This window comes from Prionailurus viverrinus, chromosome A3, assembly GCF_022837055.1.
Source record: "Prionailurus viverrinus isolate Anna chromosome A3, UM_Priviv_1.0, whole genome shotgun sequence".
Classification (NCBI taxonomy): Eukaryota; Metazoa; Chordata; class Mammalia; order Carnivora; family Felidae; genus Prionailurus; species Prionailurus viverrinus.
Genome location: NC_062563.1, coordinates 118,030,521 through 118,271,615, shown reverse-complemented (window position 1 = coordinate 118,271,615; position 241,095 = coordinate 118,030,521). Strand labels below are relative to the sequence as shown.

At 46.9% G+C, this 241,095-nt stretch overlaps 1 protein-coding gene and 2 long non-coding RNA genes across 8 annotated transcripts; 1 reads left to right on the top strand and 2 right to left on the bottom strand.

Moving 5' to 3' along the window:
• Positions 1-341: 341 nt before the first annotated feature.
• On the top strand, positions 342-143,820 carry PLB1 (phospholipase B1). 4 transcript variants are annotated; one of them, XM_047853239.1, is made up of 59 exons: positions 342-963; positions 21,623-21,829; positions 43,375-43,436; positions 44,558-44,624; positions 45,760-45,818; positions 49,577-49,617; positions 50,190-50,233; positions 53,073-53,163; positions 53,509-53,560; positions 55,405-55,491; positions 58,409-58,471; positions 59,214-59,293; positions 59,579-59,654; positions 61,035-61,130; positions 62,204-62,260; positions 67,459-67,530; positions 68,399-68,473; positions 70,906-70,969; positions 76,664-76,722; positions 78,690-78,763; positions 80,344-80,387; positions 84,471-84,579; positions 87,759-87,810; positions 88,148-88,228; positions 91,143-91,208; positions 91,496-91,596; positions 93,591-93,672; positions 96,329-96,433; positions 96,551-96,646; positions 96,866-96,937; positions 97,934-97,945; positions 98,477-98,537; positions 99,412-99,470; positions 100,335-100,408; positions 105,432-105,475; positions 106,122-106,230; positions 107,682-107,733; positions 108,122-108,202; positions 108,760-108,825; positions 109,656-109,756; positions 110,793-110,874; positions 111,539-111,643; positions 112,752-112,847; positions 113,371-113,442; positions 119,364-119,429; positions 122,597-122,657; positions 123,420-123,478; positions 125,417-125,484; positions 125,718-125,761; positions 125,975-126,074; positions 129,724-129,775; positions 130,734-130,814; positions 132,186-132,251; positions 132,783-132,877; positions 134,081-134,162; positions 135,292-135,396; positions 135,864-135,959; positions 141,926-142,000; positions 143,401-143,820. In XM_047853239.1, exons 2-59 carry the CDS (start codon positions 21,775-21,777, stop codon positions 143,602-143,604), a joined length of 4,350 nt encoding a protein of 1,449 aa, XP_047709195.1. In that variant the 5' UTR covers positions 342-963; positions 21,623-21,774; the 3' UTR covers positions 143,605-143,820. The 4 variants fall into 4 exon arrangements, with proteins under 4 accessions (XP_047709195.1, XP_047709194.1, XP_047709196.1 ...); XM_047853238.1 differs by having other exon boundaries at positions 97,907-97,945; XM_047853240.1 differs by lacking the exons at positions 49,577-49,617; positions 53,073-53,163 and having other exon boundaries at positions 97,907-97,945.
• Positions 128,663-143,407, bottom strand: LOC125162343 (uncharacterized). Of its 2 annotated transcripts, XR_007150999.1 has the most exons (5): positions 142,447-143,407; positions 142,143-142,259; positions 135,328-140,797; positions 133,978-134,120; positions 128,663-129,748 (listed from the first exon to the last, which is right to left on the bottom strand). It is a non-coding gene; the product is annotated as an uncharacterized LOC125162343 (long non-coding RNA). The 2 variants fall into 2 exon arrangements; XR_007151000.1 differs by lacking the exons at positions 128,663-129,748; positions 133,978-134,120 and having other exon boundaries at positions 134,785-135,547; positions 135,884-140,797.
• Positions 143,808-170,706, bottom strand: LOC125162344 (uncharacterized). 2 transcript variants are annotated; one of them, XR_007151001.1, is made up of 7 exons: positions 170,579-170,676; positions 151,499-151,610; positions 147,694-147,767; positions 146,331-146,392; positions 146,176-146,231; positions 145,179-145,302; positions 143,808-144,240 (listed from the first exon to the last, which is right to left on the bottom strand). It is a non-coding gene; the product is annotated as an uncharacterized LOC125162344 (long non-coding RNA). The 2 variants fall into 2 exon arrangements; XR_007151002.1 differs by lacking the exons at positions 147,694-147,767; positions 151,499-151,610 and having other exon boundaries at positions 170,579-170,706.
• Positions 170,707-241,095: the final 70,389 nt, after the last annotated feature.

The following is a 241,095-nucleotide window of genomic DNA, read 5'->3' as shown; positions in this document are numbered from 1 at the left end:
AGGACAAGCCGTTACAGGTCTGTCAACAATTTCCATTTCCATTCAACAAATATCTTTTGTGTGAGACTCAAAGGGGTACAAAGGAGCTCTTGCTTTAGAGGAGTTTGCTGCCAATTTGGGTGCTGAGAGAGAAACCCAAAATGTTCAGGAGCCTCACAGGAGGATGAGAGCACAGCTGGTGGGAGGGGCCTGGAAACAAGCCGTATAGTGAGCATTTCTGAGAACCTGCCAGCAGCCAGGTGCCATGCTGAGCACTTCACATAGAGAATTTCATTTTATCGTCCCCTCCTTTTATAGATTGGGAAACAGGCTCAGAAGACATGAGGTAACTTGCCCAGGGACACAGAGCTGGAAAAAGGCCAAACAGAGATGAAGGTCAGATATCTCTGAGTCCAAAGTACATTCTCTTATGCATTTTGCTTGGCTGCCATGTGGGACAGATGGGTTTGAAATGAATCTGGAGGGTGGGAAGGAGCTTGTCAGATGGAGCCTTGTCAGGAGGAAAGTGCAGCCTGAGGAAAGGTGCGGAGGCAGTGTGGTACCAGAAATGTGCTCAAAGGGCATCTTTGAGGATAAGGCCAGAGGGAAGGTTTAGGTATGCAGGGCCCTGGGCCTGGGGCTGGTGCCCCTTCCAGAGGCCACAGGAACCACTGGTGGAGGGAAGAGGCCTGATGACAAAGAAAGGAAATGAGGACAGAGGAGGGAAGAAGCAAACCAAGACTGGAGGAAGGAGAACATTCTGGAGATGTGAGCTGGAGGCAGGAAGAAAGGGGAGGAGCTGCCCCTTCATGTGGGCAGTGGAGTTTCTTAGAGACGAGCCGCCCAGAGAAGCTTGTCCTGGCCTGAAGGTGCAGCCGGCAGACCTCAGGGAGGAGCCTGCAGCCCCCACCACCTCGGGGAGGAGAGAGACAGGCCAGGAGTGGGGCCGAGGAGAAGAGGAAGAAGGGCCCGTGGATGGTCCAGGTGAGAAACGACTTTCTGTTGGGTTGGTCGGAGGGACGAAGAAGGGACAGGGTCTGGTGAGAACCACACCATCAGTACTCAGAGGGTTCCCTCAGACCCAGTCCTGCCCGTGATGTGTTGTGTCTGTGAGTCTGTGCTTCTTGGTCACAGCAGAAGTGACTCTGGGGAACAGGTTCCTACAGGATGATACCTGCTTTTGCTTGTCCTGTGTGGCATTGGATCTGCAGTGCTGGAGAACCACTGGGCCAGCACCCTTGACCCAGATGGGAGCAGCCATGCCCACACCACCCCATCTCCGGAATCCCCATCCCACACAGTCAGACCCGCCAGGCCTAGCCCTTATCTGTCCGCTCCTGGCTGACCTCCATGCCTTAGCTCACACTCCTCCGGTTAGCACACTCAGCCTCTTGCACACCTTTCTCTGCCTGCTCCAAGCAGCTTTCCCTTGTGGGTCTGCTGCCTGCTCTTTTGCCTGATGGCTTAGTGTGCATCTATGTAGTCCTTCCTCTCACTTAGAGTCTCTAGATTTTATTTGTTGTATATGTTCATCTTATGTCCCCACAGAGATGATAAGGTCTCTGAGGACAGGGATCACATCTTACATTTTCCCGTCTCTTGCATGACACCTGAAATTGGTTCACAGAAGGAATTTCCCTCCCCCCCCCCGCCACACAGGCCCTGTGGCTCCAGGACTGTAGCCCCCAAACCGACCCAGAAGACATGGCCGAGCATGGGAGGGGAGTTGGGCGCAGAGAGGCTGAAGCATGCCTCCACCTTGATGGTTCTCTGGAACAATTTTAAGCTGTGGGGACCGTGGTGCTGATCCAACCTCCTTACTCCACTGTCGGGCAAATGGCAGTCCCTGGGTGGGGCACAGGTGCCCAGAGTCCCTCAGAAACACCACTATGACCAACAATGACCCCCTTTTGCTACAACTCAGTTTTCCAGGCCTCAGACCCACCGTCTGTAGCATTCCCCATTTTGGAAACGTCTCTCTCCCAGACCCAAACCTACTTCTCTGGCCAGTCTTTCCTTATCTCCTTTGCAGGTGTTTTTCCTCTCTATCTAGCCCTCAGAGTGCCTCAGGATGCAGTCACCTGGTTTTTTTCTCCCTCTCCTCCCCCCTTCCTTGGCAGACGAAGCCACCGGCCACGGGGAAAGAACCACTTCTGATTCCTGCAGAGCTCTGGCTCCCCGTTCTCTTCTGAGTTTCCCAACCACCTAATTTCCTGCCTCTTGGGTGCCTCTTGCACGTGTGTCCTAAAGGCACCTCACGCTCAGTACATCCAGACCTGAATTTGTGACTTCCCTCAGCACTCTTCCCCAAACCCTGTCCCTGCCCAGTGATCCCTGCTCAGCACATCATCTGCCGTCCAGGCTCAGGGAAGGGCCCAGGCTGGAAACCCAGCACCGCCTCCCCTCCCTTCTTACACAGTTTTACCCTGAGCACCTCTTTACCCACATCTCTGCACCTCCCACCACTGCCAGCCTGCTTCAAGTCCCCTCCACCTCCCGCTCAGAGGGACTGGGCTCCCAGCTCCCTCCCTTTTCTCCCTGCCATCCATTCTCCAAAGAGCATCAGTCACCTTTTTAAAACAGTAAGCAGATCCTGTCACACACCTCCCCTCCTCCCAATCCCTTAAAACACTTTATTGGCTTCTGGTTTCTCTTAGGACAAAGGCCCAGATGCTACCAAGGCCTAGCTCTCCCACCTACATCTGCCTTCGCTCTGCATTGTGGCCACCTGGCCTTTCCCTTCCTGGATTTCCCCCGAGACCCTGCCAACCACAGAGCCTTGAAACGAGCCTGGGAGAGGGCATCCGGTCACCTGTCTCTATACTGTCATTTCACATTCATTTGTGAAACTAATGCCCCCTGCCTGCCTAGAATATAAGCTTCTTGAGGTCAGGGGCCTCACCTGACACGTAGATGTAGCTCAGGAAATATGTGCTGACCCTTGGGCCTTACTCGGGGATAACACTCCTGGGTTCCGGTCACCATGCTATGCAGGGCGGATGCGTGTTGTTCCTGTGACAGGCAAGGTGTGAGCCGCGGGACCCAGCATCCAGGGCAGTGGAGGCGGAGTGAAGGCCTGGAGCACAAGGCTCCGGGGAGGTTCTGGTCACAGGGGAAGAAGATGATGGCCTAGGGACTTGGCCTTGAATTGAGGGAAAAAAAATATTTCCTACCAGTATGAGAAAGGAAGAGGGAGTCTGCGTGGAGCCCTTATTACAAGGTGGGTGGCCCTTAGTTCTCTAGCTAAATCGTGTCACACATTGGAGACTCAGTCACATCTTCCTTCAAGACACCCGCCTACTAGGACAATTACAGAGCCTTGGGGCCTTTCAGCGGGTGGGGACTTACTGGCAGAAGAGGCTGAGAGGGGCTACAGGAGAGAGGCTCAGCATGGCCAGGGCAGGGAGGGGAAAGGTCTCCAGGTGCTGTTGGTGCAGAGGCCCTTGGGCTGGCCGGGTTCCTAGGCGGCACACTGCGTGGGGTCTGGTACCTGGAAGATTTGCGGGGCCGGTCCGGCGCTTTTGTGACACCCGATTTTAAACTCTTCAAATGGGACAGGGAAAAATGTTCAGATCACTCAAGCTGGGCTGCGGCATGGAACCACAAGAGATAAAGATAAGGCCCAAGTTTGACACCTGGAGGAAGCTCAGTTCATGTTCATGTTCGCTGAAGCGCAGGCTGCTAACCCAAGTTAGCAGGTGAAAACCCAGGGAGAACGCTTTGCTGAGCGAGCGAGCAGGGACACATGACATGAGGGGAAAGTACCTTCATTTTCTCTTCTGAGCCCCGGCAAACATTTCTCTGGATCCGTTTTTCCCTGCAGGGAAACTCAGGCAAGCACCGGTCACCATTCTGGCCATTGTCTTGTGACAAATACCTTGCCGGTGGGATCTCACAACTCCAAGCTCCTTTTCCTCCAAAGTGTCTCCCTCCCGGAGTCAGGCAGGGGAAGTTGCAGGTGCAGAGGAAAACAAGCTAGTTCTCCCGCGTCCATCCCCTGCGTGCCTAGGACGGCGAGCCTGCTCCTGGGTGGCGGTCAGAGCGGGGAAGGGCTGAGGGCAGGGAAGGGCCTGCCTGACGTTTCACAGCCGTGTGTGGCATTGGTGCCCGAAGGTCCGGCTGAAGGCAGAGCCAGGTCCCCTTGCGGGGGAGTCTGTGGTCACTTTAGCGCGTCTCTTGTCACTGAGGCTCTTTTATATGTGGTTTCCTGACATTGGGCCAGGTCTCCTGGCCGGTCACGCAGGATCTCTGTGGCTCCACCAGTCCTCACCTCATCCCTTCGTGGTCCTCTTCCGTGGGATCCAAAGCCTGCGCGATACTGTGTTTTATAAGAAACACAGATTTAGTCTTCATCTCCGTTCCTGTCACAGGGCTCCTAAACCCCTTGGAATTCCCTAAGTGTGGTGAGGGATTAAGGGTTATCTTTTGTTATGTTAACGAGGTGAGTTTTGGAGAGCCCCTAGGTCCCCTTAGGCTGGGGGCTGGTTGCCATGGGAAACCGATCACGTGATCAGAGGGTTGGCGCTTTCACTTCCCGTCGGCCGCCCCACCTCTCGGGAGAGAAGGGCTGGAAACTGAGTTCAGTTACCAACGACCAATGATTTAATCAATCGTGTCTGTATCCTGAAGCCTCCGTAAAAATGCAAAAGGGTGGGGGTCTGGAGAGCTTCCAGGTTGGTGAGAACATGGCAATTTGGGGAAAGTGGTGTGCCCAGAGAGGGCAGGGAAGTTCCGCACCCTCTTCCCTCTGGCGGTTCTTCTGCTTGGTGTGGGAACGCCCCTGCCCCACACCGGGTGTCAGAAGTGTGCCATAGGCAGAATCAAGGAGACACTGGGAGAAGTGAGGTTTTCCAACATCCTGGAAACACGCCTCTCCCAGGCACCCCGCTCACACTGAGGCTTTTCAGGGGTTACATACCACTTCTTGTGCTCCTCAAATCCAGGAGACACCTGTCAAATTCTTTGAGCCCCCCTACCCCCGGGCTGGAAAGTGGGGGTGATGCACAACCCAGAGATGACTGCCCTTCCGGGAAAGCCTGGCGATGTGACCGTCAATCTCCGGAGGGCCTGGAGGTGGGGCACGGGCTGATTGATTTCAGACTCTTTCTCAAACGGCAGAGGTGGTCCCCAAGTTAGGAAGTGGCATGTTTGGCACCTGCTCAGTTATTCTTGGCTATTGGGGGCTCTGCCCAAATGTCAAGACATATGGAAGAGTCCCAGGTATCCTCCTATTCCACGAACGTCATAACAGGCAGGGATGTATAAAAAAATAGAGGCAGGAGGTAAGGAAAGTAGAGTCCGGAGCAAGAGGCACAAGCTCTTTCTCTACTCCTCCTCCCACTCACTCTCACACTCTCTCTCTCCAAATAAATACATAAACTTAAAACAAGATCCATAAATGGGGCACCTGGGTGGCTCAATCGGTTGAGCATGCGACTTTGGCTCAGGTCATGATCTCTCGGTGAGTTCCAGCGCCCCCCGCCTCACCCCCTCACCACCACCTGCCCCTCAGGCTCTGTGCTAACAGCTCAGAGTCTGGAGCCTGCTTCAGATTCTGTGTCTCCCTCTCTCTCTGCCCCTTCCCTGTTTATGTGCTTTCTTTCTCTCTCTCTCTCTCTCTCTCTCTCTCACTTTCTCTCTCTCTCAAAAATAAACATATAAATAAATAAATAAATATAAATAAATAAATAAATAAATAAATAAAAGATTGAGAGAAATGTGTGGGTTATAGTCTCATCACAGATCATCAGGAACATGGTGGGATGAACCACTGGCCTTTGTGGGCCCTCGATGGTCCCCGAGCCTCATTCCTCACCAGTGTGGGTGACAGCATTCCAGAGTGGAGTGCCTCAGCCTCCGCCATGGAGATGCCCCTGAGATCCAGATGACCAGGGCGAGGCTGAGCCGGGGGCTTCGCAGGGACCTGTCCTAGGATGTGGACAGTGTGTTAGCTGTAGATGTTCCTCAGGCAAAATGGAATGGCCACGCATGTTTCCGGAAAATCCAGAACTGCTGGCCACTGGCGTGCTTTGGAGCATCAGACCTGTCTCAGGTAGGGAAAGTCCTTCAGGCGCAAAATATTCACTCTTTTAGAGGAGATATAGTCCGTTAATTGACTAGTAAGAAAGAAACACTCTCAGGGCGCCTGGATGGCTCAGTCAGCTAAGCGTCCGACTTCAGCTCAGGTCATGATCTCACAGTCCATGAGTTCGAGCCCCGCGTCTGGCTCTGTGCCGACAGCTCAGAGCCTGGAGCCTGCTTTGGATTCTGTGTCTCCCTCTCTCTCTGCCCTTCCCCTGCTCATGCTCTGTTGTCTCTCTCTCTATATATAATAAACATAAAAAAAATTTTTTTAATCAATAAAAATAAAATAAAATTTTTAAAAAGATAAATAAAACTGTAATAAAGATAATGACCCCTTGACCACCAAGCCTCATGTAGTACTGATGTAACTTGGTATGACTTTTAAAATATCCTTATAGGCCTTTTCCTCTATATTTAATACATATCCACACTCACATACATGTGCGTATATGGTTTCCCATAGGAAACCCATATCGTATTTTGTTGGTTATTTTTGTTTGTTTATTCTTTTTAGAAGAAAGATCTCTCACTGTACATACCTTTGGGCTCCTCACTTTCTTCACTCAACATTACACCTTGAAAAGCTCGGTTGGTAGGTGTGGGTCACCCCATCCTTTCCATTACTCTGTCGTATTCGGTAGTGTGGCCGTACCATACCTTTTTCAGCCGTGCCCTTACTGATGGACGATTTTAAATTTCCAGTACTTTCACAAGGGACACGTTGTTGAAAAGACCGGAATGCTGCAGGATCTACCTGGCAGGTGTCAGTACTCAAGAGGGCCTAGGGACAATCGAGGCAGTGAGGACAGCTCGCATTAGCTGTCAGGATCCCTGGGTTTGACCACAGTCATGTCTCTGAGCAAACCCACCTCCTCCCTCCTTTCTGTGTCCCCTTGTCGAAAACAAAAGGGGTGAGAAGCCAGTAGTTCTCAACTCTGGTTGCTCAGCTGAATCACCTCCTCAATAAGACAAACAAAAGATAGACAACAATGAAAACAGTGCCTGGGCCCCACTCCTAGGTCTTCTGATTCCATCGGTCTGGGACAGGGCTCTTCCACCTGTTTATTTATTATTTCAGGAGGGGGGTGGGGTGCATTTGTGGGGGCGTGCCTGTGAGGGGGAAGGGCAGAGAGAAAGAAAGAATCCCGGGCAGGCTCTGAACTGTCAGCATGGGCCCGACTTGACCCACGAATCACTTGACCCACGAATCACTTGACCCACGAATCATGGGTTCATGACCTGAGCCGGAATCGAGAGTCAGAGGCTTAACCAACTGAGCCACCCACACACACCCTCCCCCATCTGTCATTTTTTTTTTAAAGAGCCCCGGGACATTCCGATAGGGAGCAATGTTTGAGAACCATTGTTCTCAACTGCAGTGTGCACACAAAACTGATCCAGGCTGTCTGGGCCAGCCTGCAATTCCACCTTTCTAACAAGCTCCCAGGTGGCTCCACTGTTGCTAGCCTGTGTTTTGAGTAGTAGCTCCTCACGTTCTCTTTCAATTCTTTAAAAAAAAAAGTTTTTTTACATTTATTTATTTTTGAGAGACAGAGCACAAGTGGGGGAGGAGCAGAGAGAGGAGGAGACACAGAATCCAAGGCAGGCTCCAGGGTCTGAGCTGTCAGCACAGAGCCCAACACGGGGCTCAAACTCACGAACCATGAGATCATGACCTGAGCCGAAGTCAGACACTTAATCGACTGAGCCACCCAGGCACTCCTTGTTGTCTTTCAGTTCTAATGTCCCTTTTGCCCCCCCTATTTCCATGCTAACCTTCAGCCAACTAGTACTCAACTGAGGTCGGTCTGAGAGGGTGCCTGGAAACTCAGGTGCAAAGCAGCCCGGTGCGCCAGGGCCGTGCAGGGCCGCTGGGGAGGTCTGGGGGCATCGTCCCAGCCCAGAGTGCCTTAAGCCCAGATGCCAGCAGGCAGAGGGCTGGCCGGGCCTCTGAGGTTCAGCCTCAGAGCAGGCGCTCCTGTGTAATTTCGTAATTTCAGCAACAGTTGGCCCAGGGTGATTCCAAGGGGAGGCTGCAGTTTCCATGTCTGCCTCCAGACCTTTTCCAGGTTTGAGCCAAGCCCTGAGGAATTTAGGGCAGGAAGCTGTCACCTGGGAACATGCCTGCCTCTAGGCAACTGAATTAGATCGGAGGAAGGGCATTTCCTCTAACAAGACAGGGTAGATAAGCTCAGTCTGTTTTCTTTTTTCCAGTGTCCCTGCTGTTTACAGTATTTACAGGCATCTTGATCGACAGGGGGGGTTAATTAGAATTAGGAGCACCTAATTGTTTTATCTGCAAAGTCACGCATTTTTAAAATTACGTTTTATGTTGTTTCTATTCCAAAGTCCTTTTACTTATTTTTTAATTTTTTATTATTTTTTATGAATATAATTTGTCAAAGTGGCTCATGTACGACACCCACTGCTCATCCCAACAAGTGCCCTCCTCAGTGCCCATCACCCATTTTCCCTCTCCCCCTCCATCCACTCTTAGTTTGTTCTCTGTATTTAATAGTCTCTTGTGGTTTGCCTCCCTCCCTCCCTCCGTGTTTGTATCTATTTTTTCCCATTTCCTTCCCCCTTTTAAAATATTCAGCTGTGTGTTTTAATTTAGACAGTGGGGCTATCGCCCAGTCTGCTTTTGTTTGCAAACCAGGTCTCTGATTTCAGGTTTAATCTATTTACAGAATAAGATGAGAGGACGCGGCTCTGAAAGGGACTCCTGAACCTTGTTGAAAGGTCATTTCATGTCTCTAAAATCTCCTTTCGATTCATTTTTTCTCTGCTTAGAAGACCAAATTGCGACCCAATCATTTTTATGTTATTTAATTTTTTAAATGGACTTTATTTTGTAGAGCAGGTTTAGGTTCACAGCAAAACTGAGAGGAAAACAGTTTCCCTTCCCCCCTACCCCACCCTCACACAAGGCTCCCTTACCATCAACATCCCCCACCAGAGTGATACATCTGTTCCAGTCCAAGAGCCTGCACAGACACATCACGATCACCCCGAGTCCACAATTTTCATTAGGACTCACTCTTGGTGTACATTCTGGGGTTTTGACAGATAGATAATGACATGTATCCACCATTATAGTCGCACTGCCCTAAAAACCCTCTGTGTTCTGCCTATTCATCCCTCCCTCCCCCCTCCCCCCTGGCAACCACTGATCTTTTTACTGTATCCATAGTTTTGCCTTTTCCAGAATGTCATGCAGTTGTAATCATACAGCTCACAGCCTTTTCAGATTGGCTTCTTTCACTTCGTGATGCACATTTGAGTTTCCTCTATGTCTTTTCCTGGCTCGCGAGCTTCTTTGTTTTTAGCGCTGTATGATATTCCAGTGTCTGGATGGACCACAATTTATTTCTCCATCCACCTACTGAAGGACATCTTGATTACTTCCAAGTTTTAGCAGTTATGAATAAAGCTGCTATAAACAACATGTACAGGTTTTTGTGTGGACTTAAGTTTTCAACTCTTGTGGGTAAATATCAAGGGGTGTGATTGCAGGTATGTCTGGTAAGAATATGTTTAGTATTGCAAGAAACTGTCTTCCAAGTGGCTGCGCCATTTTGCATTTCCACCGGCAACGTAGGAGACTTGCTGCTGTTCTACATCGTCACCAGCATTTGGTGTTGTCAGTGTCCTGGATCTTGGCCGTTCTGATATGTGTGTAGATTTAATTTTCGTTTCCTTAATAACATGAGAGTGAGCATCTTTTCATATGCTTATTTGCCATCCATGTATTTTCTTTGGTGAGGTATCTGCTCAGATCTTTTGCCCATTTTTTGATCAGGTTGTTCATTTTCCTACTGCTGAGTTTTACGAGTTCTTTATATATTTTGGATAATGGTCCCATACCAAACATGTCTTTTGTAAATATTTTCTCCCTGACTCTGGCTTGTCTTCTCCTGCTCTTGATTTCAGATCTATTTTTACAGGGAAGGTCCCAGAAGTTGCCTTTAGTAAACTCTGACCTATTTTCTGGGCCCCCCTGAGGCTTGCTGGTTTCGTGTGCCTGTGGGATCCCTCAAGTTTGACCCTGGATCAGTCTATTCAGCTTTTCTCATTGATAATTTAGCATTTGATCTCTGTACCAACATGTCAATTTGTTGGCAGAGATTTGGAAGTCCTGGATTATAAGGTCCCTGGCAGATTCTGAATTCTTCAGTAAAGAGGTGTCTCTCTTAATCGGGATTTGGGGACATTTCAGACAATAGCTCTTAGTTCTGCTGAGACCAGGGTTTAAACTCTATGGTTAAAGGCATTTGTGATTCTCAATTAGGATGAGATTTTTAAAGGAAACTAATGTTTTGGAGTGTCGGGGGGCTTGTTAAGAAATGGCAAGGGATCCAGGCAAGAGGATGGAAGAGGTGGAGGGGATTGAGGTCAGAACCATGTGGAAGTGGAGGGGAGGGTATGTTAAAGAATAGGAGGTGCTAGAAGGTGGGGGTTTAATGAGGGAGGCAGTTTTATCCCAGAAAGCTTTATACTTGGTCATCAAGTTCCTTCTTTAGACTTGAAAGAAAAAATTCTTTACAGAACCGGCATTTTAGTATTCTGTTTAGAAACATCAGGGTGCCAATCACAAAAGGGTGCTCATTGGGCCTGAGGAATTTTATTCTGCTTTTGTTCTAAGGCACCTCTCAAATGAGCAGTTCTACTTAAATTAAGTGTTCCTCCAAGTGTCCATTGCAGGACCAAATCATCTTTGGTGGAGTTCTGCCATTGGGAGAAGCATAGGGGTTATAGCAGGAATGGGGGCGCCTGTAAGAAGCAGTTTTTCCCAGAGAGGGACACGGGTTAGATAGAGAAAATTCTCGGTGACTGTCAGGTGAAAGTTACAGTCAATAGAAACTGTTCATACAACCTGTGTCTTGGGCCCCTAACCTAATGGACCAGAGAGCTGGGAAGACATCATTTCTGGAGAGGGAGAACGCCCTCTCTGAGTCAAAGCCAAGCTCTCAGGACAAATGGCCAGGATGAGAGGACACCCTCATCCGGTTTTATTGGTGACCTACAGCATAGTTTGTCCTCAGAGCCTGCTGGCCTGGGGAGAACAGTCAGGTCTCCAGTCTGTGAGGCCGGCTTCAACAGCCAGCTTATAGGAACGGTGCCCGTGTTCCACTCTGTGATTCTCCTCCTCCTGACAAAGCAACACTTAAGGACATAGGACAAAACAAAGGGACAGGCAGAAGCAAGTCACCAAGGACACAACCCTCAAAGGGAACATTAACCAAACATAAACACCCAGGATTTGACAAATGAATGAAACAATCAAGGAGCTCAATGGCAACAGAGCGGACTTGAGGTCCAGCGCAGACCTCAGGGTCCATGGGCGGTGAGGTTACAGAGGCCTCAGTGAGCACCACACCTGGCCAAGGGCCAAGGGCCCCAGCAACAAGCAGGTCAGCCTATATCTGAGCTGCAGCACCAAGATCACAGCCAAAATTCAAACAGGACCAGAGATAAAATTAGCCAAGGCTGTTTATTTATAAACTCACAGCCACAAGGGGACCATCTGTAATCACTTACATTTCAGCAGGGGTTCAAAGGTATCAGGAAGGAGGGTAAGTTTTAGAGAGGAAAAAAAAAAAAGGAAATACTGACAGTCACTGACTGGCAAGCACACAGTTTACTAGTGTGTGTTAGTGGGGGGAGGGGGCGATTTTTGGAAACGGGAGGTTTTAATCGACCTTCAAGTACATTTGGCAGTCCTTGATTGGTTTGCTATCCATAATTTGTAAGACTTGACGTTTGTTTGTTTGTTTGTTTGTTTGTTTGTTTGTTTGTTTTAGGAGGACTATTTTAAGAGATTTCTTAACTCTTAAGGTGCATAGGAGGATATCTGGGCCAAGCAGAGGCCAAGCAGGGCCCCCTTCCTTTACAGCAATGTGTTGTTCTTGGTCCCAAGAGTGCAGTTCTTGAGAAAGTTTCCTACTGTGTCCAAAGCCATTATGTTAAGGACCATGCAGGTTACAAAGAGAATGAAGTGTGGGCGATACCCTCTCCAGCAAAAGAGACAGCTCCATCTGGCCAGTTTGGGGATACCAGACAAGAAGAAGTAAGTGGTGTAGCAGAGCTTCAGAGAGGGCAGGAGTGGTTCACCTACTATGAGGTAGGACTTGATTCTGTTCACTGGGGGCCCTGGAGGAGTGAATGGAGCAAGGCTGGACATTGTCATCCATGCAGCAATTGATGAGCACCTGCTGGTGTCAGGCCCTGTGCTAAATGCTGGGGACACAGCAGGGAACCATTTGGTTCTTACCATCTTAGAGCTCATGGTTGGACAGACAGGATAGACTTAGCACACTTGTAATTGCTTGTTCAGAGTATTGGAGGACAAGCACGGGAGGCCAGGGGAGCATGAGACAGGGTCTTACATTGGCTGGGTTTGAGAAAGTGTTTTGGGAAGAAATATTTACACTGAGCCTGGAAGGAGAGTCAGTGAGGTCAAGAAATGGGAAGGAGGTTGGCCTGGCCTGAGTTCCAAGCAGAGAGAACAGCCTGTGTTAAGGCTCTGAGGTGGCAGAAAGAATAACATGTTCAGGGAAGTGAAAGGAGCCCAGTGGGCATGGGGTCAGGGAAGAAGGGGGGAGTGGGGTATGAGGCTAGAGAGGAGAAGGAAATCAGGGCCTTCTAAACCATACCAAGATGGTTGGACTTTGTCCAAAGGGCTGTGGGATGCTACTGAGGGTTTATGCAAGGGTGTGACAATGGGCTCACACTTTGAAAAGATCATCAGGCTTCTGGGGGGGGGGGGGGCAAATAAAGAGTAGACTTAGGAACAGCTCTTGTAGCCACTCTGGGGAGCAGAGATGGTGGCCTGGGTCCAGGTTGGGGCAGTGAAGATGGAGAATGGTAAATGGGTTCACGAGGTGATTTGGGATATACAATTAATGGGACTCAGCAATTGATGATCTGTTGAGGCTAAGGAGAAAGAGTTTTCACGGATTGTTCTTGGGTCTGTCTACAACCACTATAGCCCTTTCCTTTAGGGGTGCAGATGGGTGAAGGAGGATCGTACATTCAGTTCTCAACTCTTTAAGTTTGAGGTGCCTATGAAGCATCAAAGTGGAGATGTTGAGTCATTGAACGAGTTTACAGGGTTTGAAGGTTAGAACAGAGGGCTGGCTGGAAATTGAAGTGTAGGAATCAGTGCATCAATTTTAAATGAAGCCATGGGGGTATAGGTATGTGAGATCACCTTGAGAGACAGAGACAGGGGGGTCCATGCCAGAGATCTGAGGAGCTCCAGCAGCAGAGGAGGAGCTGGGGATGGAGACTGAGAAGGTATAGCTGGGAAGAAGAAACCTGGAAACTAGACACATGGAGACCAAGGGCAGTTATCTGAGAATAGGGGTAGAGGTCAGCTGTCAAATGTCACTAAGATGTCAAGTAAGATGAAATCTGAGGACCTCACTATCCATTGGATTGAACAAATTGTTGACTATAGAACATTTCTGATAAAGTGGTGGGAGCAGACACCACACCTACTGAAGTGGGGGTGGAGATGAGTGCAAGGTATTTTGAAAAGCCCCTTCAGGGCTGGGGTGGGTGGAGGATTGGGGTGGCCAGGCTCTGGGGATTGGTGCCAGAAGAGATGTTAAATTTCAAAAGTTTGGAGCCTCATTCTGGTTCACAAAACATGGATCTCAATGTCAACAGAGGGGAAGAATTGGAAACTTGGCTCGAGGTGGCTCCCAGAAGCAAAGAAGAAATGAGTGGGAGTGGAAGGAGACATCCGGGATTCCCACAGAGACCATGCCAAGATCCCAGCTGCCCTCTGAAAAGCCTGAGATCAAGGCCCATATCCCTGCATGTTCCTGGTCACACATGCACCTAGAAGGCCTCCCAAGGTTGATGGAGGAACAAAATGAAAGAAACAAAAATAAAGAAGTATCTCAGGTTAAGAGAACTGGCTTTTGGAGCAGAAAAAAACAGTATTAAAAATTTATACTTGGCTTCACCACCTGCTCTCTGTGTGATCTGGGACAAGTTTCTAAACATTTTTGTGGATTATAAGATAGAGTCTCTTTTCAGGAATGTTATAGTATGAAAATGTGTGTGGGTTAGAATGGAGAAAATATGGAATTTGAAAATTCTTTTTCCTCATGTTTTCTCTTTTGAGTGCTAACCCTCCAGTTATGAACAAGGCCCTTCCTGAACCCAAGAAGAAAGGAACAATAGGCTGGCTTGCTTCAGCAATGCCCAGAGGCAGAGGCACAGGCATTCCCTCAGGATGGAGCAGTTGGGAAACAACCCGAGGTGTCTACTGAACCAGCCTAACTATCCTGAAGGCCAGAGCTCAGCACAGATTCCACGGTGCCCCCCGCCTCCCCGGCCCAGCCCAGTTGGATCACCTGCCTGAGGGCTGTGGGACAGAAGGCCAGTCTTACCCTCTCCCCTCCCATAGTCCTCTCCCTAGGTGGTGCCATCAAAGGCAAACAGTGGGCCTGCCCAGGGAGCTGGCAAGTAAGCACACCTGTGCATCATCATCATTACCAAAGCTATTAACACCATGTGCAGCGTGGGTGTGGGGGCTGATAGCCTAGCCTGGTAGCAAGCAGGTGATGCCATGTCACAGCAATCCTCTGCCCACAGCCAAAGGCCCAGAGGCCCCATTCCATAGTGGCAGTATGGATGGAGGGATGTCCCTAGCTGGTAAGCTACCATGGCAGGTGGTAGAGAGGCTGTCTTCCTTCTCTGGACCCCTAGTCCAGGAGAAGCCTTCCAAAGCAGGGGGTCTGTTCTGAACACAGGTCAGGGAGGCATGTCGGGGTTGGCGCATGATGGTTGGGATGGTAGGAGCCAGGAGCTTCCTAGCATGGTCTGAAACATGTGAGATTTCCAGAAAAGTCTGGGGGACTTTGGTTGCTCCCTTTGGATTTAAAGAACAGATCACATTTCTCATGGACAGGGTTCAAAGGGAATTGACTAATGGAAAGATTAGCCACATAGCAGAAGTTCCCTGGGATCCTGCTGGTTGGTAGAGCGCTCCACCAGCTCTACCTTGTGGGGTCTCAGCTCTAAAAGATCCAGGGAAGAGCTTCTCCTGTGTGCCAATGTCTACTGGCCACATTGGCCATCCTGTGTCCATGGAATCTTCATTCCCAGAATGGAGATGCAGACCCTGAGCCTTATGTGGTATCTGCTGGTGTGAGGTCTATGCCAAGTCCCTTTGGCTTGAACTTGGCCATTGCTGGGCTGTGGTGAAGAGGGCAAGCTATCCTTAGTAGCTGAGCAACCTTGGGCAAGTTACTAATCCTCTCTGGGTTTTTAGTCTCTTACCTGTAAAATCAAACTAGAAATTCCATTGCTGCAAGTGGTCAGGGTGATTCAGCTCTACATGATGAGTGGGAAAGAGCACAGGCTTGAATCAGGGAATCCAAAACCTAGCTCAGGCCCCTTGTCACAGACTGGCCCTACCTCTTTCTTTGCCTCAGTTTCCTCCTTGCAATGGGAGTGGCAGGGACTGACTAGGTGGCTATTAAGGTCCATGTGCCTGATGACCAGTTCTGACCTCATTCATTCCTGTCGCTTCCCTGCCTCTGGATGGGATTCTCCCCAGGAGGGGAGAGGAGGTCATAGCTGGGCTGGGATCCATCAGCTGGGATGGGGCAGAGCATGCCTTTTTGGTTCTCTGGTCCTCTGGAGGTGATACCAAGGAGGACAATGCCTCTGGTGCTTCCACCAAGAGAAGCCACTTTTCCTCCACAGAATAGTGAGTGCCCTGGGCCCTGGCTGGGTGGTAGTCAAGCCAGATGATCTGCTCAGTCTCATCTCCCAGGAGGTAATGGTCACACTGCCAGACTCCCCTGCCAAACTGGGTGCATGAGTCATAGGTTGCCCTCCACCAGTGCAGACTGAAGAGCCTTTCCTGGGCTTCTCTCCAGAAGGGGCATTTAAGGCCATTTTACCAGGAGCATCTCTCAGTCATGCAGAGAGAAACTAGCAGATATGGAGGTAGAAGACTTGGATCAGAAACTCCTTTTTACAGCTTACTACTAGTTGAGTGAACTTAGTTGAGACTTTTAACCCCCTGAGGAATATAGCTAGTATTAAATAAAGATGACATTTATGAGTTCAATTAGCAAGATGCCTGACACCTAGTAGGTGCTCACCAAATGCTATTTAAGTCTTCACCCAGAGGTAGGTGCACTAAGAGGTACAGATGGGCAAAGACATTGATCCCCCTAGCCTTCAGGCCCACCAGGGCAGGGCTTGGGGCTGTCCCAGACCCCCAGCTGATCATCTCAGGCCACAAATTGTCCTGTCTGCTCATCCTGTGTGCCGTGCAAATATCACCACCATTTGTGTGCTGAGAGGCATGAAGTTGGGAAAGCACTGGTGGGGGGGCCAAGAGTCTGGAGATGGTGGAAGGGAGAGGAGAAAGAGGGACCAATAGGCAGTATGGCTGTGATTTAGAAGATGTCAGAGCTCAGGCTGTGGGGACCTCATACTCACCATCTGTGAATGGTAGTCAGCCAGGGATGGTACCATTTCTGCAGTAATGGCTGGGAGAGTATCCTGTATGCTTGAGGTAGACAGCTCATCTTACCCTTTCCCCACCCATGGTCCCATTCTTCACAGTGCATAACAGATAATGGACTTTATGTTGTCAAACTCACCGATCAGGAAACCAAGACATGAAGAAGAGGAAATGGTTGTACATGATAATGGGTAATATGATTGATCTGCAAATTTAGCTCATATATCCTGGTGCTCAGTGACTGGGCCTCTCCAGGCACCAGAATCTGGCCCTTTCCCCATTATCTGACTGCTGAGAGATAAGCCCCAGTCCCCCCATAACCCACTGCTATGGGTTTCCTATGGGTTTCCTCTCTAGAGAGGCCACCAGGTCAGTCTGAGTTTGTCAGACATCAGGCTATGCCCTGTGGACCTTTGGCTTATCTGCAGCAGCAGAGATGGAGCCTTCTTCAGCCCTCAGTGCTGGGCACCAGGCAGCCCTGGCTCTGCACATCAGAATCCATCAGTGAGCTTTAAAAATGACCAAGTCCTGGGGTGCCTGGGTGGCTCAGTCAGTTAAGTGTCTAACTTCGGCTCAGGTCATGATCCACAGTTCATGGGCTCAAGCCCCACATTGGGCTGTGTGCTGACATCTCAGAGCCTGGAGCCTGCTTCGGATTCTTTGTCTCCCTCTTTCTCTGCCCCTCCCTGGCTCACACTGTCTCTTTCTCTCTCTCAAAAATAAACAAGCATTAAAAAAAATTTTTTTTAATGACCAAGTTCTACCATAGACCAATTAATTCTGAATGTCAGTAGGTGAAGCACAGCGACAGGTATTTTTCTTATCTCCCAGGCGATTCCAATCTGCAGCCAGGATTGAGACCATTATGCAGGAGAATAACAGCATGACCTTAGGGAAGAGCCATGAGCTGTGAGCCTCCATGTTGCTTTTCTGTTGTTTTTTTCCCATCATGCTTCATGGTATTGGGGCCACATGCCTCTCTTTTTCCTATTTTCTATCCTAAAACATGATTTTTACCCCTTTCATCTTACCTATTATATTTTGTTGAGCTGATATTAAAAAAATTTTTTTAATGTTTATTTATTTCTGAGACAGAGAGAGACAGAGCATGAGTGGGGGAGGGGCAGAGAGAGAGGGAGACACAGAATCCAAAGCAGGATCCAGGCTCTGAACTGTCAGCACAGAGCCTGATGCAAGGCTCGAACTCACAAACCGTGAGATCATGACCTGAGCTGAAGTTAGACGCTCAACCAACTAAGCCACCCAGGTGCCCCAAATTGAGCTGTAGTTTTAGTAGTTACAGTAGTTTTAGTGTCTTTCTTTTTATTCTGCTTTTCATTTATTTATTTATTCATCCAACATCTAGAGAATGCCTGCTACCACAGGCAATGTACTAGCTTCTTGGATATAGCAAAGAACAAGAAGGCCAGGTCTCATGGTGTGTACATTCTATTGGGATTTGCCCTGTTGTTCTTTTTTTATTAACAAGGCTGGGATATTTGAAAATGGTATTTTGTTTAAGACATACATCATTCGTCCCTTCTCCATTTTCTCTCTTACTTTTTAGTCCTTAATTAAACTTCTTATTTTTTTTTTTAACGTTTATTTACTTTTGAGACAGAGAGAGACAGAGCATGAACAGGGGAGGGTCAGAGAGAGAGAGGGAGACACAGAATCTGAAACAGGCTCCAGGCTCTGAGCTGTCAGCACAGAGCCCGACACGGGGCTCGAACTCACGGACCGCGAGATCGTGACCTGAGCCGAAGTCGGACACTCAACTGACTGAGCCACCCAGGCGCCCCACTTCTTATTTGATTATAAGCAAAGCTTCTGTCCAAAGGAAGCTAAATAAGTTCAGTTACTTGCACTGGACAATGTTTTGCGTGTGTGTACACACAAGTCTTGCGTTGTGTATACATAGGAATGCTGGAATCTGGATGACATTTGCGATTGGAGATTCCTAAGCCTCCTTGTACTTCTGTGCCTGGGAAGGGTTTTGGAGAAGACAGGCTTGGTTAAACCAGTTGTCTTTTTGCCTCTGAAGAATACTCAACCAATGAACGAAGATTTGGTGAGGGCCTCTTAGGCACAGGACATTGAGCTAGGTACTCTGGTAGCATGGGGTTCTACAGGTGCCAAATGGCAAGAAGAGAAAGGCCCAGCCTCTCCCTCAAGAAGCCCATCAGGGACATAAGACTATTTCCACACAGAAGGAGCGAGTGATGGAAGGCCATCGTGGTGAGGACAAGTAGGTACTTCAGAAAAGTCACAGGGGAAGACAATTCTCAGGGCATTATTGGCACTGGTGCAGTTTATTCTGAGACAGATAGTTCCACTCCTTCCCACAGTTCTGGTGTGGACCTTCCCCTTCCAGCTGTGGGTCTTCCCTAAAATAGGTACCAATGGGAACTTGTCCCATCCCAGATGACAGGCTGTGGACACATATTTCCATCACATTGGCAGAGCTCACCCCCAGGAGCCAGGGACTAAGGTTTTCCTTTTTGAAAAAAGAGGACAATTTCCCTGACTGTCTTCTCACAACTGCTAATAAGTTTGATTTGTACTTTCTTCCCAAGGCCCAGAGCCAATCACAGGCATTGTTGCTAGCTGTTAGCACAGGGAATTTGGTGTAGGTGCATCTTTAACCAGAGGGAAGAACAAACCTGTTTTCTTTCTTGAAGCCTAGGGATTTGTTTGTGGAACTGATCTACTGATGGCTGAGGGAGTGGTTTTCAATTTCTTTTTTAATGACCCATATTAAGAAAGACATATTGCATCACCACCTGTGACTGAAACAAGTTTCCCAAAACATTACTTACCCTTACTGTATGCAATGTCCTCAGATATTTTATATTCCATTTAATTTTTTTGAATGGATTGATCATGCACCAAATTAAATTCATGGGATAATCATGGGTTGTAACCCCAGTTTGAAAAACATTCTTTCGCAGCCAGTGCTGCTTTGAGCCGCACGGGCCCTGCGGCCGAGGCTTGGTCTAGCACCCCCTTGTGGATTTCCGGACAACAGCAAGCACTCAGCTTTTCCAATCCCTGAGATGTCTTCTGAGGGAGGCTTGAACTGCCTTTGCTGGAAGATTTGAATCCATGGGCCTGTGCCTTTCCCAAAAGGAACATCTGCTAATTGTTGCTAAAATTTCAAATGGAGCATCTTCCCTCCTCTAGGATATGTCATCTTAGGACATCGGAGCAGCAAAACTCAGAGAAGAAAATTGTATTAAAAAGTGATGGAGCTTGTCTCTGGCTTTTGACAAGTATTGCCCCCCTAGTTTTCATAGCTGCTAATAGATGATCAGTGGTAATTAAGCTAATGCATGTGAAGCGTGCCAACGGTGCCTGGTAAGAGTGTCCAAGAGATGTTACTCCTTCACTGCCTCATAACTAATGAGGATTCCTTAATGTGTTGACAGGACTCCAAGATTTCTTATATCTCAGAGGGAATTCAGTCTGTCCTATAATAAAATTCCTCATAAAGGTTAAAAATGTTTTTAATTCATTTCTCAATGCTTCTAAATGTAAAAAAGGTTGGAGGTTGGTGTGTGTGCCAACCCAGTGGGGCCATGGTGGTCGTGCAGAGAAGCATTAAGAGGTGGAAGCAAATACACAGATTGTAAAGCCAGGCTATTTCTGTCCATTTCCCATGACGTGTCCTACCCTACCTCCAATGGGCCCAAGTTGAGTGGGAACCTGTGACTTTTCATTCAGTCCAAGCATCAGGGATGCTTCTCAAAGCTGCTGGTGGCATGGAGCTAGGAGGGACTCCTGTTGTCGTTAGTAGTGAGACAGCAGCTTTGGGTCTCTTGTTGAGCTTGTGGCCAATTAGTGAAGATAGTAAGTGTCCAATGGTCAGGAACATCTATGCCCAAATGGCCCTTGCATACCCCTTCTCGGGTGTATTTTCTTCTTCCTTCTCTGTGCATGCTGCTCTCAGCCAGACTCTGGAACCAGCCTATGGCCAGCTGGGCCTGTTGTAGCAGCGGCCATACACGCCTGATGTGACCTCATCACATCACATATGGCTCTGAGGCTGAGGCTTTGGCATGGCTAAATCAGTGGTCACCCACAAGTCACATTTTATTGAGCAGATGAGAAAGGAAGACAATACCTTAATAACAGATAGCCAGGAACAGAGGGCCGCCCACTTAGACTTCACTTTATACTCAAGACAACCAACCTATAACTGTGATTTTAAACATACAGAAAAAGATGTCAGCAGATGAAGACCAAGGTTGAACAATAGAAACCAGCTCCAGGTCCCCAAGCTGGAGTTCAGAAGTCTGGCTCTCAGCCTTGCTTCCATAACTGTGGCCAGAATGCAAGGATGATTTACATATATTTGGCCATGTTACCCAAAGGCGAATGTTACTTGATATTTGTGGAAAATATTTAAATTTCACCCCCAAGGATATTTGTCACTGAGGCTTTAAATTCCGACTCTGTCTGCCCAGTTTAGACCCTGCCCAGCATTTCAACGTCAGTCGCCCAAAGCAAAATGCTAATTCTGTCAAATGCATTCCAAGGGCTCACCTCTCTGGCTTGTATCTCTCAATTCAACTTGCAGACAATCAATGTGTGGCGTGCACATCATCTAACATTCCCCGCCACCCATGGCTTTGGAAGAGAGGGACAGAAACAAACCTTTCTGGATCTTGTAGACTGGGGAACTCAGCTGCGCTCCTCAGACACTAAGAGATGTCACATTTGGAGGGGGCTTTATGGTTTACAGTTGTTACTAAGTACTTTCACTCAATTTGTGGCTTTTATTTCCATGGCTTACAGCTGAAAAGCTAAGGCCACATTAAGGGACGCACCCTAGATCTCACAGGTGTGGTTAATCTGAGATTCCAGCCCTGTATTTCCAATCTTAAGCTCCTCCCAGCCTGTCAGTGCCTGATTTCTGGATGCCTACGATTCTGGGAGGCCATATAAAGGGGGCTATGTGGTCCTGGTCTTTTGGTGCCTTTGTCTAGAACATGCTACCCATCTTTGACCTATCTACCTTGAGAAATCTTCTGTCTAAATGTTAATATTTATCATTTACAGCTGGCCACTGCACCCTTTCAAAGGTGAACACAGTAAAATTTATGACAGGTGTACTATCAGACAACAGAGGAGAATAAAAGCAGGAGGAAGTGTGGCAGCCTCCACCTGTGCAAACCATTCATCCAAGGCTGGGACACCTGGACGATTCTGGCATGGGACTGCAGCCACACATCTTCCTCCTGGGGCTGCTGTTGCTTCTGGGGCAAGGTAAGTCTTCCGTTTGCTCAGAGGGCAACTAATGGGTCAGCCTGCTGATGTCCCTTTTGCTTAGAGCTTGAGAGAGGAATACCTCTTTTCATTGAGCACAGAATGCACAGGTTAGACCCAAGCAGGCTGGAATGCTGAGATTCAAGTCCCCACAGCTGTGAGGCAAGAGGCAGGTCTGGGGATAGGTGAAAAGTGCTGATGGGTAACAGTTCTGTGGTGCAGAAAAAAGCCGTCGGTAGAGGGAGTCACAAAGACCCAGGTTCTAGTTCTCTGTGCTGTGTGGCCTTGGGCAAGTTCTAGCTCCCTGGACCTTGATTTTTTTTTTTTCTTTCTCATCCTTAAGATGGTAGTACTACTATTTACGGGCTTTGTTTTGTTTTTGCTAAAAGGAAAGAGGAAGGTAGGTTTCAGAAATGAGTGGGCTACTAGTCAGAGCTTTGGATTTCTCCTGAACTAATGATTAGGAGAAGATTGTGCCTCTGCCACATCCCCTTTGCCTCTCTTCTCCTGACCTCTGGCTCCTCTTTGTTTGGAAAGCCTTAAAGATGATTTTTTGGCCTCTCCATATGAGAGGCCTGGGCCCAGAGAGGGAAAGCACTTTCCCTCTAGCCCCCAGAGGTCTGGCTGGGGTCCAAGCACCAGTCTTGCTGCTTACCTTGGACAGGTTTGTTACCCTGTCTAATGGAGGTGGAGGTGGGGGTGGGGGGGTGGGGGGGAGCGTGGTGCTCAAGGGTGCAGGGTATGAAGCAAGGGGAGGATAATAATGCTTGCTATGCTTAATATCCAGGGTGATCATATTTTCCTGATTGCTAAATGAGGCAGAGGAGCTTTTTCCTTCATGTTTGATCCATATGAATTCCTCTTTTGTGAAGTGTCTATTCAAGTGTGTTCCCATTTTTGTATAGGTTTTTCCTTTTTTCCCATGATTTAAGGGGTTTTTCATACATGCTGTGCACTTGCTCTTTGTGGGTGACAGGTACAGCTAATGTTTTCTGAACCTTGTCTTTCTGCTCTCTTTATGGAGACTTTAGACGAGCAAAATTCTGGATTTGGGGGAAATAAATGAAGATGACCCAAACGAGAATAAATGGAGGCAATTCAGAGGTTGCTGAAGCAGGGAAGGCAGCAACATTCACTTTGGGGAGACGCCAGCGCAGGCAGGGGTGTGGGAAAGCTTGACAGTGAAAAGGGGAAGGACTCAGGTGTGCTCTGACTGGAAGCTGTTGCCATGGGGAAGTTGGAGGCGGGCTAATGAGAAGCGAGGCATCTGACATGATTCATTCGGGGAACATATGTGGCTTTCTGTGGTTGGTCCTAAGTTGGAAGCAGGGACAAAAAGTAGGGAAGCTGCAATTGGGGACCAGGTCCTCACTGTTCTAGACTGATGGCTGCTGGGGTGGTGGTTGGGTTTCCTGCTGGTGTGCTGGTCAGAGTTCAGTTTTATCAGTCGTTTGGCTGTTGTCGGTTTTGTGTTCTGTCTCTTTATTTCTAAAGTTTTCGATCTTATACTCTGGTTTCTCTTCAGATCATATAAATATTTCACCTTTTACTAACATTTTTAATCTCCATGGTTTGTGCTCTTTGGGTCTTATTTAAGAACTCCTCTCCTGCCTTGAGGTCTTGATGATATTATCCCATATCTCCTTCTAAAACTTCATAGATTTTCTTTTCTCATTTGGGTCTTGAATTCACCTGGGATTGGATTTTGTGACTAGTGTAAGAGAGGAACCGACTTTTACACACTTCTTTTTGTGCAAATACCTAGTTGTCTCCACACTATGGTGAAGTCCATGGTTTCCTCACTGCTGTGAAGAGCCCTTTCTGTTCATATGGAAAGGGCTCAGATGTGCTTGCATCAGTTTCAGAACTCAGCTTTATCTATCCGTTTGTCTGCCCCTTTGCCTACAGCACATTGTCTCAATACTGCAGCTTTATAGTAAGTTTTATTATTGGAGGAAACGGGTCTTTCTATTTTTTTTCTTCTTAAAAATGACTTGACTTTGAACTTCCATATACAGTTTACTTTCTGTCAATTTCTACCCCTCAAAAAACCTGTCGGGATTTTGATGAAAATTGCTCTGAATTCTATGAATCAAGTTTGGGACAACAAACATCTTTACAATATTGAGTCTTCCAAATCATGAGCATATATTTAGATCTTCTTTAATGCCTCTTGAAGTTTTATAGTTTCTCTGGTGAGGGCTTGTGTATGTTTTGTTTAATTATTCTTAGGCATATGACCTTTTGTTGTCTGAATGGATTTTTAAATGTTTGTTTTAAAAATGTTTATTTGTCTATGGAATTGATTTTTGTATATTGATTGTGAACCCAATTAAGTTCTTATAAATTTTAATAAGTTATCTGCATATTCTTTTGGATTTTCTATATACACAACCCTGCCAATAATGACAGTTTTGTTGCTCTCTTTTCAACCTATATACTGTTTCTTTCTTGTACTTTTCTTCCTGTGCTGGCTCCACTACAATTTTTCATGGAAGTGATGTTTGGAGGCATCCTTATTCCCAAGTTCAAAAAGAAAGTGTTTAACATTTTGTCAGTATGTATGGTGTATGCTGTAGGCTTTTCTGCGAATACTCTTTATAAGACTAAGCAGTTCTATCTTGTTACTAATTTGCTAAGAGATTTTTAAAAAATCATGAGTGGATATTGGATTTTATCTAATATTTTTTTCTGCACTTATTGAGAAGATTATATGATTGCCTCCATTAAATTTGCTATTGTGATGAATTGACTTTATTATTTTATTCATTTTTTTCAGTCATTGCTTATTAGATTTACTGTAGACCACACATTGTATTTACTTACCCTGCCTTTTCCATCTCTTTTAATCTAGAATAGTTCTTTAGCCTCTTGGTTTGTTCTTTTGTGTCGATGAAAACTTTAGGCTGGCTTTTTGTGTGTATGCATTTCAATTTGGATTTGTCCAAATTGTTTTTTGTTTTTTGTTTTTTTTTTTATTGCTGGAATCAGATTAAACTCTGGGAAGAAATAAAAAATAGATCATGTTTTGTCCTTAAGGTAGTGCATTGGGGGATACATGTGATGCTGGTAAATACCCTAATTGTGTTAAGTTTGGTAATTTGATTAAGGTGTGTCTGCCAGAGTTCTCCCTTGTAAGGGTGCCTCCCCCCATGTGATTTATAAGTTATCTGTGAGGAGGAACTGTGATCCTATGTGACCATTCTTCTACCCAATGGTTTTCCCATCCACTGATGATTCTTGCCTGAACTGAATATTACCAGGGTGACTGTAACGTGGTGATTTTAAAATGTCTCTCATTTCTTTTAACATTGTTAGTTGGCATTCCCCCATTAAAAAAAATAAGAGATTCTCTACCCCATTCTTATTATGTTTTATCTTTTTAATATAAAATAGATTTATGGGTTCTTTTATTATTTAAAAAATTTTTTAATGTTTGTTTTCGAGGAAGAGAGACAGAGAGACAGAGCATGAGGGGAGGGGCAGAGAGAGAGGGAGACACAGAATCTGAAGCAGGCTCCAGGCTCTGAGCTGTCAGCACTGAGCCTGACAAGGGGTTCGAGCCCACAGACAGGGAGATCATGACCCGAGCCAAAGTCGGACACTTAACCAACTGAGCCACCCAGGTGACTCTATGGATTCTTTTATTAGTCAGCATGGTATAATCCATTCAGGTTGCTATTCATTTCGATACTCAAGGAATTATGGATTTGGCCAGTGAGACGCCTTCATACTGCCTCCTGTGTCCCCATCCATTTTTAAGCACTTTTTAGTTTTATGGAACAAGCCATTCCAACTAATCCTGTATTTTTCCAATCTCAGCCATGCAATTAGCCATTTCTTCAAGGTTCCAGTTGTTGGGGGATTTTATTTAGAAACCAAGATTAGGTGCTAGGGGTGTTCATTGCTGCTGGAGTTATGTCCAAACTCACCCAGTGGACAGAGCTAAGAAGTACAGTTTCCTTTTTAAAAAATAAATGTATACAAATGATCTCTAGGTAGAATTAGCCTTTTATCTCCTTCCCCCATTTCAGATTGGTTTTGTCCTTCATTCACAGTGCAAACCAAGGTTACAAAAGCAACAATAAATCTTTTTGTTTGCTGAGTCCTGTGATACAACATAATATCGGAGCTACTCTAATAATAGCACCAATGACAATAGCACCAATAACAATGGTTTCTTGCCATTCTTTTTCCTTCGAGTATATCACACTCAAGGTATATAATCAATATACTTAGTTCAAAATCACTGGGATTAATTCTATTTCTTTTGTTCTCACTGTATGGTTATCTATCAGACACATAGTTAAGTTTGTCTCTGTATTCAGTTATAGGGTTTCTCCCATTCTTGTTGATTTTAGTTTATCTTTTGAATATATAGAACATTAACATGGTTCAAAAGTCAGAACTATGTGAAAAAAGACACTCAGAGAAGTTCCATCTCCTCTAGCCTTTCTTTTCTACTTATTCATGTAGATAACCAATTTCATTATTTTCATATCTTCACTATATTTCCTTTTGCAATATACTTTATTTTGTCTTCCTTCTTGCACAAATGAAAACCTACTGTATGCTTTTTTGTTTATTTTAATTTTCTTCACCTAATGTATCCTGAGATTATACTGTATCTATTCAGATCTTTTTCATTTTTTTCCAACTGTAGACTATTCCACTATTACCGTATATATTCAACAAGTCTCCTGATGTGGCCATTAGGTTGTTTCCAATATTTTGCTATTATAAGTAGTGTTGTCATGAACAATCATGTGCATATGTCTTTTTCATGTTGTTGGAGGTATAGCTTAGGATAAGTTTCTAGAACTTAGGAGTCAAAGGGTAAACACACATAGTTTTGTTGGATGTTGTCAAATTTTCCTCCGTAAGGATTGTACCATTTTATATTCCCCCTGGTAGTATATAAATAAAATGTCATCTTCTCTGTAGCTTGACAATATAGTGTATAGTCAAGCTTTAGAACTTTTGCAAAGGTCACAGGTGAGAAATGGCATTTTTAGTTTAATTTCTCTGATTACAAAGGAAGTTGAGTATCTTTTCTTATTTTTAAAGACCATGTGATCTCAGGTTCCAAAAAAGTAATGAAAAAGGTTAAGTCCCAATGTGCTAGCACTTTTCAAGTCTCTGCTTGCAAATGTTTGATAACATCCCATTGGCCCAAGCAATTCATATGGGGCAACCTCAGGTTTAAGTGGAAGAGAAATAAACTTCTCTAGACGGAAGGAGCAGCAAAGTTACACTGTAAAGTGACACGCGTCCACAGATGCGTATTTGTGACCATTTTGTAATGGTCTACGTTCACTGCTCTTTTCTTCAGGGTTTTTAATAGCTATTTTTGCATGTTTATTTTGCCAAATGAACTTTAGAATCAATTCATCTAGCTTTGGAAAAAAATCCATTGGCATTTTTATTGAAATTCACTTAAAATTAAAATGAAACTAGGCTTACCCAGAAGTATTTAATCTTTTATAATTATTATAAATGTTTTTTATTCTCTTCCACTATACTTCCAACTGGGCCAGCTCATATATTGATATATACAAAGGCTTTTACATTTTGCATGTTAATTTTATACTTTCTATCTTGCTACATTATTATACCTTTTGAATTAGTTTTATCATTAATTCTCTAGAGCAATTATACACCCATATCGTTAACAGATAAGAGTTTTCCTTCGTTTCTAATTCTTCTTCCTATATTTATTTTTTCCTAATTGAATTGGCTAATATTCCAATACCATATTAAATAGCAGTGGTGATAGTGGCAATTCTCACCTTGTTCCTGATCTTAGTAGGAGGTAAATTTCTCCCTATTCAATTGGATGATGGCCTTTGGGAATTCTCCATACATGCATAAATACACACACACACTCACACACGTGTGTGTGTGAGTGTGTGTGTGTGTGTGTGTGTTTGCATTAATGAAATATCCATAAATTTCTATTTCCTTGAGTGTTTTTTTTTTTTTTTAACATTTATTTATTTTTTGGGGACAGAGAGAGACAGAGCATGAACGGGGGAGGGGCAGAGAGAGAGGGAGACACAGAATCGGAAACAGGCTCCAGGCTCTGAGCCACCAGCCCAGAGCCTGACGCGGGGCTCGAACTCACGGACCGCGAGATCATTACCTGGCTGAAGTCGGACGCTTAACCGACTGCGCCACCCAGGCGCCCCTCCTTGAGTGTTTTTATCAGGAATGAATGTTAAAGTTTGTTGAATGTCTTTTTAGCATCTATGGAAATAATCTTATTTCCCCCCCTTAGATTAGGGGGGGGAATATTTTGAATTATATTAATTTGATTATATATTTGAATTATATTAATAGATTTGCTAATATTGGGCTATCTGTGCATTCCTGGAATAAAATCGAGTTGGTCATGGTATATTTTGTCTTTATATACCACTGGCCCTAGAAAACATGGATTTGAACCATGTGGGTCCACCTATATCCAATTTCTTTCAACAAACTTTTGGAAAATTTTTTGGAGATTTGTGACAATTCGAAACAACTCAGAAACAGCATAGCCTGGAAATATCAAAAACATTAAGAAAAAGTTAGGGATGTCACGAATGTGTTAATTCTATGTAAATACTAGTCTATTTTATTATTTACTACCATTAAAATGTACACAAATCTATTATGAAAAGTTAAAAATTATCAAAACTTACACAGAGACCACACATTATCTTTTCATTTTTGATGTCTGGTATTCATAAAACATATACCATCTAGAGTATTTTGTATCCTTTAAGGCAATATTGATGTTAAGTACAACCGATAATTCATCTTGTAAACAGATGATGTAAACTTATGGATAAACACAAAGCTCTATACATGTATTTTCTCTTCCTTATTAACATTTTCTTTTCTCTAGCTTGCTTTATTATAAGAATACAGTATATAATCCATATAAAAAACAAAATATGTGTTAGTTGACTATGTTATTGGTAAGGATTCTGGTCAACAGTGGGCTATTGGTAGTAAATTTGGGGGGGAATCAAAAGTTATGCATAGATTCTGTCTGTGTGGAGGGTCAGTGCTCCAACCTCCAGTTGTTCAAGGGTCGACTGTACTGCTGGATTTAGTTTGCTAACACTTGTGTAGGATTCTTTTTCTTACATGTTCATGAATGAAATTGAACTGTCATTTTCTTTTCTCTTGGTGCCCTTGTTGGATTTTGATATCAGTGTTCTACATTCTCGTAAAATGTATTTGGGAGTGTTTCTATTTTTCTTTCTTGAATAGTTTTTAATATGAATGGAATTCGTTGTATCTGGCTCTCTCAGTCAGTAGAGCATGAGACTCTTGATCTTGAGGCCACAAGTTCAAGCCCCATGTTGGGGGGTAGAGTTTACTTAAAAAAAATTATATAAAATATATGAATGGAAAATTTTCCTTTACTTGGTAGAACTCACCAATAGCCTAGAATATTATATTTTGCTAGATTTTTGACTGACTCAGGTTTTTATTTTTTAATTATTTTTTAAAATATAATTTATTGTCAAGTTAGCTAACATACAGTGTATATAGAGTGCTCGTGACTTCGGGAGTAGATTCCCATGACTCATCACTTACATGCAACACCCAGTGCACATCCCAACAAGTGCCCTCCTCAATGCCCATCACCTATTTTCCTCTCCTTCCACCCACCATCAACTCTCAGTTTGTTCTCTGTATTTAAGAGTCTCTTATAGTTTGCCTCCCTCTCTGTTTGAAACTAGTTTCCCTTTCCCTTCCCCTATGGTCTTCTGTTCAGTTTCTCAAATTCCACATATGAATGAAAACATGATATCTGTCTTTCTCTGACTGACTTATTTCACTTAGCATTATAATCTCCAGTTTCATCCACGTTGTTACAAATGGCAAGATTTCATTCTTTATCACTGGTGAGTAGTATTCCATTGTATATAGAAACCACATCTTTATCCATTCATCAGACCAGCCACATTTGGGTTCTTTCCATAATTTGGCTATTGTTGATAGCACTGCTATAAACATAGGGGTACATGTGCCCCTATGAATCAGCACTCCTCTATCCTTTGGATAAATTCCTAGTAGTGCTATTGCTGTGTCATAGGGTAATTCTATTTTTAATTTTTTGAGGAACCTCCACACTGTTTCCCAGAGAGTTGCACTCGTTTGCATTCCCACCAACAGTGCAAGAGGGTCCCCTTTCTCCACATCCTTGCTAGCATCTGTTGTTTCCTGAGTTGTTAATTTTAGCCACTCTGATCTGTGTGAGGTGATATCTCAGTGTGGTTTTGATTTGTATTTCCCTGATGATGAGTGATGCTGAGCATCTTTTCATGTGGCTGTTGGCCATCTGGATATCTTCTTTGGAAAAGTGTCTATTCATGTCTTCTGCCCATTTCTTCACTGGATTATTTGTTTTTCAGGTGTTGAGTTTGGTAAGTTATTTATAGATTTTGGATTCTAACCCTTTATCTGATAGGTCATTAGCAAATATCTTCTTCCATCCCCTGACTCAATTTTTTAAATGGTTATAGAATTATTCATATTTTTATTTCTTATAAGTATGTTTTGGAAAGTTTTGTCTTTCTAGGAATGTGTTCATTTCAAGTACATGTTGAAGTTTTTTGCATAATTTTTAGAGAATTTCTATTGTTATCTCTTTGATATCTGTAGCTTCTGTAGTTATGCCCCCTTTTTATTTCCAATACTGGTTATTTGTGACTTAATCCTTTTTCTATGATTCATCTTATCAGAGGTTTGTCTACCTTATTAGTTTTTTGAAAGAACCAACTTTTGGCTTTATTGATCTTCTATGTCATAGTTGTCTGTTGCTGCAGAGCATGTTACAGTAAATCATATTGACAAACAGCAACCATTTTATTTACTCACAATTCAGTGGATCTGCAATTTGGGAAGACATCAGCTGGGACATCTTGTCCCTGTTCCACACGGTATTGTGTGGGACTGACATGGCCGATCTAAAATGACATGTCTGTTGACTTGGTACTGGGGTGTGTTGGTCCTCCTCCACATGGTCTTTCTAGGAGGACAGCCTGGGCTGGGTACAGAAGTACCTAAATGGGCAAAAATAGAACCCACAAGGCCTCTTAATGCCTGGGCCCAAGAGTCATTTCTGCTGCTTCTGTTGGTCAATGTAAATTTCAGGGCCAGCCTAGATACAAGGGGAAGGAAATAGACTTTACCTCTTGTGGGGAGGGGTGGCAAAAGTCACATTGCAAAGTGGCCTGCAGGATGGGAGGAAAGTTATGGTCCTTTTTGGAAAAATACACTACGGTCTAAATTGTATGTTTTTTTCCTGTTTCATTAATTTCTGTGAAATAATCTCGCATGACATTTATAGTCTTTCTTGAATCTATAGCTTGATATCTTCCATAAATTTTGAAAATTCTCAGACAGTATCTCTTGAAATACTGCTTCTACTCCATTATTTCTGTCTTTTCCTTCCATGGTGCCAATTAAATGTATGTTTGGTTGTCTTACTTTATATACCATGTCCCTTAGCCTCTATTCCAACTGTACCATCTTTTTGTATTTCTAGAAAATTGCTGCATTCTGAGTAATATATTATGACACATGTCCTAATTTATTCATTCTTTCAGTTGTGTCTAATGTGCTGTTAGACCTGATCATTAGAGGCTTTGAAAATATTTTTCAAATATAATTTACATGTATTTCTGTACCAAACTTACAGTGTTACTTTTACATTTTTTTTTTCAACGTTTATTTATTTTTGGGACAGAGAGAGATAGAGCATGAACGGGGGAGGGGCAGAGAGAGAGGGAGACACAGAATCGGAAACAGGCTCCAGGCTCTGAGCCATCAGCCCAGAGCCCGACGCGGGGCTCGAACTCCCGGACCGCGAGATCGTGACCTGGCTGAAGTCGGACGCTTAACCGACTGCGCCACCCAGGCGCCCCGACAGTGTTACTTTTAAAAATAATTTTGTTTCCGTGAATAGCCTCAAATTTTCTTTTCCACCATCTTGGATCTGTTTCTACTGTATTTGTTTTTTTTCTGCTGATTCTTACCTCTGGATACTTTGTTTCTCTCTTTGCCTAGTTATTTTTTATTGTGTGCAGCTCAGACTCCTCCAAGAGTTATTTGTAGACTCTTTGGGGCCTAAGATGAATATGACCATATAAATGTAACTGTCGAGCACTGGGGACATTGCCATTTGAGTGTCACTTCAAACTACACTCACAGCGTGAGGTTCTCTAGAACAGCCAGCCAAGCGCCACACTAACCACTGTGTATATATAACAGCTTCCACTTAAGAGGGATATACTGTTGGACGCCTGAGTGGCTTGGTTGGTTAAGCATCTGACTCTCAGCTTCAGCTTAGGTCATGATCTTGCAGTTTATGAGTTTGAGCCCCACATCGAGCTCTGTGCTGACAGTGTGGAACCTGCTTGGGATCCTCTCTGCCCCTCCCCCACTTGCTCTCTTCCTCTCAAAATAAGTAAATAAAAACTTAAAAAAAAAAAAGAAGAGGGATAGACTATTATCCTCATTTTACAGATGAGAAAACTGAGACTCAGAAATTAAATAACTTCCCCAAGATCAGCTAGCTGTAAGTACACGAGCCAGAGTTCAGTCCTGAGACTGAGTCCTGAGTCATGGCTTTTTGCCACCACCCTGTATTACAGGGAGGGAAGAATCATAATTCGGCTTTTATTTAAGCTTTGAAATGGGCTCAACAAACAACACACGTAGAAATAGGTTCCTGTTCCAAAAGTTTGGGTGTATAAAACTGAAACATCATTATCTTAAAACTGCAATTGGCAAAAGCAAGTTGGCAAGAAACCACCGTATCTAATAAAGTACAATTTTTGCTAGAGCTTCATTTTCCCGGAATGGGTCAGCAGTTCCCTGGGAGACTGTCAGGCTGGGGAATGAAAACTCATCGCCTTGGTAATGCACCTGGGTCAGGCCTGTCACTGGTAAGCCAAAGGTAGGAGCAGGTGAGGAAAGGAATACCTCTTTTCTCATTAGAACAAGTACAGCCAGTCAATGTTTGTTTTACAGGGACCTAGAGTCGTTCCTGGAGGTTGCCAGCCGAGCCTTCTAGAAATCCTCTTTCCAAATAAGAGTAGATAGCAACCTTGGAGAGCTTTTGGTAGTCCAGGTTCTTCTAGTTATTGACAAGAGAGGAGTGGGGACTTGCTCAAGTCCCATAGCCAGTTGGTGGCCGAGCCATCCTTGGAACTCTGGTGTTAGACTCTCTTCTACATCAGATGCCTCAATCCCCATCTCCACCCCTTCTCCAACTCACTTGCCTCCAAGTTCCTTCTGTGAGCCGCACACCCAGGTAAGGGATTCTCTCTGGGGGGACTCAGGAGCCATACTTTTCCTGGGCTGTCATCTGTACCTTGTAGTTTTTGAGGACTTTATCATCAATCATCCTTTTCATCAAGTTGCATTTTTGCTACTGTCAGTTAACTGTCTGAGCGTTCTTCTAAGAACCCGAGTTGAGCTGAGCCTGGCTGGGAGATAATAAACCAAAAGAAGGAACCCTCAGGAGAGAGCTTATTTGCATAAAATCACTGGAGAAGAATTAAGTACCAAAATAGGTGAAGTAGCTGTAATGAAAGCAACAGGCTTCAGAGAACTGAGAGGTGAACGTGGGCTGGAGAAGTTTCACGTAGGAGGGAAACTCAGCGGAGCTCTGAAAGCTGTGTGGGATCAAGATAAACACAGGAGCAGGGAGGGCATGCAAGTTAGGGAGCAGCACACTCAGAGATGAAGCTGAGGTTCCTAGTGCAGGGAGCAGGTCTGCTGATCCGAGGGCAGGGTTAGTGTGGGGGGAGGAATTTGAAATCCCAAGACCAGAACAATAGAGATTATCATAATATCTTTTGGCTTAAAGAGACTTCTAAAAGAACTATTCCCTTTTTTTTTTTATTGTTTGTTTGTTGGTGTGTTGATTTATTTATTTATTTTACATGAACAAAAACTGAACCCTTGGGCAGGTCAGGTTAAGTGACCTGCCCAAGGTCACACAGCAAGCCTAGAATTTGGATTTGCTATCGTGGGACGTGGGGAGCTGTGACAGACTCTTCAGCAGGAGAGTGGCCTAATGCAAGTGGTATTTTGGACAAGATGAGTCTGCCAGCTTCAAACATAAAAGGTCATGTGTGGAAAGAGGCAGCACACTGGTGAATTTGTGTGCCTGGCTCCTAGAAAGAGGTCCCATAGGGAGTCTGCTTGGTTCTGGGAAGGCCAAGTGCTTTTCTTTTAGGCAACTGTCTCCTCTTGTGTTCTTGCATCTCAGTGGGAACAGTGGTCCTTAGCCCATGTTCTCTTCTTCACATTAGAACCTCCCAGTTGTCTCTGGAAAGAGACTTTCCTGATTGTGGGGGAGGGTGGACCATGAGGCCCCCACACAGTTCCCTGAGATTCCCCTCCTGTTGGAGCTCACTAATAATCGCTACCACCCCCACCCACCTTTGATGGTCTCCGTTAAATCTCTGACTGGAGCTGGGAATGATTGTGGAGGGTATTGGCATGGGAGGAGTCAGGGCCCTGGCCAGCCACTGCTGAGATACCACTGGTTCACCTTCACCATGGCACCCTCTTCTTTGGGTTGTTTGTCCTGGCTCTGGGCCTACCTCAATTGTTCCCATGAGGAAGGTGAGGAAAACCTAACTGACAAGCAAAGCCTTTCTCGTCTCAGGTCATATAATGAGTGAAGGGCAAAACCTTAAGTCAACTGCGGATGTGCTCCCTCCCATTCAAACTGCTCCCTAAAGACTTCTTCCCTCTCCCCCGACACAGGGTGTATGATGTTGGATGCTGGGTGGGCATCAGGAGGTGGAGACAGGAGGGTGCACTGGTCTGTGTCTGGGATGGAATCTGTAATGGGTGGTGGTGTCCCCTGTGGTCATCAGCACAGGACATGGAGTATCTAGAGAATGTTGGTTTGGGACTTCCCAAGTCATCTCTAATGTTTTTTGTACAATCATCAGACTAGAGGATGTGTCTACCCAAAAAGTTGTGACCATGTTAATACTATTATCATTCTTTGGCATGCCTGATGAAAAATTGAGATTGATGAGTTAGGACAGCCAAAAAAAAACTGGTCTTATAGACGTGACAAAAGAATAAATTTCCACATGCCGGGAACTCAGGCTATAGAGCAACACACACAACAAGCCCTTTAAGAACATTCTTTTAAAAAGACTTTAGTCCCAAGGAAAGCATATCAGATGACATTAAGGAGAATCAAATTCCACATCATGGCCTTTTTAGTAACTTGCTGAGTGATCTTCGGCAAGTTTGTTAACCTCTCTGGGTCTTAGATTCCTGAGACGTTAAATGAGATGATATCAAAGATCTGCCCACGTTGGCCATTCTAGAATTCTTTATTATTTTTTTATTGTTTATTTTTGAGAGAGACCTAGTACAAGTGAGGAAGGGGCAGAGAGAGAGAGGGAGACACAGAATCCGAAGCAGGCTCCAGGCTCTGAGCTGTCAGCACAGAGCCCAATGTGGGGCTCGATCCCATGAACCGTGAGATCATGACCTGAGCCAAAGTCAGATGTTTAACCGACTGAACCACCCAGGTGCCCCACCATTCTAGAATTCTAAGACAAATGTTTAGAGGTTAGTCTAGCTACCCCAGAAAGATTCTCTAGTCCTCACTGTCCCCTTCTACTGACTATGGCATGTGACCACCAAAGCACCACACTGAGGGAGAGATGCTGACATCTTGTGATGCTTGGCGCACAGGCGGTCCTGGTGTTGGAGCAGCAGCCAAGCATGACTTGTGGTTTTTGACTCCGCTCCCACAGGCAGTCATGTGTGGTGCCTCCTCCCAGGTCAACAGCATTCTGCAGGCCCTTGGGTGTACATGGGATAAAGTGCTGCATGCAGGGACAGATAATCCCAGAAGACCTGCTTATAGCCCAGACAGTACAGGGGACAGATACAGGCTGACTTGAACCCTCCCCTTCCCAGGTCGCCAGGACAGCTCACTGCTTGGTGGATGGCAGCGCTGGCCCAGAGCCTGTCCCTGCCCTTGCTGGCATGGTCTGTGTGAGCTGGTAAAAATCACCTAGCCTCTCTGAGCCTATAAAAATGTTAACAGGGTCATAATTCCTGCCACTTACTTACCCTTTAGGGTTGCTGGGAGGACAATACACTTTTCAAAGAGTCTGAGAATTTAATGTACCCTGAAGAGTGGCCTTAATTGCACATGCGTTGGCCTTAAAAGTCCTCCCCGCACTGCCCAAGGCGAGGGCCTTCCTTTCATCCGGGGAGACAAGCCACTCCTAGCTTGTGTACAGCCCTCTTCTGTTCACACAGCAGTTTCCTGTTCTTTGATCCTTGAGACAACCTCAAGAAGAAGGTCAGGAAACCAGTCATATCCCCATTTGATAGATGAAGAAGTGAAGGTTCAGAGACATTAATTCTTGATTAAGGTCACAAAATGGCTGTCTTTCCTCAAGGCAGGGATAGGGGTGGAAAATTGTGCCCCAGGCACAGCATAAGTGGAAAAATATGAAGGAAATTTGTAAATTAAGAGAACATGGGCTGTTTTAATTTTGCTTTTGAAATCAGCCTCCTTACCCCTGGCCTGATGTTGGGCTAATGCACTCTGGGTTTCCCTGAAGAGTTGGGGCTCTTAATCTCACAGGTGCAGCAATCAAAGGACTTTTAAAAACTTCTGGTGTCCACAATACCTAGGCCCCACATCAGGCCAACCAAATCTGAGCCTCTGTCTTGGGGGGCTAGGCAGCAGGTGATGGGTTGAGGACCTTTGCTTCAGAAGGTGCTTCCCTAAGGACACTTGTGTGTGAATTTACCTCATCAGGCCTGATGCTCTAATGGCCTTTTGTTAGTTCCAGGACCCCAGTGGTCATGGCTCTTCCCACTTGGATGACTGATCTCAGCCAGACCTGTTTCTCTGAATGTGCACAGATGCCTTCCTCTTTCATTCCCATCAGCATGGAAAAGTACATGTTTTTTTCCCTTACTGACCTTACTGAGTTGGGAGTTTCTCAGGGAGCTCAAAGCCCTTTATAGATCCGTGAGATGGAGGCTAAAACAATCTTCCAAAAGAGAAAGATTCATGGGGTTCAATCATGCCACAAGTGCTTTGATAATTTCTTCCACAATACCTCAGGGTGCTATGGGAACAGGCAAGAATTTTTTTTTTCCATTTATCTGGTGGGAAGCGGAGAACTGGAGTGAGGGCCAAGTCACATTGGGAGTCAGTGGGGACAGCACCAAGGGGTCTAAGTTCTCCTGTTCTGAGCACTTAATGTTTAGATTCTGGATATAGTTACTCCAAGCAGTTACCATGGGTGATTCAGATCATCAAGTTAAAAACATGAACTCTGGGGGCTCCTGTGTGGCTCAGTCGGTTGAGAGTCCGACTTTGGCTCTGGTCATGATCTTGCAGTTGTGAGTTAAGTTCCACATCAGGCTCACTGCTGTCACTGCTGTCAGTGTGGAGCCCACTTCGGATCCTCTACCCCTCCCCTGCTCACACTCTCTCAAAAATAAACAGACCTTAAAAAAAAAAAACAAAAAACCCAAAACGTGAACTCTGTAGTTGTATGAGGAAATCACAGAACATTGAGGTTGGAAAGGTCTGAGAAATGGTTTGTGCTAACCATCTCTGTGACACTGAAATTATGATCACAGCTATCACTTACTGTACGTTTTCCACTCCTGGTTCTGGGGAACAAAGTTTATGGAGCAAGGCCAGGCCCCCTTTAGATACTGAAGGAGGGTCTCCTACATCCCCCTTGGCTTTTCTTCCCTGGTCTTCCCAAGTGTGTTTAAACAGGACACATTGAAACGTGAAGGGTCAGATGTCCTATCTTTTTTCTGATCTTTTTCTTTCTTGCCTCCTTTGGATTAAATATTTTTATTACTTCAATTCCACCACCCTACCCTGCTGAACATGAGCCTGCTAATTATACATGTTTTTGTTATTTTGGCATTTATAATTACAACATGCATCCTTGACTTGTTAAAATCTAATTAAATGATTACTTTAATCACCTCCCAGATAAAGGAAAAACCTTATCGGCGTGACTCCATTGACTCTGAATCTGCCCACACAGCAATATGTTACATGTATTTTAAACCCCACCCTCCATTATTTTTATTGTTTCTATCAGGGGTGGCAAATTTTTTCTATAAATGGCCAAATGACAAAATATTTTAGCTTTTGAGGCTCACGTATGGTCTCTATCACCTATTCTTTTTTTTTTTTTTTAACCTTTAAAGGTGTGAAAACCATTCTTCTCTAGAGAGCCATACGAAAATAAGCTGCGGGCAGATTTGACCTATGAGCCTCAGTGTACTGGCTCCTGCTTTATGCAGTTAATATTATTTTGGATTTATTCACCCTTACTGCACTTCATTCCTTCTTACATTACCATGCTTCGATCTGGCGTCATTTTCCTCGTACCATTTGGAATGTGTCATCCCACTGTCTTCGGGCGTCTATTGTTTCTGAGAAATTGACCGTTAATCATAATGTTGGTCTCCTGTGTGTTTTTCTTCTGCTCTTGAAATTTTTTCCTTCGCTTTAGAACTACACGTAGGCACAGCAGGTAGTACAGTTCAAGTATCTGGGTAAATTTCTCTCTGTGTTTTTCCCACCTAAAGTTCCCCCCCCCTTCACCCCCAGTTTCTTTGATCTGTGGCTCAATATCTTTCTTCACATGTGGAAAGTTTTCAGCCATAATCTCTTCAAATCCGTTTCTGCCTCTTTCTCTGCTTCTTCTGGGACTCAGTACGTGTATGTTTGTATGCTCGGCAGTAGCCACAGATCTCTGAGGCTCTGTTTATTTTTCGTCAATCTTTTTTTCTTCTCTATTTTTCAGAAATGTACCTTCTATTGATCTATCAATCTGGCTTGAAGTTTACAAGTTCTCTTTCCTACCATCTCAAGTCTGTTGTTGAGCCAATCTAATAAATCTTTCAGTGTTGTGTTTTTCAACTTTCAACTCTGGATTTCCTTTCTTTTCTTTCTTTCTTTTTTTTTTTTTTTTTTTTTTTTTTTACTAACTTCTATCCGGGCCCACTCAGAACTGGTTTCCATTGACTGCTGTTTTTTCCCCCATAGTGCAAGGCTCCCTTTTCAGTTTCATGGCATGTCTAGTAATTTGTGGTTGCAAACTGGACATGTTTGATAAACATCTAGCAATTCTGGATTTGTTTAATTTTTTCTGAGGGTTGTTGGTTTTTCAGTAACTTGCCTAGACTTAAACTGTGGAATCCGTCTTCTCCTTCATGATGTGTAGCCACTGATGTGTTTGATCAGTTTTTTATTTCTTATTTTTATCTTTTTAACCTGGCGTTCTAGGAGTCATCCCTGGGTCTGCATGGTTTAGTGATCAGTCAGCGACTCGGACAGAGGTCGTGCTCAAATGACTTGGGTTGCTAAGGGTCCATATGTGTAGGTTGTGGAAGGACACAAAGTTTGAATCAACTCTCAAGCTTCTCTTCACTTATTCCAGGTCTTCCTAGCACAGATGTAGATTTCCAGTCAGCCAGGAGAAAGGAAAGAGCATATTTCAACCTTCCTCATTTCCTGGATTGCCCCCATTAAGGATCTGATTAGTTCACCTCTCACCCTAACTTGAAACAAAACATTAGGCTAATAGAGCCGTGGATGTTACCCATTTATTAGTTCACTACTATACACTGTCTTTTGTCTGTTTTGTTTTGTTTTTTGTTTTCTCTCTTGGTTTCTATTTATTTGGTGGTGTTTCCTGGTACTTTTTTTTTTTATTGGAAGCCGGGCATTAGAAATACAATTTCATGTTGTAGATGGTGATATCTTCCTTCGTAAAAGCAGACAGGTAGGGGCATATCACCTTAGTCTATTCTGGAATAAAAATGATTCAAAGTGGACTCCGTCTTTTTTGCAGGATGGCCTATTTCAAGTTTATCCCTACTCCAAGGGTCTAGCTCTTTGAAGCACCAACTGAAACCCAGGATGTTTACCAGGCCTGCCCTCCTTGATGCACATTACACCCTAGTGTTTCTCTCCAGTTTCACACAACTGCCTGAAGCTCTGCGTGGCATGTTAGCCTCTTACCTGCTGATGTCTCTTGTCAGAGATTTGGCAAATGTTTCTAGGGTAAAACCAGCACCAAATGTTGGGCCCATGCTCTTCACTTCCCTTCTCTCTGGCTATTGACCCCTCCAGTTCTTGCTGCCTTTTTGACTCTCAGTGGAAGGGCACGATCACGCATGTGCACACACACAGAGAATGTGGAAATGCACAATAGGATTTCTGCAGAGGGAAAAATCAAGGCCCAGAAGATCCCATAGTGTTTGCAGGAAAGAGATGTAGGGATCCATCTACTGTCTGCAAGAACAGTCTCCTTTGAGCCCCTTTAAAGCCTTTCAGATCTAGAGTCAGCAGATGGAGACTCTCAACCCCATCCTACTTCTTGAAAGAACAATGTTAACTACTTCTGCTACAAAATTATGCTAATAATGACCTCTTTCTCTCTGGATTGTTTTGATAAGGAACAGCACCTTTCCTCAAAAAGAACATATTTCAATATACACCTTGTGCAGGCACTGGGCTAGATATTCTGCTTATGTTATTTGATTGAAAATTTTTTAGAAATTATAGACAGCTGAGTGTATTAACAGTCATAAAAATCTTTCTAAGGAACCTACTTTTTATAGCAGGGGACCAAAGGGTTTCTTTGAGGAGAGATTTGTTTGTTTGTTTGTTTGTTTGTTTGTTTCTCAGGCTTAGAGCCTGGAAGACTAGGATATGTGCTGAACAGGACATCTCTCAAAGACAATGGGATAGTTGGCTTCCACACCAATGCTCCTTTACCTGTGGGATTCTGGCAAAGCCCAGTGAAGAGCTTCAGCAACAGCCGACCTGACAATCTAGAGGCAGATCCCAGGCTCCCATCTGGGCTTCCTGGGGCTAAAGGCTACTGCTGATCCCCAGGTGCCATTTTCCTGTTTTACCTTGATGATCTCTTTATAGTAGCAGAATAGATTGAGCATTGATTGGTTGGCGAATAATGGCCATGGGGCCAAATCCGGCCTTATGCCTGTTTTTGTATGGCCTGTGGGCTAAGAATAGATTTTACATTTTTAGATTTTTTTTTTCATGTAGATGTCCATTTGTTCCAGCACCATTTGTTGAAAGGCTCTCTTTTCTCCATTATATTGCCTTTGCTTCTTTGTCAAAGATCAGTTGACTTTACTTCCATGGGTCTGTTTCTGGGCTCTCTACTCCATCCCACGGATCTCTTTGTCTGTTTTTCTGCCAATACCACATAGTAGCTTTATAGTAAGTCTTGAGGTTGGCTAGTATCAGGCCTCTGACTTTTTTCTCCTTTGATATTCTGTTGACCATTCTGGGTATTTTGCCTTTTCATATACACCTTAAAATCCGTTCATTGATATCCACAAAGGTTTTTAAAGGTTTAAATGGTTGGGAAAAATAGAAGGGTATTTCATGACACATGAGAATGATATGAAATTCAAATTTCAGTCTCCAGAAAGTTGATCTGTTTACATGTTGTCTATGATGTCTTTCACACTACAATAGCAGAACTGAATAGCGACCGAGACTGTATGGTCTGCAAAACCCAAAATATTGACTATCTGGCTCTTTGCAGAAAATGTTTGCCAATGCCTGATCTAGATCTTAGGCTGTGACTTACACTTAGGTTGTTGGCTATGAGCACAGCCCACAGAACCAGATTGCCCATTTTCAAATCCTGCAGTCACCATTTGCTAACTGTGTCACCTTTAAAATGTCACTTAACCTTTCTGATGCTGTTCCTTATCTATAAGGTCGGGCTAATAGCATTTATCTCAGAGAGTTGTCATGAGGATGAATGAATTATTTCATGTAAGTCTTAGGATGCCTGACGTATAGAAGCTGCATATAAGTGTTAGCTACCATATACATTTGTATCCTAGCTTTAAAAAAATAAGTCTCTCCTCCTTGCCCTGCTAATTCACCAACCCTACCACCCCCAGAGGGATGATCATCTTAAAACACACGTCAACACTCCTGTCTTTGAAGATCAGTCATGGCTCCCTGTTGCTCACGGAGGAGTCTGGCGTTTGCAGCTCCATAGCCCAGCTGCCTGCCTCTACCCTCCTCTACCCTGCCCTCCACTTACAAATCTGCTCCAGCCTTTTCTAGCATTCTGTCCTTGTCCACACCCCTGTTCCTCCCTGTCATGTGGCTCTTTCTGCCCAGAAAGCTTTCTTCTGGGAATGTAAGGATTATCACTGAGATCTGGGGCAAGTTACAGCAATCATTCCTGCCGTGAGCTCCAATATGGAAATCAGTGCCTGATCTCACAGTGGGCATGAAATGGAAATATACTCTCACTGCTTATGAAACTCCAGATAAATACTTTTCAGGGTCAAAAGGTAAAGCTGCAGAAGACGGCAGAGGTAGAAAAGAAATCGAGCCATCTCCCTCAGGTCAGGCCCCCCACTTTGGCGTTGTCTAATGCTGTTTGGGGCTTCTCACATGGTACATCCTTACAGAAAGAGTGTACCAGGGGCAGAGAACTGGGCAAGGAAAGTCAGAAGACACAAGGGACCAGGATTTATGATTAGGTATCAGTATCATAAATGTATCATGAAGCTGTTAAAGTAAATATCAACATTACATAGCAATATAAAGAATACTCACAATACAATATTAAAGGGAGCTTGCAGGATATAATGTAATCCACACTGATTATAACTAAATGGAAAGAGTGCCCCGTCTGGAGCCTGATGATAGACCCAAGAGAGTGAACAAACCACGTTTGGTTATTGGGGTAGTGGCACTGTGGGCGAATTTTTGTTCCTTTATTTGGAGGGCTGTTAAAGGTACTATAGTGTTACTTGTGTATTTCAAAAATTAAGTGTTTTATGGGAAAACTCTTTGGCATATACACTTAGGATGAGTCTTTTATCATATGTAAATTATATTTTGAGAAGGTAAAGAAAATGTAAATATTTTGTGAGACTGCCCCAAAGTCAGCTGGGAGGAAGAGAATGTCTTTGAGGTTTGCAGTTTCTCTACCTGCCTTTTCTTCCCCCTCCACCTCACACTCAGCAAGACCCTTCTAGACATCCCCACGGGAATCTCACGGTTACCTCTGAAACTCACCTAACCCTTCAGACTATTCCAGAATGTCCTTTGCCTCCCTTGCTTTGTCCTGGATCCCCAAACAACAGCAGCTAGGTGTCCAACATTACCTTAAGAGTTCTGCCCTTTGCTAAGGAGCCAGTAAAGGTATCTTTATGCCTTTATTGCTAGATAACAGCATGATGAAGGGTTATTACTGACCCCTGCCAGGTAACACTCTTGCTTTTCAACTTGGGGACTCTGCCTTAATAGGCTGTGTTAATGAAAGCAGGTGTCCCTGACAATGGAGGAGATAGCTGGAGGGATGAACCTGGACTTTTCTACTACAAGGGACATTACTGAGCTGGGCACATAGATAGAGCTGGAAGGAAGGGCATGAAGTCTGTAAATCTAAAGCTGCAGCTAAATAATCTGAACTGTATTTGCTTTCTTTTAGGGCTCACCCAGGCCACTACCTCTCCTGGCGAGAAAACACTGGAAAAGCAACTATCACCAGAGGTGAGGGCTTTGTCCTGGTAGGAGAAGAGGGGTGGCTGGGTGGGTTCCTTTTCTGGTGGGTATATCCAAATCTCGATGCAAGTTGGCAGGTGCCCCCCTGAGGTCTGGATGGAATGGGCTGGATGAGCTGCTTCCCCCGGGAGCAGTGAAGCTGCCTGGTACAGCAGAGAGGGCACAACCATATCTCCTGGAATTTGAGGCTCATCATCTCTGCATTCCGAGCTGGTGGTTCCCAGAAGCGTCCAGAAAGAGTTATAAATGGGCTTGTTATCTCTGTGAACCTTGAGCAGATGCCGTGAATTATCTGGAGGCATCTGGGTGAGGTCTTCCCAGAACATCCACAAGATAAGGGCTGAGAATAAATTCTTTATCTCTTACCGAAATCAGTAATTCCAGAGAAATTAACTTGTGTCTTGTGACAGTGAGATGTGGTCAAGCAGCCTATTTATGGTGTGTTTTCCCCTGTTGGCATATTTCCTATTCTACTCTTGATTCTGGGGAGAAAAGATGATCTTCCTTCCCAACGCCTTCTATGTGATTGCCAGCAGCTGCTCTGGACCTGTGTGGGCACCTGATGAAGCCTGAGTGGTCATGTGAACCCGAGTGCTGGTCACCCAGTCCCTTCTCTGCTCTCAGCAGCCCCTCTGGGCTTGGGACACACTGATATGGCAGGGACTCCCGAGTTTCCCAGTTTCTGGTTTACCATTCATTTCCAGCAGCACATGAACATAATGCTTCCTGTACCTGCTTTTATGCAGGTAAGCAAGTTAAAAGAGGGAAAGTAGATGATATAAAAAATATGATAGCATAGAATGGATTATTTTTAACTTTTTAGTCTAGATATACTGGGTCTCTTCTTAATTATTTTTTTTACTGTGGTAAAATACACATATGTTTTGAGGCATCCTTACCTGCCACTTGCTAAGGGCATTGTCAATAGACACATGTTCCCTTTTACTAGGTGAACGGGGACTATGATGAACATGACTATGGATAATCACTGCTTCTGAATTTTGAGCCTAGAGAGAACAAGTACATGGTCAAAGTACACCAGATTTCAGGACCTACAATATTTCTCTACGAGGGCAGTTGATGTTTCTGATGTTTGGTTTCTGTTGCAGGCCCTGAAGAACTTTGCATTCTCATGCAACCCAAAGAAGTCAGGATCCAGTGTGCCTCCGAAGTCAGGTATGTGACCCTGAGCCATGAGCCTGGAAGGCTGGCATCTTCTTTGTGAGGTGGCCAGCAGAGGCTCCAGTCCTACTCCTCTTGTATCCTTTGGCCATCCAAGCCTCTTCCCCAGCCTCAGTCCTTAACACCTCCTTTCCCTTCAGCCATTTCTATAGAAGGACACCAGAGATAGAACCAACATGGCCCCACAGTGGCTTGCCTGGGAAAGGGTGACCTCTGGGAGCTCACCTTCAGGGGGCCCAGATGGTGCCATAGGAGCTGTGGGTTAGAACTTGGTCACTCATGTGCCTTCCTGGATCTCGTAAGCTACAGTGGCTGTTGTAGACATTTTTCTCCTATAACAGGCTAGATTTGTCTAATACCTGGATGGTATGAGTGTTGCTCTTGAGCTGGCTGTCTTCTCTGGCTTTATTCTGTCAAATAGTTGCATTATAGACCATGTTTAATGGCTTTGCTTATGTTTGCATTGCACTGTCTTATCAGTTTCCAGTTAAGCATGCTATCCTTACTATTCTGTTATATAAGGAGTGTAGCTAGGAAAAGAAATCGATGCACCTCTCAGGAAATGATCTCTTCAGGAAGTTTACTTGTAATGGCCCTGTAACATGACCAGGAGTAGGTCCGTGGTTTCTAGGGAGACTTTAGTTCTAAAAATGCTTGTGGCCCAGGTGGGTCATGGAGGCTTCCTGGTGGACCATTTGCATATGGCTTGCATCTGAGGTTTCTGTGTGTTCACAGAGTAATGTTCTCCGGCACTCTTTGAGTGCCGTTCTCTGGCACTCTTCAAGCTGACATTATCCCTTTTGTACCCAGGTCATTTTCAGGTCATTTCAGGTCATTACTGGTTACTTATTAATGGGGAAATGCAGAGCCAAGGGATAGAGGGAAGCAAGAGGCAGCAAGAGGGAAAAGGAGGGCCATGAGTGACCTTCCATGGGATACCTGTGGCTTCCAGAGAAGAATGAGCCTCTTTTCAGCTGGGTTCCTATGGGTCCCAGTGACCACCTGGTCTTCAGCTTTCCACTGCCATGGCTTTTCACTGCCATGGCCTGCCCCTGCCATCTAGCATCATTGGCTCATCTTGTGGGGAATGCAGATCTAGACCTTCTTAAAGGAGTTCTTGTCTTTGCAGTCCACTCTGTGAGACCTTCTGATATAAAATTTGTGGCAGCCCTGGGCTACGTGGAACCTGTGAGTATTTCAAGGATGTGGAGGTGGGAGTCAGGGTTTGGGACTGGTGAGCCTCAGATGCATGCCTGGTAGTCAGGCAAGGTGTTTCATTTCGGGAGAGAAGAACATTCTCTGACTTAGAAGCATTCTAAACCCTAGAGGGTTTTGTGTGTGTGTGTGTGTGTGTGTGTGTGTGTGTGTGTGTGTGTGTGTGTGTGTGTGTTTGTGTTTCAATCAGATGAATGACTCCCTTTACATCAGGATGAGGAAATTTTGGGAGTTTCTCATTAAAGAATTAAATCAATGGATAAATAAAGTCAAAGATCACAGAGAAATTTAAAGATCTCTGAAACTTTCTATTTATGAGCTAAAGAAAAATCATCCTTACACGCTTGGTGAATTTTTAAAAATCTACCCATCTTTGCTAATAGATTTTAGGTGGTATATTTTATATGGTCAGATGAAGGGGAAAGAAAGCAATGAGTGAGGCGGAAAGAACAAGGAGAGAGAGATGAGCAGCGAAAGAGGGTCTGGAGAGAAGGGGGTTGGAGAACAGAGCCAAACGCCAGTATGATTTCCCAGGTCGGTGCTGGCTTCCAGCAGGACCCGCCCCCCCACCCCAACCCTGGCCGGGTCTTGGGAAGGGGTGCCCAGGCCAGCATTCTCCGCTCTACCCCAGAGTCCTGCTGCATCGCGGCCCTGGAACCAGGACATTCCCCTCCCCCACCATCCCCTCCAGTGCCTTTCTCCCTCCTCCACCTACCACAGCTCCTTCCCAGCGGCCCTTCCCTGTCCCCTCGCCACAAGCCCTGGCCCACTCCCCATGCCCGGTGCTGGCCCTCCAGAAAGAACCAGACTTCACATTAGAAAACAGACCAGGGGCCCAGGGGAACCTGGCAGGCAAGGCTATCTGTGCCTGGTGTGACCTTGAGTGTGTGTAGATGGGGGTGAAGGTGGGGGTCTGCTAGTGGGAGAGTGTGGAAGGGGAGGTGATTGAGAAAAGAGGCTTCACGTCACGGATAGCACGTTGAGTTTGCTGAGCCCATGTGTCCCTGTGTGCCCGGAACGTGTGTGTCCCTCGCTGGAGGACTCGAGCACTCTCCCGTGTAGGTAGAGAAGTTCAGTGAAGGGAGCCCCCTAAGTCAGGTCTCTAAAGTTAGACCTGGCTAGGGGTGATGACTTCCCCTCTGTGGTTGCAGCTCTGGGAGCTCTCGCGCTCATGAATTATGCAGACCCCAGGGCTCCTGCCTGTCACTCTTGGCCCCCCCTTTCTCCTCCTGTGAGCTGGCCTGGCACTGAACACAGCTCCAGTCAGGGATGGACTCCCTGCTCCCAGAATCTTATCATACAGACGGCACCTCAGCCTTCAGGGTGAAACCTGGAAACACAGCTCCTAGGAGGCAGCCTTCCTGTCTACCCAGAGACTGCGATTGTGAACTCAGCCTGGTTTATAGAAAGTATGGGGCCAGGGAAAAATCACGGAAAGCAGTGTATTTAGAAAGAAAAGAATTCATAACACTGGTACTTTTTTTCCCTTAATTCCTGAAACTTTCTGTAACTAAGGCTCACTTACCTGTGCCTGTAGTATGCGTTTGTTGAATTCAGCCAGACCAACTTTTCCTCAAAGAACTTTATTTTTTTTTTAACATTTTTATTTATTTTTGAGACAGAGACAGAGCATGAACGGGGGAGGGCAGAGAGAGAGAGACACACACACACAGAATCGGAAGCAGGCTCCAGGCTCTGAGACATCAGCCCAGAGCCCGACGCGGGGCTCGAACCCACAGAACGCGAGATCGTGACCTGAGCTGAAGTCGGACGCTCAACCGACTGAGCCACCCAGGCGCCCCTCCTCAAAGAACTTTAAAGAGCAGATTTACAAATGCTCATAAAATATTTTTCCAAACTAACATGCGGTACATATGAAATGTATAAGAAAAAATCAGGGGCACCTGGGCGGCAGTGGGTAAGCTTCCAACTTTGGCTCAGGTTGTGACCTCACAGTTCATGAGTCCGAGCCCCACATTGGGCTCTGTGCTGTCAGTGCGGAGCTCACTTCGGATCCTCTGTCCCCCTCTCTCTGTGCCCCTCACCCGCTTGCTTTCTCTCTCAAAAATAAACAAATGTTAAAACAAATCAAACAAAATACATGTATACAGAATAAAAAATTGAAGATCTCATTTGATCACCTCTTCTGCTCAGTCTGCACAAGCACGCGCGCACACACACACACACAAACAGGCGTGCACACACACACACCAATACATAGGAAGAGAGTGTGTGTAGCCTAAATAGGGTTATACTGCACGTAGTATCTATGACTTGTTCTTTTGTTTTGCTTTGTTTGCTTAACTAAGAGTTCTAGGCATTTTCTGTGCCGGGGAGGTTACAGGTCATTCTAGCAACTTCCTTGAAGACCAGGCTTGTGTCTCATTTAGGTTTGCATCTCCAGTGCCATAGTGCATTCAGCCAAGGTGATATGGAGAGAAAATGGCTGCCAGCAGGCAAGATGGAGACATAGGAGTTTGCTGGGTTTGTCCCAGCCTTCCCTTTCTGTGACTTCTAACTGGGCTCTTCTCCCGCTCTCCCCACCTTGTTCCTCTTGTTCTCTCTCTTTCCTTCCCCTCACCAGCCACAACAAGCTTGTTCTGGGCAGGGGCTCTGCTATCATTCAGGTCCCCTTTGCTTGGGCACAAGCTGCCCACTTTGCCTCAGCCCAGCAGCCCGCTGCTCTCATGACTTCACGGCCTGGCATCCTGGTTTATGATTCCTGATTTTTGTTTAGCTTGCCGCATTTCCCTGGAAATTTTACCTTTCAAACTCCTTCTTCCTGGGGAGTAAAAACACTTTGTCCCACTTAGATGAAGGTTGTGGTCAGCCTGCCCTCCCAAGAAGGCTCCAGAAGTGTGACCCAGTTTTACAGACTGGTTGTCCGCTGAGCGGGGTGGGTAAGGATAGACAGGCTCTTTAAAGAGAAGCAGCAGAAGACTGGGTGTAGGTAGTGTGAGTACAACTGTCACCTGTCACCATGACACCTGGAGACACTATCTTCTAGGAAGTCGAGAGAGAAAATTTGTGTCAGAACCTGTGAAAATACTACTACTGATGATAGCTAATACACACTGAGTACTTTCTATGTACTGGACGCAATTCTAGACTCCCCTAGAAGCCTGTAAAGGACACATTGCCCAGGTGGCTTCCCACAGTCTTGCCTCCGTCCAAAGTCAGGGAACATCTTCGGCAGGGAGTGTTCTGTGTTGTCCAGCATTTTACCGAGAGGAAAATGAGAAGCGTCATTCATTCAAAAAACACTTATCAAGCAAATATTCATTGAATACTTCTGAGGTGTCAGGCACTATTCTGGGTCCGAGGAATATAGTCAAGAACAAAACAGACACAAACTCTTGCCCTCATGCACTTAACACTTGAGTCAAGGGAGACAGGCAATAAACAGAATTTCAGATGAGAAACGTCATGCAGTAAAACAACCCCTTCTGTGTCTAAGTGGAGGTTAACATTCTACACAGAGGCATTTGAATCTAAGCTCTGCTGTTGCTGTTTCCTGTTCTGAAGAAAACATTCATGCCTTCAGTTGCTCTGGGCTCTGATGAACAAATGAGCAAACGTGTTGCATAGGAAGCCTGACATTCGTGAGCAGAGTTGGCCTTTCTCTGGATCCATGGGCTCCCTTTTATTGGTAGGAGGCAGCCGGGGTCTTGCAAGGACAGGCTCTTGCCTCCTTCTCTGGCTGGGCTGTTCACACCTCCTATCTTTTCCAGCCTCCAGACTCTGGGACCGTTGACCTGGAGAAGCAAAAATGGTAACTGTTCTGGAACCACAGAGCCATAGAGCTGAGAGGAGCCTCCAATAGGATCTGCTCTCATCTCTTGGCTTGGTTGTTGGGGAAACCTGAGGGCCAGGGAGGAGACAGCTTGCTCCAAGTGGCCTCAGGAGCAGGTGGCAAAACAGGGAGGAGAACCCAGGCTCCTGCCTCCTCGCCCGACACTCCTGTGCCCACACATCCCCCTGGGGCCTCTGGGTGAATAGGCAGGAAAGGGGGGGGGGAGGCGTCGAATATGGAGTTCTTCCTACCACCTGTCTCCTTGCTCTGCTTTGGGGGAAGCATGCAGGGTTGGGCCGGGGTCCTTCTCCTTCTACACTGGGGCTGCATCCCCTTCCAGCTTTGGGCCAGACTAGAGGAGGACCCAGCAAAGCTGTTCACCCTATTCTGGTGGCTCCATAGCCATCTGTGGTGTGTCTCTGACTCCAGGAAGGATAAATCCAGAACCAGAGTGAGGCTGAGCCACGGCTTGTTATGAACTAGACCACATTAGTGGAGAGAAAGGGTTGACAGGTGCAGTCTGAGGCTTGCATGTTTGCTTTTACTTGCAGGACGGACAGAAGGCCACAGCAGGCATGCATGGAAGTGGTGACAGGTGGGTCCTGTGTCTTTATGGCCACGTTCCAGATTGTCCCCATCCCTCCCAACAGAGCAGCATTTGGGTTAGTGAAGAGCGTGTATCCTATTGGCTATTTCATCATGGAGCCAGGGTATGAAAAGTCACATACCCAAAAGGTGGGGGGGCGTGAGAAATGTGTCTGAGGGTCTCTGAGCAAAAAGAAGGCGTGAGGCATTAGGTTAAGGGACCCGGGGGAGACCTCAAAGTGGCAGAGTCCTGAAGCTCCTTCTCCCCGAGGACCCCAAGGCTGGACTTGTAGCACTTCCTCGAGGGAAACTCTCCACCATTCTTCACTCCCCTCTCCCCACACCAAGGAGAAGAGCCAGGTCTGATTTTCAGTCTATTTCATTTTGTAATAACTTCCTTACTCGTAAAATAAAGATGTCAATTGGGTTCAGGAAAACGAAATGAAGAAAATAAAAATTAACTCTAATCCCGGTACTCAGAGATGATCGTTGTGTAACATTCTGGCCTTTTCACATACGAATGTGCTTATGAATATGCAATTCGTGACCTGGCTTTTCTCATTTACTGTCAAAGGTCCCTTACAACTCTATTAAGACCTTCTGAAGCCTCCAAGTCCCTTAATGCCGCTGCATTAGCCTAGCGGGATGTTAGTCACCTGTGCTTGGTGCTCACAAGCCAAGAACGAGGAAACCACCTTTCACTTCATAATTAGAGCAAAGATGCTGCAATGTCACCTCCACATGATGAGCACAGCGAGTGAGGTAGATAGTGCCCTGTCAGCCCAGCCAGTGAACTTCTCCCAGGGCCTGGGAATGACTAGGATCTCTGCAAAGGACAGGGATGAGCAGGATAATGCCCCTGCTTTCAGCCCTCCCCTTCCAGCAGGGAAGGCTGAGACCGGATGTCCAGCCCTCCAGGATTTGACTGACGGGTGAGGGGATATTGCTGACCAAAGTGGCGGCAGGGCCCCCTTGCAGAAGGTCAAAGTGTTCCAAAAGAAGACGTCCCAAACAACTTAGTGGCTGTCGCAGCTCTGCCTCGGTTTGGCCCCATTTTCCTTTAAATGGTAGGAAAAGAGAAGCGTGGTGGGATATTTGGGGTGTCTGGGAAGGTGGGATGTAGTTTAGGCTCTGCAGCACAAACACAGCTGCTGCTGTGCCTGATTTCTCAACTCGTCTCCATTTTTTGGCCCCTCACCCACATGGTAAAAAGTCCTGGTGACCCCTCGTACACCAGCCGAGTGACCAGGAGTCCCACTAAGCAGAGCTGCAGCAGGAGGTGGGGCAGGGAGGGCAGATTTTGCACCTGAACGTCCTCACCCGGAGCTGTTGGTGCAGCCACCCTAAGGCATGGGAGAATGGGGCGAAGCCGAGAGCTGGACCGGGAGCTCAGCAGCTAGTCTGCCGAGGAGAAAGGGCTTCAGGGACATCCAGGCCGTGCAGGGGTCTGTTAGGGTTGGCCCAACTTTATCTGGCTCGGCCCACCTGTCCTTCAATCCCAGAACCTCCAAGCTCTTCAGATCTAGCCATGCCCTTGCCCACCGTGGCCGTTTTGCAGATGGGAAAACTAAGTCTTGAGGAGGTGAATGGACTTTCCCAAAGTTACACGATCAGTACGTGGCAGAGTCCCTTTGAATTCAGGTGGTCCAGCCCCACAGCCTGCGCCTTTTGTTGTGACCTCACTGGAGACTGAGAGAGAGGCAGCCCTAAAACAAAATGACGGGAAGATTTATGCGAAAAGAGCATGGTCCCGTCTGATCACAAAAGAACAATACGATACAAACACCTCTACTCTGGAAAGCGATTCTCTCCCAAAGACCTAGCACCAGCTTTTCATGTCTTGTCATTTGCTCTCACAGGCTCTCCTGAGGGGAGCGAGGGAAAAGGTCTTCTCTCTCCCAGCCGCCCGCTTGCATGCACACACGCGTGCACACACTCACACGCGTGTGCATACACTGTCCCTGTCATCTTCAGCTGGCCTCTGAGCTTCCTGTTTTCTCACCACATGTGGGAAGGGGCTTCTCCTCCTAGTTGGTCAGGACTTAGAAAAGGAAGCTCATTAGTTTGGGTTGAGGATGAAGACCCAGTCACACATGACTTGGGTGACTGTCCAGGCTGACAAAGCCAAGAGACCGGTCTCCTGACTTCCTGCCCGCTGTCTGCTATCTGCACAGTATGGGCTGGATTCTGCTCCCACAGAGCCCCAGGCCCTTCTGGATGGGGGTAAAAGGGAAGGAGGGATTGGGGGTGGGGGGAGGCATCTCCTTCCCATGACACTCTCCCGGCTCTGCCCTCTCCTCTCTTGGGATCAAGATACAACTTAACTACTCCTGACAGCACTATTTTTAGCGGTCCTCTGGCTGTCAGCTCTGGGACATGTGTTCCCCGGAGCTTTCCCGCCCTGCTGTCACTCTCAGGAGGAGGAAGGGGGGCTGGGAGGCAGCCTACCCAGGTCCCTGTCCTAGCACACTTCCCCTAACGAGTCGATGGTGCGTGATGGTGAAAAGCTTGGTGTTTCAAAGCTCTGGTTCAAATCCCAACAACCTCAGTTTACCGTGAGAACTTGGGTAGCTTGCTTAGTTCCTCTCCGCCTCAGTTTCCCCTTCCCACATGTAAAGCACTTAGCGCTGGCTTGGCCTAGCCCTGGACAGGTGCTAGCTTTCAGCCCCAGTCACTTCCGGGGGCCCTCTCCGAGACTGACCTCGCAGCCGAGGGCAGGTTGTGAAGGGCGTGCTTTGGAAGAGTGGAGTTACCCTGGAACCTCCCCCTACGAGGTGGCGGGGGAGGTCTGCCTTCACAGGTCCCCTCCAGCTGGCAGGGCCACAGCCTCAAAGCAGCTCTCTCTTTAGTCCTTTCAGACATCATCAGATATTTCAACCCTTCTGTTCTGAGGCCTTTGTGCGCCCCTGGGAAGACAGTTGTGGCCCACACTGGTGCTCAGTAAGTCCCGTTTCTGGCTTCCCCTGGGACTGTGTACTCCTGTCTGTCCTGGGCATCTGGATGGGTTGGGGGGGGCGGGGGGGGGTACTGGCAAAGTCAAAGAGGCTTAGAAATAAAGGTTTGTATTAAATCAGAGTCAAAATGTGTCTCCCGCATGGATTTCAGTCTGCCTGATGGGCCTAATTTTAAAAATCAGGTCAGTGTCTGCCCTGCAAAAGCCAGGGGTGGTGCAGTGTGGCCTCGGGCTCTGAGGCTGGCACTTGCGCTGGAGCCAGGGGCAAGCTTCCAGCCCTCAACAAAGCTCTGTTGGACTCACTTTCCTCTCTGCTCGCTCCCTCTCTGCAGAGACTTACGGGCAGAGGCGGAAGGACTGGTGCGGAGCATGAGGGAGAACCAGGTGAGGACCCGCCTGACTCTGAGGTCGGGGCTGCCCGTGTCTGCTCCGAGGCCGTCAGACCAAACACACCGGGCAGGCGTGACCCCACTGCCACTGTGCCCTGAACACAGCAACCGGTGTGGTCTGGGTTCCCCAAAGATGCCCTTCCTGTGGCAATTCTCTGGAGTCCATTAAAACACAGGGCTTCTTCTTACGTCCGCAATGTGGTCCTGCTAAAAGTCAGCAGATGAAAATGACTTCCCACCCGGGAAGGCACTTGAGAGCTTGGCTTCCACAGGGAGACACTTTGTGAGTCCTGACTTCTCAGCCTGTTGGCTGTGTGACATTGGGTAAGGCCCTTGACCTCACTAAGCCTCAGCTTCTACATTTATGAGATGGGGGTAATAAAAGAGGCTACCGGACAGGTTTAGGGAGGATTAAATGGGGCATCAGAGGTACCTGGCACGGAGGCATTGCTCCAATGAAAGCCTGTAGTTGCCAATGCCATTGAGGTGATGATTGTTGTTATTTTCATATTCATTTTAGGTCTTAGGTGGAGGTCATGTAACCTACATGCTGGGGTCTTGGGCAGTGTGCCCGGTGGCCTCAGGCTCTGAGACTGGCACATGTGCTGGGGCCAGGGGCAAGCTTCTGACCCTCAACAAACCCATTCTCCTAGCAGTTCAGATGCTCTTTACTCAGATGAATTTGTAATAAGCATCCCCAAATGTTTTGTGGCCTCCTTACAGGCAAGTACCAGGTCAAGGCAAGCCTTGCCACCAAGCTGGCTGTAACCAGCACTGAGCTTGGACTGCTGGAACCAAGAGAAGATGCTATCTGGGCCAGCCATGACTTCATTACAGAGTTCGGGGATTAAAGCTAGGTCATTTCAGGTTCTACGAGAACAGTGACGAGTGCAGGAGCTATGCTATTAAGTGTTTCCCCTACTGGGAGAATTCCAGAATTTCTAGAATACTCATAACATTCTGGAGAATGGCTAGAAGATCCTGAACCTAATCCCATAATTTTACAGATGAAGAAACTGAATTCCTAAGGAGTCATGGGACCTGCCCAAGTTCACACAGCTAGTTAAGCTAAAATCTAAAGTGCAGCCTGGGTGACAGTCTAAGGTTTCTCTAGCTCACCGCATTGCCTCTTAAAAAAACAAAATGAAAGTTTATTTTTTTCGTTCTGCAACTAATACACGTTCATTATAGAAAAATCAGAAAACACGGATAAACAAAAAGAATATTAAAACCATTCTTCAACCTGATACCCCGACATAATTGCTGTTAACAACTTGATGTATATTCCCTTCTGTATTTTTTCTAAGTATATATTTTATTAAACAGGGATGTTACTGGATGTAGCTACTTGTTATAACCTGCTTTTCTCAATGTAATATTTCCCATGACGATAATTACATTTTCCAGCGTTGTCTTAGCAGCTATATCTTATGAGTGTTCCACAATTTATACAGCAATCCCCTATTTTAGACATTTATGTTGTTGCCAGTTTTTCGTGCTTATAAACAAGGCTTCATCATTGCAGCTAAATCTTTCATGTATCCTTGTTTCCTTAAAATATATGTTGGGAAGTGGAATTATTAGATCAAGAGATATTCCCTTAAAAAATAGTTCTTGATGCATTTTGCCAAATTGCCTTCTAGAGCGTTTATACAACTTTAGATTCCTCCCATGTACTTCTTCATTGGAAAAAAATGCATAAATATGATTTTATGGGTGTGGCTAATGAAATTGACAGATTTGAAAAGGAAAAAGTTCTCTTAATGCCATGTCTTACCACTCTCTCCTTTTATGCTCTTGTCCTTTTTCTTTCTTTCTTTCTTTTTTTTTTTTTTCCAGCAACTTGACTTTCAAAACGACTGGAAGCTCATCAATGTGTTCTTCAGTAACACAAGCCAGGGTCACCTCTGTCCCTTCGCCCAACAGGTAAACCACGGGCTGGGAGGCAGAGGGTTGCAGGTGCAGTGGTAGGGGCAGCCAGAATGACCTTAAACCTGCCTGGTCTACACCTGTCAGGTGGAGCCTGATGGCAGCTATTTCAGAACTTGGGCAACAGACAGATAAATAAATGGGTGTTAGATATCTAAGGGCTCAAGAGCCATCTCTAGGGACAGTGTTTTTAATGTACCATCTTTCATATCAAGGAAAGGAAAGTGAGGTGTAGAGAGGCTGAGTTAATAATTATTCTGCAACTAAGGAAAATCCGCTTCCTAGTGAAAAATCATTTGCTTCTTGTAGGCTCTGCTTGTATTTAGTGCTGAATTTGGGAAGAAAAGCAGGATATGTGTGTTCTTGTCGCCTGTTGGCCCATGGGCTCTAGTTATAAGGGGAAGCTAGTATTTCTGTGGGAAGACTGCAACTTCCAGGCTCTTTGGCATTCCTGGAAACCAAACATGAAACGTGTGCCTGCGTTTATTTATGTAGGTGACTATGACTTAAGTCTTTACTGGAGGTTAGTCCTGGTTAGGATCGGTTGAAAGTATAAGGGGTGGCTTAGATGCCCAGGTTATGGTGACGTAAATGGCACACAGACTCTTCCTCAGGAGCCTGAAGGCACGTAAGTCACCTATGGTAGACCAGTTATCTGCCCATGGGGCATTCAGCCCCATCCAGGGCCCCCACCAGGCCACGGCACAGGCATGGGCGGGTGAAGTTTCTTGAGGTCCTTTCCTCTTTCCTGTGCTCCTCTCCCACAACATATGCTCTTGCCTTCCTTCGAATGGCCCATGCTCCCACTTATTCTTGCCCCACCATCCACCCTCCCGCCTTCCATTACTGATGTCGAGCCCTTGGAGAATGCCGAGGGAGGCCCACCTTCCCTGACCAGCTTTTGTGGAACAATATTCCTACAGATCTGGGTGTGTAGCATATAGATCTTGAACCTTTATATTTCTACTTTACTCTCTGTTTTCTCCAATGCCAAGTGAAACTTACATGCCCTGTTTATTCTCTGCTTCCCCTTTTGGTCATTATACACACCAACATTTATTCATGAATTTATGCATTCATGCGGTGAAGTGCTCAAACAAGCATTTAGACATTGCTGAATTCCTCTGCATATCCATCCATCCATCCATCCATCCATCCATCCATCCATCCATCAGTTATCTATTCATCCATAAATTCATCCTCTTTTCTTCCATGCAGGTATGTGCTATTGTATTCATAATGAGTTTGTTTATGCTAGCATTTGTTTTTTTTTAATGTTTGAATGCATTCATTGATGCTCACACTCATTCATAATTCCTTCCATACACTTTATTTCCTATTCAAGCATTATGGATTATTGTATTCTTTCATGTATTTATGCCTTTAAGCATTCTTGCCTACACAAGGCATTTCTGTATACACACATCCATTATGCCTTATTTACTTTTATTTTTAGTTGTACAAACAAAGCACAAATGCTTTTGCCTTAAAAATAAAACTAACACATTAAAATCAAAGCTAAAATACTGTTTTGCCACCACCTTGACTCAGGAGTGTCTAAAGCAGGGTTTGACATAGGGGTCAAACCACGCAGGGATCCCTGGGTACCCTAGGGAAGAGGGATGCCCTGAACGTGGTCCAGATGGGCAGCAAGGACCTTTCTAGGCAGTACCCGAGACTCTTCGGAAGGGAAAGTGTGATGCTGACTGTCATGCTCAGGGAGAGACTCCCTTAGACTATAAGAAATGGACAAAAGGCTTTATTGCTGCCTACGGTGACAGAGCGGGCTGAACCAGCCTCGAGAGGACACTTTTGCGTCAAAGCAGGGATGTGGGGTAGGAGCTGCCCTTTCTCGCTGTTCCAGCCCGAGTGATTGGCAGCTGTCTCCAGAGTCCCTGCCTGTGTCCCCGCAGGAGACAGAACAGCGACTTGGCCTTCTATGTCTTCCTGTCTGAGCCACGTCGCCTCAGGGGACAGCTGGTTTGCAGGCTGCTTAGGAGTTTGTCTTGTCGCAAAATTTATCATTAGTTATTTTTTTCACCCTGAAAAGGTAAACCAGGGTTGATTTTTGAGGTCTTGTCATTTGTTTATATATTTTCATTACAAAGAATTGGGTGGGGTAGGAGGTGTCTTTAAATACTCAGTAATAGGAGTTGGCTCGGATTCTCTCCCTGAGCCCTTTCTCCCTGGGGACCCATGTGGCAGGGAGAGGTCTGATAAAAGTGTGCCATGCAGAAGTTTTGAGGCCCATCTGGGTCCTTAAATCCAGCGGTAATTGTGTTCCTCCTTTGGACCTGATTTTCTTCAGATGAAAGTGATTCTCAAACTTAAAAAGGGGGGAAGGGGCACTGTGGTGGCTCACTGGGTTAAGCATCTGACTCTTGATTTCAGCTCAGGTCATGGTCTCACAGTTTGAGTTCAAGCCCTGCATCAGGCTCTCTGCTGACAGCACAGGGCCTGCTTGGGATGGTCTCTTGGTCCTCTTTCACTTATTCTTTCTCTCTCTCTCTTAAAATAAATAAATAAACTTAAAAAAATAAAAGGGATTCCATCAGTCTTTGTGAATAAGTCTGGTTTCCCCTCCCTCCTTGAGAGCTTTGGAATGGCCCTGACCTTGGTTTGCCCTTCCCTGACACGGAACTTCCCATTTTAGAGAGTCTGGTTTTTCTTGGTGGATGATGGGTTGGGGAAGTCAGAGAATGGGCAAAAACCTGGGACCAGACTTCCTCCCAGAGGCTGATGGAAGAAGTTTTATCTGAAGAAAATCGGGTCCAAAGGGGGAACACCATTATTCCTGGATTTAAGGACTCCGATAGGGGGTGGGGAGAGAAAGAGGCAGGCCGGCAGGAGCCTGCACATCCTTGGTGCCCTGGGCCCATCCCCACCTGCCCTTAGCACGCTTCTCCTCTCCCAGCACAGGCACGCGGCGGGAGGTCTGCTCAAGCTAGCTGGAGTGCTGGACTACCTGCACCAGGAGGTGAGACTACAGCTCCCCGGGACCACGGGCCCTGAGTTTCCCTTCCCCAAAGACTCCTCGGGCAGCCGGCAGGAAGTTGCTCTTCCAAGGACTGATGGGGCAGGTTCCGGCTTATTCTCCAGTGGCCTCCACTGAGACAGGGAAAGTGGCCTCAGAAGGGAGACCAAGACCCAGGGGAAAAGCAAAGTGGAGAAGCCAGTCTTCTTGCCTTTTCAGAAAAACCCGGGTCAGGTATATAGCTCTTCACAATCCAAGAAGAGTTCTGAGCAAGACTTCTGGAAGAAGAAGGGATAGAGCACTGGGGTCTCAGTGGCCCTCCTCTTTCCTAAGGCCTCTGAGTCTGAGGCAGTGACAGCCCAAGGGCCTTCCCTTTCCGGCCTGACCATGATGAGCAGGGGAGCTCTGTGGCTCTCACCCCAACCCTTTGATCCCCCGGGAGGCGGCTTTTCTGTCAGGATTACAGTCCCGCTGCCACCAAGGTCCTACTCCCCTGTTGACACTGTGGTGGGGCGGTGTTCTGCCCCCCCAGGGGATGGTGAATGACACCTTTCCACGGTGGCAGTGCCGGCAGCTTTGGAGAGACCCCAACCAAGCACGTCCCAGAGGAGGTACTTAACCAAGGAGAGGCCTGCCGTGTTCAACCACACACCAAACAGGCTCAAACCAAGGGTTCCAGAGAAGCCCCTGGGCAGCAATGGTGGTGACCTTGCAAATGCTCACCTTCTCCCTCGTATCCTCCTAGGTCCCCAAAGCGTTTGTGAACCTGGTGGATCTCTCTGAGGCTCTGGTGGTTTCTCACTGGCACCAAGGGACTCAGCTCAGGTAAAAAGGGAAGTGAAATGAAACCAGCATTTTTTTGACTAGCTGCCATGTGTCAGGCACAGCACGGGGCACTTCGTGTCCCTCAGCCCTATGAGAACGACCCTACCCTTCGTCCTCCCCGACGTGTGCCTCCTCCTCCTACACCTGTAAGACTTCCAACTTTTCCTTCGGTACTCCCTAAGCAACTTCCAGGGTCCCCCCACCAGCTCCCTTCTTCCCCCACGGACAGCATGAATAGCCAACATCGCAACCACGCTCTCATCTCTGGCTTGTTTTAACCGGCAGCCTTGCAGAAGAGCCCTGCAGATACTCAGGGGAGACCGTGAAGCTTTCCGAGGTTGTGACACAGTGGTCCTATCAGGTGAGCCCACCCTCAGACACTGGCTGTTGGCCCACAGGGACAGGTGATCCCGGAGGAGAACGGGGGTGGTAGGAACAAGGAGGGAGCAAACTTGTTCATGTCGAACTTCTTCCATAAATTCAGGACTAAGAGTCAGGGACCAAAGAGAGCTACCCTTCCTTCACTTTCTGGCCATACTTCGGTACTCTCTTGAGCACAGTGGGGACTAAAATACTGGTGGGGGGCGGGGGCGGTGGTGGAACCTAAAGTAAAAGATCAAGGGGTGTCTGGGTGGCTCAGTCGGTCAGGTGTCTGACTCTTGGTTTCAGCTCCGGTCGTGATCTCATGGTTCACGCGTTCATGAGTTCAGCCCGTGTCGGGCTCTGAGCTGACAGCGCGGAGCCTGCTTGGGATTCTGTCTCTCCCTCTCTCTCTGCCCCTCCCCCACTCACACTCTCTCTCAAAATAAATAAAGTTAGAAAAAAAAAAAAGATCAAGGAGAATTTTGCAGATTCATTCTGAAATGCCTTTGGTTGTCATCACCACTTGTACCACACGTCCCTGGCTGGTGAGCTGGTGGTGCCCAGGGTGGGCTTGCTCCCCAGACCACAACCCATGGGCAAGTCAGGATTCCTAATGATGAGCATTCTGGTTTAGAGAAGAGACCCAAGGGAGCGTGGATGGCTCAGTGGGTGCCATCGTCCCTTCCAGCAAACAGCTCAAAGCACAAGTTCCTCCTGATGCGTGTTAACATGATTTAAAAAAAAATTTTTTTTAAGTTTACTTATTGTGAGAGGGTGGGGAGGGGCAGAGAGAGAGAGAGAGAGAGAGGGGAGAGAGAGAATCCCAAGCAGGCTCCTCACTGTCGGCACAGAGCCCGAAGTTGGGCTCAAACTCCCAAACCGTGAGATCATGACCTGAGCCGAAACCAAGAGTTGGACGCTTCACCCACTGAGCCCCCCAGGCGCCTCTAACATGATGGTTTTTATTTAAGAAGAAAGCCCTATATGAAGTTATATACGGCACTTCTCACTTTGGAAACGACAATTTTGGAGTGGTCAATAGCACATCCCTCCACGGAACCCCGCCCTTGAGGAGAGCGTGGGGGCCCCAGCTCGTGCTGGGCTGGGGTGCACTTCACGATCACCCAGAGAATATACTTCAGGTTCATCTCTGGTATTACGTGATGCTGAGGCTTCAGAGGAAAACGAAACCCTGATGTAGTTCATCAAAGGGCCCCAAAGTGTGAGACCAGGGGGAGCTTCCAAAAAGCATGTCATTCAGAACCGCACAGAGGGGCGATTCTGACCCGGGGACCTGCTCCGAACTCCCTGGTGGGAGGATGGGGCAGCCTGGCCTTGCCGGGACTCAGGTGGCACACTTCTCTGCTCCCTCCTTCAGGAGAGCTGGGACCGTCTCCTGGCCTCCAGCAAGTACAACAAGGAGGAGTCCTTCGCAGTGATTTTCCAGCCTTTCTTCTACCAGACCCTACCCTCGGTGAGTGAGGGGGGCTGCGAGGAGGTGGGACCAGCCCTCCCCCCGCCCCTCTTCCCTCCACAGAAGCCGGGCTTCCTCAAGCCCAGCATGTGCCGGGGGAGAAACGCCGCGGTACTCTCTTCTGCTTTCTTGGCGGTTTTGCCACGGGGTTGGGTGGCCCCAGGAGGCGGGTTCTTAGAGGCACAACAGCCTAAAGGTAGAGCATGGACTCTACCAGCCAGACAGGTCCTGACTCTGGAATGGGCCAGCTGTGTGACCTCGGGTGAGTTGTTTGCACCCTGTGTGCCTTGGCTCTTCATCTGCGGGTTCGGGGCCATTACTAATATCCTCTCCCTCTAGGGTGATTGTCAGGATTGCTTGAGTAAATACACGTATGGAGCCCAGAGCGGCACCTGTGTCTGGGAAGCCCTGGGCTCCTCCGAGCTCTTGTGACTGTTCGGGATAGAATTTTCAGGGCAGAACACCACGTTCCTCCCTCTGCACACCCTACACCCATCCCTGGAAGGGAGGGGACTTGGAGTTGCCCCCACCCTTCCCCCAGGTCACTGGGCAAATGCCTCTTGCCCCCCCACCCCCCCGGGGCTGCTCGGACCATGAGCACCATGGTGGGTTCGTGCACGCTCGGCAAGGGGTCTGAGGCCTTAGCGTCTGGGATGGTCCCTCCCTCCAGGCTCCTGGATCCTGCCTGTTGGAGTCCCTGTGCCCCCTCTAGGGCTTCAGGGATGTCCAGATAGTGGTTGGAAATGAGGGGGAGGAGTATTCATTCCCATCCCCCCACCCCCACTCAGAACACACGATTCACTTCCCTGTCACCTGCTCCTTCTGCCGTGTAGCTCCGTATGCACAACCTGATGATAGGGAAGAGCGGCCAGACCCTTGACCTGCCCCTGCAGACCCTCACCTCTGAGCCTGACCTCAGACAGGGTCCTTTAAGTGCCTACCAGTAATGGTGGCACTTGGGGCTGAGAGAGAGTCTGGCGGGCCACGCCATCTCTGCCAGGGAGGCTCAAAGTGTGCGGCAGGCCACCCCATCCTAAGGGGCAAAAGCAGGTTCTTATTTGGTTCCGTTTCAGGGGGAACAACCACTCCAGGATCCCAGCACACTCGCCTTGAATCTCTGGAGCAGCATGGTGAGTGGCTGGGGGTCGCGGGGGGTGGGGGGGCTGCCGTGCCAGCTGGGGCTTTGCACACAGGAAGAGAGGCAGGACCTCCACCGCCACACCCACTATGCCCCCTGCTCGGACGGAGGGGCTCCGGGTTGCCCACAGGACCCCAGACGGTGACTCTGAGCCACCAGGGGCCCTGCGCGCACCTGCTGACAGCCCAGGTCTGACCTCCTGGGAGTTTCACCTTCCCATCCGGGGCTGGGCTACCGCAGTCCTGTTCTTCACAGAGGCACGGGCATCTCCTCCGCATCTGCCCAGGCCACTTTGCTTGTGGATTGGGCTCACATAGTAGTTCCAGCCCAGATTTCCCTCACCATCGTGTGGCTCAAAGGCACAGGGTGGTGGCTGTGATGAGCGTAGACTGTGAGTGAAGAAGACCTGGCTTCCGTTCCTAATTCCACCCTTCACGAGCCGTGTGAATACAAGGTCTCAGCTCCCGTTCTGCAAAACCCTTTTCATAACCCCTGATGCAACACGTGTCCTGTGCACGGCTTATTCCTGGCCCTACTGGCCCTCAGTGAGGACTCACCACGTGTTGGCCCTTCTTACTATACCTGTGACAGGCTTTCCCCAGACTACGAAAGTCCCCCAGGGCCAGCTGGGCTCAGTCAGTGGGTGGGATAGAACCTCAAAACTGTGAACGTTTCCAGGGCACTGGACGGAGACCTGACTTTGCCACTGTTTCCCCATCCAAGTTGCCCTATTTTTAGAATTCTAGTGATGGGAACTTGGTTGTCCTTGTTCTTGGTTAGGAAACTTCTCTCCCTTTCCTCAGTTGGTTTGCTGTGCCGAGACCGTGAGCCACTGCATTCATTAGCCCACACACAGGCACACGTTAGCCAGGAGCAAGGACAGTAGGCAAGGTCCCCAGATGGCCCATGGCAAGGAACTCACACTCCCCTTTGGAGAAGGCAATGATTTCTTTTCTGATTTCTTTGAATAAGGATCCTTTAGTGGGCCTAACCCTTGGGCAGGATATTTCCCCCAGGAAACCACTTTGCTGCCCATCTCCTGTGAAGGGCAGAGAATAGGAATGTGACCCTTCCTGCAGGAGCTAAGCCCCCTCCACCCTCTCTCTGGGGGAGAAGGACTGATTCCAGCTCAGCCAAACCTCCTCCTCCTTCTATGTCCGCTTTCCCCCAAGCAACACAAGGGCGCCTACAACATGCCCCACCCTAGGCTGGGTCCTAGGAGGATACAGGACACACACCAGATGACCTCTGCCCTCATAGAACCTAGGGTGTAGCTGGAAAGGTCAGGCAACCCAGAAGAACAAGAGTGAACTTGACCTCAGCCAGCAGTGATGTGCTGGACTGTGTACCCAACAACGATAGGAGCGAGAGGTCAGGAGGATCCCATGGGGACAGGATTCCAAATGGCTTTGTAAGGTGTGTCGGAGGAGGTCAGGGTGGGCATTCCCAGGCAAAAGGACTTTTGTGAGCAAAGGGCATGGAGAAGAGAAGAGGCAATGCACTGGCAAGGGGCAGTATGAGGCTGGTCTGATGAGAGGAAACCTGAGGATAAGGAGGCCCTGGGAAGGAATAATGTACCCTGAATGCCAGAAAGAACAGATCCAGGGAAAGGCTCCTCTCCCTCCTCTCCCTCCCCTCCCTCCCCTGCACACACTTCCTCCCTCTCTTCCCTCTCCTTCTCCCTCTCTACCCCTTCACCTTGCTATTGGTCGTCATTGGTGGCAGGGGCAACAGTGACAATCTTTGCCTTTATTGAGCCCGAGTGTCATCCTGCACATTGACACAGGCACCCGGCACCCCAGTGTCCTACAACCCACTTGAGGGTGAGGATAAGGATGAGGCCGAGCAGGCCCACAGATGGGAACAGACTCAAGGCCAAAGGACCATGACATAGTAGGTGTCACAAGGGCTCCGAGGAGGAGGAGGCAGCTTTCCTGGGTGGGCAGTTACCCCCACTCAGTCCTGTCCAACCAACCCCTAGTTATTTCCCAATGAGAGTTCTCGAGGTCCGGACAGCCAGGCCAGCAGAGAAAGAGGGGCTTCCCTGGATGTGTCACTCTCCTGGCTTCCTCATGGGTGACATGCCAGACCATCCGTGGCTCCCAGAGTGAGCAGAGCTGCGAGAGTGAGTGGACAGCTCCTGCAGGCACGGGTTAGTGCATAAGAAATGAGGAATCGACCAGGTCTGGGCAAAAGTACTGGGTAAAAAGCCAGAAACCCTGAGTTCCGGTTACACCTGTGTCTTTGGTTGTATCGTGAGGCGAATCGTGTGGTCTTTCTAGGCCTCTCTTTTCCCTCCTTGCCAGAGGTGTGTGATGACCCTCAGCGAGCCTCAGAGGCCTTTAGCAGCACGCACGAGTGGTTCACCCTTGGGTTCAATCTTGTGTCTTCCTAGGGACACAAGGAGGGCAGGCGTGTCTCTGCCTTTATCTCCTTGAGTCTCTGCTGTGTTGGGTTTGAGACCACAGAGATGAAAGCCAGATAGGTCTATCCAAGGCCACGTTCACAGACACAGAGGGCCTGGAATGAGGGCCACTCTCATATGTGGGGAGCAGAGAGGGTCCAACATAATCGCTGTGACCACAGGGGCCCAAGTTCCACCACTTTTCTCCCCCACGATGCCCCCAGACACCACAGTGGGGGTGGCTGTGCAGGCCAGCCCCGCAGCTCTTCTCCCTGGCCAGGCCCCAGGGTACATGTAAGCTCTGAGTGAGGGCCAGCAAAGGAAAGTTGCAGATACCTGCAAGAGAGCAGCCTCACTTCTGAAACACTCCTGGAACCGCCCTAGCATAACGTGCCCCCAGACTGCCGCTGAGCTCCTGACACAGAGCTGGGGGATTTTGTGAAGACATAATTCATTCCCTTGGTCCCTTCTGCCCCCATCACCGCCTCCTCAGTAATTTCTGACGATTCTTATGCAACACTAGTTCTGAAGAAACCCACCTTTGGGGAACTGGATCCTTCCAGCAATCACAGACCCCCACTGCATGCCAAGCCCTGAAATTCCCTCAGGAATTGCTCAGCTGAGTGGGAATTCTCCTGGGAGAGAATGTCTAAGGTCATCCCTCCCACATTCCAGTTAATTCCAGTGTGGCAGGGAGGCTGTGGAGAAGAGATGTGGGTGATTCCAGGACTGAGGTGTGGAGCGAGAGCACAGAGACCAGCCCCCACTGTCCCTGGAGTGCATGTGAACTTGTACACGGGCACAGGGTGGCAGGCGGAGGGACAGTGGGAGGGGATGTTTGGCCTGGCCGCCTCATTCTCCATGCTGCCTGGGCACAGAGGAGGGTAGAGGGTCCAAGCAGGTGTAAAGGGCATTAGAGGAGTGGGAAGGATGTAGGAGACTGATAAAGAGACATTTGAGGAAAGGCTCTTAAAGGAAAGTGTTTATTCAAGCCTATGAATTTCCTCTCTTTAAGGTCCTTAAAAAATGGGCTCTGCTATATCCATTCTACCAGAATTATTAAATGTGGCTCTCTCAGAGCTTCTTTCCAGACTCTCTTATTGATTACATTCTTGAGAGATTGGAGAAGGGAAGAAGGCAGGCCAGATTGACACGGGTCACTGAACACTCCCTTTCAGAGCAACCTTGAACATTGTGGGCGGGACCTCCCATTTCCAGGAGTGCCCACCATCAGAATAAATCTGAAAGAAGGTAGGGACCCCAGTTCCTCCTCCAGCCTTCGAGCTAAAAGGTTGCCACCCTTTTTCCAAAAGGTCAATTACACCCTCTTATCTGACTTTGTCCATTTGGGTGAAGAGCTAATCCCAAGAAGGGTAAAGTTCTTTCCCTGGTTCTTGTTTATGGCGAGATGCTGGGATAAGATATTGCTGAAGAATCTAAAATCCTCGTGGAGGATGGCGGACTGTGACTGAGCCAGACAGAGCGCCCCATCCCATAGCCTCTTGCCTCTTGTCAAGTCATTGGAAGGGAGGTGAGGGACAAAGGTGCCCGAGAGTCTAGTACCTGTGGGCAGTAGGGCTGACCGTGAACACGAGGCTCCCAAATGGGAGAAAATAGCAGTGCAAAAGGAAATGTGTCTTCTCTCGAAGCTGTGGTATCTTTCAAGAGTATCATAAGCATTTAAAGATAATGAAAGGAACTTTTAAAAAATGTTTATTTTGAGAGAGAGAGAGAGAGACAGAGCACACATGAGCCTGAGAGGGGGAGAGAATCCCAAGCAGGCTCCATGCTGTCAGCACAGAGACCAACGTGGGGCTCGATTTCATAAACCATGAGATTGTGACCGGAGCCAAAATCAAGAGTCGGTGGTGGCTCAACTGACTAGGCCACCCAGGCGCCCCAACAAAAGGAACTTAAAAAAAAGAAAGAAAGCCTTCCCCCCACTGAATTCTTCAACTGCCTTCATTTTCCCGTGTTCCCTCGAGCACATTCACATCAGTTTATCACCTGCTGGGGCCCCTGCTGACACACGCACACTATTTGATGGGGCTGTTCCATGGGCTCCGGTTATCATTTAAGTAGTTGCCTAGATCAGCACTAAGCCCACCATTGCTCATTGCCGAACCGCTAGATGTTCAAGTTGTTTGGGAGTGGGGGCTGGGCTGTGCCCCACGTCTGTTCCTCTGATTAAAGACCTAGGACTTGAGCCAGAAGCCATAGCTCGTCTCACTCACGGCCACGTAAGCAGTGTTCAGGTAACAGAGGCTCTTCCTGCCTCCTGGACGCGGGCTTACACACCACGGGAAGGGGAGCCGAGGGGAGAGGACACATGCTTTACACAAGAGCCAAGGGTTTGTCCTTCCTCCCCCCCCCCCCCCCCCCCCCGCTCTCCTCTCAGAGGGAAGTTTCGTCAGCGCTGGGGTCCCAGACCCAGCTCAGCCTGTCTGGCATTCCATGCCTCTCTCCCTAACATCAGGAGGGGTGGGCTGGGCATCACTGAATCCTCCCGTGCCCTGGGCCTCACCCGGGGCTTGCACTGGGACCTCCTGGAGGGCTTGTTCAAATGCACGGCACTGGACCCCACCCCAAGGTTTCTGACTTGAGTAGGTCTGGGTTGGGCCTGGAGATTTGCATTTCTAATGTGTCCCCAGGTGATGCTGGTGCCGCCAGCTGGCCCAGGGTCACACTCTGAGAGATGCTGGGCAAATGAGTCTCTGTCATTGGCACCCCAGGATGCGGCCACCTATGCAAGACTTCTCTGTTCTAAAGATCACCTCCTTTTCCAGATGGAGCCAGCAGGACAGAAAGATGAGCCATTCAGTGCACGAGAGGGAAGTCCCGTGAAATGTCCCTCTCAGGTAGGCCAGAACTGGGGACGGGAGGGAATCCCTTGCTGAGTTGGGGACCGAGATGGGGCCACGAAGAACTGGGCTTTGCTGTGAAGTGGGGTCTTCCCTGGATGAGACATTAGCCCCATCAGAGGCTTGGGTTGGCTCTTCGAGGCTGGGCACAGCTTTGCACACCTGACACGCTGAAGGTTTACACCGGCGGGTCAGGAGAGCCGCGTCCGCAGCACTGAGGCCCCTTCCACACCTGTGGAGGGCATAGGACCAAAGCCACAGCTTACCTGGTCCCAAATGTGAGGATGAACATCTTGAATAACACGCCCAACATGTAGTAGGCATAGAGTTAGTGCTGCTGAGTGAATGAATGAGAAAAGGAACACTGAACATAAATCACTAGAATTCTTTTTATCATTTAATGTGAGTCCAGTTTTGGGCTTTCTTACTGAACTGGTAAGTTTGTTGTTGTTGTTGTTGTTGTTTGGGGGTTTTCTGTTTTTTGTTTTTGTTTTGTTTTTGTTTTTTTACTGGGCTGTAGGAATTAGATCATTTGCCCTGTTTCCCTCTTTGCCTTGGCTGCCAGGAAGCTTAAAATTCAGTTCCCTTTCTGTGGAAATATATGTACTTCGCCTGGTAGCATGAAACTCCAGTACAAGCAGGAGATGCTGACTGTGGCAAAGGGGACATTTCAAAGCATTAGTGAGCCCTCTCAGAGAACTAACGAGCAGCACGGAGAAGAAAAGCCAGATGATGGTTTTCTCATCATTTCAAGGATGCTATGAGCGTCCCAAACTGACCAAAGGCATTGCTGTGTGAGAAAGCCTGGTGGTTAAACGATACAGATTTCTGGGTCATGATTATAACGTATTACCTTCCTCTGCAGGAGAATCCCTTTCTGTTCACCTACAAGAACAGCAACTACCTGCCCAGGCTGCTAAAATCTCCTGAGGAGCTTGAGGTAGGCTCGGGTTTTCTGTGATTGACAAACATGCAAATGAACCAGGGGCGGTACCCCTTGCCGAGTCTTTGGAAGTTTCTACGTGGTTCCCTGGAACCCCATGAGCCCACGGGGAAGGGTCAAAGGGTCAGGTGTGTGACCGCCCCGTTCGTGCTTGAAGCAGGCCGGCCCTATGTCCCTGTCTTTGATTTTTTTTTTTTTAATCTTTATTTCCTTTTGAGAGAAAGAGAGTGGGAGTGGGAGAGGGACAGAGAGAGAAGGAGACACAGAATCCAAAGCAGGCTCCAGGCCCTGAGCCCAGAGCCCGGAGCCCGGAGCCCGATGCGGGGCTCGAACTCACAAACCGTGAGATCGTGCCCTGAGCCGAAGTCGGACCCTTAACCCCTATCTCTGTCTTTAGAACGGCCTCAGCAACCAGCATCCTGAGGCTTCACGGGGCGTGGTGGGGTGCTCAGCACTGCCTGCTCCCTGTTTTCTTCTGACATAAACCAAGAATCCTCAGGCTCTCCCCAAATCACCGACGAGTCCTTTTAAACTCACCTGAGGGCTTAATCTGAGGAGAAGGTTAAGAAAAAGCAGAGGAATGCGGTGAAGCGCGAAACCAGACAGCATGGAGGCCAGAAGGCCTTTGAGGTTGGCGCACGCCCGTGGGGGCCGCCTCGTGCCTCCTCACGCCTCCCTTGGTGCTTGTCTCAGGAGTCCTTCTCTGATCTTTCCTGTCAAGATGAGATAGGGTACCCTGCACTCCTCTGGGGAGCTGAGAAGCACTTCAAGGCTGATGTCCTCACTCTCAGAGGACTGCGGACCGAGACGAGTTGAGACGAATTCACTCCTACTTCCCTCCCCGCCAGGGGCAAAGACGACGGCCTGGGTCGCCAGCACAAAGCCTGAGAGACACAGCAGGAAAGACTCTTGATTTATCATCATGTCCCTCACGTTCTAACCGATACCTCAGCGTGAGGATATACCTGAGAGGCAGCAGGGCGCTCTGGGGTTCAAATCCAGGCTCTTCCACTTACTGGCTCTGTGTCACTGAGCAAGGCACTTACCATCTCTGTGACATGCTAGTCACAGGCCCACCTCACAGAGTTGTTACTAATGATAAGCTCATACGCGGAAAGTACATGAAATAGTGTCGGTACGCTCTGAGTTCTATACAAGCGTTGCCAGTATTTGTCATCTGGCAGGAGACAGCGACACATTCCCTCAGGATGCGTTTATTGAAAGCCTTCTGTGTGCCACTAGAATGCAAGCAGGGATTCAGAGCAGGGACTCATCACTATTTGTTGAATGGCTACACGGCTGGGTGGGCAGAGGAATACCGGGCATAAGAGATAAAGCCACAGATAAAATCCGTTGCTCGTCCCAAGGAACTCAGCCTCGTGGAGCCGATCAGCAGTCGCGGAATGACTCTAATTAAAGTTTCCGTGGGTATTCTGGGAACACAGAGGAAGCGACTGACGGGAGAGAGGTGACATAGTTTCCCAAAGAAGACCAACAACCCCAGCCTTGAAGGATGGCCAAGGGTGACCCGGTGGATGGGCGTGTGGGAACGTGGAGGGAGGGGAGGGTGAGGGGGGGAATGGAGGTAGACTCGGGCAGAGGCATGGAGAGCGCAAGAGCTGGGTCCAGAGCTGGTAGTTTAGAATGTCAGGGTCCTCTTAGGATGTGCCAAGGGGGATGAACTTTGTGCGGATGTTAATACAGCAGAAATGTATTTTTTTTCAACCAACACATATTTATTGAGCATCACTGTGCACTGTTCTGGGCTCCGAGGATACAGTACACAAAACAAGCAAAAATCCCTGCTTTCACTAAGAATTTGGGCAGGGGGGGGTGGTGACACTGTTATATTATGCTGAGAGAGGGAGAGCATCATCTCTATGGGTTCAGAAGGCTGGGGAGGAAGCCCCCAGGACTGAAGGCTGTAGATGCTGTAATATTCCAGGCAAGAAGTAACACAGGCCTGAGGGGGCACCTGGGTGGCTCAGTGGGTTAAGCGTCTGACTTCGGCTCAGGTCATGATCTCATGGCTTGTGGGTTCGAGCCCCACATCGGGCTCTGTGCCTGGATCCTGCTTCGGATTCTGTGTCTCCCTCTTTCTCAGTCCCTCCCCCACTCAGCCTTATCTCTCTCTCTCTCTCTCTCTCTCTCTCAAAAAAGATAAATAAACATTAAAAAAAAACCCTATTTTTGAAAAGTAACACAGGCCTGGATGAAGGTCAAGGCACTAGAGGGGAGGCGACAGGATGGGGAGCATTTAGGAAAGGATTTTGTGGACACTCAGATATGAGTGGTCATAGAGAGGGAGGGATCTTAAGGGATACCTAGCTTTCTATACTAAGGGGTGCTTTCCAAATACAGGCCCCACTTCTCACCCAATTTCCTATGTTGCAAGATCCATTTCTCCTTCTCTGTGCCTCTCATTTCAGGTGACAGATGCAATGGAAATCAGGTGCCCCGACAAGGACCCCTCCAACACGATTCCCACTTCAGGTACATGGCTCAAATCAAGCGATTTTTAACCTCATTTGAGGCTTGAAATCATCAACATAAGGGCCACCTTAACGGGCTTTCCACACAGTCTGGGGTACATCAGAGGGGGGTTTTTCCCAAGGACAATAGAAGTAGCTCCTGATGTGTGTTTGGAAGTTCGTGTCTGTGTTTGATTTTTCTTGAGCTACAACATGATAACACCAGTAGCAGAAAGCATTGATTAAGCGTTAACTGTGTACCACGTCTTGTCCTGCAAAGAGCCCAGGATGAGTTGAGTGCGCTGCTGTCATTGTCCCTCTGCCGTGGAGCCTTAATGAACCAGTGAATTTTTTCTCCAAAAGACAAAACAATCTTTAAGCAGGAGGCAGAAATAACCGGTCCATACGTCAGAGCCATAGGCAGGAGGCACTCATACACTGCACAGAACAGGAAAGCCCGCCATCTTAGAAACGTGCTGTTCTCACTGCTTCTCAGTATTTCCAAAATGACTGTTGCCGGGCCGGGAAAATGAAACTCGTGGAATGTTCCAGGTGACATCCTCCCAGAAAGGGGCCGGCTAAGGGCTAAATCTTTTCTTCTAGACGAGCCTGTCTGAGAGTGATGGCTGTGTGCATGTGACCATGGGAGGTCATGGAGCGGGGATTGCAGGGAGGAGGCTGTACGTTGACCTGTAGGACTGACCCCATCAGTGCAGGAGCATTCCTGCAACAGTGCGATAGGTTCCCTTGCTTGGTCCTAGAGGGCAACTCCTTTGTTCATTGATTCATTCACTTGATTATTAGGTGATTGCCGAATGCCTCCTAAGTGCCTTCCAAGACAGAAAATTAGGTTTGGAGATGTCACAGCGCCTAGCAGGGTTCTTTCAGGGATGCACATCTTTATCGTCAGGCTGTTTTCTTTTGCTGAGCGTTAGTAGAACAACAAAGTGTCAGCCTACCTTTCATGCAGGTCTTAGCTCTCTACGCTCAAATTAAGCCACGTGAATGGCAAGTAAGTTAAAATGTTTGTAACAAACTTCAGTCTGTAACTGGTTCTTGTTCTAAGTTGCAGAACAATGGAATAGGAGATAAGGCACACACACACACACACACACACACACACATACACACACAAACACACACAGCACGCGCACGCGCACTCGTGGGTGTTTAATTTTTAGATTTTATCCCCTTCATACTTGGTGACAACTTAGTCCTATTGGTTAGTTTACTAGCAGAACTCTAGCAGCAGAAACAAATTATCAGCTTCCTACACAGGCTGTCTTACAACAAAAACACAAAGATGTACGTATATATGTATGTCCATGCATTTGCATGTATAGGGACAGAGAGAATTTGAATTTTTTAATCGCCAGTCTTTACAGAGAAATGATATCCATCCCTTTTTTAATCTTATCATTCTGAGAGGATGAACTATAAAGTATCTTGCAATCTTTCCAGATTATGTTCCTGCCATAATGATAACCAATCCCTTAGAACGTATCTCAACATCTGAAAGCAGATAAAATGTGAACCTTTTCTTTATCCTCTGACCCTGAAGATTATTGTGTTTATTGGCATTTGAAGATGGAAGCACAAGAAATCTTAAGACCTTGAGATCGAAGATACTCCAGTGATAGGGACCGTCTGAATAAGCAAATGGGTACATTTAGGTCTCCTCGATCTAACCAAGTGGGCATGGAACCAAAATGCTCTCTCGCTCCAACTGGGTGACGGCCATCCTAAATGTGAGCTGGGCCTGCCCTTCTGAGTCCTGCCTGAAAGGTGTCATTTAGGAAAATGACCACTGCTAACTGGGCAATAATAAAAAACACATTTCATTAGCACGTGTGATCTGTGAATGGATATTTTAACCATCCTTGTGATTGTTGGGGTAGTTAAAAGAGAGTTAGCACAGGGCCACATTATTAGTTTTTCTTGACAACTGTCCTATTTCTGGCGAGGTCATTCACTCCTCTGGAGATCATGTTTGCAATTTCTGATTGAGATGATGGTATCTGATGCATACTTAAAAGAGCAGATTGTCTTATCTTTATATCTCCAATGACTCAGCACATAATAGGAGCCCAGTAAATGTTCACTGAATTAATTTTGTTAATGTTTATTTATCTTAAGAGAGCACGCAAGCAAGTGTGAGCAGGGGAGAGGCAGAGAGAATTGCAAGCCGGCTCCGTGCTGTCAGCACAGAGCCGAACATGGGGCTTGATCCCATGAACTGTGAGATCATAACCTGAGCCGAAATCGAGAGTCAGACACTTAACCAACTGAGCCACCCAGGCGCCCCTCGCTGAATTAATCTTAATGAGTATTTCCAATGTAGCAAACCAACAGTTCTCAGGGTTGGAAAAGATCTTTAAATCCAACTAGATCAAGGTATCTGCCATTAAAGCAATTTTTCACTAAGACTCTGTATAAAATAACTGTTTTGCCTTCAGAGTTCTTTTCAAAAACCTGCCGTGTCCCCTTCCCTAGTGTTTCTCTTCAACCATCCACAGGTACACATAACTAACCAAAAGTGATGTCTCAATATAGGGTACTGCCTTCATCAATAGGCCACAGCCCTTGGCAACCTGGATGCCTCACTCATGCCATCTGGGGCCCACAGGTGATGAACCTCTTCCTCCAATCTGTGAGCCTTTTGGAATGAGATATAGAGAGTTGATATAACTTTTTTTTATAACTAATCGGCATTTGGTAGCAAAATAAATAAATAAAAGCTGCTGAGTTTTCTTCCCAGTCAGTGCATACATGCTCTCTCTAAGTGCTATCTCCTGTGGGCTTTCTAACTTTGCACATACTTGCATCATTTTATATTACCCCATGGTCTGCCCCTAACACAGTTGGGGTAACTAAGAAAAATATGTTGGGCCTGGCAGCTGACCTAAGGTTTTCCCAGTGAGAAAAAGAGTAGCATTTTGCAAACAAAAGAGTAACAATATGGAGCCGGGGGACGTGGCTCCTGGCTCTGTACTCAGGCTGGCTATCTTGATGTCAAGCTGCTAATTCCATGCTGGGGGAGAAATTCACAGTATTTGAAAATAGAGAACTACAAAGCTATTTATATGCCACTGTCACCAATAGTATAAATCTAGAACAGTTCATTCACTTAAGACATTGGCTCCCTTGTAAGTCCTTGATGTTCTTTATTATACCCATTTGACTAAAATGAGCTACTCAAAAGCCAATATGAAAAATGCCCTAGTTACAGAACCGGGAGATCATTAAGGGTTTCACTCTGTTATGACCCAGCACTGCAATGACCCTGGAGATGCTTCTGTAATCATCACCTGCTCATGGGTCTTGTGGTTTAACCTCATCTATGACTAGGAAGCAGTGATGCCCCACAGGGAATAACAGCCCACCTGTCCCCTTGCTCAGTCCCCTGAGCAAGTTCAAAATCACCCAAAGACACTTGGACGCACAGGTATTTCCCTTCCCTGCAGTGCCTGTCATTTAAAGCTTTGAGAGCTGTAAGGTCTCTGACACAGAGTCACTAACTTAGCCTGTAATTCAACTTAGCACATTGCTTGAGCCCCTGTGCTCCCTAAGACACACAGATTGCTCCATACAAACTCACACTGAAGTACTTCCAAGGCACAAACAAGGTTCTAACATGGTGCCAGCAGTTTAGCACCGTCGTTAACATAAGTTAACATAAGTCCTGAGAATCAGAGGGCACAGGAGCTGGGTGGCCCTAGTTGACAATTGCGAGGAAAGCTGCTTTTGTCAGATTATGGCTGCACGTGGTTTAAGCTCTTGGGGTATACAAGACAAAGCTCCAAAGTGTCAAGTCTTCTCCTCATTCTATAGTCTACCATTTTCTTACCATTCGTGATATTTCATCATAGCTTGGATGGCCTTCTGATAAGAGGCCCCCTCTGTAGAAATCTTGATGAGTTATTGATGTATTTATCAACTCATTTCAGGGTGGTGGACAGTTTGTACCAGATAATGTTTAGCTAATCAGCCCACATAAATTTAATCTTATCTCTAAGTAGTTCTTTCCCCAAGGAGAGCAATTGCTAAAGTGCTTTGCTGTGTTTCCAGGCTGTGTCTTTGTCATGCATGATGATATTAACAAAGCTCAAATCAAGGTCTGCAGGATGTTAAACAAATGAAACCTGTCAGGCTCTATATTAATAAAATCCCAGATAAGTCAGACGCCTCCCACATAGTCTTGGTTTGGTTTATCAGCTCTCAAAGGAAATCCTTCAGATCTATCTACACATATACATACACACACACACACACACACATACAGATGTGCACACGCATGCACATGTGTGTACGTTTCCTTTCTGTCTGCTACAAATTCAGGCGGCAGGATGACCAGTTCCAGCTGCCTCTTTAGCAAACTATAATGAGCTTTTGAAGCAAATCTGCCCATCACTTCCACATTTTACCAGCTTCAAAGATTTCCCCTAACCTTTGCCCCCTAGCAAGTGTTCACAGCATTCACTGTGGCTATCATACATTATGGCAACAAGAATATAGTGATTGGCTGTCATCACCAGCAACTAAAATAAGCCCTCGAGAGTTGAGGGAAGGAGGTCTTACTTTCTGTTGGGTTGCCTTTTTTTACCCATAGCCCAATTTCTTTGAGAAGAGGTCATTTTAAAGTTCTCAGGCTCAACCCCGTGGATGTGTGCTAATGTGTGCAGCTGGCTTTGTGATTTGATATTGTTCTTCTAACCACATATCCTTACCCCACCCCCTCCCAAGACCTACTGAAGCAGAAACTATGAGGGTAGGAACCGACCATCTGCGTTTTAACAAGCTCCCCAAATGATTCTGATGCACGCTCAAATTTGAGGATCACTAATCTATATATTTTGCATACACACATTCACAATTATGTATGTGTTCGTTTGCATGCTGTCATTAGAAGAGGCAGGGACTTTTACTTTTCCAATGAGAGCAGATCCTCAGTGGGAGTGGCAGCTTCTCATCTGCAGATGGTACGGAGGTGAGGTAGACAAGATGTCTCCATGGAAGGAGCCAGGACCTGGAGATCTCTTTGAACATTGTTTTCACTGAGTATTTTTTTTTTAATTTTTTAGCATTTTACTTATTGTTGAGAGAGAGAGAGAGAGAGCAGGGGAGGGGCAGAGAGAGAGGGACACACAGAATCCAAACAAGGCTCCAGGCTCTAGGCTCTGAACTGTCAGCACAGAGCCCAATGTGGGGCTCGAACTCACGAACTATGAGATCACAACCTGAGCCAAAGTCGGATGCTTAACCGACTGAGCCGCCCAGGCGCCCCTGAGCTGATTTTTTTTTTAACAGGATGATATAAAATTTTATCTTCATTATCAACAGATCCTGGAATAGATTAAGTGTTGGTTACATCTCCACGCCAACTCCTGCCTGGCTCCCAGACCACACTGCCAGGAGCCGTTTCAGGCTCTGAGGGTAACTGCTCACTTTGTGGCACCAGGTTTCACCAAAGGCCCCAGAATCCCCTCTGAAATTTGGGTCCACCTCCTAGGTCCTGAGCCCATGTGCAAGTGCTCCAAGGAAGAGATAACAGTCAGGATCCACGGCCTTATGACAGGCTTGTGACAGATTTAGTATCTCTGCCCAAGCTGAATTACAATTACAAATGGACTTTCTCTCTCAGTTTTCCTGGAAGATCGCTCACTTTCAGAGGAGATAAGAACCCCTGTCTTCCATTAACTGGTGTGTGCGTTCTCAGTTCACAGGCTGAAGCTGGCTGACATCAAGGTAATCGCAGCCCTGGGGGACTCTCTCACGGTAAGTTACCCCAACTGTGGGAGGAGCGGGCAGGGGAGGAGATCTGGATTAATGGGAGAACCCGGAGAGAGGAACTCTCACGACCATGGTCATCTCCTGCCCCTCTCCGGTCCCCATGTCCATTCTAACCTCAGTATTCCTCTCCCGACGCTGGGATGAATGAGCGAGCAGGAAGTGGAGGGACCTCAGAGGGAGCAGCCGTGACAGAAGTGACCCAGCCCAAGTCTCACAGCCTGGTAGCATTGGGCGGATTGGACTAGGTCTCACGCACAGTGTGGGGCTCCTTCAAAGACCCAGCGCTGGTCATGCAGGAAGTCAAAGGAGGGTGAAGAGAGGATTAGGCGGGAGCAGGCATTAATGGGGTGGGGGGCAGGGGGCAGAGGAAGACGAGGTACTCAGAATGATGCCAGCCCATCTCTGCAGCTGCTCCATGATGACCCCTCAGGCCTGCAAAGCGCTATCCAATGAAAGCAAAATCAGGCCCTTTGAGAGACGGGGTAGAGGTTCCCAGACACAAGATTCCATTTACTAGTGGCCCATTCCAGACGCATCCAGCTGCTGTTCTCTGAGTCCGTAGAATCCAGGGCCTCCAGGAGAGTCTTCCCCAAAGACCAGTAGACACCTTTCATGCCTGTGGCTCGTTCGCATTTCATCTATCCCATCGACATCCTCGATACAATCTTCCGAAACATGACTTACCTTAAACTTAACCCAAAAAGAAGACGGGCCGGGTAGGTGCACTGAGTCCCCACGACTGCATAGCTTGCAGGCACTGGACCGGGACCAGCACTCATGAGTCCTGACTCCAAGTCCAGAAGCCTGTCCCTGTACTGTGGCTGTGCCCTCCATGACCCCTCAGCGATTCTTTACCCCAAACACCCTACTGCTTGTAACTTTCCAGAAGAACAGGCAGGCTGGTCCTTAGCACTGCTTATCCCAAGCACTTCCTGCGGGATGTGGCCTGGTAGCTCCCCCCCTCCCCCCGACGCCTGACCTCTGACCCCTGACCCGCTGGTCTGCTTGAAGATGCTCTTGGGAGAAGCAGTCCTCAAGAATCAGCATAGCTGTTCAGGACTTCCTGGGAGGCAAACTTTGGAGTGTGACATACATGACAGGTGGCAGAGAACTGGGCACCAGACAGCAGGGGTCACACCCTGGAGGGTCTCTCATGGAGGCCAGCCTCCCCCCTGGCCTGCCTCAGAGGCCCGTCTTCAGCATGACCTTTGCAATGGCCCTGCTTGGAAATGACACGCTTTAGTCAAGGGCCGCGCATCTGCAGAGAGTCCCCAGATTGAGGTTTTAAAAGACCGTGTCTTTCTTCAGCTTAAGGGTAGGTACACGGCATTGTATTGCTATTTTTAAAATTGTACATACAGGAGATACGTTGATTTCAAAGGATTGTGATATGTTTCCTTTTATGGTCTATTTCACAACTTTTCAAAAGGAGGTGGATGGGACCCAGAAATGGGTCCTTTTGAAAAGTGGACACTTGCAGTCTGATTTTCAGAGCCATTTTGCTAGCCTGTAGCACTTGGTCTTGGTCTGGGCCGGGTTTTTTAGGGTGAGGCCAAGCGGTGGATGGCACCAGGATTCCCAGTGGGATCTCTCACTCATCTCTGTAAAGGTAGATGCATATCGAGACAGGGTAGGGGTGCCTGGGTGGCTCAGTCGGTTAAGCGTCCGACTCCGGCTCAGGTCACGGTCTCACAGTTCGTGGGTTCGAGCCCCGCATCGGGCTCTGTGCTGACAGCTCAGAGCCTGGAGCCTGTTTCAGATTCTGTGTTTTCCTCTCTCTCTCTGCCCCTCCTCTGTTCATGCTCTGTCTTTGTCTTAAGAATAAATAAACATTAAAAAAAAAAAAAAGACAGGGCACTGTCTACACTCTAGATTCTAGGGAGTGCACGACTAGAACACGGACCTTCCAGCTGAGGGGGCAGGGAAACTCACCTCTTGATGTTCCCTCTCAGGCAGGTAATGGGGCTGGATCAAAGCCTGGGGACATCTTGGATGTCTTGACTCAGTATCGAGGCCTGTCCTGGAGGTGAGTGAGGGTGTGGCAAGACGCTGCGTGACCCTTTCATTGCAGGGCAGGGGAGGACCCCTGAGCATCACGGAGAACAATTCTTCTAGCAGACACATGAGCCACCTAGTGCTTTTCAACAGAAGCTTCTGGTTTACTTTGAGGAAGGACTGTAAGCTTCCCCTGAACCACTGCATTCCCCAGGACAGGAACTGAGGCCTGAACAGGCCGAGTTTGGGAGAGAAAGAACATAAATGTTTAGGTTGAAAAGTTTCTCTAGTTTCCATTTCTCTCTCTGGGGAGTAGGCTCAGAAGGAGACAGTAGCCTTTTGGAACCGGAGTTGCACCTGAATCCTGGCTGCCTGACTCTGTGCGACTCTGAGCAAGTTACTCAACCTCTCTGAGCTTCCATGCAGGGAATATCTTATCTTCCATGCAGGGAATATCTTATCTTCCATGCAGGGAATTCCAAGGGAATATCCCTTATCTTCCATGCAGGGATAATAATACAGCCTGAGCACCGTCATGAGGAATAGAGAGAGTTTAAGCATCCAGCAAAGTAGATATAAATGGAAGTTTGTATCATTATTAAAGGGCCTTCATTTTACAGATGAGAAGGCAAGGCTCAGAGAGGACAAGTAACCTATCTAAGATCACACAGCCAGATGATAAAAGGGCAAAAAATAGAGCAGATGGTTCCTGACCCCTAATCTGGCACATTCCCCTATGGTGACTGCTTCATGCAGGCTTGTTCCTGCTCTGGCTGTAATCAAACCCAGGCTGCCCCAAGCTGCAGTGAGCAGGACTCGGGATTTGAACACCCGGCTCATGCCAAGCATGAGAGGGCAGGTCTGGTGTTTCCTCAGCCCGGAATCTGGCATCCCTGGGACCAGACTGACCCTCAGTGTTGAATCCCAGGCATCCTCCCTTGCGATGTTGCACAGAATTAAACCCCAAACATTTGAGACCCTTTTAAACGTTCTCAGATGTACTTGGCAGAGAATGAGGGGATATGGAAAAGCAGGGAATCCAATAAACTGTGGAATGTTGTATATTCTCATGCCTAGAAACCCATCCAACTTTGATTTGCTTGGAATTTTAGAAGCAGCTTAGAAGATGGGTTCTCTCTAGAAGACACGCTTTAAAAGCAGGTTTTTGCAAGCCAAATAGGAACAGAATGACGAGGGCAAACGTTTCCACTGTGTTTTCAATAATAACAGCCGTGCCCAGCTGCAGTGGTGAGTGGGGCGCGACTTGGCTCAGCATCCAAAGAACGCTCACCTTCCCTTTAGAAAAACAGGGGCAAAGGGGGACCACTTTGTTCCCCTGTCCCAACGTCAGTGCTCGAAGTTAAAAAAAAAAAAAATCATCGCAGTCACCGTGCCATTTAAATCTGTTTCTTCTCGGGGTGTTCTGGTTTGTGGGGACAAAAAGAGGAGTTGCTATGTTCTGGTTTGTTTTTCTACTGGAAATAATGAGGAAATGACAAGCTCCAAGCCCCCAGGGTGTCTCTCAGAAGAAAGGCCTGTCTTGGGAGTGTCTGAGGTGTTTTGGCATCAATGGCATTTTCAACCTCGGTTTTCTTTTTTGTTCCACCACAGTATCGGCGGCGATCACAACCTCAGCAGCGTCACCACCCTCGCAAGTGAGTACGCGATCGCCCGGGCTCGGCCCTGTGCGGCTCAGCAGCGCCTCCTGGCGGCGGTCGCGGGCTCGGCAGGGAGCCGGCCGGCGGGACTCAGCCACGTTCACCAGGGGGCGCAACGTCCCCGAGGCCGTCGCCTGTCTCTGTTGAACATCATGAAAGCCTTTGAGAGATTTTTTTCTTTTCTTTTCTTTTCTTTTCTTTTCTTTTCTTTTCCTTTCTTTTCCTTTCTTTTCTTTCTTTTCCTTATTTCTCTTTTTCTCTCTCTCTCTTTTTTTTCTCTTTCTCTCCCTCTCTTTTTAAAGAGAAATTGTATTTGTAAAGGAAGGAAGAGAGGGATGAGAAGACACTTCAGGCTAAATCTTAGTGCAAGTCATTCTTAGGAAATGATTTCAGAAAGAAGGAAAGTAAACCCATCTCTGTTTTGCCTGTCATTCTGAGCAGAGCACCTTTCTGGGAGGCATTGATCTGGGCTTGGGCTCCGTTAATCACCACTGTATACAAAGACGTTGAATCCCTGAGTGTCACTAGGAAACGCCACCACCACAGCAGTAGTTTGTGCAGGCTGTGCAAACACAGCCGTATTGGGGGCCTGATGTTTTCCTTGAATCACTTCACCCACAGCCTGCTTGGAATAATTTTTTTTTTTTTAAGCCTGAACTATGTTCTCTGAATGGTCTGGTCTGATGTGTCTTTTTATTCTCCTTAGCGCATGCACACCACAGTGCTTGTTCTTAAAGCAGGCATTCACTAAATGTCACAATTATTTTCCCTTCAGATCTTCCAGCTAATAATATTTGTTTTTTGCCTGAGAGGAACTTAATTGGTCCTGCTCTCATTTACTTTTCTTGGAATTATCCCTTTGTAACATATCTTTGGAAGGCAAGGAGTTCTTTGAGGTTTAAGGCACCAAGACTTTGGTGATGGAGATGGCTTGATCTCCACCTAGGCAGGACCGATTGGGCTTCATGTATGGTTATCTGTTTTGCTATTTGCAAATTCTGGTGCATTGAAATAGGTACAGTCCTGTGACACGTGTCCTCCCTGTCTTTACTGCTAGGGGAGGTGGTTTGGGTTGCTTCTGTGAGTGTGATTGACTGGGCTGTGAGCTGGCCCTGCGTATACATCAGCTTTGCTGGGCTTCCTGATTCCCACGCTATTATGGTGGATGAGGTGATTGGATCTTTCATTACAGTGATTTACAAAGGAATGAGACAGTGTCACCCCCCGGGTAGAGTCCATACTTGGCTGAGCAGCAGACCATTGCCTGTTCAGACTCTTCCTCACAACAGTTATGAAGTAACTGGGTAATCCACAGGGATATAACTGCATGAAAATGTGTTCGAAGATTTACGAGAACATAAGGTCAGAACAGAACCTGGGTTCGGCTCCCTCTTCAATTTAATCCAGCAGATACTCCAGATCTGGATGCTTGGGAAATAAGAGAATGAAGCAAGGCTCTTGCCCTCATGACATCACCACAATCTCTTTGGGGACATGTCTCCCTAAAGACAGACACATATACCGATAATGATAGCTATGTACAATGTTTAGGGGAAAATAAATAAGAAGATGGTTAACTGTGCCTTCTGAAAGGGGTTTTAAGAAATAGAATTCATCAGGTAAGGAAAGGGGATGGAACATTCCTGGCAGAGGGAACTGCATGCACCAGCAAGTTCTTGCTCGAAACAATGTGTAATGCTTTTCTGTGATATTCATGATAAGTAGCTAGCTGGCCTGTGCTGGGTTCCCCCAGTAATGGGAAACCTAGGAGAATCCATTCTATTTGCAGATTGCTCTGGTGATTTCACAGCTCTTCCTTCTGTTGAGTAGAAATCAGAATAATTTCTTTGTTTTTTTTTTTTTTGAATGTTTATTTTGAGAGAGAGAGAGAGAGGCAGAGAGAAGGAGAGAGAGGATCCAAAGCAGGCCCTACACTGTCAGTGCAGAGCCTGATGCAGGGCTTGAACCAACCAACCGTGAGATCATGACTAGAGCCTAAACCAAGGGTCAGACACTCAACCAACTGAACCACCCAGGCACCCCCCAGAGTAATTTCTATCCATTGGGTACAATGTCTCCAAAGCCCCAAAGAATGAGTTCAGTGCATCTGTGTTGTGTAGGTTCTATTGCATTCTTGGTTCAGCAAACGAAGTGCATCCTTTATACTTTTCAGATTACAAAACATTGCTGAAAGAAATGTAATCAGACCTAAACAAATGGAAAGACGTTCCATGTTCATGGATCAGAAGATATAATACTGTTAAGATGGCAACATCCTCCAAATTAATCTACAGATTTGATATAATCTCTATCAAAATTCCAGGTGGCTTCTTTGCTTAAATAGACAAGCTGACTCTAAAATTCATGTGGAAATTTAAAAGACCCAGAATAGCCAAGATAATTTTGAAAAAGAACAAATCCAGTGGACTCACACTTCCCAATTTCAAAACTTATAAAGCTGCAATAATGAAGACAATGTGGTACTGGCATAAGGATAGCCATATAGATCAATGGAATAGAATTGAGAGTCCATAAATAAACCTCCATACTTATGGTTAACTCGTTTTCAACATGAGTGCCAACATCAATAGGTAAGAATAGTCTTTTCAATAAATAGTGTTGGGATAAGTATATAGCCATATGCAAAATGATGAAATTGGACTCCTACCTCACACCATATACAAAAATGAACTCAAAATGGATAATAGGCTTAAATGTAAGAGCTAAAATTCACCCTTAGAAGAGAGTATAGGAGCAAATCTTCATGACCTTGGGCTAAACAAAGACTTCTTAGACACAACACCAAAAGCACAAGTGACAAAAGAAAAAAAATAGATGGGACAAAATTAAACACCTTTGAGCTTCAAAAGATACCCTCAAGAAAGTAAAAAGACAACCCAAAGAGGGAAAGAAGATATTTGTAAATCATATCTGCTAAGAAACTTATATCTAGAAAATATAAAGAACTCTTAAAACTCAATAATAAGACAATTTGATTTGGGTCCACTAAAAATGGGCAAACAATTTAAATAGACATTTCACCAAAGAAGATACACAAATGACCAATAAGTAGATGAAAAGATGTTCAACACTAGTAGCCATTAAAGCAAACCAAATCATAATGAGGCACCATTCCACGTCCACTATATTTGTTATTTTTAAAAAGATAAATGTTGGTGAGGATGTGCAGAAATTAAGACCCTCCTACACTCCTGACAGAAACATAAAATCACACAGATGCTTTGAAAAAAGGTCTGTAAGTTCCTCAAAAGTTTAAACAGTTACCATAGGAGCCAACATTTCTCTTCCTAAATGTATATCCAAGAGAAATTCACACAAAATAAACTTGTTCATAGCAACATTATTCATAATGGCCAAAAAAGTGGGAACAATCCCAATCCTTCAAAGGATGCATGAATAAATGTGGTCTATCCGTACAGTGGGATATTATTTAGCAGTGAAAGGAATCAAGTGCTGATGCGTGCTGTAACATGGATAAACTCTGAAAACATGGTCCGTGAAAGAAGCCAGCCACAGAAGTCATGTTGTATGATTCCGTTTATATGAGATGTATAGAATAAGCAAACCTACACAGAGAGAAAGTAAATTAGTGGTTGCCACAGGGTTGGAGGGAATGGGGAGTGACTCGTGTGCACAGAGTTTCTTTTTGGGGGTGATGAAAATGTTCTAAAGTCCATTATGTTGATGGTTGCACAACTCTGTGAATAGATTAAGGACTATTGAACTGCACTTTAAGTTGTGATTGTCATGGTGTATGAATTCTATCTCAAAAAATTATTATATATCTAGAAAACAAAAAGAAAAATGCATGAGAGAGGCACCAGACCCAGACTCACATTTATTCATGACAATAATTCATGAAACACCAATGTACGTGTGTTGCCCATGTGGTTAAGCACCAGCCTGCTGGACATTTTCTTTCTGGGCTGAGTCAACAGTAAGGTTAAGAGCTTGAAGGGTGAGGGTTCTTTGTCCCTAACATGCACTGGCACTTATCAAAGGAATGTGAAGATTGTTTTCGGGGTAGTTACTAAGCATGTCTCTTCTTTGTATTTCCAGACATCTTCCGCGAATTCAACCCTAACCTGAGGGGCTTCTCTATTGGTACCGGGAAAGAAAACAGTGCTGGAGCGTTCCTAAATCAGGCTGTGGCAGGAGCCCGAGCTGAGTGAGCAGGGGAGCCTTGGGGATGGCCCCAGAGGTCCTCTGGGGACCTAGTCGGGGGCTTGGCCTGGGCAGGGGTGTATGGCTGAAGGCTGGGAGGCTTGGTCCAAGGGAGAGGTCTGGGGGTCAAAGACTGGACTGGCTGGGCTCTCCTGGGGTGTCCCTCACTGTGGGACACAAACATACTAGCCCACCCCCAACACCACCCCAGGAACTAGTCACAGTTTGCTCTGATGCCAGGTATATGCTTTGAGCAAATTACTTTGCCTTGTTTAGAAATCTCATGTCCACAGAAGACAGTGGTATGAGAGGGCTCAGTCTTAGTTCCAGTTTTCATTGCTTCCTCAGTGCTTCATCTTTCGTGTCTTCTTCTCCTTGCCTTCCTCAGACATGCTTTCCAACAGTCTTTTCAGGCTCTCAACTTTGCACCCTTCCTGGGTCATTGAAGGAGCACGGGTCCTGGGAGGAAGCTCTGAGTCTCAGTCCTAGCACACACATCCCGCCTCCCTAAACCTTAGCCTCCGAGATGGGCCTGGCTGTGAAGCTCTCCCATGGGGTGGCTATGGGGTTCCATGCCATGTTGGATGTGAAAGTTCTGGTGAGCTGGAAGTTGTGCAGACAGCTTGGGTCAGGATGGTGGTCCCAGTAGCAATGCAGTAGGAATGCAGGACCTACCTGGGTGAACTGGTGGTGAGCAGGGGTCCATGCACACTGAATAGAAGGTTCCAAGAGCAGGGTAGGCTTCCCTGGGTCCTACGCCTCCATTTCTCTCCATGATCCCCGAGCCTGGGGTGCTTCCTCAGATTTGCTACCTAGTCAGAGAAAAGTGAATACCACACTGAAGCTAGGATAAATGTGGAAAGACCCTTTCTGTTTCTTTTTTTTTAAATTTTTTAAAAAGTTTATTTATTTGAGAGAGAGTGCAAGTTGGGGGAGGGGCGGGGGAGGGTGGAGAGAATCCCAAGCAGGCTGTGTGTTGATATGGGGCTCGAACTCATGAACTGCAAAATCATGACCTGAGCTGAAATCGGGAATCGGACACTTAACCAATTGAGCCGGCCAGGTGCCTCAATCCTCTCTGTTTCTTAATCCTATTTTTCTTCCAGAATAATCCCAAACCTCTTTACTATGTAGATCTTAGGGATTCTGTGTTTGGTTCCCAGATTCCCTGACATCATTTGGCCAGTCGATTCAATCCCATCCCGAATCTACTCACCACCTGAGTAACTCTTATTTATTCACAACAGGAATAATCCAAATGAGAGATTTTACAAAACCTGATCAGTTTTATAATGAATTCTGCGGCTTCGTTTTCCCTTTTGGTGGGGGAAAAGTGAAAGGTTACCAATTTACTGCCTAAAAATTGTGGCTTTAATATTACCATAGCTTTGCTTTTTCCCAAAGCATTTGTCCGCTTGTAGTATCAGGAGAGACATTTCTAAGCATGATTCGGTCAAGGAGGCATCCAAGAATGAAACCTTCATGGAGAATATAAAAGTAAGCAAAACAGAGCGTGATTCATATGGATTCCTCCCTTGCTGTCCTCAAGGCCACGGGGCTCTTTTGCACAAGTAATCCATTTGTCCAAGCACATCCTGAGATGTAGGGAGGAGTTAGAGATTATTACACCCAGATGACAGATGAAGAAACTGTAGCACAAAGAGACAAAGTGGTCTGAACAAAAGCATCAACTCAGCCATGTGGTCTGTTGTCCTTGTGCCCTGCAGGCTTTATCCCGGGTCCAGTAATAACCCCTCATACCTGACAGCAGTGTCCAATGTACAAGGTACCTTCATGTTTTTTATCCCTGTGTTCTGTGTGGTTATTGTGAGTTGGACAGAACAGAGGTCAGATACTCACATTTTCTTAATGAGGATATTGAGGCTCAGAGAGGTCAAGTAATCAGACTCTGGTCCACAGAGCAGGTGCCCTGATGGCTTCAGATTTACAGATGCAGAAACCAAGGCTCAAAGAGATTAAGTGGCTTACCCAAAACTCCCACCCAGGTCATCTTGATACTTAGTTCACTGTGGTTAAGACCAGGCTAGCTGGGCTAATAGTTAAGAGAGGACGAGATTGGAGTGCCGGGGTGGCTCAGTCGGTTGAGCATCCGACTCTTGGTTTCAGCTCAAGTCATGATCTCAAGGTTTGTGAGATCAAGCTCCACATCGGGCTCTGCCGTGACACTGTGGAGTCTGCTTGAGATTCTCTCTTTCCCTCTCTCTCTCCCCCTCCCCGACTGATGCTTTCTCACTCTCTATCTCAAAATAAATAAACTAAAAAAAAAATTTTTTTTTATTAAAAAAGAGAGGAAGATCTGACAACCAGTATTTTCCTGCTGGCACTGTGCCAGAGACTGGTATTGATGGTGGTGGTGGTGGTAGTGATTCAGTGGATTATTTCCAATGTGGATGCTTACCACATGCTACTCTAAGTTCTTGATCTCATCCATCCGACAACTCGATGAAGAAGGTATGCTTACCGTCCCCATGGTACACAGGGAAACACTGAGGGTTTGCCAAGTCGAGTACTCTGTCAAGGTCTCACAGCTGGTCAGTGGCTGATGGAAGCAGGAGTCAGCCCCATGCTGTGTGGCACCAAGAGTGGCTCTTACTCCACAAGGCTCCTTTGCTCATCTCATTCACTGCTCTCCATGACCCTCTCGGTTAGGGGGGGTTTATCTCTACTCTTTGGGGACTGCAAACTTAAGTTACATGACCACAGTCAGCAGGAGGCCACTAAATGTCAGGCCCGAGTGTGTCTGACTCAACCACGTCACCTTGAGGGTGCGGGTACCCTTGAGGTGGAGTTCATACCACAGAATAAGGCTCATACCCAGCAATGTATGACATGAAACGCACATGCAGCCTTCTGTCTGCCCCGAATGAGCCTGGCTTGGAAGAGAAAGGAAGACGTTTCATCAAGGAGGCCAATCAGGAAACATTCCTCTGAGTCACCCCCTCGTGTGGCGTGCCCTGCCCTTCCCAAAGCACAGTCACCACTCCCCCACCTCCCCCACACCTCCAGTGGAGACTGAATGGGAAAGGTGATCTGGGGCAGGAACATAGCCTTCAGTCCAACTATCCTGTTGCATATTTGGTTCCTGCCATCTCTGCGAAGTCCTCTCCCTGCCCCGCTTCACAGTCCCTGCTTCTCAGGTGACTTCTTCCTATGTGCCCACAGGGATTTACCTGTTCAGGCCAAGAGGCTGGTGGACCTGATGAAGAATGACACGGTAATTCTGGGGGAAGCACCACCTGGGACCGCTTGAGGTAGGATTCCCCGGAAGAGAGAGTGAGCAGGAGAAATCCATGGAGGCAGAAATGCTCAGCTCTGGGGTAGAGGATGAGGCCACATGGAAGTCTAGAGAATCCACCTTTAAAAACAACAAATGATTTAGCACCTACAACCTGTGACCTATGATCTCAGGACCCCAAAACCAAAGAACAGGAATTGTTAATGTCCATTAAACCCTCTGGTATGTGAGGATCCATCCCTGCCAATGTTCAGCACTTTTCCTTGACTTGACTCTGGAGCAAGGCACTTACTTGTTGGTTTCTTATTCATTTCAGAAGATAAATTTTCAGGAAGATTGGAAGATAATAACCCTGTTTATAGGAGGCAATGATCTCTGTGAATTCTGCAGTGACCTGGTGAGTCTCCAGGCCCTTAACTCAAGACTCCCCAGGGAAGGGATTGTCACCCTCGGTGGCTGGAGCAGTACAGCAGGGGTTGGGACTTGGGGCTTGTGGCCTGGGATTAACCCTGAGACCAAGGAGGCATTCACCTCCAGGAAAAGATTCAACCAAAGCTGATTATGAAATTGATCTTGATTAAGTTTCATAACAAGGGAACCTTATCATATCATATTCTAGAAACCAAGATAACATTCCAAGGATCTGGAAAAATCAGGCGTATCTTCATCTAGGTCATTATAAGTCAGCTCCTTTCTCCAGCATTGAACTGCCTTACCATCTCTATCTAGGCCGTCATTTGAATGGAAAAGTTGATTTCCTAACGCAAGCGTTTAGGCAAGGTTCGGGGCCAAGTCTCTCCGAGTTGATGGGAAACCCAAGAGCCAGGCTGCTGCCTCGTGGATGTGGCGCTTCTTCCTAGAACCCCAGAATCTCTGAGCTGTCCTCGACCCTACTGACCACTCTCCTACCTGTGGCAGGAATGCCTTCCATAGAATCTAGCTGTTGAACATTCCCAGCAATAGGCAGCTCTTTAATGTGCTCTACTTAGTATTATAAGCAGGTACCAATTTTTTTGGTAGTGCTTTTTGTGTTAAGCCCAACTCGGCCTTCTTGTAATTTCTACCTTTTCTGCCTGTGCTAGGCATGCCTGCAACTCTTCCGCATGGAATCCAGCAGACTTTAAAGATAATAGGTTTTCTTAAAAATTTTATTTTATAAGCAATCCACATAGGAAGTATATCAAAGTACAGAAAAAAAATATTCTCTGTAATTGACAACATCCAGAAATGCCATGTCTAGCATGTCTTTCTAGCATGTTCCGTGATTGAGAAGCCATTGCTTTATTATTTGCTAACAATAGCATCATTCTGGAAATCTTGTTTGGTGATCTGCTTTTTCTCAATAGCAATATATTGGGAAGATACTCCTCTGTCAGTATTTAGTCTTCCATAAAATAATTCTTAATGACTGTATAAGTCACCCATAACCTATATTGGCCATACTTTATTTAGCTGTCTCCAGTCATTGGAGACATAACTTGTATTGTTTCTAATTATGCCTGTTATAAATAATACTAGGATAAACATCCATCTTTATGTACATCTAGAATTGATTCCTGATATATATTCCAACTAGTAAGACTTTTAAGCAAGAAGATATATATGTTTCCCCTAATATTTTATCACGAAAACTTACAAACATTCTGAGAAATGGAAAGAATTGTGGAGGAGAGGCTCATATATCCACCGCCTAGATTTTACAGTTGTTAAATCCATTAAGCTAATATAGCAAGATGTTATCTTATAAGTTTAGTGGATTTATCCATCCATCTTATTTTGGGGGGATTCTGCACATTTTTTAATGTTTTGGATACATATTGCCAAATTGCTTCCAGAATGTTGGTATCAGTTATGTCTATTTCCTCACTCTCCATCTGTCAATGTATGTTATTTGTTTTAATAGCTGCTAATCTAATAAATGAAAAAAATGTATCTTGTTTTCAAAATTTGCATTTATTTGATCAGTAGGGAGGAATAAACCTCTATTTAATGCTCATTTGAATTTCTCCTGAAAAGTTCTATATTATGCCTATTGACTATTTTCTGTTAAGGTATTTATCGCTCTCTTATTGATTTCTAAAAGCCCCTTATATTAAATATACTAACCCCTTTATCAAATATGTTGCCTATTTGTGGCTTTCTATTTAATTTTGTTTATAGTGTTTTCTGATAAACAGAACGTTTTTAATTTCTAGTATCATTTGCTGGGCATGTATCATATGCCAGGCGCTGTACTAGGAGCTAAGCCTTGAGGCTCTGTCCTCAAGGAACTCACAGTCAGGGAGGGAGGCGCAGACAACTCGCCATAACATGATAAGGAAAACATCATGATGTGGTTGTAGTGATAGAGAAGAGAGTTCCAAAGTAAGAATTGCCATGGGAATTTGTGTTTTGTGTGGGGGAGAGTCAGAGGTTTACACAGAGCAGGAGACCTTCCAGCTGGGGCTGGAAAATGAGGACATTTGTCAGGCAGAAAGAGGACCAGCAGAGGAAAGTTGAGGAAGTGGGGAGTCTTGCTGAGCCTGGGAGCTTCTTCTCTGAGGGGCAACCCTGCCCCCAAGACCCCTCACAGCCTGCTTCCCTGGCATCAAAGTCACCAGGGTCTGAGGTTTTCAGGCTGCGACGTGAAGGCCCACGGTGGGTCTGGGGCTGTTAGCGAAGTGGGTAGGGAAGTTGGACCATGGCCCTGCCCCCCTTCTTGAAAGTTATAGTTTTGATTAGTTTGGGCTCTTGGTTAGATTTAAGCCAGAGAAAGGGTTCCACTTAAAAAAAAAAAAAATTTTTTTTAAACCACAAGTAGGGAGATCAGAAGAAAAAATGATTAAAATGTTTTTATGCTTAGGGGAGAGGATTCCCAGGACCCCCTTGCCCTCCCATCATCTCCTTAAGTGATCTGATTGGGCCATAGGTCCCCCAGGCACTTGAGGCTCTAAGAAAAGAGCTCAGGCCATAGGATCAGAGAATATTCAAACTACAGGAATCTTAGAGGTCCTAGGCTCCAACAACCCATTCTAGAGGGGCCCAGAGGTGTGATGTGCTTTAGCTAAGACCCTGCATCTCGCTAATGCAAAGTGGATGCAGAGCTCTCCATAATTCCATGCAGAAAAAAAGGCTTCCCTGGTCTCACAACCACGACCAGCCCAAGGACAGTGGGGTTGGAGCAGAGGCTGGGGCCCCGAAGGTGAACCTTATGTTTCAACGTTGCCTATTCTGGCTGAAGTACAAGAGGAAGGGGACCCAAGAGAGGAAATGGCCCTGGTCTGCAGAGAGATTGGGTAGTGAATGGTGTTAAATATTTTGTCTTCTTGCAGGTCCACTATTCTCCCCAGAACTTCACGGACAACATCAGGAAGGCTCTGGACATCCTCCATGCTGAGGTGTGGAAGCTGGTCTGCGTGGCCTCTGTGCAGTTCAACCGCATCCTTCTTGGGCCTCAGGCTTGGCCCAGAGGCAGCTCTGGCTTTCTTTCTGCCTTTCCCTGGAGGCCAGTGCTGACCATGCTCTTGTCCTAAACACAGTGTCAATGGGGGGAGGTGGGGCAGGAGGGATAAGGAAGTGGACGGGGCCACATTAAAGACCACGGACCCAGCTGGCCCCAGACCCAGATGAGAGACTGGATCCCCTGGCCTTGGTCCTCTTAGAGACTGGTCTTGCCTTCCCTCAGGTTCCTCGGGCATTTGTGAACCTGGTAAATGTTCTGGAGATCATCAACCTGAGGGAGCTGTATCAGGAGAAGAAAGTCAGCTGCCCGAGGCTGATCCTTAGGTGAGAAGGAAGCTTCCCCAACCACCCACCCACCCACTCCCCGCCCCGTTCCCTGTAGCGCCATGAGACCCTTAGCAGAAAGTAATCTCAATTACTTAGAAAGCCCAAGGGCAGATGTGTGAGAAGTGTTAAGACCACCCCATTTTCCAACCCGACAAGGACTAACGGGTTTCCGTGACTGAGCGTGGGCCTCATCTACCCTCCAAGTATGTGCTTACAACCCAGCCGTGCTCCTGTTGTCATGGCGGCTCAGGACACCCTTCAGTTCTCAGGGGAGGGAAGAGTCAAGTGTGAGGAACGGAGTGGTCCTGCGTGGCCAGGCTCACGGGCCACCACTAAGTGTATCCAGAGCTTCCCCATCCCTACAGGCCCATCTCCAGGACACAGGGAGCCTCTGTTTGGCATGGGTGCTCCTGGATGGGCACTCACAAATATAGGGCTCTTGTCACTTAGAGGAGAGGGGGGGACAAATTATAATCAGGATCTGGAGGACAGTCTTCCCGGAGCATACAGCGCCCTGGTCCTGGGAAAGTCCCTGAGAAGCCTTCTTTATTCTCAGTCTCCAGAGCCAAACAAAGGCAGTTCCCTCTCTGATATTACACATCTCCATGACCTTCAGGGTTAAGATACCCTTCTAACCCGAGCATGAATATTTCTCACAGCATTGCTTCCTGTAAGGCCCTCTCTGGACCATTAGCCCAGGCCACGGTGGCTGTGCCCCAGCCCAGCTTCCTCCCTAGCTCTGTAGCTCTTCCCAGGCCCCCACCACAGCCCTGGGCACACCACGTGCTGATTATTCATGTGCCTCTCCCCCAACAGCCCTGACCTCTGTCTGAGTCACTGCTAGCACAGTGTAGGGGCTCTGTGGCTGTTTGCTGAATGAGTGAATGAATAATTCACAAGGGCCAGGTTTGCTCTTGGAAATGAAGGGGTACCTTGGCCGCCACCCTGAAGATCCATGCCAGACCGCACCTGGGGGCCCAGATTGCACAGGTCTCCCGGGGAAGGCCTGAGGACACCGTGAGCAGGAGGATGGCTGCTGGATGACACAGGCCTATTAATGCAGCTGGTGTCAGGCATGCTATTTTCAGCTGCTGACTCATTCTCTGGCTCCCACTTTCTCCAGTCACTGGGCCACACGGGGGATTCAGTGTATTCATTTCAGAGCAGCTTACCCCCAAATCTCTTGCTACCAATCACTGCGGGGTTTTTAGACAATTAAAGCTAAAGGTTCGGAGTAGGCATTTGCCAGGTCTGTTCTCAGCTCTGAAATGGCCAAGTCACCGACAGGTTAGGCAGACTGGGGGTCACCTTGGTCTGCCGCCTCTCTGCTGTCCTGTCTCAGTGGTTGAGCCTTCCTCGGAGGGCCATCTACTCTAAGCCATCTACTACTATAATCTACTCTAAGCCATCCGTACTATTATACCCTCACCCCCTTAGACCAAAAGCCTGGATATGCAAGGTGGCCAATCACAGCAGATATACAGACTGGACAGAAGCAGTTTAACCAGGGATCAGACCAGACGTTCTTGAGTTCAAGTCCTAGCTCCCACACTTAGTCTCCGTGTGACCTTGAGAAAGTACTCAACCACACTGAGCCTCAGTTTTCTCATCTGTACAGTGAGGATAATGATAATCCAACCTCTTGAATACCTGAGAGGATTAAATGCGTTCATACCCATAAAGCTCTTGGCACAGTAAACATTAGTATGCATTAGCCCCTCTTATTGTTGTCATTTTTATCATTTAAAAGTAGGTGTGCCTTATCTGTGCCGTCTGTCTTCAGACAGTCATAAGGTAACTCCGCTCTGTAAGTCCCTCCTGCAGATGTCAGAAGTAACTATTTCACTTTAAGGAGAAAATCCAGGTCTGTTGAATTTTCTTCGGCTTCCTGTGGTACCTCCAAATTAAATAGGTTCTGAATCTCAAGCCAGGGTCATGCATTCAGATGGTGATTTTGACGGGGTGGGGCCTCTCCTTGGTTTGGTCTACAGGAATCTGTGCTCCTGTGTCCTGAAGTTTGATGATAACTCACCAGAACTTGCCTCCCTCATCGAAGTCAATAAGAAATACCAGGTAAGCCAGGAAAGGTTCTAAGACTGCCCAAGATGTCGTCTGATTGCTCTGGTTAGAAAATGAGCACATGCTTACGTTATCTTGACCCCAGCTGTCCAGTGTAAGGTTACCGCTGACCAGTTTGCAGATTTAAAGACACTCTGAGAGGCAGCAGGGACTGTAATTCAGTTTATTTGAATCAAACTGTAAACAACAAAGTCACTGAACATATTTCACCAAATCTCAGTGCCTGGCCTTACACACACACAAATATATTTCCATTTGTCCTTGAGAAATGTTTATGAGCTTCTGACTCCTGGCTGGGAAACCCTTTCTGTCTAAGAGAGTCTAGAGGATTCAGTGAGATCACTTGCATTTCCTCTGTCCTCCTCTTCCAGGGAAACAGGTGTTATTGGGGAGCACAGGGAGAAAGAAGGTCAGCAGGTGATCTCCAAACATCCTGTGGGTTCTTCATTTGGGGACTTTTTCCATCCAATCTTTGAGCAGAGCAAATGGATCCCTTGACTATGTTGAGTTTCCCCCAAACAATCATCCAGTCACTCAAGAGGGCAATGGTAGCCTTCTAGCTGTTTAGGGTAGGCTGCAAACAGCTTCCAGGTTCCATCCTTCAAACCCATGGACTCCTTGGAGTAGAACCACTTCCCTGCTTTGAGGCAGCCATGCCTGCCAGGGGTATCAGGGCTCAGGGGAATGAACTTCTATCTATCACCCTCTGGGTGACTCCCCAGCTGCACCTCCTTCTGCTGTGGGCAGGCACCTCTTCCCCTGGTGAGGAAGTCCATGGCCGGCAGCAGGTGGGGAAAGGCAGCCAAGGTTATGGCCATGAAAGCAAAGCTGCTCCAGATGGTACAGGTTCTTGGGTGCAAGCAACAAAAACCTCTGCACTGCTGGTTAATTTAGGCAGATGTGTTATACAAGCAGAGTGTCTGAAAGAGTTAAAAAGTGAGGCTCAGAGGCTGTGCCATGAGAAATCACAGAATCGTGAAATTCTAGGGTCCAAGCCATGAGGATCAAAATCAGGCCAAAGAACTAGTTCAGTGGAAACATTGTGGACACAGCTGTCACTGCTGCTTTTAGGAACTGAATGCAGCTGCCACCCTTAGCAGAAAGGATTCTGTGCTGTTCGTCTTTCTATCACCAGCTCTGGAGGGCCCTGGGGCCTGTGCCTAAGCCCTAGTGTGAGGGTCATTGGGAAAGCCAGCATTCATCTTTCTCCCCTTCTACAGTGGGAGGCAGGCTGCTCTTAGTATAGTGGAGTTTTTCCAAACATAGAAAGTGGATTCAGATGCTGGTGGTCAGCGAGAAGAGAAAAGAAAAGAAAAGAAAAGAAAAGAAAAGAAAAGAAAAGAAAAGAAAAGAAAAGAAAAGAAAAGAAAAGAAAATCTATTCACCAAAATTGCCTTCACCAACCTCTCTAGACAGGCCTGCCATTTCCAGGTCTGATCTCGGTTACCAATGAGATCCTGGAGGAGCTTGCAGGTCAGCCACAGCAGGCCATCAAGCCCGCTCTCAGAATCTCCTCACTCACTACTTTCTGCAAAACCTATGGTTCCCGTAACTCGCCATGGAGGTGATCGTTGCATTAAAAGCCACCATGAGCCAGGCATTCTAGACAGTCTTTCATTTCTCAAGGGATGCACAGTTCCACTGTGAGCCATTGTGTCTCATCCACAGGGTAATCGGTAGCATCAGAAGGGATCTAAGGGATGGTCCAGGCCTTGCCAAATACCCTCCATTTACAGATGAGGAAAGAGAGGTCCAGAGAGGGGGAGAGCATCTTGCTGAAAGTCACACAGCTACTTAGTGGTATTGCACTCTCTTTCTGGCTGCCCCTGGGAAAAGGAAGTACATGGTCCTTCTGAAATGCCCCCACTAAGGTTCCTGACTTCCCTCTCCAGCCAGGGTCCTGGCCCCATCTGCTAGAAATCTGGCAAGCAGTGAAATGGCAGAGGCTGGCAGAATTTGGAGCTAGAATTGGGATAGTTGGTTCTCCTGGAACCAAGCTCAAGTGGGAGCTATGAGAGTAACAGCCCTGTTACCCTCCTGGACAGATCTGAGTTTCAAAGAAGTATACACGCACAGGACCATTCATGCGCGCTCTCTCTCTCTCTCTCTCTCTCTCTCTCTCTCTCTCTCACACACACACACACACATACACACACACACACACACACACACACACACCATGCACGAATGATAGAAATGGGCAGTAAGCGCCATTGCTGACTCACCTTGGATTTTCTAAACAAATGTAGGACAGAAATAAGTTAAATGTAAGTATTATCCCAAAAAGTCATTTGATCAAATCAATACCCTATCCCCTCCCCAACGTCCCCTGCCCCAGTCTTTAATCAGAAGCTTTAAAAGGAGATCCAGCTGATGGTCTCGGGTTTTTCCTTATCTTTCCTTTTGTTTTTGTTTTTGGTTTTTTCCCACAGCCTGGGAAATATATGCAATGGCAGCTGGGGTTGGGGGCAGGGTCTGAGATAAAGCCTGATCTAAAAAGTAAGTAGTTGGTTCCGGATAGGTTGAGATTTTGCTACAGATTGATTTCACTCCAGGGTCAGACTCTGTTTAAATTCTATGGCAGAGAAAAAGATTGCACAAGGCCCGGTGCAAAGAGGCCCCTGACCCTTGCCCCATTTGCCTCCTGCAGGAGGGGACTCACCAGCTGGTTGAAAATGGGCGATACGACACAAGGGAGGACTTCACGGTGGTCGTGCAGCCATTTTTTGAAAAAGTGGACATGCCAAAGACCTCGGTAACGAAAGCAACGATCATGGGTAAAGGGGAGCCACGCAGTGTCCAGTTTGTAGTGTCATTTCTGTATCCAACGTCCCTATAACGTGCCCCCCCCCCTTTTCTGCCCTGTGACCAGGCGGGGCTGCCCGACAGCTCTTTCTTCGCTCCTGACTGTTTCCACTTCAGCAGGAAAGCTCACGCTCACGCGGCCAGTGCCCTCTGGAACAACATGGTAAGACGACTGAGGTCGGGAAAATTATTCTCCCTCTGGGAGGAGAAAGACTCTGGCAAGCTCTTGAAGGAGTTCAGAGGCCCATCACTCAGGCTGTGTGATCTCCCACACCGCAATGATGACAAACCACATTCCCCACACCCCTCCCTCCCTTCCCCAGCCCCGACCTGCCTCCTGGCCTTCCCATTCTTGCCACCTCTTTTCTGCTTCTTGCCTTAGCTGGAACCTGTTGGCCAGAAGACAACGCAGCATAATTTTGAACACAAGATCAATATCACATGTCCGACCCAGGTAGAGTGGGAAGTTCATCCTTGCAACAGGTCTATTTATCTGAAGCATCTTTTCCAGGCTTTTGACACCTCTGTGAGGTTTCTCAGTTCATTTCACCCCCAGATCCTACCCCTACCCCAGACTCAGTGAACCATCCACAGAGCCCTATCTGGTTGGACCATGAGGGGTGACAGCCCCCAGTGGCCAGAGGCCCCTAGGGTGCTCCTTTGTCCACATCCCAGGGAACCCTAGCACAAGTCTGGGCTGCACACAGTTCTCTCCAGCTGGGAAGAGGAATGTGACAGCACCACCCAGCTCTCATTTTGGAGACTGAGGGCGGGAGCGATCCTCAAGGACAAGGATGGGACAATAGGATGCCCTGTCTCCGTGTAGCCCCTGCCTCCATGGCGGGATAGAAAGAACAAGGAACTGAGACCCGGAATAACATCTGCTAGGACAAGGGTTGGGGATGGGGCTGGTCAACTGGAAGCCAGAGCAAAGAAAGCAGCCCCCTATGCTCACTCACCAGTTTTCAGGAAGATTCTTGGATCTCTGTAGCTGTTCCCTCACCTCTACGCATGTCTCTGTATTCCCAGAGGGGTCCCAAGACTGAGCTGAGGCTGATGTGGGGCAGGACCTCAAAGCACCTGTCTTTTCTTGCCTAGGCAGAGTGGGAGTGGCATGGGGGTGGCAAGGGGCCTACGGAGGCTCTGTTGGGAAGGGCAGGGTCAAAAGGAGGGGTGATACAGCTGCCCCAGCCAGCTGTGTGGGAACCTGAGAGCAGACTTGCTCCTCTGGAGCCACTACAGGGTTTATTCTAATTGTTCCTACAAGTTCAGGTTGCAGAGAAGGCCCAATGCATCCTGGGAGGGAGCCTGCAATGGTCGGCCTGGCAGGGAGGGGCTGGGAATGTGGGGCAGGGGAGGCCCAAAGTGTTGTGCGGAAAGCAAGCAGAATTTGCTGGAATTGCTCACCGCCCTCTTCTCACAGTTCTGGCCGTTTCTGAGAACCTACAAGAACAGCGTGCAGGTATGGGCTTGTTTCTCCCCTTTCTCCACAGCGGGCAGCCCCTGGGCTGGGACTGGCCCAACAAGGCAGGGTGGGAACGCTGGCAAGGGTCCTGATGGGCAGCCGAGGGGAATGAACGCTTCTGTGTGAGATCCGCCACCTACGCCTTTGGACAGGGTGGCAGGCAGAATAAGCCGCACTGGTAACAGCCCAGGTGGAGGCCAGCCAGTCAAATCACAGCCTCATCAAAGACATAAGTGAAGATCGAGTTCCTCTTCATAAAACTGCCACAGACACAGAGATGGAGGGGGGTGAGGCCACTGAGTTGATGCTCTGATCTTGCCTCGGATGGTGCGGGTTCTGAACTAGGTTAGCGGATCCCAGCCTGGGATCACCTAGGGGGCCTTCTTCAGTGCCCCTCCAGGTCCCTCCCACCCCCGGGTGGGACCCAGGAACCTGTGTTTGGTAAAGCTCTCTGGGTGAGTGTGACACCTAGCCAGCATCTCGGGTCCCTTTCAACCCGGGATTCCAGGATTCGTTCTGTGCCTGTAGGGTCATGGGAGCCAGCTGCTGTGCAGGGACAGAGCTCCTTCTGCCTCACCGCCCACCTCAGGTAAGTTCCTCATGAGACACCAGGACCCCTGGGCCCCTCCACGAGGACTCAGGGGCCAATAAGTGCTCTGACAAGACTTGGCATATGTAACTAAATGACACAGGGCTAGTGCTTGCTTCCTGTCTGGGTGGTTGCCTGTGATATGTCCCTGCCTTGTCCCCCTCTGCCCTGCAGCCATGTCATTAGCCAGCAGGACCCGTGGTGGCCAGGCCAGGAACCGTTTGCTGCCTTCTCATTCAGCCTCCTGAGGGAGCACACGTCGGGGAGCCACATGAGTTCTCCCTCCCCCAGTGGTGTGACCGCACTGAGGCCCAGAGGTGGGGGTGGGGTACCCGGGGAGTCCCAAGAGTGAGCCATGGCTCTGCAGGGTGTCCTGTGGTCCCAGACTCTGCAACTTTCTCACCCTACTTTCTAGTAGAGAGATTTGGGACAGGGAAAGGCCTGACATGATTATTTCTCAGATTTTGGGTGAAAACCCAGAGCCCAGCTCTAAATGGGCTGAGCACCAGACTCTGTACCATATCTCAGATGGTCTGGTGCCCATGCGGTCCTGTGCTCAGGTCACTGCTGGCCTCCCACACGACCACTGGCACTGAAGCGGTTGATTCTACTCCACCCTCTCTACCATCTGTCCGTCCATCTGTCCATCCATCCGTCCATTCCCTCTCCTTCTCCCTCAGCACCTCTTTCCCCATAGGTCCAGGACTTACCGTTGGGTCTCTTTATGGGAAAATTCCTCATATAACCTCTGTCGGCCTCCATGGCCCAAACACACATGCGGGTCATGTTTCTGGTCTTGCTTAAAGCAGGAAGCCATAGGCTCCGACTACAGGTTCCTTCCCACGGACTCAAGTGTGTCCACTTGTCTTTGCAGTGCACACCCTGAGACCGGCAGATATCCAAGTTGTGGCTGCGCTGGGGGATTCTCTGACCGTAAGGACTCTTGGGCCCCAGTTGGGGTGCGGTGGGGCTGTGCCAGTTCCAGGGCTTGCACCCCGGCCTCTGTGTCGCCCTGTACCCCTGTCCTGGCTCTGTCGATCTGAGAGCGTGGCAGTGGTTTGATTTTGCAGCCACTTTGTCAAGCAGGTGTACAAGAGGAAATCTTTCTTGGGGGTCAGCTGAGTTGTTTCAAATAGTGGAGGTTTTGAACGCCTAACGACACTTTTTTTTTTTAATGATTACAAAAATAGGTCGTTTCAACTCAAAACAATCTTCTAAACCTACCTGTGGGGGTGCTCCTTTCCCTTTGGATTGTGCTTTGGATTGACTCAGCCCCTCTTTCCATCTTCATGGAAAGCAGCAGAGTCCACAATTGTGGCTAAAGCCCTGTTCCTAAGTTCCAAGAAACGGGGCCCTTACCACCCCAGATGACCGATTGCCTTACAGAATGTCCCAGAGGGAAAGAGGAGACACGTGCAGTTTATGAGAATTCTGTCCCCTGCCATCCACTCCAATCTATAGGCTCTTTCTTCATGCTTATCAAAGAACTTAGGAGCATAATGCTGGTGGTAATGATACGGCAGCGTCTCAGATGTGCGAAGCACTGGGGAGTTTTCAAAGCTGCTTTTACAGCTATGATCCAATTTGGTCATCAAAATAATCCTAGGAGATCAGCAGGTCATGTCCTCAGTTCAGTAAGGAGACAGCTGAGATTCAGGGAAGGCAGATAGCTGGAAAGGAGGTGGCAGAAGGCAAGCCTGGTCTCTGACTCCCGGTCCAGGGTCTGTTCGTGCCACGCGATGTGTCCCTTTCCTCTGACTTACTCATTTTCCTACGTATTTTGGTATATATTCAAAGGCCGGCAATGGAATTGGCTCCAAACCAGATGACCTTTCTGACGTCACCACTCAGTATCGGGGGCTGTCATATAGGTAATGTTAAACCTGTACCCCCTCCCTCCCCAAGTTCACTCTCAGAACCTAGACGAGGGGGTTGTCTCTTTTTAAACACATAAATACCAAAGAGGAAAGGACCAGGTCTGGAAGGGGCTTTCAGAAGGAAAACCTGTATATTTCTGCAAAGTGTGATCATACGGTGAATGGAGAAGATATTTTATTGATAACTTTTTTGCAGAAAAAGAAAACCAGGGTTCTTGTCAGACTCCTGGGTCAGCAAATCCGACATGAAATGCACCTGAAAAGCACCAAACTTTTGAGTTTTCACCTGCCTGTTTGTGTGTGTGTGTGTGCACGTGGAGATCTCCATCTGGTTACTGTCTCTGTGCATTTATCCATGTCATTCTGCACTCACACCTCTGCCTTTACATGGATGTACACATCTGTCCAGAAAACTCTGAAATGCAATACACCACTTCGAGAGGAGATGACCAAGAGAGAGTCATAGCCCCTGAGCCCTTCCTGTGTGCCTGCAAGATACCAGGCACTGAGGCGGGTGGGCGGTGGGCCAGGGGACATACAGGGAACACAGACAAATGCCCGTGCTCAATTGGCAAGTGCTATTCAAAAAGGAAAGATGCCCGCCCGCGGGCTACAGGAAGAGAGAAGAGGGAATAATCAACCCTGCCAGGGGAGAGGGAGGCTTTGCAGAGAAGGTGGGAATGGACAGATTAGCAATTAGATGAGAAAGGGCATTCCAGACGGGGAGCAGAAAAGCTCGCGGTGCGTCAGGGGAGTGGGCGGATGTGGGTAGGTTTTCTTAAGTTTCTTTCGGTTCCCCATGAAGTTCACGTTTGTGGATGCTTCACAGTAACAGGCAATTAGCTCAGAATTCAAAACAACTAGAACAAGGCCAGCCAGGAGAGGGCAGAGTGCTAAGGAGAAGTTTTGCAGCCAGACCACACGCTCGCCTCCTCCCTTTTCTGCCCAGTGAATTCAAATGGAGCGTTTCTTTCTGGAAAGGGAGAGGGAGCCGTGTGGGGATGACTGAGACTGTGGCAGTTCTCCCGCCAACTCAGAGGACAGCCCCAGAGGGGAAGGATTTCCTAGGGGGGGGCAAGGGAGAGAGGGCCCCGGGCATGGGTAGCAAGAGGACACCATCCACTGAAATAAATGCCTCCCAGCTCCTGGGGGACCCCCAGGTTGCCCCAGCCCCTCAGCGGGGTAGAGGGGCTCCAACTCTGAACCAAACCAAGCCTCACCATCTGACCACTGTGCCCCAAATGTTACTGAGTCTGTGTGAGAAAGGAAAGCCAGAGCGGAAGAAAGCAAGCAGGGCTTATGACATACAATCGGGAGACAGCGTGAGCGACAGCTGCACTCAGTCTTAGCTGGAGAAGGGTCACAGCGTGGGGAACAGAAAGTAAGGTAGACAGACCGGTCAACGGGGGGTTGGAGCCACACCTGGTGGTGCAGTCTGGGGAAGCCGGGTGGTGTGCCCCCCCCCCCCCCCACTGCTGACAGTCCAACTGGACAGATTCCTGGGCTTTGCATACAAACAGGCAATCTTCTGCTAGATGTTTCTCTGTAGCAAGGGGAAAAGTCAGCCATTGCTCTATTTCTCCCTGCAGGGGAGGCCAGGTGTGGCTTAATGTTTCAATTTTCTATATTCAAGTGGCTGTTGTGCCTTTAAACCCTTTATTCTAAATGTTTCAAATACCCGGGCCACCATCCACAAGTGTTCCTGATGAAAACTCTGGGTCAGAGCCTGAGATAGTTTGACACTTTGGTAATATATACAGTGTTTCCCAAAGAGTGTTCCATGGAACACTAGCCTCCTACATTTTCCTGACAAGGGCAAAGTTCTTTGTATTGGGCAGGGAACATTACCTACCGTATCCTTCCTCTGGAGAACTCACATGTATGTTAGCATATTAAAGCCTCTGAGAAGCTCTGCAATGAAGACATTTGCTTAAATTGTATCTGTTTAATCCAGTGTTTCTCTTCATCCCAGAAACCTTTCTTTATTCACAATACCGATTAGCGTGCGCGCATGCCGTGTGTGTGTGTGTGTGTGTGTGTGTGTGTGTGTGTATGTGTGTGTGTGTGCGCGCGCGCATGCCCCCTGCCCCACCCCAGGAAATGTCCATGTAGTAGACTGACCTGAGAAAAGCAATTTTCTGAAGCCATTAAAGCTTCCGGATTGGAAGCAATAGGCAATGAATGATTCCAGGTGAATTAAGGCTCTAACTTTAGCCTCTGCCTCCAAGGAGACAGCAAGTGGAGAGAGGGGGCCGCGTACATTTGGAGAGGGACCATGACCCAGAATTCTTGGGAGATGGGTTGGTGCGAGCAGGACATGAAGGAGGAGGCTTAGCTGTGACTATTTCCAAGGCCTCTTGATCTGTGAGAACCATACAGCAGTGACAGGTGCCAGCTTTAGCTAGCTTAACTATGTGGCAGGCCCAGAGGTCTTTCGAGCATTGCTTTTTCTTCAGTTGAAATAAGTTTGCTTCTTCCGGGCCACCTGAGTGGCTCAGTCAGTTGAGCTTCTTAATCTTAACTCTTGATCTTAGCTCAGGTCTTGATCTCAGGGTTGTGAGTTCAAGCCCTGTGCTGGGCTCCATGCTGGTCATGAAGCCTACGTACAAAAAATAAAATAAAATGAAGAAGTTTGCTTATTTGGCATCAAAAGACCAAAATAAAATTTACTCACCAAAAAACAACAAAAAAACAAAAAGCTTTTTCTTTTCATTATTAATTAGGAGTTCAATCTTGGGGCGCCTGGGTGGCGCAGTCGGTTAAGCGTCCGACTTCAGCCAGGTCACGATCTCGCGGTCCGGGAGTTCGAGCCCCGCGTCAGGCTCTGGGCTGATGGCTCAGAGCCTGGAGCCTGTTTCCGATTCTGTGTCTCCCTCTCTCTCTGCCCCTCCCCCGTTCGTGCTCTGTCTCTCTCTGTCCCAAAAATAAATAAATGTTAAAAAAAAAAAAAATTTTAAAAAAAGGAGTTCAATCTTACTGAAACTTCATCCACAAATGTCATTGAGCATCTACTCTGTAATTCTCTGTGCACTGTGGGTGATGACAGATGAACAAAACCCAGCCTTTGAACTCATGGTTTAATATAAATTACATTAATTGGAAGGATCTCCTATGAAGGAGCTCTTTCATACAGGTCTATTTTCTTTCATGTGTCACATAGTTCTGATCAACGAGGGCTTAAATGTTTTTGTTCCTCTATACTTATCTGTGTGATTCTCTTTTCTCCTAGAAGTGTTCACCCAGAGATTTCTGTAGCCTCTTGGTGTTGATTAGCTATGGCATTTGTTTTAAAACAAAGATACTTTTAGACAAGAAATTACAATAAAAAGTACTTGCTGTCTGTGTTTAGGTATATCTCTAGGCTTGTGTTTATACAGTTATTTATTTTTTATTTTTTAATGTTTATTTTTGAGAGAGAGAGAGAGTGTGTGTGTGTGTGTGTGTATCCGAAGCAGTCTCCATGCTCTGAGCTGTCAGCACAGAGCCAGATGAGGGGCCCAAACTCACAAACGGCAAGATCATGACCTGAGCCGAAGTCAGGCACCTAACTGACTGAGCCACCCAGGCGCTCCTATATGTTTATGGAAGAAGAAAAGGAGGCAGAATTAGAACACAGTGATTGGAGGAGGTACATGGATTTCTAATTCCCTCTCAAATGCAAAGTATTTTGATTAAGTGCTTTTAGTCCAAAGAAAGAAGGATCAGGAAGCAGCTAAAGCAGTTGACTTCATGCAGAGTTGGAAAAGAATTAGAAGCTCAAACAAATGTCCGATCACTGGCCAAGCTAGGTTCAGACATGGGTGAGAGTCAGGAGAGAGATACCTGGGTAAGGTAGAAGGGCAGGGCTCACGGGGCTTCTTCCTCTCTACCACCTGCGGCTGCTGAGCCTCGGACTTGACCACCCTCGCAGGAAATAGTCTTCTTCCTTCCAAGCATTTCCTTGGGTGAAGGACCACCGTGACTTTGATTCATGGCCTGTCCTTTGGAAGTCTATACTGGTGGGCTGGTTGCTGATGCTGTGTTCTCAAAATCTATTGGCCTGGAATAATACGCTGGCATTGAGCAGGGGAGGGGGAAAAAAGAAGAAGAAGAAGAAAACACAGTAAATACAGTACATGTGAACATTGGACTTTGTTAAAATAGAAATACTTGTCTCCCAGCCTCCCACATGTATTCAATTTAAATGCATGAAAGGAAATGCAATTTTGAGTGTGTCTTGAGGTTAGATTGAGCACCATGGAACTAGATTCAAGTAGATGAAATCAGATTGGATTTTGGAAGGCGATGAGAGGCCATCGCCCGAACCTCCCAGTGAAATTTACCTCACCACTGGGCAGGGAAGACCTAATGCGTTTTCCAAAGGTCTACAGCTCAAGCTGGTTTTTGGGTTTTTGGTTTTGTTTTTAATTTTTGTTAATGTTTGTTTATTTTTGAGACGGAGCGGGGGGAGGGGCAGAGAGAGAGAGAGGGAGACACAGAACCTCAAGCAGGCTCCAATCTCGGAGCTGTCAGCATGGAGCCCAACACAGGGCTTGAACTCACGGACCGTGAGCTGAAGTCGGACGCTTCACCTCCTGAGCCACCCAGACACCCCTCACGCTGGTTTTTAGTGACCTTTCAAAAGTTAATTCACCCCTGTGCACCTCAGCTTCCTCCTCTGTAAAATGGGGAGAGTCACATCTATAGCATAAGTTTGCTGGGAGGCAGTAGGTAACTAGTGTAGAGAATCTAGTTCATGCTGGGCTGGGCACATAGCATATACTCAGCTAAGCGCGTTCCTTCCTAAATTGGTGCAAAAAAAGAAAGAGTTCTTTCTTGCCTTTAAATCCTAGATTTGAGGGGAAGCAACCCACTGGGGAAATTCAAATTTTCTCAGACTTTCTCCACATGAGGAGGTTGCTAGGCCTGGCACATCTTGCAGATGCTGATGGCGTGGGCGCTAAGAAAGGTGGGGTGCTCTTTCATAAAGTCTAAGTATTGATTCAGTCTCTCTCCCTGGTTTGCTCACTCCCTACAGTTCGGGAGGGGATGGCTCCCTTGAGACCGTGACCACCTTACCAAGTAAGTACCCACCAGGGGCTCGAGTCTGTTCACTGGTTCCCCCTGACCCCTGGGCTTCCTGAGTGCCCCTCAGCTAAGAAAGAGGATGTAACATCATCTTTGCGGGCTGCCACCGAATGGGAGGAGAGGCCCGTGGACAGGTAGTTGAGGGGGTAGAATAAGCACTGATTTGGAGCCCTGACGCCTGGGTTCAAGCCCTGGCTCTTCTCTGTGCTCGCCCAGGGCAAGGTGGCCTAGCCCAAGTCACCAAACCTTCTGAGGCTCAGGCTTTTTCAACTTGTCCAGAGGGAACAGAGACAATCCAATGAGGTAGTGAGTAGTCCCTGCACCGTGAACTGTGAAAGGGAGAAAAAGAAAGGGAGGAGGGAGGGAGAGAGGGCAGAAGCAAGAAAGGGAGACAGAGAAGGAAAGAAAAGAAAGGAAACGGAAAGAGAAAAGAAAACCTGAGAGGCTCTTGCTGTTTTGGTCTATCAGGTCATTTCCACTCAGCCCCAGTCCCTGCCAGGCACACCCTCTGCCTCCCTGCCTCCCCTCACTGCCTGGAGATGGTCCCGAAGCCCACTCTGGGGAGCCTGGACCAGACAGAGTGGACTTTCTGGCCTTCCTCTTAAAGTCTCCATGTCCCGTTCACCCCCTTCTCTCCCAGATATCCTTCGGAAGTTTAACAGAAATCTCAGAGGCTACGCGTTGGGCACGGGTGACGCCAATGGCACAAATGCCTTCCTTAATCAGGCTGTTCCTGGAGCAAAGGCTGGGTATGGCGTTCGGGGAGGAGGGCCTGCGGGGTAGAAAGTGGGAGGCACATGGTCGCTCGCCTTTGAGACTGTAATACTGGCCTCCATGTGCAAAGGGGACACTCATCCGTTTGCAGCGATGATTTGAGAGGCCTTCAGCCACTCTCTTCCCTGGCTGCCCCTGTGACTAAGGCCACAGCGGGGAGGCTCGAGAGGCTGAAGCTGGGACAGGAGCCACGTCCCTGGAGGCTGAACTCCTGACCTTGCTTCGTGGGTGACATGTTCTAATCGTGCAACGAACCGACTAACCTTATCCCGGTTTTAAAACTCACTGTGACACAACGGTGCCAGCGAGCTTCACTCTCCCCAAAGCCTCACAAGTGGCAGTTCCCCGAAAGCATCAAGGAGTGCCAGCAAATGAACAGACAAGCCAGAATCTCCAGCCTTGGAGGCTGCTGGGGCCACATGTCATGGCCTATCCCTAGTCCTGCTATGGAGCTAATAGGAAATGCAATTGAGAAACCAGAGGCAGCTAAAGCGGAATGCTCAGCACCCCCCTCCCCCAGGATGATCTCAGGAGGCCCCTCACCCTGCTCCTGGTGGCCCCAGCTGCCCGGGTTTCCTTGCTCCTGACCCAGCCATCTGAGCCTCCATCACACTGTCACCTTCCTGCTCAGGCCCACGCCCTTCTAGCTGATGGGCACGTCCTTCCAACCTGCTCACTCAGCTGGGGAAGACCTTTCTGGGCAGCAGAAACATCTGGGGACAGAGGGACCCACCAGCAGGTCCCAGGGGATCATCATGCTGTGGCTCCATGTCACCCACACCTGTAACAGGGGCCTGAACCAGTGGGGCTCTTGGGGTGCTTGAGATCTAGTCTTTCCATGAATTATCTATCAACCCAGGCACGTGCGCAGTATATGTTTATTCCCCACCCCGTTCTAAAAGAAGCATCTTACTAAGTTTACCAAAAACATACGAACAAGTAACATGTACATTAGAAAAATCACAGCCACTGGTGGTGGGAAGATGGGGAAGAAGCAGCTGTGTCAATCTGAGCCTTTTTACAGTTATCATGCCTGAGCGTCAAACTCTCAGCTTCCTAGCAGCCAGAGTAAAAAGAGAAAGCATGTTAAAACGTTTATAGATCTGGTTTCAGGATCTATACTGGTCCTTCACAGGAGATCAATGGAATCCCAGAAGAGTCCTAAAAAGGAGACCACGAGTAACAAAGACAGTTGACAATACCCTTGACTACAGCTTTAGGACAAACATACAAGTGGCTTTTCAAAGGGTTATTTGTTGTAATAAGTCTTCAGAACAGGCAAGTAGCTCCTTGTCCTTGAGCCTCAGGATATCTGGCAGTTCATGCAATGGGGATAATGCCATGGAAACCTCCAGTTCAGGCCCTTTAGGAGGAAAAAAAATCCAGGCACTGTTCCTCAGTAGGACTGATTTCCTCTCCTTCTCAGGGAACTTATGAGCCAAGTCCAGACTCTGGTGCAGAGGATGAAAGATGACCATGTGAGTCGGATTTATGGTTATTTTTAAGCACTAATTTTCTAACCCACTAAAGTCCCCAAATGGAGTGGTCTGCCGTGAAAACAGTGAGCCCTGTCACTAAAGGCATTTAAGCAGTGGTAGGACAGCCCATATCCAAGGCCCTGGAGGAGATTACACCCATGGTGGTGGGGGTGGGATGTCATCACTGATCACAATGATCTTGAAAGTCCCTCCTGATGCTAAGGTTCTGTGGTCTATAAATCAGCCTCTAAAATTCTTTCAGCTCCGAAATTCTGATTCTATTATTTTGAGTGGGCAAGGAAGTCTTAGAAGGTTGACTGGATTCCCTAGAGCTGTGGCATTATTTGTATGTTTGTTGGAAATCATCAAGCATTTTCCTCCTGTATAGAGAGTGAATTTCCACAAGGACTGGAAGATTATCACGGTGCTGATTGGAGGCAGCGATTTATGTGACTACTGCACGGATTCGGTAATGGGGGCAGCCGGGCCTACTCATTGCTCCTGACATTGACCAGTAGGCTTGGGGGTCCTCTTTGAGAACAGGCCCTGGAACCAAGGCTGGGACTGTCCAGCTATGCCTGTGTGTGTGTGCGTGCGTGCACACGCAAACACACACACACACTCACACTCCTCTTACCCCGTGACCCTCAGATTTCTGGCTCCACCTCCAAGTCCCAGGTGGTTATGAGATTTCTGGCTCCACCTCCATGTCCCAGGTGGTAGATGTGGTGCTTCTACTCTCCTCTTACAATTCCAGAAAGTCCAGAAAGCATGGAAAGTGTGTAGACCCCCACAGTGGGAGGGAGGACCTGTACATTCACCTCCTAAACTAAAGCTTGTCTTCGGGCTGGCCCATCTTTGGTGACAGCAAGGAGTCAACTGTTCCGATTCTGACACGATGAGCTGGTCACAACCAGGGGCCAGAGAGAGAAGAAGTCCTTTGCGTGGAGCCGGAGGGGAGCCTTCAACTGGCCTCCTACCCTCTCCCCTGAACCAGCCCCTCACCTCCCTCCTCTCTCTTCCCAGAACCTGTATTCTGCAGCCAAGTTTTTTGACCATCTCCGCAATGCCTTGGACATCCTGCATAGAGAGGTGGGTAGGGGTTCCCGCAAGGGGTTCTTGAGCTGGACACAGCTCAAGGATGTGGGGGGTAAAGGTGGATGGAGACAAGAAGGTGAGATACCCCCTCCCCTGAAGGAGACAGCCAGGGGCGTGGGCTCCTCCCCTTTCTAGAGTTTGGGCCCTACCCCAAGGAAGCCTATTCCATTTGGAATCAACACAGAAGGATCTCAGGCTTGAAGAAAAGTAGGCAGCTCGTGTGCTAATCATCCTCTACCACCACCTGGGACATTGCCTAGGGGCAGCAGCATGGTGGCTCCCAGGCTGGGCCCTGCACTCTGAGCCGTAGGCTGTATCTGGAGCGGCTTCTCTGGTCCTTCTCTGGTCCGGCTCCCAGGACCTCATTCCCTTTCTACCCCCCTGACATGGGGAAGCCGCTCCAGCAGCCCAGTGGGGGGCACTCCAACCACCACCTGCTTCTCTGGGCAGCTGAGTCTTCATGCCTGCTCAGCAGAGTGGGTCCAGGTTGGGCTAGAGGGAAATGGCAAATGGGGCACCTATCCCAGCACATTTGAAGCTTGCTGACTGATGGCTGAATAGAGCTGAACCATCAGGAGTTGGACTCCGGTCTGCCATATTGTCCCACGCCAGGAGGCGCCACTCATGCTGTAGCTCATGTGGGCACTGTAGCCTGCAGGGACCTAGGCGGTCATCTGTGTAGACGCCTTCCCAAGACTCCACTCAGGGACAACTGAGCTGGAGTTCTGTAGGGACCCCAGAGCTAGTCCCACTTCTCAGGACCCTAAGGCAGTTTGAGGGAGAAGCCCCCAGAGCCCCTCTCTCACCTGCAGCCTTTCCCTTAGGTGCCCAGAGCCCTGGTCAACCTGGTGGACTTCATGAACCCCAGCGTCATGCGACAGGTGTTCCTGGGCAATCCAGACAAGTGCCCTGTGCAGCAGGCCAGGTAGGCAGGTGCTGGCTGCCCCAGAAAGAGAAGCACTGACCCCCTGGTCTGGCTCATACAGTGGTGACTCCTCAGGGTCCTTGTGACTTGGTTTGTCTATGTGTCCAAGTCTGTAAAGGGGGTCTTAGGTCAGGAGCGCCCCCTTCTGAGAGGTTGGGGACACAGCCCCCCTTACTGAACCTCTGTGACATGGGAGCCACAAAGGAGAAGGTCAGGGCTGGGACAAAGGCTGGTGTTTGAGAAACAGTGTAGCCCAGCCTGTGAAAAGGGGAACCGTGTAGGGATATATGCGTACGTGGTCAAGTTGGAACAGAAAGTGAGGAAATGATCCACAGAATTCGGTTACCTTTCCGGGGAAGGAGCAAATTGGGGAACTTCAGAATGGGTGTGTTTTGTTTCTGACGCAGGGTGAGAGGTGCACAGGTACACGTTTCATTCATCTTCATACCTTATATGTACATTTATTTATTTAACCAATAGTTTCACAGAACCAACTGTGTGCCTGGCACTGTTCTGAGTACTTTAGAGATAATATCTGCTTTAACATTAAGTGCATTTCATGAGCGTGAAATAATTCATGATGAAATTCATTCAGACTCATTATGAATTCACAGTTCACGGTGAAGGGGGACACAGTGAGACACTAGTGTGAACTAAGGAGGTATCTGAGGGCGTGAGCATCAGAGGCCCCCAAACATAGGCTCCCATACCAAGGATGCATTTTAATTTTATTCTTAAGAATTCAACACTGAATTTTCATTGCCTAAATTCATTTGTTCGGCATAACTTGCCACAGGCCCTGTGCCGACAGTCAGATACTGGTTCTCTATGAGTATGAGAGGGTGTTCACTCACGTGCCCTTGGGACTTTGTCCAGTCCCTGTGTCAGGCCGGGAACCTGCCCCTGAGAACAGGCATCAGAGCCGAGGGGCACATGTGCTCCTAAGGTGGGGGGGGGGGGGGCAGCTCAAGCGAACAGAACCAGTTCTGACCAGAGCTTCAGCTCCGGGTCCCCCTGCCTCCCCCTCTTTGTGCAGCATTTTGTGTAACTGCGTTCTGACCCCTCGGGAGAGCTCCCAAGAGCTGGCCAGGCTAGAGGCCATCACCCAAGCCTACCAGGTGAGACCAAGAAAGGCACCATCCGGGCTGCCCTCCCCCTACTCAGTCAACACACCAGTGCTTGGGGAAGGGAAGAGCTATTCAAGGTTTGAGGACATCACCATCTGGGCCCCTTCCTCTGTCCCACCTCGCTGAAGTGTCTCAAGCACCTCGGTTAGAGTCATCCCAAAGGGATCCAGGTGACAACGCCCTTGTGGCCCAGCTGCCCTCGGTGGCTTAACCCCGTGCTCGGCCTGAAGAGGTCAGTAGTTCTAGGTGCTCCATGAGTGGGCCTTTTCCTCCCCTGCACCCTGGAGGCCCAGCTGCCCCCGTCCCTCCCCCGTTCTTTCCCCCTCCTCACCAGGCAGACCACAAACAGGGGGGTTAGAGGCCCTGAGCCTGTGGCCTTCTGGAGACCCTGCTCAGGTTTTTATTCCTTGTGGGACTTCCTGTCTGGCTCTTCAGATTTTGCAATTCCCTTAAAAGAAAGGTGAACCAACCGGTTTCCAATTCTCTGGAAAGAGATTTGCAGTCACACGTGTTTGTGCTCTTGAGGGAAGGGCTGAGTCACCCCCTCATGCGGGGAGATGGGGGCAGGGATGCTACCCACCACTCCCTTGCTTCCCCCACTGGGCTTTCGGGCCCCCCAGGGCCTGTGTTGAAAGCACCCCGCGTGTACCCACAGAGCAGCATGCGTGAACTGGTGGAGTCAGGCCGCTATGACACAAGGGAGGACTTCTCCGTGGTACTGCAGCCTTTCTTCCGCAACATCCGGCTCCCCGTCCTGGCGGTACGCTCCCTGTTCTCCCCGTTGGGATTCCTGGGAGGAGGAAGAAGAAATTCAAGGCAGAGTTGCCAAGGGCTTTCAGGAGAGTGTGAATACAATGGGGAAGAGGCAGGCAACTCTCTGGGTGCTGGTCTGGCCGTACAGCCTCCTTGGGCACCTGAGCTGTGTTCCTAGAGGCAGCGGGATGTGGGATGTTTTCATTACTACTGATAGTGACCTCCATTTTGTTAAGCACCTGCTATGTGCCAGACCCTGGGTCTGCCGTAGTAAAATCTTCACAACTACCTTTGAGAGGAGTGTTTTCATCCCCACATGACAGGCTCAGAGGGGTGAAGTATCCTTCCTACAATCACATAGGGAAAGAGGGACGGAGAGGCAAGATTTGAACATATCCAACTTCAGATTATACACTTCATGCCACACACGGACCACCGAAGTGATAAAGGAGGGTTCTGGGTAATGGGTCCCCCTACCCCCCGGCCATGCTCTCCACCTGACACACTGAGCCAAAGAGCTCTGTGTGTGCATTGGGGTGGGGACTCGGTTCTCTTCTCCTGGGCCTCCATCCACAGGGTCTCGCCTAGTTGGAGGGGAGCTGGACGAGGCCTTGAGCGCCCCTGATCACCTCAAGAGAGATGAGGGTGTTGGTTGCCCTGGTGTCAGCTTTGCCCAGGCCTGCCCCAAAGCTCTGCCCCACTCTCCCCACCAAGACCACTGGAACCAGTTGACCAAGGCCTGGGAAGGAGCTTTTCCTAGCTGGCTTGCCAAGACTTCCTCAGGGACTAGGATCTCATTCCCTCAACCACGGCATGGGCTAGGGCATTGCACAACTGTGCCTAAAAATAAATATAACGCTTTTTAAAAACATTAAATAAGTGGCATTGTGGGGCCAGAAAGGAGAATGGGGGGTTGGGGTCACCCAAGGCTATTGATCTGTGGGATTGCTCTTATCTCCCTGTTGAGGTGAGCAGACCTTGTAGAAGGCCTCTTGGGAGCTTCCCTAGAGGGAGGGGGGCACCGAGTGGCCAACCCCAGGGGTCAGGCCAATGAGCTGCGGCCCCCTCTTTACCCTCCATACCAAAAGGATCTTAAATCCATTTTTCTCTTTCAGGATGGGCACCTGGATATATCCTTCTTCGCCCCAGACTGTATCTACCCAAGTCAGAAATTCCACTCCCAGCTCTCCAGAGCCCTTTGGGCCAATATGGTAACATAAGTGGGGTATCCCTGGGGTTTGGGGCTCTAGTCTAGCAAAGCACCAGCACCTATAGAATGGTGCCTGTTCCTGGCCTCCCTTTGCAAGTAAGGTGTAAAGGAGCAGTGGCTGGCCCAACTGTAGAAGTCTATAGAACTGAAAATACGGAGTCCTTAGGATTCTCAGATCAACTTCACTCTCTCCTTTGTGCTTTGAGCTGTGAGGAGGGACTCTCTTCGGAACGCCAGGCAGACCCCTCACATTCATTCAATATGTTCTACGTGCCAGCAGCTAGGCGAGGGGGTGTAAACCATGTTATCTCAGCCTCTCGCCAGGCCTGCCAGCCAACTCTCAGGAGTTTCTGAGGAAGCCGAGTCCTGGAGATGCGGACACACTTGCCCAGTGTCCCCCAGCAGAGCCAGGAGAGGAGGCCAAACCCCCTGACCCCAAGCTGTGAGCTGTCCCCGCTGCCAGGGGATGTTCGCTTCAGCGGCAGCAAATTAGTGCACCTGATCTCTCTTTTCTTCCCCAATAGCTTGAGCCACTAGGAAGGAAAACAGATACCCTGGACCTGATGGCAAATATATCCCTCTCCTGCCCTCCTCAGGTAATGGGGGAGGACCTGCCTTGCCCCTCTCCAGACACCAGAGCTTAGACCTTGCCCTCCCCTGGTCCTGGCCCAGGTGGACTTTAGAAGGTGAACAGGAGGACTTTAGAAGGAAGGAAGTGGCTGGGAACTGAAAGCAGAGGAGAGAGCGCAGAAGCCCTTCTTTGACAAGATGAGAGAAGCAGGTGGTGGGGGTGGGAAGCCCAGGCCAAGCAGAGGCAGAGGATCCGGACGAGAGCTGTGGGTTCATGGGAAGGTGGGGGTGGGGGCAAGAAGCCAGAAGTGTGGCAAGAAGGCTCATTTTAGCAACAGTGCTTGGGGCCGCTGGGAAAGTCTGACTGCGGGTCAGGAGCTTTCGTGAGAAGCCAGGCGGCTCTGAAGTTGTGGTTAGTGGTCTTAGAGCCAGGAGTGGGAGCTCCCAGCAGGGCCAGGGGTCAAATAGGAGAGCTGGCAAAGGGCACCAGGGAGCTGGTGGAGGAGGGGCCACTGGGGCAGGACTAGCTCAGGGCTCCTTTTAAGGAGGAAAATGTTAAGTGGTTGTTAAACTTGATTTCAGGCCTAGGGTGGGGGCAGGTTCCCACTGCCTTCAGCTCCCTTTCCTAGGCCCTGTCTTAACAGCTTTTTAACCAAATAAGGCGGAAGCCAGAGGGCCCTCAGGCGGGAGGTGGTTAAAGCAGAAGGGCCTGACCCAGCCTGACCCTTTCCCTGCTGAGTCTGGCGGCCTCACCCTCTCCTGCCCTGAGGGCTGAGCAGGAAATTGACTGGCAGCTCCCCCATGTGTCTACCAGGGCTCCAGGGAGCATGGGCACCCTAGCTCACACCCATGCTCCCTACCTGCTGCCTCCCCCAGCCCAGCCTCGTGCACCATCAGGAGGGCAAGGGCAGTGGGAAGGAGGCATAGAGAATGAAGGCAGTGAGGGCAAAGGGCTGGGTTGCTGGGTCTAGTGCTTGGAGCAAAGGAATAGGCAAACGATGTAACACGGATGCCTCCTGCCCGGTCCTCAGATCTGCTGAAGGGCTGGGGTGAGGTCCCAGAGGGAGCCCTACTGTGCCAGGTATAGACTGTTTAATTGCTAGGTCCTGAGCCTGTCCAGGAGTTTCCAGGGGAGGGGTCAGGCAACCTACATAATGGGGCATTTGGGGACTCAGAGCAGTGGCTGTGAACCATACCAGAGGTATTTCAGTGTTTTGACAACCCGGATGGCCATCCTGAACATCAGCCATGGAAAATCCTCTCCGATCTGTCAATTGCCTTTCCGTTACATAGTGAATGTAATAACTCCTTCCAGGGACCGGTCATTCACTCTTCCTCCCCACAAACATTTATTAAGTACCAGGTCGGAGCCCAGGTACCGTGTCAGGGAGAGCTCTGTCACCATGGGCCTCAAGGGGACCTGTGCCACTCTCTGCCCCAAACCAGGCAAAGAGCCACAAAAGGGTGCCGCTTCAACCGGCACGTCGGGCCACAATGGGCTCTGCTCCAGCTTCTGGACTGAGCCTGACTGAGCCATTGGTAAGCAGAGGAGAGCAAAGCCAGCCTCTTAGAACTGCAGAAGCCCAGCCTGGGAGAAGCGGTTGCCAGGCAACCCCAGAACCCATTCCGAAAGGATCCATCTGTTGGCCAGCCCCGCTTCCCCACACCAGGCAACGCAGCACCCTGCGTCCCCCTGGCCCATCTGCTCCCTCCCGTGTGCCTCCGAGCTATATAAAAGTCCACCAACATCTCAGTGCGAGCCGACAGGGGCCAGGCAGCACATATTTTAGTCCTAGCTGTGTCTAAACATAGAGGCAACAGGCAGGACCCAGCGGGGAGAAGGGGGCCGGGATGGATGGGAGCATTGGAGAGCTTTCTCAGCCTCCTCCCTGCTCCTCCCCCTGCCCTAGGCAACTGTGAGGTATTCTGCCAGGCGGGTCGGGCACTTAACAGCACTCCATGGATTTCTGTCAGACTTTCAGGTTGGACACATGATCTTCCAGCCAGCTTTTGATTAGCCGCTCTGTGGACTGCGACCGCTGTCCCCTTTCTGCTCTCATTGCCTCTCTGCCCACGCCTCCCCTAACCCAGGGCAGCCGGCTGTGGCTCCCCTCCAGGCTTTGAAGAAACCAGCTGGAAAACCAACATGGGTCTCTCTCTGTTCCTATTCCTCTTGTCCTCTCTCCGCCTTTGTCCGTGTTAACCGCCTTCTCCATGAAGTTCATCTCTGCCTGCATTCCTGGAGGCAAAGCCACCATGGTTGGGCTGTTTTTCTAGTCACTGTCTCTTCTTGTTTCCCAAATGGGGACATTCTCCCACTTTCCTGTCCCACCTCGATTCCCTTTTTCTGTCTCCACATCCCCTCGCTCAGATTTATCGGTTTCCACAGTTTTCTGTTAAATTCCTCTGCCCAGACTTCCCCAGCCCGTGTCTTCATTTCTCCTTTCTTAAACTCCAGTTCTGTTCTTCTAACCTGGGAGAGATGTTTCCTGCTGGGGTGCCCTGGGTGGCAGAAGGTTGCCCAGAAGTCAGCTTAAACGTATTGCCGGGGTATCGACAAAGCGGGGAACCAGAGAGAGACACCGAGAAGGGTGAGGACAGAGAAAGAGAGAAACTGAAATAACGTTAAGTGCTATTTCACCAATCTTTCATCTTGAGAAAAAGGAGAGGTCTGCTGGGTTCTCTTATATTTACTTTACTGCCTAGCAGGGTTTCTCTTTTGAATTACATATGGGGGACACTATTATATTTTGAATGCTTTGGACTTCTAAATCCTGCCCCACTTCACCATCACCCCAAACTCAACAAACATCCATCCAAAAAATTATTTCTGAGTAAGAAATGTCAAAATAGGCACTAAATATTTGTCTCCCCAAACCGTCTGATCCTTAGGACTTCCCTATTTCTGTATTGTTGTGGTTTTCACAGGTCTGTGGGTGTGGGACGTCGGGTGCCCTATCTGATAGGAGCCTTCCTAGTGCCCCCCCACCTATCCTCTTTTCCTTTCCTCCTGCCACCACCTCCATTCACATCCTCATCATTTTGTGTGCTAAACGTCCTGTGGCCCTTCCCACCATACAACAACAGAGAATTCTATAACCTTAGGATCTCAGCAGGGAGGGCCTTGGCGTCCTGTGGGTGGGATGTGTCCTGTAATAACTGAGCTATTCCTCCCAAGGCATCTCTACGGCATCTACTTAAACTTCCATGCTCTCGAGGCCGCACCTTTCAACTGGCTGCCCAGTTGTGAAATCAGATTAGTCGGCCATGAACCAGCACGTTTGGAATGGGATGGGGCTGGGTAGAGAGGCCAAGGGCATTCCATATAGTACTGTTATGTCCTCCTTCCTGTCACTAGCACCAACCCCCACCCCCCGCACCCTCCCTCGTCTTCTCCTTATCTCAGACAAGCCTTCCAAACCCTGCCTCATGTGATAGGTATGCCCCCTGGAATGTAGGCCCCCTTTGGGTAGGTGCCTAGGCTTGACTGTACCCTCCTCGTTTGGTCTGAGCAGCACAGGACAGAAGAAAACCTCCACTCCTTCCCTGAAGAACCTCACACCTAGTAACACAGCCAAGACGAACATGACCTTCCCTGTAGCCACTGACTCACGGTGCTGATTCATGACAGGTGGCTGTGCTGGCACTGGCCACCCCAGGCAGGCCACACCATCTCTGCACGGCCCTGCCTAGGAGAACACACGCCCTGGTGCTGGCATCCCATCAGCTTCGCTTTCTACCTACTGGCGTTACAGATCTAGCTTCAGAGAGCCAGTCAGACTCACTGCAATCAGTCCCTTTTCCACCTTATCAGCTCCAAGCTAGGCCCTTCCACCGCTGTGACTCACGCATGCACTATGTGGTCAATGGTCAATAAACAATGCTACCTCTCTGCCACTGCCCTGGACCTGTTCTCATTGTTCCTGCTCTGGCCTCACTCGCCACAGCATTCCAGTGTCTCCTTGACCTCTGACCCCTTTGACTCAGTCTCCCCTTTCTGGCCTCTCCCCCAACCCTTGGGTCATGTGACCAAACCGACTCTCCAGTTGGCCTTTCAGGACTCCCAGAAGGGCAGGGTGAGTCTTTGCCCCCTGGTTGTTCCTGTGCTGGCCACTGTGGGGCTAGCTCCAGCCCCAGACCCTGTACCCAGTCAGGTCTCCCTTGACATGGTGGGGAGAACCATTGGTGACCCTCCACGCACTGAGTCTCCTACTTGAGGTCCATATGTCCCCAGATCCTGTAGCCAACTCTTCAGCAATTACTGCACTTACTGGACACACTGGTCTCTGAGGCTTTACTTCCTCACAGCGTCATCTCATGCTTTCTGCCTGACCGGGTTGTGAGCCTCTTTGTACCCTCCCCTCATCGTAACACCTAGAACAGGGCTCTGAACACATGGGCCGCTTACACACACGTAGGTCAGTTATTTGTAGAATGCTCCCACATTGCCCTCCTGAGATGGGGAATGCTCAGCGGCTGCCAACAATATCAGCTGAGACAAGCCCAGTTAGCCATGGTGACGTGCCATCGTGAGCCCTCCGCGGCCTTGCACGCTTCCTGCCCTTGGCTCTCAGTACTCATCAGGCCCATGTTTCAGCTAGGAAGGCTGAGCCTCAGGAGGAGGGAGAGACACATGGGGGTTCCGGGGAGCCAGGATCGGTGCCGGGCCTGCAGTGTTGCACATGCAGACTCAGTCCTCCAAGGCCACTGCTGAGTCCCTCACTTCCTCTTCCTCCGCCTGACCCACAAGCTCTTTCACTGGCCTGACCCTGCTGTGAGAAAGGCCTGTCCGGTCAGACCCCACTCTGCACTCACTGCCTGCTCTCTACCTGGACCAGGTCCCTCCCCTGTACTGGACCTCAGTTGCTCCTCATCTGTAAAGTGGGGGCTTTCGGGGGTTGCAAACTCAGAGGCCAGGCCAGGCAGGAACACGATTGGGTGGATGGGACTAGGTATGGGACAGGAGGCAGTGGGAGGGCCGGAACTGAAGACCATGCACCTTTAAAGCATTTAGACTCTCCTTCTCTCCTCCCCACCCCCCTTCTTTTTTAACACCAGTCAGGCCAAAATAAAGGAGAACAAAACAAAACGTCTTCTGGCTCAGTTTAGTCCACGGGCAGTCAGTTTTCGACCCCTGGAACTGATCCCCAGTGACCCCCCTCCTCCAACATTCTGGTTCTTCTTTCCTATTCCCATTTTAACCTAAATGTTTAGACCATTCCACAGAGCACGTCTGGTGAAAGTGTCGGTGGCCCTAGGCCACTTGCTAACTCCTGGTCTCAGGCTTATTAACTTGTTCTCGCTTCTTATCATTTTTACATTTTCTCATTACTTTGTGTTTCCCCTGTTTCTCCTTTGCCTACTTCCTTCTTCCTGCTTCGATTAACCCTCACCTGCGACTGAATACACTTGGATCTTGACCGGGCTTGGGAGAAAACCAATTGTGAAATAGGTTAGGACATGAAGAGGCTGCCTCACAATAAAAATAAGACCACAGTACATGAAGCCAACCTGAAGAGAGTAAGACACAAAGTTCAAAGGAGGCAAGGGAAAAAAAAAAAGATGAAAATATACTGATAGTCAATACTTTCTGGAAAAGAAAAAAATGCTATAATGCAGATCTCTTGTCGGAGAAGGTACAAAGGAAATAAAAGCGATCATTCTGAGGATTAGGTAGATAGACGTTCTGTTGCTACAGTGAAAACCAAACCCTAGAACCCTGAGAAGAATATGCAGGGAACCCTTTTGAGGTCTCTGCACCTCCTGCCAAAGCTGTTACATAAAACCCTTCAGAGGATGAATTAAATTAAGTTTAGGCGGTTCTTACTATTGAAATGCAGACGAGTCATGTTAAATAAATCGAGAGGACGGCATTGTTAGTCCTCTTTCCTAAGTAACCTTCGAAGCTGTCAGATAAGCTCTCCCTGTGGTTTCTGTTCTCTTTTAGAATGAGCCCTTCCTGAGAACTCCCCGGAACAGCAACTACACCTACCCCACCAAGCCGGCCATTGAGGTAACCCCTGACGCACGTCTGCCTCTCTCAGGGACAAAGCATTTCTACCTGCCAGTGACTCGGGGTGTGGTACGCTTTCCAGAGTCTGAGCTTAAGCAGAAATGCACCCTTCTTACATACTGGAAATTGGAATGTGAAAAAAAAAAAAAAAAAGGTTCCTGAACCGTGAAATTCCCGGTTTGTCCTAACATGTCCTCAAGTGCTTACTGACATCAGCAACCAACTAGCCGAAGTACCAGTGGATCGGCTTTCGTGAACCTTTGCACAGACCTCATTTCTGATTAGGCTGCTCAGCCTTTCAAGCAGGGGTGAGGGGAAGGTGGTGGGTTTGATGAGCCATAGACTTCCGGTAAGGTGGAAGCTGAGTGGGAAGAGCCTCAGTTCCAGGGGCCGGGCCCAACAGGAAGCTGACACAGATCCAGGTGGGTCCCCAGGGCTTGTCTGATTAAGTCAATTGTTCTAGCTCTGAGGAACCCCGAAGGTTCAAGGCCCGTGGCTTTAGGGACTGCTTACTCCAAAGATGGCCTGAAGATGCTTGGCCACGCAGGCCTGGTCCAGACAAGATCTGTCAGCCACCAGGACGGGGGCTCAACCACCAGTTTCAGCTAAGCACCTATGGCACATGTCCAGTCTTGTGCTGGGGGCTGGAGGGAACTCAGAGAAGTATCAGACATAGTCCTCTCCTTGAGGAGTTCGAGGTCATTCCATAATGAGCACTTACGATGTGCCTAGCACTGCTCCAGAGAGACAGAGCAGACCAGACAGATGGGTTCCACCCCTCAGGGAGCTTACAATCTACTGGAAGAGGCATCGGATACCTAGCTCTATGCGATCGTTTCAGCTCTGAGGGCGGCTCCGTGGGAGGTGATTTGAGAAAGTGCGAAGGGGCAAGAGAGGGGTGGCAAGTTCTGATGAGCCTCACAGACCAGCCCTCTCTGAGGAGGGGAGCTAGGAGCTGGGATGCACGTGATGAGAAGTCCCTAGCCATCTGGAAAGCCAAAGCCGGGGTCCCAGGCAGGGTTAAGAGTGCAAGGGCTCAGAAGTGGGGCTGAGTTGGGGGATTGGAGGAAGAGACAGAAGGTCGGAGTGGCTGTGGGCAAGTGAATAAGGGGAAGGGAGTGGGGTGGTGAGCTCAGAAGGGTTGTCAGGGCCCAGGTCACAGTGAATCTGAATTCCCGAGGAAGAAGATGAGGCTTCAAGTGAAGAGACATGGGAAGCCCCTGGACCTTCTGGGAGAGGGGAACACAATCTGGTTCACTGTGTGGAAAGATCTCTCTGACTAGTGTGGGAAATGGGTCGAAAGCAGCAGGAGTGAGTGAAGACCTTTCATAAGCCAGCGGGAGCGCTGAGGCTAACTTGTATGAAATTCTTCAAGGACTGTTAGATGCTGAGCTCTGGGGAATGAGCCATGTCAGTCTCAACGGCTGTCCAGCTTCTCTGGATTCTCTCAGGCTCCCATTAGCCCAACCGAGGCTTGTCCCAGACAAACCATGGCCCCAAATCCACTATAACTGAAATGTCAGCTGCATCCTGTCAACGAGGCATTGATTTACTTATCGGATTCCTGACTGGAGCAGGCACTATGCTAAGTGCTGGGTAGATGAGGTGAGCAGAGAGCTCTCTGCCTGCCCTCTTGGATCTTACAGCCTCATGAACCTTTACTTCTGCTGCTAAAAGTTAAACCCCAGGCCTAGAAGGTGTTATTTTTTTCAATACCTTGCCATTTAAAGTAGCCACAGACAAAAATAAAAAATTTAAAAATTTAAAAAAATAAAAATAAAGTAGACACAGACAGGTACCATCAACATGACCGAGGAACTTGTTAGACATGCCAAGTCCCGAGCACCACCCCAGTCCTACTGACTCAGAATCCGTGTCCAACAAGACCCCCAGGGGATTTGGGTGCCCTGGTGCAGGGTATAGCACGTGGTTCTTCCCTTGTGACAGATGAGCATGCTCAAAGTCCAACCTGCATTGGTTACGGCTGCAGGGAGCATGCTTGTCTCTGGCTCACCAGCTAGTTGAGACATTTCTAAAGGGTTCCCGGCTACAGAACTTCGTTGAAGCTGCTTTTTCCCAGATGTTTGTCCTCTGCACACAAGCATGTTCTTGATTTCAATAGAATTTCCACATCAGTGTGATGAATTTATCCCAAGAGCAACCTCTTGGGATAAACTCAACTCTATCAGATTTAAGCAAATAATACTTTAAAGAGGTTGCATCTTTGCTCCCTCGGGAGAGGAGACTTTTCAACAAGGCTGGTCTTTACCATCTGCTGACTAAACAGAAGAGGTGAGCGACAGAAGCCTCTTGGCAGTCACACCCCCAGAGATTCAGTCACCCAGTCGTCACCTGTTTGCAAAGCCCTACCATGCGTTCAGCACTGGGCTTGTCCTTCAGACCCTCCTGGGGACGTGCAAGTGTTGGGGACTCTGGGGAAGAGACTTTCTCCTTCAACGTACTGACACTGGTCATTTCTGTGCCCTGTGCTTCCCACCCCATCTCCTCCTCCAGTGCCTAGAAAATGTGCTCTGTATTCTAGAGACAAGGGAATCTGACTAAAGGCATCCAGGTTACAGGCATTAATTTATACACACACAGGAAATTGGTTGGCTATTAAGTTAAATATGCAAAAATATATATACACACGAGCAAAAAAGATATGCAGAAAGCAGGAATGTTACAATGGTAAAAATTTCATGGTATTTTCCTAAAAATATTCTAATATTGTTGTGGCCCCAGCATTGTACTCAGTGTCCAGTGGCTGAATGTTAAATGGCAACACCAAAACCTATGTGTAATCTTCCATTAGGGCATCCGAATCTATGTTCCTTTGGGAGACCACCTATAGCACTTGACTGTTTTCTCCCCCCTTTGTTGTGACTGCTGGGTCCACAAAGAGTGCGGATGAGTTGAGCCGGGAAGCACTGAGTATGCGTATGTGTGCCTGCGCATTATGTGTTTTGGGCAAACTGGTAGATACCCAGTTTCTCCTGATTTTCCTCTCAGACCATCTACAGTGAATGGTTCCTGCCCACACGTGATTCCCTACAGGGACACAGTGCTAGCCTCCATCAAAAATTCCTTAGCCAGTTCTCCCTGGACCAAAGCTAACCCTCCTGCACAATGAGTTGTGGGTGTTGTTGTCTTTCCTCCTGTTGCTTTAGAACTGGGGCAGTGACTTCCTGTGTACAGAGTGGAATCCTTCCAACAGCGTCCCCACCTCAGGTGAGTGGAAATATCATCATTATCCCCTTCAGTTAAGGACTTTGCTAAGTGTCAGGTTGGGGGGACACCCTACAAATACACCTTGGAGCCTTGAGCAGACATTGCTGGTTCCCGTGCAGTACGGATCTCAATCCTGGGCAGTCCATGAAAAGCTAGCCTGCAACCACTGCTGGGCTCCCAGGCCTCTCCATAGATCACACTTTTTTGAGAGAGACAGAGAGAAGGAGAGAGAGGGAAAGAGAGACAGCAAGCACAGGGGAGGGGCAGAGGGAGAGGGAGAGAGATGCCCGGCATGGAGCCCGACGTGGGGCTTGCTCACAAACCGTGAGACCATGACCTAAGCTGAAATCAAGAGTCAGGTGCTCAGCTGACTGACCCACCCAGGCATCTGCACAGATCATACTTCTCATCCCTGTTTAGTCCCAGTGGCAGCCCCTCAGGCCTCCCTGCCCAGTAGGGAAGGTATAGTCAGGGATCGGGGCCCTATCTGCCTATGCTCAAGACTCCTGCAACCAGCACATTCCTGGACTACCCCAGTGTGAATGGGGTTCCTCTCAGGATGGACGATAGCCATCAAGCCCATTACCCTCAGTGCCTTGGTTGCTCCAAATGGATGGAAGAGGCAAATTTGTTAAGTCTTAAGCTAGAAATAAATCTAACAGGGGCCCGAGGGACTATAGCAGAATCTCCAACTCCTAGTTAAGCTTCTACTTTACACGGAAGAGTCTCCCTGATCCTCTGTCTTTTTCCTGTCTCCCCTAGTCCATGAGCTCCGGCCAGGAGACATCAAAGTGGTGGCCGCGATGGGCGACTCATTGACTGTGAGTGCTGAGCCAGGAGGGGCATGGGCACCCCCTAACCCAGCCAGACCCTGTGTAGAATGCACACTTCTTCCACACTGGCTTTGCATTCAGCACTTAGCTGACAATACTGAGAACCTACCTGTGTCAGGCACTGAAACCCAGCCAGGCAGCCACAAGACCTCACCAGGCAATCTAGAATGCTCTGCCCTCCGCCCTTCCACAGTCCTGCTCAAACACAACCTCTTCCGTGAGGGCGGCCCTCCGTCCCCACTTTCCTACTGTTCCCAAGCATTTTATCTGTGTATTATGGCATAGTTTTCTCAGTCTGCCTGCCTTTATCAGGGAACTCATCTCCAACCACCCAGACTCACAGAGCGGTGTGTGCAGGGCAGGGGTGGGGGTGGGGGGGTGGTTACCTACACACTACTTAGCACCCCCTCACCCCATTTGCAGATGTGTTCTTTGGGGGCAGAGAGAGCCCAATTCCTACATATAGTGTAGTTTCTCTGCACAAATTGTATTAGCTATTGCTGTGTGCAGGATGCTCTGCTAACCATTCTGAGGGAAGTATGAGATGTGGTCATAATCCTTAAGAAACTTGTCAAGCTGGAAAACTAAGCTGCTTATACAGAAGGAGATATATAATCATATAGGTGACACACGGGCCTTTTAAAATCAGGTACTCATTTCTGGAAAAACAACTTCCCCATATGCGTGTGAATGTGGTAAATTTTGATATAAACATGGAGAAAGCTTTGGAAGGATAAACCCCAGGGTCTTAACCGTTAATTAGCTCTGATGATGTGTATATGTGGGTAGGGGTGGGGGAGAGATATAGAACAGGTGGCAGGAGGCAAGATTAATAAGGTGGGGGTAGATTGTTAATTTTTTTACATTTTTTAAATGTTTATTTTCGAGAGAGAGACACAGAGCATGAGCAGGGGAGGGGAAGAGAGAGGAGGAGCCACAGAATCTGAAGCAGGCTCCAGGCTCTGAGCTGTCAGCACAGAACCCAACGCAGGGCCCGAACCCAAGAACTGTGAGATCATGACCTGAGCCCAAGTTGGATGCTTAACCGACTGAGCCACCCAGGTGCCCCAGTAGATTATTAATTTTTAAAAGAATCTTTGTATCATTTCACTAATTATAATGAACATGTATTACCTTTGTAAGTTTCAAAGAGGAATTTCTCTTTTTTTTTTTTTTTTTAAGAGAAGACATTTAGAGAAAGCTTCATACAAGAGGCTGAAACTGAGAAGAGTCTTAGAGGAGGAATTAGAGATTTAAGGACTGGAAAGCGGGTAGTTCAGCTTTCCCAGCAAGGATGCAGTGGGTGGTAACTAGGTGGGCTGGTCCAAGGACTTCATGCTTCAGATCAATTTGCTTACACCTGAAGGTTTGTGTGGACTAGAAAGCAGGGGGTGAGCAAGGGAAGGGAAGTAGAACCCAGATTGTGGTGAGCTCAAAACATTGGTAATGGGGTTTGGCTTTGACCAAGTGGTAAGAGAGACCCACTGAAAGGCAGAGTCGGGAGTGGGGAGGGGTGTGAAGAAAGAGGTGGACTCAGAAGTACAGGTGGGCACTCCAGTGAGAAGGGAAGAGACACTGGAGACCGTGGGGTCAGGTGGGAGGCCAGGGTGTCGTCTACAACAGGAGGCAAGAGTCTCACTTAGGAATGTAGCACAGAGGACAGACAGAATGGGATGGGAGCTGGAGAGGCTGGGAAGGAAGAATCTTGATAATTCCAGGACTTGGTTATGAGTTATGTATAGAGGAGTAGGGAGTCAGGACAACCCAGAGATTAAGTGGCCTGGAGAAAAGCTGGTACGATCTTCAGAAAAGGTAAATCCAACTCCCCACTGCTACGTGTGCCAGGGCCACAGGGGCCCTTCCCAGTCCCCTCGGCCTACACCTGGGCCCAGCACCGTTCTGGAGCCTTCTCTCTGCCTTTCACAGACAGCATTGGGAGCCAGACCAAGCAACTCCAGCGACCTACCCATGTCCTGGAGAGGAGTCTCCTGGAGGTGAGGATGCTCTCCACTCATTTTCCAACAATGATTCCCCCCCGCCCCTGTCACCCCTCCAGAGACAAGCCTGGGTTCCCACAGTCTGGCCCTGAGATGCAAGGAGGCTCCCTGATGCTCATGTCAGTCCCGAGGGTAGTGGGAATCAAGTGTCAGGGGCAGACTCAGAAATATGACGACTGGTGGAGAAGCAGGTCAGGGCGACCCTCGCACATGTGCCTTCTCTTCCCCAGCATTGGAGGGGACGGCATCTTGGACACCCACACCACACTGCCCAGTAAGTAGCAACACAGAGAAGCACCGTGACTACGCCCACGACAACCCCTTGCTGAGGCCAGAGCCTCCCCCTGAGCAAGGGCGGAGAAGGTCATCTGCAAGGAGGGGAGTCCACCAGCCCTGAAAAGACCCAGACTGGTCCTGCCCCACGCCTGGGCCCCGCGGCGGCACTCCGTCCCTCTCACCTGTGCTGTCTGCTTCACCCTCTTAAAAGACATTCTGAAGAAGTTCAACCCTCACATCCTTGGGTTCTCCACCGGTACCCTGGAGGAGACAGCAGGACTGAATGTGGCCGTGGAAGGGGCCAGAGCTAGGTGAGTAGCCGTGGAAACGGGAGGAAGAGGAGGGCAAGGCTGAGAGGTCCCAGGAGAATGGGAAGGAGGAGAGAAGGGTGTGTCTGGGAGCCTGGCCCCAGGTGGGCAATGAAGGCTGCCGTGGGCAGGACGCTTCTGCACGCCTGACCTCTCAAGTGGATTAGCTCTTGCAATCCTCACATCCTTCAGGGTGGGGACTAGCATGAGGACACTAAGGCTGACAAAGTTTCCTGAATGCCCCAAGGTTGTCAGAGGAGCCAGGAGAGGCCAGGCTCACCGGGCTGTCACCAGCTCACAGGACAGCAGGAGAGCTTAAGCGTGGCCTGGCCCTGTCCCGCTGACACCAGCTGACCTCCCTGCCTGGAGGAGTGAGGGGGGGCTCAGCGCTAACGGGAAGGGTGCTGAGAACTCAGGGCACGGCCCCACGGGCGGCCTCCCTCCCTCTCTCCACCTGTACCTTGGAACCTGGAGTCTTTGGCTCTGTAAAAGCCATCTTTTGACCCTAGGGAGTTAGAGCTTAGGGCCCCGACACAGCACAGCGGCTGTTTGCTTTCACTCCGATTTCTGTTGTCGACAACAACCCAGATAATTAAAGCCGGAACGCCTGACAGAGTTCATTGCTTTTCTGCACAGAGTGTGCTGGGTATTTGCTTTGTAGAAGGATTGCTGCGCTCAGATCACCAGGGAAACGACACTGACCCGCTCTGTTTACACGGAGCGTTCCTCTCAGACGTGGTAAGGAGGGCCCCACGCTCGGCCGGAGTCTCCGAACCACAGGAAGCCATGTCAGTTCCTCAACGTCACAAGCAGGAAGAACTTATTTTGCTTCACGGGGCTTCGTGGGGCCATGAAATCAGCATCGAATTACTGTTGTTGCTGTGACCGCTGTCACCACTGTCCTCGTTTTATTATGATTGTGCAGCCCAGGCTCCATTCACCAGGGCCTGACTCCTCAGTCTGTTGACATTTGAGCCCCTCTCTCGCTTCACCTCTTACTGCCTTCTCCGTTTTCTCGGAGCCTCCACCAGGAGCCTCCACCAGGAGTCAGTGCCAGGGGAAGTAGCCGAGACGGGTAGCTTCCCTGTGAGCATCTCTGATGTCCAGTGATAAGGGACAGGAGAGTAAGCCACTGACCTGAGTAAGCAAGGTTGGAAAGTTGTCGTAGGACTCTCCTTTACCTGCATGGTCATTTGGCACGATGTTGGATTAGAATGAGCGCACCTCAAGAAAAAGATAAAGACCACAGCAGAGCAACTAGCATAATGAGACCTGGGGTCAGACCATCTGTGTCCAGATCCCGGCTCCCAGAATGCTAGCTGCGAGACCTTGGACAAGTCACTTAGTGCTTCAGTCTTCATTTCCTCATCCATAAATTGGGATAATAACTGCTCTGCTGTGGTATTTATCTTTTTTCTTGAGGTGCGCTCATTCTAATCCAACACCGTGCCAAATGACAATGCAGATAAAGGAGAGTCCTAGACCAACTTTCCAACCTTGCTTACTGAAGTCAATGGCTTACTCTCCTTTCCCTTATTACTTCTCAGCATTGTCCTAAGAATGAAATGAGATTAATAACCCATGGAAAATATTGAGTATAGTGTAGGATATGTAGGCCCGCCAAAACGTTTGCCAATATTAGGATATTTAGTTTCAAAGTTGTATTCAATGTCCAACTTCCCATTCCATCAACCAATAAGCAAGAAATCATGGAAACCCGGGACGGGGCTGGAGCCCCAAGGTAGTTACTAAAAGATACAAAAAAATCAAAAGGTGACTTCTTTGCCTATACAAAGAGCTTGCTGTCTCCTTAAGGAGGCCAAACAAACAGGAAATAACTGTCAGAAAGATACCCACATGCAGGTGCAGACCCAGAGGGGACCCCAGGACTCATCGAGTCCAACTTCTCATTTAAAAGATGGAAAAATCAGACCCTAGCCTTGTTCAGTAATTTGGGCGAGCTCACACAGCAGATTAGTAGCAAAGCTGGAGGAGAACCCCGGACTCATAACTCCCAGAGTGGGGGCTCTTCACGCCAGGACTGGAAAAGGAAAAGAAGTTGTGGATAAAGGCACTTGGAGAGAAGGCTCACGGGGGCTGAGGGAGTCTGCTCTGAGCCTGCAGGGTATAAAGAACATGGCTGGGAAAGAGGGAGGAAGCGTGCACTCCTAACTTCGCTCATGCTCAAGAGGGTGGCACGTTAAGATCTGAACAGGCTCTTGAGCCTGTTGAAAGGTTACAGACACTTCTGTGGTCCCCTTTAATCAAGACAGGCTTGCTTTCTAGCTTTCCGATGTATTGCATCAATAGCAACAATGTATGGGATAGCATCCTGGATGTGGAAGTGAGAAATAGGGGAGGGGTGGTTCTGGGTGTGCCTGGCCATGTGCCCAGCTCATCGCGGCAGGCCAAGATTTAAAACGCCCATCTCGTACCAGTTACCGCTTTTAATGACTTCTTCCACAGGAGCCTCCACTGGCTGTGTCCCTTCGCTGACATAACTTTTCATACGCTTCACTGTTTTTAAAAACCAGCTTTATTGAAGTACAACCGCCACGCAGTACCCTGCACATATTTAAAGTATGCGATTTGATAAGCATGGCTGGCGTATGTGCATAGCTGTGAAGTCATCACTGCAATCCAGATTATAAACACCCATCACACCCCGAGGTTTCCCTGTGCCCTTTGTAATCCAGCTCTCCCTCCCGATCTCTACCGCACTCTCTGGGCCCCAGATAGCCTCTGTCCTGCTTTCTGTCACTGTAGATCAGTTTTCATTTTCTGGAATGTTATATGAATGGAATCTGACACGAGGTACTCTTGTCTAACTTCCATCCGCCGTCGTTTTGAGATGCATGCACGTCGTGCCTGTCCACAGTCCTCTCCTCCTTATTGCTGGGTACTGTTCCAACCACATGCTCAGCTCGTACCCAGAGTGTTCATTTTCCTTATTCGTGGCAGACATCGGGGGGAGGAAGGGAGAAAGTAACCCACTCCGGATTTGTCTCCCTGCCCACCCCCCCACCCCTGCAATCCTTTTTGCACTGGGAGAGGGAAAAAGCAAGGGGATGGTATGGAAGTCCAAAGCAACAACAGAGAAGAAAAAAGGATTAAAGGAATAGAAAGCGGGATTTAGAAGTGAAGGTTAAGGAGTCATGACGCTTGAAAAGGAGAAAGCAGAGGGATAATTTAAGGCTGTGACTTTTTTCAAATATACAAGAGGTTATTTTTAAAACAGGCAGCCAAGTAAGATCTGAACAGGCTCAGCTCGCTGTGAAAGAGCCCAGTGGAATGTAAGGGACCATCTCTATGGGAAAGGGATGATCAGATCCAGATTCCTCCCCCCCCCCCCCCCCCCCCCCCCCCCCCCCGCCAGGGGCCAGGGAGGACCAGGCCTGAAGGAGGCGGTGGGTGGACCCAGGCTAGCCCCTGGCAGGGTCCGGATCCATGTGGCTCTGAGGTCTGGGGCACATCTTTGATTTGTACTAGGTTGAGGTTTCTTGAGAATCGAAAGCCTTTGGATACACTCTGAAGGAGTCAAGTTTATATAACATTTCTCTTCTTGGAGCACCTGTCTCACCAAGCCAGGATCCCACGGCTTGAGCCTTTGCTTCCCAGCTGGCTCTAAGGTTCCCTTCTCTTCCCCATCTAGGGACATGCCGACGCAGGCCCGGGACCTGGTGGAGCGAATGAAAAACAACCCTGTGAGTACAGGACCCTGGGCCCCCCTACAAAGTGCTTAGTCTCCAGCTATGTAGGGGGGTGCAGCGGCCCTAAAAGAGCCCGCTCTGCACCGTTTCAGCCCCTGCTTGTCTTTAAGAGGGGCCAGACAAGCCACGAGAAGCAGGCCTTACCACCAAGGCCTCTGCTGCCCTTTCCTGACCCAGGCTCTGGCACCCGCACCCCTGAGGCCCACCACAGGAGGTAGCAGAACTGGCCTTGGCCTCTGGCAGTTTCCCACCTTACCCAAGAGTTGGCTTTGCAGAGCCCTATTATGTAAACCCCAGGTTCTAAAAATAGGCTTCTCATTCCGATCCTTCCTCCTTCCCGCTCACCCGGCCCCTCTGAAACTTCTCACGGCACTCTTTTAAATGCTCTGTGTGTTTAGGCCTTGGAATTCCAAGTTCAGCGCCTGGCAGGACTCCTGTTATGGTGGTGGCTGAGCGGAAGGCAGGCTCCTCGAGGGCCTCCCCAGCCCCCACCCCACCTCCAGTCCCCGCCAGCCCCCTCTCCCAAGAGGCGCCTCTGGGCTTTTGCTTCTAGTTGTATCTTTTGCCCTCTGCTCCTTTGAAGGCATTGAGATGACATTTCAGGGGTGTGTTAATACACCCTGCTTCGTGATATACTGCAGCTTGCTTAGGATCTCGAAGGAAAAATAGTCATCCTCTCCTGTGTGAGCAGACACATGCGTGTGCGCACACACACATACACACAAGTGCACACAAGTGCACACACTGAATCCACTCTCTGGAGCTCCTTGCCAGGAACCAAGGTGAAGGTCAGGGAGGCTCCAGTTGGCATCTTCTCTCCATCAGGATACAAAGAGGGCGAAAGACAATGGTTGGGGGTGGGGGGGTTGCTGTCTGTCCTGGTGAATGCCATCTGCATATGCACAACAAAAGCCTAAGCTGAGGGCTTCCTGTCCCCCCCCCCCACCCCCAGGAAATTGATCTAGAGAATGACTGGAAGCTGATCACACTCTTCATTGGGAGCAACGACATGTGTCATTACTGTGAGAATCAGGTAGGCCCCTGCTCAACCCCGTGGAAGTCACATTGGCCTGCTCTCCCAGGCAGACCCCGGCCTTTCCCATTCCTGAGTGGCCCCTGGGACAGCAGCTTGATTGGTTCCCCAATTCCAGAAGTGTCTAGATGCACCCACTCTTCAGACACTGTTCTTTCTCACACAAATATTGTTCTTGGGTATACAATGAGTACATGGCAAGCTTCCCCCAACACCTACTTGGCATCCCTACCCATTTTTGATTTTTCTTTTATGTGCGTGCATGTGTGTGTACACAGGGGGAAGCTGAAACAATGTCATAAACAAGGTTGGATAAAATTAAACTGGTCCTAGTAGGAGGGCTTGCTGCCCCGAGGATCTCGTAAGTGAACCAACCTCAGCCAGCCAGCCTGAGAATCCAGCCTGTTCCTGATGTTTCTATGGGGAAATATGTCCAGACTTATAGTCTTTGGGAAGCTGTAACTGTTGAAATACAACTTGTTCTAAGTTGGGGATGTCCTGTATTTAGTGGGCCAGAAAAGAGCAGCTGCCATAACTGAGACATTAGAGTAGAATGTTTGAAGTCACAGGCAGGGGGAGAAAGCATTTATCATTCCTCATGGCTCAGAGAGACCAACCACTGAAGGCTGGACAAGAATTACCCTCCCCCACCCAGGGGTTTGTTCTGAGCCTCTTCCTCTCAATTCTCTCCCTTACTAGACTCTAGAGGAGGAAGTGACCCATCACCAGGGGGTTTAAATGCCATTGTATCCTGGACTCAACAGGGTCCAGGAAGCCAAGAGAGTCCCCAGAGCTGCCTGTGGACACCCGGTATAGAAAAATGCCTCTATTATCCCCAGAATACCTGCCCCTCTTGCAAAGCCAGATTTGTAGTCCTGAAAGCATCTTTTTGTGGGAAAGACCTAGAGGCCACCACCAGGATTAACTCAGACCATGTTCTAGGAAGGGTCAGAGGAGGAAACCCTTGAGGTGAGTCAAAAAGATAGAAGTTAGGGAGAATCAATGGGGCCAGCATGGGCCACAGCGCAAAGGGAAGAGAGTGTGGTCATCATGGTACTGATGTGGCTCAGAAGCCTGACGCTGGTGACAGATGGGACTGGAGAATTGGGGGGGGTAGGCAGCGCTATCAGAATCTGCCTCTGGGTTTGAGATACTGTGATCAGGGTGGGGATCCCTCAGGATTGTCCATGGTGTCTATTAGGGGTCAAAGGAAGACTTTGCCAACAAGGACTGGGCTTAGCCTGTCTAGTACCTTTATAGCCCCTCTGTACCCTCTGCCACCATCCCAGATCCTCCTGTGCTAGTCATCAGACCATGATCATCCTCTCACAGAACCCAGGGGATGACAAGAGCCCCCTTCTTTCTTCATAGGAGGCCCACTCAGCTGGGGAGTACATTCGGCACATCCAACAGGCCCTGGACATCTTCTATGAGGAGGTAGGAAAGAGCAGCCGTATGTTTCTCCTCTCCCGCCAGCAACCTATCTACTCCCTCACCGGGCATCACCTCTGGGCACATCTAGGCAAGCTGTGTTTAGTGAGATACGTGCTGAGAAAAGCCCCGCTGTGAGCAGATAAGGGCACCTGGAGGGGAAGGAAGGGGAAGGAGGCAGGGACAAAGCTCCCCTGAAAGGGAAATTCTAACTGGATCACACTGTACCGTTTGGTGGCAAAGAGCTTGCCTCTGGAGCCAGTCGGCCTGTTTGTGGCCAGGCACTGTGGCTTACTAGCAATGTGACTTGAGGCCAGTGATTGCTGTCTCAGCTTCCCACACTATAAAGTGGGCCACTAAAGAAGACTGAGATGATACAAGTCCCATGCCCTCTTTGTTCCTCAGGTTCTTCATTGGTAAAATTGGGGAGGAGGAAGTTAGACTGTAGAGGACCCCCTAGGCTCCTTCCAGTAGTAACCAGCATCCCCCACAACGGCCTGGGGACTAACGAAGCTCACCCCCTCTGCTCCCCCACAGCTTCCAAGGGCTTTCATCAACGTGGTGGAGGTCATGGAGTTGGCTGGCCTGCACCAGGGCCAAGGTGGGAAATGCGACCTGCCGCTGTCCGCTCAGTGAGTACACAGTCCCAGGGCGAGGGCACCTGGGGAGGGTGGGACTCACAGGTGCCGACAGATGGACCAGTGCGGGCAGAGGCAGGCGAGCCTATCCAGAAGGCAGACATCGGCAATTAGCCAGGGGCTTGGAAGATCATTCAGAAATACCTCTACGCTGTTGAATGCCTATTGTGTGCAAGTCATTTTATTTCTCTGGACCCCCAGTTTGCTTTTCTGTAAAGTGAGACACACACCAATAATCCTTAAGGCCTCTGCACCATCTGTGATTGCCCTGTGCTGCCTCTCAAATATGGAGCAATGGGCATCCAAGACACCTGTCTTGGACCTGGGTCTGCCATGTAGGAGCCGTGGGACCTTGCACAAACTAGATAACCTCTCTGGGCCTCCTCTTCACCTGTAATGCGAGGTCTAGAGGAAATGTGTGTCACAGGCTTGGTCCCTGTGGGGCAGGCGCTCAGTAAGCGGTAGCTTTTAGAACATCCTTGAAAGCCAGGCTTAGAGCTAAGGTATGCTGTACAAGACATGAATTTCTGTTGGTGGCTGGAATTTATTAAAGCTCAGCTGTGACCCTGGCAGGAAGTTGTCAGCTTCTGAGGCCAGAGAGTCACCCAGACTTCCTGGGAGGCTGCTATGGAAGAGGAGATTCTGCAGGGGGCTGAGGAGTCCCAGCTGGGGGTCCCATGGATTTGCTGGGAAGGTGACCGGCTGGTTCCCATTCCTCTTGGGAACCGGCCAGGGTGGAACAGGCAGTAGCTAGGAGGGGTGAACAGCTCCTGCAGGATCTTCAGGTCTGCTTCCTAAGAGGCTCCCCGCTCTGGAGCCCTGAGGGCAAGCGCTAAGCAGCCGGAGGTAGAGTTGGGGCCCTCCGGAACATGGAGAGAGATAAGGTGGTGATGGCAGTCTTTCCAAACCTCCAGCCCTTCCCTGGAGGAAGCCCAGGCTTGGGCGGGAGCAGCCAGGTGGCAAGGGGACCCAGATATCGGGTGCCAGTTCTCCCACCTTCTCTTTAAACAAGCACCTGCTACCCCTAGTGCCCAGTCTGTGACCTGGGTCCAGGAGTCACCCAAGGCTGTGTTGCAGGGGCACCTGTGTATTACCATCTTCCCATGCAAGGCAATACAGGGTCCAGGCCTTCTTCCCTTGGTGGGGGGAGGGGGTCAGCCACCCAGGCACCTCTCCACAGGACCCCTTCTCTCCCAGGAGCAACTGCACTTGCCTCACACGTTCCCAGGAGAATTCTCTGGAGATGCAAGAACTGAAGAAAATGAACTGGAACTTCCAGGTGAACCTGCACCCCTCCTCCTCCTGTCCCAGCTGGGAACCCCTTCTACTCCCAGAGCAGGGCTTGCTGAGAGCAAGGCCTCTCCCTAAAGGCAGATCACAGGCCTTGAAACCCTTCTCGGGTGAAAAGAACACCAAGTTGGGCAGGGAGAACTCTCAGAGGAAGCTGGGAGGATTCCTGCCTTGCTGCCCTGGTGACCAGAGTAGATGCCATGTGCCAGACATCATCTCTCACCCAGAGGAGGCAGGGCAGGTGTCTACCGCCCTGTTGGGCTTTAGCCCACCCCTGCTTCCCTCCATGCCCAACTCTGTGTGCACCCCTGCTGTCCCCTCTTGCTATGCCACCCCACGTCTTTCTTCTACGTCTCCATCTTGTGCACAGGACAGGTCTTCTCACCTCTTCCAAGAAGTTTCCCGACTAAATTTCCCCCCAGGTATCTCTGCCTGACGACCCTGAAAGCCCTATCTGGTTCTCATGTTTGTTTTGTTGTTAACATCCTGGCTCTTTTTTCCAGATGGAGTAGAAGCTTTTTTTTTAAATTTTTTTAATGTTTATTTTTGAAAGAGAAAGAGTGCAAGTTGGGGAGGGGCAGAGAGAGAGGGAGACACAGAATCCACAGCACGGAGCCTGACAGCACAGAGCCTGCTGTAGGGCTCAAACTCATGAGCCATGAGGTCACAACCTGGGCCGAAGTCAGACGCTCAATCGGTTGAGCCCCCCCAGGTGCCCCTAAAAGCTTCTGGAAGAGAAGCCCATCTATCCCTTTTACATGGACACTCATCCTCCAAGTTTATAGGCATCTTGGGGAGCTAGTGTTGAAATGCTCCCCATTTGAACTAGATGTGGAGCTCCGTGTGGTACTACATCTTCATGCAGCAAGAACAGGGGAGGTCTTTGGCCCAAGCAGTCTGGTCAGAGACTCAAATCCAGCCTCAGAGACTTCAGAACAGAACGGGTGGTGCCCATGCCCAGGTACAGGCAGGATGAATGCCTGCACGTGCACTGGAGCATCCCCTGAAGTCATGTTGGGTGAGGGTGGGCTGGCCCCTCACAGCCAGCGCAAGGCAGGACTAGAACCCATCTGCCCAGTCCTGCCAGGAGGGTTGAGGAACCTCTCTCCCATCCCCAGAGTGGCATCTCCAGGTTGTCATACTGGCACCAGTACCTGCAGCGTGAAGATTTCGCAGTGGTCGTGCAGCCTTTCTTCCAGAACACTCTTGTCCCCCTGAACAGCGTAAGCCACGGGCAATTCTGGGAGACTATTCTTAGGCGATATACTTCCTTCTGTACCTGAGCTTTTTCTGACCATGTACTTCTAAGAGGGCTCCTAGGGAGTTGCTTTTTCTGTTTACCTTTTCTTTTGGTCTGAATGGAACCTGGATGTGCTTGGAAGGAAAGGGAGAATGTCAGCAGTGACCAAGCTCCCCAGGCATGGCCCTGGTATTTGCTAGATTGGGATAGAAGGGAAAGCTTCCTATTTTTTTTTTTTTTTCAACTATTAGGGCAGGGATGCCAAAGGAAAAGGGATGGACTGGGGGTGGCTAGAATTTAGGTCTTTTAAAACGTTCCAAAACTGGGGAGTTTGTCCATCAGTATCCGAGACAACTGGCAGAATTGAAAGGGAAGATGCCCAGGGTGCCCGCAAGGGTGGGTAGCTGCACCTTTTTCCCAGAAAGGTAATCCCTTTGCCTTTGGTCACAGAGAGGGGGCGCTGACCTCACCTTCTTCTCCGAGGACTGTTTCCACTTCTCAGAACGTGGTCACGCGGAGATGGCCATCGCGCTCTGGAACAACATGGTGAGTGGCCGAGCACCTAGTGGGCTGTGTGTCAAAGGAGGCAGCCCAAGGATGTTGACCATTGTCCAAAACAAAGACCTACTGATGGAAGGAGCCCCTTTCTCCGCAAAGCTCAGAATGGCGGCATACCTTATTTGTCCTGACAGATTCCATTATTTTAGCAATTTCCCAGTGCTGGCGGGGGGGGGGGGGGGATTAATTTTGTAACCAGATAAACAGGATGAAAATAGCAGCTTCAGCCCCTTACCGTGTGACCTTGTTGAGGGTAACGTGTGTGCAGCACCAAACACAATCGTTAGCATCCAATAAATGCCAGCCCCCAGGACTCCAGTCTCAACACATTCCCAGTTATCGTTTTCTGGAACATCACAAAGAAAAGAGCCACCCAGCCTGTCTCTCCAGTCCTTTCTGATGGGGCTAATGGGGACCTTAGGAAATGAACATATAGCCGAGGGGCCACAGGGTCACCGGGCCTTGCCTCTGATGGCTGGCCACTCCTCTACAATCAGCTGTGTCGGCACAGAGCTGGACCGGTCACCACAATAGCTGTAGCCTGTGGCGCAGAGCAAATGAAATGCCTTTCCAACCCAGTGGCTTCTTTTGATCTTGGCTCAGCGGGTAACCCAATCCCCACCCCAACCTGCATTCTCCCGTTTCTCCCATGGTGACTAAACACATCCACACTCCCACTTTTACTGCAGTTGGGGCTGGCCGGGGCTCTGCCGGCATTCCCTGGCGCGAATATTCCCACACCTGCCTCCTTAGCCAGCAAGCCCAGCACTGCCGTCCCCTGAGCAGCATGCCAGCACGTTCCATCCTTGGCCTACTTAATCAGGCTCAGCCTTCCTCTCCCTTTGTTTCCTGCTGTTGACACCATAATCTGCCCCCTGCTAAAGGTTTCGTCACAGTCTATCAGCCCAGGAGTTGGAATTACAGTCAAAACATCCTTGCGCTCCCTCCTACCCAACCTCCACGGTAATCTTTTTAATCAAAGTTTGCACAACATAATTCCTGAGAGCGGTTTTGAAGTCCAGTTCTCCTTCACGGCTGAGTCCCATGACCTCATTCCTTTTACATCCCCTCCAAAGAGTGGGTATCTGTGCACAGTCCCATGTATCCCCCTGAGAGCTCAGGGGAAAGCCACAGGATTTGTTTTTAATGTTTATTTTTGAGAGGGCATGAGCAGGGGAGGGGAAGAGAGAGAGAGAGTCCTAAGTGGGCTCCATGCTGTCAGCACAGAGCCCGACGCGGGGCTCAATCTCACAAACCGTGAGATCATGACCTGAGCAGAAATCAAGAGTCAGATACTCAACTGACTGAGGAACCCAGGTACCCCCAGGTGAGAGGCTTTTATACATAAAGGCAAGTGGGAGGGGATTAGATATGAAAACAAAAGGTGAATGCTGCCATATTAGTAACATTACAAGACTGTCTGGGGCTCCCAGCCACCAGTGTCCTGGCCATATCCCTAATTTTAAAAAACTAAAGACTGAAATCATCTGAGAGTATCTTACCCTGTGCTAGATAATTTAGGGAATTATACAGTCCAGTGTTCTCATCCAAAACCATCTCAGATATAAAGTTATTACATCGTGCCAACTTTTCAGATCTTCTGCTGTCACCTCTAGAGTGACATATGTAATAGTCCATTAGAACCAGAAAAGATCTTAACAGTTCATCTAGCCAGAATGCTCTAACTAGACTACAGGGATACGAAGCATTTTGCCCAGGATCGCACAGCCTGGTCGTGGCCAAGCCGAGATTAGACCATGTCTAATCTATCTCCTAGTGCCCTGGCCACAGCATCACCCGGCCTCCCCGCTCCCAACTGGATCAGCACATATATAACCAGTGAATTCATGTCTCACAATGACAGTCCTATGACATAGTGTCTGCAGGCTTTGGCTGACGCTTGCCAGGCACTCTACTGTGGCCACAAACACACTTTACACTATTTCATCTTCTGCCTCTCCTCTCGCAACAGATTATGCCTCCTTCTCCAGCGACCTTTGCAAAGCCAACACCAAAAGCACCAGCAGCGTGAGGCCGTTTTCCTTTTTTTTTCTTCCTACAAGCAGTTTTTCCTTCTTTTTTCTGATGCCTGCTCCCTCTTCACTAGAAATCTTGCTGTCCGCTAACATTTGCATCTGCCCAGGGGCCGGGTGACCACGTGAGCCTCCTAACCGGTGCCCCTGTGTCTGGGCTTACCCCCGTTAGAACAGCAAAGCTCAGCTGTGGCCAGAGGTTAGAATAATCTGGGAGATTTTCACACTGGCAGCCAGTTTGGCATATCCACTAAGGCTGAGCATTTGGATTCCCTGTGACCCAGCGACCCCACCCCCATGTAGATCCCCAACAGAAAGGTACACGTGGGCTCACCTGAAAAGTCACAGCAGCACCGTTCATAATCCCCAGGCAGGAAGCTCCCCCCATGTCCACCAATAGAATGGATAATCAAAATGTGGCACATTCATGCAATGGAATACCTTACAGCGAATAAATAAGGTTCAACGACACGCAACTATGTCCATACATTTCAAAAACAAGCAAATTAATGTACGGTCTTTGGAGGGGAGGGGAGCTCTGGAGTGCTGGCAGTATCCCGTACCTTGATCTGGATGCCGGTTACACGGGTACATCTGATCACAATTTATCAGCTGTTCATTTATGATCTGCACTGCTCCTCCTGTTAGCTTCGGTAGAAAGTTGATTTAAAGAAAAAACAATACAAACAACCACTAGTGCCTGGGCCTCATCCCCAGAAATTCTGGATTAGTCTGGTGTAGCCCACAGGTTTTGTAGGTTCCAAAAGGTCTCAAGTGATATTATTGTACAGAGTTTGCAAACCACTGCCTTCCATCTGTTTGCCACAGGGCAGCCACAGGAATCTGTGGAAATGAAAATCTGACCAAGCTTCCAAGGCCTGCCCCTCCTTGAAGGAGAAAGTCCAGGCCCCTCAGCATAGCACCCCAGGCCTTCTGAGACTTGGCCCCAATTGACCTCTCTAGTGGTCACTCCCGCCACCCTCCGACTGGCAGTTGGGCTGTCTGGGAAGGAGTAGTTTCCTGCACCACCCATGGTGCCTCTGTGTGTCTGCTCTTGCTCATTCCCTTACATCTTGGGCTGCCCTTGCGACCTTCTCCGAATTCATAGCCACCTTAACACTCAACTCAGATGCCCGCTCCTAGAGGAAGCCTTCTCTGAATCCCTAGAACAAACATTGCACCCTGCCCCAGGCCTTCTCATCTGAGCTTCTCCACTCAGGGCTCCGTGACTCCAGTTCACCCACCCAGTCCCTCATCTACTCTTTATTGAGCATCACTATGCAGTGGGGACTATTCCAGGTGCTGGGGAAGGGAATATCCTTGCACTCCTGGGCAAAGGACAGACAAAAACCAACAAATCATTAAGAATTTCTGACCATATTCAGGGCTTTAAAAGAGGGTGGGGGTAGGTACTGTGACAGAATAATGGCGGGAGCGAAGGCCTCATCCAAGAGTGACATGTGAACTGAGAACTGAATGTCAAGAGTCTGCCAGGCATGCAGAGGTCTAGAGCCAGAGTGTTCCAGGCAGAGGAAATAAGACCTGTGTGGGCCCGAAGTCAGGAATGAGTTTGAAGTGTCTGAGCAGCATGGAGGCCAGTGTAACTGGAGGGAAGTGAACAAGGTCAGAGAGGTAAGCAAGAACAGGGCCATGTCCTTGGATGGCTTCCAACAGGGGAGCCACGAGACCTGGTGTGCCCTTTGGCTGCCATATAGCAGTGGACTAGAGGGAAGGAAGTGGAGCCCAGGTGAGAGACGAAGGTGCCTGGGCCCAGGGTGATGACAGTGGAGAAGGAGCAAAGGAGTCAGATTTGGAATAGGTTTTGGACCAGCTGATGGGGGAGGTAGAAAAAGAAGAAGGGCTAGAGGGGGGGTGGGTGGGATGGGTAAACAGGTGATGGGGATCAAGGAGTGCACTTGCTGTGTCGAGTCCCGGGTGTTGTAGGGACGTGTTGAATCACTGTTATACACCTGAAACTAATATTATGCTAGAATTTAAACTTAAAACAAAAAGGAATAAAAGACTCCTTTATTCGGGGTCAAGGAATAAAGAAAAAAATCAATTGGGTGGGTGGTTGAGGTGGTGGAAAGAAATAAATAGGCTTGAGGGGCAAAAAAATTAAAAGTTCTCTTTTGGCCATAAGAAGTGTGAAGTGCCTTCTAGAAATCCACCTGGAGGCATCAGGTAAGCAAGAGTGAATCATGATCAGGAACGGAAATTTAGAAAAAACAAAATGTGGGAGTTGTTAATGGGCGGGGGTATTTGAGGCCATGGACTGAGTGAGGCCTCCTAGAGAAGAGTAGTTGCCAAAGAGTGTGGACCAACCACCAGGCCCCTGGACCCTCATTCCAACTTTGGACTCCAGTGACAGAGGAGGAGGGGGTGGGGAAGGCAGGAAGGAGAAAAGAAGAGGACCTTGTTCTGGGAGCGCAGGCAGGAGAGTGTTTCAAGAGGGAAGCACCAACTTTGACAAATGTTGCTGAAAAGTCAAGAAGACAGAAAAGTGAGTAGTGGATCTGGCGAGCTGGAGGTCAAGGTGACCGTGACCAGAGCTTCAGTCAAGCGGTGAAGGTAGCTGGCTGACAGCTGGAAGGTACATTGGGCACTGGTGACAAGGAGCCAGGAGAAAGGGAGAAACAGATGCAGTCATCGACCCCACGTGATCGTTACCTTCCTCTGTGCCAGTCGGTTCCTGGGTTCCTGGAATGTCCGGGAATCAGCCAACCTGACCTTGAGTATCTATACTGTCCCTCGATGGTGGTTCCATTACAAGAAGTTTGTGCTTCCTCAGCTCTAAGGAAGTAGCAACAATACATATGTAAACCACCTCAGTGAGCTTTCATTTCATCTTCTCAGCTGCTGCTCACAGCCACCGAATCGGGGTGGTCGGGACAGGGTTTAGTGCCCCACCCCTGACCTCAGAGCAGCCCAGGAGCCTGCCGGCATGGCAATAGCAGCAGAACCAGGCCCCAGGTGATGCTCCCACTGTGCTGTGCCAGTCACCACGGTGTCTCTCAGGACCAGAGCAGCCGACCCTACCCTTCTCGTGAGAAGGAACAGGTGTAAAGAAACAACAGAAAGCAAGATCACGGGCCAGGTGTGGTGGTTAGCTGGCATCTTGTGCTTTCGCTTCCCCTACGGGCAGTACCTGAGGGGCTCAGGACCAGGCAGGGAAGCAGATTCTAAGGGTAGAGGCTACACAGTCAGGATGTGTAAACAGGAGGGAGCGCACTTCTCAGTGCTGGCCATGGCATGGGGCGGCTACAGGCTAACGGTGCCGGGAAGGGGTATAGAGTGGCTTCCAGCTCATCCTCAGAGGGTCCCAGGATTCAAAGTGTTAGGCAGAACCTCTCTGAACAACAATCGCTCCAGGGAGGTTTCAGGTAAACCTCTACATCTGTGTGAAAAACAACATAGCTCAAGTGAGAAACTTTGATTTCTTAAGGTTGGCAAGCCAAGTATACATAGTAAGGACGTCACGGTAACCAGTATGTTTTCAAAGTTTTTCTGAAACTGACTAGCCCCACACACTTCAAGTTGGTTAATAGGATGATCAACATTTTATAAAATTAAAACTGCAGAGGGTCTATGATCACAGCCACCCAGAAGGGAAGCAGGAGGTGGTGAGGCTGGGCCAGGCCTTTCCACACACTGGCTATGGCAGGACCGATCCGTCTCTCCTGGGCCCCAGGGTCCTCCTTGGTAAATCCAGGACACAGGCTCAGGGTCCCAACCATGCCTGATGGACTCTGATCCACCCCTTCTGAATCAGAAGTCAGGTCCAGCTCTGGCCAGGGCAGCTGGGATCTGATGTGGGTCTTGTGTTTATTGCTGGTGTCAACCCACCCTTGCAGAGGGAGGGAATCAGGTGTGAGATACTCAGCTTCAGAGGAAATCACAGTGTCCTTTCTCTCTCTCCAGCTGGAGCCAGTGGGCCATAAGACAACCTCCAACAACTTCACCCACAGCCGAACCAAACTCAAATGCCCCTCTCCTGTGAGTAATGTCCTAACATCCGGCCTGTTCCATCCAGCGTGAAACAGATGCCTAGGGGGCAGGGGTCCCTGAGACCTAGAGGCTCAAAGGAGTTCCCTGGGAGCTTTATCATCATGCAACTGCCATCATTCTCCATTCTCACCTCTCCTCCTTGTCCCTGAAACTTCACAGCTCCTCGGGGTGTGGGGGAAAGCAGCAGGTCCGATGGAAGAGGCACTCAGGGGAGGCAGTTGAAGGGGCACTGGTGGGGGAGGGGGTGCTGTGCAGAAAGAAGTAAGACACCGTGTCTGCTGTGGAGCGCAGATTCCTTTTCATCCCGTCCCAGCACATCCTTTCTTCCCTTACTGCCCTCACCAGGATGGCTGACCAAGCTCCTAACATGTTCCCCAGCTCTCCCCTCCTTTCCCTGCCCTCCTGTAACCGCTGCCAGGCACTACACAGCCTACCTGGAAAGTGACTCTAGTCTTGTCAAGGCTGCTTGAAACCTTTCCCTGGTCCCACTGGAGCATCCAGAGGGGAGACCCAGCTTCCTCTATCGCCTTAGACACACTATGTTCCTGGAGAAAGGATCAGCTTCCCAGCCAAGCCCCACAGTTGCCAGGTCTGTGCTTTCACTCTGCCACCTGCTCCTCCCAGAGGCTCATCCCCATCTCTGCCTGCAGGAGAAAGCCACACCCTGTAAGGCTCAGGTGCTGCCCTCCCTGGTCTACTCTCCTGTCCCCTCACCCTAAGGCTGCTGCCTCCAGCACGCATCCGTGTTCGTCTCTTTTCTGTTCACACTTCTCAAAAGACTGGGACTGAGTCTCCTTTGTGATGTGATTGTCTCTGAACTTGGCCAAGACCATGAGAGTGGTCACGTTCTCGGCACTCTCTCAGCTCCTACACAGGGCTCCACACTCCTGTGCACAGAGGAAGGAGAGAATCCAAGGAGGCAGGCCTGAATACCTCCTCTTCTGGCCCTTCTCACGCTCGGGTCTCACACCTACCACAGGACCAGCTGTCCTTCCACACTGACTGTCGTCCCTGCTCACGGGCACTCCTAGGATGGGGGAATGGGGACAGCTGTCCAGTGGTAGCCTTGAAGAAACAGAGGTGGGGGCTCTGCAGCCCCCAGGACTCTCTCCCTCTGGTCGCCTATCAGTTCCCAATCTCAGCATCAGGTTGACAGGGAAAAGAGATACAGGTGAGAAACTAAAAGGAGGTTATAGCTGGGTATTGACCACTTTGGACACCCACCCGCGTTCAGGAGGTTTGAGCACAGTGTCGATGAAGGATGAGCAGAGAAAATGTGCGAAGTTATTGCACGATTGTCCCCCGGGGCTAGGGACTAAGCGAGCCCAAGGTGGGCAGAAAGATGGTTTTCAGAGGCCCATAACCCCTGACCTTCTCTTCCTCCACAGGAGAGCCCTTACCTCCACACCCTGAGGAATAGTCAGCTACTCCAAAACCATTCTGAAACAGGCCCCACGGTGCTGTCCTGGGCCTTGCCTGTGGCGGCAGGAGGTGGCCTTGCACTTGGTGTCGGCGCGGTGATGGCATGGAGAGCCATAGGAGGTCGCCAGCGGGAAAATCCTCCAATGAGCCTCAACACTATGAGATTCTAGGCCTCCAGCCATGGGCATGCACTCATCCCCAATTCCCCAGCCACACTCCTCACCAGCCGTCTACCTCAGCCACCTTGGCCACCAGAGAGCATTTGCTTCGTCACCTGGTGACATAGGAAGCCAAAGGGACAGTCACGACTCCTTGGGGCCTGGAGCCTATGCTCCTGGAATTGCCTAATTTAAATAAAGGCCAAAGTCCTTCTATTCTTGGGTTAACCTGCTTGCAGCTCTCGCTTTCCATCTATTGTGCGACGCAGGTGTGGGAGCTGGAGCCTTTCATGTCCTGCCTCAGCCAGAGCCCAGCCTGGCACCCCATTAACAGATCGCCAGTCACCAAACCCACTATGTAAAAGGTGGGGAAAATGCTGGCCACCAGGTGCTGGCTAGAATATAGTGGGGCTGGCTGGCCACCATTCACTCCAACACATAGCTTTTCTACACCTGTTTTGTACCCAGGACAATGTAGTGCACAGTGATACTTGCAAGGGTGTGCGTGCCACCAACTCCTTCAAAAGACAAACTCCTTCAAAAAAGCAAGAAGCTCATGACAAGGTACAATTCTGTTCCTGGGTATTGGTAGGTAAAGGTGCCTGATCCCTCTGAGGATAGGAAGAGTTCCTTGGGGAGAGTTATTATCTGGAAGAGAGAAATTTTGAAATGCCTTTAAAAAAAAAAAAAAAGGATTGGGACTTAAATACTTTATTTACCTTCACCTGATTTTCTCAAAGTGCTAACTTTAGGAAAGAATTCCTCTTTCTACGTTACCAGATGGTGGAGAGAGCACTAGAGAGAGGCTGAGAATACAGGCTGCATTCCTTGAGCCCCTGAGCTGGATGTCTTACGCAGATTCTCATTTATTCTGCACAAAATCCCAGGGAGGAAGGGATAGTTGCACAACATTGTGGATGCCCTTGCTCTGAATGCCATTGAACTGTTCACTTTAAAATGTCAAATCGTAGGCCATGTGAATTTCACCTCAGTAAAAAATGAGAGAATTCCATTATCATCTGCATGCCAAGGACCTCCCTGATCCCAAAGATTGGGGTGACCAAGAATGTGAGTTAGAATCCCCAGGCATACCATTTGAATGGGGGGCCTTCAGAGCAAACCCAACACCAGCCCGGGCCCTGGTTTCTCAGATATTTCATCTTTAAAACGAAAGTCCTCATTTTGCCTGCTTCACAGCACTGCTGGGGGGGGGGGGGGGGGGCGGCATATAAAAATGCTCTGTAACTCTAAAATACTACATACATAAAAGGGGATTGTTGTCTCGTCTGTGAAGAGTTGAGATAGGGTTCAGATGGTCAGGGAAGTGGAGAGGTTCAGAGATGAGTTGGGGAATTGGGCAGTCACGTACCAACAAAGACTGCTTGTCTTCCATTCGTGAAGGTCCACTATCTTATCTCTCTGGCAAACAGAATGAGGTCCCCAGAGAACCTCGGTCCAGCCCCAGGGTTCATCTGGTCTCCAATTTCGGTTTCTGTACTATGGGAACAGCATACCTGCCCCCCCCCCCATTCTTCCTATGGACCAGAAAACATAGTGACTGAACCATACATTTCCTAAAAACCCACCACATTCCAGCTTGTGCTCCTGGCTCACCACAGTTAATAGCAGAGAGCCCGTGAACTCGAAGAGCCCAGTGCCACCATGCGCCTTTTTCTTCTTTCTCAAGTAGCTTCCTCCAGTAGCTCCCACCTCAAAGAAACATGGAATTCATAATCACACATCCGTCCTCACACTTGGGTTGGAATTTATACTACCCGAGTGATCCAGGAGTCCCCAGTCTGAAAAATTAACCCCCCAAAAAGTAGTCCCAGGCTGGTGCCCAAGGAAACACTCGGCACAGAGACACAAGCATGAGCCAGGCCCTGAATTCCCACTGAAAGCGTAATAAAAAGCTAAAAATTTTAAGTATGTGAGAGTAGCTACTTGTACCTAGTACAAGTGTGTATACATCGGATATGTGGCATCTTCTATGGGAAAATGGCCAGTCTAGTTAGGACGACACCCATTGCCACACCATGAATGAAACCACCAAATTCTGACAATGCTGTGCTCCACAGTGCTCTCCACAGAGGGTTCTGAATTCAAAAGAGTAGTGTGGATTAAACTTGGTCAAAAGCCTTCATAAAGAGCATGGAACTTTGAGCTCTGAAGGATGGCGTGAGAACTTGGTTAGAGGCCGGGGGAAAAAATGGTGGCGTTGAGACGAGGCAAACTCCATCAAAGTGGAGAGACAAATGAGCGTGGTGTGCACGGCGGGCAACAAGCAAGCCAGAAAAACGAGGACGGAGGAGGTTCGGGGGGCACCCTGGAAAGGACAAGGAGTTTGTAATGACTAGACTTGTAACGGTTGCACTATCAGGCTGCATGGGATTTGGGAATGTAAATGTTACCGGCAAAAGAATAGCGCAAAGAAAATAATACCAATAAAAGCTGACAGGGTGTTCACACTATGAGGGACACCATGGCACAGGGGAATTAAACTGCAAATCCCTATTCTCCTCTTTTCACAGAGGGGGAAACCCAGACTCAGAGAAGAGGTGGCTGGCCCAGAGTTATACTCACATTACAGGATGGACATTCATCAAAATGAATACTGGTGTCCAGGGTGGGGGAATAACCTGAAAATACAAAACATGTGATTCTAGAAGTGAAGTAGGCCAAATTGTAAACGAATGTGTCATAAAATAAAAATCTAGAAAGGGGGCATATTATCTTACCGAGGCTGTGATGACACCATGAGTTTCTCTGCTTCCAATTGGTCTGAAGGAGTCCACCATCTCTAGTTTAAAAAAAAAAAAATCTATCATTTTAAAAACTACAGGGACTGGGGCGCCTGGGTGGCGCAGTCGGTTAAGCGTCCGACTTCAGCCAGGTCACGATCTCGCGGTCCGTGGGTTCGAGCCCCGCGTCGGGCTCTGGGCTAATGGCTCAGAGCCTGGAGCCTGTTTCCGATTCTGTGTCTCCCTCTCTCTCTACCCCTCCCCTGTTCATGCTCTGTCTCTCTCTGTCCCAAAAATAAATAAAACGTTGGAAAAAAAAAAAAATTTAAAAACTACAGGGACTAAGATTTATTTTGCTAGAGCACGTGTGGAGTTCTAGCAGTGAGCAAATCTTTTAATTAAAAAAAAACAAAAACAAAAAATGAAGACAATGGCTCTGAGAATTTGTAGACACAAATGGAGATTTTACATAACAGCAGTATTGAAGACAGACCATAAATATGTCTAGAAAGATTAAAGGCAAAGGAATTTAAAACATGAAACTAGAATAAGTCATTATTTCTTTTAAAAAGGCAGAAACTGGAGTGCCTGGGTGGCTCAGTTGGTTAAGCATCCAACTTTAGCTCAGGTCATGTTCTCACGGTTCATGGGTTCGAGCCCCACGTCAGGGTCTGTGCTGACAGCTCAGAGCCTGGAGCCTGCTTCAGATTGTGTCTCCCCCTTGCTTTCTGCCCCTCCCCTGCTTGCGCTCTCTCCTTCTCGCTCTCAAAAATAAACATTAAAAAAAACTTTAAGGCAGAAACTAAGAACCAAATAGAATTCCTAGAAATAGAATATATTGTTATTAAAGAAAAATAAACTTCAGAAGTGTTCAAAAACAGATCACTTCTTGAAACAACATTTTTGCATATTTACTGTGTCCTAGGCACTGTTTTTAGCAGTCCATCATTAATTCTCACAACAGCCCAATGAGGTAGACACAGCTATTATCCCAACCTTACAGAGATAACTAAAGCAGATTCTATGTTTATTCAGTCTCTTTATAAGAATGAAATGACATTTAACACAATAGTTTAAAAAAATAGGTATTCAATAATTAACTCCCTTCCCATATCAGTATTAGTTCTAGTACATTATTCAAGGGGCTTTATAAAACAACCATAGTAATGAAAATATATTTGGTCCCTTACAAAACACTTCATCTCCTCTGATCCTCACTACAGACGTGGAAGCAAAGTACAGTATCGTTAAGAAAAAATAACCCAAACTTGGAGAGAAGACAGAAGAGGGACCATTTGTCCTGTCAATTTAACAAGTTTAACAAGCTCATCTAAGAAATACTTAGTTATCTAGAATATACCTGCATTTGACTTTGCTACACTGTTTGATTAGAGCCCAGACACTGAGAAGTTCTGTTGACTGTTGGATTTCTGACTGATTAAAAAAAAAGAAAAAAAAAAGTCACCTAAGGTTACAGTTTTATCACTCTATAGGACATTAACCAGTTTTACATCTATTAGCAACATCATTTCAACATTTCTGTGACCAACAATGTAAATTTCCATTGCCCAAATTCTCCCTTGAACCAGACTTAACTATCCAAAAGATTCCTTCATCAATTACTGAGTTAAACTCTTTGGCAGGCGTTCATCCTATATTTGCCTGAAAATCATGTTTTTAACTTTTTAAACATTAAACAAGAATGACTTTGGGGACGTCTGGTGGCTCAGTCAATGAAGCATCCAACTTCAGCTCAGGGGGTCTGGTTCATGGATTCGAGCCCTGCGTCAGGCTCTGTGCTGACAGCTCAGAGCCTGGAGCCTGTTTCGGATTCTGTGTCTCCTTCTCTCCCTGCTCATGATCTCTCAAAGATAAACATTTAAAAAAAAAGTTTTTTAAAGAACGACTTTTAAAATAAAGAGAAAACATTTTTTAAAATTAGATATATAGAACCTAAGGATATCCTAGAAAAACCTAGTAAGATTGAACAAGAGGAAATGGACAAGCCAGTAATTCCATCTCTAGGAGACAGTTCCCAAAAAAAATTTGCAAATGCATCCCTCCAGGGAGATATGTGCAAGAACACACACAGCAATGTTTCATAAGGACAATAAAACCAGAAACATGGAGATCAATGCCCATCAATGGCAGATTAGGAAAATAGCTCATGGTATATTAATAACCTGGAGCATTTATGCATCAGTGAAAAATCAATCACGACAGCTGCATTCATCAACTTGGGTGAGTCTTACATATAACGTAGAAAGTTTTACAAAGAATGCATGTGACAGGATTCCATTTAAAAGTGGAGATAGGTAGCAAATGTGGTAAAGGAATTCAAAGTAACGAGACCATAAAAGTCAGTAAAATAGCTACCTTTGAAAGGAGGGGGATGGTGATGAGGAGGGACCCATGGAAGGCTTCTGAGACATAAGAATTGCTATTTCTTAGCATGAGCTTGCTTGATAATTATTCTTTAAACTGAATTGACATGGATTTCAGGCTTTTTCTATGTATATTTCATCATTTTTAAGTTAAAAAAAAATGGAAGAACTAAATTAAGTTGCCTATTTATTCGGTGACCAGTGGGAGGGAGCCGTTTTAGGCTCTCAAGCCTGAGGATATGCCCAGGAAAACCTTGGTTTTCCCAGCCAACATGGAAAGGCTGTTCCAAGGGGCCATATACGAAACTTTGATGAGTATTCCTTACAAAGTCACCACAGCGAAGGAAACAGAAGTCAAAGTTGACGTGAGCAGGGAAAAAGGAGCCTGCATCAGGGCAGGCCCTGAATCCAGCTGGCCACAGAAGCAGCCTCCGGCCCTAGAACCAGTAGCCGGTTTAAGGCCAGTTTCCCGGCAACAAGGCACTCACGTGTAGCAGCAAGAGCTCACTGGGCTTCCGCAGAAGGAGGCCACTTAAGGGCATGCATCCTGTACCTCTGTGCAATGTCCAGAAGACTTGTCACTACAAGCTTGTCCCACCACTCTGGCAGCTGGCCCTGTCACATACCAACAGCCAAGGGGGTGTATGTCCCCCTGGAGAGGCCCTGAGCTCACCCTTCTGGGGCCCTGGCTCACTATCCAGCAACAAGCAAGCTCCCCTCAGGTGCTCATGCATGGTCCTGAGGGGAGTTGGGGCAGGCACAGGAAAGAAAGGGAGGAGAGGAGAGAACAGAGGCTTCCCCTAAATACATTCCTCATGGACAGTGCTTCAGTCATTTGAATTTCATTCTTTATGACCAATGAAAGTCTCAAGCACAGTCTGGCTCAGTGATTGAAGAATCCACCCCAAGCAGGGAGTAGAAGAGCTGGAGATCAGACAGGAACAAGAGAGGATCTAATCCTGGATTATTAAGAATGACCCTATTTCTTCAACTGTAATCAAACAGTGATAATGTCTACTTTAAAAGGCTGTTTGCTGGGGCGCCTGGGTGGCTCAGTCGGCTGAGTGTCTGACTTCGGCTCAGGTCATGATCTCACGGTTCCTGGGTTCGAGCCCCGTGCTGGGCTCTGTACTGACAGCTCAGAGCCTGGAGCCTGCTTCGGATTGTGGGTCTCCCCCCGACCTCTCTCTCCCTGCCCCTCCCCCCCCTTGTGCTCACTCTTTCAAAAATAAACATTTAAAAAAATTGTAAACAAATAAATAAAAGGCTGCTTGTGGATCCTATGGAAACCCTTAGGAGAAAAGGGTCTGGCAGAGGAGGTCTTGATAAACAGAAGCTATAATAATTCTCCTCTCCTGTGTACAGGCTGGGCTGAAAGAAGGTCCATGAGTCCTCCGATCCCCACCCTCTGTACCGCATCGCCTACCCTGGGTCGCCGGATGTTCTCAGCCTAAGCCTGAAACAAAACGGCCTTCAGCCTCGAGCTGGTACCCAAGGGGGGACCCTCCCTGAGGTGGACGAACAGAGCCTGGAGCCCTGGGTCCTACACTCAGAGGTGAGCAAGGCAGCCTCTGGTCATGCCTCTGCCAGCAACTTTCTAAGCATTGCTAAGTTCAGTTTTAACTTGTCTAGCTTTACTGATTATTCCAGAAGGCCTAGAAGCGAGGCTGATGGTGCGGTCTCCTTTCAAGAGCTACCATCTTGGGTTGGCCCTAAATTTGGGGAACACCCTAGGATACAGGATACAACAGGAGCAGGCTCTCACTACCTGTTCCCAAGTCACCCGAGAGGCAGCTGCTATCTGCCCACTGGGTCGTATCACAGAGTCCCCCTAGCAAAATCTGGTTTCAGGTTAAGTTTATTTCTAATCTTGATCTCAAGGGTTAAAACGGCCCTGTAGTCCACAGCAGCAGCTGGAACAAATCCCTCAGGCCAGCCCTCCCCAGGACTCCCCCATCCTGGCCTAGATCCATTACTGGCTACATATTTCACAGCGCCCAGAGCAAACTCAAAATCCGAGGTCCCTTGCTAAAAATTTAAGAATTTTAAGATTGTGGTGACGGGTCACACGCCCACAAAGCTGTCCCTGCCCCAAGACCATTTGGTGCTTTGTGCTCTCAAAAGCTGGAGTGACAAACCATCACCGCACCCCTGCCCCGTCGGTGGGGAGAGGAGAGGAGGCAGCCAAGGGGTGTCAACCTCCCAGAGAGGAAGGTGCCCAGGGCCCTGCAGCAGAGCCCAAGAGGCCCTGCCCAAAGGGCAGCTTGTTTTTTTCCACTTGCTAGAAAAATAGCTCAGAGCAGATCTCCTGTGACCAGCAGATCGATGATAACATCATTATATATGGAGGCTCCATTTTGACCTTTTTTCCAGTTCTATTTTTGTAAGTCATTTTACACAGCAGGGGACTTATTCAGGATCTCTTTGGGTCTGAAATCCCCTGGGGAGATGCAAGAACATAAGCAGTATCCTGAAGTTTCCCCAGGGCAGTCCTCCTTCCAGAAGGCCACTCAGGCACCTGTGAAACCGGCCCCAGGCTGGCTCTGTATCTTCTAAGGCTGTTGTGAGAGTTCCTGCAGGTGCTGGGTGCCAAGCACAGAGCCTCCCCTGGCGCTGAGTGACAATAAATGTAGCTACTTATTGTGCATACGAAGCTGTTTTCATATTTCATTTGATTGCTTTTGTTGCTCTGCAAAACGCTTATTTATTTTTTCCAATTCCACCCCCCACCCCCACCCCGAGTTGATACTTCTACTAATTCTAGGACAGAAACACTGTTACCAATACATGTCAGCCTATGGAACTGAGCCTCATTCTCCTGCGTCCTGGAAGATACAGGTCACCTCCAAAGATCTTACAGCTGCCGTAGCATGGTCACACTTGGATTATGCACCTGCAAAAAATGTTAGCACATGTACCCCAATATACAGATACTTATTTATAAATTATATGTTTAACTGTACTCCTATACCCATCTTAAGACACTCACAAAAATAGAAACCTTTAAAAGGGAAAGATGAAATATACATTTTGCTCTTGCAAAACTAATATTTGGGGGAGAGCATTTTGATTGAATAGGTTTCACTACCTTTTAAAATCTAGATCTAAAGGTGTGTAAGGTAACTATTCATAGGTCTGGCTTGGAATTAATTTTATTACTCAACTAGATTTCAAAGGCTGTTATAGCTTTAAAAAAAAAATTCTGGCAAAGAGGGGTAGCTCCAAACCAAAGATGTACCTTGTTAGTTGTACTAAATAATTCCTGATTCTCAGTCATACAAAGATTTCTGTTGAAATGTCACTAATAAAATGTCTTTCTCCTGAGGTCAATCTTTTTTATTTTTTTTAGCAACTTCTAAGATGTGCCATTTTTCTTTTTATTGTTTTAATATGAAACTTATTGTCAAATTGGTTTCCATACAACACCCAGTGCTCATCCCAACAGGTGCCCTCCTCAATGCCCATCACTCACTTTCTCCTCCCTCCCACCCCACCCCCCATCAACCCTCAGTTTATTAACAGTCTTTTATAGTTTGGCTCCCTCCCTCTCTGACTTTTTTTTTTTCCCTTCCCCTCCCCCATGGTCTCCTGTTAAGTTTCTCAGGATCCACATAACAGTGAAAATACATGGTACCTGTCTTTCTCTGTATGGCTTATTTCACTTAGCATAACACTCTCCAGTTCCATCCACGTTGCTACAAAGGGCCATATTTCATTCTTTCTCATTGCCACATAGTACTCCAGTGTGTATATAAACCATAATTTCTTTATCCATTTGTCAGTTGATGGACATTTAGGCTCTTTCCACAATTTGGCTATTGTTGAGAGTGCTGCTATAAACATTGGGGTACAAGTGCCCCTATGCATCAGTACTCCTGTATCCTTTGGGTAAATTCCTAGCAGTGCTACTGCTGGGTCCTAGGGTAGGTCTATTTTTAATTTCTTGAGGAACCTCCACACTGTTTTCCAGAGTGGCTGCATCAGTTTGCATTCCCACCAACAGTGCAAGAGGGTTCCCGTTTCTCCCTAAGATGTGCCATTCTTCACAAATGGGTTCAAGCCACACTGATACTCTTCATTTTGAAATTTCAAAGACAGGTTTAAAAAGTTTACTTACGAGTTTTTGTTTAATTCACAAAGATACAGATTTTATAGGCGCTCATCATGATCAGCTACAGAATCACATACCAGTAACATTTCCAAACATCGGTTTCAAAAATCAACACTCGTCGCCACCTTTGTTTTTATGAAGCACCTTTAGCACAGCACCCTCCACAAATGACTTTCAAAAAGCAGTCACTTCCCCTCCTTTTCCATGAGGTGAGTTTTTTTTTTCCTAAAATATTTGCTAGGTGACATATTACTGACAACCAGTTGTCATCATACAAAAGGTCAGCAAGTTTGAAATAGTTGCCTATTAGTATAAAAAAAAAAAGCAAGCATAATTCATCTTCAAGTTTGACAGCTTTTAAAAGCATGTTGCCAAAAATCCTTTCATCGTGACTCCCCATCTCCTTACAGAATGTGAGGAGGATTCTATCGTACTTTAAGATCCTGTTTTTGTAACAGTTATCACACTGATGATGTTATCTCACTCTGGGCACTCCTTGGCTTTGCTGCACAAACTCCCCAATAAAGAATATGGTAAAAGAATGTCAACAACAGTGCTGTATTTGTATTCTTACCCAGGAATCTTTATTCTAGTCGAAGCAGGAACTATTAGTGGGGACACTTACTTCTACGGTTTTTCCAAAGCATTGTTTTATTAAAGAAGTAGTTTTCTGTTGAGAATGTATCTTCAGGGATACATTTTTTTTAATGGTGTACATGCATCCCAGCTGTACGGATAGCTCATAACTGAAACAGTCCAATAAATACCATAGGCTAAGACATGTTGAGTTGTTTTTAATCTGTGTTTTATCCAGATGCCCAACGCTTCATAATTTGTTCTAACACCTGGCAATGTTTTCTCTGCACCTTCCAACAGTGTATGCAGACAAGTACCTATTCCTTTTGTGCTGTGTGGTTTCCTTGTTTTATTTTAGTCGTTATGGCATGTGGCTCTTTGCCTCTGCTGGTAAGAAAACTGAAGAAGGAAAAAAAAAATACCTCTAAACATTTATCATTACGTTTAGTGAATTTTGAGGGATTGAATTCAGGACCCAGGATTTCAAACCTTGCTTTTAAGAAGTGTAGTGGTTTGGGGACCTGTACCAAATGCCTAGTTTCTAAATATCTTGCTAATCCATATGGCTCGATCATCAGCCTACATTTCAACGTGTCGTATGCACTCAGGGATGGGTGTATTATTACCAGCGAGGGGTGTATATAAATCCATATCCAATCCAGACTTCTTGATAATTTCAACGTTTTGTCATCTTGTCCAGTCTGGTGAGATCATTTGCATTTCATAACACGCTATGGAGAGCCCTCACTGCCAAGGGCCATCAGCCCTTACCAATGTTCTTGTTGCTTTAACTTGCCTGACAGCTTGTGGTCAGACTTCAGTTCTTATTCTATTACTTGCTAACTGTCTGACCTGGGAGGACAATCATCAGAGCACTTTCAACCCCTCTGTGCTCAGTCCACCTGCCACTGCTCATACAGTAGGTCTCATGTGACACTTGAGAACACTGGGATCAATCCACAAATATTAGGAAGGCTGATAGCTTATGTTAAAATGCATGTAAGTAGAAATTTTAATATTTTCATCCCCCATCCTAATGGATCATCCTACATACTTCACTTTGGGGATAGTCCTCAAGTGAAACATATTGTGTCCCAGGGAACAATTTATCAGAGAACAACAGTTATCACTACCATCCGTTCCTCAAATATTCTTGTAAACCCACGTGCTTTCCCAAGGGAGAGAGAACGGTCTGAAGTTAAAGCTGGTCTCGAGACTCCTGCTTAATGGGAGACGACCATGGAGGGGCCCATGGGACAGGGATTGTTGTCTGTCCTGGGTAGTGGGCATGCACAGTGAGAACTACGGAGCCAGACAGAGAAGACAATACATAAATAAATGTAGCGAGTGCTGTAATAAAGGGGCACGTGTGGACCCATGGGAAACCAAATAAGGAGAAATTCAGGAGGACTTCATACTAGAAGTGGTGGGACCTTTGAGCAAGCTTTGAAAGAAGGGTGAAATTTCAGTGGGAGGGAGGAAGCAGTAGGAACAGAGTTGCAGGATAAATGGCGAAATGTTTGGGGAACATGAAGATATCCAGAGCTGATCAGAAGGAACGGGAAGTGAAACTGATTTCTCTTAAGGACTTAGAATGTACTCTCCTACATTAACATTGTACAGTGTTGTCTTGAAAGAGAGGGGGAGTTTTTATTATCATTATTATTTCCTTGGTAAGAAATGATGTCTCCTAGTGTTTCTTCCATAGGGCTCCAGTCTGGAAATGGTGAAAAAACTTGGAAGTGCCATGTTAAGGAGTTGGACTTCATCCAAGAGGCATTTGACAATAGCTTATAGGTGGTAGGGAATGATTGTTTTTAAGCAGAGGTGAGACATGATTAGATACCTTCCACGGCATTCCTGAGGATACGCTCAATTAGAGTCCAAGTTCCACTAACATCAGAATCACCTGGAAAATGCAAATTACTGGGCCCCACTGTAGATCTTCATAATCAGAATTTCTAGAGCTGCATCCAGACAGCTATTTGCATTTCAACAGACTCTACAGCCAAATTTTTTTCCTGTATTATCATCCCACTGCCTCACCCACACCCCAAATAATTCAGGCACATATGAAAAATTAAGATCAAGTGCATTATTGGTTTTCTTACTGTGTGACTGGTTTAGGAGATAGAATGTATCAGCAAGTTACTGTGTTTCTAACTTAGTGTTCCTGATAGTTACCTAAACTATTCTTAGGTTTGTACTTGAGATTCTATGTTCACTCCTTGTCCAGCTTTAAGCCTATTGTGATTAAAACAGTGTAGTTCTTCCCCCATTCCCAAACTTCTATCCTTCTCCTTTAACTCATTCCCAAGTTTCACATACATCATATGGTCAAGGCCAGGTGCTTCACCTTTTAACATTTTGATCTTCACAACATCATCATGAAGAAGGTTTTATTCTTTCTTTTAAGTTTATTTAAGAGAGAGCAAGAAAGCATGGGAGGGGCAGAGGGAGAAGGAAAGAGAGAATCCCAAGCAGGCTCTGCACTGTCAGCACAGAGGCTGATGCAGGACTCGAACTCACAAACTGTGAGATCATGACCTGAACCAAAACCAAGAGTCAGACACTTAACCAACTGAGCCACCCTGGCACCCCTATTATTCTCAGTTTTTAAATGAGATTGGAAGCTAGGCTGTAGAAGATGGGAAAGCTTATCCAAGGTTATGGCATTAGCAAGTAGCAGAACTAGAGTTTGAAATCTGACTTCAAAACCTGTGCTCTTGAAATTAAAAAGACCAACAATCACAAGCATTGGCAAGGATGCGGAAGAACTGGAACCCCCATACACTGCTGATGGGTATGCAGATAGCACAGTCACCCTGGATAACAGTCCGACAGTTTCTCCTAAGGTTAAACGTAGCCTTATCATATGACACAGTAATATATTCCTGCACTTGTCCCCCTAAAACAAAACCTACATCTACACATAGAGTTGTACATAACGCTGATCATGGTTTTGCTTATAGTAGCCCAACACTGGAAGCTACCAAACTGTCCAACGAGATGAATGGGATAAAAGTTACAGTATATCTGTACAACAGAATACTGCTTGGCAATGAGACGGAATGTTCTGAGCCTCACAACAACGCGGATGGATCTCGAAAACGTTAAAGAAGCCAAATATCAAGGAGTACGTACTCTGGTTGCATTATATGAAATTCTAGGAAAGGTAAGAACACATCTATAGTGATAGCAGGTTCCCTGGGCTTGGGCAGGGGTATTAAGTACAAAAGAGCATGAGGGAGAGAATTTGGGGTGATGCGACTGTTTTATATCTTGATTGTGGTGGACTGACATTTGTCAAAACTCATGAAATTGTATGCTGAAAATGGGTTCGTTGTAGCACATGCGTTATACTCAATAGATTAAAAAAACAAGAACAAACCAAGTTGTGCTCTTTCCCTAAACCACCCGGCCTCCGTTTTTCTAACTCTACCCTAAATCGCGCACCCCACCCCCAGGCTGAGTGGCTGGTGTGATGTGTTGTGGCTTCTGCAATAGGGGCCTGGGGGCCTGCACAGCACAGCTGCCCCTATGATCTCACACCAAAACCACACTTGGTCACGCCCAAGCTTATTCCATTATTGGGCTCTCAATGTAGTTTAGCCTGAGCCTTCACCCATCAGGACCTGCCTTTGTGTTCCTGGTTATCTGTGCCCAGGAACTGAAAGGCGGAGTCCCCAGAAACTTCCTCACACTGGGCTGGCAGGGCAGCCCCTCAGAGAGATGTGCTACCTTGTCCCTACCTTGCTCCTCCCCAGCCTCCTGCCAAGAAACCTTTCAGTGAGACCCCAAACCAAAAACAATGACAAAGCTGTTGCCTATGCTAGTCTCCTTCTGCGTACCTCCCAGCCTGGGAAGGGGCCTCTGGAAGGCAGGAGCAGGGTGTATGCTCCATTCTCTAAAACCCAACACTTTCTCAGCCATCCAGAGGCAACTTCAGGAAGCACTTTCCTGACTCCTCCAACTTCTCTGTCACAGGACCACTGTTCCCTTTCCAGCCTCTGAATTTGCTGGTTTCCTTGACTTCCGATGAATATCTTAATTATAATGCATATGATATTGTCTTATTCACTAATTGCTTTGTGTAAGGTCTCTGAGAGGACAGTTGTTGTACTGCTATACTTACAAGGCAATGATACTATATTGATGGACTGATTGATCCCACCTTTACCTCTAGAAAAATACCCCAAATGCCTATGTCTGTCCCCTCTAAAAGGCTATAGCCATACCACAGAAATGCAAAGGATTAGGAGAGACTACTATGAAGAATTACAGGTTTTCTCTGCTATCCAAAAGCAGAGTTCCTATGAAAGCTTTCATAAGCCAAAGTGGCACAAAGCAAAGAAACAATTAGCAATAATTTATATGGAAAAAAATTGAGCATTCCCAGACCACAAAAATAACATTCTTCAGGCTTTTCTAATACCTTAGAATGTATCTTGCTAATAGATGCACAAAATAAGTCAAGATAAAACACAGATGCTCACAAACACAGCTTAAAGCTATGGCAGCTTAATACTGTGATGCTGAGCATAGTTCCTGGGGAAGGAGCTTTGCAGTGCTGCTCTCACTCTCTCACTGCTTGGGTGCATGCGGTCTCTAGGAGATAGATAGATAGATAGATAGATAGATAGATAGATAGATAGATAGATAATGGTTTGCTATAAAACAAACACCTAATGCTATTTTTGTCCTTCACCTTTTTTAGTAAAAGTGAAAATGCTCTTCATATTTCTGTTGGTTAACAAAAAAGTACTAATGTAGGTCTTTCGTGAAAGTGAAATGGCATAACGCAAAGTTTCAAAAAGCAGGGGGACACCTGCATATGCCAACAAAGTGGGCAATCTAGGAAAAATGGATAAATTTCTAGAAACACACCAACCTACCAAGAATCATGAAGAAATAGAAAATCTGAACAGACCAATTACTAGTAAGGGGATTGAATCGGTAATCAAAAACCTCCCAACAAAGAACAGTCCAAGACTAGATGGCTTCACTGGTGAATTCTACCAAATATTTAAAGAATTAATACCAATCCTTTTTTTTTTTTAATTTTTTTTTTCAACGTTTATTTATTTTTGGGACAGAGAGAGACAGAGTATGAACCGGGGAGGGGCAGAGAGAGAGGGAGACACAGAATCGGAAACAGGCTCCAGGCTCTGAGCCATCAGCCCAGAGCCTGACGCGGGGCTCGAACTCACGGACCGCGAGATCGTGACCTGGCTGAAGTCGGACGCTTAACCGACTGCGCCACCCAGGCGCCCCAATACCAATCCTTTTTCAAATGCTTTCAAGAAATGGAAGAGGAGGGGATACCTCCAAACTCATTTTACAAAGCCAGCATCACTCTGATACCAAAGCCAGATAAGCACAATACAAAACAAAAAGTACAGGCCAATGTCTCTGGTGAATGTAGATGCAAAAATCCTTAACCAAGTGTTAGCAAACCAAATTCAACAGTACATTAAAAGAATCACACACCATGATCGAGTGAGATTCATTCCAGAAATGCAAGGATGGTTCAACACCTGCAAACCAGTCAATGACCATGTTAACAATAGGATAAAAATTCATCATCTTTTCATGATAAAAACTCTCAAACTGGGTATAAGAAATCATACATTAAATTAAGGGCCATATATGATAAGCCCACAGGCAACATCATACTCAACCATGAAAAGTTAAAACCTTTTCTTCCAAGGTTAGGAATGAGACAACGATCTTCATTCTCACCACTTTTATTCAAAGTGGAAGTCCTAGACAGAGTAATTAGGCAAGAAAAAGATATAAAAGGCATCCAAATCAGAAAGGAAGAAGTAAAATGGTCTCTATTTGTAGATGATAGGATACTACATATAGAAAATCCCAAAGACTCCACAAAAATAAATAAATAAATAAATAAATAAATAAATAAAAAATAACAACAACAACAAAAAAAAACCACTCCACACTTAGAGTTTCAGGCTAAGAAAAAAATCAGTATACAAAAATCAGTTGTGTTTCTACATGCCAACAACAAACTAGCATAAAGAGAAATTAAGAAAACAATCCCATTTACAATAGAATTAAAAGGAATAAAATACTTAGGAATAAATTTAACCAAGGAAGTGGAAAATCTATACACTGACAACTATGTATCATTGATGAAATTAAAGATGACACAAATAAAAGGAAAGATGTTCTGTGCTCATAGATTGAAAAAAAATACTGTTAAAGTGTTCATACTATGCAAAATGATCTACAGATTTAAAGTAGTGTTTTTCAAAATTCCAGTTGTATTTTTCACAGAAGTAGGAAAAACAATCCTAAAGTTTGCATGGAACCACAAAAGACACTGAATAGCTAAAGCAATCTTGACAAAGAAGAATATGGCTGAAGACATCATGCTTCCTGGCTTCAAACTATATTACAAAGCTATGGTAATCAAAACAGTGTGGTATTGGCTTAAAGACAGATACATGGAGAAATGGAACAGAATAGAGAGCTCAAAAATAAATCCATGTATCTATAGTTTATAAGAACAAAGAATATACAAAGTGGAAAGAATCTCTCTTTAATAAATGGTTTTGGGAATATGGGACAGTCACGTGGAAAAAAAATGAACCTAGACCCCCATGATATGCCATACACAAAAACTAATTCAAAATGGATTAAAGACTTGAAAACCCAAAACCATAATACATGTAGGAGAAAATAGAGCAGGTAAACTCTTTGACATTGGCCTTGGAAGGAGTTTTTGGATTTGACACCAAAAGCAAAGTCAACAAAAGCAAAAACATCAATCTAGAAAGCATGTACATGCAGAGGAAACCATCAACAAAAGGCAACCTATGGAATAGGAGAAAATATTTGCAAACCCCATATCCAGTAAAGGGTTAATATCCAAAATATATAAGGAACCTCCACAACTCAAGAGCAAAACCCCCAAATGACCCAATATAAAAATGAGCAAAGAACCCAAATAGACATTCTTCCTAAGACCTACAAATGGCCAACAGGTACAGGAAAAGGTAGTCAACATCACTAATCATCGAAGACATGCAAATCAAAACCACAATGAGCTATCACCTCCTACCTGTTAAAATGGCTCTGACCAAAAAAGACAAGAGCTAATGAATGCTGGTTAGAACGTGGAGAAGAGAGACCCCTTGCACACGCTGGTAGGAGTGTAAACTGGTTCAGTCACTATGAAAGACAATACGGAGATTCCTCAAGAAATTAAGAATAGAACCACTGTATGACCCAGTAATCCCATTTCTGGGTAGATTTCCAAAGGAAACAAAACCATCATCTCAAAGAGAGATCTACACCTCCCACGTTCAGTGCAGTATTATTTCCGCATCTTGGCTACTGTGAATAACTTAAGTGTTTATTGACAGATTAATGGATCAAGAAAATGGGATACACGCATATATGCACACATAATTGAATATTATTCAGCCCTAAAAAAGGAAGGAAATCCTGTCATTTACAACAATATGGATGGATCTAGATGGCATTATGCTAAGTGAAATCAAAGAAAATCATGGTATTACTTATATGTAGAATCTAAAAGAAAAAGTTTTTTAAAGGTCAAACTCACAAAGTATAAAAGTGATTGCCTGGAGGTAGAGGAAACAGAAGTTGGTAAAAGGGTAAAAATTTTCAGCTAGAAGATGAATAAGGTCTGGGGATTTAATGCATAACATAGTGACTATAGTTGATAACACTGTACTGTGAAACTGAAATTTGCGAAGAGACTAGAACTTAGGTGTTCTTAATAATAAAATATGTGAGGTGATGGATGTGTTAATTAACTCCATGGGGGGAATCCTTTCACAATGTATACATAAAGCAATGTATACATTGTGCACTCTAAATACTTTACAATTTTGTCAGTTATATCCCAATAAATCTGAAAAAAAAATGCTGTAACTATAAACCGACTATTCCCATAGACAGCTTCTCATTTAGTTTTCTATAGATCAAGTAGTTTATGTGTTTTGTGTCTGCAAAATCTCAAAGAGGAGAAATGCGAAATAACTCACCAGGTAGCCTAACATAGGATTTCCCTTGTTTATTTCCTGGAACAATCCAGAATCTTACTGACATAAGCTAAATGTAGTTTTTTGTTCTTTTTGCCCTTTGTCAACTGAGGATATATTTCTAAGTCCTTTTAGCCAGCAGGGACTTAAAAACTCCATGGTGGATCAGAGATTGTCTCAGTTTCAACCCTGACAATGAATTTGAGTCTTTGTGTAATTCACATGCAAGGGGGTAGAGATGGAGAGAAGAGTGAAGATCAGAGCACAAAAGTCCAGGTGATACCAAACTTACAGGGCATTGAGTTACCTGCAGAGGGACACGGTAAGCCCAGGTTTACACTGTGAGTATGAACACTCTCCCAAAGAGAGGAGGGAGCCAGCAAGACAAGCAAGGTTAAGCAGGATATCCCAGATCAAGAGAAGGGTAGCTTATTGGCTGTGTAATCCGGAACAATCCTATATAATCCTTTAACCTTCTTGAGCCTCATTTTCTCAGCTGTAAAATAGAGATTTAAAAAACCCAGTTTTATACCCTAACTCTTGACATGTACTACTATGGAGATGTTTTAACCTTTTCCAGAGTTTCGTGTAAGTGGAGTCATAGAGTAGGCGTTCTTTGAGGTTTGGTTTCTTTAATTTTTTTTTTTTTTTGATCCGTCTATGTTGTGATTCTTTTTCATGGTGTTCTTTTCATTGCTAAGGGGAGTTTCATTATATGGATAGAACAGGATTTATTCCATTCACCTATTGTTGAGCATTTCAGTAGTTTCCACTTTGAGGCCATTGTAAACAAAACTGCTATCAACACTGTGTATAAGTCTTTGTGTATAGGTTTCCTTTTTATTGGGTAAATACCTAGGAATGAGATTGCTAGGTCATATAATAAGGATACATTTAACTTTAGGAGAAACTACCAAGCTTCTTCCCAAACTGATGGTACCATTTTGTATGCCTATCAGCCACGTATGAATGAGGGTTCCATTTTTTCCACACCCTCACCAATACTTGTTATTGTTAGTCTTCTTAATCTGAAGAGCACAGGTTTCAAAGTCAGACCTCAAATTCTAGTCCTGCCACTTGCTAACCCCATAACTTTGGATAAATCATCTGATCTTATGGAGTCTAGTTTCCCCATTTAAAAAACAAGAATATTCCTACAATGGAGTTTTATGTGGAAGGCGGAGATGTGTTCAATTATTTAGCATGCCTAATTATACCCACTCCATATTTATTCATTCTCGATTCTGCAGACCAATATGTCTGAAGTTCTAATATAAGGGCCCTATTAAGATGTCTTTTTATATAAATTACCTGAGATTAGGTGCAGCCTGATGCTCATGGACTCACCACAGTGGTGCCCAAGATCAGGAAGAACCATTAGTTCTGCCTGTGTACCTACTCCCAGGTAGAGAAGGGAGGAGCCTACCCTCCACTACCCTCCTAGTGTCTACAAGCACCTAGAGCTTTCTCTCCAGCACTGGATAATGGGGAAGTTATGGGACTTAGAGTCATTAGCCAATTTTTGAAAACTTCTGAGTCTTTTCTTATGTAAAAGGATACTCTCACCATAGGATGATTGTTGAAGATCAATATGCCATGTAATGAGAGTTTTACTTCCATGGAGAGGTTAAAAAAAGAGAGCATGTATATTCAGATAAGGACCTTCTAAAAACTAATCAAATGGCAAATACAAGTCCCTGTTCTCAACTTCCCTAGCCACATTAGAGGTGATGAGCTTCTGTGGCAATAGGGAGTTGAGAAAGTTCACTACAGAAGGGGCCAACATCCCAGTATCCCTATGTAGTGCAGAAGAGAGGGAAGCAGCACATCAGAGGCCAAGTCAGAAAGGCAGACAAAACATTGAGCCCTGGCAATCCCAATTCAGTAGATCTGAGGTAAGCTCCAAGAATCTCCATGTACCAGGCTTCCCAAGCTGACTGATACACAGGTGTAGGAACTATAGACCAGCAGGTTCTCAAAGTGTGGCCATCTGACCAACAACATCAGCATCACATGTGAACTAAATAGAAATGCCAGTTCTTGGAGAGCGTTATGCTAAGTGAATTAAGTCATACAGAGAAAGACAGATACCATATGTTTTCACTCTTATGTGGGTCCTGAGAAACTTAACAGAAGACCATGGGGGAGGGGAAGAAAAAAAATGTTAGAAAGTGAGGGAGCCAAAACATAGGAGACTCTTAAAAACTGAGAACTGAGGGTTGATGGGGGGGTAGGAGGGACAGAAGGGTGGGTGATGAGTATTGAGGAGGGCACCTGTTGGGATGAGCACTGGGTGTTGTATGGAAACCAATTTGACAATAAGTTTCATATTAAAGAAAAAAACAGAAATGCCAGTTCTCAGGCTCCATCTCAGACCTATTCAATCAGAAATTTTGGAGGTGGGACCTAGCAATTGGTGTTTCTAAAAGCTGTTCAGTTAATTCCGATGAATGTCCAAGTTGGAGAACCACTATAGCAGGCCAGTGACCATTAAGGACCTTCCCAATACCGAAGGGCTGACGCCAGTGGGAGAAACAGGAAGGGAACAGATTCCGGAGAGAAAATCAGAGAGCACTGCCAGGTCCAGGCCAGATGGCCATGGTCACACATGGGATGAAGACTGATCCAAAAGGGACAGTAGCGTCTGGCTGCCCCTACTCCACTCTTTCCCTCTGGTTCCTGTTCATTTGGGTGAATAAGGCGGGCAGCTTCTATCCTGGTGGTCAGAAACAGGTTGAGCTCCCTGGGCTTTGTTGATGCTTTATTTTGAATTTCAGTATAGTTTAGCACATTGGTTGGAACTGGCTACCAAACCCAGTGTACAAGACACCAAACACAAGTCTAAAATGTATTAGGGGGCTCCTGGGTGGCTCAGTCAGTAGACCATTTATTTCAGCTCAGGTCATGAGCTCATGGTCGTGGGATCGAGCCCCAAGTTGGGCTCTATGCTAGACATGGAGCCTGCTTAAGATTCTCTCTCCCTCTCCTTCTCCCTTTCCCTCTGCCCCTCTTCCCTGCTCATGCACACTCTCTCTAAAAAAATAAAATAAAATGTATTAGACTGTGCTAACCAAGCTTTAAAAAGGCATAGGAAAAAAAAAAAAAAAAGGACCAGAAGAAAACATGCCAAGTTAGAGAGGAAAGGGTGGGAAAATTTTAAAATCACAATGCTGTTTTGTCTGGACTCCTAATCCTAACCTCTCCTTCCAGCACACTTATGAGGAGGGAGTTGGGTGAGGGTCCCAATGTGGCAAGCAGGAAGTGTTGCAGGTATGGCCACTGGCCCAACTAAAGGAGGACAGGACAGAGTTTTCCAAACTGTGTCCCAGGAGATGTAACAGGTGTATCGAGGCCAAAAAATAAATAAATAAAAGGAAGGGGCGGTGGTCAAAAATGTCTGGAAAAATTGCTTTCAACAGCTCTCACCTGGAAATTCACATTGCATATTTGTATGCAATTAGCTCACATTGCACATTTGTTAAAGGTGCTGAGAACTCACGTAATAAGGGAACCTGTTTAACTTCATTTGATACGGTATTTCCCATCTTTATTAGGCACAGACCCTTCCTTCTTGGAAGCATCACACGGAAGAGTGTCCTGCAGAATGTCAGCTTGGAAAACAGAGTGCTAGGAGAATTGTCTGACGGGACTTCCTTGCTGTTCACCTCCTGGTTTTCCACTGCAGTCCACCAGCCCGCTTGCCTTTCCCCTATGGATCCAGACCAACCTAAACACTTAATTAAACCTAGTTCCATCTTGAACAGGAAGTCTAAAAGCAGCCTCTGCTTTATGCAACCCTAGTAAGTGTCAGGCTCTATTCTTGGTCTCTTGCCTAGGCACATTTATTTTTCATCCAGACTCTGTTGCCAGACATTTGTCCTTGACATTCTTCCTCCAGAGTTCTGAACCGGGGCTCTTAAAACCCAGACACTAACTAGCCTGACCTGCCTTCTGCCCGGGCTCTTCCAGACTGGAGCCCAGCCTGCTGGGTGGCACGCCCTTGCCTATTGGTCCCCACATCAGCTATCTCTGGGCGTGACCTCGGGTGTCCTGGTTCCCAGTACCCATGCCCTTTCCTCTAGAAGCATTCCTGCTCCTCCCCTGGGTGTTCCATGTTCTGTTCCCACTCAGATGCCAACTCAGCAATCAGAGCACTTGCTTAGTAATTTTCAGATGTTTTTCTCAAGAGTGGGGTGTTTTGGTAATAGGGAATGATCTGCTATTAATAGATCTGCCAGGGCTCAGACTGCGTGTCCCATCTGAACTCTCTGCTGGATGGTGACAGTGTATCCAAGTCAGGTAACCATGGCATGTGCAGGTGACCAAAAGAGCACCAGAAATGGGAGTAATTTGCATTCAGGACCTACATCTGGGACCTTAAACAAGTCCTTGACCTCTTTGAGCCTCTGCTTTCCCATCTATAAAATGAGAATAATACCTGTCCTGCCTACCTTAAAAGGAGGCATGAGGAGGATTGAGATGAAATAAAGTACCACAGGCTCTTTGAAAATGTACATTGCCTTAACAATGCAATGCATTTATCATCAGTATTTTATGACTTAGCGTCTTTCTTCCCACATCAGAGACTCAGGACAGGGGCGGGGTAAGGGTTTGGTTTTTTTTGTTTTTTTTTTTCCTCTTCTTCTTTTTAAAGATATAAATAGCTTTCAAAGGTTGACTCTACAAACTTAAATTATAAAGGGATAGGGACATTGCTGACCACTTCCCCCAGCCACCCCACTGAATTAAGAGTTTAAGTGAAGGGACCCACTCAGCCTGTTGCTTTGGCACAGAAGCACAGCCATAAACCCAATGGGGTGGCCGCTGGACCCAGGAAGATCTGAAGCACCTCTATGGCTGAATTAGCACCGTACCCAGGGTAGGATGAATCTTCACTTCTCCACAGAGCAGGATCTCCCCACCAGAGTAAAAGCCACGGGCCTATTGATGTAACGGAAATCGAAGAGGGATGTGGGACCCATTGGAGGAGACACGGTAACAGTGGGTGACAACAACTGCTCTGGAATCAGAGGACATGGAGTCCCAGCCTTGCCCCTTACTAGGAGGCCTCAGACATAAAACTATTTCTCTAGCCCTTATACTTCTAGCTGGAGAGAATGGTGCCTGCTCCATGGGTTGACAGGGCAGCAGGTAAAAGCCACCAGTGCACAGTGGGAAGGCAAGCTAGAGGTGGGGTCATGGCACTGACGGGGCAGCAGTGGTAGTAAAATGGTGGAGACAGAGGGGATAGGTAGTTGTGAATCCAGCTCAACTGGATTCTGGAAGGGAATAATGGGGTCTGTCCAAAGTCACCAGAAGCCATGACCAAGCTGGAAAGAGAACCATGTATCTCCAAGGATCCAGACCACAGCAAAGACACCTAGCAAAATGGCCCCTGGTGCCCATGGGATCTCAGTGACCACCCTTCTAGAGTCCAGGAAGGCTTTGGTCACCAGGGGCACTCAGTGGAGGCTCAGACCTCTCGGCTATGGGGAGGACGCAGGGTGCCAGCAGGGGGAGGAGCAGAAATGCCTGCTTTCTCTTTCTGGGTGGTCCTGGGTCACTGGACCACAGAGCTCAGTGGGCTGCAGACAAGGCTGGCAACTCGATCCTTTTTGAGTCTCAACCTATAATCTCCCACTTTCTGGTGAAGCAGGCTTTAGCCATTGTAACAACCATCCAGTGAGGCCCATGTGGGAGCCATTACTTCTGACCTCAGGAATGCTAGGTCAGATCAGGAGAGGAGGACTGGCCAGCTCTTAGGAAAAATGAAGAGCTCTGCTGCTCCAAGTGTGGCCCTAGGACCAGTAGCATCTGGGGGCTGGTCAGAAATGCAGACTCCCAGGCCCATCCCACCCCATACCTACTGAGTCAGAGTCGGCATTTGAACAACATATTTGGGGGTATCAGCAGGGCTGGAGGTTTCCTTCTGGAGGCTGCACAGGAAAAAATCCCTTTCCTTGCTTTTTCCAATCTTAAAGGCCACCTAAATTCCTTGGCTCTAGACTCCTTGCTCTACCTTCAAAGACAGCAGCAGAACAGTCAAGAAAATTTAAGAGTGCTAATACAGGGAGGTTCATCTAGACTTACAGTCTTTCAGTCTCTGGTGTTGTCTTTCCCAGTATTAAATATTCATTCCTGTTCATTCAGTAGATATTCTGTAGGCACCTACCTCGTGCCAGGCATTGTGGACTCAGGAGACAATCTGGCACAGTCTAGGTCCTAAAGAGCTTTGGAATAATGTATGTTCCAAAGAAATGGAAGCCAAGGCCATGGTCATAGCCAGTCTTCTGGGGCAGATGCTTCCCTGGCTGCATTCAGAGAGATGACCAGCGCTCCCTTCCCTCGTAGATACCTCTCCCCTTGCTGTTGATGGCGGAGTCCAATGTAGGTGCTGGAAACAGTACCTTGCATACTATAGGGATATACTGTACACACACAGAACTGAATTGCTCAGCTGTGGCTAACTGCCTTGCCTTCCTCTCCTCCCTTCTTTCTCTACAATCATCTTACCCTGAAGAGGTCTCCTTTATTCTTTCCTACCCTTTTTCCCCCCTAGGTCTTCCAAAAATCTCCATGTGCATTTTCCCAGTCTATGTAGCAAAAAGAACTGGGGATTCAACAGCTCTCAACAGTTTGTTTTAAGCTGGAATGACAAACATACATCATACACCCCTGACGCACACCACTTAGAAACGTCTATAGCTTTGTAATGCGATTCTTTCTTTTGAAGACTCTTTGGCTCAAATGCATAGTTGGGGCAAGGCAATCACCCGCCCACAGGCGCCAGGACACTGGGACGCCTCCAGCAGCCCCGCTCCCAAAAGATTAAATGCAGCTGTAATGCTCTGACGTGCCAGGCAGCCCAGCAGCTGGAGGAGGTTTTGAAGGTCCAAGGGACCTCCCCTTTCCTGCTATTAGCAGCAAACACAGCTCAAACTCCAGGGGGGACAGAAGGAGCAAGAATCAAGCAGGGCTATTTGAAGCAGTATAATCCAAACTCACATCCAGGCTAGGAGGCAGGGATTTGAGAAATGCATTCCTACAGAAGAGAATAAACCATTAGGTTGTTCCAACGTGGTGGCGCACAACAGATGGCCTGTCCGAGAGCCTGAGCCCCACACCCCACCCTGGTTCTCCCCGGCCTGCAACCAGAGCGAGGCTCCTTGTCCACTATCAGTGGGTCAGTGTTGTGGACGAGGCTGCGACTCCAACCTCCCCTGTGATCGTGATGGATATTATGTGACACCCTCCCGAGAGCACTGAACCTGATCTCTAGGATGGAATGTCTGGCATAGATTCCGTCTTACTAAAAGGAAAAGAAAGAAAACTGCCTCTGGCTTTCCAAGTAAAAAATAGAGAGACAAACTCCCTCTCCCCAAGTCCTTTGTTTACAACAAAGCAGACGTAGATGAGCTCGTGTGTGTGTGTGTGTGTGTGTGCGTGTGTGTGTGTGTGTGTGTGTTTACTTAAGGCACTTGGGTTTTCAAAATACAGAGGAGCTTGAGGACTCTGGGTGCACGCCAGCTGGGAGTGGGGAGCAGGGAGGAGAAAGGGAGGGAGTTGGCGTTGCTTCAGAAGCTCCGTGAAAAGGTAGATTCTCCACCTCCTTCATCCTCACGACTGCAACGATATTTATGAGGAAGGCATCGCGGGTCCCATTTTCAAGACGGGAAACCCAAGCTCAGCAAGATGAGAAGCAGCTCCCTTGGAACACCCACATTCATACAGCGGAACCAGGATTCAGAGCCTGCTTGGCCGGACTCCGAATGCTTCCCTCTACAACCCGCTGTGTGCAGAAAGCCAACAAATACTCCAGAAACCTCCCCGAGGGAGGGCAAAGATGGAAACAGACAGGTGGAAGGTAGACTTGTAATTAAAGCTTGGAAAATCCATGACGTCCTCAGGAAACTGATAACTCACACCACATTTCCAGGCGGTCCCACCTCCTGAAAGCCCTGACACCTCTCGCCGTCTGGGGCCGTTCCTGGCAGATGCGCCCCTCTCCTCCACCGGCCACGGAGCGGTCCTTCCAGCTACATCTGCTGCGACAGAAACCCACACATCCTCCAGCCTCCTTCAAGCCACCCAGCCACCACCCTGGTTCTTACGTGGCTTTCATTTCTAGGCCTGGAGCCCCTGTCTACCTGGCTGTCCTAGATGTGAAGCCTTGCCCTCGCCCAGCTCCAAACCTGACGGACTGCCAGGTGGCCACCCACCTACCTTTGCTTCTCACCAACACAGAGATTCCCCTTTGTGTGTCCCACACTTGGACCCTGATGAACCTTCATCATTTATTTGCCAAATGTAGTTGCTAAGGTGGACCCAGCAAGTTTTCGGCCACCTCCCTCAGAATCCAGCTCCACAAGTGGGTCGCTCTCCTCCCCTCGGTGCCCACCTCCGCCACAAGGTCTCGGTATGCCGCCCGGTCCAGCTCACCAGAGCCAGAACCATTCGCAGGCGGAGCAGACACCGTTGGTGGGACGGCCGTGAGGACTAAGGCATGACTTAGCACGGATGTGTAAAACGTGTAGCACGGAGCTTTCGCCGCCCGACGGTAAACACAGTTATGGGATTTAATCACAGCACTGGAGCAATTAATGGTTTTTCACCAATAACTTTTAATGAAATGACTTATTGATTTTAGCATGACACATCTAACTGGGGCACCCCAGTCCCTGAACACGTGTCATATTGACGTCCTACTCCTCATCACTGGAATAACAAGCCCTGAGTGGCAGAGATGCAAAACTAAAGCCCGAAAGCCCAGTCAAGCAGACCGTGCCAAGGGAGGTGATGCCCCACTTGGCCACCGCGGGGAGCAGGGGAAAGAGGGGTAATGAGAAGTAATAAGAGGTGCCAGACATTCTGTGAAATATGGAGAACTCAAGCTGCTCACTGACGGGGTTCGCTCAGGCAAGGCAGCGGCCAAGGACACTACCGGGTAACAGGGCAGGAAACAGGAACACTGACAGCCGGGCAGCCCAGAACCTCTGGCCTACGTTCAAGAGCACAAGTGCGAGCTTGTGCATCCGCTCTGGCCCGGCCTGCACATTAGGTGTTGGCATGCCTAACCAGGCCTGGCCGTCCCAACTGGCTGGTCTCCCCTCCTCCCCGGTGGGGCCCCACCAGTTCCTTTACCTGTTGCCCCTCGATGGCCATGGCTCCTTCTTTGGGATAGGCCTTCTCCTCCCAGGAATCAGCATGAAGCGGAAGAGCACCTCCGGGGCCTCTTCAAAGCCGACACCGCAAACAAGCCAGGACATGCCTCACCAGCCTCCCCCACGACTCTCCCCACAACCCACAGAGACCGCCAGCGCTTGCTTACTGGCCTTTTCAACTCTCACCTGAGCCGCCTTTCACAGAATCACCTGGAGAGCTTGTTAACTCACAGATGGCTGGGATCCAGTTTAATTTAATTAGTGAGCCTGGAAAGAGTGTGAGAATTTGCCTTTCTAGAGAGTTCCCAAGCGATGCTGATGCTGTTGGCCCCAGGACCACCTGTGGAGAACAAGTGTGCCAGAGAATGCCAGAGAATGCCCGAGTGGTCAGAATCAGTGCAAGGCACGGCCAGCTTTCAACCATCCTACAAAACCTGCCTGTCCTGACCCCAAGATGCAACTAGACAGGAAAACACATAAACAGCCCTGCACTCCTGTCCAATACAAGACAGTGTTCACCCCAAGCAGAGATATGGCTGCCATATTGTCTTTGAGGTCCTGTTTTGGGGCAATCAACAATCAGATGAGATCTTTATGGCACTCTAAGAACACAGCATGCGAGCCGTGCCCCAAGACCAACTTCCCCAAGACCAACTTCTGTCTCTTTATTTTTATTTTTTTGTCTTTGGATTGATTTCATTTAGTTATTTTAAATCCCACTATAGCTAACATGCAGTGTTCTATTAGTTTCAGGTGTAAAATATAGTGATTCAACAGTTCCACACATCCCAGTGCTCATCACAACAAGTACAGTCCTTAATCCCCATCACCCACTTCACCCATCCCCCTACCCACGTCGCTTCTGGGAGGTTTGTTCTCTAAGAGTCTGTTTCTTGGTTTCCCTCTCTCTCTCTCTCTCTCTCTCTCTCACTCTCTCTTTCGTTTGCTTGTTTTTGTTTCTTTCTTTCTTAAATTCTACATATAAGTGGAATTATTCTCACCAGCTCACTTCACTTAGCATCACACCCTTTGCTCCATCCATGTCATTGAAAATGGCAGGATCTCATATATGAAAAACCCTCAGCTAACATTATCCTCGATGAGGAAAAACTTCGAGCTTTTCCCCTAAGTTCAGGAACCAGGCAGGAACGTCCACTCTTACCACTTTTATTCAACATAGTACTGGAAGTCCTAGCCACAGCAATCAGACAACAAAAAGGAAAAAAAATGCATCCAAATTTGTAAGGAAGAAGTAAAACTTTCACTGTGTACAGACAACATGACACTATATACAGAAAATCTGAAAGACTCCACCAGAAAACTACTAGAACTGATCAATGAATTCAGTAAAGTCACAGGATACAAAATCAATGTGCAGAAATCTGTTGCACTTCTATACCCTAATAATGAAGTAGCAGGAAGAGAAATTAAGAAAACAGTCCCATTTGGGGGCGCCTGGGTGGCTCAGTCAGTTAAGCAGCCAACTTCAGCTCAGGTCGTGATCTTGCGGTTTGTGAGTTCGGGTCCCGCATGGGGCTCGTGCTGACAGCTCGGAGCCTGGAGCCTGCTTTGGATTGTTGTCTCCCTCTCTCGGCCCCTGCCCTGGTCATCTGCTCTCTCTCTCTCTCTCTCTCTCTCTCTCTCTCTCTCTCTCTCTGTCTCAAAAATAAATAAACGTTAAAAAAAAATTTAATAAAAAATTATTTTAAAATGTTTTTAAAAAGAAAACAATCCCATTTGCAATTGCACCAAAAATAATACATAGGAATAAATCTAACCAAGGAAGTGAAAGGCCTGTACTCTGAAAACTATAAAACATGGTTGCAAGACAGACTTCCTACTGAAGTCCTGACAGCCATGGTTTCCAGGTTCTTAGCCTCCCTTGTATTTACAAGGCTGCAAGTGACAGGGGCAAGGCAGCCTGAGGGGGCAGCCCCAACCCCAGGAAGGCATTCTCCGGAGCTCCTCTTTGGGTCCCCTCCAGAGCTGCCCCTTCTGGCTGAAGTGCCCGTCAGTATTTCCTTCATTTACAAACCATGGAGTTTCGTGCACTGGAGATAGTGTGATTCTGCAGCCTTCGCACATCTGGGGAAGAGAACACGGGGCTTGAAGTGAAGGAAAACAAGTCCCTAACTGGGCATGTGACCTCAAACAGTGTCTCAGCATCACTGAATCTGTTGCTTCTTCTGTTAAGGGGAAAAACAAAGCTGTCCTAATTCATAAGGTTATCACAAATGGCATGATGATGTGTTGTGACATTATTTATTTTATGACATTGTTCATTAGCATTTGCTGTTACTTTTTCTAGGACGGGATTATTCACCCACAAGTAGCCCTCCCCTTACTCTAGGACACTTTCCTGAGCCCCTCCTTCCTCCTTTATTTTTTTCCACTGGCAGCTATATTCATTAAACACTTGTTGAGCCCCTTTACCTTGCCAAACACTGCACCAAATACCATAGTCCAAAAATGAAGCAGACAAGATGCTCAGCCTTAAAGAGCTCTCAGCCTAGTGGGAGTGATAGCAAGTGTCCAATAATCCCACTCGAACAGAACATGTTGATACAGGTATACAGAGGGCACTCGGAAGCAGACGTGAGGCCTGTGGCAGTCTGTTCCTACTCAATTATTTAGCCTTCCTTCTTCCTTAGTAACAGAACTCCCAACTTCTAGTTTGATATAGGGCTACACAGAATAGATTGTGTATATTTTCCACCCTCCCAGGAAGTGAGTTGTGACCATGTGACTAAGTTCTAGCTAATGGAATATAATTGGAAATGGTATAAAGATACTTGTAGGAAACCTCCTTAAACAGCAATTGGCATGGAGAGCCTGGGTGGCTCAGTCGGTTAAGTGTCTGACTTCAGCTCAGGTCATGAGCTCACGGTCTGTGGGTTTGAGCCCCGTATTGGGCTCTGTGCTGACTGGAACCTGGAACCTGCTTCTCCCCCTCTCTCTGCCCGTCCCCTGCTCACACTCTGTCTCTCCCTAAAAGAAATAAACATTAAATTTTTTTTTTAAAACCAACAAGTGGCATGTGCCTTTTATCCTTACCCTTGCCTCAATCTTGTGGCCTGGAATGCAGATGTGATGGCTGGAGCCCCAGCTGCATCTTAAACCATGAGGATAGGATGTCCCTGGGATGACAGAGCAGTGAACTGTAAGGGGTCTGCAACTTTGACAGCTTTGTATACCAGTCCTGGGCTGCCTATCTCCAGAATTTATTCACATGAGAGAAAATAAACTTCTATCTCTTTTTAAGCCAGTACTATTTTGGGATTTCTGACACATACAACTGAACCTAATTGCAACAAATGTGAAGCCAGACCATGAGTGGCCTGAGGACTTTGGACTTCATTATGTGGGCAATAAGGAGCTATAAACAGTTTACTTTGGAGTAACTTGATGTGAGGAAGTAGAGGAAGAAGCAATAGAAATGACCCAAGATGTAAGGAGACTGTCAAAACTTATTTCTATCAGTAGAAATGAGGAGTTCTGATTTGAAGAAAAGGCAGATGAGCATGGTTTTAGACATGTGGACTCTGAGTTGTCTGCAATGATGGAAAAGCCCAAAAGGGAGCTGGAGATATAGAAGTGAATCTTGAGAGTGAGGTAAGGCCTGAAGCTATAGTTTTGGAATCACTCATGTTAAAGTAATAGCTGACATGCTACAGCATGGATGAACTTTGAGGACAATAGGTTCAGAAACCTCTCCGGAACTTTCCTGGTGGAATCTGAAACTGATCCCCGTGTACAGAGGGCAGGGAGAGACCAAAGAAAGAGGCCACTCCATGTTGCTAGGTGGCAACTCTAGAAACAGCAAAGAGAACTTAAATACAAGGCTTGTCTTGGGCAGCAGCAAAATGAACAGATCCCCGGACCCACGCTCCAAATTTTAAAAGTTTATAAATAGGCTCTAACTGGGCTCAGTCACATATACCGTGCAGGTGTTTTTAACACCACATCACCGTGTCAAGGCTGTGTCCTTGGAGCAGGCTCTGGGTGTGAGAAAGTCAAATGGAATCCACATTCTAAGGACAGAGAAGGTATAAGGAGCCTCCGGGTGCCTGGGTCCAGCTCATGGGTCAGTCATTTTCTTGATAATGTTCCCCAACAAGGACATTATGCTAAGTGAGATAAGCCGGTAACAAAAGGATAAAAACTACCTGATTCCACATATGTGAGGGACCTAGAGGAGTCAAATTCATAGAAACTCAAAATAGTGGTTGCAGGGCTGGAGAAGGGGAGAATGTGGAGTTAGTATTTAATGGGGAGACAGTTTCCGTTTTATAAGATGAGAAAGTTCTGTAGATGGATGGTGGAGACAGTTGCACAACAACATGAGTGTTCTCAATACCACTGCCCTGTACACACACAAATGGTTAGGATGGAAAAAACCACATATGTGCATAAATGCAGGAAGGATGGATGGAAGGAAGGAAGGAAGGAAAGGGAGGAAAGAAGGGAGGGAGGAAGGAAGGAAGGGAGGAAAGGGAGGAAAGAAGGGAGGGAGGGAGGAAGGAAGGAAGAAAAAAATATCTAATAACTTCTAAAGTAATAGCTAAGGGGCACCTGGGTGGCTCAGTCAGTTAAGCGTCTGACTCTTGATTTTGGCTCAGGTCACGATCTCACGGTTCATGAGATTGAGCCCCACATTGGGCTCTGCGCTGACAGCACAGAGCCTGCTTGGGATTCTCTCTCCCTCTCTCTCTCTGTCCCTCCCCTGCTCATTCTCTCTCTCTCTCTCTCTCTCAAAATAAATAAACATTTAAAAAAAAAAAAGCAATAGCTGAAACCCCAAAAGTAGGTAAGGTTTCCTGAGAAAAAAGGAAAAAGTGAGCCAAAAGGGCTCACCTTTGAGGAACAGAAGAAAGAAGCTGGTCTAAAGAGAAACCGTTGGCTTGAGTGGTGGGAAGAGAAGAAAAGACTTTATGTCACAAAAGGGAAAGAGGGAGAGAATAGGCAACATGATCGGGACTTCTGGAGAGTAGCAGTGCCAGAGAGACTGTTCAACAGTGTCTAGCTGGATTATTTTTTTTTTCAATGTTTATTTATTTTTGAGAGAAAGAGACAGAGCATGAAGGGGCAGAGAGAGAGGGAGACACAGAATCCAAAGCAGGCTCCAGGCTCCGAGATGTTAACACAGAGCTCGACGTGGGGCTCGAACTCACGGATCGCGAGATCATGACCTAGGCCAAAGCCAGACGCATAACCCACTGAGCCACCCAGGCGCCCCACCGCTGGATTATTTTGATAACAAAGGAGTCTCCGCATTAGCACTGAGTTCAAGACCAAGTGCAGGTGATGACCATCTAAGTTGGATTTTTCAAAGCCGCTCAAAGCAAACGTCACATACAGCAAGCGCAGGCCTGCACGGAGAACAACCCTAGCGCCTATTCCATCATAACCGTTTTCAAAGTAAAAGGTGCAGAGGAGAATCCATGAAATCAGAAGTGGTTTCTGGGCTCCTGTGGAAACTCAGAAATACAGAGTAAAAAGTGCCTACAGCATGCTGGGGTGGGGGAGCGGGGGGGATGCCAAGGAAAAGGGAGACAAATGGTCCCAGAGAGAAGAGAATTCTAGAAAAGAATCTTCACTCTGTCAAAACTGCTCCCCTCTACTTTGAGTCAGTCTGGGAGGTAACCTTTAACGTTTGATTCATCTGTGGTCACTTCAAGAACTAACTGAGGCACATGAAGAAAAACAAAACAAAACCAAACCAAAAACCCGTAGCTTACTGTCTGGGAATGGAATTCCTCATGGTGGGGGAGGAAAGTACATTTTCCACAGGAAAGTACATTTATAAACCCTCAGGTGGCGGGTATGACTGGAGGCATAGGTTGGCAGGAGACAAGCTAACAAAAGAGAAAGTTAAAAACGCAGCTGCCTCCGTGCTGGGGGAGACAACAGAGCCAGAGGACCAGGAGGACTGCAGAATCACCAAAGAACTTCTAAGAATCGAGGGCTCTCCTAGTCCGTTGTTTGCTACTCTGTATGGAAAATGCACTCCTTCTGTCTCCTCAAACTTTACTGAAGTAGGGAGGTTTGAATAAAAAGTGAGGACCAGTGGATGGAGTCCACGTTGGCACATCAGGGTAGCGATAAAGGGAGAGCCCCAAAGCCGGAGCAGAGAACAAGGACTCACTGGACACAGGAGGTTGGAACCAGAGGTGACCGTGAGGATGAGAGCAGGAAGCCCCAGGCAACATCTGGGGTGAATCACCATAGAGGACCGGCTCCGGGAACAGCCATGCCGGGGCTGGGGTTGGTCGTAATGGCCAATCAATCTCTTTGGCAATAAACCACCTGTATCCTTATTCTGTCTGGTCCTGTCTCCTTCAAGCCTACCTAACAAGTAACAAGTTGCAAGGATGGGGGAGTGGCTCACAGGTGTCACGAAAGACTGAGAGTTGATTAAAGAAAAGGAGAACTCAGGACAGGTCATCAGATTTGCAAAACTGCAAGGCACAGGTGACATGGGAAAGAGGATGTTCAACAGGAGCAGGGCCAGGGTCATGCAGCCTGTGCACTGCACAAGGACAGCCCATCTGCAGGGTACCACTCCCTCCCCAGGCACCACAGAGTGGATGTTCACCACAATCCTCCAGCCAAAGGGAGAAAAGTGTCTTGAGGAATGGGTCCCTCTTCTTACCTGGCGCAAAGGTGGCTGATGGGCTAGCAGCAGCTTTGGTGGGGACAGAGGCAGATGGCAAGAAGGTTATGAATGAGTCGCTGGTGAAGAAATGAAAGCCATGTGGGGTGCCTGGGTGGCTCAATCAGTTATGCGTCTGACTCTTAATTTCCGTTCAGGTCACGATCTCAAGGTTGTGGGATCGAGCCCCATATCAGGCTCTGCGCTGACAGCATGGAGCCTGCTTGGGATTCTCTCTCTCTCTCTCTCTCTCTCTCTCTCTCTCCCCCCCCCCCGCCCTGTGTCCCTCTCCCACTCTCTCTCTCTCTCTCAAAATAAATAAACATTAAAAACAAGAAGAAGAAATGAAAGCCATGTATTCGGAGCTCCTATACAGGAATGCATATTATTTATCTATTGCTGCCAAACAAATCACTCCAAAATTTGGCAGCTTAAAACAACAAACACTTCTTATCTCATTGTTCTGTGAATCAGGAAACCAGGAGCGACTTAGCTGAGTGATTCTGGCTCAGCCTCATTCATAACGCTGCAGTAAAGCTCTCAGCTGGGGCTGAAGGACCCACTTCTAAGCTTACTCATGGGGAAGTTGGCAGCCTTCAGTTCCTCACAGCTGCTGGGCTGAGGGTCTCAGGTCTTTGCCACACCACGTGGGCTTTTCCACAGAGTTGCTCATAGCCTGGCGGTTTGCTTCCCCCAATGTAAATGATTCAAGAGTGGTGGTGGGGGGGGGGGAGAGTAGAGATGGAGAGGGGAGAGAATGAGAGGGAAGGGGAGGGACAGGAAGGGAAGGGAAAACAAGAGGAGAAAAGTGGGTGTTCAATACAGAAGCCAAATGTTTTATAACCTAATCTCAGAAGTGACATCCATCCCTTTTGCTGAATCTGATTCTTTCAATAGGTCAATAAGGCCAGTCCTCAGGGCGCCTGGGTGGCTCAGGCGGTTAAGCGTCCAACTCTTGATTTCGGCTCAGGTCATGATCTCACAGTTCATGGGATCGAGCCCCATGCTGGGCTCTGCGCTGACAGCACAAAGCCTGCTTGGGATTCCGTCTCTCCCACTCTCTCTCTCTCTCTCAAAATAAATTAAAAAATAAGTAAACTTTAAAAATAAATAAATTAGTGTTTATCAAAGTGAAGGGATTACATAAGAGTATTAATACTGGGAGATGGCGATCATTGGAGGCCATCTTAGAGGCTATCAGGATATAAAGGCTCAACCACTATTTCACAAAAAAAAAGGTAAAACCTTTCTCTCACCCTGGGGGGTAAAATGAAAAAAAGACATACAGAATTTGAGATAAGTTCCAAGCTCACTTAATGCAGGGACTAGAGTGTTCTCCGGTTAGTGACACGGTGGCCGAACTGAGCAGGGTGGCAAAAATAATGGCCAATGGTGGCCACTCAGCAGGGGTCTGGTCATCTGCTTCATAGGCCTTTAACTTTGGTGCTCACGCAAGTTGTCTGCATCTACCTTGCGTGGGTATGAAGAAAGTTCATGGATGCCAACAAAGGTTTCTAATCCAGAGAAACAGCCCATGCAAAAATCTAAAAAGGCATTCAAAGAAAACAAAGCACCTCCCGGGTCAGCTTTGTTTCTGCTGTGTGGGCAGATCTGTTCTGAGGAAGTGTGGAGGGAAGAAAATACTCCCCAGATCAGCCAGTAACAGGCAGCACCTGTGTCCCACACCGCCCCTCCCTGGGGCTGTCCAGGCCCCCCAGGTGGCTGGGCTTGAGAAGTTTTATGTGAAGAGTTTCTCATCTCAGCCTGCCTCACACCCACCATGAGACTCTCTTTGCTTTCTTTTCAACTTCTGGAGCACAGAGAAGCACAGGAATGAAAGAGAGAGATTCTCAACTCAGAACATATGATTAGGCAACTCTTCTGGATTCTTTCGGAGGCTCCTGACATTTCTGAACCACTCTGGAATTGCTTTAATTCATAAATGTATATCAAGGGTCTGTTAGGATGAGTCGGCTCCGGGCCACGGGTTGCCTGAGATGAAGTGAGCCAAGGAGGGACAGAACTAGAAGGTAGGCCAAGCTGGTAGGCATGACGGCAGGAAGTTGTCACGCGTGAGATTCTAGCTGGGGGTCAGCTCATCGGTGAAGGAGATGCACGGTTACCGTGAACCCGAACATCAAAGTCAAGGGCAGAGACTGACATGAGATCAAAGGGAGGACGTACATAGACAAGGTAGAATCTGTGTAATAGAGTCAAGGCTAATGCTCAGCAGTTCCAAGTGAACAGGGAAAACATCGATAGCTCCGGCCAGAACCAGAAGCCATTCCTAAAAATGGGAGCCAAGTCTGACTTGTTTAGCATCCTATCCCCAATAACTGGCACAGAGACAAATTCAGGTGCTCAGGCCAAGCAGGAGAACACAGTGGTATCCACATAGATACCCATAAATCAAGGCATAGGGTCCAACCAAGATAGGCATCGGGAAACTAGTGGGAATACTACAGATCCAGAGGCTGGGGAAGGCAGCTCAGGATCCAGAACATGAGCCCAACCAAGTTGTGAATGCTGATTGCAAGGCGTTCTCAGGATTAATTACGGATTTAAGTAACTCCAGGATTAATCATTTGAAGCAGCCTTTCTGCTTCTGCTAGACTGAGGACTAGAACCATGTCTGTCTTGCTTATTGGGTCTCCCCTGGTCTAGCACAAGGCCTTGTATGAAATAAGTGCTCTGTAAATGTGTGTTGAGAAAACAACTTTTCCCCCAAAAAGGTGGGACCCTGAAGGGAATCCTGGGGTGCAGGTCTCAGACCCAAAAAGCATGGGTCAGTACAAAAGTAGACACTTTTTTTTCCAAGTGAAAGGGAATCAGGGCAAGCCAACTGAGCCCAGATTTCAGAGTTAAAGCAAGCAATAAGATGCCAACCTTCCAGTCCGTGGTCTTCACCCTGTCTCTCCCAGGTCTCCTTCAAATGACAATAGCCATTCATCCTTCCCAGGGCCTAATCTCCAGATTGTGGATATGTGTAGACAGAAACCAAGCTAGCAACTTCCACATGAGACTGAAATGTTTCCTTTACCTAGAGCTAGGGGTGGCCCTGAGCAAGTCACTTACCCTGTCTCAATTATAACCTCAAATTATTTTCTCATCTGTACTGGGCAGAAGCTTTTCAGTTTGATGTAGTCCCCCTTTCGATTTTTGCTTTTGTTGCCTTTGCTTTTGGTGTCAAACACAAAAAGTCATTTGCAAGACCGATGTCAAGGAACTTACCCCCGATGTTTTCTTCCTGAGGTGTTACAGTCTTACATTCAAGTTTGAACCCATTTTGAGTTGATTTGTGTGTAGAGTATAAGATACAGATACAGTTTTATTCTTTTGCATGTGGCTGTCCAGTTTTCTCAACACCATGTATTGAAAAAACTATCCTTTCCCCATTGTGTCTTCTTGGCTCCTTTGTTGAAAATTAACTGACCATCTATTCATGGACTTATTTCTGAGCTCTGTTCTGTTCCACTGGTCTACATGCCTGTTTTTTTTTTTTTTAATTTTTTAAATGTTTATTTATTTTTGAAAGAGAGCGAGAGAGTGGGGGAGGGGTAGTGAGAGAGGGAGACACAGAATCCGAAGCAGGCTCCAGGCTCTGAGCTGTCAGCACAGAGCCTGACGCGGGGCTTGAACTCACGAACCGCGAGGTCATGACCTGAGCGGAAGTCTGATGCTCAACTGACTGAGCCACCCAGGCGCCCCATACATGCCTGTTTTTATGTGAGCGCTATACTGTTTCAATTACTATGGGTTTGAAATGTAGTTTGAAATCAGGAAGTGTGATGCCTCCAACTTTACTCTTCTTCCTCAAGATTGCTTTGGGTACTTGGGAGCTTTCATGGTTTCATACATATTTTAGGATTGCTTTTTCTATTCCTGTGAAAAATGTCATTGGAATTTTGATTAAAATTGCATTGAGGGGTGGCTGCATGGCTCAGTCAGGTAAGCGTCCAACTTCGACTCAGGTCATGATCTCACAGCTTGTGAGATCCAGCCCCCCTCAAGCTCTGCATGGACAGTGTGGAGCCTGCTTGGGATTACCTCTCTCCCTCTCTCTCTACCCCTTCCCTGCTCCTTCTCTAAATAAACAAACAAGCAAACTTAACAAAAAGATTGCATTGAATCTATAGATTGCTTCGAGTCCTATGGACATTTTAACAATATTAATTCTTCCTGTCCATGAACATAGAATAACGTCAACAAAATGAAAAGACAACCTATAATATAGGAGAAACTATTTGCAAACCACATAGCTGATGAAGGGTTCCTATCCTAAGTATACAAGGAACTCACAACTCAATAGCAAAAAAAAACCCAACCCAACTTAAAAATGGGGGAAAGATCTGAACACACGATTTCCCAAAGATGATATATAAATGGCCAACAGGTGCATGAAAATGTGCTCGACATCATTAATCATCAAAGAAATGCAAATCAAAACCACAGGGAGATAAACATCTCACACCTGTCAGAATGGCTAGTATCAAAAACGAATAACAAATGCTGGTTTGGATATAGAGAAAAGGGAACCCTTGTCCACTGTTGTTGGGAATCTCAACTGGGTGCAGCCACTATGGAAAACAGTGTGGAAGTTCTTCAAGAAGTTACAAATAGAACCACCGTACGATGCCCGCTTCTGGGCGTATACCTGGAGGAAATGAAAGTATTATCTCGAAGGGCCATCTGCATCCCGTGCTCACTGCAGCATTATTCACAATAGCCAAGTTATGGAAACAACCTAAGTGTCTGTCAGTGGATAAATGGATCAAGAAAGATGTGGTTTAGATGTACAGTGGAATATTATTCAGCCTTAAAAGAGAAGGAAATTATGTCATTTGCAACAACCTGGACAGACCTAGAGGGAATTACGCTACGTGAGACAAAGCAGACAGAGAAAGACAAATACTGCATGGTATCATTTAACGTGTGAGACCTAAGGAGAGAGAAAAAAAAAAATTTTTTTTAAAGCTGAACTCATGGAACAGGAGAGTAGAGAAGTAGCTGGCAGGGATTGGGGTGGGAGAAATAAGGAGAGGCTGGTGAAAGGGTAAAAATATCCAGCTAGATGATGGATAAGGTCTGAGGATCTAATGTATGACATGGTGACTGTAGTTGATAACAACATACTGTACGACCGGAATTTGCTGAGAGAGTAGAACTTAAAAGTACGCTAAAAAATAATAATAAATAAATATCCACGTATCAAGTCATCACATCGTAACTAAATATCTTACAATTCTCATATTGCCAGCAAAGCTGAAAAACAAAACCAAAAAAACCTGTCTCCTCGTCTGCAGAAGGAAAGGGCATTAGACCAGAAAGAAGATTCTGTGGTTCCCTTTCTTCTCCGATACCCTGTGATTCAATCATCCTGGTCTGTTTTGAAGAAGGGTACAAGGGGTGCCTGGGTGGCTCAGTCGGTTGAGCGTCCGACTTCCGCTCAGGTCATGATCTCGCGGTTCGTGAGTTCGAGCCCCGCGACGGGCTCTGTGCTGACAGCTCAGAGCCTGGAGCCTGCTTCGGATTCTGTGTCCCCCTCTCTCTCTGCCCCACCCCTGCTTGTGCTCGGTCTCTCTCTGTCTTTCAAAAATGAATAAACATAAAAAAAAAAAAACTGAAGAAGGGTACAAACAGGGACCGACCCACCAGGAAAATATGTGCTGGCTCCCCAGCCTCTCTCATGAGAAGTGGATGGGCCCGGAAGAAAGGTCGCGGACACACCCTCTCCATTCTGTTTCCATGGAGTTTGGTTCTCTGGGAACTCGGTGTCTGTGGGGAAGGGAAGGGAAGCATATTTCCTGTAGGCAGTTACTTATGCTTCCTTAGCCCCCCGGGGAAGAGGCAGCGTGACAAAGCCGAAGGCTCACTGGGTTTGAAAATGAGAGGAACTGGATGTCGGTGCCAAACCGGGCGTGTGAGCTTGGCAATTCACCCCACTCCCTTTGCCCATCTGTAAGGCACAGAAAACCTGCCCTGCCCGCCTCAGAGACGGCCAGGGGGAAAAAAGCCACTGCAAACAGTGAACACTCAACAGGTGTGCAGTATTGTTGGGACAATCCAGTCAGAATGTCTGGCAGGACGTGAGAAAACGTGGAGGCAAATGGGCCATGGTCTGGAGACACAAAGGACTTCTGAAATAACTTTACATTCTAGAAAATTAAAATGAAAACTGGACTTCGTGAGGCTGCCTGCTAAGAGACAACACGACAAGGCTGTTGAACCGGTAAAACCGGAGGATCATTGTTCCACCTTTGCCATTTATGTGGCACATCACTCCACCTCCCTGGAGTCTCAGTTTTCTCGTCTATAACACGGGTACAAGGGCACCTGGGTGGCTTCGTCAGTTGAGCGTCCGACTTCAGCTCAGGTCGTGATCTCACAGTTTGTGGATTCAAGGCCCGCGTTGGGCTCTGTGCTGTCAGCGCAGAGCCTGCTTTTTCTTTAGCTCCTTTGTCCCCCTCCGCCGCTCACACTCTGTCTCTCAAAAATAGAAAAATAAACATTTCGTTTTTACAAATGGGCATAAGATTCTTGCCCTTCCTTCTTCCCAAAGTTGTCATTGGATCAAATAAGGTCATGCTCCTGAGAACGCGGCCCGCCGTGAAGGCACACACACTCTGCTTCTGCGAGTGCTGGGTTCTCAGTAGGGGCTCCTTGCTGAGCCAGTGAGATACATCCAGCCTCCAGCACCAGAGTAGATGAAATAGCTTCCTGAGATGGTCTGTGGGCAACTACAAGGCTTCATTTGCCACCAAAACTTTCCTCCCGAGCCTGGAATCTTTCCCATGAGTATCTCTCTTGTGGGGTGCATTCAATTAAGAGATAACTCAGAGCATAGGGGTGTCCAGGCAAGGGGTAAATAAGGGCTAGAACCCCACCTCAACTCCACCTAACAGGTCCTGTGCCTGCCTGGAGTATTCTCGAATTCTCTTGCACAGCCTGCCACATGGACCAGCAGAGACCTCACCTGGAGGTTAGGAAAACAAGCGATCAGGGTTTAAATGAACAGTTGTGCCCCAGAATGGGAGGTCACTCTTCCCCTGCCTCCCATTAGTAAATAGGACTCTGGGAAGATGCAATGCCAACCAGTGAATTTTGCATGTGTGTCTGTGTAAACCTTAGTCCTTGAGGGTGTAAACCATAAAGGGTAGTATGATGGAACCCATGCAGGAAGCCCAGCATTAGCCCTGGGAGCTGAGAGGCATGGGCAAATGCTGGATGGGAGACCAGAGCAGCAAGGCACCCCCGTGGGTTCTAGGGGGAAGAAGCAATGAAGAGTAGCTTAACCAACACCAACTTGCCTGACCTCATGCTCTTGCTGAAGGTCAACCCTTCCAGCTTAGGCTATGGGGGAAAAACTACAGTGTGCGATACTACACGAGGGGTCACTGGGCTCCACCTCTGACCTCTGAGCCCTCAGCCTTCCCCCAAGTGCTCATTAGAGCACTTCCTGTCCCCTCATTCTGGCAACACGGTCAGACCCTGAGCACTGCTGGCTAGCTTCAGTCAATGGGAATAAGCAGGTACAGCCACTCCAAGGTCAAAGTGTCCACGTGGACCCTGGTGACTTCCATGCCCCTCCTTTCTCTCCACATGAGACACCTCATTGTCTGAGGCTTGTGAATTCTCCAGAGAGTTCTGGGAACTGGATGCTGGCAATAAACAGAGACGGTGAACATGCCATCAGGGGAGGGAAGGAGGTTTTCCTTCAGGGATGGCAGCACAATAGCCTGGGGTGTAGCTTCCTATAAACCTTGGCAGTACAGCCTCACAGTCAAGGGCACGCTCACCTCGCAGCAAGAGGGCGGGTCTGCAGCCGGGCTGCTTCTCCAGCTTTCTAGACAAGCCGACGGACACAGAAAAGGGCTTATTTTTGGTGGAATGAAGGCTCTAACCTCACCCTGTCCCGTAGTGCCCATCCCCTCACCTTTGAGTCTGAGAAACTGACCCATGGAGAGAAGGCCGAGGAAGAAGACATGTATAGAGAAACTGCACACCCTCCCTGAACCCCTGGTTTTGAGGAATGGGGAATAAAGGGCTATTTATTATAAGAGGCCTTGTTGGTCTGGATGATGGCCTGGAAGTGAACCCTTTACAGCCTTGTCAAAGTTTCCTTCAATTTTAAAGCAAAATTGATCTGAAGACCAGAGTCAGCTCTTTTCAAGAACAGATATTATATTAACAGAACAGTACAGATGATTCTTCCAGTCCTACTTACAACCTGTTCAGATTTCTCATACAACTAGCTATGCTTCTTCAACGTTTTTTATTTTTTATTTATTTATTTTTTTTTTTTGGGACACAGAGAGACAGAGCATGAACGGGGGAGGGGCAGAGAGAGAGGGAGACACAGAACCGGAAACAGGCTCCAGGCTCTGAGCCATCAGCCCGGAGCCCAAGGCGGGGCTCGAACTCACGGACCACGAGATCGTGACCTGGCTGAAGTCGGACGCTTAACCGACTGCGCCACCCAGGCGCCCCTAGCTGTGCTTCTTGATAGGCTTGGACAGCCACCGGCCGTTAGCGAAAAGAAACACTCAGCCGTGTTGTCCCAGTCATCTCATCGAGTGATTCTCTAGCTTTTTAATCGGGACTCCCCTTTGGGCTCTCCAAACAGATCACCATGGTGCAGGCCACTCCTAACATTTGTAGGGTGCAGCACAAGAGTGCAAATGAAGGCCCATACACAGAGGTCTAATATTTAAGAGTTGCAGATCAAGCTAACAAATAAAATACATTATACCATCCTATCTTGACAACTACATATTCACCATGACTTAGAAGTCCAGGTTCAAATGCAGAACTCTTTTTTTCTTTTAATGTTTATTCGTTTGTTTGTTTGTTTGTTTTTGAGAGAGAGAGAGAGAGAGCACCATATGCAATCAGGGGAGGGGCAGAGAGAGAGGGAGACAGAGAATCTCAAGCAGGTTCCGCACTGTCAGTACAGAGCCCGACACAGGGCTCAGTCTCATGACTGTGAGATCATGACCTGAGGCGAAATCAAGAGTCAGAAGCTTAACCAACTGAGCCACCCAAGCACTCCTCAAATGTAGAACTCTTATCCTCCTTAGAATTCTGCTATACAGGGACACCTGGGTGGCTCAGTTGGTTAAGCATCCCACTTCAGTGCAGGTCATGATCCTGCAGATTGTAAGTTTTAGTTCCATATTGGGCTCTGTGCTGACAGTTCAGGTCTGGAACCTGCTTCAGATTCTGTGTCTCCTTCTCTCTCTGCCTCTCTCTCTCTCTCTCTCTCTCTCTCTCTCTCTCTCTCTCTCAGAAATAAATAAACACTTAAAGAATTAAAAAAAAATTCTGCTGTACAGACAGAGCCTGCCCACAAATGCCCAGCCCTGGACTCATGGATTCCTCTTCCTATCCCCACTCTCCTTGCCCATGTCCCAAACCACATGTTCAAACTCCATCCATGCACCACTAACAGCCACCTAATTTGCCATTCTTTGAGCCTAGGGGTGCACAGACTGGCCACACTGGCTTTGATCTCTGCCTATGGTAGGATGGACATGGAAAAGAGGCCTGAAGAAGATTGGAAGAGGCCTGAAGAAGACTGGAAGAGGTCATTTGGGCAGGAAATTCTAGGTTCCCTAAAGATTACCTAGGTAGCCAGAGAATGTTCTAGAATTCTCTAGGTATATACAGAATGATCTCAAAGAGGGGCATAGACTCTAGGCAGTCACATCTTCCTGGCCCTGTGAACTCCTTACTCAAAAGAGGGGCATGGCTGGAGGAGGGTTATAATGGGGGCTGGGGGGCAGTCCTCTAAATTCCAGAGCCAAGAATAGGACAGGGCATCTAAGGGTATCATTGCATCATTAAAATGCCCATACCACCAAAAGCAATCTACAGATTCAATCGATCCCTATCAAAATTCCAATGGCATTTTTCGCAGAAATAGAAAGATTGTTTCTAAAATTTGTATGGAACCACAAAAACAAACAAACAAATAAACAAAACAAAAAAAACACCAAAGAGCCAAAGCAATCTTGAGAAAGAAGAACAAAGCTGGAGGCCTCATGCTCCCTGATTTAAAACTATATTATAAAGCTATAGTATTTAAAACAGTATAGTATTGGCATAAAAACAGACACATAGAGAAATGGAAAAGAATAGAGAGCCCAGAAGTAAACCCACACATATATGGCCAACTATTTTATGACAAAGGAGCCAAGAATAGACATTGGGAAAGGACAGTCTCTTCAATAAATGGTGTTGGGAGACCTGGACAGCAACATGCAAAAGAATGAGAATGGGCCACTTTCTTATACCATACACAAAACCTAACTCAAAATGGATTAGACTTGAACACAAGACCTGAAACAACAAAACCCCTAGAAGAAAACATAGGCAGGAAGCTCCTTGACATCAGTCGTGGTGATGAATTTTTAGATTTGACACCAAAAGCAAAAATCAACAAGTGGGACTACATCAAACCAAAAGCCTCTGAGCAGCAAAAGGAACCATCAAGAAAATGAAAAGGCAACCTGATGAATGGGAGGAAATATTTGTAAATTATATATCAGATAAGGGGGTAATGTTCAAAACATATAAAGAACTCATACAAATCAATGGCAACAAAAAATCCAATTAAAAAAATGGGCAGAGGATCTGAATATATCTTTTTCAAAGAAGACATAAAGATGGCCAACAGGGATATGAAAACATCACTAATCATCAGAAAAATGCAAATCAAAACTGCAATGAGATATCACCTCACACTTGTTAGAATGGCTATCATCAAAAAGATAAGAAATAACAAGTATTGACTGGCAAGAATGTGCAGAAAAGAGAATCCTTATGCACTGTTGGTAGGAATGTAAATTCGTACAGCCACTACTGGAAACAGTGTGGAAGTTCCTCAAAAATATAAATATAGAACTACCATATGATCCAGCAATCCCACTTCTTGGTATTTATTTGAAGAAAGTAAAAACATTAGCTCAAAAAGATACATGCATTCCTATGTTTATTGCAGCATTGTTTACAATAGTTAAGCTATGGAAACAACTTAAGTGTCTATCAACAGACGAATGGATAAAGAAGATGTTATGTATACACATACACATAAATACATGCACACACACACACATATACAGAGTGGAATAGTAGTCAGCAATAATAAAGAAGGCAATCTTGCCATTTGTGACAACATGGATGGACCTGGAAGGTATTATGCTAAGTGAAATAAGTCAGACACAGAAAGTCAAATACCCTATGATCTCACCTATAAGTGGAATCTAAAAAAAGACAACAATAACAAAAACAAGCTCAAAGACACAGAGAACAGATTGATAGCTGCCAGAGGCAGGGGTATGAGGTGGGTGAAATGGGTGAAGGGAGTCAGAAGGTGCAAACTTCCAATCATAAAATAAATAAGTCATGGGGATATAATGTACAGCATGGTGACCATAGGGAAATTAACACTGTGTTGCATATCTGAAAGTTGCTATGAGAATAAATCTTAAAAGTTCTCATCACAAGGGAAAAAAAAATTCTATAATTATATATGGTGACAGATGCTAACTAGAGTGATTATGATGATCATTTAGGAATATATGCAAATATCTAATCATTATGTTATACACCTGAAACTAATATAATGTATGTTGATTATACCTCAATTTAAAAAGAAGGGGGTGCCTGCGTGACTCAGTCGGTTAAGTATCCTATTGATTTGAGCTCAAGGCATGATCTCACAGTTCGTGGGTTCAAGCTCCCCATTGGGCTCTGAGCTGACAGCACAGAGCCTGCTTGGAATTCTCTCTCCCTCTCTCTCTGCCCCTCCCCTGCTCACACTTGCATTTTCTCTCTCAAAAATACACGAATAAACTTTAAAAAAATTAAAAGGAGGGCATTATTGCTACTATCCGGGCACTCAGAGTGCTCACCCAGGTCACTCCTCTTATGAATTTGGGCAAGCCGCTAACTGTCTGGGGTCTAATCTCTTCATCTGTAAAGATGTGGAGGCTGAGTCAAGAACTTTTAAGTTCCTTTACAGAACTAAAATCCTATGCTTCCACTCTAAAGTGAATTCCAATAACACGGATGGAGTACCTACCATGGGGACTCACTGTGGTGAGTGCTTCTGCACCCGTGATCCTGTTGAATCCATGATTCCATCACTCCACACCCCTTTCTAGCAGACAAGTGCTGTGTCCAGGAGGGAGGTCCCAAAGATGGCCAGGGAGGAACACCAAACATGATGCAATGCTAAGTGGAAGGGTATCCAAGAGGCCACACCCAAGATCCAAGCGGACACAAGTCCACCTGCCGCAGAAGTCCTGAGGGGCAAGGCAGAGAGGCAGACACTTCGTGAACAGACCCAGGGGACAGGGATGGCTCCAGCCTAGTCTACAGGTGGGAAGGAGCTGCTTGGGGGTGCAGCTCAGACACTATTCCAAGCTCACAAAAACCAGCTGAAAACTCCTGGGTCATATTTGCTCCTGAAGGGAAAGATCTGGGCCAGGCAAAGAGCAGTAGTGAGGAAAGGGAAGCTAAAATTTTGAAGGAAGCATAAAGGCCGATCCCATGATCCTTGTGTGAAGACTGAGGCAGGCCTGCAGTTGTTTGGGAACGAGGCTTCTCATCCCTTTTTCTGTTTCCCTCGGCTTCTCTCGCCCTTCATAGCCTCCGTCGTGTGAAAGTGCCTCTTCTGTAAGGGCCTACTTCTGTAAGGCCAACTTAAGGGTCTATCAACAGACGAAGGCCCCTGTTCATGAGGTTGAGTTGACCCCTATACTGCTTCTCCTCGGTTAGCTGGCCCTTCTCAGTCACAACTCACAACTTGACCTTGAGCAAGTGTCTTACTTGTCAAGGCCTCAGTTTTCTCAACTGTAAAATGAGCCTCCTGAGGACTAAGGGAGATAAGGCCCAGGATAAGCGGTCAGTAATATCATTTCCCTCTCGAAAGGGAGAGAAAGAAAATGAGAGTAGCCAGTTTGGAGCCAGATCAGCCCTGCTGTCTTTCCTAAAGGACAAATGTGCCACTCCTTCCCTTAGGACGTGGGTCTTGGGCATGTCACATCAGATACAGGACACCTTGTAGTCACAGAGCAATCAGCCGGCCAAGCCCACGGCACCTCCCGGGGCCTCATCAAATATTGACACAGTGTATAATGTCTTCTGAACACAATACGCTGCTTCTCAAACAGAAGCCTGAACTTCTGTGACCCCAGAGGAGGGTGAGGACTTTTTACATCCCTCAAGTGGCTGCAGACTAGTAAATTGTTAGGGGCAAACATCACGTGAGCCGTCCCTTTCATGGCAGGATGAAAACTCCGCTGCCTGCTTTTAGGTTTTTCCTGCTAACCCAGCTCCCCAGGAAGGGAAGAGGAGACGAAAAGTAATGTTGGAAGCACCTCTTCTGTGCCGAGCACCGGACAAAGGGCCAGGCATGCGTGATCCAATTCAATCCCCGCAGGAACCCCATAAAGTGGGCCATGCTGGCTACGGTTTATAGATGAAGGCACTGGGATGCAAGGGGGTTAAGTAAGCAGCTGAAGCAAGCATTTGTCCAGGGGAGGGGGGAGTTGAGGTTTAGGATACGAGACTCAGGATAAGGGAACCGAGGAAGGGGAGAAATCCCCACAGCCCCACTGGGTTGGTGGGACCACTGCCTGAGGTCAGGCCCACTTAGAAAGCCAGCCACGGCACTGAGCAAAGTCAAAACTCTAAGTCCTAGTGGCCCCTGTGAAGCAATCCCTGACCAGATCCTCTCTCCTGACCCTCAGAACCAAACCCTGTGTTCACCTTCTTTGTAAGTAACACTACATCTATTTCTTAAGAATCCCCATTCATAATAGATATCTGCTGAGCTGCCCTGTGATGGGGCCCTGAGCTAGGCTGGGGCAGGATAAGACAGAAGGGTGGCACCTCCATTTCTCAGCACAGGTGAAAATCAGTATTGCCCTTGATTTATTTATAATCTACTTACAATTTGCAGGAATCATCATCATAATCGACATTTATTTAAAAAACGCATTACAGTTCAGAAATTAACTCCACAATAGGGCGCCATCAAAGGAATACCATACAACTCGTGTGACCTTCATGACCACCCTGTAAGTTCAGTAGGGATAACTCTGAGGAAGCTTGGTCACAAAGTAGGTAAGTGACTATGCCAGAGTCACATAGCTAGTTAGTGGCTGAGTCAGGATTGGAACCTGGGTCTGTCTTACAAATTATATGAACCACCATTTTAGAGATGAAAAAATAAAACACTGAGGCACAGAGAAATTAAGAGGAATGGCTTGCCTAAGGTCACACAGCTACCTGGGATTTGAACCCAAACAGTCTGATTCAAGAGTCCGAGTGCTTAGCCCCTATTCTCTTCCTCTGTAAGAACTTAATTTTTATACCACGTCTCCTCACCGGGGAAGCAGAAGCCTCAGTTCTGTCATGTTATGACTCCTCTTACCTTTCTCTGAGGTGTCTGTAAGTTCTGGGGGGCTTGAGGCATGCCGCGGACACCTCAACCTCAGGTCTTTCTGGGGTTCACCGGCACATCTAGGCCTCAGTCGACATGCCCCATGTGGGTTGCCCAGGCGGTTTTCTGCTCCTGACCTCCTTCAGGGTGTTCTGTGCTTAGGGCAGGGGACTCATTTCCCTATTCTGTGCCACGCTGGGCATAGGAAGTTCTGTGAGGATATTCAAGGCCTCACTGGCCAAGGTTCACCACTAGGCCATCCCCTGAGAAGGCCTTGCCACCTGCCCAGGGTTCCCTTTCTCTGTACCCACTCTCAACTCCCCTTTCTCGCCACCCAGCTCCATGCTCTTAAACTTACACAGGTGTTTCCCCCAAATTTTCTGTGTCCAGAGTCCCCTCTGGTCTCCTAAAGATAAATATCATGGTGCCCCCAAAACAAGAAGAGCTTCTGTTTCTTCCTTTGCCCTGCCACATCCTTCCCTGAGGTGACAGGTTCAGAAAGGCCTGGCTGCTTATGGAGGGATGGGGATTAGAGCAGGAGAGGGAAACCATTGGAGACAGGAAAAGCAAAAACAAAAAACTTTGATTGATACACAAAAAACATATATACATATTGAGGGAGATCTGCGAGAGTGATCTTAGTAAGGCTTCACAGAGTAAATGTTTTGGAGAGCAGTCTTACAGCAAGCAAGCATCGATCACTGGAGAGGAGAAGAAAGAGAAATATTTCTCCCTGGCAAGTCAACCCTCACAGCCAGAGAGAAACTGAGGGAAAAAAACTGAGAGAAACCCTCACAACCAGCCCTCACAGAGCCAGAGAAACTGAGGGGTTGTGTCCTACATGCTCAAATTGGAGCAGACAAGACACCTAACATTAGCCATTCCTGAGCACCTACTATGTGCCTGGTACTAGGGATTCAGCCGAGAAGATGTGCAGCAGGCCGTGGACTGGTGACGGGCCAACAGGGCCAGCATTCCAGGCCATGTCCTCAAAGCCACCAGCCCCAGAGTGAGGGGTGGCCGTGAGGTCGCACATGGAGAGCTCCAGGCAGTGTGACTGCTTACAGTGAGCGCTCAGCGAACAGCAGCTGCCGTAATGATTATCCCCATTTTGAGTCTTCCCTACTCAGGAGACACGTCACTGTTTGGAGTCACATGGGCACCTCCACTGTAGGCATAGACCAGGCAGAGGAAGCCCAGGCCTCTACATCATGCTCAGTGACCCCAGGGACCTGTGTCTCCCTGTGTCTGCGGCCCCAGGGCCCCAGACATTAGCATTGGCTCAAGCACTCCAGGCCCTGGAGCCTAGAGAGAAACCTGCTTTCCAGCACATTCCTTCTGGGTGGAATGCCTTTATATGGCCAAGTCCCCATGGGCAGAGATTTAATTAACTCTTTACATACCTTTACAAAACCCCACAAGGGCAAACAATTCCTCCACTATCCTCAGAAAGTGCTGATGCCAAGAGAATGTTTTTGTTTGATTATTATCCTGTCTTCTCTTGATGAGATCCTGTGGTGCCAGTTAACCAAGGGTGGGGATCTGTCTAAGCCTCTTGGGGACAGGGCTGAATAATTCGGGGGGAGTTACGGAGAGTTTGTTTCATTGGGTTTGTAGTCGGCGAGAATGTTGCGTGCCTGCTGTGTACAAAGCAAGGAGTGAGGTATACAAGGTTAGAAAAGACGAAGTTCCTGATTTCAGGGGAGTTCCTAGTACAAGAAAGTAAACACTGGTGAATAAAAAGGAACAAGTTACCCCGTAAACATCATGAACTTTAAAAGAAAAAAAAAGGAACAAGGAGTCTGAAAGGAAGGTGACCTCCCCCTTAACCATCAGGCACTCATAAAAAGCCCAAGTTTGGAAGCAGAGGGCTGACTGGAAAGGGACAAGCCAGGTGCAGCTATCTGATCCTCTCCCACCCCCACTCAAAGTGACTGGATAAGGTCAGGGTGTGAGGGAGGATCCTGCTTATCTGTGACACATCTACCAAGCCTCGGTCGCTGCCTCACCAGCCTATGTAACCTGGCCACCTTATCAGGAGCCCTGTCTGGCATTGCAAGGGCAGGACAGCACAGCAAGAAGGGTGACAAGGTGGCTCCAGGTCCTTCTCAGGAAAATGACAAAGCTCAGGTTATCACTAGACTGTAGCAACAGCCTTCTAGAAGGCCTCCCTGGTGCCAGGCACCGCCTACTCCGATCCACGCTAGGTAGGACTACCATTCTGAACTCTGAAAGCCAGTTTGACTCATGTCGTTGTCAGTGTGTCCCCTGCCCTAAACCGTCAGTGGCTGCTTCCTGGAGCCAAGCTGTTATTTGAACTCCTCAGCCCTGCATCTGGTACCTTTTACCATTGGACTGCAGCTTACCCTTCCGGCCCCGCCCCCTCTTCACGCCAGTCCCCCACCTACAACACCCTCTCGCCCCCTTTCTCAGGGCTGTCTGAAATGCCCTCACCCTCACAGGGCATCCCTGGCCCACCACAACCTCCTCCCCACCCCCAAACAACCCAATATGTTATACCTGCCCGGTGTCACCTGCCCCATTCCACCTGGTATAGGGCCTCCCTTACTTACTCCATCCACCTGGAAGTTCCCTGAGGTCAGTCTCTAATGTGTCCTTCTCTTTCTCCTCACATATTAAAGGTGCCCACTGTGCTTTTATGCCCTCCGAGTCTCTCGCTGTCTGTGTTCCCCTCCACGATCCACACCTGCTCCCTCTCACAAGGCAGGGGGTCAGGGCCACGGGAGGACCCACTGGAAGACCCTGGGAGATTCTTTATTGGTGGTGTTGCTGTTGGCCCGTTTCAACATTAGCACAGAATTAAAAAAATTTTTTTAAGTTTATTTTTAAGAGAGAGAAAGTGGGAGGGAGCAGAGAGAGAGAGAGAGAGAATCCCAAGCAGGCTCTGCTCTGTCAGCACAGAGCCTGATAAGGGGCTCAAACTCCTGAACTGTGAGGTCATGACCTGAGTTGAACTCAGAGGCTTAACCAACTGAGCCACGCCGCCGGTGTCTCCACGGGCATAGAATTAAATTGCTATGGAGTCCTAATGGGCCCCACCCCTTCTCCTGACCTTGAAAAGCTTGCTTTCTCCTTTGGCGTAAAGTGAATTGAGGAGGGAACCTGCGAGGGCATTCCTCCAATACTGACTTCTTGCTCAGATCTTCCACGGGAAACAGGCCCACTCCTGAATCAAGAAAGCTTTGTCTAAACCCTGGCTTTTCTTTTGAGGCGCCTCGTCTGCTTCTCATCCTACCACACTGACTTCTCTCTGGGCACCTGCTCCTCCAGCCCCCAAGTCCCTTTGGTCCTCAGCCCTCTTCCCTCCCCGATGGTCTCTCCCTCACAAGATGGACCCACTACTTCAGCGTCAACCACCTCTTCAAAGTTGTTGACCCCAAAACCTCCAAAACTCAAGTTCCTATCTCCCAACAGCCCCCTGGGCATTGGCGTTTGTACATGCAAATAGCATCTGAGACTCGGCATGCTATAGCCCCCAAATATCCCAGTCCAGAGCAAACCCTTTCTCCTCCTCCTGTACTTCCCTGTTTCTGCCAATAAAACTTCCCAGTGTGAGCGGGGCCTTCCAGACCCCTCAAGGGCCTGCCCTCAAGTGCCCAGTGCACTCTCAGAAGTGAGCGCTCTCAGAATCCATCCCCGAGCTACCCTTTCACCCTGCTGTGCATGTTTCCCCTCTGGCCTGGCTGCTCCCACCCATCCCTGTCTTCAGGCCGACCTCCTCCAGTACCAGGCACAGATGGACTCCTTCCCTGGTTGTCAGTCTTCTTGCGGTGTCCCAGCCTCAGGCTCCCTTACCAAGTATGTCTGCAGGCCAAAGATGGAGTAACAGATGTCCCTTCAGCCAGGCCCTGTGTCCTCACACGTTCCCTACTCATGGCGGCCCTGGCCAGGCTCGGGCACTTCTCAGACAGACACCATTGGTATTCCAGGCTGGAAAGCCCAGTATCAGGCTTAACCTCTCCCTGTCCTTCAGTGCCCAGATCCACGCTGTCTTCTTGTATAATGACTCGAGAATCTCCCTCTTCAGTTCTGTCACCCTTGTTCGTCATCACCCTCAAACACCCATTCCACAATTACTCCCTCCCTCCGCAGGCTCCCCAGCTTGAGCTGTGGTCCCACTTTCGTTCCAGTGCTGAGCACTTGGCTGTAAGTCTGTGTCTCCTTCCACACGGTAAGGCTTTAGCTAGCTTTTATTGAGCACCTACTAGATACTGAATACTAATCTCTGCTTTGTTCATGAATTACCTCATTTATTCCTTACAAACTTCTGGGGTAATTTCTGTGATTATACCCCTTAGACAAATGAGGAAACTAAGGCACAGAATGGTTGCAATACTTGCCAGGGTTACACAGTGATTAAATGGTAGAGCAGGAATTCAAGCCCAGAAAGTTTGATGCCAGATCTCACACTCATATCCATTACCCTCAACAACCTCTCAGGATGACAAGACTTGGTCTTTATCCTGATGGAAGCATGGAGATATTAACAATGGGTGGGCAGGAAGAGGAGAGAAAGAAGGGTGTCATATACCCCCCAGAGGTTTGGAGTAATCCTCTGCAAGCACTCTATAGTATAGATTTGAAGAGGAAAACCGAAGACTATTGGGTTAAGTCAGAAGCAAAGAGCAAAACAATGCTGAGAAAGAGCCCTGGACTTCAGAGGGAAGCCTGGGTTTGAATTCTACATCGGTACTGATTAAGACAACCCAATCCTTTCTCGGGGACTCAGTTTTCCCATCTGTACATTGACAGAACTGGAGTCCCTTCCAGCTCTGAAGTTCTACGGTTTTATGAGAATTTTGTGATGTGTGAAGATGGTTGCCTGAATTAATCCATGGCATTGGATCAACCAAACCCCGGCTCCAGCCCCACACCCTTTATGGAGTCTGCCTGATACAGCCTCTAACTCCCGTGTCCTTGTTTGCATCACACATTGGTCACTTGGCATACACTACTTCATAATATTGTGGGGCTTTTGTGTCCTCAACTAAACCCACGGCCTCTGGAGCCCAATACAGTCTTGTCTCATACGTCTCTGGGTTTCTCTCTCAGCATCTAGCTTCGTACATGTGCACAACAGATCTTTACTAAAGACGTTGACTTTTGAATAACCTACATGGTGTGCAAGGCTAAGGTTACCTTGCCTATATTTTTAGATCTGTCGTTTACACTATACATCAGTTAACCAGGGCACACCCCCGTGACAGAGTTCCAACCTGCACGAGCTTTGTACCCTTGTTGCAGACCCCTTCCCTGGATTCAAAGCTGAGCAACTTCTTGGCTGAGTGATTCTTAATCCCTCTAAGTGTCCTTCATCTGTAAAATCAGACTCGTAACGCCCACTCTTAATATGGTTGTGAGAATCCAATAAGACAATACGCGTAAATGCATTTTGTATTTTATGAAATGCCATCTAAATATAAAGCAATGTAAACTCTGCAAGGCACTGAACCACGTTCAAGTTCTGCCTCCAAAGCTGTATGACTGTGGACTAGCCATTTAATCTCTAGTCTCGTCCATCCTCATATGCATGATATCCCTGTAAAACTTCTGTGGTCCAACTTGACCAGCTCTTTCCCACCCCTTCCCACCCTGAGGCTCCAAGGATCAATTTCCTTCTCAGCCTTCAAAGCCTGGCTTAAAAAATCCTTATACCTACCCAAGTCAGAATTGATTCTTTCTTTTTCAGGAGCATCAATTGATATTTTTTTGAAAGTTTATTTCTTTTGAGAGAGAGAGCAAGAAAAAGCACAAGTCGGGGAGGCACAGGGAGGGAGGGAGAGAGAGAGAGAGAGAGAGAGAGAGAGAGTGAATCCCAAGCAGGCTCCACACTGTCCTTGCAGAGCCTGACACGGGGCTCAAACCCACAAACCATGAGATCACAACCTAAGCCAAAGTTGTATGCTTAACCAACTGAGCCACCCCAGCGCCCCTGGGCCATCAATTTAGATGATTCACACATTTCCTGCAACTGGCTTCATCCTGATTACATATCTATCTTCTCCTCCAGACCAAGAGTCAACTAACTTTTTCTATAAAGGTCCAGATAGTAACTATTTTGGGCTTTGTGGGTCATATGGTCCCTGTTGCAATTACTTGCTTCCACTGTTGTAGCATGACAGCAGTCAGGGACAATATGCGAATGAATGCAATGGCTGTGTTCTAATTGCACTTCATTTACAAAAACAAGCACTAGGCCAGAATTGACCCACAGGCCACAGTTTGCCCATCCCTACTGTCAGCTTCCTACAGTACTGACGAGATCCTATTCATCTCTGACGCTTCACTTGGGGCCTTGAGGCCAAGCTCAGGGTCCCCCAAGAGGTCCCAAATAATTAATAAACTAATAAATAGGAGTTATAATAATAGTGTCCTTTTATTGAAGTCTTATCAGATGCAAAGTACTCAGAACTCTTATAAGGTAGGTATTTATCATTCTATTTCACAGATGAGAAAAATGAGTGATTAAGTAATTGGTCTACATGGCAGGAGAGCTACTATGGAGCATATAAGAGAGCAGAAATTCACACCCAGGTCTGTGCAAAGCAAAACCGCCATGCTGCACTACATGCACTTGAAAACATTAATTGGATTGAATTTGAGTGGTGTGGTTGAACTAGATGCTTCTAGCTCTCCCAGCAAAGTCAGCAAAAGATCTTTAAGTCCCAGTGTGACTTCCCGTGCAGTCACAAGCTACCCACCTGGTCGTGGGGAAGCACATTGTGCTCATCTGTCTTTGGCTCACTTGTCCAGAGCCAGACCTCACATCTGCTCTGGCACACACAGCTTGGCAGCAGGCATCCTGAGACCTCTCTGAGCATGAACTAAGCCTGCCGGGGCGTGGGGTGGGGATGCTGGTCCCTTCTGTGCATTCTCTCTCAGGAGCCCAGAGAGTCAGAACCACGATGAGTGACCTCCAGGCTGCTGGCTTGGGGCCACCATTCCAGACTTTTGAAGAGCCAAAAGGAATTTGTAGGAGGAGGAAGACCAGTAGGGTCAAGGGTCAGACCTGAGTTCAGTTACCCAGCTTTTCTTTCTCCAGCCCTGTCTCAGATCACGGTTGGATCCCAGGCCTTAAAAGGACAAAAACAGAAACCGAGGAAGCGGGTTGAGGGAACAGGACTGAGGGTAAGGACCATCCCTGATAGATCTCCGCCCCCATATGTGCTAGGAGTGGAGAAGAGTCCAGGCTGAAAGTGGGTACTAGGAAGTGAGGCTTGGAAGTATACAGCAGCAGACTTTTATCGCTGCCCGTCTAAAAGCAACAAGGCATTGTGACTCAAGCAACTGAGATTGTGATTTTGGAAAAGTCCCCTGAAGCAGTGGACAGGAAGACCAGAGGCCAGGACACCAGTTGGGAGGCTGTTGTCAGAGGGGAGTTATCTGGAAGCCCTGAAGCAAGGTGCCAGCTGTGGGAATGGAGACAACGTTCCAAAGATCTCTGCCTGTTCTTCCACTTCCTCTATTCTTTCATTCATTCAACAAGCATCAGTTGAGCCCTACTGTGTAAAGACTCTGTGCTAAACGCAAATGCACCTGTTCCACGCTCTCTTCCCCATCTTTCCCTTTCCTTTCCTCCTTTCTCCATGCCTGTCATTCTTGCACCAGCTCCTTGCCTCCCCTTTGTGATACTTTTCCAAAGGGATCTCAGGAGCTAAGGCCCCTCCCCCGTCTTCTCCCCATGAGGCAGAGGGCTGGAGACAAGTGTTCTCCACAGCCACTGAAGCCCAAGGGCCTGTTACCTATATGGGACTTGTACCGAGGACCCTCAGAGCTCAAACTGAGCAGCAATGGGGCTGGCACACCAGACAAATGTACTCAACTCTCCCCATCTGGTTTAAACATACATGCCATACAACCTTACCCTGTAATCAACTAGAAAAAGACAAAAATAAATACACCATCTCCTTCAAGGTAATATCAGTGACCTTACCCCCTACAGTGGGACACTAAACTGAACTTGTATATTGGTCAGGGTCCAAACAAACTGAATATTTACAAGGGGGGTTAATACAGGGAGCTGGTTACATGAATGACAGAGGAGCCCAGGATCTCCCAGGGGATGATGAAGCATCCCCCAGCAGCTGGAAGCAACTATCATCCCTGAGGGCCAGAGGGACAAACAGAAGGAGAGGCAGTTACCTGAGCCCAGGGTCAGGGAATAGTGACAGGCCTATCTGGCAGAAACCAGAGACCCAAAACTCCCAGCAAGAAATACCACGAGGCTAAGAGAGACAGAGAAGCATACTCTCACTTGCTTTCCTCTCACCCTCCAGTTTCCCACCAACATGTACAGTGGTCAAACCCAGCCAGAAGCCACTGACATGAAACCTCCGTGGTCAGTCTCCCTGTGGTTCAGAGCAGAGCAAGAGACAGGCAAGGAATAGATCTGGGAGCAAATGGGCTGGTTTGGCTTTTCATTTTCTCCTACCATGTTCCAGAGCCAGGCCTCCAGAAGCCCACCTTGCTTTGCCTTTGATCCACAAGATTGGGGACTGGGAATCAAAGAGAAGCCACCTCATGGCTTCTTCATCCTAGTGGCCAGATGCTACCCTGGGCTTCATTCCTCCACCCCCTTAGATGGTGCTTCTGGACCCTCATTCATTTGTTTCCATCATATAGCCCTTCTTCCCCCCTTCCTTCTTTCCTTCCTTCCGACATTACTCACTCATTTGATCATGTATGGATAACCGGCTTTATGTCAGGCCCTGTGCTGGGCACTGGGGACATGTTGGATGATGAGAAATACTCCCTGCCATCCAGGAGCCCAGTGTCTAGTGACAATTCCACATAAACAGACATTTTTAGTGCAGGTCCATACCTAACCCACAAAAGTAGGGGGAGGAATGGTCAGTTCTGCCTGGGGGTTGACCAGAGAAGGCTCACAGAGGAGCCCATGTTTAAGCTGAATCCTGAACATCTCACAGCTAAGTAAGCCCACATACGGCTCTCCAGGCAGATGGAACAGCATAGGCAAAGATATGGAAGCAAGAAAGAGAATTCTAATCGGGTGGGGCACAGGGTATGACAGTGAGGTGATGGGGTGACAACAAATAGAGCTGGTGGCTGGAGGGCCATGAGAGAATATTTCTCTTGGGAGCTATTGAAGGCTTTTAAGTAATAGAGGAAGCTCATCAGAACTGAGCTCTACAAAGATCAATCTGGCTGTCTTGTGAAGGGAGGGGGTGAGGCCTGAGGTTGGAGGGTGGGGCGAAAGCCGGTGCCCATGAGAGAGTCCATGCAAAAAAAAAAATTTTTTTTTTGGAGGAATTCACAAGAACATTTTTATAGTCAAGGTTTTGATTATTCGGAAAAAAAAAAAAAACGAAGGAAGGAAGGAAAGAAGAGGGAGGCAAGAAGGAAAAGACAGGAGAGGGGAGGAGAGAGGAAGAGAAGAGAAAAGAGAAAACCTGCCCCAAGAAAGTCGAGCTGTTTTTCAATAAATCAGTTGTCAGAGGCTCAGGTTGCTAAGCTACAGGGAAACTGGAACAGCCCGCGCTAAAAGGAGCTTTGGGAGAGGTGGGTGTGATCAGGCAGGTCGCTCCTCTCCTCCCGCCGTGCAGGGCTGCTGCGGGGAGAGGCGGGGAGGGGCGCTGCTCCACCTCCAGGAAGGCCCCGGGGGTCACAGCGCTTCAGGGCCCCGGCAGCGTCTGACGCGGAGCTGGGTGTGCACCTGTCGTTACTCACCGCGGCTGCGCGCAGGGCGCCTGTGCCCGCGCTCCCAGGCCGAGAAGCGCCGCGCTGCTTCACCAGGCAGAACCCCGAGCTCCAATCCCTCTTTCACCTGTCCTAAAGCTGTGACGTGGGGGCTTTCTGGATCTCTGTTCTTTCAGGTTTGCCCTGTGTAACCAAAGTGGCTTTTTTTTTTTTTTTTTAACTCCATCATCCAATGACTTGACTACCACCACCTGTAGCTTCTTAAATTCCGGGACAGGGCAGGGGTGGAGCGCACACGGCTGCATTGCAGCAAGAAGGCCAGTAGTGCGGGCTCAGTTACCTTTCCAAGGCCTTGAATTAACAGTTTTGTCCCTAGAATTCAAACGTGAAGCCACACGCGTTATTTGGGTCTGGGGTCGAGTGTGGCCAAGAGCTCCAGATACACATTCCTTCCACTCTGCTTCCCTGTAACCAGGCACTGCACATACCAGCTCTGGGTTTGCTTTATAATAACAGCTGCTCGGAGGCAGAGTACTCTTAAGTCAGTCACAGCCAACCTCCCTCTTTTTTCTTTTTTTTTTCTTTTTTTTTTTTTAATTTTTTTTTCAACGTTTATTTATTTTTGGGACAGAGAGAGACAGAGCATGAACGGGGGAGGGGCAGAGAGAGAGGGAGACACAGAATCGGAAACAGGCTCCAGGCTCTGAGCCATCAGCCCAGACAGAGCCTGACGCGGGGCTCGAACTCACGGAACGCGAGATCGTGACCTGGCTGAAGTCGGACGCTTAACCGACTGCGCCACCCAGGCGCCCCCCAACCTCCCTCTTCTACTCTGGCATACACATGTCCCTAGAGCGAGGAGGAGGCCGGGTTGCCGGCCGGATGCTCCTGGAGGTAAACGTGTAGGGAGCAGAAGCCAGTGTAAGTTGCATCCCAGGATCAGTCTCTGAGAAGTGAGTATAGGCAAGTGATGGGGTGCCTGGAACTAGAGAAACCAGAGGAGCAAAAGACAGGAGACTGCGAGTTCTGCAAGGATGGGAATTAGTGAGGGGTGGTGGAGTCAAGACCTGATTGAGGACAGAAAGCCTAACAGGAGAGGTAAACTGAGTCACAAGAGCTGCAGCTGAAAACAGCAGAGAGGAAATCAAGGCTGGAGATAAGAGTCACCACTGGGGGAAATGACCAAGGTGGGGAGCACCTGGAAGAAGAAACTGATCACTGACAACATTACCCCTGAGCTCCCGCTTGAGCCTGTGGGGGGCACCGAGGTGGTACGAAGAGGGGCCAGCTCTTCCCCGGTCCTCACAGATCTCTGTACCCCCCAGTCCCAGGGGGACTGTACCCTTCTTACTGAACTCTGTATCTGTACCCTTCTTACTGAACTCTTGTACTTACTCCTATGGGGCCTTCTGCAACTTAGCGTCTATGTGCATCAGTTTCCTCATCTGTGAAATGGGTACCAAGGTGACCTCTATCTCACAGAGTTGCGGGAAGGATTAAAGAAGTTAATATATGGATCATGCTTACAACAGTGTCTGGTACATAGTAATTACTCAATGTGTGAACTACTATGATTTTCATCATCATCTGAATTTTCTTTTCAGCATGAGATGAATAGGGCACTAAAAATGTCAGAGGCAGGGGGCGCCTGGGTGGCTCAGTCGGTTAAGTGTCCAACTTTGGTTCAGGTCATGATCTCACAGTTCGTGGGTTCGGGCCTCATGTCAGCCTCTGCACTGGCAGTGCGGAGCCTGCTTGGGATTCTCTCTCTCTCTCTCTCTCTCTCTCTCTCTCTCTCTCTTTCTCTCTCTCCTCTCTCTCTCTGCCCTTCCCCCGCTGGTGCTGTCTCTCTCAAAATTAATAAATAAACTTAAAAAATAAATAAAAATAAATAAATAATAATGTCAGAGGCAGGGGCGCCTGGGTGGCTCAGTCAGTTAAGTGTCTAACTTTGGCTCAGGTCATGACCTCACAGTTCGTGAGTTTGAGCCCCACATCGGGGCTCTGAGCTGACAGCTCAGAGCCTGGAGCCTGCTTTGGATTCTGTCTCCCCCTCTCTCGCTATCCCTCCCCGACTCATGCTCTGTCTCTCTCTCTCTCTTTCAAAAATAAATAAATATTAAAAATGTTTTTAAAAAGTCAGAGGTAGGAGCTCTCAGCCCATTCAATAACTAGGGAAGATGAGGCAGAGAAAGTCAAATACTTGCTAAGGCTGCACAGCAAATGAGTGTTGGAGCCAACATGCAAAGTCAGGTGTGCTGGCTCCACAGCTCGGGTTCTTTCCACTGTGTCCATTCTTGTCCCTTCGTTACTCGCGTCCTTGTTAATGACATATGGTGGGACCTGGAACACATTACTTCCCCTCTCTGGACCTCAGCTTCCCCGTGTAAATGGATCACGGCACTATCTCTGAGGATGTGGTGAGGGGGCTAAAGCTATCACGGCAAACACACCAACACAGAGCATTTTCTGTGTCTTGTCCTACACAATCAAAAAGCATACCATGGTTCTAAATCTTCTTCCCACCACATGTGGACCTTTCGTTGCTTTTTCTCGGTCCTTGTCTTCACTCCCTGCCCAGGGAAATCTGGGCCTCAATTCTGAATTCTCAATTCTGAACCTCAATTTCTGAAATACCTTTCTGCCCTTTGTTCATTCTTTGTGCTCATATTTTCTTTCTCTGGAAGTTTCCAAGTACTTCTGAGATTCTAATAATTGTTAGTGCCTAAACCTGTTCATGGACCCAGGCCCTTAACTAGAAAATTAAGATACGGCCTCATGCCAAGGACCAACCCCAGGCAAAGTTCAGGATTGAGTAGAGCTGGTCTTTGACTTCGTTTTCATCTGCCCAGCTGGCTGAAACCTTCCTCCTTCCAGCCCTCTGATATGGGGTCCCTGGGTTTTCTCTCCTTCGAACCTAACCTAATCTCTAGACAGAATCTGAAATTCCTTCCCACTCAGGTGAAAGTAACAGATAACCACTAATACCTCCCAAAGAGCATTTATATTTTAACAAGGGTCAGAACCCTCTGTCCAAACGCTGAAATTCTCCCTGCAGAATTTTACTTCTCTCCAAAGGGAAGATGTTTCATTCCAAGTATAGGGCTTTTTCCATACCATGCAGGTCACTAGGACACACATAGGCACCTGCCCGGCCCTGGCGATGTCTCTAGAATGTTTCCTTGCTTTGAGGGCAGTATTGTAGTCATACTAGTCACATCTATGACATCTCTTATCTCTGTACCTTAAAGAGCTCTGGGAAGGTTAATTAATGCAAGACACAGTCTAAAAAAGCAGACCTGAAGGCGGCAACCTCCAACTACAACTACAGTTTCTTTTATAGTCACAAGACTCCATTAAGAAAGAAATTCAAAGTTTCTAGGGGCACCAGGGTGGCTCAGTCAGTTAAGCGTCCAACTTGGGCTCAGGTCATGAACTCACAGTTCGTGGGTTCAAGCCCTGCATTGGTCTCTCTGCTGTCAGCACAGAACCTGCTTTAGATCTCCTGTCCCTCCATCTCTGCCCCTCCCCTCTCATGCTCTCTCTCAAGAAAAAATAAACACTGAAAAAAAAAAAAAGGAAAGAAATTCAAGGTTCTAAAACCCATGTCAGCCCTCGTTCTAGCAACAAGATAACATGCCTCCAGTGTTTCGGACTACGGTTTTAGTTACATTCTCAGCTGATTTTTTTTTTAATGTTGATTCATTTTTGAGAGACAGAGAGAGACAGAGCATAAGTGGGGAAGGGGCAGAGAGAGGGAGACACAGAATCTGAAACAGGCTCCAGATTCTGAGCTGTCAACGCAGAGCCCGACACGGGGCTCGAACTCACAAACTGTGAGATCCTGACCTGAGCCGAAGTCAGACGCTCAACCAACTGAGCCACCCAGGTGCCCCTCAGCTGATTTCCAAAACAATATTTTATCATTACTCCTCTTGTGTTAGGGCACGTACATCAATATATGGGTTCCAGCTCTCAATCCCAAGTGCACAACCTCAGGCAAGTCTTTTGAGCTTTCTGCCTCTATTTCCTTCTCTATAAAATGAGATAATAGTGCCTATCTCTGGAGATTATTGTGACCTTGAGTCAGACAACATCAACAAAGTACCTACCTCCGTGCCTGGTACTTAGAGTCACTCAGTAAAAATCAGTTCCCCTCTCCCTCCCTCCCCACGTCCCCCCCCCACCTTGCCACATAGGCTGCAGAAAAATAAACGGAAAGATACATTCAGAACCACATGTTCTAAAAGGAGGTACAGTTTGGTTATTAAAAAGCCTCAGACACACATTCCTTTTGTTTAAAGACTTCAAATGTTCACCTTCACCCTTTCCTGCCCTTTGCTAAGAAAGAGAAGAAAGAGTAAAGCAGGAACAGAAGATAAAGTTGGGGAAAGCTGTATGTGGTGGTCATTGTGTTAGACACACCAAAATAAACAGATTGCCTTGAACAAAGCGATCATTGACTGCCTACAAAGTGGAGCTATTAACCTGAGCTAAGCTGTAATGCATAAGGAAGAAGCAGCCAAGTAAGTGTTCCCTCCTTGGCGAGCACCGTGACAATTTAACTGTCAGTTTGTGTAGCTGGCATTCATCTCAAGATCACAATAACATAGAAATCTTGTTCAGTTTGTTTTGGCCTTCTTTAACCTGCTCTGGGTGCCCCACCGTCCTAGATCCAGGCAGGTGGGGCAGGTCAATAACTATAAATTACTAACACCCTTTCGATTCAGGGTCAGAATCAGGGGGGCAAGAGCAGTGACTTAATCCAAAGACAGAATGTGAAGTTACTTTCAGGAGGTGAAGTAGGATGTGAGGAGACAAGGCCAGAAAATAGAATCACAAACGGTGGGTCCGTGCTGGTGCGCTGGCTGGATAGGGCAGTCGGGATCATCTGATCCACAAGGGCCAGGCTGGGCCAGGCATACGGCAGGCTGAGTACCAACCCTCGAAAGGCAAAGGAGACGATGGAAGAGGGGAAGGGACCAGGAAATAGCAGAGGCTGAAAACAAGTAGAACAACGAGAGGTTAAGGTCGGAACCCAATATCTACAACCCCACTGCCAAACCCAAGTGTGAGCCACAGAGCCCAAGACCCAGGCCCAGGGCTGGTGCAACTCTACCAGACTGGGAACTCTGCAAGAATGGGGGTCCTGCCTGCCTGGCTCACGGCCTTGAGCTCAGAGCCTTTGGCAGGCCGACAGTAAGGGCTACATAAATAGTACTTGTCCTTGCCGTTGCCAAAATTGGCAGAAGCTCATGAATGAACAAGGGGACAGAGGTTGGACATGGAGTCAAGTGAGACCACAGCATCTAACAACGGGCTTATCTCCAGGAGTGCCTCTGTCTGTTCCCCGGGTGCCAGTGCTCAATGCCTGTAGCCTGACTTGCCTCAGACCTTCCCTCTGTGTTTCCCGGCGCCTCCCACATCCTGGCTTAGTTTCCTGCAGTTACCATAATGAATTTCAAGGTATTTGGTAGCTTTGAACAGTTGAAATTTATTCTTCCACGGTTCTAGAAGCCAGAAGTCCGAAATCAGTGTCCCTGGGCTGAAAGCATGGTGTAGGCTACAGAGGCTCTAGGGGACAATCCTTCCTTGCCTCTTCCAGCTTCTGTGCCCTTGACATTCCTTGCTTTGTGGCTGCATCACTCCAATCTTTGCCTCTGGCTTCACATGGCCGATCTCTCTTTCTGTGTGTGTGTGTGTGTGTGTGTGTGTGTGTGTGTGTGTAATCTCCCTCTGCTTCTCTCTCACAGGAACACTGCGGGAGCACTTGGGGCCCACCTGGAGAATCCAGGGTCATCCCCCCATCTCTAGAGCCTCAATTTAAGCACACCTGCAAAGACCCTTCTTTTTCTTAGAAGGTAACCTTAAGCTCTAGGGATTATTCTGCCTCCACGGAGCCTAACACACCAGTGGCTGGGCAAAGATCCCAGCTTGCTTTTCTTTGGAGTGAGGTGGCAGGGACAGGAGTGTGATGAGGAGGGGAGGAGAGCTGCCACCAGGGCAGAGGCAAGACAAAGCAGGGCAGAGCAGGGGTGTGGGAGAGGCTGGTGGGGATCACATGGCCACGGGCAGGCTGACATCAGCGAAGCCATGGGGCAGAGTGGAGCTCCGCACCAGCATCTGGGCAGGGGCATGTTAATGGCCTCCAGGAAAAGGCATGAGTCACTTGGACACCCGGCCAGGAGAAGGAGGAAGCCAAGGCCTGCTTGACTGAGGGCCCTTGCCCAACCTCCCTCTACTGAGTCCAGCTGAGCCACACTGACTAGGACACAGTCCCTGTCCTTGATGAGCTTATCCTAGTGCAGGAGGCAGGCATATCTTCATTTTCACAGGGTGTTCCCTCTTTCTTCTTCTGTACCTATCTCTTAAAGGACACTTCTTGAACTCAGAGCCCCCTCAAATAATCCAGGGTGGTCTCATCTCTAGATCCTTGACTTGATTACATTTGCAGGGACTCCTTTTCAAAATGAAGTCAGTCGTATTCACAGGTTCTGGATGTGGCCTACCTTTTGGAGGTCATCTTTCCACCCACTATACCTCCCCTGTCAAAGTTTACCTGCCCTCTGCTTCCTTCCTTCAGGTTCCAGGAAGATGTTAAATATTTTGAGCTACAATGTTAATGACTTCATTTGTTACTTCTCTGATGTAGCAGATGATGCCTAGAGATTTAACCCCTTTGTCAAGAGAATGACTTTCTGGGAGCTAGAATATCAGGCTCCACTTGGGCCACTGGAAAAAATGGCTCTGGGAGGAGGCTCTTGTGCACTGCCTTCCCAGAAGATCACAGCTCACTGGATTTGCTGCCCCTCTGCCCCAATCACAGGAAATCATGGGACAACGGGAAGTACTGTTTAACCATCCCGGCTCTTCCTGGGTTTCTTTTTTGATTTTTTGTTTTTCTAAGACTTTATACAGCATAGGTTTACTGATTAATTTGATGTAATAAAAATGGGGTCAAATAGGGGCGCCTGGGTGGCGCAGTCGGTTAAGCGTCCGACTTCAGCCAGGTCACGATCTCGCGGTCCGGGAGTTCGAGCCCCGCGTCAGGCTCTGGGCTGATGGCTCGGAGCCTGGAGCCTGTTTCCGATTCTGTGTCTCCTTCTCTCTCTGCCCCTCCCCCATTCATGCTCTGTCTCTCTCTGTCCCAAAAATAAATAAAAACGTTGAAAAAAAAAATGGGGTCAAATAAAAATTACAACAAAGTAAATAATATTAATGATGTGATGTCTATTTTTTCAGATGAACAAACTATGTTTTTTTAAATATAATTTATTGTCAAATTGGTTTCCATACAACAACCAGTGCTCATCCCAACAAGTGCCCTCCTCCCTACCCACCACCCACTTTCCCGTCTCCCCCACCCCCCATCTACTCTTAGTTTGGTCTCAGTCCTTAAGGGTCTCTTATGGTTTGCCCCCCTCCCTCTCTGTAACTTTTTTCCCCGCTTCCCCTCCCCCATGGTCTTCTGTTAAGTTTCTCTAGATCCACATGAGTGAAAACATATGGTATCTGTCTTTCTCTGCCTGGCTTATTTCACTTAGCATAATACCCTCCAGTTCCATCCATGTTGCTGCAAATGGCCAGATTTCATTCTTTCTCATTGCCAAGTAGTAGTCCATTGTGTATATAAACCACACCTTCTTCATCCATTCTTCAGTTGCTGGACATTTTAGGCCTGGGTTTCTATACAACTTTTCCTTCTTTCTGTTCCTAACCCTTCCCTTCCAGCCCAGTTAATAGTAGCCCTACACTGTGCTGAGTAATTTACAATATCTTATTTAATCCTTAAGACATTCCTGTCAGTGTTTCTATGAGTATCAGTATCGCACTTTGTGGAAGAAGACACTGAGGCTTCCAGGTTCAAGAGCAGAGCGAAGACTTAAACCCAGACTATCTCTTGTCCCAAATCCCATGCTCTTAGCTACTCTCCTGAGGAAACTCCTACAGACCTTATAACGGTGTTGCTCTTGGAACTGGGCTGTCAGAAGCATGATGGGAGTGGTCAAGGGAGCCATGGTGGAGGGCACTGGCTCTGCTTCCAGAAAGTCAGGATGACAGAGTGTGATAGTTGATCCTTGAGGTCAAGAGTGTATGTGTGTTTTTTTATTAATGCCACTATGACTGAGAGACCCCCTTCTTTTTAGGAGTGAACAGTCTCAGGGCATCTGGGTGGCTCAGTCAGTTAAGTGTCCAATTTCAGCTCAGGTCACGATCTTGCAGTCCATGGGTTTGAGCCCCAAGTCGAGCTCTGTGCTGACAGCTCAGAGCCTGGAGCCTGCTTCAGATTCTGTCTCCCTCTCTCCTACCCCTCCCCGACTCACACTCTGTCTCTCTCTGTCTCTGAAAAATGAATAAATGTTTAAAAAGAAAATGGAGTGAACAGTCTCAAATCAGCAAAACTGAGAGGGATGAATGTGAAGCAGAATCCCTCCCAGTGTTTTCCTGTGAGCATGGGTAAAGGCAAGAATAAGGGAAAAAAGACCATTGAGAAAACCAGCCTGAGTTTATGGTTAAGGTAGGATGCCTGCGATGCCCATAAAGGTATTAAGTAACCTCATTGTCACAGCCCAACCAGGAAGAACATTTGCCCCAGTGATGATCTGTCAGACTTAACTGCCTTACTTCTCAGGAGGGAAGGAAACTGACATGTATTTGATTTTCAGACTATTTCCCTTACATTATTGTACTTACTACTGAAATGATCCCCTGAGGAGGATATTACCGCCCTCGTTTTATAGAGAGGACGATGGGGCTCAGAGAGTGTTTGTGGTTTGCCCAAGGTCAGTCAACGAGTCAATGGCAAAGCCACGATTTGAGCTCGTGTCTTCTCACTGTAATTTCAGGGCTTTTTTTTTTATATTTCAGCTCCACAGTGATTATAAAACCCTGGCAATGTTCAATGGCCTGTTTAGATGTAAAGAAGGAGCCACTTGTCTTATAGCAAGGTGAAATCTGGAGACACGCCAAGTCACGACTGGTTTCCACAACTGCCCTGTGCCTCCTTATCACCCTGCTGGACTTTGTCCACCTCTGCCTAGAAGACTCCTTCTTGAACTTTAAGATCCATCTGAAATGTCTCACCTCTTTGAAACTTTCTAGATCCACCACTCTTTGGCCCCAAGTAGAATAGCGTTCTTTTTTTTTTTTTTTTAATTTTTATTTATTTATTTTGAGAAAGGGAGAGAGAAAGAATCCCAAGCAGGCTCGACACTGTCGGCCCAGAGCCTGATGCGGGGTCAATCATATGAACTGTGATGTCATGACCTGAGCCCAAACCAAGAGGAGGACGCTTAACCAGCTGAGCCACCCAGATGCCCCAGTGTTCTTTTTATACACATTCCCTCAGATCCATATAGATAGGTATGCTTTACTAATAGAGCACTTTGAATATGCCTGCCTCCTGCACAAGATGTGAGCTCATTAAGGACAGGGACTGTGTCCTAGTCAGTGTAGCCCAGCTGGACTCAGTAGAGGGAGGTTGGGCAAGGGCCCTCAGTCAAGCAGGCCTTGGCTTCCTCCTTCTCCTGGCCGGGTGTCCAAGTGACTCATGCCTTTTCCTGGAGGCCATTAACATGCCCCTGCCCAGATGCTGGTGCGGAGCTCCACTCTGCCCCATGGCTTCGCTGATGTCAGCCTGCCCGTGGCCATGTGATCCCCACCAGCCTCTCCCACACCCCTGCTCTGCCCTGCTTTGTCTTGCCTCTGCCCTGGTGGCAGCTCTCCTCCCCTCCTCATCACACTCCTGTCCCTGCCACCTCACTCCAAAGAAAAGCAAGCTGGGATCTTTGCCCAGCCACTGGTGTGTTAGGCTCCGTGGAGGCAGAATAATCCCTAGAGCTTAAGGTTACCTTCTAAGAAAAAGAAGGGTCTTTGCAGGTGTGCTTAAATTGAGGCTCTAGAGATGGGGGGATGACCCTGGATTCTCCAGGTGGGCCCCAAGTGCCCCCGCAGTGTTCCTGTGAGAGAGAAGCAGAGGGAGATTACACACACACACACACACACACACACACACACAGAGAGAGAAAGAGAGATCGGCCATGTGAAGCCAGAGGCAAAGATTGGAGTGATGCAGCCACAAAGCAAGGAATGTCAAGGGCACAGAAGCTGGAAGAGGCAAGGAAGGATTGTCCCCTAGAGCCTCTGTAGCCTACACCATGCTTTCAGCCCAGGGACACTGATTTCGGACTTCTGGCTTCTAGAACCGTGGAAGAATAAACTTCAACTGTTCAAAGCCACCAACTTCATGGTAATTTGTTACAGCAGCCCAGGAGACTAATATAAGCTCCAAAGAGGTTAATCTTGCTCTCCTAGTTTCTTCGAACTCCTCCCCCACTCTCAGTTTAACCACTCTCTTATCTGCCTCACACCTTCCTGTTTCTTATGGCCCCTTTCTCTCAGAACCTAGAACAATAACTGCCATTTACTGAGCATCTACCATGTGCAAGGCACTAAGGCAGCAGCTTCTCATGGGCTCATCACTAATCCAGGCAGGAATGCCATGAGATGGGTCGTGAGGCCCAAAGAAGTGAGGTAACTTATCCAGGACAACACAGCTGGAAAATTCTGGAGCTGAAGTCTAAACCCAGCTAACTTCAAAGCCTTTAGCCGTAGGCCTGGTGCCTCACTGCCCAAGTGGAGGCCTTCTCTAGTTGACTGTTAGTTGCCCAGAAACCTATTGACACGTCATACAAATAAATGTTTCTTATGTGCCAGGCGTTGGGCTCAGCATTTTGCAGACACTATTATATTTTTACTGTCAAAGGAACTTCATGAGGTGAGAACTATTATTATCCCTTTTCATAGACCAGGAAACTAGTGCTAGTGGTAGAACCAGCACCTGGCTCTGTGGGGGAGGGGGTGAGGTCCCGGACCAGTGTCATTTCCTCTGATCTGCTCTGCCTCCCATTTGCCCAAGTACACTGGGCTGTAATTTGACTTGGACTTGGGTCAGACTTCTGAAAGGCTCCTGTGTTATCCGAAGCCTGGAGGACTTCCATCAAGTGTATGTGTGGAGCTAGCTTGTTAGTTTCCAGAGAGTTCAAAACACCCACCAGGCCGCAAAAATATTCCACTGCCCAGACATTCACAAACACCCTGCCCACATTTTCAAAGTCTCTCTACCTAGTCCTATCTGCACCCTCCTCCTCATCAGAAAAGTTAAGAGTTATACTGCAAATTAATATACTAAGAAATTCTACAAAATATAAATCATTATAACATTGGTCATTATTAACGATGGTAATATAAAGATTGGGATAGAAGAAAGCTGTTAAAATATGTATCCCAAGTAAAGCCTTAAAAAAAGAAAGCATCTTAACGGAGGCGAGTGTAGGGAATAAATCCAGGGAAAAGAGAAATAAGAGGAAAGCGAGATTGTCCATATTTATAAACCCTGAATAAACTCTGATTTATTTAAAGTCAGTGGTAATTTGCATAATTTCATGTGAAATGTTGAAAAACTTAATTGAAACAGCAAGCTGCACAGCATGGCCAAGAGACAACAAAGTGTCTTTGGAAGTGAGTTAGGATTTCCTGGATCATCTTGGTTTTTTGGGGGGCTTAGGAAGGAAGAACAGTCTGACAAAAGGAGAAAAGAACTCTCCCTGGTTGTCAACAGAAGGAGAATAATGAAAAGAGAAGAGAACCATCGGCTGAGAACCTGGGTTTCAGGCTTTGCTCTTGACTCCTTTGCTGTGTGACCTTGAAGAAGACACTTCCCTTCTCTGGGCTTTGGCTTTTCCCATCTACAGATGACTTCTGTGATGCCTTCAAATTCCATAAGGATATTTTTAACTACTATAGAGTCATGACCATGGTGGTTGGTTTTTTTTGTTTTTGTTTTTGTTTTTGTTTTTGTTTTTTTTTTGAGACAGAGAGAGAGAGGAAGAACATGAGCAGGGGAGGGGCAGAGAGAGAGAGGGAGAGAGAGAATCCCAGGCAGGCTCCACACTATCAGCTCAGAGCCCAACCTTGGGCTCAAACCCACGAACCATGAGATCATGACCTGACCTAAAACCAAGAGTCAGACACCTAACCACCTGAGCCATCCAGACACCCCACAACCATGTTTTATATTTTGTTTTGACTTTCTTCTCATAGTCTCATAAACAACTAAGAGAATGAATCCAGGAGATATGGTTGCTGCTGAACACACCCATTTCTCCGGGAGGCAAAATCATGCAGGTATTTGGCTAAAAATCTTCAGAAAAGAGTTCTGTCTCACAACCAAATCCTAAACTCAGTGGAACTACCTTTGCGGTGCTGGTTGGAGCAGATTTACTAACAAGGAGGTCCATGGACGCCTCTGTCTGAGTCTCTTTGTTTCAACACTCCCAGGAAGCCAGCCCTGTCCTTAAGCCTGCAAAGTAAACATTATCCTCTGCAAAGACTGGAGTTAGCAGTCACGAAAGTCAACGGTACTCCTTGAAAGGGAGTGTTCACCATTCATCACTCCACCAGTCCCTGCTTTCAAAGTGTAAACATACACTCGGGTCCCCTAGCAGATCACTGTGGCCTTTTATCCCAAATCACCAAAAACCGTGGGCAAGATTCAGAATTATATTTCACGGCTGGTCTAGACCATAGTTTGGGGGCAGAAACAGATACAGGGAACAAAGAGGCAAGATTCTGGGGGTGGAGGGCAGGAAGAAAAGGGTGTCTCTGCTGTGCTTTCCACAGAGCTTTGGGTGATATTAACATGCTCAGAAAATTTTACCTGTAAGTCCAGAATTTAGACTCATCAGTAAGCATTTCTTGACTTAAACATTTATTGTAGGTACCATATCATTTTGCTCTTGTTAATTAAGATGCTGCTTCATTATTGTGTTAAATCTGCATCTTGTATGTATGTCCTAGATCCACACCGGACTGGCAAATTCTTCAAAGGTAGAGGAAGTTCCACCTGTTTGGTTTCCAAGCCCAACAAGACGCCCAGCACAGAACTGAGCCAAGACAGGCAGATCGCCTTCGCCAGGAAGTCAACAACAGCTCCTCACTGTGCCCCCAAGGCCCCTTTCCCACCAGTCCAACCCCATCCATTTCTGTGACCGACAAGGCAGTACCTCCTTTCCCAGGTCTGGGAAGAGTAAGGAGGGCACTGAGGAAAGTGCTATTAGGTTCCTACATTGCTCAGACCAGTCTATACCCCATCTTGGACTTTCTGAATAATGATAACATTTATTGAGTACTTACTATGTGCAGGCATTGCTAAGTGCTTTATTTTGCAACACAACTCTCATGACAATACTATGGGATAACCACTTTTATAATCATTTTGCAGATGAAAAAGCGGAGACCCTAAATACACAGCTATGAAATGGTAGACCTGAGACTCAGATCGGGGCTGGCTGATTTGAATCCTGTGTTTTAAGATCTAGGATATTCTGCTTCCTGAATTAGTTTGTGAGTTTCTTAAGAGCAGAGATCCTGTCTTTTTCTTTTCTGTACTCTCACAGAGAGTAGAGGAATCCTGGGCAATAGTAGACTTTTGGCATCTACATGTTAACTGACTGATTGTTGAGAGATCCACACCCAGCGCAGTCAAACACCAGAGATAAGAGTGACAGGAGGACACAGAATGATCTTACAAGAATTGTTTAGGGAACTGCTTAGAGTCAGGCGAATTTTGGGGGAAGAAGTATAGACATAGAGACACCACCCCACCTCAGGAAATCTCAGAAACTTCCAGAAAGCCTTGGAAAGGAAGGTGGTCCTCTCTGAGGAAGACTCTTGAAAGAATAATGAGTCATCCAGATACAGGAGGGCACAATGGGTGGCTATGAGATCAAACCTAATTCAATGTCCCCATCACTGGTGGTCACTAAGGAGCCACAGTTGTTCTTTGCAAGAAATTGCTCATCTACTGTCCTGTCTAAATTCCAGTTTAGAAAAAGGCACAATGTTCAATTGTTCCTACATTTTGGGTGGCCTACAGAATTTTCCTTCCTTTTCCTGTACTAAAGATGTGCAAGATTGCAGCCCCATTTTCCTAACGGTGGATGTTTCTATATTTTATTTGTAAATCAGTTATTTGGAACTGAAAATACATTTGCCATAGGGAAGCATGTTATTTAAAGAGGTTAGAATCTCAGGTAGGTCCTGAAGATCTTTTTTTTTTCTTTTACCCATTATTAATAGCATGAGTCTGATAGTACACGTCACCTACAAATGATCACGTGTCATAGGAAAATGAATTCCCAATTCTAACTCAGCATGCTAGGACAGGACTCCCTCTCACCCTTGAAACAGGGATTCCTGAGAATGAGAAGTTTGGTGGCAATGTGGTATCTGATGGTTTTCTAAGTGGGTTTGGAGAGGAAAATCAAGATTTGAGGGCATAAAGTCATGCCATAGTGTCATCAAGGAGGACACATCTGTTGAAACAGAGTTTACCAACATCCCTGATATCTGTTGGCTCAGGATAGTACATATGAGGATAGAAGTCACACTTTTGATTTCCTTTAGAGCGTCTTAAACTTCAAAAGGATTTCTACCACATTCAGCCTAGTAAGTCCCTGAAGTAAAAAAATCAATCATCCCCTAGTTCCAGCTCCAACCCAATAACCCAACATATTATTCCATTATTTCATGTTAAGGGACAAGGGGTTGAAGAAGGAATGACTCCAAAAAGTCCTCATTTATGTAAAAAAAGTAATAATAATAACAGCTATCATATTTTAGTACTCACTTTATGCCAAAGTCCTTATAATTTACTATGTTTTAATTTATCAAATTCTCACAACAACCCTGTGTGTAGATTTAATATTGGCCTCACAGGGAATATGAGGAAACTGAGGGTTAGCATGATCAAGTAACTTACCTTAGATCACATGGCTAGTTCGTGGAAGAAGAATCAGGATTCAGACCCTAGATTTCAGGCTATTCACTGCTATGCTGTACTTGTTTTTCCAGAAAAAAAAAATCCAAAGAAAGATACCACAAAGCAAAACTTGCTGTAAGTATGTTAAAAATACATATTTATATTTAAATGATAATCTTAAAAAGTGATATAAACATATGCTGGATCACTAAGCAACCCAGTTATAACTGAGTCCTGTCACACAATTTAATGACTCCCTTTTCTTTTTGTTTATGATGGATTTCAAGTCAAGGGGAGGCCAAATACTATTCTGGCACACTGAATGAATGGGGGGGGGGTTTGCAGTAGATTCAACAAAGACAAATCATGGGAATACTGTTTCTCCATGCAGTCAAGCAGCATATAGCACAGACACGTCACACTCTCAAGGACCTCCCCTTAGCTACCATCCTCACAGTGGAAGCAGAGACATTACACAAATTCCATATTTCTGTATCCAGCGTTACACTCTATGCTGACTCATCATTTTGAGAACAAGCTACTTGGCTGTTAAAGTGTTTTAGTCCTCACTGAGAATCGTTAACAAATAAAGTTTGTCTCCAAGTCTTCTCTTAGCTATTCTTCTTTTTTGATAATACAATGAGTAGTCATAAATATCCTTTAGAATTTTCTCATTTACCTAGTTAAAAGAAGTTCTAAGAAACAGGAAGGCAGAAACCTGCTAGTTCAATCCTCCCATATGAGTAGCACATCCAGCCTGTTTACAAAAAGGAAAGAATCACAAAGTTGAAGTTTATTACAACGTCAGAAAAAGTGGGAGAGCAGGAAGCAGAGAAAAAGCAGTACAAATAGAAAGCACAAAATATGAGATTATAGCAATAAATCCAAGTAATCAATTATCAGTAATCACAATAAATGTAAATGGATAAAACTGTCCTATTAAAAATACAGAAAATATTAGATTAAAAATATTATAAATCCTGATATCTTTTCATAAGAGGCTTGCTGAATTCTAAGGATGCAGAAGGACAGAAAATAGAAGTAATGTAAAAAGACAGAGCTGGCAAATACTAACCAAAAAAAGCCAATGTGGCTATTAGTAATATCAGACAAATGAGCTTAAGGCAAAAAAGGATTAGAGATAAAGCGAGTCACTAAATTTTTATAAAAGTCTTAATTCATCAGGGATATGTAACAACTCTAAATATATATTTTTAAAATTCACATAGAAGGAAGGGTGCCTGGCTGGCTCAGTCAGTGGAGCAGGTGACTCTTAATCTTGGGGTTGTGAGTTCAAGCCCCACGTTGGATGTAGAGATTACTTTAAAATAAAATAAAATAAAAATAAAAACAAATAAAGAAAATTCACATAGGAGGAGTCACTTGAAATGGTCTTAAAGGTTGAGTAGGAGTTCACTAGATAGACAAGGAGACAAAGCCAGGGAGAGGGGCATGTGAGACAGAGGAAACATCCCACACCAAAATCCAGAGATGTGGGAAAACGTAGCACGTACAGAGGTCTAAAGCATTGGATAATTACATTAAGAAAGAAAAACTAAAACATTTGAAGTGGCAATGATTGCACATCCACAAAGCCTTAGTTTCTGTGACACTTTTAGGTACCGGAAAGAAAAACCAGACCAAGTTCCTCTTCAGCATAAAATGAAAGCCACTAGAAAAAGAATACTACATCCATGAGGGGGGATGGGAGGAGTAAAAAGAGCTGATGGTTTCATTTTCCCGGGGCAAATCCTCCATTGCAGATTTGCAAAGCCCTAGAGTAATTCACTCCGTTGATGTCATTTTAGCCTTGGTTGGTTGCACATCCTAAACAATCATGTGACCAACACCCTTTGGCTCTCACCGAGAGTCCTAAACAAGACAGGCAGCATTGCTCAGCCTGTGTGCTAGCAAGCTGCTTGAGTTCCTCACTTTCATAATGACAATCTGACTTGTTACATGTAATACAAAGGCGGTAAGAAAGGAGAAAGACAAACAAGCGTGGAAACTATTTCATATTAATGCCATGACCTAACACATCCATTTGATTTCAGTTGGCAAAGGAAGCAGAAGATCCAGTTTGACAAAAAAAAAGATCAAGAAAAGTTGCACAATGGGGTTCTGAGTTGGGAACATCCTTTATACATTGTCAGTTTCTACAATGACAGGTACTTCGCTCAGTTGTGAACAAAAGTACTTCAGTGAGTGGCCAAAAGTCTTAGGAAGTAATGTCACTTCAGAAGAAACTGCTTTTACAATTTTCAGACAAGTTAGACAATTTGTGTCCTTTGAATCTGGATCCCATTTTTGTTGATATTTTTAACTAGGGAATCACCAAATACGTAGTGGGAATTGACACCCACCTGCCCATTTTTTATTTTGATGGTGAAACCTGGAAACTGAGGAGGAGTGGCTGGAGGGATGGGGGAGAGATTGTCTCCTTTTCTGGTGTTTTCAGAAATGTCCTTTTCTGCAAATGAAACCTGGATTTGGCTTTAATCACAACCGAGATTATTTTCCACATCAACGAGAGTGGAAAACAGGTCTCAAACCCTGTGCCCTATTTTGTCTCTAGCTATCTATATTTGTCCCTTGCCCTGCAAGAGCTTGTATCCCCTCTTCTCTTGTCTGCTCCTCCTTTCTTTGTTCATTTCTCCATTCTTTTCTAGCCCAGAGAATGGCAGAACTTACGCAACCCAGTACTTTTTGTAGAAGCTGCTTTGTTCCAGTAATTGAGCAGGTATGTATCTGCTGCCTGCCACATGCCAGCACTGTTATAGGTGCTAGGAAGACAGCAGTGAACAAAGCAGATAACAAAGAGAACAGAAATCCTCTGCCACTGAGCTGCATTGGAGGGCTGCAGGGAAGGGGCTCAGAGGAATTGTGCTGTGGGCTGAGATCTGAGTAATGGAAGGAGTGAGCCCAGGAGAAAATAGCTGGAAAGGTGTTCTCCAGCCACAGGGAACAGCCCAATGCAAAGGCTATGAGCAGAGCATTAGCTCTGCGCATTCCAGGAAAAGGAAGGAATTTGCTGAGCCATTCCTAGGGTCTAGTCACACACACATGAAGGCCACTTGTAGCTGCTAGGTCGCTGGGCTGGAACCATGTCAAGGAATGCCCCTGCCAAAGGTAAGGTCAGATTATAAAAAGCCTCTAATTCCGTTCCAAGCTGGAGGGGTGGGGAGGGAGGGTCTGTGATTCCAGAAAATCAGTGTGGCAGCCATGGCATAGAGTAGTAAGAGACTAGAACCTGAAGAGAGGAGAGGAGAGGCCTGCACGGCAGTGCAGACTCCAAAGGTGGTGGCAGAGAGCAAGAGAAAGATGGGGTCTCCCTAAGAGAGAGGGAATGGGGTGGGGAGGGTATGGGACAAGTGTCTTCAGGAGGAGGTGATCAGTATGGATGAGGATGTGTGGGGGTTTGGAAGTATGAGATGGGAGAAATGAAAACATTTTGTCCACAGAGTTCCAGAGTTTGAGGAGAAGGAGGACAGAGAACCCTCACAAGAGGTCTGACAAGGGAGAACATAGAACTGGACAGGAAGTGGAGCGGGAGCTTCAAGTTCACGGAGGGGTGGAGGAGACGGGTGGACCGGTGCTCACATGCACACAGGCACAGGCCCTAGCCCAGCCTGACACACACACACACACACACACACACACACACACACGGCAACGGCAGGTGCCTTTTCAAAGTGTGCCAGGTTGAGGAAAATGAGCTAACCGTGTCTTTCTTAGCCTTAGAGGATGGCAGAGCCTCTGTTTTTATAGACTGCGTTCGAATACCTTCTTAACATTTGTTCTCTTTCAGTAAACATAAAATCCACATACCCTCTTTTGAAATAATTTGGAATTTCAAAACCAATACAGCAACTAAAAACAAAGCAAGGTGATTTCTCAGGTCTCTTCAGGTCTCTTATACATCCTCTTCCCATGTGGTCTGTACCCTCTGACCTGTGGGACTTTCCTGGAGAACCCTTGCTGAGTTGCTACAGCCTGGCAGTGTGGCCTAGTCTGCATCCCAGCCTCAGGCTGCATTCATTAACTCAAAAGGCAAAGGAAACAAGGTAACAACTTAGTGGACTGCAGACACTTGTCCTTACAAATACGTAGAGGGATTTAGTCCAGTGAAGGAGAAGGGTGCTGGGATGAAGACAAAAGCTTGCTTTGCTTCAGAGAGCAAAGCTAGACTCAGTGACTAAGTCTCAGTGACTCAGTTTCAGATTTAAGAAAAATAGTTCTCAGTGACTCAGTTTCAGATTTAAAAAAAGCAGTTCTCATTAAAGATCAGGACTTTCTGACAGTGGAAGTAGTAAACATTCAGCACAGCAGGTGAGCTGTGTTGTAAAGCAGGAGCCTGCCCTGGGTCGAAGGTCCCTTCTAACACATTTGTCCTATGAGCTGATTTCTATCTAACTACCATGAGCAAGGCACTGAGTGATGGCGTTCACAAAGACTTCTGTTCTTTCTCATCAGGAAAAGCCACTTAAAAAGAACTATCAATGTCATTAGCCATTAGAGAAATATAAATCAAAGTCACATTGAGATACCACTTTCCACCAACTAGGATGGCCAAAATCCTAAAAAAGACAGACAGTAAAAAATGTTAGCAAGGACATGGAGAACTTGGAACCTTCATGCATGGCCAGTGGGAATGTAAAATGGTGCAGCCTCTTTGGAAAACAGTCTGGCAATTCCTCAAAAGTTAAACATAGAGTCACCATATGACCCAGCAATTCCACTCCTAGGTACACACCAAAGAGAAATGAAAATTTATGTCCACACAAAAAACTTGTATGCAAATGTTCATAGCAGTCTGACCCATCATAGCCAAAAAGTGGAAACAATTCAAATGTCCATCAACTGATGAATGGACAAATAAAATATGGTCTATCCACACAATGGAATATTATTCAACAACAAAAAGGAATGAAATCCTGACTGACAGCTGCTATAACATGGGTGGACCTTGAAAACATTATAAGTGAAAGAAGCTAGTCACAAAGATCATATATGGTAAGATGCCAATTATACGAAATGGCTATAACAGGCAAATCTATAAAGACAAAAGTAGATTAGTGATTGTCTGGGGCCAAGGAGTGAAGGCAAAAGAGGGGGGAAATAAGGAGTGTCTACAAGTGGCAACGGAGTTTTCTTTTGGGATAATGAAAATGTCCTAAAGTTGATTGCGATGATGGTTGCACAACTCTGTGAACGTACAGAAATAATTGATGTATATACTTGAAATGGATAAAGTGTACAGTATGTGAATTATATCTCAATAAGATGGTAACTAAAAAGAAGAAAGGAAGGAGGGAGGGAGGGAGGGAGGGAGGAAGGAAGGAAGGAAGGAAGGAATCTGATACAAAGCTCAGAATGCAAATTGACTGGTAGATCCCAGACCTGTTTAGATTCAGGCTGGCAATGCGTTGTGGAGGGAGGGGGAGGGGAGTTGAGTGGAGAGAGAAAAGAAAAGGAGAGAATGAAAAGGAAAGGGGAAAGGAAGGGAAGGGAAGGTAAAAAAGAAGAAGGAGAAAAGATAAGGAAAAAGAAAAAAAAAAAGAACTACTCTCCCCAAAATGGGAAGTAAAGTTTGAGCACAACTGTTATTTGTAATTTGCTTGTTATAGCAGGATCTCTACCATATAAATTCATCTGCTTCTGAATTCTGATGCTGGAAGTATTTTTTAAGATGATTTCTCCCAACCCTCCAGACAGCACCATCCTGATACCCAGACAACAGAGCCCCCTCACTTGTACCACATGTCTACCCCACACACACCAGATTGATCAGAAGGAATAGGGGAATAGGGGTGCCTCTGGCCCTTGAGATCCAGCACGCCACACTGGCCCAGGGAGCTCCCTGACCCTAAACATTTGTTCTTGAGATAATACCATCCAGGACTCCCAGAAACACTGCTGGACCTCTCTTGCCCTCTGTCTTCAAAACAAAAGAAGGTTCATGGGCTGTGTTGCTCGTGATCTTAGAAATAAAAATTGCTTTGGAAAGATTTGAGCAGTGGAAGCTCCTAGGTAAGAAAAGACAAATTAATTAAGTTGTCAAATCCTTTCTCTCAAAGAGTATGAATGCAATAGACTCTTGCATAACGAAGTATCATTACCCAGCAATGCTGAGCATCCCTATTCTTGCTTCCCTTTATCTCACAGTCCTGGTGGTACTTTGAGAATTACATCGTACTCGCAACAGTTGTACACAGGGACTGAGGACATTTTGCAACAGCAAACAGTTCGTATTACTCCTCAAATATAAATATATAAATGTAGCTGTAGCACGCATGAAACAGAATGCTGATTCTTTATATTGACAACTGGGTATTAAACATTAGGATGGCAATAATTTAATATGTATATAAATGTATTTAGTAAGATTTAACAACTCTTCAGAGCTAAATTGAAAAGTTCAACTCTAGGGGCGCCTGGGTGGTGCAGTCGGTTAAGCGTCCGACTTCAGCCAGGTCACGATCTCGCGGTCCGTGAGTTCGAGCCCTGCGTCAGGCTCTGGGCTGATGGCTCAGAGCCTGGAGCCTGTTTCTGATTCTGTGTCTCCCTCTCTCTCTGCCCCTCCCCCATTCATGCTCTGTCTCTCTCTGTCTCAAAAATAAATAAACGTTAAAAAAAATTTTTTTTTTAAAGTTCAACTCTATTTAAACAATTTTTACTTAAAATGTTGTTTTCATGTATTTTTATTTTGCCTTTTAATTTTAATAGATAATATGAATATTTTAAAATAATAACTTTTGAAAATATACAAAGTAATTACAACTTCAAAATTTCCATTCACTTTAATTTACATTTTGGTAAAAGTATACTCAAATTTTTAAACATTTTGAGAACAATTGCACTTTGTTTTTCATCTGTTATGACTGTCAATGGAACACAAATGACATGAAAATCTTTATGTAACAGCACAATTAATGGTTTTGCTGAAATGAAGAAAATAAAGCAGATGTTGTAGAATAAGTGAATGATTTGTGAATTATTTATGTCTTTTGTTATTCATACAAAATGTGGCTAGCTCATCCAAACATGTGCAAAATAACTGAATGTACTCATCTTTGGTATATTGCCAATTTTCATCATACAAAGACCAAAGCTTTGTTTTTTTGTTTGTTTGTTTGTTTGTTTGTTTGTTTTAAAGACCAGAGCTTTGTAAACATTTTCGGATTTCATCATTGATTTGTCAAGACAGAAAGCTACGACACATTTTACTTAACGTCTTTTAGCTTTCTTTACAACTTTTAAATGTATGGACATAGGGTATGTGGACCTCTGTCTGTGCCCTGACCTGGCCTGCTTCTTGAGTGGTCCAAGTTACCCAGGCAAATATAAAGGATGCATTGGGGACTTGAAAGGAACGCTTGAATCTATGCCTTTCTCTCCGAAAATAAAAATAAAAATTTCAGGAATTCCATTGGGTGGTCATAATTCTTTGAGCACACTTAAAATTCACCAGAGAGGGAAAATGAAACATGCCCCCACAACCTTGGAGATGGGGAAGGTTTGTGACTCTTCCTTTGGGGTGAAGGAGTGGTGAGAAGGGAGGAAGAGGGAGAGGAAAAGCAGGAACTCACTCACACTTTCCAGTGCTGGTGGCAGGGGCCATTAGGAGCCTCCCACCCCACTTCACAGTGGAGGTGAGGGGGGGCAGCTGGCGGAGATCGGGACTAAGAGATAGCCTCCTGCTCAGGACTTGATTCCCAGGGAGATACCCCTCTTTGGTGCTATTTTGGGGGCTCCTCACCCTAGTGGGGGTACTACAATCCCAAGGACACACAGGCCAGAAAGATCAAGACAGGAGTGGGATCAGAAACTCTTTTAGAGCATGCTCAGCCTTGGGCCTGGGCCTTGCCAGCTCCTAAGACTTTTGTGCTAGGAAGAAAACCGAATCCCCTTCAGGCAAATGAAACATGAAAAGAGCCCTTTCCTCCTTGCAGAAGCAGCCCTGAGCCAGGGAGCTGAATTTGGCAAGGGGAGCCAGGCCTGGATTTTAGCCCTCCGCAGCTCCCTTGTCTGGGCACCAAGCACAGGCACAACTTGTCCCACCACACATGTGGCTCTGGCCTGGGCAGTGGCAGCCACATAGAGCGGGAAGGTGACCTGACTTCTGGTGGCAGCACACTGGAGCAGTGATTCCGAAATTCCATTCCATGCATCCCTTGGTTCCATTGAGCTGTGTCTGACCCTCACTCCCCAAAACACACATCAGCCACAGCAGCTCGTTGTCGCCTGATATCTAGTGTAGGTTGTGTTCTTGGCTTTGGCTTTATTTTTGTTTGAAAGAAGGGATTGTACAACTTAAAAAAATTTTTTTTCTTTACTCCAGATCTAGACCAGCCACATCATGGTCTCTGGAGGCAATGTGAGAGGAGGGACAGTGAAAGAGTGCAATGGTGCGTTTCAGGGACATCAACAGCCACTGGTTTTGGGCCTCTATAGCAATAGACGGGCTCCTCTCTTTGACCCCACCAGGCACTGTCCTTTGCAGTGCCTGCAACTTAGAATTTTTTTTGGACCTTGGATGGGGAGTCTCTCTGTAAATCCAAATTACCACTTTGTTAAACCTTTCTCATGCCAAAATAGGCAAATTTTATACATATATCTATATCTATATCTATATAGATAAATAGATATATTTAATGTTTATTTATTTTTGAGAGAGAGAGAAAGAGACAGTGTGTGAGCAGGGGAGGGGTAAAGAGACAGGGAGACACAGAACCCAAGGCAGTCTCTAGGCTCTGAGCTGTCAGCACAGAGTGCATCGTGGGGCTCCAACCCACAAACCATGAGATCATGACCTGAGCTGAAGTGGGACGATCAACCAACTGAGCCACCCAGGCACCCCAACAATATATATTTTTTAAACTTCCACATTTGAAAACCCTTCTAGGTATAATCCACAGTAATATACAGCCAACACAGCAATCATGACAGTCCCTCATTTTCCTGACTAAATTTAGAAACAAACATTTTCGGAGTATGAAATTAAATAACAAAGGTCATAGGACAATGAATAATATGCCATGTGTGGTTAATTACACTTGGTTCTAAAAAAAGTCATCGTAGTCTGTACATAAAAATTGCATGTGTAGTTATTTCAGCTTGAAATGTCATAGGGTTACTTGGTTTCAAAGAGAAAATGGAAAAGCACAAAGATATTTACATAATACTGATAAAAAATACTTCTTAAGAGAATGTAATATTTAATTCTTTATTGCTTCCCTTTGTCCTGTGGCTGACTTATAAATATGCAATGCACAATTCTTTGTGTCATTGAAATTAAGGGTTCATAGTATTTTCAGTCTTTTCAGAGAAAAGAACCAAATAATTTAGATACAGAAAAGATATGATTGTTTCCCAGCAGTTACCAAATCTGATGAACCATTGTAATCATAAAGTAGATAGAATTACATTTAATCTTTTTCCACGAGGAGATAACCTGTACCTTTAACTTCCAACAATGCTGTTTTGATGTTCCCTTAATACCTCAGGTTTCAAAAGTGAAACACGTCTGAGATCCTTGAATGAAAATCACTTGTCTGCCCAATTTTTATCTTTGCCATAATTAAAGCAGGAGACTTAATTGTGAATGAACTCATTCTAATACTCGAATAAGACAAAATAAGCAAGCCACATTGTTAGCAGCAACGATAGAAGTGATAGCTCTGGGCAGTCTAGCAAATGCTAATGTGACTTGGGGTGTTCACCTAAAAAAAGACACACACTGAGGTCAAGATCACCGTTGTTTTTTTGGGTGATTTTGCCCCACCGTTCCCTAAGAGATCAGAGAAGGATTTTCCCTCTCTATTTGTGTTTCCTATCGCCCTAGGATTTACACTTTTGCTCCTTCTGATTGGTTTAGCAAACAATATTGAATACTTATGAAGTGCTACACACTGTGCTAAGCATTAGGAATTCAAAGATGAAAAAAAAAATATAGTCCCTGTGGTCAAGGAGCCCAGTTTAGAGGATTCAGTGGGGATACTGGGGATACTCAGTGGGAATACTTTGAGATCAGAGGAGGGATTCAGTTTCTCCATCCGGATAACTTCTCTAGGGTCCATTCAAACTCTAAAATGTACATGATTCTACTTGATGACTCTGGGTTTCATATTATTTCAGATAAGGTGTTTAATAGCTATACTGATACAGCCACAGTACTTCTAGAATGCTGATGCCAGGATCAGCCCTAGTGTTTTCCAGGTTCCTGTTAAAGTTTTCCTGGTGTTATTACCCTACCTAAAGCCCCACAGTTACCTTTTGCTTCTGGCAGGAGGGGTGTTGATACGAGCATGTTTTGCAGGTGCAATGCACCTTCAATTCACCCTCATTTGGTGGAGAATAGTTTTGTCATCTTATTCAAGTTACTTACTTGCCACAGATTGAAATTCTAAACGAATTTACTTGTCTTCATTCCTTTCGGAATAAATACAAGTCTGACACACTCCCCTCTCCTATTTTAGAAGAGAGAGGCCTTAAAATGGTTCTATCTTGTGATTTATCGGGCGGCTTCTTGCCAGTGAATGAGAATGATCCCAGCCACAGTCTCTTGGTTTTGCATCATCCAAACTTGTGAGGTTTGCTGATTCAGGAATCATTCTGTTCTTTATAGCTCTTCTGTTGGCTGCTTCTAAATAAGGAGAACCATTCTCCAGCTTGAGTTATAAAACTCATGTTTGTTTTGGTTTGGTTCGGCTTTTTAAATTTTATTTGAAGAGGTGTCAAGAAGATCCAAAGCAACAGAAGATGAATTGTAGATCATTGGATGTCAACCGGGGGTAAGGAGGGGTAAGAGTTTTTTTCAAACTACATAGCTTGAAAATCTGCTTCCACTCATCCTATCCATTGCAGCATTTGAGAATCACGGCAGTAGAGTGACAACAGATTAGAACCCGGAACCCAGGTTCCATTTACGTTTCTGCCACCAACTCCCCAAATGCTCTGTGATCCTGGTTTGCCCTCTGGTCAATTACACTTATATGTTCATCTGCATATTTTGAATTTGATAAATCACCTACCTACCTCTTCTTACTCAGATTTCATGCTCTAAATGCAGAATTTATTTATAGATTCCAGAGGGGAGGTGGGTAGGGAAATGGGCAAAAGGGTGAAAGGAAGTAGGAGGTTCAGGCTTCCAGTTATGGAATGAATAAGTCACAGGGATAAAAAGTACAGCATAGAGAATTAAAAAAAAAAAAGTGATTTAAGTTCCCAAGAATAAAATATACAATGAAAAAGCTATCATGGAAAAAAATATATTTAGACTGTCCCTATACTTAACCCCAAACAGAAAAGTTGGTTAATTAAATCTTGCCCCCCCCCATCAAGGAAACAGATATTCTATCGTGTTTTTTTTTTTAATGTTTATCTTATGTTTGAGAGAGAGGGAGAAAGTGTGTGCATGAGCAGGGGAGGGGCAGAGAGAGAGAGTGAGAGAGAATCCCAAGCAGGCTCATTGCCACCAGTGCAGAGCTTGACATAGAGTTCAATCTCATGACCCAAGCTGAAATCAAGAGTTAGACGGTTAACTGACTGAAGCCACCCAGGCACGCAGTATAGATATTCAATTGTAGCTGGAGGATTGTGTTTCAACATGATGTCCATTCATTCACTGGGGTGCAATTGAGGTGTGTTATCCAAGCTTGGGGGGGAGGGGCAGATCCCTTTACCCATATAAATAGTAGAGAACTGACAGAACCCAGCAGAACCAATCAGTTACAGATCCACAAAAGGGTGTGTGTGTAGCTTTGAGACCTTTATAAGATGTCTCAGAAATCCCTTGGATTTGGTATTTTCCACCAATTAATTACCTGAGCTCATCACATTCCTGGCCAAGGGCACTTTCTCCTTAGTTTTCTCTAGAAAACCTCATCTTGCTCTTACCCACCCCCGCCTTTAGTTCTGGTAACCCTAGTTCTCCCAAGTGTTCTAGGAGGCAACAGTTCTTGTCTGGCCCCTCCAGTCCACGTTCCCTTTCTGGGCTCACTTGTCTCCTCAATGAGCAAAGTCTAAAGTGTTCATTATCTGGTCCTTTACAGGAAAAGTTTGTCACCCCAGGAACCAGAATGTGGCACTTGTGGCTCCTCTGCTAAAGCCTTGCAGTTCTTGAGGATGTGTCCAGCTGGAATACACTCCTGGCCTCTCATCTTTCTGTCACTCAATATCTCCTCGGAACATGAGTTATAGCACTGGTGAATTTGAGAGAAAGAACCGAGCTTAGGTCAGCCCTTGTCTTCTCAGAGCCAGCCTGTCACGGGCTGTATAAACTCTGGTCCATTCTCTGCCATGCGGTAGGGAGCCAACATAAGTCACTCTGCACTCAAACTTTATCTGAGGGGTAGACTCACACTAATCCAAGTTCACAGAGACTGCTATATAGACAGAATTGAAGTGTATTCCATTTTGGGGGTGCCTGGCAGGCTCAGTCGGTAGAGCGTAGGACCCTTGATCTCAAGGTTGTGAGTTCAAGACCCACATTGGGCCTGGAGCTTACTTTAAAAAATAATGATAAATGCAACCAGCTATCAGATGGACCCTCGTATCAGCAGATCCCTGTGGACAGGGAGCAAACTCATTTAAATTTTGTACTTAGAGCATGAACTCTGAATAAGGAGAGGTAGGTAGATGATTTATCATTTGCCACAGACACCTGAGAGCTCAAGTCCTTGGGCCAAGGCTCCTTTTCCCCTATCCCCTGAACAGAATTTGGGAAGGTACTCTCAACTTCTGGCTTCTTAGGCTTAGATTTTCCAAGATTGGCTGATAGCATCTCTGCTCACCATCTCTATTCATCCAGGCTTTCTCCAAACAGGTGATTAGCTATATACTTTTTAAATTAAGAGTTACATTCTGGTGCTTGCCATCCTTGAGATTATTCCCATGTCACCTTGGCTGTAGTTATAGGTGTTTCCAAAGTCTCCAGTTACACACTGGTTATCTATCATTTACTCCTTCAGTCAATTTATAATCTGTGTGTGTGTGTGTGTGTGTGTTACTGATTTAAATTAAAAAAAAATTTAATGTTTATTTTTGAGAAAGAGACAGAGCATGCATGGGGGAGGGGCAGAGAGAGAGGGAGACACAGAATCCGAAGCAGGCTCAAGGCTCTGAGGTGTCAGCACAGAGCCCAACGCAGGGCTCGAACCCACAAATAGAGAGATCATGACCTGAGCCGAAACCAAATGCTTAACCAACTGAGCCACCCCGGCGCCCCATGTGTTTTACTGATTTAACTTTTAGAAGGCACCCTCATTTCCTATTTATATGGGAAGATACTTTACTATTCCCCAATTGATTGCCAACAAGGTATCTTTGAGCTCTTTGGAAAGAAAGCCTTTTAGTATAAGTTTTTATTATACTTTGAAACTTAACGTCCTGAATTCAAGCACTGAAGCAGTTTTTTCTGATTTCATATTGTAATAACTACTGAGACTGAGCTAATGATGACAAATATCTAGCAAAGACTCTCAGGGTAATAAATCTGTTTTTTTTAAATCTGTTAAATAGTCTTATACAATAAAGTCAACACATCTTTAAGATCTCTAATTTATTTCCAAAGGAAGTAGATAAAAATATTTCACTCTTAAGCAAAGAAATAGCCAAGTGGACACCCCTGACAATCAGAATCAGCCTCAGATCAGACATGGCTCTCCCCACTGTCTTCCTTTTTTTCCTCCCAAAACATCTCTCCTGTGTTAGGCATAGTTTTGAGCACTGTGGATATAAAAGTGAAAATATGATCTAATAGAAGATTCTTGACCCAATGGGGCTTACATCTAATTGAGGGAGACAGACTATAAAAGAACAAATAAACAAGAAAAATATCAACAACCGATAAGTGCTGTACAGAGAATAAGACCAAGTAATGTAATAGTGACTGCTTTAGAGGGGTTAGCAGTGAAGGCCTCTCCGAAGGGCCATGTTAAAGCTGAGACCTGAGAGACAGAGGAGCCAATCATAGCAAGAAGTGGGTAAAGAACATCACAGGTAAGGGACAAAGGGGGTGGAACAAGTTTGGTGAGTGTGGGAAGAGAAAGGTAGTAGAGCTGGAGTGTGGCCAGCAAGGAGGCGGGTGGCAATAAGTCTTATCCAGAGCATAGGATGTGGAAAGCATGCAGGAGCAAATACCTTGATGATTTCCTCATGGAGAGGGACCATGGAAACTATAACTGCTTTACACTGCCTCATGTTTTTGCTCTATTTTAAAAATATATCATAAGGAAAAGTGGGTGTATAATATGGGTTGGTTCAGTCTCCACAGTATTGTTTCTGGCCAAGCTCATTTGTGTGTCTTTTCCAGATTTACCAGGTGATACGTGTTCCAAATCTGAAAAATGACATTTGAGCAGAGCGAAAGGACAAGGATGTAGAAAATTCATCATCATGCCCTTCAGTATCTCAGAGGTCATGCGTGTTTAAAAGCCAAGGATAGAAGAGTATATGAATGATTTCTGAGGAATTGTAAGATGAAAGCCATATGAATGACTTTTTGTGAATTGTTTTGTTAAACTTGATAAACTTACCCTTTTGAAGAGTTGGATGTGTCAACATTCTCAGTCTCAAAATGAATCTTCCAGCTCAGTGATGTGTGTGTGTTAAGGAAAGGATAAATAAGGCTTCAAAAGGTATGTTGGCCCTGAGGTTTACAGATTCATAAACTATTATTCTCAGTTCATTCAGGAGAGAATTGATTCACATTAATTAGAGTTATAATAGGTCGATTAAAAAAGTACAACCAAAGAAAGAGAGAGGGAGAGGGAGAGAGAGAAGCAAACCATGAGATGATAGAGAACAAACAGAAGGTTGATGGAAGGGAGGTGGGTGGGGGATGGGCTAGATGGGTGATAAGTATTAAGGAGGGCACTTGTGATGAGCACTGGATATTATATGTAAGTGATGAACTCTACTCCTGAAACTAATATTACACTGTATGTTAACTAACTGGAATTTAAATAAAAATTTGAAAGTAAAATTAAAAAATAAATTACAACACCATTTATTTATTAACTGTGAGAGTTAGAAATCCATGTCTGTTGGTCAACACATACTCTTCCTGGTAGGAAAATCTGTTAAGAAATCAAATTAAAGTCAGAAAGGTTAAATGTCAAATATGGAAAATGAACGAATCAAGTTGGATGTTTTGAAAGGCTATTTTCATTAAGCAATGGCAGCCTGATACAGTCTTTTTTCACTATAAGGACATATAGTCCCAGCTGGGCAAATGATCTACTATTCAGCTAGACGGGGAAGGCCAGGACTGGAGAAACACTGGAAAAGGCTGACTCCCAGCCTCTCATTTTTCTAAGCCTGGGCCACTATTTCAAAGGATGCTCAAAAGGCCACCTACAGTAAATTTGCGTTGGGAGTTTATTAGAAATGTATTTTTCCAGGCCCTATCCCACACTTCTGAATCAAAATCTCTGGTCTTGGGTTGGGAATATTCATTTTAACTAGCTTTCCAGGGAACTGTAAGCACGCTGATTTTTTGTTTTTGTTTTTGTTTTTGTTTTTGTTTTTTAGCACACTGATGTTTTGGAAACACTGCTAGCTGCAAAGCTATATAACCTTAGGCAAGTTAGTTACTTAACTTCACCAAGCCTCAGTTTATTTGTCTGTAAAATAGAGGTGATAACAGGTCTTATCTTCTAGGACTATTGCCCAGATCAAGTGAGTCAAGACAGGCAAAGCTCTTAGAACAGTGTCTGGCACCTAGTAAGCCCTCAATACATGCTTGCTGTTATTATTACCACCATCAGTTACCATCTTCACTGTCATTATTCAGCCCACTACATTCCTGTTTGATCACAGACTTAAGTTTTTTAATCAAGCAAAGCCAAGTTTACTGGCTATCATTTTAAGGACGATTGTGCTCTTGACAGAATCTTAGTAGTATCTCCCAGATTGTTTTTCATAGATGAGATTTCAGGGTTTCTGCTTCTTAAGGATGGAAAAGATAGTATCCTAAGCCATTTCAAATCATGCAGCAGGATGGAGTCTTTGGGGGGAAGGTTTCTTATGGCATCCACAGTGTTTGACTTAAAGCTTGTATTTGATCTCAGAGTTTGGCATACCCTAGCCCTGTCTTAAAAGTTCAATTCCATCTTCCTTTGGGGCTAACATTTCTGTCGACTGGTAACAGCAACATCCCAACTTGTTTCAAGTCATCTCCCTAAATGGGGTCACTTGTTATGAATTACTGTCATAGTTACACTGTCCTTTAACAAATCAACAAAATGTAGAAAGAGATTCCTCCTGAGTCATATGGGCTGAGTGACAGCGATTGCGATCAGGCGAGGTAGAATCTTGGAGACACCACGCTGGCACCTTGGAAGCCCAGTACCACGTACTACTTTTGCAACTTGTCATAGTTTGTAAATGAAACCTAGCATGGCACCATTCCTATCAACTCTCTCTTCATCTGAATACTTCAGAGCCGGTTATAAACATTAATTAAGCTGCAAAACATCCCTGTGACACGGATAATTACTAGTCGTTCCTGCATTTGAGATGGGCACATTAAAGGAAGAGGTTAAACGAAGTCAATTCTTCAGGTTAAGCTGATGCAGCAGCAAAACCATTCAGGGAGCTTCTCATCATTACAATCTCAATAGCTCTGCAACTGATTTCCTCAAACTTAAGCCTAACATTTAACACAGAGCTGTACACAGGGCGCGTGGGTGGTTCAGTTGGTTAAGCGTCCTACTTCTGCTCAGGTCATAATCTCACGGCTCCGTTCGTGGGTTGGTGGGTTCATGGGTTCGAGCCCTGTGTTGGGTTCTGTGCTGACAGCTCAGAGCCTGGAGCCTGCTTTGGATTGTGTCTCCCTCTTTCTCTGCCCCTCCCTAGCTCTCTCTCTCTCTCTCTCAAAAATAAATAAACATTAAAAAAATTGTTTTAAAAAACTGAGTTGTAGACAGATGAATACATCTTTTCCAAAACAAAAATTAAAAGTCTAACCTGGTGAAGAGCAAAGGAAGGCATACCCTGGCTTAGCTACTCTGACTTCCTTTATGTGCAATCTGCTTACAGCGCTGGACCTCTCCCCCTTCTAATCAGGATGGGTTCTTGTTCCTCCCTTTCATTTCCACTCCGCAGTAAACTGAGCCTACACTCTGCTGTTGGTCTGCAGCAGAAGAAACAGCCAGTTGCTGATGACAAATAATGCCTAAACAGCCTGCTAGGAGAGCCACGCCTACCACACCCTGGAGGCTCCACTTGACTCCACCCCATTTCACTCGCGTGCTGGGTCTGCTAAACATTGTCCAGCTCCCGGGTCACAGGCTGGCAAGACCCTGAGCTATTTTTAGCTGGGTCCAGGGCTTAAGGCACTAAATCTGGATAGGTAGCTGAGATTCAGCTCTAGCTTTTTAAAAATAACTTCTATTTTTCCTCTCCTTACAATGTATCATGACTTCACTTTAGACTTTTTGGAAAATATAGCTGAGAAAAAGGTGAGAACATTTAGAACACATAGCAAAAAGAAGAAAATTAAAATGTCCTGTAATACTCTTTATTGAAGTGTAATATATACATAAAGAGTAAGGCATACTGATCTTTCATATGCATACTGATACATTTTTCTCTCTTTTTTAAAGTTTATTTATTTTGAGAGAGAGAAAGCACGCAAGCAGGGAAAGGGCAGAGAGAGAGGGAGAGAGAGGATCCCAAGCAGGCTCCAAGCTGCCAGAGCAGAGCCCAACTCGGAGCTCCAACTCACCAACTGAGAGATCATGACCTGAGCAGAAAACAAGAATCGGTTGCTTAACCGCTTAACCGACTGAGCCACCCAGGTGCCCTGGTACGTTTTTACCTAAGTTCATACTTGTTTCACCACCACCTCGGCATCATAAAGGACACTCCAGCACTCCAGAAAATTCTTAACTTGCCACTTACCAGTCAGTGTCCCTGAACCCCATAGGTAAACTATATTGACTTGTATTACTTTTGATTAGCTTTACCTGTTTTTGAATTCCATATAAATGGAATCATACAGTAAATACTTTTTGTCTTCCTTTTTTCATTCATTATAATATCTTTGAGGTGCATCTGTATTACTACATGTAGCAGTGGATTGACTTTTTGTTTGTTTTTACTGTATAAAATTCCACCATGTTAGTATACTATAATTTATCAGTTCCCTTGTTGAAGGATATTTAGCTTGTTTCCAAATTTTTATTATTAAAAATAAAACTGCCGTGGACATTTTGTCCATATATTTTAGAAATCACACGTACTCACTTCTGTTGGGTATAATCCAGGAATGGAATTACTAAGTCATTGGATAGTCAGATCTGGCTTTTGTAGATGTGCCAGTTTTCTAAACTGATTGTACCATTTTATGGTCCCATCAGCAACATGTGAGAGTTCTAATATATACCCTCACAAGCACTTGATAGTCTTAGTTTTTTTTAATTTTAGCCATCCTGAAGAGTGTGACTTGATACCTTATTATGGTTTTCATTTGCATTTCTCCAATGACTGATGAAGTTGAGCACTTTCTCAGAAAGTTATGTGACATCCTCTTTTGTGAAATGCTTGTTCAAATCTTTTGCCCATTTTTAAATTGGGTTGTTTGCCTTTTTCTTTTCTTTTTTTTCTTTTCAAATCTTTTGCCCACTTTTTAAGTTGGGTTTTTTGCCTTTTTCTTCTTTTCCTCCTCCTCTTCTTCTTCTTCTTCTTCTTCTTCTTCTTCTTCTTTTATTTAGAGAGAGAGAGTGCAAGTGGCAAAGAGAGGCAGCAGGAGAGAGAATCTTAAGCAGTCTCCATGTTCAGTACAGATTCCAACACAGGACTTGATCCGACAACCCTGGGATCATGACCTGAGCTAAAATCAAGAGTCAGATGCTCAACTGACTGAGCCACCAAGGTGCCCCTTGTTTGCCTTTTTCTTATTGGTTTATAGAATTCAAGTTCTTTGTTGGATTTATGTATACTATATATGTTCATATGTATATAAAATTTATCATTTCTCTTTATATATTCTCTCTATATATGTATATTCTCTCTCTATATATACACACGTATATATATGTATACATATATACAGATATACACATAAGATATATATATATATATCTTCTCTCAGTCTATGACTTGCCCTTTCACAAAAATTTTTAATTTTAATGATGTCCTACTTAATCAATCTTTCATTTTATGGTTAATGTTTTCTGTATCCTGTTTAAGAAGTCTTTGACTGCCCCAAGGTCTTGAAGAAAGTCCCCTATGCTTTCTTCAGAAGCTTTGTTGTTTTAGCATTTAGGTCTCTGATCCATCTCCAGTTAACTCTTTGTGTATAGTGTGAAGTAGAAGTCAAAGCTCATTTTTTTCCAATTAAAATATCCAATTGCTCCAGAATCATTTATTGAAAAGACCATTCTCCCCCACCATATACATGTAAGTCTGTTCCTGGGCTCTATACTCTCTTCTACTAGTTTGTCTATTCTCACACCAATACCACATTATCTTAATGACTGTAATTTTATATTGCATCTTTCAATCTGATAGTAAAACCCACCAAATTTGTTCTTTCTCTTCAAGATTTTCTTATCTATTTTGAATTCTTTTCATTTCCATATACATTTTAGGGACAGTTTGTCAACTTTGACCACCACCTCCCCACTCCCAAGAAAAAAGTAGTTGAGATTTTCATTAGGAATCCATTAGATCTATAGGTTAATTTGGAAAAGACTGATATTTTAATACTGAGTTTTCCAATTCATGAGCATGCTATAAAACTCTATTTAGACCTTTTAAAATTATTGTTCACTTTTCAAAATTTTACCAATAGATTATGTATATCTAAGTATGTCATTAAATATTCTTTTACAGTGTGATTTATAATGCTTTGTAGTGGTCCACTCTATGGAAGCACCATAAAACTAACTCCTAATCATTAGGCATTTAAGTTATTTCTAATTTTTCACTGTATGAGAAGCCTTGTGATAATTATCATTGTAGATACATAGCAGAGCAAATGGACTGCTATTTAGAAGGACTTTTGAGGGGCGCCTGGGTAGCTCAGTTGGTTAAGTATCCGACTCTTGGTTTCAGTGCAGGTCATGATCTCATGGTTCATGTGTTGGAGCCCCGCATCTGGCTCTGTGCTGACAGTGTGAGCCTGCTTGGGATTCTGTCTCTCCTTCTCTCTCTCTCTACCCCTCCCCTGCTCATGCTCTCCCTCTCTCTCTTTCTCTCTCAAAATAGATAAATCAACATTTAAAAAAAAAAAAAAAGAAGGACTTTTGAGGAGAGGAGTGAAAGGTTCTCTCCCTTTCTCTGTCTGTCTTTTGCTTTTCTTCTTACCAGTCATCCATCAACACAGACGTACACACACATTCAGAGTATAATACATAGATGACAGAAGGTGTTAAACAAACAGTGCTCATGCTCTGAGCAGTTTAACATTACATATACATGTCTCATGGCCCAAGCAAATCCCATCCTATACAGGAGTATCTGGCATTTAAAAAAAAAAAAAAAAAAACAGAAAACATTCTATTCACCCCAACTACAGGAGAAAATTCGGTTTCAGCTACTAAAAAATGACAATTTTGTGGCATTAATTAAGTCAGATTCTGGGACCCTCCAAATCGTGATTCATCAAAAGATTCATGACATCAAAAGAATCATGACAGTAAAGTTTCTCCAACCCCTAACATTCTACTGTTTTACTTAATGGATGCCATTGATAGCGACAAAATAGATGAAGTTAAACAAACAAAATACAGCAGAACATAAAATATATAGTTATTTTTAAGGTTACTTATTTACTTTTGAGAGAGAGAGAGAGAGAGTGGGGAAGGACAAAGAAAGAGAGGGAGACACAGAATCCAAAGCAGGCTCCAGGCTTTGAGCTGTCAGCACAGAGACCAGCGCAGGGCTTGAACTCACAAACCGGAAGATCATGACCTGAAACTGGGAGATCATGACCTGAGCCAAAGTCAGATGTCTAACCGACTGAGCCACCCAGGCGCCCCATAAAATATATATTTAATACCTATGCTAAATATAAACAATAGGATCTTCCCGTCCAAAATATATTGATAGTAATTGATAAAAATATATAGATTCAAATATGTATGACCAGTATCTAATTATATTCCATAAGCAATCTAGGGGAATGAATCAAACGTTTGCACATTTTATAATAAATGTAGTAAATCACCATCTGCAAAAGTGGCGAGGCTCATTAAAAATGCAAATTAAAGTGACATTAATGTATCACTACCCACCTATTCAACTAGCAAAACCAAATGGACACGATAAAAGCCCAGCAAGGCTGTTGTGGAGAAATATGGTATTTAGTGACTGCATAATGTTCTGCTACACAAAAATAAAACCATAATCTCACCAGTTGCCTGTTTAAGTTGTTAATGCACAAGTCTTCCTGAAGAACATTCTGTAAATATGTATACAAGCTATGGAATTGTTCCTTTCGTTAACAGATAATTCCACTTTGGGAAATATATTACAAGGAAGTAACAGAAATGAAGATAAAAGGTTTACAAAAATATTAATAACAGCATTTTTTATTAACAAAGGTTTGGACATAGCCCAAATGTTGCAGTCAAAAAAGAGCTCAGTAAAGAGGGGGAACAAAGTCTTTCAAAGAAGATTTGCTTATGTCTTTGTTCAACAAACATCTGAGTGACTATTAGGAGGAGATAGAAGAATTTTTAAGAAGAGAATTACATCTAGTGTCATCCTTCATGGAACTCAAGCTCAGGAAGATAGATGTAATAATTACAGGCAATGTGTCTTAAGGGCTTACAATGTAGGAGGTACTATTTAAGTGCTTTAGCTGTATTAACTCTTACTATTCACAACAACCTGTGAGGTGGGTATTGTTATTATCCTTGAAGCACAATGATGAAATAACTTGCTCGACTATTCCAGTATAGAGAAATATCATCCCTACTCATTAAATTAATCCCTACTCATTAGGCTCAGCTGGTAAGTAACAGGGCTGGGGTTGAAATGGAGAGTGGGTAGCTGCAGAGCAAGAACTCTGAACCCCTGCACAAAATACCATAGCCCTTTTGTACAGAAATAATGGAGAGATAAGTGGCAGTAGGTGCAAAGTACCACAAGAGCACTAAGAATGAAGCTGTGCACTTGGCGGGGGTGGAGGATGGAGGGCAGACCAAAGGTGGTGGGGGGGAGATCAGGGAGGTCAGAATATGGGAAAGTGGGCAGAGGCAAGTGGACTGTGCAAGGGGCTGCTCGCTGTTTAGATTTTACCCTGCAGATGATGTGCAGGGCCTGAAGGATGAGAGAGTGGGAGTGGGAGGGTGAGACCAGGGAGGTTTCTGCAGCCGCCCAAGGGAAAGGAAAGGTGGATTTGCACAGAGGCAGTGTCAGTGAGGATGAAGAAGAGGGACCAAGTGATGACCGGCCGGGCCCTGCCACTACACAGAAATGTGTTTATGGAATAAGTGGGCTGGGGAGAGGGAAGGGAGCAAAGAGCATGGAATGGCATATAAGATACTGATCTCTTCTGAAAGTGTGTAGGCATACATACTGAACTCCAAGGGTGCAACCAGGGGGAGAGGATGAACCCAGACTGAGGGCTCGCCATGTCCTGAACTAGGTTCTTCATGGGTGTGACCTCATTCAGTGCTTCCAACCCTGTCAGCAGGCATCATTATTCCCATTTTACCAGAAGGTACACTGAGGTCCCCAGAACTTCGATGAGCTGCCTTAGATGTGGCTTGTCTGTGGTGGAGCTGGGGTGTGAGCCTTGGTCTGTATGATCCCAAGTTCCTGCTCTTGCTACAGTATCATGGAACCTTCCTCATTCTAGTAGAAAAGAGTATATACCACATTCTTTTCCATGAAGTTTAGATCTGGAAAACCCAAGGGAGAAATTCAAACCTGGAACACTAGCCTGGGAAAGATTAGCTAGAAATCATCTTTGATTCCTTCAAAGGAATCTCCTTAATCTCCCTTGTAAATCTTGCCCCACCAACTTCTGCCAAGTCCATCTCCAAAACAACTCTAGATGTTTCCTTCTCTTCATACCTGGTGCCATCACTGCAGGGTAGCCTGGGTCAGCCCAATCCTGCCCAGCCCGGTCTGATAGCAGGCTAATTTACTTGAATGGCACTGTATCCTGCTCTTTCTCTGACCAAACATTTTGAGAGGAAACTCTTCAAGACTTCTGAATGAAATTGCTTCCTAAATGCTCCTCCTGCTTCCACTCTTATTCCCCCACCTTCTGACTAATTAGGTCATGCCTCTGTTCTCAACCCTCCAGTGGCTCCCATCACATTCGGAATATGATCCTGGGTCCTCAACGTGGCTCGCTCTATCTGGCCCTTCTCTGCTTCTGTCCCTTCTTCTCAACCTCTCCACCAACTTGCTGTTCCCCATCTATGCCCATCATGTTTCCACCACAGGGCCCTTAGGTGGTGCTTCTATCAGCTAGAAATAGTCACCCCTCTGCAACCCACCATGAGATATGTACACGGTTCTCTCTCTCATTTTATTCAGATTGCTGCAGAGAAATCCTCCCTGACTGCCCTCTCTAAAGTAACATTCTTCTTTATCCCTCTTACCCTGCTTTATTTTTCATCATGACCCTTAGCAACGCCCACCCCCACCCCCCGCCCCAACACACACACACTCCATCTCCTAAGGAACCAACTATCTTGGTTTGCCTAGGGGATTCCTGGGCCGAGGGACTTTCGGTGCTGAAATCCAGAAAGTCCCAGGCAAACTAGGATTGACTGATCACTCTATACTACCCCTACCAGAATCTAAGCTTGATAAGGAAAGGACTTTTTGTTCTCTGCTCTACAGCCAGCACATAACACAGTGCCCGGCACACAGTAGGTGCTCAATAGATATTTATTGAACAGGTGAATACATAAATAGTTTCCTTTTTCAAACAGCTTCAGGTTTAAAGTCTCCAGCCCAGCATTCCAGCTCCTTCTTGATGGCCCATTTTAATTACCCCATGCTGTTTCCGACTGCCACCTTGCTGCAACCCTTGCCACCAGTCTCCCCACACTTTTGCAAACTTCACCAGAAATGAGCCCTCCACTGGCTCTTCTGCCTGAGTCAGTCTCTTGGGTTATGTTTTATTTTTTGACTCCATACCAATGAAAAGTGGATGAGGGATGCATGGGACCCTATCAGAATTCCCCAGGGCATTGTTTCAAAATATGTACCCCTCCACTCCCAATCCTGAGGATTAAATTGGACTTCCTTGGTCGGAGGAGAGGAATCACACAGTGGTGTTTTGAAAAAGCTGCCCAGATGATCCTGACACCAAGAACACACCCACTTTATTGGAAGGGGGCTGAACCAAACCCCATAATGCTTCCCGTCTGTTAACGTCCCTCAATTGCATCACCTCTGTAAAGGCCTTTCCTGACCTCATTGCCCTCTCCCTCTTTGGAATTCTAAAAGGCTTGGGATCTGGACCACACTCCTGAGCCCTAGCCTGCAGGCCTGGCAGAAGAATATGGACATGTCAGTGTTGCTCATGGGAGCCCTCTCAGGTGTGTGAGGCAGGCGTTCCAACCTTCCCCAGGCTCTGGCTGAGAATGACCCCTCCTTCCTTTTCGTCCCTGAAGACTCCCACCCACAGTGAAACCACCCACCTTCTGCTCACTCCTAGCCTGCTGCGAGCTAATGGGCCCTGCCATCACAGCGGATCTAGGTCACCGACCCAGCCCATCCCTTCATTCACGTCTTCCTACTTCTCCCACAACAGTGTCCCAGAGCTGGTCGGTAACTAGCTCTGACCTTTACATCTCACCAGCTGGGTATTCCAAGCCTCTGAATCTTCATCCCCACATCTGTCACAGAAAATACTTACTTCACAGGATTTTCAGGGGGCTCAAATATAATGCCAGTAAAAATTCCCAGCACTAGGTA

Coding starts and splice junctions, on each gene's coding strand:
- PLB1 (XM_047853238.1), top strand. CDS start 21,775: ATGGGACTGCAGCCACACATCTTCCTCCTGGGGCTGCTGTTGCTTCTG. Junction 93,673..96,328: donor AAGTCAATAAGAAATACCAG/GTAAGCCAGGAA, acceptor TGCCTCCTGCAG/GAGGGGACTCACCAGCTGGT. Junction 113,443..119,363: donor CCCTCTCCTGCCCTCCTCAG/GTAATGGGGGAG, acceptor GTTCTCTTTTAG/AATGAGCCCTTCCTGAGAAC.